This window comes from Hyla sarda, chromosome 8 (assembly GCF_029499605.1).
Source record: "Hyla sarda isolate aHylSar1 chromosome 8, aHylSar1.hap1, whole genome shotgun sequence".
Lineage (NCBI taxonomy): Eukaryota > Metazoa > Chordata > Amphibia > Anura > Hylidae > Hyla > Hyla sarda.
This window is the reverse complement of record NC_079196.1, coordinates 57,257,258-57,545,615: the sequence shown is the minus strand read 5'-3', so window position 1 is coordinate 57,545,615 and position 288,358 is coordinate 57,257,258. Positions and strand designations below refer to the sequence as shown.

The window sequence follows — 288,358 nt, the reverse complement described above, 5'->3', positions numbered from 1 at the left end:
ATGTTGAGTTGGAAGAATTTTGGTGTAATGCTCCTTAAAAAAACCCCCTTCTCTGATGTAAGTCTCTCTTTATTTGGACTGGTGTTATGACTTCTAGGTAAATGTATAGTTACAGTTCCCGCATTACGCCAGCATTACAAGTGCTTCCATCGATATAAATGCAAGTGGTATGTGTTATTGTTGCTTTACGATGTTTGAAATCGCACATGCTGTCTTACTGCGGTGAAGGAGCAATTTTCCACTCCTGCTCTATGCACTTCCTCAACATCTACCGAACATAAGGCTGTTCTGGGAGATTGCTTCACCAGCTGTTGTCTCCATTGTTTAATGCTTACATTTTCCTTTTGCGTTTCGTCGTTTTTGTTTTCTGCAATGCAGAAAGAAAAGTTGTATGTACAAATCAGCCAGACGCCAAACTACTTTGTCCTTGTTTGTTGTAGGCATCTCCAGCTCCCCCCGCACCACAAACTCAAAGCACAGGGGGACGTCGGAGGAAAGCAGCAAGCGATGACCCAGATGAGAAAAGGAGGAAGTTTTTAGAACGGAACCGCGCTGCTGCTTCCAGGTGTCGGCAGAAGAGGAAAGTGTGGGTGCAATCCTTGGAAAAGAAAGCCGAGGACCTGAGTTCCTTTAATGTGCAGCTACAGGTATGGATGACCTGGAAAAAACTTTGCCGCATTGAGCGCGAAGTGAAAGCTTTTCATTGCATATATGCTCTCTCCGAGGTAATGTTTTTTTCGGTCTCATAAACTGGTAATAATTTAAAAGAAGCGGAAAGGGCCTTTTACGTTTCTCCCTCCCTTATGTAAAATGGAATTCTTCTTAAAATTCCTGCTTAAAAAAGGCTGCTTGATACATTGAATCTGAAAGCTTTATTGGTAAAGATGACAGGATATAAATGGTTTGCGGTTTAATGAAATGCCTTATAGGATGAATCTCACAATTAGATGGCGGGGCTGATGACAGTTGTCATTTCGCTTCAGTGTTTTAATGCAGCCTGTCTTCCACAGACCGTATTTTTTTGGATAGGGGATCGTTATGCTAATTCAACCCATAACCGGCTGCAACTTATTTGGAGACACTTCCAGTGGAGGAACAGGATCTTCACACACATACAGTGCTGAATGGTCTTAATACATTTTTTTTTAAGGCAATTAAAGCTTGCATGGTTTATTCCATTCATTATAAGAACATATTACAGTCCTTAAAGCAAACAGAGAAATGCCTCGCAGGGATGGTATAAAATGCTGACACTTTAATCATTTGTCATGGAATTCATTGTGTACTTAGTGCTCCAGCTTGGCGATGCGAACAATAAAAGCAATCATTGATTTGTTTGTCTCAATCTGATGTAAGCAGTTTACATATTTTCTTTAAACTTTTTTTGTGCAAATAGGAACCCACAAAGCATGAACTCTAGGGTGTAGCTATAGGGGATGAGGAGGCCGTAGTCAAACCTACAGATCACTGGACCACATAACAATGCGTCATGTTATAACTTGAAGTGAACTTTTTTTTCCCCTTGGCATCATATACGTTTATGGGTTAATGAACAAACAATAAGAAAAAATTGTGATCAGCAGCGGTTGTCTGCAGTACATTACAGATAACCACTTACTTATAGGTTACCCTTGGGTAACCCAAAAAAAAAAACTGATTTCCCAAATACCTACCCATTTGCCTCTTGACAACGCTACTTCGGTAGTGAAACATGTTGAGGGGGGCCGTTTAGATTTTATCTAGACGCCATTGTCCTGCTATCAAAGGCACACGGGTGTTTCTGCAGGCACTCTACATTGCCTAATAGTCACTTCTATTCCACATTGAGTTTCATAACCGGGACAATATGGCTAATGTGAATTTTAAACAAGTTCAATGTGCAGAAATAAAACAATAAAGATTGCACTTTTAAATTTATGTTCGGTATTTGGGAAATCATTTTTTTTTTTTTTGGGTTACCCAAGGGTAACCTATAAGTAAGTGGTTTAAGTTTCCACCCTCCATATACCAGTCTCCATTAGTTTCTTCTTCACATTACAGATAACATTCTGCTGATATGGCTGGGATCAGAGACAACTCCTATTTAATCCCATATGTGTGTCTGTCAATAGAAAATGTGACATTTAAGCAGTTAGATAGATGATACTTCATTGCAGGGTTGACAGGCAGCCAGGGGAGCAATAAAGGCCCCCATATGCCTGCGATGTTCACCTATTGGGTGTTACCAGAAATAGTGTAATAGCATCTCTGACAGTGGTGTTACAGGGTATTATACCAGTGAGCAAGTAATCGCATGGTCAAAGGTCCAAAGGCACACTCTTCATTAAAGGGGTATTCCGGTGAAAAACTATTTTATTTTCATATCAACTGGCTCCAGAAAGTTAAACAGATTTGTAAATTACTTTTATAAAAAAAAAATCTTAATCCTTCCAGTACTTTTCAGCTGCTGAAGTTGAGTTGTTCTTTTCTGTCTAACCACAGTGCTCTCTGCTGACACCTCTGTCTGTCTCAGGAACTGTCCAGCACAGGAGATGTTTGCTATGGGTATTTGCTCCTACAGTTCCTGAGACAGACAGAGGTGTCAGCAGAGAGCACTGTTGTCAGACAAAAAAAGTACAACTCAACTTCAGCAGCTGATAAGTGCTGGTAGGATTAAGATTTTTTTAATATAAGTAATTTACAAATCTCAAAAGGCAGGAAAGGTCAGCTCTCAGGATTCCCAACACGGCTATATTACTCCAGTATAAGCAAAGAACGAAAAGGAAGTAGCCAGTGGTAACGATGAAATGCTGTTTATTCAGATCCCATAAAAACCGCATGCAAGCGGGATTCAGCCAGCAAACAACAACCATGAATCAGCGTGGACACGTTTCGGGTATGCACCCTTTGTCTTGGCACTAAATTAGACTAAAGGGTGCATACTCGAAACGCGTCCACGCTGATTTATGGTTGAATCCCGCTTGCATGCGGTTTTTATGGGATCCGAATAAACAGAATTTCATCGTTACCACTGGCTACTTCCTTTTCGTTCTTAATTTACAAATCTGTTTAACTGTCTGCAGCCAGTTGGCAGCCAGTTGAAATGGATAAAATAGTTTTTCACTGGAATACCCCTTTAATTTCTATGGGAGCACAAACGATATCCAAGTCCAGCATTTGGGCACCTCCGACGCTCCCATACAAATGAATGGAGCGTGTACCGTCTGCAGCATGCACTCTTTCTAAGTGCTTGGGGCCCATTCTGGATAGGGAATAAGTTGTCTTTTACCAGATAACCTTTTTTAAAAAGTGGATCTTTTATATGTGTTGCATAGCAGAGGATGAAGATGAACTGTTTTTATGTTTTCATGCTAAAGAGAATTGATTTTCAAAAAATACCTTATAATAGGATTTCTGAATGGAAAATCTACGGCAAGCAGCAGAATCTATCCAGGGTCACATCCAGTTTTATCAAGCTCCTCCTGTCTATGGTTTGTATAACTCAACTTATATTTTAGGGTTAGTAGTCCTCCATACGACAGACTGATGATCTTATAACATCCTCACTGTGTTTAGGTGGTGGTGGCACTGTAATATGAAGGGAAATTCAACAGTTTGATAGAAATCTTATCATCTTTTCGCTTTTATTTTATTATTGTTTAAATCAAAGCAAAATGTTTTTCTATATTGTAATTTTCTCCACAAGTCACAGCGATCCTAAACGTAACATTTCTGCTAGTTGCCTTTTTGGATTTGACAGTCTGATGGTTTTACAGCTTTAAAGGGCGACTCTGCCCCTAGACGTCTTATCCAAAGCATAGGTTATTAGGTGTCTGATCACGGGGCTCCTGCCGCTGGGGACCCGCGTGATCTCCCTGCTGCACCTAGCGTTTGTTTAGACCGTCGGGTGCAGCTCTGGAGGCTCATGATGTCACAGTTACGTCCCGCTTGTGACGTCACGGCCATGCCCCTAACGGCCATGCCCCTAAATGCAAGTCTACAGGAGGGGGTGTGACAGCCGTCAAGCCCCCTCCCATAGACTTGCATTGAGGGTTGTGGCTGTGACGTCACGACCGGAGCGTGACCGTGACGTTTCGAACCTCTGCCCGGCATCGCCAGTCATCCGGCATGGAGCACCGTATGTCAGGGGTTCCGCAGCAGAGATTGCGGGGGTTCCCACTGGCAGGACCCCCGTGATCAGACCTCTTATCCCCTATCTTCTGGATAGAGGATAAGATGTCTGGGGGGGGGGGGAGTACCCCTTTAAGTGTCCATACACTTTCATTCATTGTTGGCCAACAGCTTTTCCCCTTAGATACACATACACGTTTGTTTTGATTGAGCGTGAATATGTTTTCAGTGGGGAGAAGGGGAGCAAGCCGCTGTCAGATACCCCTGGTTGGGGACTTATTTTCCCGAGATCCCAGTGGTAAAACTCTTTATATCAAAGTCTTCGCTGTGGCAAATCCCCTTTCATTTTTAGAACTGTCATCTGACACAATGCACTTTGTAATAAGTAACTAGCAAAATTTTCAAGCTTGCTTTGGGTAGGAATGGAGAAAGAAAAGTCACAAGATAAATGACGCAGATTTGCTCAGTGTTGTAAGTAAATTTAAACTAAAACATTGTAACAAGGTTTGGAGTTTCCCAATCCATACATGTTTTGGTCTTTACAAGTACAATGAAAACTGATGAAGATAGTTTTTTTTTTTAGGAACATTAAATGGGGAGAACCAAAGGCCCAAAGAAGTCTGCTGTGGTCACACACTGTATTCTTGGGAGGCTGGTACATTCTTTAGAGAATCTAGAACTTTTCATTTAAACCTTGCGGTTTTGAGGCGGTACAAACCTTACGAAGTAAAACAGACAAGCTGTTGCCAATAAAAATTCTAGCACTAAGTGGAAATCTTGCAAGAGCCATATGGTTATTTAAGAGCCCTACAAGAGTTAACCCTGTAATTTCTAACAAGCTAAGGTATTCTCCTTTTCAAGATTTCTGCACAGAATGTTTTAAAGTGCACCTGTCATTTAAAAAAAAAAAAAAAAAAAAAAAAAATTGACTTATCACAGAGACATGTCTGAAGTTTTTACTGATCGGGGTCTCCGTGTTGAGACCCCCAATAGTCAGGAAAATGAGTGGGTAAGTGCACGTTAAGGGCGCTTTACTTTCCAGCTATCAGCAATATTTGTCTCGCAGCCCCATAGACATAGGGTATTCCAGAAAAAAATGTTTTTATATCATCTGGCTCCAGAAAGTTAAACAGGTTTGTAGATTACTTCTATTAAAAGATATATTAAAAGATATTAATCCATCCAGTAGTTATCAGCTGCTGAAGTTGAGTTGTTCTTTTCTGTCTGACCACAGTGCTCTCTGCTGACATCTCTGCTTGTCTCAGGAGCTGTCCAGAGTAGGAGCAAATCCCCATATCAAACCTCTAATGCTTCAGACAGTTCCTGAGACAAGCAGAGGTGTCAGCAGAGAGCACTGTTGTCAGACAATTTCAGCAGCTGATAACTATTGGAAGGATTGGAAGGATTAATATTTTTTAAAAGTCCTTTACAAATCTGTATGTACAGATAATTTTTTTCCTGGAATAAAAGACAAAAATCAGTGAGAGGCTGGGAATGAAGTACCCTACCGTGCACTTATCCCCCGCCTGTCCTCCTGATCGGTAGGGGATCTCAGCACCTAGACCCGACCAATTAAAAACTTTTGGTGTGTCTCTATGACATTTAAAGTTTTTCCACCTAGCCAACATGTTGAGATGAACTGCTTATATAGAGTAATGATTCTCAATGTTTCAAAGCCAAATCCCCCCTTTTCAAACAAATGACCTCAAAGTATCCTCTCGGTCTGTGATCATACATTGTGCTGCCTATGAACTTTGCTTTAAACTGTTGTAAATACACATCACAGGGATGGCGCAAAAGCTGGTGTGTCCACTGTATTCTATGGTGGATCAGATCTAACTTCAGTCTCAGCTATTCACCCTCAGCCCTAACTGCGGCATCTAAGTGGTTAGATAGAGGTAGGGTGCAAAGATGACAGGCATAATATATTGCATAATACAGTATTACAGTGTATAGAACCAACAATCAGGTAATCACATGGTTTAGTCCCCTATGTATAAATATATATCTAGCTAACATTTTATAAGAATTATAGACATGTCAGATAGAAATAACAACCATAATAATAAACAGGGACAATGAAAATGATGTTAATGCTTTCAAAAACAAAAAGACTAAATTAAAAACAAAATAAAAAAGCATATGATTGAGAATTTACAGTATAGCATGTTATATAACAGGATGATAACTGCAGTTACTGTAATTCATTATTGAATTGAATGTCAGCACAGTTCTCCACAGTTCTTTAAAATTGATGCAGTTATTTGCAGCTTAAGGGTGCGTTCCCACAGGGCGTATACGCAGCGTATTTGACGCTGCGCAAATGTTACGGCAGCAGCGGAAAATACGCTGCGTATCCCTTGCTCACTATACCCACAGGGCTTTCCGGCGGCAGCCCTATGCGTGTAGTGAGTTTTAGAGGCGGGGCCGTGTGCCGGCGTGTCCGTGATGCGCGGCCCCGCCTCCATAACTCACTGCACACATTAGGCTGCCGGCGGAAAGCCCTGTGTGTATAGTGAGCAAGGGATACGCAGCGTATTTCCCGCTGCTGCCATATATTTTGCGCAGCGTCAAATACGCTGCGTATACGCCCTGTGGGAACGCACCCTAAATGATGGCAGTCTGTATTGTGTGTGAGTTTATGTTAAAGTCTCATTAATAATGTTGGGGCATCCTCAAGCTCAAGGTTGGTGCTGGTCCCAGGTGCCATAAATGTCCCAGATGAGATTACTCCTTGTTTCAGTGGCCTCTCTCTTAAGTTTTGTGGGTCTGTCTACTAGAAGAGGGTCACAGCTTTGCCAACCTGTTTGTGAAGTCACCAAATGTGTTTGTTTCCTTTCCCTGCATCATCAGTGTAGATAAAGCAAAGCATGACAAAGTGCCACCATAAGTAGTGGGCAGCTATGCCACCCATCCCTTACACAGTCCCCATGACCAAGATCTTTGCTGTATTCAGCTTTTTACTGCAGTTGAGGGTTACAAATAAATGACTCATGTCTTTGAGCTAAACAAACATTTGAGAATAAATGTCTATTTAGTAAAGACATTCCCCAAAATGCTATAGAAAGCATTAATGAAGGATTTTCTTATTTTGGGGGCTGTCACACTTCCAGGCAAGTTTATAAAAGTCTATGCCTGCATTCTGCATTAGCCTTATACCAAATGTTTTAAGAAGTAGTAAAACATAACAAAAACTAAATAAATTGGGTACATGTAGTGACCCACAGAAGAAGGCTACCATGTCAGTTTAAATGCATGATGAAGGGAATAAAAAAGGACTCCCCATCCCAGCAAAAGTTGCTAAACTGTTTTGTTTGGTTTTGGGGGTTGTTTATAGTATGATATTTGTTTGTTTACTTTTGTATGTATCTATTTAGGAGGGGTGGGGCTTACGGGAGGGGTGTTGCTTGCTAGGTGGACCCACACACTTACCAGGAGATGGAGAGCTTGTGTAGTAAGGTACCGGAAGTTAGGGCTGGGCGGTATACCGGTTCATACCGAATACCGAAATTTTTGTGCTGCACTATATGAATTCTAACCCATACCGCAATACCGGTTTGGCCCCTCCCCCTCGGGAATGAATGAATCAGCCCAGCGCTGCGCTGTCCCAACATCGGGGAACTAATCCTATGTGACCCGCGAGCGCTGTTCTTCCCCCCCCAATTATTAGCCCAGCGCCGTCCCCCATCAGGGTACTACTCACATGTCACCCACATGCGCTGCCCTCCTCCTCCTGCTTGTTGCGGCCGCCGGCACTGACACTCTATACCAGTGGTCTCCAACCTGCGGACCTCCAGATGTTGCAAAACTACAACTCCCAGCATGCCCGGACAGCCGTTGGCTGTCCGGGCATGCTGGGAGTTGTAGTTTTTCAACATCTGGAGGTTCGCAGGTTGGAGACCACTGCTCTATACTGTGCAGTATCCCTATGACCGGGCTGCAAAAAATAAACTTTAACTTACCTCCCGTTGGTCCGGTACCGGCCTCACTGGTTTCCTGGGTACGGCTTCTTACATGACAGTGGGCTCAGCCGATCACCGGCCGAGGCGGAACATTGCTGCGGCCGGTGATAGGCTGACAGCTCTCCGACGTTCCCGTCCCCAGCGTAAGGCTGACGTAGGTGCGTTAAAGTTTATTTTGTTTACCTTTTGCAGCCCGGGCATAGGGATACCGCACAGTATAGAGTGCCAGCGCCGGCGGCCGCAACAAACAGCACTAGGAGGGCAGCCCTTGTAGGTGACATTTGAGTATTTACCCCGATGGGGATGTGGGCTGATAATTGGGGGGGGGGGGGGGCTAGGAAATACCGTTATATACCGTGGAACCGCCAAAAGTTAAAAAAAATACCGTGATACACACATTTGGTCATACCGCCCAGCCCTACCGGAAGTCCCATAGACTTAAACAGGACTTAAGGCAAAAACCCTGACCCTCTCAAATGGGGGTTAGTTAGGGTTAATTAAACTATGCTATATTTTTAGTTGACCTATAAGTTACTTGTACCAAGTGTCATCGAAATATTTCCAGCCGTTTGGAAGTGATGCTGAAACATACACTCACATTGGCCTTGATTTACTATTGTAAACTTGACACGTCTTGTCGGGTCGTGCGCCAGTTACTGATTCATTGTGCCAGAAATTCTGTCTGTGTCAGAATGTGTGCCAGAATTTGCGCCAGAATTGAAAAAAAAAAGACTACCTCTCCATTTTACTGAGAGAACCCGAAAAAGGGGCGTGTCCACGGGGAAAGTGGGCGTGACAGCCAAAAAGGGGCTCGTCGCTGACCTTTTTTTTTACAAAAAACAACATATTTACTAAGGTTTCCACAGAAAATGTGGTGGATTTGAGCTGAGGAAAACCAGACAGATCAGAGCATGTGTAAAAAAAAAAAAAGCAAAATGTAGGGAAAAGTGCAAAATATAGGGAAACCTTAGTTAATACAGTGGAATTAGTATTTTTTAATGAATTAAAACCCACAAAAGAAAACTACACTTCACTCTTAGTAAATCAGGGCCATTGAGTTTTGATTGCAATAAGAACATTTCACAGTCCGGTCATATAAAAACATACAGGACTATTAAGACACAGAAAGGTCATGGTGGATCCTTAATTGCTGCATTCAGAGTCCCCATTTACCATAATGCAGGTGAAGAGTACACATGTGCCTTACGAGGTATAGGCGCGTACTTGTCTGCCAGTCGGTAAGGTGTTAAAATGCCCACACTGGCGGTGATTTTAAGAGAACAAAATCTTTCTGTCTGCCAACAGCAGAACCGTCGGCTGTGAAGAACAGAATGACTTGTAAAGAAAATTGAATGTCACAGAAATAATTAAAGTGTTCTTTATGTGAGCGCATTAATCAATCCGGCGTTCTCCTTAATAACCCCGCACTTGACATGCTGGCAGAGCTGATGAGCATAGTGGGCAGTAATGACCCATGATTACTTTTACGTTGCATTTAATAGTAAAAGTAATATGTTTGGAGGTCTGCCTTTCACATGGCAATTCAGACCGTGAACTGTTATTTTTTTTTTTCTCTTGAGCTTGCGTTGCACTTTGAGTCAAGATTGTGCTTGGCATAGGTAAAAGATATTTGATATATTCCATACGTTACCAAGTAAAGAGCTTTTTACCTCTTTGTCTTGAGACATGGTTATCATTATGCCTGTAAAATAGTGCATAACGGAATGTACCGTATTTTTCGTCCTATAGGACGCACCGGCGTATAAGACGCACCCAATTTATAGGTGCAAAATCTAAAAAAATAAAGATTTTGAACCCAATAGTGGTCTTCAACCTGCAGACCTCCAGATGTTGCAAAACTACAACTCCCAGCATGCCCGGACAGCCGTTGGCTGTCCGGGCATGCTGGGAGTTGTAGTTTTGCAACATCTGGAGGTCTGCAGATTGAAGACCACTGCATAGGAGGTAATACTCACGTGTCCCCGCCGCTCCGGACCCGTCACCGCTGCCCTGGATGTCGCTCCATCGCTGTCTCCGTGTCCCCGTCACTCTGGAACGTCTCTGCTGCCGGCCGGGTATCCTCGCTCTCCGTCGCCGCCATCACGTCGTTACGCACGCCGACGCACGTACGCGACGACGTGATGACGAGGAAGGAGAGCGCCGGCCATACAGGGGATCCCTGAACGGAGAAGACACCGAGGAGGCAGGTAAGGTCCCTCCCGGTGTCCTGTAAGCACTAACCCGGCTATTCAGTCAGGCTGTTCGGGACCGCCGCGGTGAAATCGCGGCGGTCCCGAACAGCCCGACTGAACAGCCGGGTTAGTGTCACTTTCCCTTCAGACGCGGCGGTCAGCTTTGATCGCCGCGTCTGAAGGGATAATACAGGGCATCACCGCAATCGGTGATGTCCTGTATTAGCCGCGGGTCCCGGCCGTTGATGGCCGCAGGGACCGCCGCGATAGGGGTGTATTCGCCGTATAAGACGCACCGACTTTTTCCCCCCAGTTTTGGGGAAGAAAAAGTGCGTCTTATACGGCGAAAAATATGGTATGTGATCATTTAGTCACTTCTCCATTATTTTACACACACACCCCCTCTCCCCCACTCTTAAAAGGGGTACTCCACTGCTCAGCGTTTGGAACAAACTGTTCCGAACGCTGGAGCCGGCGCCTGGAGCTCGTGACATCATAGCCCTGCCCCCTCATGACATCACGCCACGCCCCCTCAATGCAAGTCTAAGGGAGGGGGCGTGGCAGCCGTCACGCCCCCTCCCATAGACTTGCATTGAGTGGGCGGGGTGTGACGTCATGAGGGAGTGGAGCTATGACGTCACAAGCTTGCAGCTCTAGTATTCGGAACAGTTTGTCACATTGTTTGTCACACATTTATTTTACGCCAAATAATTTTTTTTATAATAATCCCCCAAATAGTTTTTGGGGTGGAATTGAGAAGAAATGCAAGGTCTGCACATTTTGGAGTTTTTGTATTTAACACTGTTAACTGTACATTAAAACGAACATATCAACGTGCTGTTGTTCAGTATGATAAAATTTTTTTTTAAATAAATAGTGTTTAAGTTCTATTCCTTTTTTTATTTTTGCGTATGGGGATTTTTTTTAAAGTAGTTTTGTATTATTATTTTGTCATTTTTATTATGGGCCTTTTTTCTTTCTTTTAACTGTTTTAGAACTTGTTTCTTGTTACTATTTTTTGGCATTCTTAGAGGGATTGCTTATATGCACAATGCAATACAAATGTCTTGCAGTATACTGACACTTTGACAATCTTCTTTTTACAAACATGGCTAGTCAGGAGGCTTGTGGAGGCAGAGTTATCTCTGATCCAGCCGAATGATGGCGGCTGTCAGCTGCTGATAGCACTCGGCACCCACCATTTAGAAGGTGAGCCATCCACATTCATCCTTTAAACTGACATCAATTTACAACTGAGCATTAATTACCATTTCCATATTTCCCTACATAGTCTAAAACTGTTAGCATGGATTGGACAGTGTCAGATTATGCAGGGGAACATTTGATTTTAATACCTAGTTGTTAACTTATTCATACATTTTCAGGAGGAATAACAGAGGTACAGTACAATACACAGTTCTAGGGAGAGGTGCTACAGATGTTTAATGGTGTACCTGTAACCTATAAAAAAAACTTTTGACATATATCCTAGGGAAATGTCGAAAGATTTTATCGGTCAGGGTTTGACTGTTTAGACCCCTACCGATGAAGACAATGGGGAAGATTTATCAAAAGCTATGCAGAGGAAAAGTTGCCCATGGCAACCAATCAGATTTCCTCTTTCATTTTTAACAAGGCCTCTGCAAAATGAAAAAAAGCAATCTGATTGGTTGCTATGGGCAACTGAGCAACTTTTCCTCTACACAGGTATTGATAAACCTCTGTGCTGGGGGAAAAGCGGGCAGCTGCACCTCTCTCTCCTCTGTGTGTTTATGAGACCAGGAATGCCCCATAGACTTACAGTCCCTCCAGAGCTCCCAATTGTCTTGTGATTGTCTGGGGTCACTTAGACTCCACAGCCCCCCCCCCCCCATCTAGTCCAAAAAACATTTTTTATATGTCTCTACAACATATCAGAATTTTTTTCAAATGACAGGTACACTAAATATTTACTAAAACAGATAAAACAGACATGTCAAAATAGTCCCTTTTTAACATGTAAAAGGCTTCGTTTTATATGTTTGTGCATAAACCACCACAAAGTGTTGCATCCATTATACCACGTACACAGTCGGCACCCAATGGACCCATTTTGGTAGTCAAAAAAGGGGGTGCTTGCCAAATTAAACCCCCGACACAGAGGGCTCAACACTCAAAATAAAACAACTCCTGCTCAAATTTATTTTAGTTTTATGATAAAATAGTTATATAATAAGCGCTACCTAAACATTAGGCATAGATGAAGAATGGTGCAACTCTCACAGTTAGTTCTGACAGCATTTATATTAGTTATATTTTTAAAATTTATATCACTGAGGCAGTAGAGCAGAACAAGAATGATTGTGTCCTCCGCCAACATAATTGATTTACTGAATCCTTCAATCTAAATCACCCGCTAATATAGAGCGAGCTCATATCATAGTGAGCCAACAACATAATTCTAGCGCTTTATCGTATCATATAACAAAGATTATTAATAACCATTTCCAAAAAATCCGTAACTATTTATGTATTATAGAAACAAGTTGTAAGTGGAATTTTAAAGACATGATGAAGATAATAAACATATAAACCAAACTGTGCAAAAAAAATCATTGAGTGTCTAATGTAGCTTGAAAAAAAGCCATCAGAGAGTATAAAGGGGTTCTCTAAAGTTATGTGAATATGGGGAATTTATTAGTGTACAATGCCAGTTTTGACAACAAAAAAAAAGACACAAGCCGTGATTTGTGCAAAAAATTCCTAATCTTTTATATTGCTTTTAACACTTTTTTTGGTGGCCTAACAGGTGGGGGCAGGGCTTTCTTCGGCCTGAAGAATTTAAGATAACCTATGCCAGATATTTCAAAGACTGGCACCCGGAGAGTGAGAAAGCTGTGCCAAATTTATTATGAGGCTTACACCTATTTTCTTACTCACCAGTCTTAAAGGAGGAACTCTGGTAGAGAACATCTTATCCCATGTCCACAAGATCCCCTGGATAGCGGATAAGTGTCTCAGTGGTCGGCCCTCCACAATCTCCTGCCTGGCACCCTGGCTCTCTCCAGGCACAGTGACCGGACATGTTTCTCTATGGGAGGGGCGTGAGATACATGAATGCTGTATCTCCGGCCCTTCCATAGAGATACCTGAAGGGGGCGTGTTGGCCACAGCTTTGTGTTGTGGTCAACAGTAGTCCGTGCACAGAGTAGAGGTCACTCCGTGCATGGAGAGAGCCAGTGTGCCAGATACTTCCATCAGATACTTATCCCTGTCCACAGTATCCTGTGAATAGGGGATAAAATGACCTGTACCGGAGTTCCCCTTTTATGAATTTTCCCCTCAGTGTTCAGTGTTTTTTTTCCTCTGGAGTCCCCCTTGAAGATTGCATGTAAGTCATTTTAATGCCACAGTTTTACTGCAGCCTGCCGATAACTATGCTTCATATAGGAGTCTTAGCTTTTGTAACATTCACATCCACTAAATGGGTTGGAAATATCCATAGCAGTGCTTTCCAATCAGTGTGCCTCTAGTTGCAACTCCCAGTATGGCCTTTGGCTGTCCATGCATGCTGAGAGTTGTAGTTTTACAACAGCTGGAGGCACACTGGTTGGGAAACACTGATCTAAAGATAATTTTTTTGCTGAATATAGTCAGTGGATCTGCACCTTCTGGAATCGGGTTGATTTTGTGTGGAATTATCAGCGAAAATTAAAGGGGTATTCCAGGCCAAAACTTTTTTTTTATAGATCAACTGGCTCCAGAAAGTTAAACAGATTTGTAAATTACTTCTATGAAAAAAATCTTAATCCTTCCAATAGTTATTAGCTTCTGAAGTTGAGTTGTTGTTTTCTGTTTAACTGCTCTCTGATGACTCATGTCCGAGGAGCTGTGCAGTTCCTATGGGGATATTCTCCCATCATGCACAGTTCCCGGGACATGACATCATCATTGAGCAGTTAGACAGAAAACTTCAGAAGCTAATAACTATTGGAAGGATTAAGATTTTTTTATAGAAGTAATTTACAAATCTGTTTAACTTTCTGGAGCCAGTTGATATATATATATATATATATATATATATATATATATATGTATATATATATATATATATTAAAAAAAGTTTTTGCCTGGATAACCCCTTTAACACCTGCAATTTAAGATCATATTGGGCTTTTCCAAAATTCCACAAAAATAATAAACCTGTTTATTCTGTTGGCTGAATCTGGATTCGCTTTTGGAGTTCCGCAAACAGATTTATCTATGAATTACAAGCAGAAATTCCATAGTGCGGATGGGCCCTTAGAGAAACTTATAACAGTGAAGGCCACACAATATATGCAAATGGGATCCCCTTGTTTCCTGGTTAACCAAGAGTAACTCTCTTGATCACATAAATGGCCCTTTTCCAAACTTACTTCATGAATCTTCATGGACCTCCGATATAAAGGTTAACGCAACATTACTGGCTACATTGTGTGTAGTCCACATCTAAATGATAGGTACACTTCAAGCCCCGCTGTATTTTCATCTAGGGGTGATGGTAAAGATTGACCGACAGATTACAGTGCTAGCAGTGAAGACTTTCAGTAGCTGCTGGATTAAAATAAAATCTAGAGGCGTATGGAGAAGATCAGCTATTAACAGAAGGATCTGCAGGGATTTCTTGTTTGTCTTCTTGCTTATTGAGAGGTGGAAAATGGTTTAAAAGTTTTTATCCGTAGGCTTTTATTTGCATTTTTAACATGCTTGAAGTTATTTTGCAAAATATAGTGTATACCAAAAAATGGATCAGGGTATGTTCACACAGGTGGGTTTATAGTAAGCAGAATATATTAAATTCTGTGACGTCTGCTGCAGATTTTCTGCTGTGGCTCAAACTTTCTGTAGGAACCTTGCTGTTAACCCACCTGAGTGATTGTACCCTTAAATAGGATTGACTTCTGTAACACTGGGGACCCTAGAAACATTATTAGTGACACACATCTTGTAGCAGGTGGGATGTTCTTTAGGCCTTTAGAACCGCTGCAATTCAGTTTAGCATAGATTCTGCTAGGTGATGAAATTTTTTTTAAGATATATTGGCACATGCAGACAGGACAGCTTATTGCAGCTGCTACATATCAGATGGAAATACTGATGTGCACTGAACAGACGTGGGTTAAAGGGGTACTCCCCTGCTCAACGTTTGGAACAAACTGTTCCGAACGCTGGAGCCAGCGCCGGGAGCTCGTGATGTCCTAGGTCCCCTAGTATGTGAGCGCACTCTCTGACTGACATTATATGGGGATGCACTCTGGCTGACAGGGTTTGTGAATGTAAACTCTGACTGACAACATGTATGTGAACACTCTGGCTTACAGTGTATGTGGGTGCACTCTCTGGATGACACTGTATGTAGGTTGATTCTCTGGCTGACACTGTACGAGGGTACCCACTGACTGACAAGGTATGTGGGCATCCTGTGGCTGACTTTGTATGTGGGGAGCCTCTCCAGCTGACATTCTAGTTGGATTCTGGCTAACACTGTATATGGGTGCTATCTATGGTTGACACTGTATGTGGGTACATTCTGTCTGACACTGTATGTGGATATGCTCTCTGGCTGCCGCTGTATGGGGGTACCCACTGACAAACAAGGTATGTGGGCACCCTGTGGCTGACACTGTATGTCGGTGGACTCTGGCTGACACTGTATGTGGGCAGACTCAATAGCTGACATTCTAGGTGGATTCTAGCTGAAACTGTATATGGGTGCATTCTATGGCTGACATTGTGTGTGGAAACACTCTCTGGCTGACACTGTATATGGGTGCATTCTATGGCTGACATTGTGTGTGGATACACTCTCTGGCTGACACTGTATATGGGTGCATTCTATGGCTGACATTGTGTGTGGATACACTCTCTGGCTGACACTGTATATGGGTGCATTCTATGGCTGACATTGTGTGTGGATACACTCTCTGGCTGACACTGTATATGGGTGCATTCTATGGCTGACATTGTGTGTGGATACACTCTCTGGCTGACACTGTATATGGGTGCATTCTATGGCTGACATTGTGTGTGGATACACTCTCTGGCTGACACTGTATATGGGTGCATTCTATGGCTGACATTGTGTGTGGATACATTCTCTGGCTGACACTGTATGTGGGTGCATTCTATGGCTGACATTGTGTGTGGATACACTCTCTGGCTGACACTGTATGTGGGTGCATTCTATGACTGACATTGTGTGTGGATACACTCTCTGGCTGACACTGTATGTGGGTGCATTCTATGGCTGACATTGTGTGTGGATACACTCTCTGGCTGACACTGTATGTGGGTGCATTCTATGGCTGACACTGTTTGTAGTTGTACTCTCTGGCGGACACTGTATGTGTGCGATCTCTCTCTCTCTGGCTGATAGTTTGTGGCACACTCTCTTGCTCACACTGTTGGGCTAACATGGTTCGTCAGTGACGCTATTGCTATTAATAATGGGGCATGACCAAAGTTTTTGAAAGTTGGAATAATTTTCTGCACCGATCTTACATTCTCCCTGAACACAGTTTTACGATAATTTATGTGCATGGACTTACTTTTAAGTATCTATTGATTCCCAGGACCACAATCCTGAAGTGCATTGAGTTTTCCTCTTTTACAGAACCGTTCTGTGTTCAGAACCATAACTCTGTAATGTTGTGCATTTCTGTCTGTGATTAAATATAATTATTTAATGCATTAGTTTTACGGCCCAGCCTATACCGTCTAGTCCACTTTCAATGCATTTGCCATCTTCTCTAATGATTTACTTTCAGTTTGCAGCCAGTTCTCAACAGCTCATAAAGATTTTATGGGAAAATTAACCCATTGGAGCGAAGCCATGTTTGCCCTATTAAAAGTGCCTATTCTTTGAAAACCTCTGTATAAATTGCATTGCAATGTGTGCTGTGCAGGCTCATAAGGTGTTAACCAACATGGAATTTATGGGTGATCTTTAGTTCAGATTCTTACTTGGAATTACTCCTTACTACTTAAAGAATGAAAGTCCTGAGTGTGTATGACCATGTTGACTACATATTGACCTAAGCCAGGAGATCTATGATAAAATACTAATATGCGTATTGATTGTAATAAGCATTCTACAGCAAAACATCCTTAAAAGAAATTGTTCATCCTGTAGTGATGAATTTCCCTTTAAAAAGAGCTGTCAAATATTAATTTTGTTCAAAGGGTATAAATCTGTCATTGATTGTTCTCTTACTGAGAAATATTTTATGGTGGGAGCAACAGCGCCACCAGTAGACATAAAAGCTAAACACACTGTCAATTTTTGTAGCTGGTTTAGTGTACCGCAAAGGTGCTATACACATTAAATAACTGATGGATGCACTTATTCTTCCAATTTTGCCCATTGTGTGTGTGTGTGTGTATATATATATATATATATATATATATATATATATATATATATATATAATGTGTGCTTTATTATTATTATTTTTTTATTAGAGAAGGGGAAAAAAGTTGCTGCCATACCCTCCTGGCCACTGCCAATCTCTTACAGGAACAAGTGACCAGGCTTGTTGATATCTTACATGCATGATCCTTTTTTTCTCAGGCATCATGAGAGACGGTTTCCTCCAATACACAGAAGACCTTAGGTGCGCAACCAGGATCTACTTGGTGATCTCTCCCAAGTCCTCACTACACATGAATGCTTAAAGCTGTCCACTAGAATTTGTAGTTGTTCTGGATGGCAGCATCATCATTTAGGGTATGCTCACACTGAGGAATTGGCAAGAAATTTAATAGGAATCGTTTCAGTCATGAAATTCTGCAAATCTGCTATCTTCTGCTTGGAGCAGAATTGCTGCGGTATTTAAAGGAGAATTTGATGGAGAATTTTTAAGAGGAAATCTAGAGGAGGATCAGTACTACAACCACCAATGGGCTCATGCTCAAGTCTCCTTTATGGTCTATTCACACATACAGTATTCTGCTCAGTATTTGATGCGCAGGATTTTCTGCTGCAGATTTTAATGTAAACTGGCTGAGTACAGCTTGAAATCCTGTGCATCAAATCTGCGCAGAATACTGTACGTGTGAATATACCCTTAAGAATTCTGCGCTTTAAAAAATACCTGTCGAGGGGCATGGTCTGGATGCCGGTGTGAGCGGACGTGTGCTCTAAGAGCTCCCGCTTTCCTGCTGCTCTATACCCCTGAAATCTTACCCTTTCCCTGACGGTCTTCTTGCCTTCGGTCCCTCCAGGGTGCAGGATAACTGGGTGCTGCTGTTGATCTGGCTCATGTGGCTCTGAGTGGCGCGGGCGGCCTGAGGTGCTGGGCGGTGGAGTGCGGCGGACGTCCCGAGCTGGTGCGGGCTGTGCAGGAGAACCTCCGCGTCCGGACTGTGTGGTGGGGAGGCCTCCCCTGGATCTTCTGCTCTTCTGGACCCTCGGCCATCCTGAAGAATGGGTGCCATCTTCGTCCTTCGTGGGTGGGGCCTTCTTTACTAGTGGCCATAGCAGTTCCCGCCAGAGGGAAAGTGCAGCTGCTGACGTCACACTGCGAGACCAGGCTGGAACCTCCTATGCTTCTCTGCTCCTGGCTGCCAGATGCTGGGGGTTGCTGAGTGAGTACATCTGTGCCCTGGCTGGGCTCCTGCTTCGACTTTTGGTGCTTGTTTTGGCTTCTGGGGTCTGCTCACTTCATACAGTACCCCTTACTGCTTACAGTATCCCCTAATGACTTTTTAGCTGCTCTCTGTGGGCCCTGATTTGCTGGGACTTGTGGTGCTCTACTTGCCCTTTATGGACTGGCTGGCCCTCTGTGGAGCCCCAACTGCAGACCCTATATCACTAGTGCCTCTCTACCTGCTGTCTGTGAGGCCCTGACCTGCTGGGACTTGTGGTGCTTCTGCTGTCTCCTGTGGACTGCCTCATCCACTGGGTTGCTACCTCCTGCCTGCACTGTATACCTAGTGCCTCTCTACCTGCTATCTGTGTGGCCCAGGTCTACTGGGACTTGTGGTGCTTCCGCTGCCTTCTGTGGACTATCTCATCTGCTGGGGTTCTCCCTCCGACCTGAGCTATATACCCAGTGCCTCTCTACCTGTTCTCTGTGTGGCCCTGGACTGCTGAGACTTGTGGTGCCTCTGGCCTGATATATTTATAGAGGTTAGTGACCTGCACTCCTTGGACTGTTTTTCTGGTTCCTTTCTGCCTGCTCTTTGTGTGGCCCTGTCAGTCATGGCTGGCCCCCTGTGGCAGGAACAAGAGATCAAAACTATATGCTGAAGCTTGTCAGCCGACCTCTGAGGAAGCCTCCTCTGATGATGGGACCTCCCGCTCCAGCGACCCTTCTCAATGGGATCCTGGTGCTCAGACCCCGCTTGCTACCAAAGTTTCTGTGCAGGCGGCAAAAGCGCTGGGCCAGTTCTCCAAACCCCAGGACCGTCCTAGGGGTGTTTCTCCTGATCCGACTCTGTCACTGTTTTGAAGGGTCTCTGACTCCTCAGCAGCAACAGTCCCCTGAAAGGCCTGTCTATTGTTCTACAGCTATGGATCATTGGTTCTCAGAGCTCTTGGCTGCCTTTACCTTGATGAACTGTGGCAGGAGTTTGTTATTCTGCGACATGAGATCCAAAAGATATGTGAATGCACTGAAGAAGTGGTGCGTAGGGTCTCTGCAGTGGAACATACTTTACACCCTTTGCTGGAGCGGGTTGATTCACTGCAGCACCAGGTTAGGGGGGTTCTGAGTCGCATGGATGATATGGAGAACCGTTTGAGGCACAATAACATTCACCTTCTTGGCCTCCCCCAGAATGTGGAAGGAATGATCCTGTGCTATTCCTGGAAACATGGCTGAAGGAGATTCTTCCCGTGGACACATTCTCTCCTTATTTCTCCGTTGAGCGGGCCCACCGAGTTCCGGCTCGGCCTCCTCCTCCTGGTTGCCCTCCACGCCCATTCCTGGCCAAACTTCTCTGCTACAAGGACAGAGATGCTATTCTCCGGGCAGTGTGTATCAAGGGTGAGGTCATTTGTGATGTAAGCAGAATGTCCTTTTATCCTGATTTTTCTGTGGAGCTACGCATGCAGTGGGTGCAGTTCACGGAGGTCCGGGCGAAGCTGCACGCCATGGGCTACCGCTACTCAATGTTGTATCCTGCTCGCCTGAGAGTGGTGGATGGGGCCTCTACTAAGTTCTTTACTTCTCCGACTAATGCTCTTCACTGGGTGGATGCAGAGCCCCCCCAACCTGTCAGGCCTCCGGATTGAACTGTCCTTGCCTACCTTAATAAAGACTGCACTCTGTGAATGTCTTTAGATAGTGGTCAGGGTGCTAGATTTGTTTAGGGCCTCCATAGGTTCCAGTCTCTCTGGATAGTTTTCCTTAGTTTCAGGCCTCCGTACAGTTTAGTTTATGGTGGAGTGGCAGGAGGGAGTTTTTGTGCTAATAGTTTTAGACTCTCTTGGCGTTCTTTTAATGCACATAGCAGTTGTTTTTTTTAGGGTCTAGGTCTGCACTGTGTTAGGGAATAGATGGTTACTGTGTCCCGTTTAGTGTTAGACAGGGTATTCTTGGGAATGTTTTGGTTATGCTTTGTTGCCTTTGCCTACATGTTTTATGTCTGTGCCCTGTTTGTCTTTCTGTTGGTTGTTTGTGGTATGTGTGGTCCCAGGTGCTCTGCCCTTCTCTGTCTTGGTCCTCTTGTGGTTTTTCCTGTTCATATGCAGTATTTTCTTTCATGATGGGGACCCTGAAGGTGGTTAGTTCGGGGGCTTAATTCTAAGTTCAAGAGGGCCTAGATTTTGTGAAACGCCAGTCTCCTCACATTTTTTGTCTACAGGAGACTCCTATTACGGGTCAGAAAGTTCTTGCCCTGAAAAGGGCTTGGATAGCGTGGGACTACCATGCATCCTACTCCAATTATGCTAGGGGTGTCGCTTTGTTAATTACCAAGTCCCTGCCGTTAGCGGTTTCACAGAAAGCTTGTTACCACTTTGGAGATTTGTGATACTTCATTGTTCTCTGGGTTCTTTCTCCTTTGTTCTGGTCTCTGTATGTGCCCACTTCTTTCTAGGTCTCTTTACTGCAGTTAATTACTAACAAACTGTTGTCTTTTCCCTCGGATCCTATCCTTTTCATAGGTGATTTCTACATGGTTCCTGATCCACTGCTCGACCGCATCACTGCTGCTGACCCTGGTTCCTCCTCATTTAATGCTTGGCGTTGGGCCTGACCAACCTCTGGAGGTGGAAGTACCCAACTGCCTCTTCATTTTCCTTTTACACTGCTGCCCATAGGTCATTCTCCCATATTGATCCCGCTCTGGCGTCCGAGGACCTCCTTTAGGTGGTAAGAGATGTTTCCTACACTACTAGGGGAATCTCGGACCACTCTGCTGTACTGTTAGTTCTGCACATAGGCCCTAGTCCCCCTTCCCGTATCTGGCGCATGCACCCTGGCTGCAGGCCGAGGCGGCTGTGGAGGCTCTGGGGGTTGCCCATGCTGAGTATTGGGAGAATAATGCTTCTAGTCCTGTCCTCTTAGGGAGGCATACAAAGCCACGGTTAGAGGTGCTTTTATAGCGGGTGTTGCGGGCCAGAGGAAAATTAGGTCGGCTATGGAGGGTAGGCTGTTGCAGGAGGTGAGTGTTATGGAGGCAGCGAATGTTAGAAACCCATCCCCTGACAATGAGAGGGTGTGGAGGCTCAGAGGTCTCTGTTGGTCGTTCAGAAGGATAAGGTCCAGTTGCGGTTAACAGATACGGAGGCTGCCCTGTTTTAATTCGGAGATAAGAATGGTAAACTGTTGGCGTATTTAGCGAGGGCTAGTCGCCCTGTTGCCTCTATCCCTTGTATCAAGGGCAGGGGTGGTGCTGTGGTGGTTTACCCCCAGTTGATTAACTCTGTCTTTAGGGACTTTTACTCCTCTTTGTATGCTGACTCTTCTATGCCCTGTCAAGAGGAAATTCTATTTTTCTTACGCGACTTATCCCTTCCTATGCTCAGTCGCACTCAGGCGGAGGCGTTAGATGCCCCCTTTACAGTTGAAGAGGTGGAACAGGCCGTATGGGATCTTCCTCATGGGAAGACCCCCGGTTTAGATGGGATGATAGGCGATTGGTATAGGATGAATGAGGAGCGACTGGCCCCTATACTCCTTAAATTGTTTCACTCGATAGCTGCTGCAGATGCTCTTCCAGACTCTATGAGGGAGGAGTTGATTGTAGTGCTCGCCAGGCCTGGAAAGGACCGTTGCTGCCTGATTCTTATAGACCTATTTCCCTTTTGAATGTTAATATTAAGATCTTGGCTAGAGTGCTGGCTACTCACCTGTATGGGGTCATTAACGCTATCATTCATCCTGACCAAACTGGTTTTATGCCGGGTAGGGCTACTGATGTGAATGTGAAGCGTCTGCAGCTCAACATAGCAGCGCTAGGGGAAGGCTTTCATACAGGTGTGGTGGTTAGTCTGGATATTTACAAGGCCCCTGTGGCCCTATTTGGGGGAGGTACTGGGTGCATTTGGGTTTGGTCCCTGATTTTGTACTTGGGTTCGTTTGCTATATGATAGTCCTAGGGCCCTCATTCGCACTAACTTGGATGTTTCTGCTCCCTTTCTCCTGGGTCGTGGGACGAGGCAGGGGTGCCCGCTATCTCCCTTCCTTTTTGCGCTGGCGATGGAGCCTTTGGCGGCAGCCATCCATAGGGACCCTGCCATCTGTGGTATTCCCAGGGGGTCTATTGTAGAGAAGGTTTCCATTTACGCAGATGACACACTGGTGTATTTAGCAGATGTGGGGTGTTCTCTCCTGTCCTTTATTGACCTACTTGATCGGTTTAGTTAAATTTCGGGCTTGCAGGTCAACTGGGCTAAGTCCTCCCTAATGGCACTTTCGTCTGGAGTCCCTCTACCCTCCTCTCTTCTAGCAGGGGTGCAGGTGGTTTCCCATCTTAGATACTTAGGGGTGGAGATAACTGCTTTCCTTGATGGACTATCTATCCCTGAACTTGAAGCCGCTTTTATGCTCCACTGTGGAGCGGTTGAAGGCCTGGTCCTCACTTCCTCTCTCCCTAGCTGGCAGGATCAATATATTCAAAATGATTTACCTCCCTAAATTCCTTTATCTTTTTCATTTTGCTCCCATGATCCTCCCCCCCCCTAAGAAATATTTTAATACATTATGTGGTGCCCTGGGATCCTTCTGCTGGCAGGGAAAACCTCCCAGACTTGTTCGGGCTCTTCTCCAGGCTCCTAAGTGGCATAGCGTCTTAGCTGCCCCTGATGTCTATAACTATTTTCTTGCCTCCCAACTGGTCTATGCAACGTGGTGGATCGATCTGGATTTGTCAAACTCAGCGACGGCCTTGGCTGGAGCAATTATGGGTTCCTATGAAGCTCTTACTAATACTCTCTACAGGTATCACTCTCGCTCTTCCTTTCCTATAGCTAAGGTGTGGTCCGTGGTGTCAAGTAAATTTCCGCAGCCTCTGGTATCTTCTAGGGCACCCTTGTGGGGAAATGTACATTTACCTGACCTACATGGGTTACAGGAGGCCAGTTTCTGGGGTTCTCATGGAGTCAAATTTATGATCCACTTGCTTGGGGAGGATCGGATATTCTTATCCTTCTCGGACATGAAGGAATAATAGGAATCCATCCTTGGAAATGCCTTTTTATAGGTATCTTCAGCTTCGGCATGTGGTTTAGGTTGTGTGAGTGTGTCTGTCTGTGTTGGGCTTCCTACGGTTGGGTCTCAGATGTGCCCTTCTGTTTTAATGGAGCATATTTTTGCAAACTCTTAATCTCTGTCACTGTGCTGGATCCGGTCTCTGGGACCTACATTGTCTGTTGTATATGTTCCACCTTGGTGGTGTCTGTTAATTAAACTGCAAAACTTAAATAAATACTTTTAAAATAAAAAAACTAAAGCGTGCCTGTCATCAAACCATATTTTCTAAACTAACTTAGATTATATTCCCTAACTACTCCTAACAGCCCTCCTGCCCTTAAAAAAATTTTCAGAGCTTTAAAAAGCTTTGCATCATACCTTTCACTTTGCTCACATTGTTTGAGCTCCTGGCAGGAGAAAGTGGACGTTCTCCGGCAGGCACAACATCACTGAAGCCTGCGAGAGTTGTGCCTTGCCATGCCCCGCATGCACTTCCTAAATTTGGTCTCCTGCCAGGCCAGGAGGAGACCAAACTAACTGTTTGACTTGCGCTGGGAACAGAACAGAGCCACCTAGTGGCCGTTTTTTCAGTCACATTAAAAACATAAAGATTGAGGATTTTAACAGCAAGTAAATTGCAAAGTGTCTTACAATTACATAAGGAACAATATATTAAAAGTTTACTTTTGACTTCAATGGGCTTTTACCCACATGTTCAGTCTTCGGGCGGAATAAAATTCAGCTTCGGACTTCAATGTGTGGATAAGCGGAAAGACCAATAAAGTCAATAGAACTTTCATTCAAGGCGGATTTGGAGTACTCGCGGGGCATTATGCAATTAAATGCCTTGTCAATTCCTCAGTGTGAACATATCCTAAAAGGGGTTGTCCAGCACCACTCATGTCCGATCTCTTACCACTACCATCCGGATGGTGCCCAGTCCCCACTGATCAGAGCTCCGTGCTATTGTCTCAATGCTCAGGCAATCACCGGTTGGGGCAGGCCACCTCTACAGCCAGCAAAAAGTTGTTGAAATCTGAAATTGTGGTTGACAAAAATCACTAATGTATGGCTAAACTTTGTGATGGCACACTTAGGGCTTTTCTTTTTGTTTCTGGGCACCTTGTATATTGTATTCCATTCTACTATATTCATCGGTCACAGTGTTACATTATAGGATGGTTGGGTAACTAAGGGGCAACCATAGCTGGCAAGATAAACCTGATGATCCAGTAAGTATTCAGCCCCCTAATTATTATTATTGTTTTTTTATAAATAAGGAGATGATCTAGTATAGTGTTTCCCAACCAGTGTGCCTCCAGCTGTTGCAAAACTAAAACTCCTAGCATGTCCGGAAAGCCTTTGGCTGGGAGTTGTAGTTTTTCAACAGCTGAAGGCACCCTGGTTGGGAAACGTTGTTCTAGTACCTAGGAGATGAGATGATCTATCTAGGAGATGATCTAGTATAGTGTTTCCCAACCAGGGTGCCTCCAGCTGTTGCAAAACTGCAACTCCCAGCATGTCCAGACAGCCTTTGGCTGGGAGTTGTAGTTTTGCAACAGCTGAAGGCACTCTGGTTGGGAAACGTTGTTCTAGTATCTAGGAGATGAGATGATCTAGTATAGTGTTTCCCAACCAGTGTGCCTCCAGCTGTTGCAAAACTAAAACTCCTAGCATGTCCGGAAAGCCTTTGGCTGGGAGTTGTAGTTTTTCAACAGCTGAAGGCACCCTGGTTGGGAAACGTTGTTCTAGTACCTAGGAGATGAGATGATCTATCTAGGAGATGATCTAGTATAGTGTTTCCCAACCAGGGTGCCTCCATCTGTTGCAAAACAACAACTCCTAGCATGTCCGGACAGCCAAAGGCTGTCCGGACATGCTAGGAGTTGTAGTTTTGCAACAATTGAAGGCACCCTGGTTGGAAATTGTTGCTCTAATATCTATGATTTTACAACATTTGTATATTACTTGTTTCGCACTGTTCACACTATGTCACACTATATCAAATTAGGCCACGTCTATCCCCTTCAATTTCCTTTACATTTTTTGGGCCTTTTTGATTTATTTATTGAATTAATTTCGTTTTATTTACTTCCTTAGATAGCGCCTCCTGTTTGTTCAAATAGCGGGTTATGCACCAGTTTGACCATTTTAGCTTCGTGAGGCTCTGTTCACATCCGCGCTTTGTCTTTGTCTTGATTTCGTCAAAGTTACTACGGTTTTGACCGCAGGAATAACACTGCACGCTGCACTATCCTTGCCGCCATAAATGACGGAAACCCCGACAGTACAAACTGAAATGTGAACACCAAAATATTTAAGGTTGGGTCAATGATGAACTGTTTTGGGATTATTTCATGTCTTAAATGTTTAACTGACTCTTGTCTATCCTCCAAGGCATCCTACCGTACACCGCGTAAAGTTTCCCCTCCAGAGCTGTCGCAGCACTCGCATGGATGTTATTACTTTGCTATGAACTTTTTGAGAACTTATTTCTGTTGGGTTCTAAAGAGAAAGTTTCCCCTTTACCTCTAGAATGAAGTCACCCTGCTGAGAAATGAAGTGGCGCAGCTGAAACAGCTTCTTCTGGCTCATAAAGATTGCCCTGTAACCGCCATGCAGAAGAAATCTGGCTATCATAGTGAGTAATGTTCCATTACCCATGGCCTTGGGCTACATAGTGAAATACTGCCAAAAAGAACCGTGCCTCTATTAATATAGGAAGGCTCATATGCACTTCCAGTGTTTAACATTAAATATTGAGAATAAGGGAAGGTTAGAGCTTGCTACATTTCAATGTTGATTCAATAGAATTAATCTCCATGCCGCTTTCTGTGAAATATTTTCCGCTGCACATGGTTAAGTTCAGTGCCAGTCTCTCCGGCACTTAAAGCTTTAAAACGTTTTGCAGATTTTTTATTTTTTTTCTTTTTTTTTTTCTTTGCAAGGGTTTTTTAATTAGTACTGTATGTTAAAAAAAAAAAAAAAAAAATCCCTTAAGCTATTATACTCCTGTCTGCGCATATACAGTAGGATAAACATATGCAAGAGACTCGGGTAAGTTCCTCCGGTGTGTGAAATAAACACATAAAAAATTATATGTATGTATATTTTGACAGATTTTATTGTCATGGGGATTTATTCCGGCCGCACACAGAATTGATTTCCGCATCTTGAATTAAATGTCTAATATTTCTGTTTGGCGGCTTGTGTTCAGAATGTTAATGTTGTCAAGGGTAGATGGCATGAGGGTCACAAGATTTTTGTTCTACTGGATGCTCTGGTAGGACTTAAGGTTTCAGCCTGGCCTCTCTGTCACTGCTGTGAATCCACAGAATGTTTGTGGAATGATGTGGATGCCTTAAATCCACAGCATGCCCTAAATTCTGTTCCATTTGTTCCCCTTTTTCATACTTTTCTTTTTTTATTGACAAGGAATAGCTGCCCATGACTTTGTGTGGTCAGAAATGAGAGGAAAGCCTTGATTTACCTTTCAAGCAGAGAGTGGATCCTCTGGAGGAGGCAAACAGGCTTACAGATTGTAGGTACACAGACCAGGCTCTCTCTCTGTCTCCTGCACTTAACACTAGCTAAGCCCCATCCCACTTCTTGCTTGGTGCTGATTCATTTTTCAGTCCCAGACTGCACTTTTAATTGGAAATTGTTTCTTTTAATAAGAACAAAATAGGTCTGTTGTATTAACCATGATAATGTTGACCCAGCTAGTCTATGTAGATGGTAGATTTTCTCAGTTTCATCTATTTAGAATGGGGTCTTGAATTTCATGAGATGAGGGGGGTGGGTTTGCTTTACCATCTTTCATATTTACCATAGTGAACCAGTGATCAGCTCTGGGAACACAGCCGTCCAGCACGCCCCCTCCCATAGACTTGCATTGAGGGGGTGGGGAGTGACATCATGATAGGGTGGGGCTATGACATCACGAGCTGCCGGCTCCAGCTTTCAGTTTGTTCCAAACGCTGAGCAGCGGAGTATCCCTTTAAAGGTAAAGCTGAGCTCTGATGGCTGCCACTCCCCCTCCCATATCTTGCATTGAGGGGTGTTGCCGACCCCTACAGCGCTCGCACAGCTTTCGGAAGTAAATGTTCCGAACGCAGCCGGGACACTGGCCAGTGGAGTACCCCTTTAATTCTTCTAGGTACACTTGCACATAGTTTTTGAAGCAATTCTGCAGGGAGCTTGTTTTGGAGAACTACCACAGACCTGTAGATGTAGGCTTGCTCAGATCCTTTTGTCTCTTCATATAATCCCAGACTGACCTAATGACTCTGTGGGGGCCATATCATCATGTTTAGGACTGCTTGTTCTTCTTTACACTAAAGATAGTTCCTAATGAAATTGGCTGTGGTCGTTGTCCTGCTGTAGAATATATATGGAGACAATTAGATGCCTCCCAGATGGTAATGTATGATGGATAAGTATCTGCCTGTGATTCTTAGCATTGATGACCCTATTAATCCTGACTAAATCCCCAATTTACTGAAATGCAGCCCCAAACTTGCAAATAACCTACACCATGCTAACTGTTGCCTGCATTGTACTGATATCCAGCCATTTACGTAGCTGTTGACATATATTTCTTATTTTGACTCATAAGTGCAGAACACCTGCTGCAATTTTTCTGCACCCCAGTTCATATACTGTATTTCCATGTATAATTGAGTCCCTTGGCCTTGTCTCCACATTAAAGGAATGTTTTTTTTGGCCACAATTCTTCTATGAAAACCATTTCTGGCCAAACTGTAGATGGGTGTACCTGAGTCCCACTGTCTTTTTTCTTGTTCTGAGCTGGACGAGCTCTCCTGGACTTTTTCTGGTTTCAAAGTAAAGTAAGCATGATGGGGAAGATTTTTCAAAACCTGTGCAGAGGAAAAGTTGACCAGTTGCCCATAGCAACCAATCAGATCGGTTCTTTAATTTTTAAAGAAGCCTGTGAAAAATTAAAGAAGCAATCTGATTGGTTGCTACAGGGCCGGTTTTAGAGGGGTGCAACCTGGGCGATTTTATGCAAATTGCGGCAGACTACAGTAATGTGAGAGTGGCCCTATGCAAGCCCGGTTTTGGGAGAGCCCACAGAGCAAAATAAATCCTCACACTGTATGGTTAAGGGCCTTCCTGATGATATCGCAGGTCCTTTACCATACAGCGTACAAAGAGGAGGAGGAGGTAATAGGGAAAAGCAATGGAGGGAGGGGGCTGTGAGGAAGGTGGGGAGACCAGTACATGTGATGAGGGGCATATAAACTGTATATAGGGGGTAAAGTTAGCAATATATGGGGTTATAGGTAGCAGAATATGGGGAGCATAGGAAGCAGTGTATAATGGGAGAAGGGGGCAATAGGGAGCAGTATATGTGATAGAAGGTCATAGAGAGCGATATATATGTGATAGGAGGTCATAGTGAGCAGTATATATGTGATAGAAGGTCATAGGGAGCAGTATATATGTGATAGGGGGTCATAGGGAGCAGTAAATATGTGAGATAGGGGGTCAGGAAGCAGTATATATGTGATAGGAGGTCATAGGGAGCAGTATCTATGTGATAGGTGGTTATAGGGAGCAGTATATATGTGAAATATGGGGTCATACAGAACAGTATATGTGAGATAGGGGACATACGGAGCAGTATATGTCAGATAGGGGTCATAGAGAGCAGTATATGTGAAATATGGGGTCATACAGAGCAGTAAATGTGAGATATTGGGTCATACAGAGCAGTATATCTGAGATATGGAGTCATACAGAGCAGTATATGTGAGATATGGGGTCAGACAGAAAAGTATATAGGAGAGAGGGCCATGGGGAGCAATGTGTGGAGGGGGGAGGGTCTTTTGGTCCAGTCTGGGGTCTGAACACCAAAGGTCATCACCAATACACAGAATATCTGATCGGTGAGACCTGACCCCTGGGACCACCAACGATCATGAGAAGAGAGGTCCCTTGTCCCCCAAATGAATGGAGCAGCAGCACATGATCAAGGGTTAATAGCAGAAAATACCCCCAAAATTTGTAACCCCATCTCTTCTGAGTATGGAGGTACCCCATAAGTTGACCTGAAGTGCACTATGGGCGAACTACAATTGTTCGCGTTATATGGTTATATATCCAGAATACAATCGGGCTTGAGGACCGGTGTTGTGGTACCTCGCACAGGGACAGGTGAGCTGCCGTTGCCATGAATAGTGGTCATCATAAGGACATCCCTCTTATCCTTATACTTGACCAGCAACAGGTTTTCATGGGCAAGGGCACGGGACTCACCCTTGGGAATAGGTGTCTTAACAAAATTTAGAGGGAGGCCTCTCTGGTTTTTCCGCACGGTCCCACAAGCGGACGTGGATCTGGCGGCAAGGGATGTGAAGAGAGGGATGCTGGTATAAAAGTTGTCCACGTACACTTGGTAACCCTTATCCAGCAATGGGTGCACAAGCTCCCAAACGATTTTCCCGCCAACACCCAGAGTGGGGGAACAATCTGGGGGTTCAATACGGGAATCTCGTCCCTCATACACTCTAAACTTGAGAGTGTACCCGGAGGTACTCTCACAAAGTTTATAGAGCTTCACGCCATACCGCGCCCGCTTCGAGGGAATATACTGGCGGAAGATGAGTCTCCCCTTAAAACTGATAAGAGGCTCATCAACCGAGAGCTCCCTGAGGGGTACATAGGCCTCCAAAAATTTGGCCCCTATGTGATCGATGACCGGCCTCACTTTGTAAAGCCGGTCATAGGCGGGATCACCTCGGGGTGGAAATGCTGCATTATCTGCATAATGCAGGCATTTCCAAATGGCCTTGAACCGCCTCCGTGTCATGACCATACTGTAAAGCGGGGTCTGGTAGAGGACGTCCCCGCTCCAGTACTGTCTGACACTTGGCTTTTTGACCAGGCCCATATGCAGCAAGAGGCCCCAAAATGTCCTAATTTCTGCTGCATCAATGGCGCACCATTCATTGGATCTGGCCAAAAAAGAATCAGGGTGGTGGGCGATGAACTGCCTGGCGTACAGATTCGTCTGCTCCACCATGTGATTGACAAAACTGTCACTGAAAAAATAACTGAAATAGTCAATTTCAGTGAATCCAGAATTGTCAATCCGGATTCTGGAGTCGCCAACAAACTCCGGAACCCGTGGCTGATAACCCTCTGGGGGTCTCCAGACAGGTTCACCGGAAGGGGGCTCCGGTAAACTTGTCTGGGGGGTCGGACTCCTAGTACGAGCGGCATCACCACTCGCACTAGTGCCGGCCACTGGGCCACTATCATGGGGGGTGCGTGGGCTCGCCTGGCGGCGTCTCCGTCGCCGTGCAGGGGGCTCATCATCAGTACTAGATGAGGAGGAGGACGATGAAGAACACAGAAATGTTGGATCTTCATCGTCCTCACTGACAGATTAGGAGTCGGAGGCAAGAAAAGCGTATGCTTCCGCTACCGAAAATGCCCGGCGAGCCATCGCCTTTTTTCTACGATGGTGGTGGGGAGGGGGAGGGTAGTGTGTGTGTGTGTGTGTGGGGGGGGGGGTTTATGTACTGTGTGTGCTTGGTGTATACTATATATAACGGTGTGTGATTAGAAATCACACACCGTTATATGGGGGGGGGGGGGGAATGCAGCGCCCTAAACCCCTAATAGGGCCCGGGTCACACTGAAAAACTGCAGAAGACCCTTGGGGACCTATTAGGGGGTCAGGGGGGGGGGGAATTTTTTTAAAACTTTTTTTAACTTTATTTTTTACTATTTACCCTACCTTTCCCTGGGCTGTATGCTTTCCCTGATCTATGGGGGGCTTCTTTTCTTCTCTGGGGGCTCCGATCTTGGCAGAGGGGGGGGGTTCCGGTCTTCCTCCAGCAGCTCTGACCGCTGACTGAACTCAGCCAGCGGCGGGAGCTGCGGGAAGATGCTGTTAACCCCTCCCCTGCCGGCTGCTATTGGCTGGACGATCGTCCAGCCAATAGCAGCGATCCTGGGGGGGTGGCGAAATCGCCACCTCCCCATAGATACAGTGGGTGATAGGGGGTGTATCATACACCCCCGATCACCTTGTATCTCCGGGTCAGCGGGACGCACGTGACCCGCATCGCCGGAATAGCCGCAAATCGCATGTGTGAATTCACATGCGATTTGCGGCGATCGCCGACATGGGGGGGTCCTTGGTCCTTAAGACCCAGGGTGTCGGGACGTACCGTTACGTCATGGGTCCTGTAGGGGTTAAAGGGGTATTCCAGCTTTATACATCTTATCTCCTATCCTTAGGATAGGGGATAAGATGTATGATCGCAGAGGTCCCGCTGCTGGGGACCCCTGCGATCTCAGTGTGGGCGGGGCTGTGAAGTCACAACCCTGTCTCGGCGGCAGCACCCGGCACGCAGGGGTCCCGCTGCTGGATAGGGGATAAGATGTATAAAGCCGTAATACCCCTTTTACATTGCAGATTCTTTGTTCTTCTTTAAAAGAAATTGAACGGCACATCTTGAAACCCCAGTCTGCTTTGAAATCTTTGCCTGGGAAAGATATTGCTCATGCAGTATAACTACTCCTCTTGTCATGGTGCATCACCTGTGATATAAAACGGTCTTCCACAGCCTCCCTTTTGCAGCAGAGTTTGGCTGTTCCTCATCCAGTTTTAAGCTACACATACAGCTGTTTCTGTTTGTTAGTAACTGTATTTTAACCTACATATGAAAATGATGATCATTGTCACCTGTTAGGTTTAATTGGTCAACCATCCATACATCTTACTATAATCCTGCAAAATCCCGGACTTTGCCTTCTTAACAACATCAATCTTTCTAGGAATTTGCACAAAGGCTGGGTCACACCAAATATTGATTTGATTTAGATTTCTTTTCTGTTCATTCACTTTACATTTTGTTAAAGTTTTTTTTTAATCAATTTATCATTTTAATACTTTTATGCTTTTAAGGGGTACTTTTTAAAATGTATCCCCTGTCCAGTGTATGATTATGGGGATTTGACTGCAGGGACCCCCCATGTTCTCCAGAACAGGGCCAACACAGCACTCAATATGATCTTCCTGTTCTAAATGGAAACTGCTAATGCATCCAGGTAGTTGCAGGAAAATCTATGATATCAAAATGATGTCATAGGTTTGTACAGCATCAGCCTAGAGTATAAAACAATAGAAGAAACCAGCACTGCGATACAGTTTTCCCGTTTACTTTTTTGAGCAAGTACAGTGGTCCCTCAACATACGATGGTAATCCGTTCCAAATGAACCATTGTTTGTTGAAACCATCATATGTTGAGGGATCCGTGCAATGGAAACAATAGGAAGTTATATTCACCTGTCCTGGCCGCTCCGGACCGTCACTGCTGCCCTGGATGTAGCTCTCCATCACGGTTGCCGCGTCCCCGGTGTGTCCCCGACACTCCGGACGTCTCTGCTTCCCCGGGATCCTTGCTCTCTGTCGCTGCCATCACGTCACTACGCACGCCGCTCCTATTGGATGACGGGACGGCATGCACGGCGACGTGATGATGACGGAGAGCGCCGGTGATGCAGGGGATCCTGAAGAGGACGCTCAGGAGCCCCGAGGACAGGTAAGAGACTATCACCGGAGCACGTGGGGCACCGTAAACAGCTATCCGGCGGCAGCTGAAGCAGTCTGCGCTGCCGGATAGCCGTTTATGCAATGGCCCCGACATACAAAAGCATCGTATGTTGATGCTGCCTTAAACATGCAATGGCCTCTGAGAGGCCATCGCATGTTGAAATTATCGTATGTCGGGGCCATCGTAGGTCGGGGGGGTCACTGTAAATGATCATTTATACAAGTACCCTAGAGTGGGAAACTTAAAGCTCTTTTTTTTTTTTTTTTTTTTAAGTGTTCCTGTCGTATTGCAAAAAAAAAGTTACTCAGTACCTAATCCTGATCGTGTACATATAGCTTTTATGTGTCTAGGACCTATATATCCCTAACAAATAGCATTTATATCTTGCTCACTTGCTTTGTCTTCTGGAGGGGGCGTGTCCGTCTCTCTCCCTCACTGTGGATGACTCATCTGCTCTGAGTCTGGGATCAGTCTGGCAGTCTGTAAATTACTGCACAGTAGTTTTATGTATACATTTTCTATCTGTTCTTAGTAAAACTGGATGCTAATCAACATAGCTGTCACTATATGAGTCATTCAGCTTTCACAGACTCCTGAATGTCTGATCAGTTTCTTTGTCATTCTGCATAAAGATTGATGCCCCCTAGTAGTGGCTATTTTAATTTTTAATTTTTTTTTTGTAAAATTGTTTTTTTTTTTAAATAAATTTATATTTAAAACTACAAAATATAAAAAGTTTTTCATAATGACAGTGCCTCTTTAACCCCTTAACGACGTAGGACGTAAATGTACATCCTGATGAGGTGGTACTTAACGCACCAGGACGTACATTTACGTCCTATACATAACCGCGAGCATCGGAGCAATGCTCTGGTCATGCGCGGCAGGTCCCGGCTGGCTGATAGCAGCCAGGGACCCGCCAGTAATGGCCGACATCCGCGATCGCGCGGATATCCGCCATTAACCCCTCAGATGCCATGATCAATACAGATCACGGCATCTGCAGAAGTGTGGCACTTAATGTGGACGATCAGATCACCCGCAGCGCCGCCACGGCGATCCGATCATCTGTAATGGCGGACGGAGGTCCCCTCACCTGCCTCCGACCGTCTCCCGGCGTCTTCTGCTCTGGTCTGAGATCGAGCAGACGATAGCCGATAACACTGATCAGTGCTATTCCCTATGCATAGCACTTAACAGTTTTAGCAATCAAATAATTGTTATAAATAGTCTCCTATGGGGACTATTAAAGTGTAAAAAAAAAAGTGAAAACATTTTGAAGAATCCCCTCCCCCAATAAAAATGTAAATTGTTCGTTTTCCCCATTTCACCTCCAAAAAGTGTAAAAAATAAATAAAATAAAAAATTTATAAGCATATTTGGTATCGCCGCATGCGTAAATATCCGAAATATTAAAATATAATGTTAATTCTCCCATACGGTGAACGTAAAATAAATGTCCAAAATTGCTGCTTTTTCATAGCATTTTATTCCCCAAAAATTGATAAAAAATGTATTAAAAGTTTTATATATACAAATGTGGTGTATTAAAAAATTACAGATCACGGCGCAAAAAATTAGCCCTTAGCCGCTTATATGGAAAAATGAAAAAGTTACCGTATATACTCGAGTATAAGCCGACCCGAGTATAAGCCGAGACCCCTAATTTCAACCCAGAATCCCAGGAAAAGTTATTGACTCGAGTATAAGCCTAGGGTGGGAAATACCTCATCCCCCCCTGTCATCATCCAGACCCGTCATTAACATCCTCATCATCATCCCCTTGTCATCATCCCACACATCCCCCCTTCATCATCCCCTTGTCATCATCCCACACATCCCCCCTTCATCATCCCCTTATCATCCCGCACATCCCCCCTTCATCATCCCCTTATCATCCCACACATCCCCCCTTCATCATCCCCTTATCATCCCACACATCCCCCCTTCATCATCCCCTTGTAATCATTCCACACCCCCCCCTTCATCATCCCCACCCCCCTTCATCATCCCCACACCCCCCCTTCATCATCCTCTTCTCATCATTCGCCCTCAGTGGTCTTCAACCTGCGGACCTCCAGAGGTTTCAAAACTACAACTCCCAGCAAGCCCGGGCAGCCATCGGCTGTCCGGGCTTGCTGGGAGTTGTAGTTTTGAAACCTCCGGAGGTCCGCAGGTTGAAGACCACTGCGGCCTTCAACATCATCCAGCCCCCCTCTCGCCCCCCTTTAGTTCTGTACAGTACTCACCTCCGCTCGGCGCTGGTCCGGTCCTGCAGGGCTGTCCGGTCCTCCAGGGGTCTCAAACCGGTGGCCCTCCCAGCATTCCTGACAGCTGCAGTAAATGGCTGTCTGGGCATGTCCAGGCGTGCTGGGAGTTAAAGTTTTGCAACATCTGGAGGGCCGCCAGTTTGAGACCACTGCCCTAAACATTACAACTTTTCCCACGAAAAAAGAATCTCTTATACGACTCTTTTCATGAAAAAATAAACATTATAAAGGCGAGAAGGAAAAATTTGAAAAATCTAAATAACTGCAACTGAAAGGGCTTAATGCTTTGGTTAATTGATTGGTATGTTTTATGTAGGTGGATCAGTTTTTATATTTAATTATTTATTTATTTTGTTTTTTTTATTTTATTTTTTTTATATTAAAGTCAATAGATGACTGATGGGCAAAATGCTGATTTTATCTTTTTTTTCTCCATAGTCCTATACATACATATATATATATATATATATATATATATATATATATATATATATAAATATTTGTATGTATACATTTATTTATTTTTATTTTTTTATTTTTTTCACTGCTTTACTTTTACAGTCCTTCATGGTGGAGGGTAAAACATGTCAGGATGAGCCCTAATGAGAAAAAACGACACTGTACCTGGGATACAAATTGCCCCGGTTTTCCATGAATTTCGGCCATTGCTAATTATTCATGTATCCGTACATGTGTTAACACTGTCAGACATACGGCTTCTGAAAGCAGATTCTTGAGAACGTCTGTCTGTCAGAATGTGACTAGTCACCTCTTTGGCATTTGGAAGGTTAATTGAGCCTTGCCTCGCTCTCTCTTTTTTTGGCTGTGATATACAGTGTTCCAACCAGCTGCTGCCGCTGAATAAATGGCCAATTTTGTCCCTGGTACACAAATTTGTAACAAATAACAAAGCTGGGAATGCATTAGGCAACATTCATAATATATAACCCACAGCTTTCTCCTTTATGATTTAATGATATTCCAGGATATTTGTAAATGTGAAGATTGTCCCTGCCATATGCAGCCACTTCATTTTAATTTGCCAGTGTCAGTAATTCAGGAGGATAAAGAAACATTTTGAATCGCATGCAAACAGTTCCTCAGGTGCTCGCGATAAAACTTAATAGCCTCCATCTTTACTTGTAGTCATTTTAAGCGGTTTTATCTGAACAGGCAATATTTTTTAATTTAAAAGAATTGAGCGGTAAAGGCAACTTTCCATTGCCATATATATTTAGGGAGCTGATTTTGTCATTTCTGAGCTGATAAATCTTACTACACGGAGGCACACTCATTTGACAGGGCGAGAGAATAACATTTTGCAGTAAATTGGATCGGCATAGGCATATGTTGGAGACTGGTATTAACAATGATTGCGGGAAGGATGAGGCTATTATCCTTTACATCTGATAAACCCACATAATGTCAAATAGATGCTCCCAATATCTGCCATTGTGTGCTGCGGTTGTCTTTGATGTCTTCCCAATATCCTTGTAAACTTGCCACATGTATATTCATCTGCACAGTAAATGAGATCCTGGTGTGATACAATTATGATGGCTAAATGTGCTGTCATATTGTGAAATTCTGCTATATATGATATGATCATTCCTGAAATTTTCTCATTCATAGTTGTCATTTAGTGGAAGCGAAGTGCATATATTGCGATTCATAATATGAATATATATATATATATATATATATATATATATATATATATACTAGCTGAATACCCGGCGTTGCCTGGTTTTTCCTTCCTCATCCTTGTTGGGGAGGAAAATCAACAAAGGAGGAAGCTTTTGACTTCAAATCCCATCCCCATATATTGTTGTCATATCCCAACCCCATATCCCGACCTCCTATCCCATCCTCCTATCCTGTCCTCCTATCCTGTCCTCTTATCCTATCCTCCTATCCCGACCTCTTATCCCGTCCTCCTATCCCGTCCTCCTATCCCGTCCTCCTATCCCGTCCTCCTATCCCGTCCTCCTATCCCGTCCTCCTATCCCGTCCTCCTATCCCGTCCTCCTATCCCGTCCTCCTATCCCGTCCTCCTATCCCGTCCTCCTATCTCGACCTCCTATCTCGACCTCCTATCTCGACCTCCTATCTCGACCTCCTATCTCGACCTCCTATCTCGACCTCCTATCTCGACCTCCTATCTCGACCTCCTATCTCGACCTCCTATCTCGACCTCCTATCTCGACCTCCTATCCCGACCTCCTATCCCGACCTCCTATCCCGACCTCCTATCCCGACCTCCTATCCCGACCTCCTATCCCGACCTCCTATCCCGACCTCCTATCCCGACCTCCTATCCCGACCTCCTTTCCCGACCTCCTATCTCGACCCCCCCATCCCGTTTTCCTATCCCGACCCCCTATCCCGACCCCCTATCCCGACCCCCTATCCCGACCCCCTATCCCGACCCCCTATCCCGACCCCCTATCCCGACCCCCTATCCCGACCCCTATCCCGACCCCCTATCCCGACCCCCTATCCCGACCCCCTATCCCGACCCCCTATCCCGACCCCCTATCCCGACCCCCTATCCCGACCCCCTATCCCGACCCCCTATCCCGACCCCCTATCCCGACCCCCTATCCCGACCCCCTATCCCGACCCCCTATCCCGTTCTCCTATCCCGTTCCCCTATCCTGACCTCCTATCTGACCTTATTTCCCGACCTCCTTTCCCGACCTCCTTTCCCGACCTCCTATCTCGACCTCCTATCTCGACCCCCCTATCCCGTTTTCCTATCCCGTTCTCCTATCCCGACCTCCTATCTGACCTCCTATCTCGACCTCCTATCTCGACCTCCTATCCCGTCCTCCTATCTCGACCCCCTATCTCGACCCCCTATCTCGACCCCCTATCCCGACCCCCTATCCCGACCTCCTATCCCGACCTCCTATCCCGACCTCCTATCCCGACCTCCTACTCCGTCCTCCTATCCCGTCCTCCTATCTCGACCTCCTATCTGACCTCCTATCTCGACCTCCTATCCTGACCATCCCATCCTCCTATCTTGACCTCCTATCTCGACCTCCCATCCCATCCTCATATCCCGACCTGTAATATGTGTACCAGGTATTGAAATATCTCCAGCCGTACAGAAGTTATGTGAGAACATACATTTCCCATTGATTTGCATGGGACTTTAAACAAAACCCCCGTCCCTCACAAATTGGGGTAGTTAAGGGTTAAATGAACTATCCTATATTTTAAGTGGACATATAACCAAGTAACATGTGACCAAGTATTATCGAAATATCTTCAGCCGTTTGGAAGTTAAGCAGTAACATATATTTTCCATAGACTTTTATAGGACTTTAAACATAAACCCCGACCCTGGCAAATGGGGGTGAGTAAGGGTTAAATCACCGAGCCTATGTTTGTTGTTGTGACATATAAGTAACATGTGTGCCAAGTTTCATGTTAATATCTTTAGCCGTTTGGAAGTTTTTGAGGAACATACACACACACACACACGTTGAGTTTTATATATATAGATATATACACACATATCAATCCTTTTTCGAAGCCCAGTAAAGGAGTACTCCAGGATATCTCCCCCCCCCCCCCCCCCCCCAAGCTCTCCGTCCAAATAGCACATGTTGACCAGCGTACGAAGAGGCGGCTGACATGACCCCTTAATACAGCGCTATGGCAGAGCTGGAGATTGCCGAATGCAGCGCTTTGGCTCTCCTATAGAGATGTATCGAGGGGGACATGACAACCACTATTTCTTGCAGTGGTCGAACACGCCCCCTTCCCACCGAAATTGGGGTATGGCCAACTTTTCCTACTCTATATTGGGGCCTATACTGTGGCTAAAATTATCCATAGATGAGCAATGACAATGGGCAAAAGACAAACGACCTTTCAGGGAATGTTCTAAGAATATTCTTTCCTGTAAAGTTCCTGAATGTGATCTCTCCTTAACAAAACTTTCAGACATCGCCACCTTGATGTTCTACTCCAATAAGGAAGAATCAGAGAATATATAATTTCTTCATATGGAGCTATGCAGAAGAGTTGCTATGTTCCTTTTCACATGGTGTTTGCCAAATAAATTCTTGGCATTTCTGAGTTGTGATTATATCTTCTCATTATTAGTTGACCAAAAACTTTAGTCCATTAAGTTAAATTTTATTTTTATATTGTCATAAGAATGTTTAAAGAGTACCTCTCATAATTTTTTTTGTAAATATTTTATAGTTTAATATATTTAGATTAATTTTCTAATTGGATTCTATTAAAAAATGTTTATCCTTTAATGTGTTTTATGTGTTTTGGCCACTAGGGGTCTCCCTAGGAGTCCCTGTTTTAGTGATTTTGGACTCGCGCCGGCCTGGCGGCTGAATCCGAAATCGCATACTAGGCGCAGCTTCCCGCCTGTTAATCAGATAGGTGGGAGCGAGCGCTGTGTGCGCATCCCTGCAGGGCGTGCTCCTGACTCTGCCGGCTAGCGTCATCTTCAGGCTCCTCCTGCTGACAAGGAGAGTCAGTGGAGCGCAGCTCTTCATGGTAGAATGATCCCTGCCCCATAATCCCCATAATCATCTCAGCCCCATACTCAGCCTGTAAGGGTGGAAGCCGGCCCAGCCAGGCTTCTGACTACGTCACACCTGCCGGGCCACTGCTCTCATACAGAGCTCAAAACTGAGCTACCGAAGAAAGAATAAATGAGGTATTTAATGAGGAATAAATTAGGTATATATATAATATTTAGGAATAAATGAGGTATATTTAACTAAATATAAATACAGGGATAGAGACAGTTAGTCAGGGTCAGATGGGGATTAGGGAAAGTTTAGTTGATGATAAGTACTCTTTAAGAATGTATTGTGCACGTTTCCTAATATTCCAGTAAAGTCAAGCCTTGTGTTAATTTGGAACAAAGATTTTTCACACCATTGTTTTACAAAAGTTTTACAAAAAGAAGAGTCTGACAATAGATCCCATGTTTTTCCATGGGTATAAAATAGATGCCAAAATGGTCGCTTGGTATTGGTTTCATCGTTTTCACTTTGTTTTTGATCTATAAAATATTTTTTTAATTAATAGCACAAAATGCTTCTTAAATAATTTTAAATTGCACCCCCTTTCCGTTACTTACCACTTTTGGATCGACGGGACTACAAGCGTAGATCGAGCAATTTTTTTTTTAATGTTTTGCCATTTATAATAATCCACTGTGTATACAGAGATCAGGAAGAGAGATGAGTGTAGTACTGTGTTTCTGCATTCTTTCTGGAGAGCCTGGCTGTCGGTGATACCTGGCTCTCCACTCTTGCAGTAAGTAGCACGATCCCTGGGCAGGTTTGATACTCTGCACAGACATTCTGAAACATCCATGCAGAGTTCATTACCGATTGTCCAACACTTAAAGCGGTACTCTGATGGAAAACAAAGTTAGGCCCCTTTCACACTACTGGTATTTTCCTGCATTCAGCAATAACAGATCATGAAAAAAGTGATAAAATAACTGAATACAACGGTTGATAACTGATGACCCATTTTGACGTACATTCTGTCAAAATAACGGACATGTACCATCTCTTATTACCTGTTAATTTCCATTATTTTACTTCCATGTGACTTCCTGGTTGTGATGCTGTACTGAGCATGCTCATTAGCAATAACGGAACATAAAAAAACAGACAATAACAGATGTAATTTGTGAATATCCGTCACCCATACACTTCAATGTTAAAAATTTTAAAGGCCGTTATTCCACCTTATTTTTGACGGAACAAAAATGAGTGCATTAACCATCTTTTGTGCTATCAAAGATAACTGACATTAGTAATAACGGACATAACTGATGCTAAAGGATGATCAAAAAATCCCATTGACATGAATGGGATTTTTTGATGGCCGTTTTCAGGACTATCTGATGGGAGTTCACGACAGAGGTTTTACAGGAGGATAATGGTAGTGTGAAAGGTGCCTTTAACAGATTTGTAAATTACTTCTATTTAAAAATTCTAATCCTCCCAGTACTTATCAGCTGCTGTATTCTCCAGAGGAAGTTGCATAGTTCTTTCCAGTCTGACTACAGTGCTCTCTGCTAACACCTCTGTCCGTGTCAGGAACTGTCCAGAGCAGGAGAGATTTGCTGTGGGATTTGCTCCCACCCTGGACAGTTCCTGACATGGACAGAGGTGGCAGCAAAAAGCCCTGTTGTCAGACATAAAAAAAAACTATACAACTTCCTCTAGAGTATACAGCAGCTGATAAGTACTGGAAGGATTAATTTGTAAATAGAAGTCATTTACAAATCTGTTTAACTTTCTTGCACCAGTTGATTTGAAAAAAAAATTCTCTTCCACTGGAGTACCCCTTTAAACTCTATGAGCGGTCGGCAAGTGGTAAAGCGACTCTAAAGGGTTCTTTTTGGAGATTTGCATAGGGGTCAAGCACGTTATCTACTCAATGACCCTGCAAAAGATCACATTTGGGTAAAATTTCCATTTAAAGGGCCTTGTGTGAATGAGACCCTTTCTTTCCACATGTCTAATTCCCACTGTGGATTCCCAAAAACATGCCAAAGGAGAGTGCTGCTTGGGCTTAGAAGTTTTCAATGAGGTATAACACTGCTAAATGTAAGGTAATGCACATAGGAAGGGAAAATCTGCTGCAAAATTGTCCCATACATGGTAAAATGTTGGGTAGAACTGACATGAAAAAAAAATACTTTTTAGTTGACGGTAAATTAAACTGTAGTGACCAGTGTTAGGGTCTATTCACACGTACAGTATCCTACGCAGATTTGATGCGCAGGATTTGATAAAGCTGTATTCAGTCACTTCATTTACATTGAAATCTCCAGCATAAAATCCTGCGCATAAAATCTGTGCAGAATACTGTATGTGTGAAGAGACCATGAAGCAGCTGCTGCCAAGTTAGATAAGAGCATAGGGTGCCTGAACAGAGACTAAGCAGTTTATAAGGCATGCAACCACTGGTCAGTACAGAGGTCTCTGAGTGAACTCACTACAAGAGTTCAGAAGCCTGGGTGCATTTCTGGAGTGTAATAATATACAGGTTATAGATAGATTAGATTCCAGAGATTTATTCTGATTTCCAGATTTGTAGTCGGGAAGGAATATTTATCCCGAAGATGAGGAAAATTAGTTTCTACCTCATGGTAGGTGTCCTCCTGGATCATTGCTGTGTAAAAGGCTGAGCTAAAGGAACATATATACAGTCATGGCCGTAAATGTTGGCACCCCAGGAATGAAGTATTTCTAACAGAAAAGGATTGCAGTAACACGTTTTGCTATACACATGTTTATTCCCTTTGAATGTATTGGAACTAAACCAAAAAAGGGAGGAAAAAATGCAAATTGGACATAATGTCGCACCAAACTCCAAAAATGGGCTGGACAAAATTATTGCCACCCTTAACTTAATATTTAATTGCACACCCTTTGGAAAAAATAACTGAAATCAGTCACTTCCTATAACCATCAATAAGCTTCTTACACCTCTCAGCCGGAATGTTGGACCACTCTTCCTTTGCAAACTGCTCCAGGTCTCTCTTATTGGAAGGGCGCCTTTTCATAACAGCAATTTTAAGATCTCTCCACAGGTGTTCAATGGGATTTAGATCTGGACTCATTGCTGGCCACTTCAGAACTCTCCAGCACTTTGTTGCCATCCATTTCTGGGGGCTTTTTGACATGTATTTGAGGTCCTTGTCCTGCTGGAAGACCCAATATCTAGGATGCAAACCCAGCTTTCTGACACTGCGACCCAAAATCTGTTGGTAATCCTAAGATTTCATGATGTCTTGTACACATTCAAGGCGCCCAGTGCCAGAGGCAGCAAAACAACCCCAAAACATCATTGAGCCTCCACCATATTTCACTGTAGGTACTGTGTTCTTTTCTTTGTAGGCCTCATTCCGTCTTTGGTAAACAGTAGAATGATGTGCTTTACCAAAAGGCTCTATCTTGGTTTCATCTGTTCCCAAGACGTTTTCCCAGAAGGATTTTGGCTTACTCAAGTTCATTTTGGCAAAATGTAGTCTTGCTTTCTTATGTCAGCAGTGGGGTCCTCCTGGGTCTCCTGCCATAGCGTTTCATTTCTTTAAATGTCGACAGATAGTTCGCGCTGTCACTGATGCTCCCTGAGCCTACAGGTCACCTGGAATATCTTTGTAACTTGTTTGGGGCTGCTTATCCACCATCCGGACTATCCTGCGTTGACACCTTTAATCAATTTTTCTCTTCCGTCCACGCCCAGGGAGATTAGCTACAGTGCCATGGGTTGCAAACTTCTTGATAATGTTGCGCACTGTGGACAAAGGCAAATCTAGATCTCTGGAGATGGACTTGTAACCTTGAGATTGTTGATATTTTTCCACAATTTTGTTCTCAAGTCCTCAGACAGTTCTCTTCTCCTCTTTCTTCTCCTCTATGTTGTCCATGCTCAGTGTGGCACACACTGACACACAATGCAAAGACTAAGTGTACTTCTCTCCTTTTTATCTGCATTCAGGTGTGATTTTTATATTGCTCACACCTGTTACTGGCCCCAGGTGAATTTAAAGGAGCATCACATGCTTGAAACAATGTTATTTTTCCACAATTTTGAGAGGGTGCCAATAATTTTGTTAACCCCTTTTTTGGAGTTAGTGTGTGACATTATGTCCAATTTGCATTTTTTCCTCCCTTTTTGGTTTAGTTCCAATACACACAAAGGGAATAAACATGTGTATAGCAAAACATGTGTTACTGCAATCCTTTTCTGTGAGAAATACTTCATTTTCTTGAAAAATTTCAGGGGTGCCAAAATTTACGACTATGACTGTATGTCTTTTTTTAGCCTTATAAACTATGTTACTTATGCAATGTTCCGAACTAGAAAGCAAAATTTCTAATTTCTCCCCTAGTGGTCACTGTAGGGAAAATAAATAGCTGGCTGCATCTTTTCCTGGCGAAAAAATAATTATTGTCTGAAAGTCTCAGGATTCTCTACAGTTCAGCATTTTAATGAAATATTTTTATTTATTTGTTTGTGTAATACAATATGAAATGGATAATTCCTTATACAACGGAATAGCTATATTATTAAGAGAAGGACAATATTATCTTAACTGGTGATCCACAAAACCTCTTCATTTGCACTTGCAGACTTGTTCTACATAGACAAATTTGGGATTAGAATAAAGTGAACGCTTCCATTTGACTGTAATTTCCTCTTCAGCGACTGTTCCAAGCGATAATTAAGTCGAAATATGTTTGCAAAGTTACTTTGGGGCGTCCTTGCAGCGGCATTAGTGTAAAATCTGTTCACAAATAAGCCCGCTATATCGGCTTGGATCATGATTGCCGGTCTCTCCACAACATAGCAGCGCTCACCTTAACTCTTTTATGTGTTAAAACATCATCATCATTACCTTACCATTAAAAAATGTTTGTTGGTTAGCAAAGCAATTTGCGCATTTGCCATCTACAACTTACAGTGATGAATTTTCATTGGCTTCTTAATTATCTTTTTAGGATCCGCTCAGAATGAGTAAATTATTAGATGCAGCGTGCGGAATATTGGATGTTTTCGGTGCCCTGAGCCCAATTAATTTGTGCATCTCTGGAACAGCTGGTGGCATTTAGACTCTAAATACTGCTTATTCTCCTGAGTGCACACCATTACAGTCAGGTGCCGGCATCATCACTTGCTGCACTTAATGGAAAGGCATCCCCATAAATGTGAAAAATAATCTTTATTTGCCATGGAATCATTGCGAGGTGTGTTTACATCACATCTATAATTAGGAGGCATTAGTCCAATTAAACCGGTTTACAGTACAAATTGTCAAGAACAACAACTTTGCCGTTTGTTTCTAAAAGATTGCGCTGTTGACATGCTTTGTTTTTTTTCCTCTAAATTTGATAATGTAAATTTGAAAGCAGAAAATATCAGATGCCAGGAGACTATAATGAAGCCGCTTGGCAAATGATGGCAATTGCTTGCTGGAATTGGGAAATGGAGCCTAACAGGTTGGGCCTATAGATTTAGGTAAGAGGGTTATAACCTAAAGGTTGTCTCATCACACAAAAAAATCTGTCAGATAAAAACGGTTGGATTGTCAAGTCTAGCCCTTAACACCCAATAAAAATGGCTGATTTTGCTAGGGAAAGACATATAAATCACCATTTTACGCAGTGGACGTTCCCTATCAGAACCCACTTTATGAACAGGGGTCTTGATGCAAGAACTTATTATAAGGGGAACTCTGCCCCTTAAAAACTTATCCTCATCCAAAGAATAGGGGATAAGACATCTGATCGCAGGGATATGGCCACTGGGACCCCCTTAATCTCCAGCCCAGAACGCCAGCTTTGTTTGGCAGTGGTCGTGACGTCATTCCCCGTCCCCTCCATTAATGTCTATGGGATAATCACGACCATAGCGGCCCAAGCCGTCGTTTTGAACATAAGGGAACGCGAGGAGTCCTAGCAGACGGATATCCTTTGGATAGGAGATAAGCCGGATATCCTTTGGATAGGGGCGGAGTACCCCTTTTAATATTTTTTTTGTACTTTTGAAAAAAAGTACAAAAGACTGTGCATCAAAAATGTGCATCATATATAGGGATGTAAGAAAAAATCGATTCTCGCGATAATCACCATTTTTTCATTTGCCGATACAGAATCGATTCAAAATATTTTTGAATCGATTCTTTTAGGGATGTGGAATTTTTATCTGCGGACGCCCGGAACAGCATGTCATGTCCCGGGCATCAGGAGATAAAAGTTCCACATTAGTGGAGCCGGGCAGGCCGGATCTGACACGGCTATGGAGCGGGCTCCGACTCGTGCCCACTCCGTACTATGCGACCCCCGGCTGATTTCAGTAGCCGGGGGCCGCCGCTAATAGCCAGCATGCGGCAATCGCCGCGGCTGGCTATTAAAGGAGTATCCGGTGCGCACTTTTCTCATTTTATCCTATCAAGGCTGCAAAATAAAACGCACTTTATCTTACCTGCCAACGAGCCCCCGGAGCTCCGGTACAGGTGTTCGGTCCCCGGGCTGTATTCTTCTTACTTCCTGTTAGTCCGGCACGTCACACGGAGCTTCAGCCTATCACTGGCCGCAGCGATGTCCCGCCTCCGCTGGTGATAGGCTGAAGCTCCATGTGACGTGCCGGACTAACAGGAAGTAAGAAGAATACAGCCCGGGGACCGAACACCTGTACCAGAGCTCCGCGGGCTCGTTGGCAGGTAAGATAAAGTGCGTTTTATTTTATTTTGCAGCCCAGACGGGATAACATGAGAAAAGTGAGCACCGGAGTACTAGATCGCCGCTGTCAAAGCTGACAGCGGCGTCTATTGGGATCTATGAATGCTCCCAGGTGGGCGATATATCGCGATGTATCGTCACCTAGACGGTATCGCGATATATCTGGATATATCGAATCGCCACACTGGTATCGCGATTCGAATCGAATCGCCAAATTCTTGGCGATTCACACCCCTAATCATATATCAGGCTTTTTCCTGCACAAAGGACAAAAAAATTTTGAGGTTAATAATCATATTATAATTTAATATATGTTGAATTCACAAGTGGGGAAGAAGGATATGACTAATTTGTAGAACAGTTTTGGGAAAGAGTTAAATAATAAGCATATTTATAGCTTAAAACATTGGTTAAAGAATTTGGTAATAGAGAAATAAGTTTTTGGATAAAATTGGTTAAAAATATAAAAGATATAGGTCATAACAGTGAAAATAGATTAACACAATTTCAAATTTTTTGGAAAATGGAGGACGCTGATTTAGTTCACATGTTTTGGGGATGTAGTAAACTGTTAAACTATTGGAAATTGATTTTATGAGAGAATCAAATTTTCTACAGAATTTGCGTTATTGGGAGTGGTCAAAGAGAGAACTGGTAATCATCTTTTGATTGGGAAACTTCTATTTTATGCAAGATTATTAATTCTCAGAGTAAATTTGTATGAAATATATTTGACCAGGATGGGATGAAAAAAATTGAGAGGATATGGAGGAAATGGAATGAAACAGAGCGGTTTGTGGGCAGAGGAACTATTTAATTTGATGGAATCTGTCCTGGGAGTTTCCTGTTTTTTTTTTTTTTTTTTTTTTTTTGTATGTATGGCCTATACTCACTTACTATGCTGTACGGTCTTTCTGATCTTGTTTTAAAACAAATAAAATGTAAATTAAAAAAAAATTTCACCATAAAGTAGCACATTTTGGCAAATGTCAGCCATGCTCCTTTTATCTGAAGCCACACCCACTTTTCATTCAGCCCTGTCCCCTTGTTGAGCATGGTGCAGAGCTCAAAGGCCCACATTCTCTATGCCTGATGCAAAGCAATAAAGTCATTTATGTTGTGCTGTGTGCACCAAAAGGAACATAGACCCACGGTTTAGATGGGAAGGTGATGGTCTAAAACTCTTTGCCTTACACCAAAATAATGCTCCAAAATTTTGATCCTTTGCCTGAAGTAAGCCATCTAATAAGTGATGTAAACTAAAACTTAACAGTCTACAGATGCTCCAGATTTAGCAATCACCCTGGGCCACTGGGATCAATCTTAGACATTTGAAGTTTGTCTGTCTTAGAATTGGACAATTTTGTAAATTCTCCCCAATTTTTCTTGTCAATTTTGTTTTAAAAATCTATTCACGGGATAGGAGTTAAACAGCAGATCAGTGGAGGTCCTCCCATTGTCCCCAGTATGAATGGTGTGGACCGTGCCATTTATTTTTTGGGTCTGCTGAACATTTCCAAGTTCGTCAGCCCCAAAGGTAATGAGTGGAAAGGTGACCTCATAGGCATGGTCCTCAGCATTCATTTCAGGGAACGTTTTGTCCCTGTCCTCACGATCAGTTGAGGTCCCAGCAGTCGGACCCCCATCGATCTGCTTGTTTAACAGCAGTCTAAAATACAGTTTGTATGCAATCTATTTATTTTTTACCAGACTTTACTCGCTTACTGGCTTGCTTATCTTTAGTAAGTTGGGAGAGACCTCCGGGAATAAAGGTTGCCATACCCCTTCAGTAGCTGTCGGCCAAACATTCACTTGACCAACAGCTATTCTCCCCTATTCGCCTATACATACACAGCGTAGCGTGCTTCAGTTTTTGAAGGGGAGAGAAGAGACCTCTGCTAAAATCCTTCTTTTATGAAAGACAAAAGGATTGGGCATTAAAATTCAATACACCTATTTCTTCTCTTCTCCAGCATCATGTTGGGGGGAGTCAGAAGTCCACTGCAGCACCACCACAGGAGAAATGGAGCATTACATGGTGCCCTTTAAAATGAATCAATTGTCCACAGACATAGTGGATCCATCAGAAAGAGGGGTGCTCTTTGTAGCTGCTGTAGTGGATAATTGATGGACACCTACCTATTAAAGGGGTACTCCGCCGCCCTTAGACATCTTATCCCCTATCCTTTGGATTGGGAATAAGATGTCTGATCGTGCGGGTCCTGCAGCTGGTACCTCTGCAATCTCTGTGCAGCACCCAGCATTGGTTTAGAATTCTGGGTGCTGGCGGCGGGGGTCGTGACTTCGCCAAACAATGGGGCAGCGGAGTACTCCCTTTTAAGATCCGAATTGGTTAACTAAACCTCAGACAATCCTGAAACTCTGTTTTTAACTAGTTTTATTATGGTCCGATTCAATTTCATGTATATAATGTACAGGGACCCCATAGCAGAAAGAGGAGTATAAATGCTTTGTAAATTTTGGCACTAACATATATATTTTTGTATCTTTTGTCTTTTTAGTAGATACAGAAAAGGATGAAAGCTCAGAAGACATTTCGATGCCTGGCAGCCCACAGACCGAAGCAATTCAGCACAGTTCAATCAGCACGTCCAATGGCGTGAGCTCCACCTCCGTGGCAGAAGCAATAGCGACATCTGTTCTCACCCAGATGGCAGATCAGAGTACAGAACCAGCTGCCGCACACGCTACTCTGGCCCCTCCTCCTGCGCAGCCTTCAGGAAGTTGATGAACTACGTCTTGTACCACGCCAGGTTTTAGCAGACGATTGGTGACTTTAGAGGGAAAAACAGCAAAATGCCAGTCTTTATCTTAAGAGGTGAAAATAACATAAACTCTTATTTTATGTTTTACATTGTCGCCACTATGGAACAAGTTCTGCCCTTCCTTTTTTTTTCCCTTTCAATCAATTAATATGATCACTTTCTCTCTAAAAAAAAAAAAAAAACATATGTATCATATGTTTGACTATAGCGGGTTAAAAAACAAACAAATAAAACAACAACCCTCTTCTCATGTTGCGAATATTGGGATGATCTGAGACCCAGGGCAGACACTATGCTCAGTATAACTACTATGTCACCTTTATACCAAAGTTGCATAGTCCCTTTTGATCTTTGATTGTTAAGGTCATAAATGCACTAGGCATGAGAGAGAAAGACAAAATCGCTTTTTTGCTCTTAATCTTTTTGCCGTTTCTTTTCTTTATAATTTGCACAGTAGAAAAGGAGAATAGTCGTGGATATGAATTCTACATTTTGATCGTAACTTATTTTTCCACTTTCTAATTGCACAAAATCTGACTGGTCTGAACATTGCCATTTTTTTTACATTTCAAATGTTAAAAACAAAACAACAAAAATAATAGCTTTTTTTTTATTTGTAAATATTGTAGTTTAAGTGCAATACTTCTTTAGTTGCCTTTCTTTTTCTATCTTTCGTTTTATTTTTATTAATTTTTGTTTTTGTTTTTGGCAAAGCTACTGAAAACATTAAGAAGAACCCCCATGGAGTTTAGTTTTATTAGAAACAAGCAGGAGAGTTATAGGAACTACACCTCTGTATATGCTGGCTCCCTGAAGATTTTACTTACTGTACATTTGACAACCGGGAAGAGCCAACATAAAATAGACAACTTGGAACGTAGTTTTTTATTTTTTTCATTGTATTTGCAAGATGAGTTGTACTTGACTCTTGTGTAAGCACTTTCTTTATTCTGTAGCAGACGTGTCTTGTGGGGAGACAGACCGTCGGGTTACTTTGAAGGAGTTCAGTGGCAATATATGTATGTATTATATATAGCAAGGCGCTCAATGTTATTCTAACCTCCTTATGTACTATATTGCAAATTTGCCCCCTTAAAAGGGTATTCCAGGAAAAAAATTATTTTTTTTAGATCAACTGGCTCCAGAAAGTTAAACAGATTTGTAAATTATTTCTATTAAAAAATCTTAATCCTTCCAATAATTATCAGCTGCTGAAGTTGAGTTGTTCTTTTCTGTCTAAGTGCTCTCTGGTGACACGTGTCTCGGGAGCTGTCCAGAGTAGAAGCAAATTCCCATAGCAAACCTGTTCTGCTCTGTGCAGTTCCTATGGGAATTTGCTTCTACTCTGGACAGCTCCCGAGACACGTATCATCCGAGAGCACTTAGACAGAAAAGAACAATTCAACTTCAGCAGCTCATAAGTACTGAAAGGATTAAGATTTTTTTTAATAGAAGTAATTTACAAATCTGTTTAACTTTCTAGAGCTAGTTGATATATAAAAAAAAAAGTTTTTTCCTGGATAACCCCTTTAAGTGCCGATCTGGGGATAGCACGATGGCTCTGTGTTTTCTTATTGTTGTCTTGCAGCACTGAAACTCTGGGTTCAAATCTGACTAAGGGCAACATCTGCAGGGAGTTTGTATGTTCTCCCGTGTCTGCGTGGTTTTACTCTAGGTTTAAATCTGACTTTGGGCAACATCTGCAGGGAGTTTGTATGTTCTCCCGTGTTTGCGTGGTTTGACTCTGGGTTTTCTGGTTTCCTCCAACACTTAGGCTTCCTACCAAAATTTCTCTAGTTTGTGTATGATATGAAGACGGTGACAGGGACTGATGTAAGCGATGGTCTTTTCTGCATAGCACTCTTGGACATGTTGGTGCTATATAATCAGACTATAGATCTTGGGGCCCATGCCTTCAAAGGTGGGGGCCCCATTTTTTGTTTAATATAAATGTATTATGTGTGCAATATAAAGGAAGTCTATCAAGGGTGCAAGATCTCTCGTGCCAGTCAACCCAACTTTGCCCTCTTATAAAGGTTAAGAATAAAATCAGTGCGTAGTGTTGGAGAGCCATGGTCCGCCACCATTGCCCGTAGACGCGAGGAGCGCTGGCCATAGCGTCCTCCTATGTTGTTGGGTAGCGGCCAAAAAAGGTTGCCTGGCAAATATATCACGGAAATAAAGTACAATCGGGAGCTCAAAGGGAATATAGGTAATCTCTTCATATCGGGGACCCTATGGATCAATGTTTCCTAACCAGCATGCCTCCAGCTGTTGCAAAACTACAACTCCCAGCATGTCCGGACAGCCTTCGGCTGTCCGGACATGCTGAGAGTTGTAGTTTTGCAACAGCTGTAGGCACACTGGTTGGGAAACACTGCCATAGATGAAGGTGTTAAATTATCACAGACAGTGCTTTGTTATTTACCTCTATTTCTATATTGTACGTGAAACCCCCCTAGTAATATTATTTAGTACAGTACGTGAGTCGGGAGTGTAAGGGAACAGGAAGGGGAGAGTGGAACCCATAGATTTTGCCAGCAATCTATGCTTGAATGTTTTACGATGCCTTCAATGTGACGCTGGCTTATAGAAGACTGCAGGTTAATTAAAAAAAAAAAAAAAGTATATGTATATAAATATATATATTTCTGTGTGTGACGATTGATAACTAACATTCCATGATGTACGGTAGTTTGTCTTGGAGGAGATGATTGTAAGGTACACATTCTCACTATGGAGGTTGCCTGCAGGATAACTGAGTCCTCTCAATGTGCCATTACTGTATTCTCATTCACAATGCAATATTTCAAGGATCACTAGGAAATTTAAAAGTGTTTACTTGACTTTAAATCAATTTTTCACAGTTCTTATGTATATAAAATGATTACCTTAGCAGCTTATCTGCGACAAATAGGGGTTACATAATTTATTTATTTTTTCCACGAACTTGGTGGTTGCGAACCCAACTAAAAGGGGTTTTCCACTGCCCTGCCTTCCGGAGCTCCGCTCGCAGCGTCCTTAAGTTTATTACTCCGAACGATGTGTGCGGGCTTCCGTTTTCTAGGCCGCCCCCTCGTGCCGTCACACACGCCACCTCAACGAAAGTCGATGGTAAGGGGGCGTGATGTCACGAGGGGGTGGGTGTGATGTCACGAGGGGGCGGACGTAACATCACGAGGGGGCGGGCTCGAACACGGAAGCCTGCACACAGCGTTAGGAGTAATAAACTTCCGGATGCCGCGAGCGGAGCTCCGGAAGGCAGGGCAGTGGAGAACCCCTTTAAAGGGGTGTACTGCAGCCGAATTAACTTATCCCCTGTCCATAGGAGAGGGGATATGTAGCGGATTGCAGGGGGGGCCCACCGCGATCTCCGGGACCCCGTCTTTCTAATTGAGGAGCGCGTGTCATCTACTGCTAGATGGCACGCGCTACGTTCACTTCTATGGGAGCGCCAATGATTACGGAGTGCTAGGCTCGGGTCTCTTTAGAGCTCCCATAGAAATCAATGGAGCGCATGCCGGCTACTGCACATGCTCCTCACACAGAGCTGGCTCTTGTTCCAGAGATTGCGGGGGGTCCCAGCAGTCGGACCTCACGCGATCAGCTTCTTATCCCCTATGCTGTGGATAGAGGATAAGTTCATTTAGGCTGCAGTACCCCTTTAAAACTAAATATTTTAACCTAAAATAATTTATTGTATTTAAAATGAAAGTCATATTTAAAGTGTAGGTTACATGTAAAATTAGGTCATAAATTTGAAAGCAAAAAAGCTGCACCCAAGGAAGTAGGGTGTAATTCACCAGAGGGTGTTGTGCAATTTTCTGGCTCTAATATTTTATTTGTATATCAATAAAAGTGAAGTTTTATAATCAATACATTTCAGTAAGGGGGGGGGGGGATATTGTAAAGGGGGTTTATACCCCATATCCAGGGATTTATTGGGGTTTGGAGTTTATTTTATTTGAAAGCAATTCAGATGTGGAAATAGATGTGCAGTGACTTTCAGGGTATATGAGCGCTGCCACAGATCAAGAAGGAATGATATGTTATAACACTAGATACATATTGTCATGCAACGCGTTTCCAAGCTGGGCTGCCCCTTCCTCGTACCTGATGAAGAGGCCATCCCGTTCTGGAAATGCGTTGAATGACAATTGGTATCTAGTATTATAACCTCATTCTTTTTTGGCCCATGGTGCATCTATCTCCACATAAATAGCTGGAAAGCCTTAAGTCATTGGATTGTAATGGGTGATTGTAAAGGCCAGATTTTAGATTTCTATATGGTACAAGTTTTGCTGCTTGGCTAGACTGTTCGTATAAGGGAACATACAGAAGACATAGACTACTGCTATAAGAGGAAGGTCCAGACTACTCAACAGGAATGCTGTAACGGGTGGCGGTGGAGACTACACAGCAGGACTTCTATAATTAGAGGAAGGTCTAGACTACTACTATAGTGGGACGGTCTGGGGATTGCTGTTATGAGCGGGTCCAGGCTACATAACTATGCTCCAGTTATTTGGGTCGCCCAGACTGTTGTTGATAGAGGAAGGTCTAGACCACATGGCCATACTGCGTTTGTGCATACTACATAACCAGACTTCCATTATAGGGGCGGTCCAGATTACATAGCCAGAAAACTAAACATCAGTCTTGCAAATCATTCTAAATAAAAAGCTTCTTCATTCAATCATAACATGAGGATGCTGGATGTGTTGAGGCTCATAAGGAGTTCAAAGCATTTCATTTAGCACGATTTGCTGTGCCTGGACTGATGGTTACATTTTTCAACACTATCTCCTTGTGCATCGCTGCAAGCACCGATTGTATAGCCCGGTGCTGCTGTAAGGGGCACTATACACTGCATAACCAGACAGTTCATATAGAGAGCAGTCCAGATTACACATCCAGACTGCTGTTATAGGGGGTGGTCAGGACCACATAGCCAGACTATTCCAGCTACCTAGGAGTTTAAAGTTATCTTTACTGTTATCCTACACTTTAAATTGATTTTCATCTGTCATGTCTTAGGATATATGTAGATCCGCACGAACTGGATGAAGCTGCAGTAATCCAGGTATAGACAATGCACTTCCTTTTTCTATTTATTTTTTACTTTTCAGCTGAAGGGGCATACACAATGAATTTCTTTTCTTCTAATGCCAAGTTAACCTCAGCTACAGCAAATGTGAATTCTGCAGGAAAGCTTTATATTTTATTTGTTGTTTAAAGATCATTTTTGAACTTTTTTTTCGTAATCTCTAATGTGGACACTTCTCACTTTATTTATATGTTTAATTTTTTTGTAATTTAAAATTGTCGCAGCTGTAAATTAAATGATCATTCTGTAAGTATGGAGAGAAAGTGTATTTGGTGAATGGTGTTAGTTTCAATATTAGGAAAACAATGTGCATCTGTGTCCTGGAAATAAGCGAGTAAATGATTTGTTTTGAAGTCCATTTTGCAACTTGTCGAGAAGTCAATGCGTAGCAATTTCTAATCTCTGGATTTAACATTTCACAAACTGTACGGCATCATTTTTTTGTACAGTTTGCATGAGTAAATTATGTATAAATTAAATTTGATTATTTAAAATTGTTTTTTTATTTTATTTATCTTCAGTTATTGTATATCCATTGTTTACAAAATGTCTTTATGATCTGTCTTGAAGGCAAGCACATAAATGTACATTGAAATAAAACATTTTAAAAACCAATTAACTTCTCTTCAAATATTTTTTTGCATTGTGTTTAATTTGTTGCAGTTTTATGTGCACAGATCTTCGTAAAAAGGATAATTCACATATGAGTAAAATGATTATCTGAGCCCAGCCTAAAATTGGCTGTAATACGTGAGATAGTAATCCTGACTAAGCCAAATAAACCAGTTTCATGAAAACAAAGGATGAGGCTTTTAAATATCCAACACAGCCAACTCCTTAGCTGCCATATTGATTATGTGATAGTCAGGAGGTCCCTGTACAAAATGGATTATTGGTTGAACCCCCTTACTTCTATCTCCCGTACCGTAAGACCCTACCCTAAAGGTAACTGTACAGTTTAGATTGCTGAGCTTGTTGGCTGATGGTTCTCTTGCCTGATTGCCTTATACATATGTATGCTCTGCTCGGCTGCACGTGCATGTGTTGTCAATGGAGGGTGGGGAGATGAGTCCTTGCCAAAGTCCTCTGATGCCGGCTTATCTTCCCAAGAACAAAAGGACCGGGCAGATGAAATACAGCTGTGCAATCATTATCTTCCCGAACAGCTGTATTCAGAAAGCAGTCATGAAGCCGTCATACAAGTTAGATCTTGGCCAGTCTCACCAAAATTATTGGATTTAGCTGACATTTATCTGATGTGTACAGACAGCTTTACTTCTCTACCTTTCTAATCAATATATTATGAATAAATGACATTTTTATAAATGTCAGTAACACTTTAAAGAGTACCTGTCGTGTGATTAATACATTTTTATCTTCCCAGTTCACTCCCCCATCATGATAAACCACCCTTATTTTTATTTTATTTTTTAGTTCTACCCTGATCATGTTCTGTATCTTCTGCTTAGTCTTAACTGAGCTCCACAGACTAGGAAGGGTCATTCCCCAGCAGGTGTTACTTTATCTGAAGCCCTGCTGGGGAGAACTTCCTCCCTTACTCTGCTACACACAGCCCTAAGCAGTTCAATGCGAGATGGGCTGTGATTGGCTGAGACCACACACACCCCTCTCTGAACTCTAATGTACACTCTGCTGAGCTGAGGTCCCATCTACATTTCCCGACTATTGTCTCTTCCAGACTGCTGCAGGAGACAATCTGCAAGCAGGACCAGAAGGAGGACCTCTGGTGGCCAAACTTTTAGGGGTTCATTTAACGCAAAGTTCCAAAATGTTATTAATAAGTATATTAGAAAAGTAATCCAAATCAGCATAATAAGCATATTCATTTTTCTTTATAAATGACAGGTACCATTTAACCATCACAGCAATGCCATTAACCCCTTGGGGACGGGAGGGTTTTCCCGTTTTTGCACTTTAGTTTTTTTCTCCTTACCTTTTAAAAATCATAACTCTTTAAATTTTGCACCTAATATTTCATATGATGGCTTATTTTTTGCGCCACCAATTCTACTTTGTATTGACATCAGTCATTTTACTAAAAAATCTACAGCGAAACAGGAAAAGAAATCATTGCATGACAAAATTGAAGAAAAAATGCCATTTTGTAACTTTTGGGGGCTTCCGTTTCTACGCAGTGTTACGCCTAGCGCTCCGGGTCCCCGCTCCTCCCCGGAGCGCGTACGGCGTCTCTCTCTCCGCAGCGCCCCGGTCGGTCCCGCTGACCGGGAGCGCTGCACTGTCATGGCCGTCGGGGATGCGATTCGCACAGCGGGACGCGCCCGCTCGCGAATCGCATCCCAGGTCACTTACCCGTTCCCGTCCCCTGCTGTCATGTGCTGGCGCGCGCGGCTCCGCTCTCTAGGGCGCGCGCGCGCCAGCTCCCTGAGACTTAAAGGGCCAGTGCACCAATGATTGGTGCCTGGCCCAATTAGCTTAATTGGCTTCCATCTGCTCCCTGCCTTTATCTGACCTCCTCCCATGCACTTCCTTGCCGGATCTTGTTGCCTTGTGCCAGTGAAAGCGTTTTGTGTGTCCAAAGCCTGTGTACCAGTACTACTGCTATCCACCCTGACTACGAACCTTGCCGCCTGCCCCCGACCTTCTGCTACGTCCGACCTTGCTTCTGTCTACTCCCTTGTACCGCGCCTATCTTCAGCAGCCAGAGAGGTTGAGCCGTTGCTAGTGGATACGACCTGGTCACTACCGCCGCAGCAAGTCCATCCCGCTTTGCGGCGGGCTCTGGTGAAAACCAGTAGTGACTTAGAACCGGTCCACTAGCACGGTCCACGCCAATCCCTCTCTGGCACAGAGGATCCACCTCCTGCCAGCCGGCATCGTGACACGCAGTAAATTTTTTGGTAAAGAATGACACCTTATCTTTATTCTGTAGATCCATACAATTAAAATGATACCCTACTTATATAGGTTTGATTTTGTCGTACTTCTGGAAAAAATCATAACTACATGCAGGAAAATGTATACGTTTAAAATTGTCATCTTCTGACCCCTATAACTTTTTCATTGTACGGGGTGGATTGATCTGACTTCTTGATCACTTTTTATTCATTTTTTCATGCTATAAAAAGTGACCAAAAATACGCTATTTTGGACAATAGAATTTTTTTGCGCGTACGACGTTGACCGTGCGGTTTAAATAACAATATATTTTTAGAATTCGGACAGCTCCACACGCGGCGATACCACATATGTTTATTTTTATTCAATTTTCTTAAATGGAAAAAGGGGGGTGATTCAAACTTTTATTAGGGAAGGGGTTAAATGATCTTTATTCACTTCTTTTTTTTTCACTTTTTTTTTGCAGTTATAGCTCCCATAGGTGGTTATAACACTGCACACACTGATCTTTTACATTGATCAATGGTTTCTCATAGGAAACCATTGATCAATGATTCTGCCGCTTGACTGCTCATGCCTGGATCTCAGGGACTGAGCAGTCATTCGGTGATCGGACAGCGAGGAGGAAGGTAGGAGACCTTCCTGCTGTCCTGTAAGCTGTTCGGGATGCTGCGATTTCACTGCGGCTATCCCGAACAGCTCCCTGAGCTAACTGTCAATGTCTTTATATTCCACATACTGCCAAACCATGTCCTACCTCAAGTCTAGTGAGCACAGAGACAGTGGTACAAGGTACACACAGTCCACGACCACAACTAGAAATAATTAACTTTCTAGAGCTTAAGCTAAAGAATTATAGTAAACTAAAATAAAGTATATGACCTCATTCAGTGCAGTGGTGAAAAATAAGGCACAAGACATCTCATAACACTAAACTGTGATATTAAATCTGACCTCAGTATGAAGCGCTCGATTGATTTTTTTCTATTAAAACATTAAAACAGATTACAATATAAATTTTGTACCTAAAAAGAGACCAGGAAATTGGAAATGTGATTTTTTTTTTTTTTTCTTAATTATAGCTTAGGAGAAAAAAAAATACATGAAATGACTAGCTGCACAAAGGCTATGATCAGTGCAGGGCAAGAAAAGGAAGTATGCTGCATAGGCATCAATGGAGCCTGAGGATACTCCTTGGATACTCACCAGGTATTTATTCATCTGTTCACCAATCGTGACCACGAGTGATACTGGCATAACCACTTCACTAGCCTAGACCACCATGGATGCTGGCGTTAAAGAGTACCTGTCATCCAACCATATTTTCTAAACTAACTCAGATTATATTCCCTAACTACTCCTAACACCTCTCCCAGCATGAGAAAGTGGGCGTTCCCCAGCAGGCACAATGTCACTGAAGCCTTTTTGAGCTGTGCCTCACCATACCCCGCACGCACTTCCTGAGTTTGGTCACCTGTGAGGCTGGGAGGAGACCAAACTAACTGTTTGACTTGAGGCAGGGAACAGAACAGAGCCACCTAGTGGCCATTTTTCTCAATCACATTAGGTTAAGAATTTTAACAGCAAATAAATAGCAGTGTGTCTTATAGTTACATAAGGAACAATATATTAAAAGTTTAGTTTGGTGACAGGCACTCTCTAAAGGAGTATTCCCATCTCCAAAAGAATTGCCATTTTAGCACTCAGCTAGACAGGGCTCAATTCCTATTAGTAGGAATCCTACATGACCAGCCCTTTAGTGGAAATCTTGTGAGTTCCCACACTTTTTTTTCTTAGGACTTGACCCCTGCCCATAGAAAATGATCTATTTACACACCCCTTTTAACTTTCATCCTCAAAAGGTCACCCAGGATAGATATATGATTATCCCATATTAGAAATCTTGGGTGAGTTTCTGCACTTCTGCCCCAGGACTTGACCCCTGGTGTGACCCATAAAGACCAGAGGCATTATTTTACATAAGATGGTATGCAGAATAAAAGGAAATCAGAAGAATAAGTCCGTAGCAGAATGGCACAAAACTAAAAAATGTGCCCTACAAAGTCACTTTTTCATTTTGTGGCAACAGCTTTATTTATTAAAAGATTAAACCGACCTTAATAATAACTTACTTTTTAAGGTATTCTTTTTATTTTTATTTTTTTTATTATCCAACAGGAAATCCAAGGGAAATGTTTGTGTAATGCACCATCTAGTGGTCAGAAGTACAAAGTTTCACATCTTCACAATAGTTTGGGTTTGTTTCCTTGGGAACCAAAATGAAAATATCCATTTCACACTGGAAAGCACATTTTTCAGGGAAAATATTGTTTTACACATAGGGGGAGAGTTATCAAAACCTGCCCAGAAGAAAAGTTGCCAAGTTGCCCATAGCAACGAATCAGATCGCTTCTTTCATTTTTGAAAAGGCCTATGAAAGAAGCGATCTGATTGGTTGCTATGGGCAACTCAGCAACTTTTTCTCTGGACAGGTTTTGATTAAATTAAAGGGGCACTCCACTGCCCCAGTGTCTGGAACATTTAGTTCTGAATGCTGGCTACGGGGGTCAGGGCGTCACGCCCCCTCCCATAGACTTGCATTGAGGGGGGTGTTATGTCACGAGGGGCATGGCCATGACGTCATGACCCCTGACAAACACTTTAATGCCCAGGACGGGAAAGGGGGTACATAAACCAAGAAAAACCTCCAAACCCCAGTCACCGAGGCGATGGGTAAAAAACCCCTACTGAAAATTCCCTCCCTAACTATATAAAACTTCACTTTTATTGTACTATTATTAAAAGGTCCCCTGTAGTGAATTAAAATTGCAGACTATTCCCTCAACTAGTATTTATTCTCCTATCTGGAGATCACAGTATTATATACTTGACAGTGGCTGCAGACCACTGTCAACTGGGGAAAACGCTGCAGTTAAAATGTAATCAGTCTGTCTCCCCTTCATGTTTCGTGGTATGACGTCCTCAGGGGTTAAGAGACAAATGGCCCCCGCACCCAGTTTTCTGCTCCTTGAGTCCCCCTCTATTAGGCTGCATTCACACCACGTTTTTGCAATACAGTTCTCGTATCAGGATTTTGATGAAAAACGGATTCCTCAAAACCGGACTAAACTGTATCAAAACGTGTGTACAAATTTCAACCCGTATACGGTTTGAAAAATGTCCGGTTGCATCCATTTTTTTTCACTCCATTTTTAATAAAGTTTCATTTGTTTGATTGCACAGTTTTTTTTCTTGGAATTTCAAAGTCAAAAACCGGATGGTGAAAACCGGATGGAACCGTACGCACATACAGTTCTGTACGGTTCCCATTGACTCCCATGTTAAAAAAAAAAACGTATACGGTTTAATACAGTTTTTCACCCGGACCAAAAACCGTGGTAGACTACGGTTTTGTGTACGGGAAAAAAAAACTGACAAAACCGTACAGGATGCAAAATGGGCACAACCTGATGCATCTTTTGGCATACGGTTTTCAATATGGTTCCATACGGTTTTCACATTGGAAACATATACGGGAACTGTATTGCAAAAACGTGGTGTGAACCCAGCCTTACATGGATTGAAAAAAAAATATAAAAAATGCCCAAAAAAGTAAACAGTAAACATCACAAAAATCAAGAAGAGGAGGAGAGCAGCAGGAAGCGGGAGCTGTCAGATCCGCAGCAGATCAGGGTAGGTGAGTATGCCATTAATTTATTTCCACAGACTTTACAATGTTTACCAGTGTTCATCTCTGCATCACCATATTATTTGTAGAAGCAGTGCATGGTACTGTATCATTGCCCTGTCTACTTAATGGGACAAAGCCACAGTACCTTGCACTGCAACTACTAAAAATATGGTGATGCCAGGTAGAAGTGCTGGTAAATATTAAAAGGCTGCAGCACATCACAACCTCTTCAAACTGAAAAAGGGGGAGGGTGCCAGCAGTCAGACCCCCACAATCTAATATTTGTAGCCTATTCTGAGGATAGGCCATCAATCTTGTAAGGATCGATAATACCTCTAAAGGGGTACTCTAAGCAGAGGAAAATGGTGCCAACTTAAATTAGTCAGCGGTATACTACTGATTCAGAAAGTACACACTTTTACTGTATTTAGCATTCAACCACTCCAACCCCCCCCCCCCTCCCCTTGCCACCAGGAGTTCTGTTATATGCTGATATGCTCTGTTCTTTGTCCTATCCCCTCTGTAGGAGGACATATTAGGCCCGACATACAAACTCCTTTACTATGTGATCAAGTTGGTGGGGCCGGAGGACTAGAGTCCCCTCTTCTGGCAATCAGCGACAGTCCCATTGGTTGGGCCGGTCTAACATTAATCACCTAGCCGCTGGATAGATAAGAAATATTTTTTGCTGGAATACCCCTTTCAGTTTAATTGGTACATCTATAAGTAGGGCTGTTAACTTTCTACTTTCCACCCAGACTGTCAGTATTCCAGTAATTGGTCTCCTTAGGATATAGGAGGATGCGTTTGTATTCCCTCAAGCATCTATATTGAGCTATCTAGGGAGGTCTATAAGTTTACCTTTAGTTATGTGTGCAGAAGGACGTAATGTGATCATTGCAAACACTGCCGGGCAATGACAGTGACAAACTGTTTGCTAATCTCTTATTACCAAATCTTGGAAAAGCTTTCTGCTCCCAGGTTGAAGTGATTTATAGCTTATTTCTAGAGACTTGAACAGAAATTTCTCAAGTTGTGTGTACACATTAATACTGCTAAACCCTCCACATCTTGCCTTTCTTGGTATTCCGTTATGCATCAGTCTGACAGCTATATGGATTGTTGACCAAAGGTGGAAAAGCAGCAAGTTACTTCTTCCCTCATTGATGTCACCAGTAAACATGTAGTGTCCCACCTTCCATCTCTTAGACGTTGTCATGTGGCTTTGATAAACTTTCTGCAAACTACATAAACTACATTTACTGAGGTAAAACAGGAGTGTTAGCGTTATAATTTGCATATACTGTTGAATCAGATGAATGATGCCTTGGTCACTTGATGCTCCCTAGCCTATGGTTTTACACAGAAACCTCTTGAAGGCATTTGAAATTTTCTATAGTCGAGCCTCCTCTCTTAGGAGTGGACATAAGCCCATCTAGGTTTGGCTTTTGTCAGAGCCATATCTCCCAACTCTACTTCTGCTGGGCAGGCCAGTCAGTTTAGGTCAGTGTTTCCCAAACGCGGTCCTCAAGTACGCTCAACAGGTCATGTTTTGTGGATTTCCTTAGTCTTTCACAAGTGATATAAATATGGTCAGTGAATCCGGCATCACCATAGTTATATCACCTGTGAAAGACTAAGGAAATTCAGAAAACATGACCTGTTGGGGGTGCTTGAGGACCGCGTTTGGGAAACACTGGTTTAGTTAGTTAAGAGTCTAGCTGTGCCACAACCTTCCGTTCCTGAGATATGAGGGTTTATGGTTTGTCTGACAATTCAGGGAATCTAATTTTAATATTGGGAGTGATTGGGTGGGATTTTACAGTCAGGAGGGGTGTATTAGGCATACACATTCCTTAAAGGAGTACTTCACTGCCCCAGTATTCTCAACATTTTGTTCCGAACGATAGGTGCGGGCTGCGGGGGTTGTGACATCATGGACACGCCCCCTGGTAATGTCACGCCACACCCCCTCAATGCAAGTCGATGGGAGGGGGCGTCATGGCTGCCACGCCCCCTCCCATTGACTTGCATTGAGGGGGCGTGGTGTGATGTCATGAGGGGGCATGTCTGTGACGTCACGACAAAATGTTCCGAATGCTGGGGCAATGGAGTACCCCTTTAATGTAAAACATTCACCCCCTCTGACTGTATAATCCTGCCCATCACCTAATATTTACTCCTATCATTATTTACTCCTAATATGGGAGATTGGTCTGCTCACACGATCCCCAACACGGCTTGACTCCAATATGAAGGGATAGACAGCAGAACAGCCAGTGGTAAACGATGCAGACTTTATTCAGAACCAAGTAAAAGCCGCAAGGCATGCGGTACAGCCAGAATAAAACAGCAACAATGGAGACAGCGTGGATGCGTTTTGGGTTTGAAGCTTCGTCTATGCACACAAAGTCTCAGGTACAGTTAGGTTTTTTAAATGGCGATTCGGAAGTGTGGAGGAGCACCTCCATTTAACCCTTACCACCTCAGAGACGGATCAGCTCGTACACAATACAAACATTGGTAATACTCTGAAAAAAGTTACCGTAACTTCATGGAGAGGGAAACCAGGTAGGATCTATATACAAGAGTTACATATGTCTGATGGGCAAAAAAAACATTAGAAAAAAAAAAAAAATGAATAAAAATGGAAAAAACACATACAAAGGCATGACGAGCTACCCCAGTTAATAATGAAGTATTAAATCTGTCCTGTAATTTAAGCCAGACAGTTGTGTAGTATGCAAAGTATGTATCTAAAACACCTCTCTATTACGTAGCAGCTTAACATGATCACCTCCTCGCCAAGGTCTGCGTACTGCTCCATGCCATGAAAACTTAGGGGAGCGATGTCACCTAAGTGAATGTCGCGAAAGTGACTAGAGGCACCCGAGATATTCACATGATGCGGATTCGTTACAGCATGAATTTGCTCCTGAATCCTCTTCTTTAAGGGGCGCATGGTGCTGCCAATGTACGATAAATTACATGTCTTGCAACAAATTCTATGTACTACATGAGTAGACTGGCAATTAATAAACGCATGTATGGGAAAGCATTTATCAGTGTCTTGACCTGAAATCACCTTAGTTTGAAAGGCAAATTTGCACACTACACACCGTGAGGAGCCACATTTATCAAAACCTTTAGGCTAGGTCCAGACTACGGAATTTCCGCCTACAATTTTGCTTTGAAATTGCAGGCGGAAATTCCGCTGGCTAAAATGTATAGTGTAGTTAATGGTTTTCTGTTCACAAATTCACACTTCGGAATTTGTGAACGGACAATCCGCTTGGAAATTTCCGCCTGAAGAATGGCGGTGCTCTTTCTTCAGGCGGAAATCCGCGCGGAACACATTGCAGTCTATTGGAGACTGCAGTGTCCGCGTGGTCCGCTGGCCGCACTCGGAATCTCCGGGCGGAAATTTTCTTTGGTTGCCACCTACATGTGCTAAACGTAACTGCTCCTCAGAAGATCTTTTTCTTAGAGAATCGGCTGTGGTGAATGGACGTCTAACACACAGGGGCTACTCTTCCCAACTAATTAATAGGGCTAAATGCAAAGTGTCCACCAAAACTAGAAGTGACTTACTAGTCACTTCTAGTAACAAATCTATTAGACAGGATCCTTCTGTCCATAAGGATAGTGTTACATTTGTCACTACCTATAGTGCTGAGTACCATGAAATGGTTAAAATCTTATAAAAATACTTATCCATGTTATCGCAGGATCCTGTTTTGGCCAAGTTCACACGCAGAGGCTGCAGATTTTTCGGCTCGCAGGCACCTACTCTGGGAAATATAATGTCTCCTAGTGCATTCGTTTCTGAACTTTCACAAAGTACTACCTGGCTACACATTAAAGGTTTCTCACAGTGTGTAGTGTGCAAATATGCCTTCCAAACTAAGGTGATTTCCCCCCACGTCTCCATGACAGCACCCATGAGATTATCTCCTCCTCCTGATTGGGGCAGGAAAAAACACTGAGAGGTTAAATTCCCCACCCCTTCCTGTCCACACCAGTGTTTTTTCCTGTCCCTGTCAGGGAAGGAGCTGAGAGGTGCAGGGGGTTTTTTTGCTCTCCTGCATGAAGAAAATTGAAGGTCCTTACCGGGGTCTTGCAGACTCGGGGTGCGGGTATAGCACACCCCCTGTCTTTTTCTCCCCTTTTGGTCCGGTCCACTCTGTGGGTCCGCTCCGGGAGCCTGGAGGCAGAGGAATGCCGCGGGAGCACCGTGTAGCGTGCGGGTCTCTGTGCGGTCTCCTTACAGCGGTCTCTGCCTTCAGCGAGGAGTTCTTTACCTCGCGTGAGCGCTTCTTAGTTTTTCTCCCGGCAGATCTCCTCCCGGCCGGGATGCTGGCGTCTGTCGTCACCTCCGGCCGCGCGGGAGCGGGGAATTTGAATCTGGAGATCGGCTTTTACCTATAAGAAGCCCCTCTCCCAGATGTAAGCTGCTCTACCTGATTCCAGTGTTGGATATTACAAGGCTGCATCATGAGCTCACCTGCAAAAGTTCCAGATCCTCCAGTGATCCCAGGATCCGTGAGTACTGAGGGCCTATGGGTTCGCCCTGGCCTATCTTCATTGCATGGTGTTTTATCCTTCTCTTCCTTGTATTTGCAGGGAGACAAGGATTCTGTAGGTCCTTTGGTTAAACCGAAAAAATCTAAACCTAAGAAATTTATTTGCTATAAGGAGTTTCCTGAATCTGCTTCTAAACCTCTGTGTAAAGCATGTATTGCATCAGTAGTAAAAGATGATTCTTTTAATTCTGATGTTATAGAATCCTTAATTAAGTCCGTACTTACTTCCTTGAATTTAGAGGAAGTTCAGGAGACTAAGTCTATCCAGGATGACCTTTTTGGAGGCCTAGGAGACAGGAAACCCTGTACTTTCCTTGTTCATACAAATTTGCATAAAATTATTAATGAATGGGCTAAGCCAGAAAAGAATGCTTTTATTCCTAGGGGTCTAAAAGGGCGATATCCCTTGGATGAGGCAAACTCTACTACCTGGGACACGATACCATTAGTAGATATCCCGGTTGCTAAGGAAGCAAAGCGTACCTCTCTGCCTTTCGAGGATGCTACACAACTTAAAGATCCATGGATAGAGGCTGCTTCCTCACTGTTAAGGCCTAGTATAGCCTGTTAAGGCCTAGTATAGCCTTTACCTGTGTAGCCAGGACTTTAGGAGTTTGGTTAGATCAGCTGGAATACCACCTCCAGTCTGATACCCCTAAGGACCAGATTTTGGAATCCTTACCCCTGCTTAAGATGGCATCTAATTTTTTATCAGATGCCTCTGCAGAATCGGTAAGACTGGCTTCTCGTACTGCTGTTTTGTCCAATACCACTAGGCGTGTACTGTGGTTAAAATCTTGGTCGGGTGACATGACTTCAAAAAGTAAACTCTGCTCCCTTCCTTCTATTCCATGGAAAATTTTTGTTTGGTCTAGAGTTGGATTCTATTCTGGAAAAAGCAGCAGACAATAAATAAGGATTGCCCTTAGATAAGGTCCAACCTAAAAAGTCTCCTTTTCATCTTTTTTCCCAGTCAGACCAATCTTTCAGAGGAGGCAAAGGGAAACAGGACGTTGGTCCTACAGGAAGGGAGGTAGGGGTAGAAATATCTCTACTAACCCCGGTCAGTTCTCTTTCAACCCTAAGCAATGACGCCAGGCCAGTGGGGGCAAGGCTTTCCCATTTTGCCCCAGTTTGGGAGTCACTACTATCCAGGAGGTTCCTCTGCTTCAGAGGGGCCTAGGTCATTATTCTTCCCTGTTTTGGTTTCCACACCAAACGGGAAGTTCCGTACAATTATAAACCTAAAACCTCAGAACAAATTTGTGGTTTACAAAAAATTCAAGATGGAAACTCTGAAGTCTGCAGTTCAATTAATAAAGGAGGGGACAGTGATGGTGACTATCGATCTTCGCGATGCATATTACCACATTCCTATCCATTCGGCCTGTCATCTGCGCCTCAAATTTTCTCAAAGTCTTAGCAGAGGCGACATACTGATAGTGGCGGACTCCATTCCTCAATTGGAACTTCATTTACAGACAACAATACTTGTTCTCCAGACTTTGGGTTGGATCCTAAATCTAGACAAATCAGATCTTATTCCCAGTCAGAGGAACATTTTCCTAGGTACCCTTTTGGGTTCAAGGATCCAGATCTCTTTTCTTCTGGATTCCAAAAGGATATTACTGCAGGCATTAGTCTCCAGATTTCTAAGCCTCCATTCTTGTACAATCAGGACAGCAATGTCCACTCTGTGTCATATGACATCATGCATCCAATCAGTAGCTTGGGCTCAGTTTCACTCCAGGCCTTTACAAAAGTGGAACCTAACCATTTGGGACCAGTCTCAGAAATCTTTAGACAGAAGAGTGATAATTCCCACGCAAGTAAAAACCCATCCAAAATGGAGGTTCAAAGAAAATTTAAAGAAGGGAGTAAGTTGGTTTCAGACAAACCAGTTACTCATAACAACGGATGCCAGTGCAAGGGGATGGGGTGCTCACTCAGAGACTCGAGTAGTCCAAGGGAAGTGAGATCCACAGACAGCAAGAAAATCTTCCAACTTCAGAGAGTTACTGGCAATATGGATGACACTCCAAGACTTGGAGGAGATCTGCAAAAATCGCCATATTCTCAATTTCTCGGACAACATGACTGCAGTGGCCTTTATAAGGCATCAGGGAGGTCCAAGGTACACAGCTCTCCAGTCAATCTCGCATCTAATATTTTCTTGGGCAGAAAACAAGGTGCTTTCTATCTCAGCAGTCCATCTCAAAGGGGTCTGGAACTTGGAGGCGGACTTCCTGAGCAGACACAAATTAAACCCAGGGGAATGGTCTCTAGCTCAGTGGGCATTCAGGATAATTACGGAGAGATGGGGGGTTCCTCAAATAGATCTGTTTGCAACCAGGAGAAATCACAAGGTGGATCTATTCTATTCCCTAAATCCAAGGGGCTCTCCGCTAGCAGTAGATGCATTAGCTCAGGATTGGACATTCAGTATGGGATACGCATTTCCTCCCCTGCCGCTAATATCTCGGGTCCTTCAGAAGCTAATGAACTGCCATTGCATTCTAATCCTAGTAGCTCCATACTGGCCAAAGAGGAGCTGGTTCTCTCTATTAAAGACTCTAGCTATAGAGGATCCCATCTGCCTTCCTCCTCAAAAGGATCTGCTGTCCCAGGCACAATCCTTTCATCGTCAGATCAAAAACCTCAGTTGACTGCATGGAAATTGAAAAGTCCATTCTGCTGAAGGAAGGTTTCTCTGAAAGGTTAGTAAATACACTTCTATCTAGCCGTAAAGATACTACCTCTAGAATCTATGCTAAAACCTGGAAGAATTTATCTCTTGGTGTGCAGATTCTTTTTCTATCAACACTCCGGTGATTCCTAAAATTCTAGATTTCCTTCAGCAGGGACTTGATTTAGGTCTTTCCCCTAGTACCCTCAAAGTACAGGTTTCTGCTCTCAGTGCTCTCTATCATGTAAAATTGGCTGATAACATGTGGATTTCAAGATTTATTAAAGCGTCCAGCAGACTCAGACCTAAGACTTTAAATATCTGTCCTCAGTGGAATTTAAATACAGTTCTAGCGGCTCTTCCTTTGGATCCCTTTGAGCCTCTGGATTCTATTTCTGAAAAAAAAAAATTTGGACTCTCAAAACTATATTTTTAATCGCCATCACTACAGCTAGGAGAGTAGGTGAAATTCAGGCTCTTTCTATCCGAGAGCCTTAGATCAGAATTTTGGATGACAAAATCATTTTTAGCTTGATCCTAAATTCCTCCCTAAAGTTGTCTCCTTTCATAGATCACAGGATATTGTGGTTCCATCCTTCTGTTCAAATACAAAAAATGACTTAGAAAAATCATATAGTCTTTTGGATGTTAGAAGAGCTCTCCTCATCTACATTGCAAGAACTAGTCAGTGGAGGAAGGATGACTATCTGTTTATTCAGTTTGCTGGCCCTAATAGAGGCAAGAAAGCCTCTAGGAGTTCTATAGCCAGATGGATTAAGACCGCCATTTCAGAGGCTTATGTGGCCAGAGGTAAAGCCCCTCCTATACAATTGAAGGCCCATTCTACTAGAGCAATTTCCTCATCATGGGCAGAGAGAGCCGGAGCTTCTGTAGAACAGATTTGCAAAGCTGCCACTTGGAAAAACCTTCATACTTTTTCCAGACATTATAGAGTTCACATTTTGTCTTCTGAGGATATGGCCTTTGGACGTAAAGTTCTCAGTGCTGTAGTCCCTCCCTAAGTAAATTATTTGGTATTTCTCATGGATGCTGTCGTGGAGACGTGGGGGGAAATGGTGAATTATACTCACCGATAATTCCTTTTCTGGAAGTCTCCACGACAGCACCCATACATCCCACCCTTTGGTTTTTTATTATAGTGTTTTTTGGTGCACTTTTTTCCTTTCCTTCGTTGTTCTTTATAAATACACTGGTGTGGACACGAAGGGGTGTGGAATTTAACCTCTTAGTGTTTTTTCCTGTCCCAATCAGGAGGAGGAGATAATCTCATGGGTGCTGTCGTGGAAACTTCCAGAAAAGGAATTATCGGTGAGTATAATTCACCATTTCAGGTTAAGACACTGATAAATGCTTTCCCATACATGCGTTTATTAATTGCCAGTCTACTCATGTAGTATATAGAATTTGTTGCAAGACATGTAATTTATCGTGCATTGGCAACACCATACACCCCTTAAAGAAGAGGATTCAGGAGCATCATGTAACGAATCCGCATTATATGAACATCTCGGGTGCCTCTCTGCACTTTTGCGACGTTCACTTAGGTGACACCGCTTCCCTAGCTCGTCTTGCCTTTCGTATGTGTTTTTTTCCATTTTTATTCATTTTTTGTTTTTTTATTTTTCTAATATGTTTATTTTTTTTTGCCCACCAGACATTTGTAACTCTTGATCATACCTGGTAACTTTTTTCAGATTATTACCAATGTTTGTATTGTGTACGGGCTGATCAGACTGTGAGGTGGTAAGGTTTAAATGGAGGTGCTCTTTCCTCCTTGCTCCTCCTCCACACTTCCGGATCCCCATATAAAACCTCACTGTACCTGAGACTTTGCGTGCATAGACAAAGGGTCTTACCCGAAACGCGTCCACGCTGTCTCCATTGTTGCTATTTTATGCTGGCTGTACCGCATGCCCTGCGGTTTTTACTTGGTTCTGGATAAAGTCTACATTGTTTACCACTGGCTGTTCTGCTGTCTATCCATTATTTACTGCTTCATTAGGTTCGTGCCTAATCTGATTCCTTGATTTGTCAGATAATCAATAAACCCTCATATCTAAGGAACAGAAGGGCAAATCAAGAAACTGAAAATAGGTCTGTGATCAGGGCACCCTAAGTTATTTTATGACAGTAAAATAGGTGGTCAGTGATGGCTACTATGAGAAGCCTGGGACCACTAATGACAATCACAGAGTCTAAAGAAATACAGATGCTAATTCCTTACTGGTCCTCATTGGATTGCAGGAGTCTGATAAGTTAAAATGGTGGGGGAAGGTTCCCTTACCCTCCCCTCTGCTGCTGGATTGACGCTCCATTGATGCATAGTCAGGCTGTATCAGTAGAGTGCCAATCTCGCTGTTCAGTCCTATGCCATAGCATAGCATTGAACAGTGAATGCAATCTAATGATTGCATATAATAGTCCCCTATGTAAAGTAAAAAATAAATTTTTTTTAAATGATATAAAATAGGGATTGACCGATTATCGGTTTGGCTGATATTATCGACCGATAATCACGATTTTGGGCATTATCGGCAAATACCTTGCCGATAATGCCCCGCCCTCCACACCACCACTGCCGCCCCATTGCCTCCCCCATCCCCGGTTTTATAATTACCTGTTTGCGGGGTCCGCACTACTTGTGGCTCCTGCGGCGTCCTGCGCTGTCTTGCGTTACGCAGTGCACTGCGCAATGATGAGTGACATCCTCAACGCGACGTCACCATCAGTACGCACAGTGACAACTCAGGACGAGAGCCAGAAGAAGCGCAGACTCCGGGCCCCGGGAACAGGTAATTATAAAAACGGGGATGGGGCAGCGGCAGTGGTTAAACTCAGGATGGGCAGGGGGAGAGAAGCGGGCGGCGGCGGTCTCTGGGCAGGGGGGGGCAGCAGCGGTGGTAGCGTGGGCCCCGGGAACAGGTAATTATAAAACCGGGGATGGGGGAGGCAATGGGGCAGCGGCAGTGATTAAACTCAGGACAGGCAGGGGAGAGAAGCGGGTGGCGGCTGTAGGGCGGGGGGGCAAGAGTGGTGAAATAGCTGATAACTTATACCGGAATATCGGTATAAGTTATCGGCTATCGGCAGGAAAGTCCACAGCTTATCGGTATCGGCCCTAAAAAATCAATATCGGTCGATCCCTAATATAATAGCACCTCATCTAATGAAAATTAAAATGACCCTTCCTTTTTCCATTTAAATAAATAAATAAACAAACATTTTTGGTATCACCGCATGCTGAACTGTCTGAACTATTAAAATATATGTATTGAGGACTTCCGGTTCCGGCGCCATGGTGTGAGGTCGCAAGACGCAGAGGCTCCTCGTTCCTTCCTATTCACTGGCCCAGAATCTGCATATAATTGATCGGACAACTAGCCTCCTTTGTTCCTACGGAGTGGGGAACAGTGTATGGACCGATATCTGCTCAGAATGGGCCGCTCATCAGCGAGAAAGGGCAAGAAAAAGAGAGTGAACTCACACGTGGCTTCATCAAGCATGGCGGCTTCCCCGGCGTCCAGCGGAGCCTCCTCCCCGGCACATTCCGCGGCAGGTAGAGAGGGCACAGCTGAATGTCCACATATGGCCGGACTGGACTATGACAAATTAGCAGCGGAAGTGGCGAAACGAATAGCACCGAAGGTGCAGGAAATACTGGCGATGACCGTGAACACTGCTATGAGAGACCTGCAATCCTCGGTGACGCAGCAGGAAGGCAGATTCACTTCGCTGGAGGCCAGGTATGAGGAGACAGATGCAACAGCCGATGCAGCACTGACCAAGGCATCTATGATAGAAAATGAATGTAAACGTCTGAGGGACAAGATAGATGACCTAGAAAATAGGTCCCGCAGAAACAATTTGCGCATTGTGGGTATCCCAGAATCTGTGCCAGGCCCCCAGCTCTTACGCTTCTGTGGGGACACTTTGCCAGAGTTGTTGGGGCTGCGCTCCTACTGCAAAGTGGAACGGGCGCACCGGGTGGGCCCAGATTTGAGAGCGGCACCTGAACGATCCGGCTCTCATGGCAGAGACTTGCGGAACAGACCTAGACAGGTCATAGTAAAATATCTGGACTTCACTGACAAAGTGGCCCTGCTCCGCACTTTCCGGAAAAGACGTGAAGATCTTACATTTGAGGGTGCCAAATTACTACTGTTCGGAGACTACTCAGCCGAAGTTGCGAGAAAAAGAAAACTATTTGCACCAATTTGCACTGCACTGCACAAACGAGGCATCCGTTTCGCACTACTTTTTCCGGCTGTCTTGAAAGTTTTCCCGGTCAATGGCCCGGTAACTACCTACCTTACTCCTGAGCAGGCGGAGTCGGACCTTCGGGACAACAGAACGGACCGTTCTTCGACATGCAGATCTCCTGCAGCAAAGACTCGAGATCCAGGAAGTTCCCCTTCACATACCGCCAACTTGGAGAATGGCATGCAACCCCCGTCTTCTCCCACGGCAGCAGATGTTCCATGGTTTGTGGCCCCGGGGGGACCAGAGACGCCGCCGATCCTTATTACCAGATAAGTGAGGGGGAGGGCTGCCACTTATGTTGCTTCTTACTGTGGGACCCTAGAGAGACTTGACCTGTCATTACAACCGTTAACTTATCTGATTGAGGGACTTCATCGAGACTTTGAACTTCTACTATGTTTATACCCTACTGGACGCCAAGGTCAATTGTCCCTCTTGCGCACTGTTCTCCCTTGGTTATCGAACTATCCTAACTGATGTGCTCGGATTGCACAATCATGACATTGGCGCTGGCTTCTTGTAGAGCCTTTCTAAAAAGGGATACTGGTCCTTAATGACCAGCAAGACCTCCTGTGAGAACTGAATATAGCTCACTGTTTCGCTTTTCCGCCTAGAGGGACATAGTTATATTGTGGGTTATATGCTACTGTGGTCCTATGCTCCTTTGTTGTGTTGCTACTTATGCCTAGTATTTTCGCCCTGGCTCCGCTTTTCTTTTCTCCCTTTTTTTCTACTTCCTCCTTTCTGCTTCCTTCTTGTCCCTTCTCACTACCTGCCTTACCCATCCTTCCTTTACTTCCTCCCTCTCCCCTCATCCCCTTCTTTTCCCTTTTTCTTAAACGTCCTCCTCATCGTACGTTTCCTTTTACTTCCCGATTATTGCTCTCCCTTTATTACTTTCCCTCCTTCCACTGATCTTCTTCTATCATATCCCTTTTATTTATTTATTTATTTATTTATTTTTTTCCTCCCTTCTCTCCCTTTTTTCCTGATCTTTTGTCCTCCCTTCCTCTTTGATTCCCTCTTCTCCCTCTCCCCTATTTCTCCCTCCTCATTCCTTCCCCTCTCATTATGTGTTGCTCTGTCCAACTGGACTCCTTAGTGGGTGAAGGAGACTATCCCTGCGGTGACGGTCATATACAACATCTGACCCATGTTTCCGCCATTGTTCTTAATTGTTTTAACAGTGTTCACCATACTTCAGTGTGATTGTTTTTGTAGACACAGCCCCCTCGATACTAGACCCTTTGCATTCAGAGGAGCTGATTGCCGATGGTTGTTTATCTGGAAGTTGTGCACTAGCACCATGGGATGAGGGAAGTCAAGGGAGTGAAGAGTGTCCCTACCGTAGGTGGTCCTGTGGGACACTCGCTCATTGTTTCGTTTATTTTGGGTTGTTTGTTTATGAGGGGGGGGGGAGGGGGGAGGGTTTATCACATCCACTACATATTTGTGTGTAGGACCTAGTGCACCGCAGAATTACTTATACCTATTAGAACCACTTTATGAGAGTAATATCCTGGAATATTAAGGGCTTGCGGTCCCCCCAAAAACGGAGTCAGGTACTTCGGCACTTGAGGAAACTTTCCCCAGATGTGGTCCCCAGATGTGTTCTTACAGGAGACGCACCTGGAGGAAACTGACTTCTTAAGGATGCGCAAATGGTGGGTAGGGAGAGTAATTGGTTCACCCTCAGTAGACCGCAAAGCAGGCGTCCTGATACTGTTCCATAAAAATTTTGCATACAAATTAATTTCTATACGGCACGATTCAGTGGGGAGAATGTGTACAGCCGTTATTAAGCAAGCTGACGAGTTCATAGAACTACATAACATTTATGGCCCTAATGGGGATGATGGGACGTTCTTTACTAATATGTCTGGCACCATAATGCACTCTTCTGTTTCCCATAAAATTGTAGCTGGAGATTTCAACGCGGTGATGCATGCTCGGGAGGACAGACGTAGTAATCGGCAGGTACAACCCTCGCTTAGACTCTATGACACTCTGTTGTATCAGTGTATGTCGCAGCTACACTTGACTGATTCCTGGAGACTGTTACACCCTGAGGATCGGGAGTATAGCCATTATTCTTGCTCCCAAGACTCATGGTCTAGACTAGATTATGGCTTTTTATCAGATAGACTGCTTTCTAGACTAGAAAAGGTTCAGTTCACGGAGATGGTGATCTCTGATCATGCCCCTTTACTTATGGACATACAGGATACTTTCCCGAAAGGGACAGATTTTCTCTGGAGATTTCCTAGAGGTCTGGCCAGAGATGAATCTTTTCACTCACTGCTAAAAGGGTGGTGGCTAGAATATTTGAGTAGCAATGAACAGCATTTATCTGAGTCACAGCTGTTCTGGGATACAGCCAAAGTAGTCCTGCGCGGGAGGATCATGGGTTACACTGCTTCCCTGAAAAAACGTATAGCGACCCAACTTAGGGAATTTAGCACCAAACTACAGGAAGCCTACACTGCTTTCCTGGATTCTTCAAATGCAGATACTAAACAGTCCTGGATAGCTGCCAAGACGGCCTATGAACTCTGGCTTTCCAGGAGAGATGACTTACATCGTCGCTCTTATGAAGCCTCTCTATTCCGTTTTGGAAATAAACCGGGGAAATTGTTGACTAGGTTCGCCAAAGGTACTTTATTTCCATCCCCTATACTAGCGTTAAAGGGAGATGACGGGGTCTTGCACACTCACCCTAGGCAGATTAACTCCTTATTACAGCAGCATTTTGAGAAGCTATATTCTGTCTCAGACACGCAACCAGCTGTAACTCCAGATTGGTTATTGTCCTTAAATCTACCTACTTTGACTCAGGAAGAACTAGCTTCTCTGAACGCGCCGGTAAGGGAGCTGGAGTTAGAGGGAGCTATAAAGGGTCTAAAAGCCGATAAGGCCCCTGGCCCTGACGGGTTTAGTGGGGATTTCTACAAGATACTAAAACAAGAAGTTTCACCGATATTACTGACTTTATACAACACTTACTTACAGGGGGCGACCATTCCTACTACGGTAAACACTGCATATATTAAAGTCATCCCGAAACCAGGCAAGGATCTCACTAACCCGATGGTTTCAGACCAATCTCACTTATCAACGTAGACCTCAAACTTATCTCCAAGATCATGGCTGACAGGCTGTCCATGGTGCTGCCACGTCTGATTTCCCCTACTCAGGTGGGCTTTGTTAAGCACCGCTCAGCGGTTGCCAATATCCGCAGGTTAATTTCGATATTGGATGATGTTAAATTACGACCCCAACATCATAGATCTGACGCCATCCTATCCATCGACGCTGAGAAAGCGTTCGATAATGTATCCTGGAGATGGCTGTGGACGGTACTGGAGAAGATGCATTTCTCGGGTCCATTTTTACAGTACCTCGAAACTCTTTATACCACGCCTATCGCCAGGGTACATACACCGGGCTTTTTGTCGGGTGGCTTTTCCCCACAAAAGGGTACCCGTCAGGGATGCCCCCTATCCCCCCTCTTGTTCAACATAGCCATAGAGCCACTGTCCCGCTATTTATCTCTTAATGGGGAGTTTGATGGAATTAAGGTCGGCACCATCTCCGTGACCCATGCATTATATGCTGATGACCTATTGATTTTCCTGGGTAATCCCAATAGAGACCTGACGGGGATTTTCAGAGTTCTGAAGGAGTTCGGGGATCTATCTGGTTTTAGAGTGAATATAACTAAGAGCATTCTGTTTGACCTCTCTCCTCCCGAGCATGCCCTCCGGACGTCCTCCCTACGTCTGCCTGTGCGGGTGACTAGACAACAATTTAAGTATTTAGGTATTGAAATAGGAAGAACGGCTCATTCATTATATACTTTAAATTACCCCCCTTTGTTTCATAAGCTGAAGCAGGAATTATCAAGGTGGATTACATTGCCTCTCCCTATGCTGGCACGGTGTCATCTTTTGAAAATGCTTACCTTTTCCAAATTGTTATATCCACTACAAACCATCCCAATGCTACTGAAACACTCTGACGTCTCTAGCTTGACGTCTGCATTCACCAAGTTTGTGTGGTCTAACAAACGCCCGCGTATAGCCCTACGCAAATTAATGTTGCCCAAAGAGAGTGGAGGAGTAGGTTTCCCGGACTTGAGACACTATAATCTTACTTGTGTATTTAGGCACTGTGTAGATTGGGTACGTGGTGACAATCAATACTCGAATTATGACCTTGAGTCTGCCCTCGTTTCCCCTTGGTCTCTGAACGCGCTGCTTCATACTGCGTATGGGGCCATTCCGAAGGAACTCAAAGGTACTCTGATAGTGAGAGACACCGTGGCAGCATGGAAGGCTTGTAGGAAGGCCTTAGACTTACCAATCTTCTTAAGTAAACATATGCCCCTTTGGACACACCCGGAATTCAAGTTGGGGAGTAGTAATGCAATGTTTGGGACATGGAAGAGAGCGGGCATACATAGGGTGGGCTCTTTATTTCATGAATCCGAAAATAGATACCTTACCTTTGAGGAAATATGCACCAAATTCTCCTTGAGTAAGAGTCACTTCCTTCCATACTCTCAGGTCATGGGATTCCTTAAGCCCCGACTGCGGGATGTGTCGAAGGAAAGGACCCAGTCTACCTTTGACTCCTTAATAACTGCTGACACTCCTAGTCACTCTTTGTCCCACCTCTACCGCTTTATAACACGAAAGTGCGTTGAGATGACGAGTGCTACACTGTTCTCCTATTGGGAGAGAAAGTTGGATATAGATAATTTAACAGGTGACATTTTGAAGGGATGGCTTAAGGTCAGGAAAGCAGTGATTAATGAAATGTGGAGGGAGACACAATTTAAAATAATCCACCATGCTACTTATGGTTTCAACCTACCCAAAACCCCCACTTACCCAGACCGGATAGATTGCTGCCCTAACTGTGACGCTCTGCTGACAGACCTGTTACATGGTTTGATCTGGAGTTCGCTCTCGATGTACATATCAACAACAATCCATTTATCCCTACCTTACAATACTCAGTTGCTATTATTACATATAGAGCCAGAAGGGACGAGGGTGTCATTGTTGTTACATCTCATCATACTGGTTGCAAAAAGATGTCTCTTGAATCATTGGCTTACGCCTGATATGCCTGCAATCACTGAGGTGATACAGTCGGTTAAGAAATATATGTTTTATGATCTTGCAGAAGTTAGGAAAACAAAAGAAAAGTCGGCAAAGGGGTTCTTTAAAAAATGGAAACTGTTTGTTACACATTTCTTGTCAGAAGCTGAGATGCGTGAGGTGATTACACCCTTTCGCGACACCACATGGTATTTGTCGCACAGTATAGCAGGCACGTTGGGCAGATTAAATATTCTGGAAGATAGGTAACCAAACTGTACCGTTTTGTACACATGAGATGAGGGGGACCGTGTATAGTTTCTACAAGTGATGAATACTCTTAAGAGATGGTAAATATGATAGGTGCAGGAAGTACAGGCCTAGGAAGTATATCGGTTTGGTGTGAGGCCTCACATCAGACATTCCCTGAGGTACTGGAATTTTAGTGATGTGATAGTTGGGTTTGGGGGGAGGGTGGGAGGGGGAGGGGGGGGGATGTTCTGCTACTATCTGTAATTCGCATGTTTGTATTGAAACTTTGTTCTATGATATGTTTAATGTCACGTCTGATGATACTCAGACGGTTATGGAAGTTTGTAAATTCAAATAAAAAGATGTTTGAAAAAAATATATATATATGTATTTGTAGTGCAGCAGCCCCCTTTAGGCAGTTGTAGTGGCAGCAGCCCCCTTTAGGTAGTTGTAGTGCAGCAGCCCCCTTTTGGTGGTTGTAGTGGCAGCAGCTCCCTTTAGGTAGTTGTATTGGCAGAAGTCCCCTCTAGGTAGTTGTAGTGGCAGCAGCCCCCTTTAGATAGTTGTAATGGCAGCAGCCCCTTTTAGGTAGTTGTATTGGCACTAGTCCCCTCTAGGTAGTTGTAGTGCAGCAGCCCCCTTTAGGTAGTTGTAGTGCAGCAGATCTCTTTAGGTAGTTGTAGTGCAAGCCCCCATTGTAAAAAAAAAAAAAAAAAAAAAAAACAACAAAAAAACATACTCACCTGGCTTGTGTAGTCCACAGCATGGCCTCTTTTCTCTTCTATCCTTTGGTCTGTGCTCCGGCGCATGATGATGACGTCACTCGTGTCGGAGCATAGAGGAAGGATGCTCTGCCTCTTCTAGTTGCCTGCATATCACAGGCGGCCACAACACATAAGACATGCTTATAGTTAAATCTGTACTGCATCGGACGGCACAAATGCCCGGTGTGCCCAATGGCCAGTCCGGCCCTGTGTGTCCGATGGCCAGTCCGGCCCTGTGTGTGGGTTTCTTCCTGGTACTCCAGTTTCTTCCTATCCTCTAAAAACATACTGATAGGTGAATTTAGATTGTAAGCCCCAGAGGGGACAGGGACCAATTTGAGTGTACAGCGTTGCAGAATCTGTGTGCGCTATATTAATAAAGAATTTTCATTTGAACTAATAAAGTGGCCAATGAGTGTACATTCAGATGTATTAAGCTAATATTGAATCAGTATAATCAGTGATGTCCCCTAAAAATAACAGGCTGTCAGAATGTTATCATTAAAGTGTACCTGTCGTTAACAAAAACATTTTATATTATGTAAATAATACCATTATACGTATATTTGTAATATACATTGATAAATAAAATTTTTATATTTTTAGGTAAAAAAATGCTGTCCCTGCATCTATCGCCTGTGTGTCTCTATGAGGCGTCCAAATACAGGAAGTGAGGGCAGTACAAGCAGGGCTCTGTGCAGGCTCCTGGCTTGTCAATCATCCTGATGTGTAAGCCGGGAGTATATCACAGAGCCTCACTGCACAGAGCCCTGCTTGTCCTCGGTGTACAGAGTCCTGCTTGTCCTCGGTGTACAGAGCCCTGCTTGTCCTCGGTGCACAGAGCCCTGCTTGTCCTCGGTGTACAGAGCCCTGCTTATCCTCGGTGTACAGAGCCCTGCTTGTCCTCGGTGTACAGAGCCCTGCTTGTCCTCTGTGTACAGAGCCCTGCTTGTCCTCTGTGTACAGAGCCCTGCTTGTCCTCGGCGTACAGATCCCTGCTTGTCCTCGGCGTACGGATCCCTGCTTGTCCTCAGCGTACGGAGCCCCGCTTGTCCTCAGTGTACGGAGCCCCGCTTGTCCTCACTGCACGGAGCCCCGCTTGTCCTCACTGCACGGAGCCCTGCTTGTCCTCATTGCACGGAGCCCTGCTTGTCCTCAGTGTACAGAGCCCTGCTTGTCCTCAGTGTACAGAGCCCTGCTTGTCCTCAGTGTACAGAGCCCTGCTTGTCCACCCACACATCCTGTGTTTGGACTTCTCACAGAGACACACAGACAATAGCTGTAGGGACAAAAAATATACACGTTTTAAACCAATATATATTACAAATATACACTGCTCAAAAAATTTAAGGGAACACTAAGATGACACATCCTAGATGATCTGAATGAATTAACTAATCGTGTGAAATACTTTCGTTTTACATAGTTGAATGTACTGACAACAAAATCAAACAAAAATTATCAATGGAAATCAAATTTATCAACACATGGTCTGGAGATGGAGTCACACTCAATATCAAAGTGGAAAACCACACTACAGGCTGATACAACTTTGATGTAATGTCCCGAAAACAAGTCAAAATGAGGCTCCGTAGTGTGTGTGGCCACCACGTGCTCGTATGACCTCCCTACAATGCCTGTGCATGCTCCTGATGAGGTGGACAGTCTATGGGGCAACATGGCGTTGGTGGATGGAGCAAGACATGATGTCTTTGCATTAGGAGGAACCCAGGGCCAACTGCACCAGCACATGGTCTCACAAGGGGTCTGAGGATCTGATCTCAGTAGTTAATGGCAGTCAGGCTACCTCTGGCAAGCACATGGAGGGCTGTGCGGCCCCCAAAGAAATGCCACCCTACACCGTTACTGACCCACTGCCAAACCGGTCATGCTGGAGGATGTTGCAGGCAGCAAAATGTTCTCCATGGCGTCTCCAGACTGTGTCACATCTGTCACATGTGCTCAGTGTGAACCTGCTTTCATCTGTGAAGAGCACAGGGCACCAGTGGCGAATTTGCCAACCTTGGTGTTCTCTGGCAAATGACAAACGTCCTGCACAGTGTTGGGCTGTAAGCACAACCCCCACCTGTGGACGTCAGGCCCTCATACCACCCTCATGGAGTCTGTTTCCGACCGTTTGAGCGGACAAATGCACATTTGTGGCCTGCTGGAGGTCATTTTGCAGGGCTCCGACAGTGCTCCTCCTCGCACAAAGGGGGCGGTAGCGATCCTGCTGCAGGGTTGTTGCCCTCCTACGGCCTCCTCCACGTCTCCTGATGTACTGGCCTTTCTCCTGGTAATGCCTCCATGCTCTGGACACTACGCTGACAGACACAGCAAACCTTCTTGCCACAGCTCACATTGATGTGCCATCCTGGATGAGCTGCACTACCTGAGCCACTTGTGTGGGTTGTAGACTCCGTCTCATGCTACCACTAGAGTGAAAGCACCGCCAGCATTCAAAAGTGACCAAAACATCAGCCAGGAAGCATAGGAACTGAGAAGTGGTCTGTGGTCATCACCTGAAGAACAACTCCGTTATTAGGGGTGTCTTGCTAATTGCCTATAATTTCCACCTGTTGTCTGTTCCATTTGCACAACAGCATGTGAAATTGATTGTCAATCAGTGTTGCTTCCTGAGTGGACAGTGTGATTTCACAGAAGTGTGATTGACTTGGAGTTGCATTGTATTGTTTAAAGAGGCACTGTCATTGTTAAAAACTTTTCATATATTGCAGGACTCATTATAATATGACATTATACAATATACACCTGTTAACATTTTTTTTAATTTTCACCTGAAATTCAAGCTCAAAATAGCCACCACTAGGGGTCACCTGTCTTTTAGCCAGACAGACTAGTCTAGATTTTACAGCATACTGGATACCGGCCGTAAAGCATACCGGTATCCAGTATAGGAGATTTCTATTGTGTATGCAAAACTACAGATAAAGGATGTGTGGACATGCTGGGAGCTGTAGTTTTAAAACAGCTGGAGGCAACACTGCTCTAACACCTTTATTTACAAACATTGCAGCTTCAGTTGTTACTAAACTACAACTCCCAGTATGCTGAAATAGTCAAAGCTTTCTCGGACTCCTGAATGACAAAGAAGTTGATCAGACATTCAGGAGTCTGTGAAAGATGAATGACACACATAGTGACAGCTATGCTGATTAGCATCCAGCTTTACTAGGAGAAGATAAAACAGAACATGTATTCATATAAATGCTGTACTTTTATCTAAAAAATCCTTGCACTAATTTTATAAAGATCTATTCTTATATTTATACATTTTATCCATAATGTCTTCTGATTACTGCAGGCAAGCTCCAAGTATCTTCCTCTGACACATGACACAGCATAAAACCAGAGAGGAAAGGGTTACAGAGTAGAGAGTACTGATTGGCTGACTGCCCAGGCTTGGTCCTGTGAGGGAGACAGACTGACACGCCCCCTCCAGCCTGCACAATGAAAAAGTAACTCACCAGCAGATAAATGCTTATATCTCTGGATATATAGGTCTGAGACACATAAAAAGGATTGGGTCCTGAGTAACATATCACTTTTTTTCTTTTTTTTGCACTTTGACAGGTACGCTTTAAGTGTTCCCTTAATTTTTTTGAGCAGTGTACATATAATGGTATTATCTACCTTATATAAAAAATTTTTGTTTATGCCAGGTACACTTTACCTCTTTGGCTTATTTAAACAGAACAGGATATTTGGAGAACTGTAACAGAAAATGTGAGTATTTTACTTACTGTAATTCTACTTTGAGTCCAAAGGCAGCGCGGAAGGGAAGTGTGCTGCCTTTAGGACAAAGATGAATGGAAGCTTTATAAGAATTCATAATGAGCTCACTGAGAGATCAGGTTACAGATGCTCTCCATAGAAGTCAATTGAGAGGAGAAGGGAAAATCTGCAAAAAGAGAGGCACAGACAAAGGTACTGCAGCTTCCAGCTAGGTTCACAGCTACAGTGCTCTGTACTGCTGTGGCCTGTGATTGGCTGCCTATTGATGTTAAGGAGCATCATCTCATGCGGAAAAGTAAAGAAAGATGGGACAGGCACCAGCTAAAATAGGTTATACATTTTTTTCTACTGCCATTTTTCCCCCCCCTAATAGTCAGCCATAATCATACTGACCATACCATACTGATAAATTATACTAGGGAATAGGGCACAGCATAAAGAACACAGCCTGGCCAGGGACAAAACCCTTGTTATAAAATACGTAGAAGGATTAGTTCTGTGTTATTTTATAACATGGCTCTACAACATGTCTCCGTCTCATGATTCTGTCTGTATTCATTTTAGAAAACACACTGGCTTTATTTTATGAGGTTTTAAAGAAATGTCTGAAAAATAGGATTACATTTTTTATTTTTTATTTAACTGCATAAAACAGATGTAGAGCGCAGAAAAATCTCATCTGTGTCTGTGTGCGCTGAGAAATAGAACTCATTACACCATGAACCTAGAAATGTCCTGCATACAAGTCTGCCATCTAGTGTTCACAATCAGGAAAGACAAGCGCAGGATGGTTATTGTTTTCTATGAGGACAGCTCCAGTATCTGACATTGTGTAAATGACTGCTAAACAACATATTCATATCTTAAAAGGGGTACTGCAGCCAAAATGAACTTATCCCCTTTCCATGTGCATGTGCAGTAGACGGTGCAAGATCCATTGATTTCTATCGGAGCTCTGAAAAGACCCAAGTCTGGCGTTTACGGCTTGTCCCAGTGGTCGTACCCCCAGCGGTCAGCTACTTATCCCCTATCCTACATCCTAGGGGATAAGTTCATTTTGGTTGCAGTACCCCTTTAATATCTAAACAGCATTATCCCCATGTAAATACACTGTTTGCAGGAGCGAGAGCTATGTATCAGGAGCATACTTTCATTTACACCGCTCCCGTAAGAACACTGTCATTATTACTCTATTTGCATCTTACATTGAATTAGGTTTCCTTCTACTTATTAGGTTCCTTCTAGTCTTATGGGTTAATATACAAAATCTTTAACCAGAAGACAAAGCCCTCAGCCCCTTACTACACACATATACCCCCGATTGATATTGTCAAATGCTTTGTCAGTGTTGAGTGGGAGCACTCCGACCCTCTGCCGTAAGTGACCAAATTATTTCCTAATATTCGTTGATATTCCCTAAATTAAAATCCCTTCTTGTCCATTTTTACTAGAAAAAATGGAATTACACCAATCAATACCTTAGATTTTTGCATCACTATTTAACAGTGACACTGGTTTATATTCATTGATGTCTATGGCAGTGTCTGCCAAACAGTGTGGCTCCAGCTGTTGCAAAATAACCACTCCTAGCATGCTGGGAGTTGTAGTTGTGCAACATCTGTAGGCACCCCGGTTGGGGAACACAGGCCGAAACCCACATGATTTATAAGAATTTGGTGCATGAGCTGTACTTTGAAAGCATACTTGTCACTTCAGGTGACTTTTCAGGATAAGCTGTCCTGTGTATGCATGCTAGGAATTGTAGTTTTGCAACAGCTGGAGACACACTGTTTGGAAACACTGGTCTATAGGATACTTCTCTGCTTTTAAATTAACTCTGAGAATTGCTTCCTCCATTGACCTGGGCAGGGGTTCTTTTCAAATAGGCATTTTGGTATGCCATGAAAAGTAAAAGGGGTACTTCGGAGAAAACAAAACGTTTTTAAATCAACTAGTGCCAGAAAATTATACAGATTTGTAAGTCCTCCAGTACTTATCAGCTGCTGTATGCACCAGAGGAAGTTGTGTAGTTCTTTCCAGTCTGACCACAGTACTCTGTACTGACACCTCTGTCCATGTCAGGAACTGTCCAGAGTAGGAGCAAATCCTCATAGCAAATCTATCCTGCTCCAGACAGTTCCTGACTAGGACAGAGGTGTCAGCAGAGAGCAGTGTGGTCAGACTGAAAAGAACAGCAGCTGATAAATACTGGAAGGCTCTACATTTTTATATAGACATAGTTCATAAATCTATATATTTATAAACGATGTTGATTTTAAAACTTTTTTTTCTCTGGAGAATGTCCTCCCAAAACTTCTTAGGGAGGCAATTTGAGCATGGTACTTTGCCCTTATCACAATTCCTCCATGAATCTCTAACAATTCCCTTTGAGCCACATCTTTTCCTAGCAATAAAGCTCTTCTTTCTGATATGTTCTTTAAGTTGTCATAGGGTATGTGAAGAAAAAACAATGCTGGCACTGCCTTGTGCCGTTGCCATGGGCAACAAAGATGCTGTTTTCACATTCAGCTAAGTGCCCCCATACCTGATCGTGCTGGGTTTAGAGCTCAACACCTTTATGCGCGTGGAAGTGGAATCGGACCATGGCAGCTTGGACCCGGTTCCGCCTGGTCACGGAGATATTGGAGAAGTTCTCACCATTCATGGAAAACGGGGAGGAAAAATTTGGGTTTGGTAGGCGGACACCGTAATAAAATAATAAAAGTTAGGTTTATTGGTTCTTGGACAAGGCGTTTCGAGAGAGAGCAGAAGCTCTCGAAATACATTGTCCATGAACCAATAAACCTAACTTTTATTATTTTATTACGGTGTCCGTGGTTTTCATCCCCACCGTAGCGGTGTGCGCCTACCAAACCCCAATTCTTCCTCCCCATTTTCCATGAATGGTGTGAACTTCTTCTCTTTAAGTTGTCATAAAACTCCGTAACCTGTAAATGACTGCTGAAACGTCCTTATTCTAGTCCATTGTGTTTTCATGGCAGGGCTAGAATAAGGCGGGGCAGGTCTCCCATGCAGGGACTGCAGGAGCTCATGCTGACAGACGGGCTTCTGCTGTAACTACCAGAAGCTTCCACAGACCCTGCAGTTGGGCTTGGTACATATTCCGGGTACATTATTTATAATAATAATAATGATTAAAAAAAATATTGATAAAAATAATAATGATAAAAAAAACTGTTAGGAAAAAAATCATTATTTGTGTCTTTTGCACACCTTTTTTCTAGCCTTCACTTTCTACTTTAAGGTACACTCACAGGCTCCTATCTCGCAGCAGGTTACCCACTATGGAACATATGCTGCAAGTTACACTACCATTAACTTCAATGGGTCTGCCAAAAGTCCACAATAGTGGCAGATTTGCAGATTGTCGGCAGACCCATTGAAGTGAATGGTAGCGTATGTGTTGGGTTTCCTGCTACGAGATACAAGCGTGTGAAGGTAAGGCTAGAAAAAGGGCTAGAAATTATTAATTTTTCCTAGTTTATTTTATTTTGATTGTGTTATTATTATTATTACTACTATTATTATTATTTTTAAAAAGACCCTAAGGCTAAGTTCACATATTGTAGAATAAATAAAAAAAAAAGGTATAAAAAGCTGCAATATTTTTTATCTAAATTTGCTACATTTTCACCAGGATTTCCGAGTATCGAAAAAAAGCAGTGGTACTGCAAATAAAATGCAAAATGTGAACACAGCCCAAAGATATGCAAATATTCCACTTACCGTATTTTATCTTTTTAGCAAGGGAAAATCTTTCTGGAGGAAATTTTAACTTTTTTTAATTTTTAATTTTTTTTAGGTGGGTTCATACTTTCATTATGAATTTGAATTCTGATTCTGATGTTTTAAATTAATCTTCTTGGGTGTACTCCTTAAAGGGTAACTCTCATTAAAATACATTTTTGCTATTGCACTCCTTATGGTAAATAAAAAAATATTTCTAATATGCTTTGTTTAAAAAAAATAAAAAAAAAGAAGTTTTTTATGTTTTATTTGTGCTTCAAAAAAGCTCAGGTGCATATTTTCCCCCATCTCATACACAGACTTTGGACGGAAGCCCAAACACATAAAGTGCAGCCTGGAGTGCTGAGAGGGGAAATGTGCTCTTGAGCTTTTTTAAGCACAAATAAAACAGAGAAAACTTCATTTTTTTTAAACAAAGTATATTAGAAATATTTTTTATTTACCATAAGGAGTGCAATAGAAAAAATTTGTTTTAATGAGAGTGCCCATTTTACCATCTCACAATCTCTATTAGGTGTGAAATTTGCAATTTAACGCCTGCATTTTTCAGAATTTAAAATTATCAAAAATAAAACTATAGATTAGTCTCCAAATAGAAACAATTAACAAATTGGTTTATCCATTAAAAAGTCATTAAACAAAACTAATACATCCACTAATACATAACCTGCCTGCTCTTCGAGGTGTGTTTATTGAAGAATGTGTGCTCAGGCGACACTGCTAAAAATCATTCAACTGCAGAACACTAGTGTAAATGTATAAGGCTTATGCATCCTTATTTATGGCATCATGCAGTGACACACTAGGTGTGGTGCCGACGAGAATGTGTGGACTAGTCTAGGGCAGCTGTGGGTAGTAGGGGCAAGTCTCTACTGGGGTCATTGTTGGCTTTGTGGCTTGCTTACCCTATAGTTCCCCTTATGAGGCCTATCAACTCTTGTAACTGATGGTCTACACAATAGGTAGTAATTCTCGACCCCGTAGTGCACTTGGTGTACCTGTGAAGATGTGGGCAATAGAAATACTCCAGACACAGACGTAACTTGCATACAAGAGTAAACTTTACTGAAGTCCACTATGCACAATCCAGTTTTTATCCTTACAGCACAGGGTTTCAGACTTACAATACTGTTGGATTACTTTATGGTAAGTGTTTTGTTTAGCAGCATTAGGCTAGGTTTCCACACAGTGTATTCAAAAGGAATGAGAAATATAAAGGAAGGACTTACACTTCTCCTTCCTACTGGATCCACTTCTGACTTTGGCTCAAAAACTGCACTGGCAATTTTCCAATAAACGCCAGGAAAAAAAACTGTGTAGAAACCTAGGTTTACTGACATGGAAGGTCTTTAGATACATGTCTACACAGCCCAATGCAGATAATTCTCTACCATGCAGGTCCGACACAGGTTGGCTAACGGTGGTGAAGATACCTAAGAAGACTTGAATTCAAGTTGAAATTTTTAATACCTGATCATTCTCTCCCCCAATATCACCTATTGGAGAAGAGTTGAGAGGTCCTCATACATGTTAGATGACTGGCCGGTCTTGCAGTCGTTGGGTTCTGCAGTGACTGGCGATGTGGGGTGGAAGCTTGTGATGTCACGGTCGCACCCGGTCGTGAGGTCACGGCCATGCCCCCTCAATACAAGTCTATGGGAGGGGGCGTGACGGCCATCTTGACATCACGCCTTGACATCACGAGCGGGAGTGACCATGACGTCAGGATCCTCTGGCGCTGCACCCGACGCTCTAAACGAACGCCGGGTGCAGCAGGATAGGGGATAAGATATCTAGGGGCGGAGTACCTCTTTAAGGCTGGAAAGCCTGGGGTGCACGCAGCTGGGCTTACAATTAAAAGAAGGTGCATAGTTTTTGCAGAATCATAATAAAGTTTTCAGATTTGACTGGAGCTTTGCTATAGTATGTCCACATATGGCGATGGTCCGCAACCTATGGTTCTTCATCTTCAAACACTACACCTACCAGCATGTCCTGACTACCATAGGCTGCTATATGGAAAACCCGACATATACCTGCCTGCAAACACTGCACTAACATGTTTCCAGGTTTGATTTTCTGTATGAGATTTGCCAGTCCATTCATGAGTCCATACCCACCATTGTATTCTGCTTTATGTCATTTCAAAGAGAACAAAGAAATATATTTTTATAAATGTTATGAATAGATGTTTTTATAATCTTGGTGGACCTTTAATACAATCTTTTTGGCACTGATCGCTGCTCTTGGGGATTTTTCCTGGAATGGTCACCTCCCTTCCTTAAAGTCTGTGCCAGCTTTTCATATGGCCAGTAAAATGTGTCACTGTCAATAAGAGCAGCACAGTATTATCTTCCATCATTGCTATTAAAATTATTGTATTGCTGCCATGTCGTAAAAGCAAAGAGTATGTATATATATTGAATGTCATATACACAGGCTAAGTATAGCGGCGCAGTGTAGATAACACTACAGCTGGAAAGCTGCAGGGATTTTTCAGAATGGTTACACATCTTCACTGCTTTTAGGACATTTGCCCTTTACTTTATTATATAAAAGGTTTACTTTAAATGTAATTTCCTAAGATTGAAAATCAAAAGTAGGGCTTATAAGTCTCTGAACAAAAAGCTATTACACTAAATACTATACACAATACAATATAATATATGGCATATATGAACCAGTAATAATGTATTGATAGTCTTGTTTTATCCCTTAGCCTTAAGCAATGTATTTCGTGGATCGTTGCGATTACTATAATACCATAATGATATTGTTTTATTTATGTTTTAGTACTTTTACACAGTTAGGCTAAGCTTCCACTTGTTTTTTTTTTTTCTGGCAGTTTTTGGAAAAATGCCACTGCAGTTTTTGGGCCAGAGCCAGTGTATTCAAAAGAAACGGGATATATAAGGGAAGGACTTCTGCTCCTTTATGGATCCACTTCTGACTTTGGTTCAAAAACTGCAGTGGTCGTTTTCCAAAAACTGCCAGAAAAAAAAAACAAGTGGAAACTTAGCCTAAAACAATCTTTTTGTGCGGCCACAGGCATGGTGCCACAGCAACAATGGCCATCGGCCGCCACCATACCAGTGTGAACCGATGACAAAGCTCACTCACCATGTGCTCACAAGTCTGAGGATTGGAAGACTGTCAAAAGTTTTTATTGGTTGGGGTCTCATTGTTGATACCCCACTGATCAGAAGAAAGAGCTGGGATAAGCACGCTGAAGAATGCTTGTTCCCTGGTTCCCTTTTCTCTCTGCCCCGTTGACTTACTGTATAATGGAGCAGCGAGACAAGGATCCCAGAGTAAATGGCGGAGCCATACACTTATCCCCATTCGTTTTTCTGATCAGTGGGGGTCTTATCATTAAAGGACATCTGCAGCGTCATGACACTTATCCTATATCCACAAAATAGGGGATAAGTGTTTGATCGCAGGGGGTCCGACCGCTGGGACCCCCGCAATCTTCTTAACGGGCCCCTGCATCAGCGCTCAGTGAGGGCGCTAATGCGTGTACCGTCGACCTAGAGACTCTAGGTCGAATGTACACCCCCTTCCCATACAGTTCTATGGGAGAGGTGGGGAGGCACAAACCCTGCCTCCCCGCCTCTCCCATAGAACTACATGGAGGAAGCGTGTCGGCTGCAACGTCATGCTGCACCCGGCACACCTCTTGCATGGGAGAGCCGTGGGAGAGACGTGGCCCCATGCAGGAGATCGCGGGGGTTCCCAGCGATCGGACCGGGGGATAGGGGATAAGTTGTTTTCTGCCACATATGGCCTTTAAGACCCCGACTGATAAATACGACAGGGACACTTTAAAGCCACCCAGGGGATGGGTGGAGTGCACAGCCATAATGGAGGTAGCCATTCCCCCCGCATTTACTACAAAAGAAACAAAAATTGGTCAGCACATCCAAAAGAACTATTTTAAGTATGGATGTGCATGCTGTCATTGCATTAATATAAGTACAAACACAAAAATTACAGCAGCACACTACAAGTACTAAGATATATGTATTTTAAATTGCAATATTGCTATAGAAAAAATGGAGGTTCTCTGTATGCCATCTTATCAAACAGTGTGTACCATCCCACCATGGTGAGTTGACTTGTGCTTGCCCGAGAGATGCATATCCATAGTGTAGGGCAGTGTTTCCCAACCAGGGTGCCTCCAGCTGTTGAGAAACTACAACCCCCAGCATGCCCGGACAGCCGAAGGCTGGGAAACACTAATTTAGGTAGGGTCCCGATGAGGTCACTTTACCATGGTGGGATGGGAAGAAAGAAAAAAGTTTTTCTGTGATTTTCTATATATATTGCAACATACAGTAAGCAGAACAAATGTTACAGATATCCCAAATGCTTAAATGGGCACTGTCCTTTGCTAAAATGATTTATATACTGTCAATAATAACATTATGTGTATATTTGTAATATACATTGGCAAAACATTTGCATATTTTTGGATGAAAAAATGCTGTCCCTGCAGCTATTGCCTGTGAGTCTCTGTGCAGAGACAAAATATAGGAAGTGAGGGCGGGACAAGCAGGGCTTTGTGCAGGCTCCTGGCTTGTCAATCATCCTGCTGTGTGAACTAGGGGAGTGTCACAGAACCTCAGTGCACAGAGCCCTGCTTGTCCTCAGTGTACAGAACCCTGCTTGTCCTTAATGTACAGAGCCCTGCTTGTCCTCACTGCACGGAGCCCTGCTTGTCCTCCCTGCACAGAGCCTTGCTTGTCTTCAGTGCACAGAGCCCTGCTCTTCCTCAGTGTACAGAGCCCTGCTTGTCCTCAGTGAACAGAGCCCTGCTTGTCCTCACTGCACAGAGCCCTGCTTGTCCTCACTGCACAGAGCCCTGCTTGTCATCACTGCACAGAGCCTTGCTTGTCTTCAGTGCACAGAGCCCTGCTCTTCCTCAGTGTACAGAGCCCTGCTTGTCCTCACTGCTAGTGTTGAGCGGCATAGGCCATATTCTAATTCGCGAATATACGGACGAATATTCATATATTCGTGAATATTCGCATATTCATAATATTCCCGTTTTATTTTCGCATATGCGAAAATTCGTGGATGCGAAAATTAACATATGCGAAAATTAGCATATACAAAAATTAGCATATACAAAAATTCTCACGCAGTAGTATTAGAGCCTTCTTTACACCACACAAGCTGGAAGCAGAGAGGGGTGATCACTGTGATGTGTACTGTGAAAAAAAAAATATTCGTAATTACAAATATATAGTGCTATATTCGCGAATATGCGAAATTCACGAATAAAATTCGCTTTGCAAATATTCGCGAGCAACACTACTCACTGCACAGAGCCTTGCTTTTTCTCAGTGTACAGAGCCCATCTTGTCTTCAATGTACAGAGCCCTGCTTGTCCTCAGTGCACAGATCACTGCTTGTCCTCACTGCAGAGCCCTGCTTGTCCTCACTGCACAGAGCCCTGCTTGTCCTCACTGCACAGAGCCCTGCTTGTCCTCACTGCACAGAGCCCTGCTTGTCCTCACTGCACAGAGCCCTGCTTGTCCTCACTGCACAGAGCCATGCTTGTCCTCAGTGTACAGAGGACAAGCAGGGCTCTGTACACTGAGGACAAGCAGGGCTCTGTACACTGAGGACAAGCAGGGCTCTGTGCACTGAGGACAAGCAGGGCTCTGTGCACTGAGGACAAGCAGGGCTCTGTGCACTGAGGACAAGCAGGGCTCTGTACATTGAGGACAAGCAGGGCACTGTGCCCTGAGGACAAGCAGGGCCATGCTTGTCCTCAGTGTACAGAGGACAAGCAGGGCTCTGTACACTGAGGACAAGCAGGGCTCTGTGCACTGAGCACAAGCAGGGCTCTGTGCACTGAGGACAAGCAGGGCTCTGTACATTGAGGACAAGCAGGGCACTGTGCCCTGAGGACAAGCAGGGCCCTGCTTGTCCTCAGAGCCCTGCTTGTCCTCAGGGCACAGGGCACTGTGCCCTGAGGACAAGCAGGGCCCTGCTTGTCCTCAGAGCCCTGCTTGTCCTCAGGGCACAGAGCCCTGCTTGTCCTCAGGGCACAGAGCCCTGCTTGTCCTCAGGGCACAGTGCCCTGCTTGTCCTCAGGGCACAGTGCCCTGCATGTCCTCAGTGTACAGAGCCCTGCTTGTCCTCAGTGTACAGAGCCCTGCTTGTCCTCAGTGTACAGAGCCCTGCTTGTCCTCAGTGTACAGAGCCCTGCTTGTCCTCAGTGAACAGAGCTCTGCTTGTCCTCAGTGAACAGAGCTCTGCTTGTCCTCAGTGAACAGAGCTCTATTTGTCCTCAGTGCACAGAGCCCTGTTTGTCCTCAGTGCACAGAGCCCTGCTTGTCCTCAGTGTACAGAGCCCTGCTTGTCCTCAGTGTACAGAGCCCTGCTTGTCCTCAGTGTACAGAGCCCTGCTTGTCCTCCGTGCACAGAGCCCTGCTTGTCCTCAGTGCACAGAGCCCTGCTTGTCCTCAGTGCACAGAGCCCTGCTTGTCCTAAGTTTACAGAACCTTGCTTGTCCCCACTGCACAGAGCCCTGCTTGTTCTCACTGCACAGAGCCCTGATTGTCCTTTTATTTTCTTTTTTGCCCTGAAAAAAAGTAAGAAAACCTGGGGGCCCATCCCCATGTTGGAAATTCCTCTTGTAAAAAAACAAGCAGAATTCAGAAATTCTAATTTTGGACTCTGACGAAAGAATTAACATGTTTGTCAATGGGGTAGTCAACACGTGCAGTAAGGCCATGCTCACACGTTTAGAATCTCTGTGCGGAATTCCGCCGGAGATTTCCGAGCAGCAGAGTCCCATTAATTTCAACGGGATTCTTCTGAATCTCCGTACAAAGAATAAACCTGTTCATTCTTTGTGCAGACACGGCACAGAATGCATACCCATCTATGAGACTGCGTATTACATGCAGCATGCACTCTCGAATGTCCGCACAGAGATTTTCCGTGCTGACATTCCAGAAGTGTCAACATAGCTTAATAGTGCCAATTGATATTGGTGGCAGCTGTTGCTGCGTACAGAATGGCCGCCCTGGCTAGGTTCAAACTACAGAATTGAGATTCCTAGGGTGGCTAGCGCCAACAGCAATGTATTCTGTGCAGTTTTCCGCCAAAAGAATAAAGCTCATTCTTTTGGTAGATGCATTTCAGTGATGGCTAGGTTCACACTGGAATGCGGCCAGCGCCAGTTTATTCAGGACAGCGGACTGCATCTACATTGATGGCAATGTATTCCAGGAGGATTCCCCCGAAAAAATTAGCGAGAAATTTGGCAATGTGCACTGTTCATTCCATTGTTCCCAAAGGGGTTCTGCTGCAAGTGGCATTTCCGAGTGTAATATCTAAGTGGAATTAGGGCTCATGCACACTATAGAATTTCTGCCCAGAGATATTCCGGGCAGAGATTCCATCTGGAGCAGGCACCAGCAAAACAAGCCAGCGCTAGGACCACTCGGAAATATGGCATCTCAATAAATGAGATGTAATTTCCTTGGTGGAAATTCCGTAGTGTGAATGGTGCAGCAGAATCCCATGTGAAACAATGGGAGGCTGCTGCATAGGGTTGGCACCTTTCTTGCAAAAAAAATACCGGCCATGCCAATTTGCATAATTAATTATACATGCGTAACATCAAAGGATACACGTATGCGGGGAAATGTTTTCCTATTCTGACCCCTATAACTTTTTTATTCCTCCTTATACAGGCCTGTATGAGGGCTCATTTACTGCACCCGATATGTAGTTTTTCACAGTACTATTTTTGTATTGATGTGACTTTTTTTTAAGCAAATACGGGAGTTGCAGTTAGTTAATAACTACAACTCCCAACATGCACTGATACAGCCTGTGGGCCAGCAGCTGCCCCAAAAGAAAACTACAACTCCCAGCATGTTGGACTATATAGTAGTATATAGTATAGGTCAGTGTTTCCCAACCAGGGGTGCCTCCAGCTGTTGCAAAACTACAACTCTCATCATGCCCGGACAGCTGGTATAGCATATGGTGCAACAATCCACAAGTTGGAGGATTGGTTGGATAAATACTGGCAGGGTGGCCAAAATACAGGCTGTGCTGGTAAAATACCGGCCAGGTGGCAACCCTACTGCTGCACCATATTTTTGCCAGTGGGACTCTGGAACATGGCAAACATGGGACACTTTGCAGATTTTAAAGGGGTGCTCCGGTGGAAACCTTTTTCTTTTTTAAATGAACTGGTGCCAGAAAGTTAAACAGATTTGTAAGCTACTTCTATTAAAAAAAAAAAAAATCTTAATCCTTCCAGTACTTTTTAGTAGCTGTATGCTACAGAGGAAAATCTTTATTCTTTGAATTTCTATTTTGTCTTGTCCACAGTGCTCTCTGCTGACACCTGATGCCGTATCAGGAATTGTCCAGAGCAGAAGAAAATCCCCATAGCAAACCTATGCTGCTCTGGACAGTTCCTGACATGGACAGAGGTGTCAGCAGAGAGCACTGTGGACAACACAAAAAAGAAATTCAAAAAGTTAAGAATTTTCTCTGTAGTATACAGCTGCTAAAAAGTACCAAAGGGATTTTTTAATAGAAGTAATTTACAAATCTGTTTAACTTTCTGGCACCAGATCATTTAACCCCTTAACAACCACGGACGTAAATGTACGTCCTGGTTTGGCAGTACTTCCCGCACCAGGACGTACATTTACGTCCTGTGTATGACCGTTCCGATGCTCGCGTCATACACGGCAGGTTCCAGTTGCTAGCAGCAGCCGGGGACCCGCCGGTAATGGCCGACATCCACGATCACGGCATCTGCGGCAGTGCGGTACTTTGAATGGATGATCGGATCTCCCGCAGCGCTCCGATCATCCAGCATGGCGGCCGGAGGTCCCCTCACCTGGCTCCGGTCGTCTCCCGGGGTCTTCTGCTCTGGTCTGAGATCGAGCAGAAGATCACCGATAATACTGATCAGTGCGATGTCCTATGCATAGCACTGCACAGTCAATCAAATGATTGCTATAGATAGTCCACTATGGGGACATAAAAAGTATTTAAAAAAAGTTGAAAAATGTAAAAATAAAAAGTATTTTTTAATCGTATTGACCCACAGAATAAAGAACACGTCATTTTTAACGTAAAGTGTACAGTGTGAAAGCAAAACCCTCCAAAATGTGCAAAATTTTAGATTTCATTAAAATTTCCTCCCTAAAATGTTTTCTTTTTTTTGGTTCGCCGTACATTTTATGGTAAAATGAGGTTTCATTACAAAGTACAATTGGTCACGCAAAAAGCCCTTATACGGGTCTGGGGATGGGAATATAAAAGTTATGGATTTTAGAAGGAGAGTAGGAAAAAACTAAAACGCAAAAATAAAATTGGCCTGGTCCTTAAGGGGTATTAAAAAAATAAATAAATAATAAAAACTTTTCCACCGGTGTACTCCTTTAAGTTATGCCCCTGACCTGCTTTTGGCCCTCAGTGTACCCTGTGGTGCTGTTTCCCATAGCAACCAATCCAGTCACTGTTGTGCCCTGCGCCACACCGGCACCTGGTTGCTATGGGACACCGCGCTGCTGTATCTGCGGATGGCTATGTATACTGCTGTATGCTCCACACACAATACATGACATAGGTGAGATGGATGCGGACATTATGGGGCAGAGGCTGCAAGGATTTCCTGTTGCCAGGACAACGCAGGCAGCCGCCAGCCTGACCGCCGCCTCTGTCTGAGGAGCTGAATGAAGCTTTGGTCATGTGGGGGGAAGCCAGCAAGATGGCGACCGGGAGCCGGAGGGATGCGGCGTGACTGCGATCATCTCGGCTCCTCCGTGCAGACAGTGAGTCCTCCGGGCCGGTGTGTCCTCCTCCCCCCGTTTAGCTCCTTTATACAGATAATCTCCCGGGGCTGGTGCATGTGATCGCCCCCTCCCTGCCCGGGTCACCTGGCACCATGGCTGATGCCCTGCGCTGTAACTTTTATGTCTTGCAGTGATCTGTATCCGTTCCATGTGGTGAGGCAGCAGGGAGCACCGACCATGGCCATCACGTTGTTCGGTGAGTATGTGCACGGTGTCTAGTGATCATACATCTTATCCATTGTTTCCTCTCCGGGCTCTGCCTATGGGCGTGTGCTCCTCACCGTGTCCTCATGTCTCCATCTGTTATTGTGGCCGCAGCTGCTGCAGCACCTCTTTGCATGTCTCCCAGTGACGTGGCCGCCATCCGTATGTATAAAGGCTGGCATGAATAATGATGAAACTGTATGTACAATAACTGCGCGGCGTATGGCTGCGTTCACACGGTCGCTTTTGCACCGTAGGGACAGAATTTTTATTTGTGCGTTACTTTTTATTGCGCTATTGCGTTTATTTTGCCTTGTGCGTTATGGAGCTGTGTGATTGATGATAGTGACGGATGGATCAATGTCGGGAGGTGTATGTCATCGCTGCCAGGTCTCTACATACCTTTTGTATAAAAAAAATTCAGTATACCTGCACCCCCTCCGGCTGGTGCAAAACTACAACTCCCAGCATGCCCGGACAGCCGTTGGCTGTCCGGGCATGCTGGGAGTTGTAGTTTTGCCATAGCTGGAGGTAAGTAGGCTATATACTAGATATTTGCGAATTTACAGTGAATTCGATTCGTCATGAACTTCTCGGCTCGGCAGTTGATGGTTTATCCTGCATAAATTAGTTCAGCTTTCCGGTGCTCCCGCTGGCTGGAAAAGGTGGATACAGTCCTAGGAGACTCTTTCCTAGGACTGTATCCACCTTTTCCAGCCCACCGGAGCACCTGAAAGCTGAACTCATTTATGCAGGATAAGTCATCAACTGCCGAGCCGAGAAGTTCGTGACGAATCGAATTTACTGTAAGCTCGCTCATCTCTACTATATACATTAGATCCGTGTTCCCCTATCTGTGGCACTTTAGCTGTTGCAATACTGCAACTCCTGAACGCGATCAGTGCATGGTGGGAGTTATGGTTTTTCAGCTGGAGGTTGGAGAACCGCGTATTAGGTTAAAGGACATCTGCAGCCATAGAGCCTTATCACCTACCCGCAGGATAGGGTTAAAGGGGTACTCCTGTGGAAAACTTTTTTTTTTTTTTTTTTTTTTTAAATCAACTGGTACCAGAAAGTTACAGATTTGTAAATTATTTCTATTAAAAAAATCTTAATCCTTCCAGTACTTTTTAGGGGCTATATACGTCAGAGGAAGTGCTCTACTTTTTAGATTTTTCTGATGTCATGACCACAGTGCTCTATGCTGGCCTCTGCTGTCCACTTTAGGAACTGTCCTGCACATCATATGTTTGCTATGGGGATTTTCTCCTGCTCTTTACAGTTCCTGAAATGGGCAGGGGAGGTCAGCAGAGAGCACTGTGGTCATGACATCAGAGTAATCTAAAAAGTAAAGCATTTCCTCTGTAGTATATAGCTCCTAAAATGTACTGGAAGGATACAGATTTTTTTTAATAGAAGTAATTTACAAATCTGTTTAACTTTCTGGCACCAGTTGATTAAAAAAAATAAAATAAAAATAAAAATAAGTTTTCCACGGGAGTACCCCTTTAAGTTGTCCGATCCTGTGAAAATTGACAGACTTGGCCAAATTTAAAGGAGTACAGCAGTTTTAGACACTTATTCCCTATCCGCAGGTTAGGGATAAGTGTCTGATCGCGGGGGTCCAACTGCTGGGACTACCTGCGACCTCCTATACGGGGACCCGGCATTGCCATGGTTAATGTGCCTGTCGTCGACCTCACTGAAATTGGCAACACGGTTGGACATATGGAATTCAACATGTTGATTCCTGTTCTTGCTGAGATAAGTTGCCTCTAGAGTCGTCTGGCAATGGCTTTATCTCCACTTCTGGTTCAAGGCACATGAACCCTCGGCTGAGCAGAGTGTGCATCTGTATGCAGGGAGCACATACTGCAGGGGAGAGCTAAAAACTTGTGCTCCCGTATGTAATTCATTTCAATGAGCCGACCGGAGTGAAACGTTCGGTCCGGTCGGCTTATTTTTGCCCCGTATGCGCTTTTTCCCCGCACCTAAAACTGTGGTCGACCACAGTTTTAGGTCCGGGGGAAAAGCGCATACGAGGGAAAAATGAGCCGACCAGACCGAACGTTTCACTCTGGTCGGCTCATTGAAATGAATTACATACGGGAGCGCAAGTTTTTAGCTCTCCCCTGCCGTATGCGCTCCAGTATGGGGGAAAACGTAATGGGAACCCAGCCTAAGCTCTCAGTATCTGATGGGTGAGGGTCTGACCCCTGCCCCTTGCCAGAGCTGCAGCCGCTGCATCCACAATACACACAGTAAGCCAGTGTTGTAGATATTCCCTCTTAGAATGCTGGTCCCACGTTACTGAAAACAGCCGGGGGCTGCAGAGTATGGAGCGGGCAGGAGTCCGGAGCCCGCTCCATACACCCCTCTGAGCGCCGCATACTGGATATTAGCGGCGGTGATGCATCAGCGGCCCCCGGCTACTGAAATCAGCCGGGGGCCACAGAGTACGGAGCGGGCACGAGTCGGAGTCCGCTCCATACACCCAGAGCGCCGCCACATCAGATCCGGCCTGCCCGGCTCCACAAATGTGGAATTTGTATCTCCTGATGCCTGGGACATGCTTTTCCGGGTGTCAGGAGATACAAATTCCACATCACTAAAAGGATCGATTCAAAAATATTTTGAATCGATTCAGTATCGCCAAATGAAAAATCGCTATAATCGCGCAAATCGATTTTTTTTTTTTTTTTCTTACATCCCTAGTGGCCGTGCTGGGTTACTGCAGCTCAGCTTTCATATGTCGGTAAGATTTATCAAAACCATTGCAGAGGGAAAGTGGTGCAGTTGCCCATAGCAACCTATCAGGTTACTGCTTTAATTTTTTGAAAAAAAAGGCCTCTGAAACATAACAAGAAGCCATCTGATTGGTTGCTTTGGCATCTGTACCACTTTTACTCTGCACAGATTTTGATAAATCTCCCCCATTGTATGAAACAGTCTGCTTCAGGCTCCATTCACTGTGTATGGGGGGTGCCAGGTGTTGGACCCCCTGCTGATCAGATATTGACGACCTATCCTGAGAAGTCCTGAAAAAAAACCTTTAACCCCTTAAGGACGCAGCCCTTTTTCGCAATTCTGACCACCGTCGCTTTACGAATTAATAACGCGAAAACGCTTTTACCGAATATTCTGATTCTGAGATTGTTTTTTTCGTGACATATTCTACTTTATTTTGGTGGTAAATTTTGGGCATTACTTGCATCCTTTTTTGGTGAAAAATCCCCAAATTTCATGAAAATTTAGCATTTTTCTAACTTTGAAGCTCTCTACTTGTAAGGAAAATGGATATTCACAATAAATTTTTATTTTTATTCACAAATACAATATGTCCACTTTATGTTGGCATCATTAAAATGGACATATTTTTGCTTTTTGAAAAAATTAGAGGGCTTCAAATAGAGCAGCAATTTAAAAACAAATCATGAAAATTGCTAAATCTGAAGGGACAGATGTTACAGAACTACAACTCCCAGCATGCCTGGACAGTCCAGGCATGCTGAGAGTTGTAGTTTGGCAACATCTGGAGGGCTACCGTTTGGGCACCACTGTAACAGTGGTCTCCAAACTGTGACCCTCCAGATGTTGCAAAACTACAGCTCCGAGCATGCCCAGACAGCCCCCCCACTGTAGTTTCCCTACCTGACCCAGGATCCAGCAGTCTCCAGCGACGATCGGGGATCTCCAGGCATCTTCTCCTGCAGGTACCCGGCCTCCATCTTCTTCCCACGATCTCCTCGACATCCAGGGGTGGGCAGAACGGGGGGTTGCCATGGCAACCCACTGTCCTGCTCTGCCATTGGTCAGAATCAGTTCTGACCAATGGCAGGGAATAGGTGGAGATCGCAGCACTGCGACCTCGCTCCTAGCCCTCAGGATGATCGGGGCTGTCACTGACAGCTCAGATCATCCCTATTTTCCAGGTGATCGGGTCACCAGAGACCCGATCAGCCCGGAATAGCAGAAAATCGCATGACATGCGATTTGCTGCGATCGCCAACATGGGGGGTCTCAGAACCCCCCTGGGCAATGTGCCGGGGTGCCTGCTGAATGATTTCAGCAGGCATTCCGATCCGGTCCCCAACCGGCTAGCGGCGGGGACCGGAATTCCCACGGGCGTATGCATACGCCCCACGTCCTTAAGGACTCGGGATGCAGGGCGTATGCATACGCCCGGCGTCCTGAACAGGTTAAAGGGGTACTCCGCCCCTAGTCATCTTATTCCCTATCCAAAGGATAGGGGGATAAGATGTCAGATCGCAGGGTCCAGCCGCTGGGACCCTCTAGCGATCTCTGGGCCGGCACCGTGGGTTCTGAACACAGAAGCCTTGAGCTTCTGTGTTTGTGACGTAACTTAACCCCATCCCCTCCATCCGTGTCTGTGGGAGGGGGCGTGACGGCTAGCATACAGAGCATTGGGCAATTCCACTACGGAAATTCCACTTTCTGCAAATATATAAGATCCGTCTCATATTTTGCGAAATTCCACAGCTAAATCCCATTAAAGGGGTACTTCGGTGGAAAACTTTTTATTTATTTTTTTAATCAACTGTTGCAAGAAAGTTAAACAGATTTGTAAATTACTTCTATAAAAAAAATCTTAATCCTTCCAGTACTTATTAGCTGCTGAATACTACAGAGGAAATTCTTTTCTTTTTTTGAACACAGAGCTCTCTGCTGACATCTGTCTATTTTAGGAACTGTCCAGATCAGCATATGTTTGCTATGGGGATTTTCTCCTATTATGGACAGAGATGTCAGCAGAGAGCACTGTGTTCCAAAAAGAAAATAATTTCCTCTGTAGTATTCAGCAGCTAATAAGTACTGGAAGGATAAAGATTTTTTTTTTTTAATAGAAGTAATTTACAAACCTGTTTAACTTTCTGGCACCAGTTGATTTAAAAAAAATAAATAAATAAATAAAAGTTTTCCTCCGGAGCACCCCTAAAGTCAATGGTGCTTGAACACAAGTAATTCCACCGGAATTCCGGCGTGTGAACATAGACTAATATGGACACTGATATTCCTCTGTTATACATACCAGCTGTATGCTGTAAGTTCCTTTTATGGCTTTATGTTGCTTTACTATCTGTATTATTAGGATATTATGTGCAGCTATCATCTGTTTGGCTTAAGTGAAGATCCGTTTTATGGCGCCTATATGACACCTAATGGACTGGCCCGGTTTATGGAGTAAATGCAGTTGATGGAACTGTAACTTAAGAAGAGAACGCAATCTGTTCAGACTTTAGGCGTGATGAATGGGATTCCATTTAGGGGTTAGAGATCAATGTTGCGGCAGATGGCAGCTGAGAAAAGGAACTACTGGATAGTTAACTGTATAACTGCAGCTTATCGGAGCTCTTTTTGTAAAGAAAATATATGGTAAGGTTCTTACTAAAGAGAATATGAACAGAAAAACTATTTGGTGTTATAGGGGAAAGCTAGAAAGCTTCCATGTTGGTTGCCATCCAGCTGACAGAGGCGACTGTATGCTGGACAGGCTAGTTGTATTATATACCGTATATACTCGAGTATTAGCAGACCCGAATATAAGCCGAGGCCCCTACTTTCACCCCCCAAAACCTGGGAAAACTTATTGACTCGAGTATAAGCCTAGGGGGAAAAATACATCATCCCCTGTCAACCCCCTGTCATCATCCAGACCCCCCCCCCATCATCATCACCCCCCCCTGTCAAACCGCCCCCTCAATCATCCTATAGGTCCCCCTCGTTGTCTACTCACCTCCCCAGTTCTCTCGGTCCTGTTGCTTAGTAGCTGCAGGGACCGTCCGCATTCCGGTGGGGAGGGTGAGCCGGTCTGGGCTGTCCATCTTCACCGGGAGGCCCTCTTCTCTGCTCCAGGCTGGCCCCAGACTAGTGACGCTGCATTGACGACACCGCGCTGGGACGTCTATGCGCAGGAACGCCCCTGACGTCACGGACGTCCGCTGCGCACAGCGTCAATAATGCAGCGTCACTAGTCGGATGGTCCCTGCAGCGAAGATGGACGGCCGTTGGCTGTCCGGGCATGCTAGGAGTTGTAGTTTACACCAGTTGGTGGAGGTCTGCAGGCCATATACCTTAGATCCGTGTTCCTCAACCTGTAGCTTGGCCAACATTCTAATGTGTGTGGAGGTCTATTCATTACGACCAAGCTGCCCGTTATTGAGTAACATCTCCGCTAGCTCTTCTAGATCAAAAGATCAGGTTCGAGAATTACATGGGAGGGACACTTTAACCCCTTAAAGGGGTTATCCAGGAAAAAACTTTTTTTTTTATATATTAACTGGCTCCAGAAAGTTAAACAGATTTGTAAATTACTTCTATTAAAAAATCTTAATCCTTTAAGTACTTATGAGCTGCTAAAGTTGAGTTGTTCTTTTCTAAGTGCTCTCTGATGACACCTGTCTCGAGAACCGTCCAGAGTAGAAGCAAATCCGCATAGCAAACCTCTTCTACTCTGTGCAGTTCCCGAGACAAGCAGAGATGTCAGCAGAGAGTACCGTTGCCAGACAGAAAACAACAACTCAACTTCAGCAGCTGATAATTATTGAAAGGATTAAGTTTTTTTAATAGAAGTAATTTACAAATCTGTTTAACTTTCTGGAGCCAGTTGATATAAAAAAAAAAGTTTTTTTTTCTTGGAATACCCCTTTTAAGGACCACAGTTTTTTTTTTTTTCAGTTTTTGCACTTTTTTTTCCTCATCACCTTCTAAAAATCATAACTCTTTCAATTTTGCATCTACAGAGCCTTATGAGGGCTTATTTTTTGCGCCACCAATTGTACTTTGGAATGACATCAATTATTTCACCACAAAATTTACGGCAAACCCAGAAAAATAATATTTGTGGGGCAAAATTGGAAAAAAAAAAAAACAACACAATATTGTAACATTTGGGAGCTTCAGATTCTACGCAGTGCACTTTTCGGTAAAAATTACTTATTTTAATGAATATTTATTCTGTAGGTCCATACGATTAAATTGATACCCTACTTATATATAGGTTTGATTTTGTCTTATTTCTGGAAAAAATCATAACTACATGCACAAAAATGAATACGTTTAAAATTGTCATCTTCTGATCCCTATAAATTTTTCCGCGTATGGGGCGGTATGAGGGCAAATTTTTTGCGCCATGATTGGAAGTTTTTATCGGTACCATTTTGTTTTGATCGCTTTTTATAAAAAACATTTTAATGGTATAAAAAGTGACCAAAAATACACTATTTAGAATTTTTTTATGTGTGTGCCATTGACCGTGCGGTTTAATTAACAATATTTTTATAGTTCGGACATTTACGCATGCGGCAATACCACATATGTTTATTTTATTTTTTATGGGAAAAGGGCGGTGATTCAAACTTTTATTAGGGGAGGGGTTAAATCATCTTTATTAACTTTTATTTTTTTTTCACTTTTTTTTGCAATGTTATAGCCCCCATAGGGGACTATAACATGCGATACACTGAACTCTTACACTGATCAATGCTATGTCAGTTTAAGAGATGCTATAGGACCCTCCTTGTGCGTCCTAGCTGATTGGGACCACCGCAGTTTTACCGCGGTGGTCTCGATCAGGCCGACTGAGCTGCCAGGAGTGCATTTTTGTAACTATAGATGCGGCGAGCAATTGGTAACGCCCGCTATTAGCTAAAGGTCTCGGCCGTTGTTATATCGGGCCTGGGCCTACTATGACGCGGGGTCACGGCATGACCCCCCGTTATAGAAAGGGTGTGGGCGCAAGGGCGTACAGGTACGCCCTGTGTCCTTAAGGAGTTAAAGGGGTACTCCGGTGGAAAACATTTTTTAAATCAACTGGTGCCAGAAAGTTGAACAGATTTGTAATTGACTTCTATTTAAAAATCTTAAATGGGCACGGTCAGATACAAAAACTTTGGATATGTTGTAAAGCATGCAAAACTAATAGGTTTTGAAATTGCTTTCATTAGAACATTTTCGGTATTTCATACTGAAAAAAAGTCAAATGACTGCCCCCCCCCCGCCTGCTTGGACACATACTAGTCCTGCTGTGTCCATGCATCATCACCTATGTCATGGACACACTTCCTTGATTGACAGCTGTGACTGCAGGGCTCAGAGCTGGAAGAACAATCCTCCCACTGTCAGCTTGTGTCCCGCTACTGTCAGTGAGGACAAGCTGGGAGTTGTAGTTTTGCTAATGCTAGGGGAGTTGTGAGCAGACAGCATACTGAGGGAGGGGGCGGAGACCTGCACAGTGAGGCCACGCCCCCTCCCTTTGAGAGGAATTCAGACTAGTGAGCTAAATTAAAAGTGTAATAATAAAAATAGATGTACATGGTCAGGATTAGGTACTGAGTGATATATTAAAAATATATATTTTTTGTTGTTGGATCTGATGGGTATGCTTTAATCCTTCCAGTACTTATCAGATGCTGTATACTACAGAGGAAGTTGTGTAGTTATTTTCTGTCTGACACCTCTGTCCGTGTCAGCAACTGTCCAGCGCAGGAACAAATTCCCATAGCAAACCTCTCCTGCTCTGGACAGTTTCTGACACGGACAGAGGTGTCAGCAGAGAGCACTGTGGTCAGACTGGGAAGAACTAAAAAAACTTCATGTGGAGCATACAGCAGCTAAGTACTGGAAGGATGAAGTTTTGGAAATAGAAGTATTTTACAAATCTGGTTAACTTTCTGGCACCAGTTGATTTGAAAAAATAAATAAATAAATAAATAAAAAAAACAATTTCCACCATTTTGCAGAATGTGGAATTTCTGCAGTGCAATTGCCACCACAGAAATTCTGCTGTGTGAATCCCAGTAAAGTCTATGGGCAGTACATTTTCGGCAGAATTCTTTTGTGAAATTCCGCATGAAAATTCTGCCGTCTGAACATGGCCTGGCATTCATGTACAGTGTTTTGCTATGTTTTTTCAATGTTGTTCATGGCATTTTTGTCTTTTTTTTCATGTAAACCGCAGTGTTTTGGTGTGTGTGTTTTTTTGTTTTTTTGTTTCAATGGTCTTTTCTCCATGTTAGAACACTGTAAAAGAGGCTTTATGGACTAACTCATGCACTACTTCCTTATCATACATAACTACAGTATGTAGATTTATTGAAAAGTCTTGGTTTTGGATGTGGACACTTGTGGGAGCTGTGGTGTCAGCCATGGTTCTTCCCCAATTTGGTTAAACAAAGAAATCCTTGAAGGATATTTAGCAGAAATCACCCAGCTTTCCAAGCTCCTGATTGACATATAATTATGGTGGCTCAATGGTTTGTGCTGTTCCCTTGCCTTGCAGTACTGGGGTCCAAGGTTCAATACCCACCAAGTACAACATCTGCATGGAGTTTGTATGTTCTCCTCTTGTTTCCTCCAGTTCCTTCCCACTCTACAAAGACAAACTGATAGGTAAATTTAGATTGTGGGTGCCAATTTGAGTGTACAGCGCTGCAGAATGTGTGTGCGCTATATAAAAAAAGAAATATTATTAGTAATGACTCTGTAGACACTGCTGTTAGCACCATTATGATTCCTATGTAAGTCTAGAGCTTGGGAAAGCCAGATGCTTTCTTATAAAAAAAAATTAGCTAGAACCCCATTGTACACTTTAAATGTGTGGATCTATATATATAGACAAAGAATAAGTCAGCCAGCACTTTAGTTGATACCAAACTATTATATGGACCTGGCCTACAGGTGCACGCTACCAGGCTAAATATACAGCAACAGAAGAATGCAGCAGCACACTGCCAGCACAAGGATGTAGGTGAAACATGAACATGCAGATAAAACATGGAGAGCTATACAGCTATGGTGTAATAGATGCAAATGTGAAACTATGAAATAGTGAGGCACTTAGCTCGCAAATTTGTCTCCGCCGGCGGTCAAATAGCTTGGACCGTCCCACCGCGATAAGGTAGCCTCCTGGGACGGACCCTACACTGTGAATATGCCTCTGTGTGAACAGTTCAGTAAGCATGGCAGGATCTGGAACATCCAAGACACCTTATATACACACCTGATAGAGGTGGGTGGGGTGCAAGGCCAACATGGAGGTAGCCCCTCCCCCGTATGTGCAATACAGACAAAGAATAAGTCAGCCAGCACTTTAGTTGATACCAAACTATTATATGGACCTGGCCTACAGGTGCACGCTACTAGGCTAGATATACAGCAACAGAAGAATGCAGCAGCACACTGCCAGCACAAGGATATAGGTGCAACATGAATATGCAGTTAAAACATGGAGAGCTATACAGCTATGGTGTAATAGATGCAAATGTGAAACTATGAGATAGTGAGGCACTTAGCTCGCAAATTTGTCTCCACCGGCGGTCAAATAGCTTGGACCGTCCCAAGGTTCAATACCCACCAAGTACAACATCTGCATGGAGTTTGTATGTTCTCCTCTTGTTTCCTCCAGTTCCTTCCCACTCTACAAAGACAAACTGATAGGTAAATTTAGATTGTGGGTGCCAATTTGAGTGTACAGCGCTGCAGAACGTGTGTGCGCTATATAAAAAAAGAAATATTATTAGTAATGACTCTGTAGACACTGCTGTTAGCACCATTATGATTCCTATGTAAGTCTAGAGCTTGGGAAAGCCAGATGCTTTCTTATAAAAAAAAATTAGCTAGAACCCCATTGTACACTTTAAATGTGTGGATCTATATATATATATATATATATATATATATATATATATATATATATATATATATATATATATATATATATATATATATATATATACATATATACATACATATATACATACATACATATTGGGGGACTTTTCAGCAAGATTTTTACTTGCATCTTGTAGAAAATATAGTATGTGGAATAATTTTATATTGAAAGTTTTTCTACGTTATAGAAAAAAGGAAGAGGACGACACAAAGTTAAGATTATAACAAATCATTTATTGGTAATAATTATTGTTTCCCAAGTATTACTTTCTTCCTATTTTAGTATTATTACTAGTAGTATACTTCGATTACTATTATTACTCTAGTCCTATGGAATCCCTATTATTAAAGCTGTTGATCCAGAAGAAGGCGAAAACCCCTGGACACATTCGGCGAATTCATATCATGTGAAAAATTCCTTCCTGACCCCGGGAAAAAGGCGTCCTAGGACCCTGGATCAAAGCCCCCGATGTCTCTTACTATATATTTCTTATTATAATTTATAATTTATACTATAGTTGTTTTTTCTGTTCTTATTACTCATTACTATAGTAATATCACTTATATAAATAATATTATTATCATTACTAATCTTTCTTTTATTTTTTTTTTACTATAGCAAAAATAGGTCCCTATCCCTAAGCCAGTGTTTTATCAAACCATTTTAGACTGCTTTTTTTTTTAGTCTAAATTTGTCGCCTGAAAAGTCGCAGGCTGGGCACGTTCAACATTTTTTATAGAACGTTTAAATTTCATTATCGTGAAGTGTTCCTATTTAAGAATACTTTGTGCAGTGATCACTGATTTATTACTTGCGACTTTTTGTGAAATGTCGCAGAAATATCGCAGGGGGCAGATATAGAGGCAGGTCAGCCCTGCCCTATAGAACTATCGAAATGACTCTATGACAAGGGTTCTCAACCAGGGGTACACCAAGGGTTATGCGGGGGTGTGGCAATTCGCTGAAAAATACTGTCCATTCATTGGCCAGTATTTGTCAGCGCAGAGCGGGGATTGGACACCGTAGTCGCAGCGGCAGCTCACTATATTATACCATGGCCGGAGCTGCGGCCACCTTACGTGAGCTGCAGTGGCTGCTGGGCCTGACGTGTGACATCCCTGATGTTGCGCGGAGGTGCCGGCACAGTGCAGAAGGGCGTCACCCGTCAGTGCGGCCCTCCAAATCCATGCGGCATAGACACAGGCCTGGTAAGCATGTTAGATTAAGTGTAACATCGCAGTATGGGAGGGTGTTATTGTATGTATCTCATATATTGGCCAAGGGGGATCGGACGGGGGGAATAATGGCACAATGGGATTAAGTATCGCATTAGAAAGGTAAGCACGCACCATTATGAAATGAAGTACTTTTATTACTTATTTTGTCTGCGGGTACCCCTCGCGCTTAAGTTCCGTGCAAGGGGTACCCACGGACATACTTTCACCCTTTGGGGGTACAGTTGCGAAATAGGTTGAGAACCACTGCTCTATGAGACAATTGTATTAAGGTCCGTGTGACATATGATACAGTTGTCGCACAGCTGCAACTTTTCTGCAACATTTAACCAGACTAAAGTATAACAGTTCTGTGGTGATTCATCAAAGTCTGTGTGCCACTTGATAAATTTGTCGCACTTCTGTTACTTTCTCCTTGACACTTGTGGACTAATAATGGCCAAAACTTACACCAGATTTGATAAATTCCCTTCAGTGTGCCTCCAGCTGTTTCAAAATTACAACACCCAGCATGCCTGGAGTTGTAGTTTTGCAACAGCTGGAGGGACACTGTTTGGAAAATGCCGTCCTAAGCATTTGATCTAGAAAAAGGCAAAAACTTCTGGATACTTTCAGCCAATTCATGTCCCAGAGGAAAAATTCCTTCTTGACCCCGGGAAAAGGCTATCAGTCCTAGGACCCTGGATCAAATCCCCAGTGGTCTAGTAGTTGCTTTAATGTGTGGTGGTCCGATGTAGGTTATTGAGGCAATGACCTTTACCACTCCTGTTGTTTTAGTGGGCTTTGATTTCTGTGATTTTCTTTGCTGTGTCAGTGTTGAATGTAGATGCCAATTGTCGTCTTTTCAGATATCAGCCTGTCTCTTCCTTAGATGTTTTGAAGAAGAATTCTGAAATATATATGGCAAACAGTTCCCTAATGTTGCCTCAACTTGTCCAAAGATGCCAGTTTGGGTAGGCCTATGGTTGCCAACCAGCATGCTGGAGGTGTCTCTAGGGCTGGTGTTTTCCTGCAGCGCCTCTAATAGCCATGAAGTGTGATGAAGTGAATATTAAAAAAAACTAAACAAAAAGGAGTAAATAAACAATAGCCAGGCCAGGCATGCTGTACTGTAGAGTGTTCAGCCTCCTCTTTCTTTGCTGCTCGCCTCACATTGACTGCACTTAACAGTTGAGATTCAAAAAAAGTCAGTTGGAATCTACCAATAGGAAGGGAGGGGAGAGCAGTGATAGCGCTGCCTACAGCAGCTCCTCAGTGCCATATAAGTAAATAATTATCCTGAGACTGATTTTGGGAGCCGCACCTGAGAAAGAGCCTTATATCTGTCATTCCTAATCGAAATTCGGCACAGAGATTCCTTAGTGTGAACATACCCTAAATGTGAAATTTGAAACCTGCACAAAAATGTGGTTTCACCAACTACACAGCTGTGCAGCATGAAATTCCAATACGACCCTGAACCTAGCCTTAAAAGGGTCATCCCCCAACTTATAACCTTTCAACGGGTAGGTAACAAGTATATATTTGGTGAAGAATGTAAGCGTTGGGACCTCCACCAGTTATGACAAAGCAGGTCCCTTGTCCCTTCTCAGCAGCTCCATTCACACACTATGGTACTGCTGAGTCCCTTCGTATGTGCATGGAGTGGCGCTGCTCTAGTCACTTGGGGGACAAGGGACCCTCATATTCTTGTGATCCTGTGGCTAGGTGACACGTTTTAATCTTTGGATAACCCCTTTTAAAGGGATTTTCCAGGTCTACAAAATCCCTAGAATAGAGCATCAATATCAGATTGGTGGGGGCTCAACTCCTGACTGAATCATCTGACTGAAGGGCCTTAGGTTTTCCCCTAAGCATCTTTTTTACTCCTTACCAAGATCAGCTCCATTCTTTTGGTAGTGGTTGTGCCTGGTACTGCAACTCGCTACCTACCATTCACTTTGAGAAACTTCATATGACTTTCAGTCAGCTGATTGGAGGGCGATACTGGGAAAGATCTGTAGAAATAGAAAGAAAAAAGGACCGACGGACGGCACCTTGTGTATTACCCTTAGATATCGGACGGCGACCCCACGGAGCTTATAGATGGCCACTCACCTTAAAATTAGTATAAATGCGCATGTAACCCACAATTTAATCAGGGTACCAGTGGTGCGAGTCGCTGCTATGCCAATGGGTTGCAGGAGAAGACAACAGTCATCCTGGGAGTGAAATGTGGAAGTATAGCAAAGAAAACCTTTGGAGTATGGCGCTGCAGACCCTTGTGGAAGGATGAGGCGGATGCCAGAAGTAGTAGGAAAGTCATCAGCAGGACAGTTTATTGATAAAAATAATAAAAATGACAGGATTACGTGTTTCGGGAGGAGACCTCCCTTCCTCAGATCAGGGTAAGGTAATGTCATAGGTAACAGGTTTATATAGCCCAGAAATGGGCACCAAATCAAGGGGGAGGGGTGTACAGTATAAGGTTAAAACCAGGTAAAGCATTCAAAACAGCATTAGAATATAATACACAGCATAGGTATACATTAAAGGGAAGATTTATCAAAACCTGTGTAGAGGAAAAGTTGACTAGTTGCCGATAGCAACCAATCATATTGCTTCTTTCATTTTTAGAGGCCTGTGAAAAATGAAGGAAGCAATCTGATTGGTTGCCATAGGCAACTGGTTAACTTTTCTCTGCACAGGTTTTTAATAAATCTCCCCCTAAAAGACTATTCAGCTTAATATTAAGTAAATATTGCAGCATATTTCTAAGAGCATATGTTACATTATTGCAACTATTGTCTGAAAAGAGATTCAGTTGTAGATGACATCTCTGATAAGATAAACAATTGCATTTTCAAACTCTCCAAATTTCAACACCTACCAGAATATGCCAAATGGCAGTCCGCTTATAGTGATAAAACACTTAAATTGGAGGAAGAGAATTTACATAAGAAACTGACCAAACTAAACAGAGATAGGGACGACTATCAACAAAACAACATTAAATACTGGCTCAAAACAGACAAACTAGCTGACGTTCACCAGAAACCCACCACACCAACAGAACACAGACCTACAATTAAACTGCATCTGTTTCTCCCACAGACAGAATACTAAATCCTCGACAGTCACTTCTCGGTCCCATTACCCCCGTTGACCCAGACCCAGGAACACTCGCCATCTGGACCATACCCCCTAATCCAATTTTAACTCTCTCAGCAAACAGACCCTCACTACACATCACCCCTCTTCCCCAGTCTCTAGCAAATCCATTATTAGTACTCAGACCTCCACCACCATTCACCCACCTACCAGTCTGGCCCCTCCTATTCAGCTCCCATAGGAACTTATTGATTTCATTAACTCCTGCTCGACTAATTCCTACACATGAACCTACCAGTCTCCTTCCCTCAGGCCGCTTTTCTGCATCCGACCAAGAATGTTTTCTTGAAGATTTCCAGCTACCAATAATCCATGCCATTTATACTTCACCCCTCTGGAAAACCTCCCCCTAACCCACACCAGCTTTTCACCTCGACAGTCCCCAATATGGATCAATCCTTACCTTACAACCAACACAATACCACAGTTTTTTTAGACCTCCCTGCATAAGGCTCCATTCACACTATGAAAAGGACCCGTTGTATAACACCCGTTATAAAATCGCGGGGGCGATCGTGGGGTAAAATGGCCATTTGAAAAGCCCTAACTTACATTAGTAAATCCCATTATAGCCTATGGGATTGTTCTTATACACGTTTTAACCCGTTCTCGCCCGTCATTCATAACGCACGTTATTTTGGGACGGGAAATAGTAGCGGGAGAAATAGTGCATGCACCATTTCTCCTGCTACTATCTCCCCGTCCCAAAATAACGTGCGGTATGAATGACGGGCGAGAACGGGTTAAAACGTGTATTAGAACAATCCCATAGACTATAATGGGATTTACTAATGTAAGTTAGGGCTTTTCTAATGGCCATTTTAACCCGCGATTTTATAACGGGTGTTATACAACGGGTCCTTTTCATAGTGTGAAAGGAGCCTAATTCAGAAATCACCACCGCCACTGAAAACCGTAACCCCAATGGAGTTGGTAGACATAGCCTCCCCTTTAAGGGTAAAAAAGAAAAGACAGCGGAGACGGGGATGCAGGGGAGGTCGGAAGAGAAACGAGGGAGGACGAGAAAACTGACCCCAAATTTGACAAAACTCTACCCTCAGAACCTAGTAAGAAATACAGGGTGGGCCATTTATATGGATACACCTTAATAAAATGGGAATGGTTGGTGATATTAACTTCCTGTTAGTGGCACATTTAGTATATGTGAGGGGGAAACTTTTCAAGATGGGTGGTGACCATGGTGGCCATTTGGAATCCAACTTTTGTTTTTTCAATAGGAAGAGGGTCATGTGACACATCAAACTTATTAGGAATTTCACAAGAAAAACAATGATGTGCTTGGAATGCTCGGACCTGGCACGTTCCCCGAGTTTTTCCAGTAAGATGGTGCACCACCACATTATGGGTGTCAGGTCTGAGCATTCCTAGATGAACAGTTTCCTGGAAAGTGGATTGGTTGTCGTGGGCCAGTTGAATGGTCCCCAAGATCTCCCGATCTGACCCCCTTAGACTTTTATCTTTGGGGTCATCTGAAGGTAATTGTCTATGCTGTGAGATATGAGATGTGCAGCACCTGAAACTACGGATACTGGAAGCCTGTGCTAGCATTTCTCCTGCGGTATTGCTAATCAGTGTGTGAAGAGTGGGAGAAGAGGGTTGCATTGACAATCCAACACAATGGGCAGCACATTGAACACATTTTATAAGTGGTCAGAAACTTGTAAATAACTCATGAAAGAATAAAGTTACGTTAAAACCAAGCACATCATTGTCTTTCTTGTGAAATTCCCAATAAGTTTTACGTGTTACATGACCCTCTTCCTACTGAAAAAACAAAAGTTGGATTCAAAATGTCTGACTTCAAAATGGCCACCATGGTCACCACCCACGTTGAAAAGTTTCCCCCCTCAAATATACTAATGTGCCACAAACAGGAAGTTAATATCACCAAACATTCCCATTTTATTAAGGTGTATCCATATAAATGGCCCACCCTGTACACTGACTAACTGAAAATATTGGTCAATGAAGGTTTCCATGCGGGTATTTTAAACAAATCCAAAAAATAATTCATCCTCCTTCAAGAACCCTCCACGCCTATTTTTTATTATTTACCGAAGGTACATAAAAATACTTAAAATCCACCTGGTCGCCCTATTGTGTCTGGTATAGGTTCTGTGTCACACTATCACACTATCTAGATTTGCTTCTGCATAAATACGTTTTTAATCTGACATTTTATCTTAAAGATACAACTGATTTTATTTCCTCCATTTTAAAAGCAGAATGGAAGACTGAATATTTATTGGTCACAATGGATATTATACACTGTGATCGACCATGACCTGGGGATTGATGCGGTGGCCCATTTTCTTAATAATGACCCAGACACCTTAACCAGGCACAGCATGATTTTGTTCTTAAAGGTCTCCGTTTTATATTTTAACGCATATTTATTTTGAATTCCAAAAATGTATTTATGCACAGCATACAAGCACCGCAATGGGGTCTCGAGTGGCACCCAGTTTTGCCAATCTATTTGTGGGCCTATTCGAGGAAACCTTCATTTACCCACACCATCTTCAACATTGTGTATATTTTAAAAGTTTTATTGATGACATCTTTTTTTTTAATCTGGACTGGGTCTACTGTTTTACTTGATGAATTCTTATCCTTCCAGAACAACAAAACTTGGGGGTCTCCATTTTACGCATAATGGTTTTTAATGACAATGCTGAATTTTTAGATGTTATTTTTCACAATGAATAAGGATCTTTAAACACCAAAACCTTTTTTTAAAAGTGGATAGCAACAGCTACCTCGATTTTACCAGCTTACATTATAATAAATGGCTCATAAATGTGCCCTATGGGCAATTTAAACAATTTAAAGGTTTAAGGCTAAGAAATATCTAAAGGCCATTGTGGATTCATCTTTTAAGAAGGGCTAGCACTTTATCACAGCTTGAATGCTTGACAAAGGTGAAGGAAACCACGATTAAGACTGGTCCATAATCTTTATTACCACTTATACCAGGGAACATAAACATATCAAAGACATCTTCCACAAACTGGCCCCTTTTAACGAGATACTCTCACGTTCAGGAGAGGCAAAACACTTCGTAATATTGTAGCACCCAGTAGACCCAAAACCAACAGTTCCCAACCCGTGAGTTTTTTCTTCTACCACAGGCTCTTATAGATGTATAAATGTCCGTTGCAAATGCCGTGCAAACCTTAACCATCGTGCTAAAACCTTTTCATCTTGAACCACGGGAGAGACCTTTCATATCAAAACAGTGCTTAACTGTTCCTCTCAATATGTGGTATACCTTTTAGAATGCCAATGTGGTATACAGTATGTGGGGAGAACCATTAGGTGCCTACGGGAAAGAATTACAAAGCATAAGAACAATGCCACCAATGGTCTCCTGCATAGTGTTTCCAGGCATATTACTCAGCACCATGGCCAAAACTTCCACTCCATCACCCCCATAGAAAGTATATCCAAAGATAATCCACCCTCAGTAAGAGAGAGAACGATTGGATATACAAACTTCACACTGGTTTCCACAGGCCTCATTGAAATGATTGAATGCTCCCTTTAACCATGTCAATCATTTCACTGGCACAGTTGTTTTTAATTGAACACTGTCATTTTATTGTTATTTTTACCTCTGAGTCCTGCATATATATTTATATCTTTTATGTACTGTTTATTATGCATATCTCCACTCTTTTCCACAATATAGGCCCATTATACTGGCTCTATATGTCTCCGACCATCTTCAGCCAGATCTAATACTTCAGCTCCCCACATTCATGTTATGGATTCAATAAAGATTTACCACCCCTACGCTGGCATTACATGTCTCTCACCATCCTCTGCCCTATCTAATATACCAACCCCCTCACTCCTATCATGGGCTGAATAGGACACACTGTTACCCAATCTATATTAACTATCCCTAATAGTATTCATACCTTATGTCTAAAAACCAACATATATTTTTTTCTATTATTTTATATCTCTAGTATTGTTTTTTCTCTGACTACCACCATATGTCTTGTCCTGAGGTTCCTTTACCTGTAATATGGCTCTGCTCCACCTAACTCTACTCTGCCCCTTTAGAACCACACGTGCAAAGGGTATTTCTTTAAAGGTCTGTGTGCACCCTAATTCCTGTAATCCTCGAATTCCTTCCAGGCACCACCTATATTGCTCCTACATATTAGGCCCTAGTGTCAAAGATATTCCTCAACAATATGAGAGCACTCCTCCCTTCCTGTGGTGCCTGAGCAATAGTGTAGTTTTACTGCTAGCGAGGGAATCTGCTGCTTTTATGATCTACTGTGTTCCTGACCCAAGCCAGTTACCTGACTCTGCCTCTGTCTGATCCTGTTTGTACCGTCCTGATTCACCAGTGCATGACCCGGATTGATAGCCGCTCCTCGTCTGCTGAACAAGCCTGCTCCACCTGGCTGCATCTGTGCTCCTCAGCTCAGGTCTTTTAACAGCTCCAGCTCAGCTATAACACCAAGTCTGCTTTACTTCATCAGACTATTGCTGCGCTAATACCATCTCTAGCATCACCTTTTCCCACCTGCCTGTATCCCTGGCGCTTGGCTCTGGGACATTCTGGCCAGCTGCCACTTAACCGGGGATCACTCTTGCAGTAGCGACCTGGTATCTCCCCTGCAGCTGAAGTCCAGCTTCTGCATCCTGGAGTGGGATAAACGGTGAAAACCAGGGAAACACTTTGGCTATGTTCACACATGAGGGAAAAACACAGGTGAACATTCTGCACATTTCCATGTTCTGCTGGCGCTAGGACCGCTCAGAAATGTGCTGTCTCCATAGACAGCAATGTATTTGTAAGCTGAATATGCAGAAACAATGACAATTTCTGTGGACACCAAAATCCTTCCATGTACACAGTGAAGCAGAATCCCATTGAAATCAGTGTAATTTTTTAGGGGAATTTTCCCGGCGGATTCCACTCAGATATTCTGCCCCAAGTTTGGCCCAAAGCCAAACTGGTAAGTGTCCAAGGGGGTCCACACCGGTGGGAGCATTACATAGACCATCACATGTGATCCACAGATCCTCTCCAGTCATCATTCTCGTCATAATCTTCTGGTCTTATCTTAGTGGATTTTTTTGTCTTCAGGTTGCATGTGTGTTTTTCTCCAGCAGTTTGCGCTTTGTTTGCTGCCGCTTCCTTAGTGTTTCCTTTTCTGCTCTCCGGTTACACAACAAGGGAAGGGTGAGTGAAAGTTTTCAGGTTGTATTGAATTGACAGGAAAGGATGTGCTGATCCAAGCTGAATATAACAAACCCCAGCAGAAGGTGGGAGGTTATATAATCTAGCGCTAAATCAGATTGTTTCCCCTAGTTTCCCTCCTTTGGGAATCTTTGAGTTTTTTTTTTATTCCTTGTTGCATTGGCCATGATTATCTTGTTTGTTAGGCATTGGCTGTTTATGCTTTTTCCTATATATAATTACTGTCAGATTTTCTCCATTTACAAGCAGGAATAATCCCACAATAAGTGATTTATATTGACATTTACAGCAACCTGTATACAGCCCATGGAGATCTCCTGGCTCGCTGTCTTTAACTATTTGCATCCCACATACAATAACCGTTTTGGAACATCTTTGTTGTGTTCTTCTATTGTTCTGGAAATATGTAAAAAAGAAATCACTACTAGATATTTACCAATATTCTTATCAATGAAGTTTATTACTACATCATTTTTTATGGGAAATGCAAGTGCTTATTATTGTATTGGAATGCTATTTGGGCATATGGACATCAAGAAGAGGGTCCCCCTATGGGAGCCAGAGCATAGAGCCACTAAAGGTAGTTATATATACACTAGATGATTATTGGCTAAATTTCCTGGACAAGCTGTACATCTAATGCAGTGTTTCCCAACCAGGGTGCCTCCAAATGTTGCAAAACTACAACTCCCAGCATGCCTGGACAGCCTTTGGCTGTCCAGGCATTCTGGGAGTTGTAGTTTTGCAACAGCTGGAGGCACCCTGGTTGGGAAACACTGATCTAATGTGTACAGGGGCATAGAGACTCTTTTCTGATTGTTTTGGGTATGTTGGAGTTTATCATGCCCAATTGTATGACATTACCGGAGGTCTCTGGCAGCGGCCTCTTCCCCTGTCCCTATTGGTAAACATGCATGCTCAGCCAGTCTGAGTGTGTATGGAGAAGGCGGAAGTAATAGGTCCTGGCCAACAGCTATCTTAAAGGGTTATCTCAAGATTAATAGCTCTTTCCTATCCACAGGATAGGCGATAACTAGCGGATTGATGGGGATCTGGCCACTGGGACGCCCATCGATCATAAGAACCATCCTCACTCCATTTAGTGTCTATGGGACTTTTGAACATTCAGCATATTCAGCTCTTTGGAGTGTTCAGAAGTCCCATAGGGAGTGAATACAGCAGTGGTCTAGAATGCGCACAGACACTTTGTTCATTTGGGGGCCCAAGTGACCTCCATTCTCATCATTGGGGGGGGGGGGGGGGGATTCCAGTGTTCAGACCCCCGCCGATCAGTTACTTTTAATCTGGCAACTCACATTAGACAGCTGTGTACTGATCCCACCTATACACCTGCAGTATGTCTGTGTTTTTAGTGGTGGTGAACCTGTTTCCAGACTCCTGGCTGCAGCTTATCCCTGAATACAAAGGATTGGAAAGTAGAAATCCAACAAGCCGAATCCTTCCCTCCCTTTACACCTGCGGTTAGAGGAGAGTATGGAGACCATCATATGCATTAAAGGGGTTATCCAGGAAAAAACTATTTTTTTTATAGATCAACTGGCTCCAGAAAGTTAGACAGGTTTGTAAATGACTTCTATTAAAAAATCTTTATCCTTCCAATAATTATCAGCTGCTGAAGTTGAGTTGTTCTTTTCTGTCTGGCAACAGTGCTCTCTTAGCTTTCTGGAGCCAGTTGAGATATATATATATATAATATATATATATCTCTATGTTTTTTTCTGGATAACCCCTTTAAATCAGTGTTTCCCAACGAATGTGCCTCCAGCTGTTGTATAACGACAACTCCCAGCATACCCAGACAGCCGTTGGGAATTGTAGTTTTGCAACAGCTGGATTGGGAAACGCTACATTAGATGTTTTGGCTGCTAATGTATATGGCAGTGTTTCCCAACCAGGGCGCCTCCAGCTGTTGCAAAACTACAACTCCCAGCATGCCCGGAGGTGTAGTTTTGCAACAGCTGGAGGCGCCCTGGTTGGGAAACACTGGTATAGTATCAGCATTATTTGAGTTCTCCTGTAGTGGCCACTGCAGTATGGCTGGTTGAGACGCTGCATGCTAGAATGACAACAAAGCCCGTCTGCCTGTCAATCAGCGGATAGCAGGGCCAGCTCCATTTAAAGGGTTGTCATGAGGAGACAATCCCTCTAATAACCTATTAACCTATCCTATATCGCCCAGTTTATGATTGGAAGCCACTCCCTGGCTTCAAGAGCACTTTATATAATTATAGCATATTATAACCTAGCTAAGTGCTGATATTCAGCCCCATCAGGGCGCTTCCAGCTGGGGGAGGGGAGTTACATTCAGTGGGTGCCGTAGCTTCCAGCGATTAGGGCATCTAATAGACACATCAGTCTCTTTAAGGCAAGGTTGCACAGGGTCACAGCTATTGAACGCTCTTGCCGTCTTGGAAAGAATCAATAATTCTGTCCGTTTTTTTTCTTTTTTCATAAGATCTTTGTGTTTAGCAAGGGCAGCGCCTTGTGTTTACCCTGTAACGTAGCAGATCTGTATGGTTATGTTTTTTTATATACGCAGCTTATGTCATGTATCGCAGTTAGTTATTTTAATTCCATTTCATGCTCTGATCTTCGTCTCTGCAGCCGTGGCCAGAGCTTATTAAAGAGCGATCTCATGAGGTCACCGCCATAAAGAGAATACTGTGCTCTGGGCTTCACTTAGTGGACGGCAGCCAGAAGCTGAATGGTGGTGTCTGCTTTTATGTGTTTTCGTGGATAAGATGAGTTAGGAAAATTTATTTTCAAAGATCCCTTTTTTCTTTACATTTCCCTAGAGGCATACGGCATACTTTATAAATGCGTAACGGGAAGTTCAGTTACTAGATGTGGGTTTTATGATCTTAAAACATATATCTACATTTGCTTCTAAATCCGCTCTTTTACCTCCATGTTTTAATAGGTCATATGACTGTAAAAGGGCATGTCACATTTAGGACCCTCCTGTGTTAGAGCAGAGCAGACCCTTGTGGACTTCATACATCTAAATTTCCTGATTGATTAAGTAGTGAGGGGCGTAGTCGAAGGACTGGGGTACTTAACGACTTTTCCCAAAAGTTCACTTGCCCAGGTCTGTTGTCAGGTGAAGGTCGGAGCCGTACGCCAGCAGTAAAGATGATGGGTAAGTGGGTGGTAATAAGGGAGGCAGTGTAGGACGTGGTGACAGCAGGACCCATGGGAGCAGTGTGTGGCAGCAGGGGTTAAGGGGGCAGTGTGCGGTGATGGGGCACATGGAGGAAGAGTGAGGCAATGTTGGAGGCAGAGTGTGGCAGCCGGGAACATGGGGGAGGTGTGTGACAGCGGGACACCCGGGTTCAGTGTGCGGAAATGGGGAAGGCAGTGTGTGGCATTGGGGGACATCAGGGCAGTGTGGGACATGGGGACACTGTGTGGCAGTAGGGAGATCTGGATGCGTTTATGGGACCTTGTGGCATTGGGGGGGGGGACCAGGATAAGCAGCAAAAGGAGTCTCCCACTTACCCAGGAGCGCACTAACCAATGCTTCCCTCTTCAGGTTGAATGGAGCACTCTTTGGTTGTTTCACTCACCAACACGCACTTAAGAGGGAAGCACTAATTGTTTTCTGTGCTCCTCGTGGCGGAAAGCGATGGCTGCAGTCAGTGCTGAGATCCCTGCCCCAGCAATGTTAATAGCAGACTGAACAGTCACAATTCTGCATTTTTGTTAGGCGGTCCCCCTTGCGTTTAGCCATCAGGTGGTGGTCATGGGTCTGGAAACCAGTGGCTGTGGTCCTAGTTCAGACTGGAATCCGCCATTTGAGGACCACTGCTGTAGTGGGTGCCCAGTTTTTTTTTTTTGATTGATGTAAAAAGTTCCTATTGGAGCTTGGTTACTAAAATGGTGTAACAGGATTTTTGCACTCATTATTAACATTAAATATAGTGTTACCCAAATACACAGTGTGATTTGGTCTGGTTGGCTTTTTATTATATATAAAGATGTCATTTTTAAGTGCTTATCATTGTAACTTGTCATTGACCGCTGTTTTTCTTTTCATTTCAGATAATGATGAATACAGGCCTCCTGTGTGGAAATCTTACTGTAAGTATTCTACAATATGGTAAACTCCATCTATCAGACCTACTACACCAGAAAAGTACACATTGACGCCACGGGAAAGAACATGCTGTCAAAGTGTCGGCTGATAAATGTGTTGGAGCAGCTGCCATTGTGATCTAATCAGGCAAACAGGAAATCTTTCTACAGGCAACAATTAAACAGAAAAAAAAGAGAAAATAAGATGTAGATACAATTAAAGACATATTCCTTTAAAAAAAGGGAATATAAAATTACTTACCCTTTACTTTATGAATAACAAGGGTTATCCACTATGAGAAAACTGCAGCTTCTTTCTGCTAACATGGGCTACGTGTGATAATGCAGCAGATCTTTAGCTCCAATACACCACAAATCCCACTGACAAGCTGTATTAGTAGTTTTTAACTTTCTTTACTTGTACTCCTAGTTATAAAATAATGGGTGACAAACTGACAACCATTTTAAAGAAATATTGTAGTGGTATATAACTTATCCCCTATCTGAAGGATAGGGGATAAGTTATAGATTGCGGGGGTCCGACCGCTGAGACCTCCTCGATCTCCTGTACGGGGACCCAACAGTCCGCATGAAGGGAGCGCTCTGACCCTGCATGACGTGGCCTCCGCATCATGCTGGGGACAGATACGCCCCATTCCTGCGCACTGCCGGGGCCCCGTACAGGAGATCACGGAGGTCCCAGCGGTTGGAAATAAAATAAGGTTAGCTAAACTGCACGGTCAGTGGCGTACACGTAAAAAAAATATCAGTCTAAAATTGTACATTCTTAATAAGTGATCATAAAGTCCCATCAAAACAAAATGGTATCAATTAAAAACTACAGACCACAGTGCAAAAAAAGAGCCCTCATATAGCCCTGTATGCGGAAAAATAAAAAAAGTTATGAGTCAGAAGATGACCATTTTAAGCGTACTAATTTTTGTGCATGTAGTTTTAATTTTTTTAAAGTAGTAAAATAAAACAAAATGTGAATTCAAGTAAAGAAAACGGACATGGTCGCACATCCGCAATTTGTATTTTGCTAGGAATGTTAGGGACCCACTCTGAATAGGTGGCTTTGACGTGGCGATTGGGCTTGTATCTTTTGATCAAAATGTATACTAACAACCTGTTAGTTTTTGAATTTATGCTGAGAAGCAATCACATCATTATACAAATTGTGGATGTGCGACCATGTCTGTTTTCTTTTACTAGAATTCACATCGTAAAATAAAACAAAACCTACATATATTGGGTATCCCCTACAGAATAAAGATTAGGTGTCAATTTTACCGAAAATTGCTCTGTGTAGAAACAGAGGCCCCCAAAAGTTACTAAATGGCTTTTTTTTTTTTCAATTTCACTACACAAATATATATTTTTTGGTTTTGCAGTGGATTTTATTAAATGATTGATGTAGTTACAAAGTATAATTGGTGGCGCAAAAAACAAGCACTTATATGGGTCTGCAGGTGCAAAATTTAAAGCTTTGATTTTTAAAAGGAGAGGAGGAAAAAACGAAAATTGGCTAAGTCCTTAAAGGGGTACTCTGGTGAAAAACATTTTTTTTTTTTCTTTTTTTTTTTTAAATCAACTGGTGCCAGAAAGTTAAACAGATTTGTAAATTACTTCTATTAAAAAAATCTTAATCCTTCCTGTACTTATTAGCTGCTGAATACTACAGCGGAAATTCTTTTCTTTTTGAAACACAGAGCTGTCTGCTGACATTGTGAGCACAGTGCTCTCTGCTGACATCTCTGTCCATTTTAGGAACTGTCCAGAACAGCATATGTTTGCTATGGGGATTTCCTTTCACTCTGGACAGTTCCTAAAATGGACTGGGATGTCAGCAGAGAGCACTGTGCTCATGATGTCAGCAGAGAGCACTGTGCTCATGATGTCAGCAGAGAGCTCTGTGTTTCAAACGGAAAAGAATTTCCACTGTAGTATTCGGCAGCTAATAAGTACAGGAAGGATTAAGATTTTTTAATAGAAGTAATTTACAAATCTGTTTAACTTTCTGGCACCAGTTGATTAAAAAAAAAAAAAAAAAAAAAAAGTTTTTCATAGGGGTACTTAAGGGGTTAAAGGGAACCAGTCAGCAGATTTTAACATATATAACGCTTGCGAACGTTTTCTAACCAATGTGCCCAGGCTTTATAATTGAATTTAAAAAAAAAAAAAAGCTTCTACTTGTTATCCTCGCTCACTCATAGCCCCTCATATCGATGCCTACTCTCCGCCCTTGCTGCACTTCATTGCCATCTTAAGCACAGGAAAGTACAGACCTGAGGAGACTGGGCACTGATACCAAAGGTTACAAAGGAGGTGAACAGAGATGTTTTAGTTTTAAATTACAACCTGGGCACATTGGTTAGAAAAAAGTGTTAACTGGATAGCCCCTTTAAGACACCAATACAACTAAATATCTGAGCATTAAGAGGGAACACTCTGCTCCCAGCACTTCCCCTATGACGCAGACGGATCCAGACTGCTCAATTAGCATTGGCCAGACCTGACTAGAAAAGGCCAAAGCACTCATTATCATTACACGTGCCTTATTAGGATAATCAATTTCTACAAGAGAGAGCACTCCTTTTTTTACACAGCAGTATAGTGACTTTGTGTAAATCGGGCCTTCAGCTCGGGCCTTCACCTGATGAAAGAGATGGATAAGCGGACCCTTACTTAAAGGGGTACTCCACCCCTAGACATCTTATCCCCTATCCAAAGGATAGGGGATAAGATGTCTGATCGCGGGGGTCCTGCCGCTGGGGACCCCCGCAATATAGCATGCAGCACCCACCTCTTACTGCTCCGGAAGCGCTGGAGGGTCTGGCTCCCGACCACAGGGATGGAAGATTGTGACATCAGGACCCCGCCCCCGTGTGACATAAAGCCCCGCCCCCTCAATGCAAGTATATGGGAGGGGGCGTGACACGCCCCCTCCCATAGACTTACATTGAGGGGGTGGGGTGTGATGTCACACGGGGGCGGAGCCCTGACGTCACAATCTTCCGTCCCCGTGGTCGGGAGCCAGACCCTCCAGCGCTTCCGGAGCAGTAACAGGTGGGTGCTGCATGCTATATTGCGGGGGTCCGCAGCGGCGGGACCCTCGCGATCAGACATCTTATCCCCTATCCTTTGGATAGGGGATAAGATGTCTAGGGGTGGAGTACCCCTTTAAAGTAGTTGAGTACCCCATGTCTATGGGATTGTCTCAGTCATCAGCACTTCTCTCCCGGCTCGATCGGGTCTGAACTCCTAGACCCGACCAGTCAAAATTTTTGATATGTCAAAAGATTTTTTTTTTTAAGCGACAGCTACACTTTACTGACAGCTATTACCATTTAAAGAGTTATCCTAGGTTTTTATAGAACTGGAATGGAATACTGTAGATTGATATACTGTAGGTGTACATTCACATGTACAGGATCTGCTGCTTATTTTGTGCAGCCGATTTTGCTACCTATTAATGTCAATGGGTAGCAAAATCAGCTGCAGAAAATATGCAGCAGATCCTGTACGTGTGAATACACCCTAATTCAATGTTTCCCAACCAGCATTCCCTGAAATTTAGTAATGGATTCCCAAGAAAACAGTGAATAGGAGCTGAACTGCATTTTCCTGACACTCCACAATTCAATGAACAGTGCAGTCCTTACAGCACCAGTCGCTATGTAGTGTGGAGCTACGAACAGCGATTGATGGCCTGTCTTGTGGATAAGCCATAAATTATATGGTCACAGAAAAAACCTTTTTAGGGTACGTTCACACGTACGCAGATTTGATGCGCAGGATTTCCTGCTGCAGATTTCAATGTAAACGAAATGACTGAGCGCAGCTTCAAATCTGCAGTTACAAATCCTGCGCATCAAATCCGCGCAGGATCCTGTACGTGTGAACGTATCCTTAAAGTGGATTTCATTTTTTAAACCTAAATCCAGCAATGTCACAGTCTGCTAAGAGAGCAGGGGGTCCTTCACTCAATAAAACCACTCTCTCCTACATGAACACCATCTGAGATGTTAGGTGACAGAGATGACGATAAGGGCCCTAATCTCCAATACCAATGTAAAAGCAACCTGACAAATTTTAAAAGCTGAAGATATATGCCAATAAAGAAATTCTGTTTAATAGCCCCTAATCAGTGCAAAAAAACAATAGTGTTTGCAGAGATATTCAGCTTTTATGTAGGTTAAATGATGTGCTGCATAATTTCTTAATGTATCCTGATGGCTGTCAGAGCTTCGTTTTTCTGATACAGAGCTCCAGATCCGCAACAAAGACAGGTTTGAAAGCGCACTTGTAAAAGAAAAAAGAAAGGGGGGGGGGGATGTCAAAAGTTTTCATCGGTCAGGGTCTAAGTGTACAGATCCTGGCCGAGATCGAGCAGTGAGAGAAAACGGTTGGCCGCATGTCCCTCTCCCCAGTTTGTGTCTATGAGACTCGTACAACCTTATAGACTTACATTGTAAGTCTGCCCAGGTCTTGTGACACAGTCGGGAGAGAACGCACAAAGCTCATAGTGGGGGAGATCTCAGCACTGAGACCCCTCAAATCTTTTAACATGTCTCTGTGGCTAGTCAAAATTTTTATTTAAATTTTTTTTTTCTGCTGTACAGTGGCCACTAGAGGGAGTATAGAAATTTTGTTAACTGCACAAACATTATGCCCTAAACTCTTAGGCCCATTCATGCAGTACTGAGTTTGATGCAGAATCTCTGGGTATTCACAGTTTTATTGTTTAAAGTGAGACTTGACTGTGTGAAGGCAATGCAAATTTTTCTGTGTGAATATAATGGTGCAGCATGCTGGGAGTTGTAGTTTTGCAATAGCTGTAGGCACCCTGGTTGGAAAACATTGTTCAACATGAATGCTTCCCTTTAAAGGGGTACTCTGGCGCTAAGACATCTTATCCCCTATCCAAAGGATAGGGGATAAGATGCCTGATCGCGGGGGACCCCCGTGATCTTCCACGCCGCACCCCGTTAGAATCAGCCCCCGAAGCGTGCCCGCTCCAGGTCCGATTACTGGCGATCATGGGGATGGAGCATAGTGATGTCACGGCTCCGCCCCATGTGACGTCACCCTCTGCCCCCTCAATGCAAGCCTATGGGAGGGGGCGTGACAGCTGCCACGCCCCCTCCATAGGCTTGCATTGAGGGGGCGCAGCCTTAACGTCACTATGCTCTGTCCCCGTGATTGCCAGTAATCAGACCAGGAGCGAACATGCTCCGGGGACTGATTCTAACGGGGTGCGGCGTGGAAGATTACGGGGGTCCCCAGGATAGGGGATAATATCTCTTAGTGCCGGAGTACCCCTTTAAGCTCCCTCTGACAGTTGTAGGCAACAGCATGTTCTGAGAAAGTCCTGAGATTTACTGCCGGTAGGTTAGGGATGTTGATTGGGATCACCGCGGTGAAATCGTGGTGTCCTGATCAGGTGAGAGGACGGCCGCAGGTCCCTTACCTGCTCTGTGCATCCGATCGTTGCTCCTTTACTACTGCCAGCCATGCCAGACATCAGTAAAGGAGCGCCGTTAACAACGATCAATGCTATGCTATGGCATATCATTGATCAGTGTATGCAATCTACAGAGCGCATGTAATAGTCCCCTACGGGGACTAAAAAAGTGAGGGAAGAAATGTGTAAAAAATTATAATAAATGTGAATTAAAACCTTCCCAATAAAAAATTGTAATCGCCCCCTTTTCAAAAAGTTTAATTAAAAGAAAAGCCCTCTAAAAAAAAAAAAAAAAAAAAAAAACTATTTTTCCCATTAAAGAAAAAAACAAAAATTTGACATTGAAAAAGTATCGATAATTGGTATCGGTGAGTACTTTGAAAAAAAAAGAAATTATCGGTACTCTCACTCGGTCTTAAAAAACTGGTATCAGGACATCCCTAGTCTGAACAACCCCCGTTCAATGGAGCTCCCGACACTATCGTGATACAGTAAGGAATGATTGAGCGCAGTATTCTGGACCTAAAATTACTTTGTGTTGTACAGTGGAGATAAACTTTTAGCTTGAAATATCCTTATGCCTTGTGCAGAACACATGACCGGAATTGTCAGACATCATTTTTGGAATCTGTGATCAGGAAATTTCCATAATTCAGAAAGGAAACAACTGCATAGATACTGCTATTATAAGTAGTGTTAGAAACACAGATGTGATAAAGATCATGATGTAGTCCTCTAGTCATTGTGATGAGTGCTGCCAATGAGGAGACACAAGTATAATATGTCAGGAGTACTGTAGTCTATGGAATAAAACACCCTACCTGGCTCCTTACACTGCTAAGCTGGGAAGATGTTGTCTACTTGGTGGAGCAGTATCTGTCAAGATCCGTCATCCCTCCTGTAGAGACGACTAGGGGCTAAAATTAGTGGTCACTTTGTTTTTCTTTTACATGCATGAGCCATTGATACTGAAAGGCTTTTTTGTTATAATTAAATGGGTACTCCACCCGTAGCCATCTTATCCCCTATCCAAAGGATAGGGGATAAGATGTTTGATCTCGGGGGTCTGGCCACTGGGACGTAGACAGATGTCAGCAGAGAGCACTGTGGTCAGACTGGTAAGAACTACACAACTTCCTCTGGAGCATACAGCAGCTGATAACAATGGGAAGGCTTAAAATTTTTAAATAGAAGTAATTTGCAAATCTTTTAAATTGTCTGTCACGATTTGATCAAAAAAAAATAAAAAATTCCAGAGTACCCCTTTAGGGTCTATTCATACATACAAATACATTCACACATACAAATCATGCACATCAAATATATACAGGATACTGTACATGTGAATATACCCATAAGTGATTATATTTGATACATTTCTGAAAATGTCTTCTAGTTGATCTCTATTTCGTAGCCTCTTTTTAGAACCTACAGGTTAATTACAGATAACCAGAAAAGTATTGATCTAGTGGAGTAATGGATAAGCTAAAATGCCTATTTAGAATATGCTAGCTAAAATGGCCACTCACTAGCTTGCTCCCCCTCCCATCGTTTTGAAAACAATGTGTATAAGATAGTGCCTATAGAGAGAGCTACACCCAAGATGATAAGACCACATCCTGGATAAAGAACACCTGCAGATGGAAGAAACCAATTACAAGGACAGTTATTCATGATGTATAGTTTTATACACGGCACATTGCATGAGTCTATAAAAACCCTTGTAACTGTTGTAAATACAGGAAGTATCATTTGCTGAACTGTGTGTCAGAGTGATTTTCTTCTCTCGTGCATGCACTGATCCTGATACCTAATTAGGAAGGGGGCAGATAGTCATCTGATACCGGGTCTGGTTCCGATCCATTTCAGTGGGATCCCTCAACTGAACCCCTTCACTTACTTTGGCATACAGCATCACCTTCTAAGGCTGGATTCACACCACGTTTTTTGCAATAAAGTTCCCGTATACGTTTTAAATTTGAAAACCGTACGGAACCGTATTGAAAACCGTATGCATTGACTCTTCATTGAAAACCATATGCCAAAAGATGCATCATGTTGTGACCATTTTGCATCCTGTATGGTTTGTCAGTTTTATTCCTGTACCCAAAACCGTAGCCTACCACGGTTTTTGGTCCGGGTGAAAACCGTATTGAATCGTATACGTTTTTTTTAACATGGAAGTCAATAGGAACTGTACAGAACCTTATGTGTGTACGGTTCCATATGGTTTTTGACTTTGCACTGTTTTTTTTCTTGGAATTTCAAACAAGTGAATCTTTATTCATAATGGAATGAAAAGTTAAAAACGTATACATTTTTTTTCTTAAAACATGGATGAAACCGGACATCATTTTTCAAACCGTATACGGATTAAAATTTGTACACGTTTTGATACAGTTTAGTCAGGTTTTGAGGAATCCATTTTTTTTAAATCAAAAACCTGATACAGGAACTGTATTGCAAAGAACGTGGTGTGAACCCAGCCTAACAGAGGACCTGGCATGGTTGTTTTAGATAATAATTGAGTAAGGGTGCATTCACACCACGTTTTTGCAATACAGTTCCCGTATACGTTTTCAATGCGTTGACTCTTCATTGAAAACCGTATGCCAAAAGATGCATCTGGTTGCATCTGTTTTGCACCTTGTACGGTTTTGTCTGGTTTTTTTTTTTCCCCGTAGCCAAAACCGTAGCCTACCACAGTTTTTGGTCTGGGTGAAAAACCATATTAAACCGTATAAGTTTTTTATTTATTTTTTTAACATGGGAGTCAATGGAAACCATACAGAACTGTGTGTGCGTACGTTTCCATCTGGTTTGCACAGGTTTTTTTATTTTTTTATTTCAATCAAACAAGTGGAACTTTATTCATAATGGAGTGAAAAGTAAAAAAAATGTATGCGTTTTTTTTCTTAAAAAACGGGTGCAACCGGACATAATTTTTCAAACCAAATACGGTTTTAAAATTTGTACACACGTTTTGATACAGTTTAGTCCGGTTTTGAGGAATCCGTTATTCATCAGAAACCAGATAAGGGAACTATATTTCAAAAATGGAGTGTGAATGCACCCTTACCCATAAAAGAATTCTGGAGCATAATTTCTTATTCCATTACTCTGTTATTCCTCCAGGAAATGTATGAATGTTATAATTTTTTTTGTCTAGAAAGTGTGTCCCTTAAACCTTCTGATTCCCTGTCCTATCAGGAAAATAGTAACACTCGGCTCTCAGTTTAGGGCACAATACAGAATTTTAAGAACAAGTGCTACAGCATCTAGTATTTTGTAAAACGAGTATTTTTATTTAATCATTTCCAGTATAAATCCTTATCTTATGATGTTCGTGGGACCATTTGTAGAGGCATTTTTTGTCGCCTCTCTGAGTAATAATTCATAATGGGACCTATATAAAGCCTAAAGTAATAGTCACTAATATCAACCTGCTTTCAGCTGTTTTAGGCTTGTAGACTGATCAGTTCAGTCTGTAAGCACCATGGGGATGAGAATCAGCCTGGTGCAATAATTGGTTATGGGGCATTGGTATATACATATTATTGTAATCCCTTCCTATGTTGCTCTTCCCATAGTGTATCAGCTGCAGCAGGAAGCTCCTCACCCTCGGAGGATCACCTGCACTCGTGAGGTATGTACCCAGGGAGTCCTCTTATTATAATCTAGCCAGTGTGTGAAACCCATTGTAAATCGTAAGCTAAAGTGGCAACCAACTTTACACAAATTATTTGATGAGGTGATCTTATATCTTAGATATGTCTTTCCCCATGGCATAACTATCAGGGTAACAGACTTAACAGTTTCTCCGGGGCCCAAATCTTAAATCGTTCCTGTCATCAGTAAGAAAAAAAAATGCTTAAATCAGGGTAGTAATGTGACCTAAGACCTGTATGCATTATAATACGCATGTGTTTATATGTAAAATATCTTTTGGTCTATGCATATCTGTGATTAGACTTCGGAATTCCTCTCAAAGGCTGGAGGTGTTTCCTCTGGAGCATGATAAGCTCCTCCCCTCTCCCCTGTCAAGAGGTCTGCACAAACATTTTTACTTTTGCAAAGTATATTGGCTGAATGCATGCTCTATATAACTAATGCAGCCATGTGAAACTATGGTGCAAGGACAGCAGAAATAGTGCATGTTTTTTATAATCCTAAAGTAGCCATGTGGAACCTATATGGTGCACATACACAAGAAATAATTCATAAAATGATAGTTTAGAACCTTGTAATGCTTGTAACTGTGCATGTGAATGCTTCTCCTAAAGAGGCTGCAAGCTGTCTGCATCTTGTCTGTGCTCTGAGGAGCAGCATGGAGAAAACCACACCTCCCTCCCCTCATAGATTTTGGTCCTTTTTAAAAAAAAGGACCAAAAAAAGGCTGAATTTTCTGGGTTTGTTTGCAGGAGAGACCCCTAGTGGTCCTTTTTTTTTAAACCTGTTTTTCACATCTTTAGCAATCAAATTTTTTAATGAAGTATATTAGGAAAATGCTTAGTTTTTAAGGAAGTATTAAATGGAAAAAAATAGTGGGGCCTCACACCATATCTCAGCTCCTGGACCCCATGGTTACATGTTACACCCTTGTGTTGACCACTTACTCCCAACACCCCCCATACACATGCACACTCAGCTAGACTTTGAGAGACTTATTTACATCCAATGTGAACGAGCACTGTTGGTTGTAGTCAGCCCAGCTTTGTCCAAAATCCAGACAAAAACTTAAGGCAGTTGTAACCACAACCAATTTGTAGAAATAGGGTCGGCACTCGCGTGTACGTGGTACTCGCAGATGAGCCAAGTCCATCTACTTCAATGTAACCACAAACAATTCCCTTTTGTAAACGGGATTAATTTGAAGGGGGAAAAAAATCCTGATCTTGGAAATGTGAGGTGCATGGTGATTTCTTTTAGCCATTAACAGTGACTGTCAGTAGGTGGCAGTATAGACTAAAATATCTTTTTGCACTGCAATAGCATTTTGTGCGTTGCGTTTGCCTAAACTTGCATCTTTGGCAGTGGTTACATGTGCTCTCATTGTATGTTTTTGCCTGTGTGCCTTTTTTGTAGAATATATCGATTTGTAACAAAACTGTTCCATCAAAAGGAAGTTGTGTAAACCGGAAATGATAACAATAGACAGATGATGTTTTAGTTAGTAACCAAAGAAAAATCCAATTCTAGTCTCTTTAAAAAAAAAAAATATATATATATAATAATAATAAAAAAATAAAAAAAATAAATAAATATATATATATATATATATATATATATATATATATATATATACACATACAACCACAAGCTCTTGCACATTTAGTTAACTATTGTGTATATTACTTCAACTTGAATGTGTAGTGCTCAGAGTTTGCAGTGTGAACACTATGCTAGAAGCACTAGAGGTTCAGTGCTCATTTACATGTCCAGGATTTTTAAAGGAGCGTTTCCATTTACATTGGGTCCCACAATGACCACGGAAAATGACCCAGTTATTGGGATTTTGCAAACTTTCTACATACAGTTACATCATGCTTTTATGTGGGATAGGTAATAATAATAATCCTTTATATAGCACCCACATATTCCACATTGCTTTTTAAATCAGTCAAATCACTTCCTGTCCCCTTTGGGGCTCACAATGTAAATGCACCTATCAGTATGTTTTTGGAATGTGGGAGAATACTCATACAAACATGTGGAAAACCTATAGACTCCTTTGCAGATATTGGGGGACATTTATCAAAACTTGTGCAAAGGAAAAGTTGCCCAATTGCCCATAGCAACCAATCAGCTCGCTTCTTTCATTTTTTATCAAGGCCTCTGCAAAATGAAAGAAGCATTCTGATTGGTTGCTAGGGGCAACTGGGCAACTTTTAATTTACACAGGTTTGATAAATCTCCCTCATTGTCCTTAGTGGGATTTTAACCTAGGACCCAAGCACTGCCAGACACCAGTGATAAAGTTACTGTCATCCTAGTGGTCTAGAATTGCTCAGCAGGTAAACCCTGAAACCCATTGTGGTCTAGGGGAATGTATGGCTGTTTATATACATGGTGGTTATGGGTTGATATCTGACATTCTTGTATTTCTATGGTGCTTCAAAGGGAATCTGTCACTATGTTTTGGGACACCAAACCACCAGAATCTCTTCATACAGCTGGGGTTTGGTGTGCCAAATCTGCTTCTATGATGCCCGCCCAGTCCCTCTAGCCTAAAGCATTGCTCTCGCTTAAACAAAAAAAACAAAAAATTACTCTGAATCATTGCAGAAAGATGCACTCAAGTGGGGAGTGGAGGGCACAGCTGCGTGCTTCTCCTGGCCATATCTAGAAATCTGTCGGGTCTCTGCACTGACCAATCAGCTGACTCATCTGTTTTCGGCACCCGACCATTTTTCATCAGCCGCAAACAGTCTTAAGATGGCTGAGTAGCCATATTTTCATTTGTGGGCCCCTTTTGTATATTCTTATTTTAGTTGATGTGGTATGCATGGGTTTTCTGCCATCTTGATTTCTTCTTCTCCTCTGATATGGTTTCTAGTACAGCCTACATTTCTTCCCATGATGCCTCTGACTTTGCAGAGAGGGAGCTGAATCTTATCACGGTACTTGCTTTGAGGATAGATCAGTAACATTAACTTCTGTCTACTACGAGATGCAGCTTCAGTCTGTCTCCATTTTTCTCTGTTAGATCTTACAAGCAAGATAGCAGTGTAAATCTTACTGATTACTGGTGAGTAGTCGGATTCAAGGAATAAACTATTTAACTATAATTACAATAGGAATCCTTTTTAAAATAGAACTTTTAATTATTCTATTAAAATATATCTACCAAAAATTGTACAGTAACATATAATGACCGAAATTAATAATTATAGGCGTATGCACAATCACATAAATAATTGCATCAAAAATTTCAGGGTGTATATAGGCATATAAAGATCCTTGCACCATCAGACAACTCAAATTGTTCAAAAGAGATATAGGTATTCAACAATGGTCATTTATTGATATACATACAGCAATGATCATGTAATGGTCATATATTAGAATACATACAGCAATTGTTCATATACCATAAAGCAGGTGCAAAAAAGACTTACATTTAGGAGTCCAATACAGGGAAAGGGGAGGGAGGAGGAACAGTCGTCCAGGTAGGTCTCTGTTGGAGCCACTAGGAAAAAATTGTTCAGGGTGTCAATGACCGCTCTAGTTCTCCTATAAAGCGACCTATACCTACCTACCTAGCAGCGGAGGAGGTGCCCCCACTTCCACGCCCTAAATGCTAAACTAATACGTATACAGATAATTTCGAATATGACTGCACCCTATGATGATGCATCATCCTAACCTAATGGCCAGATGACCATGATTAATAACATAATAGTGCACCCCAAAACAAATGATACTAAAATCCAAATGTACACATATGTACAAGATTTACAAAACCTCTAAAACTAAAGATTACTATGCATTCTCACAGTTAACAGCACCCTGGTGGCCTAGTGCTGGGCTGCTAGTGTAGCATAGGAGCTGCTCGATGGTGGTTATGCATAGCAGTGTATAACATATATCACCTTTAAAGAATCTGCACCCAGCAGATAGATACATGCATTGTGAGTCATGGGAGTTGTATAGCTCTGAAGCTGATCAGTGTATGGACTAACCTACCGTATCATTGCACTCCTGGGTTCTTATGGTAGATATGATCTCTTCATATATGTGATAATATAATTCTGTAGTTCACAGGAAGTCGGCTGCCCAGTCATTCTGGCTACATAGTAGGTTTAGAGAACAATAAGGAGAAAAAAGACCTCTTTATCAGGCGCTGCAAGTCTCCCATGAATGAAGGGTATCCAAACCAAAAGAGATATATGAATAGCAATAGGTGTTTATTATTTAAAAACAAAACACACAGGTAGCAGGATATATTACTTTCATTCAATGACAGGGACTGGACTACCAACTCCCGTGACCTCAGCCAAGCAGCTGTTTTTCCCATTGCTATACCCCAGCATACAGGGGTAATACGTCAGTTTTTTTTTTTTTATTGCTTCTGGTAAGCAGCCATATATCTCAGCTATCTGCATAGGGATCTAGAGTTACTTTGGTAACACACAAGTGGCCCTCCGCTGGTCTGCCCTTTGTTTTAGTTTTTTCCCCTTTATGTAGCTGTGTACATAGTAGAATCAGTTACTTACTGGTTGTCAGACTGGTTATCATATGACTCGAAGAGTTCAAGATGTATGCATGCAAATGTACTGGAATGAAAGAAATGACACTACAGTAATACTGCGAGTGACATAGAATCACATTGGCAAACAAAATCTGAGGTTCTTCCTTAAAGGGGTACATCGCCCCTAGACATCTTATACCCTATCCAAAGTATAAGGGATAAAATGTCTGATCGCGGGTGGCCCACCGCTGGGGACCCCCACCATCGCCGTGCTGCACCCAGCGTTCGTTTAGAGTGTCAGGTTCTGTGCCGGAGGCTCGTGATGTCATGGCCACGGCCTTTTAATGCAGGTCTATGGGAGGGGGCGTGACCGTGACGTCACGAGCCTTAGCATCGCAAGTCATTGGCCCTTTGGATAGGGCATAAGATGTCTAGGGGCGGTGATAGCTGTCATAATTCTAAAACTATCCTTAAAGGGGTACTCCGGCGCTTAGACATCTTATCCCCTATCCAAAGGATTGGGGATAAGATGCCTGATCGCGGGGGTCCTGCCGCTGGGGACCCCCGTGATCTTGCACGCTGCACCCCGTTAAAATAAGTCCCCGGAGCTTGTTCGCTTCGGGTCTGATTACTGTCGATCACGGGGCCCGAGCACTGTGACTTCACGGCTCCACCCCGTGTGACGTCACGCTCCGCCCCCTCAATGCAAGCCTATGGGACGGGGTGTGACAGCTGTTACGCCCCGTCCCATAGGCTTGCATTGAGGGGGCGGGGCGTGATGTCACACGGGGCAGAGCCTTGACGTCACAGTGCTCCGGCCCCGTGATCGACAGTAGTCAGACCCGGAGTGAACACGCTCCGGGGACTGATTTTAACGGGGTGCGGTTTGCGAGATCACGGGGGTCCCCAGCGGCGGGACCCCCGCGATCAGGCATCTTATCCCGTATTCTTTGGATAGGGGATAAGATGTCAAAGCGCCGGAGTACCCCTTTAAGCAAGATTTTTTTCTCTGAACTTATCTGAAGGGAGGTATGGGGGTTCTAGTAATCCCCCAAAACCAGAACAACCTATCGCAACCCCATCTGCAGACTTGATGTCCAAAATTCAACTAGCATACCTAGCTCAATTCTCCTACCGTATCCTAACAGGTGTTGTCTTATCCCTCCAATCCAAAAATACCAAGAAAATGCTTAAAGTGATATACCATCTATAATGGAGAACACCCTGTGGAGTTACATTCTTTGTTTTTAATTTTTTGTTTTTTTTAATTAATATTATTATTATAAATATTTTTTTGGAGTGCATCCATGGGCCGCATAGTTTATCTATTATATTCATATATTTCTTGGAAATAATGTAAACAGAGGCTCAGAATACAACCATATGAATGATTTTGTCTCTTAATGTATATAGATGATCAGTCTAGGCTGTAAAGATTTCTTAGTTCTGCTGCCAGGATACCCTGTGATGAATGTATATACGGAGGGTGGCCATCCTATATTTACTCAGTGGATCGCACATGTGTATATTTCATGAATGCTTTCTGCTTTATTGATTTGTTAATATAACATTGTTTTCTAAATACAGCTGTTTTCCTGCAGTCACTATTTGTATCCTAAACTGCTGAACTTGCATGAATGTAAACATAGAACATATACAACTTCAAAGTGCTATATACAAACAGCAGCTGCTACGGGGTATTACAGACTATCATTATTGTGATTTACATTTGTGTTAGTTGGTTTTGGAAGCTCCTGTAAAAGTAGAGATTATAGGGGAGATTTAGCAAACCCTGTGCATAGGAAAAGTGGACCAATTGTCCATATCAACCAATCAGATCGCTTCTTTCATGTTTCAGAGACCCTTTTGAAAATGAAAGAAGTAATCTGATTGGTTGCTATGGGCAACTGGCTAACTTTTCCTTTGGACAGGTTTTGCTAAATCCCCCCCCCCACTGTGTCCTCAGAAAATGAACTATGGTTCAAATTACCTTTTATGTTAAGCAACATTTTTAAAGTGTACCTGTTACTTGCAAAAACCTTTCATATCATGCAGATAATACTATTATATGTATATTTTTAATATACATTGTTTAAAAATGTGTATACTATGATCCCTCAACTTACAATGGCCTCAACATACAGTAGTTTCAACATACAATGGTCTTTTCTGGACCATTGTAACTTGAAACCAGACTCAACATACAATGCTGCAGACAGTCCAGATCTGCAAAACGTATCAATGGCTGGAAGAACTGACCAATCAGAATGGGCATTCACTGGTAAAACCCCTGTATTACTGAAGTGTATGCACTGATTGGCTGTCTGGTAGCGCCCCCTACAGTACAGGAAGGTACACTGTTCTGTACACTTTACCTGTGCCAGGGATAGATGTTTCAGGTGGGGGCAGCTCCATTTTACTTTTTTTTTTTTTTTGGACACTGTGTGTACTGTACAGGACCCTGAAGAAGCTCCTGCCTTCTACATAGACAGTGATTTACAGCTTCCAGCAGATATTTCTTACTTTTTTATGTAAGGATTTGCTTTATCTGTATTAGTTATCTACTTATTTTTGGATGACATTTTGGGGCTTCAGAACCAATTACCAGGTTTCCATAGAGTTATGGTCTCAACATACAATCGTTTCAACATACAATGGTCGTCCTGGAACCAATTAATATTGTAACTTGAGTGATCACTGTATTTTTGAGTGAAATAAATTCTGTCTTATCCCACTCCAGCTATTGCCTGTGTGGTTCTGTGTGGAGACAAAATATACAAAGTGTGAGCGGGACAAGCAGGGCTCTGTACACTGAGGACAAGCAGGGCTCTGTGCACTGAGGACAAGCAGGTCTCTGTGCACTGAGGACAAGCAGGTCTCTGTGCACTGAGGACAAGCAGGGCTCTGTGCACTGAGGACAAGCAGGGCTCTGTGCACTGAGGACAAGCAGGGCCCTGTGCACTGAGGACAAGCAGGGCCCTGTGCACTGAGGACAAGCAGGGCCCTGTGCACTGAGGACAAGCAGGGCCCTGTGCACTGAGGACAAGCAGGGCCCTGTGCACTGAGGACAAGCAGGGCCCTGTGCACTGAGGACAAGCAGGGCCCTGTGCACTGAGGACAAGCAGGGCCCTGTGCACTGAGGACAAGCAGGGCCCTGTGCACTGAGGACAAGCAGGGCCCTGTGCACTGAGGACAAGCAGGGCCCTGTGCCCTGAGGACAAGCAGGGCCCTGTGCCCTGAGGACAAGCAGGGCCCTGTGCCCTGAGGACAAGCAGGGCCCTGTGCCCTGAGGACAAGCAGGGCCCTGTGCCCTGAGGACAAGCAGGGCCCTGTGCCCTGAGGACAAGCAGGGCCCTGTGCCCTGAGGACAAGCAGGGCCCTGTGCCCTGAGGACAAGCAGGGCCCTGTGCCCTGAGGACAAGCAGGGCCCTGTGCCCTGAGGACAAGCAGGGCCCTGTGCCCTGAGGACAAGCAGGGCCCTGAGGACAAGCAGGGCCCTGTGCCCTGAGGCTCTATGACAAGCCCCTGGCCCACACAGCAGGCTGATTGACAAGCCATAAGCCTGCACAGAGCCCTGCTTGTCCCGCCCACACTTCCTGTATTTTTCTCTGCACAGAGACACACAGGCAATAGCTGCAGGGACAGCATTTTTCACCTAAAAATATACACATTTTCTAACCAATGTATATTACAAATATGGTATTATGTACATTATATAACATTTTTGCAAATGACAGATACACTTTTAGGTAATTTTGTTTGGGGAATTTTGTTGCAAGGGGAGTTCAGCCTCCAGCAGAGAGACCAAGACAGAACACAGGAAGTGGAAAAGTTTATGTAACCAAGAATGCAGATTTTTAAAAATTCTTTTGTAAGTACAAATAAAGAATATTGGAACATTTATGGTAAATTAATCAGAAGTTGGAGCATGTACAGGTTTTTGAACTATGTTTGTTTTACTGTTAGTCCTTGTAGAGAATGTAGGTGATCTCTTCAGCTCTGCTTTGGGTGCCACCTACTGAGTTTACATTGGTTGGCAATGTGGTTGCTGCTTAGAAAACAGCCTGGCCAGAATTAACCATTAGAGTGAAGGTCTCATGGTGGTATTTTGCTCTGCTCTTGCTGTCTCTATATGACGATCACTTGTTAGAAAACCATGTTCGGCTAAGATTATTTAAAATGTGTTTATTTCACAGGTGGAAAACAGACCAAAGTATTATGGAAGAGAGTGAGTATAACTTTTATTGTTTATATTAGTGGTCTTTTGTTAAAAAATGGTAAAAGGTCTTCACAGAATTTAAATGGTACCTGTCATTTTTAAACAAATAACAAAAAATCTTGTTGAGATCACTAGAACGATCTGGGAGAAGTGCACTCCTAGCATGCTTTCGGGTGTAACGTGACCTGGACAGATTTACAGTGTGTCTCTAGGGTAGTGTACTTTATTTCCTCTGCTGACCTAATAGTTGATCTGTGTTTATTTGATTTAATTTAATCTTAGATTGGCCTCCTGAAGGAATGAGCACATTGGAATACATGCAAGCTGCAGGAGCCAGACTGTAGAACATTTGTTATGAACACGGGTGACCAGACTAGCTTAAAGGGGTACTCCGGCCCCAAGACATCTTATCCCCTATCCAAAGGAAAGGGGATAAAATGTCTGACAGCGGGGGTCCCGCTGCTGGGGACCCCTGCAATCTTGCAAACGGCACCCACAGACTTGCCTAGCGGGGCCAGGGTGACATCACATGGGGGCGGAGTCGTATACTCCGGCCCCGTGGTCGGCTACCGGCAGTTTGTGAGCTGGCAGCGCGGCGTGCAGCTCAAAGAGGTGGCTGCCGAATGCAAGATTGCAGGTTTCCCCAGCGGTGGGACCCCCGCAGTCAGACATCTTATCCCCTATCCTTTGGAGATGTCTTAGGGCCGGAGTACCCCTTTAACATGTCAAAGACACCCCCTGTAGGTAGTAGCAGCCCCTCTGTAGTAGTAGCAGGAGCCCCTCTGTAGTTTTAGCAGCTTCCTGTTTTTACAGGAGGGGCTGCTGCTACTTCAAAGGGGCTGTGCTGCTACAGTTGGGCGCTACTACCTAGAGGGAAATGATACATGTATTTTCTTAGTTTTTATGTATGCGCATGTAGTAGATGGTAGCAGCAGACCTCTCCCCTGTAGTAACAGCAGCTCCCCTATATAGCCCCACTGAAGTTACCTAGCTTCTGCTTTTATTCGGCAGGCAGAGATAGAGACATTGCAGTCATGTGACATCACTGGTTGGCATCTCGTGCCTGTGCACGGCACGTCTTCTACCAGCAACCCCTGCTCTGTTAAAGTGGGCTGCTTCATTCACATTGCCCGACGGAATAGGTCTGGAGATGAGCTGCGAGGCACCTAGCTAAGGGTCGCATGTGGCTCATGAGCCGAGTTTTGACGACCCTGTCCTAAAAGTATGTAAATTAAAAATAAGATTTGAAGAAGCATTTTTTTTGCCTCTACCATGGACACACTATCACTAGTCCTACAACATCTTTTGTTTTATTCCAGTGCAGCTGTATCCATGTGTTTTTATTACTCTAATTTACTCTAATGTGATCACAGGTCTGACTCCAAATCTTCCAGTGCCTAATGGTTACAACAGGATGTCAGACTCTGACCTCCTGTGAACTGCAAGATGACATCACCTACCAGATTCCCAGACCCCTCCCCACTCGTCCTAGCTCTATCTTCTGTTTCTATAGGATCAGGATATATACCGTAGTAGTTATACACCTCCCCTGAGGCTGTCTTCACACCTTGTGTTTCTTGCTGCTTATTTTCATTTTTTTTTTTTTTTTGTGATTTTTCCTAATCATGACTAAAAAGCAGATTGTACTGCATTTGTTCAAAATATGGTAAAACATTTAATTATTACTACGATTTTGGAAAATTACTGCAAAAACAGCTAAAATGTGTGAAAATGCAGTAAAAAAAATCACTTAAAAACCAAGTTAATGCAACCTGAATACATCAAATCTTCATCAAACACTTCAATTGTGATTACAAGCCCAACCACTTTCTCCTCATGGCAATATGGCCCGGATTTATCACTGTGAGAGAGAAAAAGTACTCGGTAACTGAGCTGTGATTGGTTGTTACAGGAAATTTACTCCACTTTTTCTCTCACACAGTTTGATAAATCTGGGCCTATATCTCAAAAAATGTCACTTTGAGTAAGAAAATGCATCAAAACTGCACAGTGTGAACTGACACCAACCCACTTGTGAGTCTGATTTCACCTGGGTGATCTCAAGCACCAGCAGCCTTATTAAATGACCACATGCAGTGATCAAACTCCCCACCCTAAGCCAGAGGATTAATGAGAAGTGAAGGCTGTATTACAGAACCTACATCATTGTGCTTTTGTAAACCATAATGGAGCCTATCCCATGCCACATCATAAAGAGAGGTAAACATAGGGCATACACAAAAATCTACACATTATTATCTAATAAAAGCCTATGCTGCACTGTATAAGCAAATAAAATTCCTGCCATGCTTCTCTAAAGGTGTTCATATCCTATAATAAGTTTAGTTTGCCATCCACTGCTTCAGGAATTCTGATCATCTGGTGTTTGTGTGATAGTGTCATTTTTTAAGCTGAAACAGAGAACAATTATAAGACATGTTTGGATAAGGGTATGTTCACACGGCGGAATGTCCTTGTGGAATATTCCACACAGACATTCCGCTGCAGCAGAGCCCCATTGATTTCAATGGGATTCTGCTGCACTGTTCAGAATTACTGCAGCAGTTATTTCTGCTATTAAATCCTGATTCCGGCTTCCGCAAAAAGAATAGACATGTCTATTCGTTTTGCGGATTTCGCTCGGAGATGCTTTGACATCTAGTGCCCGCTAGGGCTGGGCGGTATACCGGTTCATACCGAATACCAAATTTTTTGGCCTGACGATATGAATTTTCCCCATACCGCAATACCGGTTTGGCCCCTCCCCCTCGGGAATGTATTATCAGCCCAGCGCAGCGCTGTCCCCACATCGGGGAACTTATCCTATGTTACCCGCCAGCACTGTTCTTCCCCCCCCCCCCCCAATTAATTATCAGCCCAGCGGGGTACTACTCACATATGTCACCCGCAATCACTGCCCTCCTCCTCTTTGTTGGGGGCCGCCGGCGATGGAACTCACTGTACGCCAGTGGTCTCCAACCTGCTGACCTCCAGATGTTGCAAAACTACAACTCCCAGCATGCCCGGACAGCCATCGGCTGTCCGGGCATGCTGGGAGTTGTAGTTTTGCAACAGCTGGAGGTCCGCAGGTTTGAGACCACTGCTGTACACTGCATACCTATGCCCGGGCTGCAAAAGATAAAGAAAATAAACTGTAACTTACCTACGTTGGCCACACACTGGGGACGGGAACGTTGGACAGCCGTCAGCCTATCACCGGCCGGAGCGATGTTCCGCCCCCTGCCAGTGATAGGCTGAGCCCACTGTCATGTAAGGAGCTCTGGCCGGCTTCTTACATGACAGTGGGCTCAGCCTATCACTGGCCGGGGCGGGACATAGCTGCGGCCGGCGATAGGCTGACGGCTGTCCGACGTTCCAGTCCCAAGGAACAGCGTTTGGCCGACGTAGGTAAGTTAAAGTTTATTTTCTGTATCTTTTGCAGCCCGAGCATAGGGACACAGCGTACAGCAGTGGTCTCAAACCTGCGGACCTCCAGCTGTTGCAAAACTAAACTCCCCCAACAAAGAGGAGGAGAGCAGTGCTTGAAGGTGACATAAGTGAGTAGTACCCCGCTGGGCAGATCATTAATTGGGGGAGCAGAACAGTGCTGGCGGGTCACATGATTTGGGGGGGGGGGGGGGGGGGGAGAGCCGAACACCGCGCGCAGGTCACATGATTTTGGGGTGGTGAAAATACTGTTATATACCGTGGAACTGCCGTGAGTAAAAAAAAAATACCGTGATACACATATTTGGTCATACCCCCCAGCTCTAGTGCCCGACGGATTATTCAAATGTGCAGAATGTCCGTCTGTTTTGTCCGGGCGGACACTCCGCACATATTACACCGTGTGAACCTACCCAACACTGCAAGGGGCCAGTTGTTTTTATGCTCCTATTTTATAATGTATTTTTTTTTCTTAAATGTTCTCTATGCTTACATGTAAATTCTACATGCTCTTTTATGACCCGCTGCTAAACCGTATTCTGACACCTATCAGGTCCTATCAATGCCACATTCTCCTATGTAATTCTTATCTATATATAGCCGTAATCTTCACCAGTGCCGTAGGAGAGAGCACAAGGCCTGCCTGAATGAATGATTTAATCATTTACAATTAGTAACGCTATATTAAAAAGATCCGTCAGCAGGATAGATTTATTAAGATGAAGGAGCTTGTCTCCTCTCCGATTCGATCCGCTGCGGCCAGGGAAAGATGTGGCCGGCTAGACATTTGTGGTATTACACGGCAGCTATTCAGATAAATGGCTATCTGCGTAATACACGCACAGCTCGAGCCTGCTGGCATTGTAGCTTCCCATTCTTGCTCATACGTTGGAATCCTGCCAAACGTGAGTTGGACAGGGGTCTTCTTTATGAGATAATCCCTTACAGGCATGTAACTAATAATCTTCTATTGCTGGACTAGAACATACGTCTGTGCCCTCTAAACATAGCCTTGAGGGACTGATCAAGGGTTACAGCAGTGTTTCCCAACCAGGGTGCCTCCTGCTGTTGGAAAACTACAACTCCCAGCATGCCCTGCTTGAAGTTGTAGCTCTGCAGCAGCTGGAGGCACCCGATGGACTGATCAAGGGCTACAGCAGCGTTTCCCAACCATGTTGTCTCCAGTTGTTGCATAACTAAATTCCCAGCATGTCTGGACAGCCTTCGGCTGTTCGAGCATGCTGGGAGTTGTAGTTTTGCTGCAACTGGAGACCCACGAGAGACTGATCAAGGGCTACAGCACTAAGGGGGCTTCCAGCTTTTGCAAAACTACAATTCCTAGCATGCCCGTACAGCAGTGTTTCCCAACCAGGGTGCCTCCAGATGTTGCAAAACTACAATTCCCAGCATGCCCGGACAGCCATTGGCTGTCTGGACATGTTGGAAATTGTAGTTTTGCAGCAGCTGGAGGCCTTTAATGAACTAATCATGGGCTATAGCAGTGTTTCCCAACCAAGATGCCTCCAGCTGTTGCAGCCTTTGGCTGTCTGGGCATGCTGGGAGTTGTAGTTTTGAAGAAGCTGGAGGTTCCAGAGGGCCTCATCAAGGGCTACAGAAGGGTTTCCCAACCAGAGTGCCTCCAGCTGTTGCAAAACTACCACTCCCTGCATGTGGTAGTTTTGCTGCAGCTGAAGGCCCCTTGGTTGGGAAACATTGGGCTACAGAATAGTTGTTAATGCTACAAGTTTATGACTAGGCTCACGCACAGCTTACATGGCAGGCTTATCCCCAATTTTTTTTTGTTTAAAAGGAGTGTTATGTCACCATCAGGCCCTGGCGCGGTGTCAGACACATCTCCCTATAAGCTAATTTTTATTTGTTGAACATTTTGTTCCATCTTCTTTATACAACAAAATCTTGAAGGATATCCTCATGATGAAAACAAGCTATTGTTCTAGTACATCTAAGTAAACTCATTCCTCACCTTGTAAAATGAACCCATGCCGTATGCTTTCCAGAGTGTTTATAGAAGTTGTCTTGCTATGCAGCGTTGAGTGACGGGCACTGCGGGTGATCATTCGTACACATTGTAAGAAACTGTATATGTTATGATGCAGAAGTCAAAGAAATGTGAACAACATTAAAACCATTTGAGCTGAATGAGATCTGTTTCTGTCTTTTTAGATTTTTTGGTATGATTTCAAGGGAAGAAACAGACAATCTACTAAGCGTTGCGGAAGGCAGTTACCTTATTCGGGAAAGTCAGCGGCAACCTGGAACATATACCTTAGCCTTGAGGTAAGAAATGTGATTTCTGTTATGTTTAAAAAGTACCTGTCACCAAATAAACTTTTCTAAACTAACCCAGGCTATGTTCCCAACACTCCTCCCACCCTTAAATTTATTTAGAGCTTTAAAAAGCTGTGTGTCTTACCTTTATTCTTGCTCACATAGTGCAATCTCCCAGCAGGAGAAAGGAGCCATTTCCCAGCAGGCATGACATCACTGAAGCCTGCTGGGGACCACTTCCGCCCTCACATTATTACAGTGCTGTGATGAACAGAAGACCTCAAGTTCTTTGCATCTTTCAATGAGGCTCTATGCAGCTTTCAGTGAGGCTCTATGCAGCTTTCAGTGAGGCTTTGTGCAGCTGTCAGTCAAGCTTAGTGCAGAGAAGCACTTCCTGAGTTTGGACTCCTGCCAGGCCGGGAGGAGACCAAACTCACTGTATTAACAGAGCCACCTAGTGGCCATTTTTTCTGTTACATTTTAAACATATCTATGTTGATAATTTTAAAAGCAAGTGAATGGGGAAGTGTTTGCTAATTACACAAGGAACACTATATTAAAAGTTTAAGTTGGTGACAGGTACTCTTTAATGTATGTTACAATGGCTGATATTATATATGCATAGTTACCGACTCTTTTTAGTAGGATTTCTTGGAGAAGAATGCTAATCTCCCTTGTACTGAATATACTTGCCTCTCCCAGTTGTTGCCGCAGACAGTATCCCGATTCTAAAACTGTTGCCAATACTTTTTCTTTTGGCGGTGACACATAGAAGTAAAGAGGTGTGCAGGAATGGGGAGAGGCGAGTAATGATTATTGGTCTGTACTGGAGAGGAATCTTGGTCTGTATTATGAAGGGTCTGTTTTTGGAAGGGGGGCTAAGCTGACTTGGGTGTTTTTTTTTTTTTTTCCCCCCGCCATGCATTAGTGTCATGGGTCAGAAGCTAGAGCAGCACCATACATGGCTATCTGCAGCTGATACCTGCTGTTAATGATCACCCAGTGCCAATTGCAACATCTAAACCATTTTGCCACTCATCCCTGGTGGTCTAGTGGCCCAGTCAGCACCCAGATTGAATTGCGGTTTGGATGACACGGAGCTCCAATGGCCAGTACTTGGCTATCGCAGGCTGTACTAGTAGAGCGCTGATCTAATAGATTAATGCTATGCCTTACATAGATCTATATAAGCAATCCAATACTGTAGGAGATGAAGTGGCACTATTGTAGCTTTGCCGACCAGGACTACAGGGTAACAGCACTTCTATAAGTCACTGCGGGAGATCGGGGTCCTAGGCATGCGAGTCCGGCTGTGCTGGGAACCAGGAAACTTAGTAAGCTCTCAGAGAAAAGTGGTTACCCGCATTTACCGCTAGGCTTTTTGGTCACATTCCATCCAAAAAAAAAATATTTAATTAAATCAAAAAGTAATAACTGTGCAAAAGTGGTACTCACACATCTCTGTAGGTCTTTTATAACAAAAGTTATAAGAATAATTTGATATAATTGGAATAGTACTGACTTGTAGAAAACATTTGGCATGTCCATTTTACCGTATGGGGAATTAAAAAAAAAAAATGTATCCAACAAAATTGAGCATTTCAATTTTTATTAAAATTTTCATCCCTATAAATAAGTTTTTATAAATTTTCCCGACAATTATTTTTTTGTGAATACATCTACATTTGCTGATATGTATCAGTCGTAGCAGTGGCCTGGGAATCTGACCAGCTGAATTAGCACTGATGCAGTGCGATTCTTTACAGGCTTTAGTGACATGGATATATAGTAAGACTAGAGGGGGCCAGTAAAAAACTTCAACTTGTCCTGAAAAAAAACAAGCCCTTGTACGTTATGCGTCTTAGAAGGTGGGGAGGAAGAAAGCATAAGCCAAAAATCTAAACCGGTTTATAGAGGGAACAGGTAAATAGCGGGTCTGGGCTGGGGATCTATTCAGGCTGTTTAGGCTGGTTATTTGGCTAGCTTGTTGTCTAAAAGGGGTATTCTGCCCCTAGACATCTTATCCCCTATGCAAAGCATAGGGGATAAGATGTCTTATCATGGGAGTCCCACAGCCAGGACCCCACAATCTCTGTGCAGCACCCAGCATTTGTTTGGAACGGCGGCGGGGGTCCTGATGCCACGCCCATGGCCCTCGTAATGTCACACCACACCCTCAATGCAAGTCTATAGACTTGCATTGAGGGTGTGTGGTGTGACGTCACTACCCCGCTGACCGCTCCAAGCGTTCAGAACAATATGTTCCGAAAGATGGGACAACGAAGTACCCCTTTAATAAAGGGGTATTCCGGCTTTATACATCTTTTCCCCTATCCAAAGGATAGGGAATAAGATGTATGATCGCAGGGGTCCCGTCGCTGGGGACCCCCGCAATATCAGTGCAGCCCCCGACATTCTGTGCCGGGCACTGCCTCCGAGACGGGGTCATGAAGTCATGGCCTTGCCCTCTAGTGACGTCACACCACGCCCTCTCCATTCATGTCTACTGGAGGGGGCTGCACAGAGATTGCAGGGGTCCCCAGCGGTGGGACCCTTCAGTCATATATCTTATCCCTTATGCTTTGGATAGGGGATAAGATGTATAAATCTGGAATACCGCTTTAAATGAATTGTTGGATATTAGACGTTTGTCAGGTCATCCTGTTGTCCCTGATGGTTTGTGAAGCATCTGCCTGTGCCCTGTGTTCCACAATGTATACATGTAGTGAGCGCCATCCTTCCCTTTATCAAATGGACATTTCCCAGCACAGCAGAGAATCTCATGGTGTGATATTCAGCACTATTGGTTATTTTATCCATACTTGGCCTAGTTCTCACCCAATCTCACAATGTTTTATCAGGCTGGAGAATCAAGCTGTCTGTGGCCACATTAAGGGTACATTCCCACACGGCGTATTTGCTGCGTATTTGCTGCTGCGTATTTTATTTTCTCTGTTGAAGTCAATGGGTAGGAAAATACGCAGCACCAAATACGCAGCAAATACGCAGCAAAATACGCCGTGTGGGAACGTACCCTAATAAGTAACATTCATGCAAATCGAGTCGGATCCTTCTGTCACTACAATTTGTCAGCGGGGAGAAGGTCTATTCAGAATGTGACTACGTCTCCATGTGCTCATCATGTAGCATTGGCCTGGGAATCGGACTAGGTGGATCAGAGTTGATGCAGTGCCATTCTTTAGAGCAGTGTTTTCCAAACTGTGTGCCTCCAGCTTTTGCAAAACTACAACTCCCAGCATGCCCTGACAGATGAAGGCTGAGAGTTGTAGTTTTGCAACAGCTGGAGGCACACTGTTTGGGAAACTCTGCTTTAGAGGCTTTAGTCACATGGATATATAGAAAAACATAAAACATATTCACGTGCTTACTTTCCAGCATAACTATAGCATTTTAGAGGTCCTTGATCCCAATTTCCATGCTTTGTTAAGACAGTTGAATGGTCTATAATGTGATGTAACAAGTATTTTTCTGCCCACGCTGCTTTAATATGAGCTGTTCACTGCAGGAGAATGTGTAGAAAGATGCAGAAACACGTGAATTGTTAGGAGTTCTAAAGTATTGCCATGAGTATTGCCATTAGCAGTGACAGCACATTGACTGAAGTGCTCCTTGTAATGCATTCTAACCAGCAAAAACGTGCAGGCGTTTATCCAGAGGAACTCAATCCCGTGCCTAATATTTCAGATCTTTTCAGCTAAAGTAGTTGTGATTTGTAGGATCATGTATTCCCAGCTGCACAAAGTATCGCAGCTCCAGAGCAAGTATTGAATGTGCTGCAACTTAAAGGGAACCTGTCATAAGTTTTATGCTGCCCTAACCGCAGGCAGCAAAAAACTGGTGCAGGCATCGCCCGTCCGGGACACTAGGATTTACTCTGATACACTGAGCATTTCAGATTAACCCTAGTTTAAAATTCTGTCTGCACCCAAGTTACTAGTCCTCAGGATGGGTCCAAGCAGCTCATCTGGTCTCTTTCTAGCAGTGTATAGGGCAGTGTTTCCCAACCAGGGTGCCTTCAGCTGTTGCAAAACTACAACTCCCAGCATGCCCGGACAGCCGCTGGCTGTCCGGGCATGCTGGGAGTTGTAGTTTTGCAAAAGCTGGAGGCTCTTTGGTTGGCAAACACTGGTATAGGGAGAGATGTGTCGCTCAACCAGACAGGTGAGTAATTCATAGCCACCTGGGATCGCGATCGATGCCTGCGCAAGTTTTATGCTGCCCACGGTTTGGGCTGTATTAAACCAATGACCTGTAATGACCAATACATAGGATTGGTGGAAGCATGGTCACTTTGTTAGGCTATGTTGACATGGCCACTGTGCTCCGCTAAAGGGAACTCTGTTGCTCAGTCAGTTGGAAGGACAGGAGTTGAGCAGAGAGGGTGCAAAAAAACCCTCTCTGTGCTCACCGCAAAAAAATCCCAAAAAACTGAATGGACTCTTAAAGGAGTACTCTTCGCAATCTCCTGTATGGGGACCCAGCATTACCACGGCTAATGCGCGTGACATCGACTGAGGTCAACGACATGCCCCCTCCATACAGCTCTATGGGAGAGGCTGGGATGCAAGAATGCTGCATCCCCGCCTCTCCCATAGAACTACATGGAGGAGGCGTGTCGGCCGTGACGTCATGCTGCAGCCGTCATGCCTCCTGTATGGGGCCCCATACAGGAGATTGCGGGGTGCCCCCAGCATACCGACCCCCCCCCCCCCCCCCCCACGATCAGACACTTAGGGGATAAGTGTCTATGGCTGCAGATTTCCTTTAAAGGGTACATATCATCAAAAATAACTTTTGATATAGTGTAGATCAAGCCTTAATGAATATCTTTTTAATTGGTTTGTATAAAAAATAATGCAACCTTTTATTTTTTATTTTTTTACTATTAAAAAAGTGACCACTAGAGGTCTCACTAGCAAGCCTATGTGATGATTTCAATCACAGAAATTGAAGTCAGACTGCAGGCAGGACACAGACAAGCTCAGCGCAGCGCTGTGCTCGTTCATCAGCAAGGAGAGCGCTGCTCAAGGATCGGGTCTGTATTGCGAGCCTCGGCAGGTATCAGATGAAGTAGTGCCTGCCGGGACATGCCCACTTCCTCCCCTGGCACAGGGCAGCCTACTGAGCTACCAAAGACATCAATAAAAAGGTATTTTTAGGGGGGTTTAAATGAAAAAAAGGACAGGGATATATTTAGAGTTAGGGACAGATGGGGATGGGGAATTAGGGAGAGTTAGGATGATGATAGGTACTCTTTAACAGCTTTAGTAGTGCAGAAGTACCCCAGCTCCAATCCAAACATCACCAGCAAATGTGTCCCTGAATATGTTGATCACTCGATCAGTTATGTAACTATTCAAATGTAATTTGTGTTTCACTTGTTCATTATTTTCAGAATCTCTTGTTGAAGTCAGTGAATGGAACTTTACATGCATGTTCAGAGAATAAAAATCCATTATGAACTAGTACTGTTAAAGGGGTACTCCTGTGGAAAACTTTTTTTTTTTTTAAATCAACTGGTGCCAGAAAGTAAAACAAATTTGTAAATGACTTCTATTAAAAGATCTTAATGCTTCCAGTACTAATTAGCTGCTGAATACTACAGAGGAAATTGTTTTTTTTTTGGGAACACAGAGCTCTCTGCTGACATCATGACCACAGTGCTCTCTGCTGACACCTCTGTCCATTTTAAGAACTGTCCAGAGTAGGAGAAAATCCACGTAGCAAACCTATGCTGCTCTGGACAGTTCCTAAAATGGACAGAGATGTCAGCAGAGAGCACTGTGGTCATGATGTCAGCAGAGAGCTCTGTGTTCCAAAAAGAAAACCATTTCCTCTGTAGTATTCAGCAGCTAATAAGTACTGGAAGGATTAAGGATTTTTTATAGAAGTAATTTACAAATCTGTTTAACTTTCTGGCACCTGTTGATTTAAAAAAAAAAACATTTTCCACGGGGGGTACCCCTTTAGCAGAGCTGCTGGCTTGTTATACTGTATAGCCTGCTATTACATACACTGTAACATTGACCCCATCCTTCATACTCAACTAAAAGTTTATTTTAGAGTAGGTTTTCAGCCTCTAACTATAGCAAATGTTTCATGGATAAAGTAGCATTTTTTTTATACTTAAATGTAGACAACCTCTTTATTCTCCCCTTCTATTGACCTGGAATTTCTATGAAATAATATTTGTTTCCGGAAAGAATAAGCATGGCCATAAAGCTTCCTATACGCTTACTACTTTATTCTTTATCTCTTTATATTATTTGTTGATATAGCGCTAACAGATGTCGTAGCACTGTACAGAGAGTATCGCATCACTCCCTGTCCCCATTAGGGAATCCTAACCTCTGTATGTTTTTGGACTGTGGCTGGAAACTAGAAGTGTCTGATGGAAATCCCTGCAAGCACTGAAAGAGCTTACAAATTCCATGCTGCATTTCCCCTTAATAAACTTGAACGTAGAACCCCGATGCAGCACGGCAACAATGCTAACCCATGCTACCTTACATTTTTTTGGACTGTTTATTTTCTATTGATCATCTAATGCAGTGTTTCCCAACCATTGTGCCTCCAGTTCTTGCAGAACTACAACTCCCAGCATGCCCGGACAGCCAAAGGCTGTCCGGGCATGCTGGGTGTTGTAGTTTTGCAAAAGCTGGAGGCACCCTGGTTGGGAAACACTTATTTAATGTTTCAATTAGCGCTCAAGATCTTCAGTATTCCATCCGCCCCTGACTTGTCACATATTGAGTTGCCTGGCATAGAGAGAACTATTAAGAAAAAAAAAAGACTTGATTAATTATGGATTAAACATATAAGCATTGCAGATAATTCAGAACGGTTATTCCAAATGTTTTTTGTTACCATTTTTGTTGTTTTTTAATCTGGTTATTGATATAATACAAGTATGTGTACAATTCTTGCATAAGCAAGAAAGGCCAGATTAGGATTGAATTTATTTTCCAGGAATTTTGGCTATGTGCATACAATGTAGTATTGAATACTATGACAAGGGAGGCCGGAGAAGGGCCGCAAACTGCATTTTTGTACAGATGTGCTTCGGGGTAAATTTTTAGATGAGCTCAAGAATTCTGTACATGCTATTTTGGAGGTAATATCACTATAAAGAGGTCTTCCTATCACTACACCATTTCTTCAGCAGCACAGACAGGGGTTCTTTACAGTAAGAGCAGTGAAACTATGGAACTCTCGCCCAGAGGAAGAGGTCATGGTGAATAACTCAATAAAAGAGATCAACAGGGGCCTGGATGTGTTTCTGGAAAGTAATAACATTACAGGTTAGGCTGGGTTCACACCACGTTTTGTACTTACAGTTCCCGTATACGGCGGGGGGGGGCGGGTAATCGCGGCGCCCGCACTCAGCCGTATACGGGAACCGTATTTAATGCATGTCTATGAGCCGACCGGAATGAACCGCAGCCTCCGGTCGGGTGTGTTTTCGGCCGCGGTTGACCACGTTTTTGCCTGCGGTCGGGAAACCGCATACGGCCGAAAATGCAGCCGACCGGAGGCTGTGGTTCACTCCGGTCGGCTCATAGACATGCATTAAATACGGTTCCCGTATACGGCTGAGTGCGGGCGCCGCGATTACCCGCCCCCCCCCCCCGCCGTATACGGGAACTGTAAGTACAAAACGTGGTGTGAACCCAGCCTAACCTGTAATGTTATTACTTTCCAGCGCCGCTATTCCCAGCCCCCCCCCCCCCCTCCCCCCAGCCGTATACGGGAACCGTAAGTACAAAATGTGGTGTGAACCCAGCCTTATAGATACTAGATTTATAGGGACAGAACATTAATCCAGGAATTTTTTCCTGGTCAGGAAGGAATTTTTCGGGGCAATTGGCATCATCCTAAAGCCTGACAATAGACGCATAAGGGTTTTTTGCCTTCCTCTGGATCTACACAGTAGGAACACATTAGGGATATAGGTTAGGTTGAACTTAATGGACCCTGGTCTTTTTTTCTTCAACCTTATTAACTATGCAATTACGACAGGTTGTAACCTTATGTACTTGGACAAGAGTGAAAATTAACAGAAACATCACCCCCCCCCCCCCCAAATCCTAGATATCCCCTTTGTGCTGTTCCAGATAGATGCTTTGTGGTTTACAGCACTGACTACAACTGAATGTTCAGGGCTCTAGATCTCCACTAAAATGGTTATGATTGCAACTTAAAATGATCATTTGGCTCCTAAATTTTTTGACTTAGGAACCGAAGGCACCCAAGTAATTTTTTTTTTTTTTTTTTTAGCTTGGAGCTCTGCAATTTCTCTATTCTTTTACCCAAACACTAAAGTTATATATTGTGATCTTCCACTGAGCATGTGGAGCTATAAATGGAAAACAATCTACGGTCTAAGTATATAAAAGTAATGGTTATTAGAAGGACAGGGAGCCGTAGAGTTGAAGAGTTCAGAAGGTACAATACATGGCTTGTTGTAAAACCGTATTCCATTTATGTCATATACAATACAAATAACTAAATAAAGTTTATTGCCGTTGTCTCTATACCCATTTATAGAACTGTGCTGCCTTGTTGAGGGGTGCTATCACTATAGTGATATACAAACATCTATAAGAGCTTATAGAATTCTACTAATGTAATGGCTACTTAGAGAGGAAAGTTATCGGTTGTGTATCTTGTCCTTTCAGGGTACATTCACATGTTCAGGATCTGCTGCATATTTTGTGCAGCTGATTTTGCTACACATTAACCTCAATGGGTAGCAAAATCAGCTGCAGAAAATATGCATCAGATCCTGTGTGAACGTACCCTTAGGATGTTTATCACAAGCCCCTAAAATTTTCTAGACTCCTAATTTTTAAAGCTTTTCTTTGAAGTTCTTTTCGGTAAGTGGAGGATGAAGAAAACAATTAATGTTCTCACATAGTAGGTGTTGGTGTTACAGCTCCTTCTGTTCTTTTCTTTCCTCAATGATTTCTAGTGTCACGTTACCATGGTTTCTGTTCCCTTATGTGTAGTATTCTAATAAATTGGGTTTGAAATTTAATATTTTCTTCTTTTTTTCATTAAAATACTCTAATTCTTATCAAAGTATGTTTAAAGGAAACCTACAGGACTGTTACGCCTAGCGCTCCGGGTCCCCGCTCCTCCCCGGAGCGCTTACGGCGTCTCTCTCTCTCCGCAGTGCCCCGGTCGGTCCCGCTGACCGGGAGCGCTGCACTGTCATGGCCGTCGGGGATGCGATTCGCACAGCGGGACGCGCCCGCTCGCGAATCGCATCCCAGGTCACTTACCCGTCCCGGTCCCCTGCTGTCATGTGCTGGCGCGCGCGGCTCCGCTCTCTAGGGCGCGCGCGCGCGCCAGCTCCCTGAGACTTAAAGGGCCAGTGCACCAATGATTGGTGCCTGGCCCAATTAGCTTAATTGGCTTCCACCTGCTCCCAGACTATATCTGTTCTCTGTCCCTGCACTCCCCTGCCGGATCTTGTTGCCTTAGAGCCTAGTGAAAGCGTTACTGTGTTTGTCCATACTGTGTATTTGACCTCCTGCTATTCCTTATTGACTACGATTCTTGCTGCCTGCCCCGACCTTCTGCTACGTCCGACCTTGCTTTGTCTACTCCCTTGTACCGCGCCTATCTTCAGCAGTCAGAGAGGTTGAGCCGTTGCTAGTGGATACGACCTGGTCACTACCGCCGCAGCAAGACCATCCCGCTTTGCGGCGGGCTCTGGTGAACACCAGTAGTGACTTAGAACCGGTCCACTAGCACGGTCCACGCCAATCCCTCTCTGGCACAGAGGATCCACCTCCTGCCAGCCGGCATCGTGACAAGGACTTAATTTGAGGATTGTTTTATTTTTATTTTTAAACTGAGTTTATTGTGATGTAAGTACATAACAGAATAAAAGGCAATATAAGACTGGGCAAAGAGGATATGGTATCCTGACCGGCACGTCAGGCACATTATAGTGACAAAGTACCAGGTCACAAGAAGTACATCACAAAGTCAGTAGAAACATAAGCTAGGTAAAAATATAACCAGCCACATTAGTAGGAACCAGTGGCAATCAAGTCAGCAATAACAAGACAAATTAGACATAAACAGACCGTAAGAAGAGACAGACAAACAAACACAATAGACAACGCTCGCTCAGCGGATCTTAGAAGACATGCAAGGTAGGGGAAGAGGTCACAAAGTGGATGGGAAGGTATAAGAAGGAAGGGAACGAGGAGGCGGCGGAGAGAATTAACAGAAGAGGGGAGGAAGACCATAGGAAGGGAGGGGGAGGGATAAGAAGAAGAAAGGGGATAAGGAGGAACAGAGCATAAGCATTAGGAGAGGGGTGGGAGTATGAGAGGCAAGGGGCCGTAGGCCAGGTCAGCTGGATACAGCATATGAAAAAAGAAACTATGGGGAATTGGATCATAGTTGGTCTCTCAAAGCCAAAAATCGGCAAGCCGTATAGTTTGCCTGTGGAGAAGCATACCATGAGCCCCATATTTTGTGTAATTTGGCATGATTCTTACGGTGCTTGTAGACCAGATACTCATAATCAACAACTGAATTAACTAGGGACCGCCAGCTAGCAGTTGTTGGGAGTCTCAGGTGCCATCCAACGCAAGGTTATGGCCTTGCGAGCAAGAAACAGATTCCCGGGGAAAAACAATCTCAAAGTGAGGCCAATGTTCTTTGTCAAATAGACCCAAAAGACACAACTTAATATCCAACTCACCATGGATTTCAAAAATTGCACAGCAGTTTGCCAAAAAGGATGGATAATTGGGCAGAACCACATCAAATGCATACCAGGGGAGCCACAGCGATGATAGCTTACCCATTCTAACAAGTCTAACTGGGGAGTGGTAGAACTGGTGAAACATATACAATTGAATAAGTCTGTTATTTATGGCAGGAGACACAAATAAATAGGAGGAGAGAGCATCACTCCACTCTTCCTCATTCATTCGGTTCTTACTTTTTCCACCTGGATTCTACCAATAAAGGGTCCCCGTTCATCTTAGCATCCAATAACATAGTATACAAGGCAGAAATGAGACCACCAGGTCCTTGAGACTCAAAGACGCCTATCAGAGGAAAGCTGGAGAACGGTGTGGAGGAGCTGGGAAACTGGACTGAGAACGCGTGTCGGAGCTGAAGGTATTTATAGGAGGAGTGTATAGGCAGGCCTTTTTCATCTTGGAAGTATTGAAACAATCTAAACCCCCTTGCTCTTCAATTATGTCACCTAAAGTAAGAACCGCATGGGACCTCCAAAACTGTGGGTCTAAAGCAGTTGAGAAATGAGGTAGCAGAGAGTCAGAACACAGCTGCCTATCAAGCATAACATCAGAGTATGCAAGTAATTTCTTAGCTGCTTTCCAAACTTGAGCCACCAGTTCATGCAGAGGTAGCCACGTACCGCTGGAGCCCCCACACCCACCTATGGCCAGTCCTGGAGGGGGAAGTGTCAGGTGGTGAGCCAGGTAGTGTTCACCATTTGGGAGAGATGGAGATAGCACCCAGTGACGGAGATATCTAAGTTGGCCTGCTAAGTAATATAAATAGGTGATCAAGGCGAGAAATACCCCCCTGTGATCTGGAGCGTTGCAGTGTAGAAAGTCTGAGTTTAGACCTATTATTACCCCAGATAAAACTGGGGAGAAGGGCATGTAGTTGTTTAAAGAATGCTACCGGTATAGGGGTCGAAGTGTTCTCAAGCATATACAGGCATTTGGGAAGGATCACCATTTTAACAAGATTGATTTGACCGGCCACTGAAAGCGGCAAAGTGGCCCATACTCGAAATTTTGAAATATTGGCATGGTGGTCATTTCTATAGGCACAGTGAATCTGGATACCTAAGCATTTGAAGTCATCCACCACTTTCAATCCTCCGACATCGCCACCCCATAGGTCAGGGTGAAAAGGCTTACTCCAATTAATTCTGAAGCCAGAATAAGTTCCATAACTATCAATAAGGAAAATACAGATGGTAGAGAGAAATTCGGACGTTCCATATACAAAATCATGTCATCTGCGTACAGACCTACCATATCCTCCCTCGAGCCAACACAGATTCCAGTGAGCTTTGTCGAATTTGTAAAGCAAGAGGCTCTATGGCCAAGACAAAGAGTAAGGGAGAGAAAGGGCAGCCCTGTCGCATGCCCATAGCTAGGGAAAAGTAGGGTGACAGGGCACCATTGACTACAACTCGGGCCCTTGGGGAGCTATACAAAATAGAGATCCATATAATGAATTTCTGTCCAAAGCGTTGGAGGACTGAAAGAAGGAACAGCCATTCTATAGAGTCAATTGGTTTAGCATCGTATAACGACACCATAGCCCGGTTATGACCACCCACCATACCCAGTTGTGTAAGCACTTGAGTTCTACAAATATTGTCAGAGGTGGAAGGTCCCGGCATGAAGCCCGACTGGTCTGAGTGGATGATCTCTAGGATCACCTTGTTTAGTCTGGTAGCTAGCATTTTGGTTAATATTTTATAATCCAAATTAAGGAGTGATATGAGGCGGAAGGAGCTACATTCAAGAGGGTCCTTGTCAGGCTTCAATATAACTACAATAGAGGCATCATAAAGAGAGTCAGGAAGCTTACCCTCTGCAAAAGCAGTTCTATACATTGTCAACAGACACGGAGCCAGCTGCTCCCTGTACTGTTGGTATACCTCCACTGGAAGACCATTGGGGCCTGGCAACTTTCCTCTCGCTAAGGCACAGATGGCATCAGTCAGTTCCTCAATAGTAAAGTCAGGTTCTCGCAAAGCACGATTGTCAGAAGAGAGTCTAGGGAAAGTAATGGAGGCAAGAAAAAAAGACAAAGCATCAGAAGAGTCTGAGGCTTGAGGAGTAGAGGTCAGCGTAAAAGCTTGCGAATCTCTGAACTATCCTTATGTTCTCAGTCAGTATCGTCCCGTCAGCGTCTCGGATACGTAAAACAGTAGGGAACTGTGAGTTCTGATGGATCAGACAAGCTAGTAGTTTACTAGATTGGTTACCCAACTCAAAGGACAGCTGTCTATTGAACAACTGCTTGTGAGCAGCTTTCTCCTGCAAACAATGAAGATACCGTATACCCGCTAGCAACCATTCAGTCTTGTGAGTGTCAGTCGGGTCGCCCACATACCTCTGCTCCAGCTCCGAACATTGCTCTGCTAACTCATTCTCCTCCTGCACTGCCTCCCGCTTAAGGAAAGAAATGACAGACTGCAAAGACCCACGTAAAAATCCGTGTTCCTATGGGCGGACATAAACATCTGTAATTGAATTGGAATACCATCATAAGGCCCAGTAGTGATAACCAGTATGCATTCAGACGCCAGCAGTGTTCAAGCGAGGGGCCCCGCGATTCCAGAGTAACAGAGGTGAGTGGTCAGAGACTCCCCGTGTAACTTATGCCACTGTACTCACCCGAGTTACCAATTGGGGATTACCAAACATAAAATCAATCCGTGATAGTTAGTCACGAGTAGCAGCATGGCAAGAGTACGTACGCATCTGTGGATACAAATACCTATAAACATCAGTCCAACCCAACTCAGAGAGAAGGGCCGCTAATGGGGTGGGGGACGACCGGGAGATCGAGGCAGAACCACATCTATCTAGGTGGGGATCAAGAACATTGTAAAGGATCCAGGCATCCGGGAAGGACGCTGCAAATACCGCTGCTAAGTGTACCTGGGGGAGGCGCATAAATGCCCATGAGTACAAAAGACTTTGTCTAAAGAGCAAAAATAAAGGCATAGCGCCCATCGGCGTCAATCTGGGACCTCCCACTTTAAGGACTTATGTATGAGAAAGGAGACACCCCTAGAATAGGAAGAGCGGCAGGAATGCACAGTCCATTGCACCCAGGGACGAAGTAGCCAACGGGTGGAATCAGACATCAGGTGTGTCTCCTGCGGGCAAACAGTAGGGTTGTACTTACGGATAGTGGCGTAGACCTTGGAACACTTTCGCGGGCAGCTCAGTCCTCGCACATTACATGAGAGGCATTTTAGGGTAGCCATGCGGACATATGAAAAGATATATTAAAAGATAAACGTAGGAAGAGAGGGAAGACATTAGGAGCAAGAAAGGGGTTAGAGTGTGGACAAACACAAGGCCGAGCGAACACATAAACAGACAAAACAGACAGGACAACAAACAACAATACAAAAAAAACACCAAAAATACATGTAAACATAATTAAAGTGGCAATATCTACATAACAATGTCAGCAAAACCGACTGTACTATAAATGGTACTGGGATTGAGTCCGTGCATAATGAAACAAACAAATACAAATAAGGACTCCTAGAAACTGGCAACTAGTAAACAATGAAGTATAGTCCAGCCTAGCGTAGGTGGTCATAACAGATGCATAATAAGCAGAGGAGTATAACCTCTTAAGGACGCAGGGCGTATGGATACGCCCTGCATTCCGAGTCCTTAAGGACGCAGGGCGTATCCATACGCCCGTGGGAATTCCGGTCCCCACCGCTAGCCGGTTGGGGACCGGAGCCGGATGCCTGCTGAAATCATTCAGCAGGCACCCTGGCACATCGCCCAGGGGGGTCCTGAGACCCCCCCATGTCGGCGATCGGAGAAAATCGCATGTCAATTCAGACATGCGATTTTCTCCAATTCCGGGCTGATCGGGTCTCCGGAAAATAGGGCTGATCGGAGTTGTCAGCAACAACCCCGATCAGCCTAAAGGATTGGAGTGCGATCGCAAAGCTGCGATCTACTCCTATCCCCTGCCATTACTCAGAACGGAGTTCTGACCAATGTCAGCGCAGGACAGGGGGTTTCCATGGCAACCCCCGTTCTGCCCACCCCTGGATGTCGAGGGGCTCTGGGAAGAAGATGGAGGCCGTATCTGCAGGAGAAGATGCCTGGGGACCTGGGATCTTCGCTGGAGCCTGCAGGATCCTGATCAGGTAGGGAATCGACAGTGGGGGGGGGGGGGGGGAATTGAAAGTGAAAGTAAATCGATCTTTACTGTGGCAACCACTAGGGGGGCCAAACTGCAACTCCCAGCATGCCCAGAGAGCCAAAGGCTGTCTGGGCATGCTGGGAGTTGTAGTTTTGCAACATCTGGAGGGTCACAGTTTGGAGACCACCCTCCAGATGTTTCCAAACTACAACTCTCAGCATGCCTCGACTGCTCAGGCATGCTGGGAGTTGTAGTTCTGTAACATCTGTCCCTTCAGATTTAGCAATTTTCATGACATTTTTGAAAATTGCTGCTCTATTTTGAAGCCCTCTAATTTTTTCAAAAAGCAAAAGTATGTCCATTTTATGATGCCAACATAAAGTGGACATATTGTGTTTGTGAAGAAAAATAAAATTTATTTGGAATATCCATTTTCCTTACAAGCAGAGAGCTTCAAAGTTAGAAAAATGCAACATTTTCAAAATTTTCATGAAATTTTGGGATTTTTCACCAAAAAAGGATGCAATTAACGCCGAAAATTTACCACCAAAATAAAGTAGAATATGTCACGAAAAAACAATCTCAGAATCAGAATATTCGGTAAAAGCGTTTTCGCGTTATTAATTTGTAAAATGACGGTGGTCAGAATTGCGAAAAAGGGCTCAGTCCTTAAGGTGAAAAAGGGCTGCGTCCTTAAGGGGATAAATTCAAAATATCGGGGAACCTTTCCATCAATTTTACCCTCAACAGTTACCAGCACCTGCTCCCAATAATTAGATATAACCTGACAGTCCCACATATTTTGTCTGAAATCTGCATCCTCCCTTCCACATTTATTACATTTAGACGATACACATATATCAAATTTTTCCATTTGAATCGGCGTATAACACACCCTATTCAATATCTTAAACTGGATAATTTTGTGCTGCATATTTAACAATACCTTATTCATAGTTATAGGTTTCAAAACTACAACTCCCAGCAAGCCCGGGCAGCCATCGGCTGTCCGGGCTTGCTGGGAGTTGTAGTTTTGAAACCTCCGGAGGTCCGCAGGTTGAAGACCATCATCCAGCCCCCTCTCACCCCCCTTTTAGTTCTGTACAGTACTCACCTCCGCTCGGCGCTGGTCCGGTGCTGCAGGACTGTCCGGAAAGGAGGTCGTCCGGTGGGATAGTGGTTCCGGGCTGCTATCTTCACCGGGGAGGCCTCTTCTAAGCGCTTCGGGCCCGGAGCCAGAATAGTCACGTTGCCTTGCCAACGTACTTCTGCATCATTGTCAAGGCAACGCCTCTATTCCGGGCCGGAAGCGCGGAGAAGAGGCGCCCCCGGTGAAGATAGCAGCCCGTAACCACTATCCCACCGGACCACCTCCTCTCCGGACAGCCCTGCAGCACCGGACCAGCGCCGAGCGGAGGTGAGTACTGTACAGAACTAAAGGGGGTGAGAGGGGGCTGGATGATGTTGAAGGCCGCAGTGGTCTTCAACCTGCAGACCTCCGGAGGTTTCAAAACTACAACTCCCAGCAAGCCCGGACAGCCGATGGCTGCCTGGGCTTGCTGGGAGTTGTAGTTTTGAAACCTCTGGAGGTCTGCAGGTTGAAGACCACTGAGGGCGGATGATGAGAAGAGGATGATGAAGGGGGGGGTGTGGGATGATGACAAGAGGATGATGAAGGGGGGGTGTGGGATGATGAAGGGGGGTGGGGATGATGAAGGGGGGTGGGGATGATGACAAGGGGATGATGAAGGGGGGTGGGGATGATGACAAGGGGATGATGAAGGGGGGGGATGTGTGGGATGATGACAAGGGGATGATGATGATGAGGATGTTAATGACGGGTCTGGATGATGACAGGGGGGGATGATGTATTTCCCACCCTAGGCTTATACTCGAGTCAATAACTTTTCCTGGGATTTTGGGTTGAAATTAGGGGTCTCGGCTTATACTCGGGTCGGCTTATACTCGAGTATATACGGTACTTCTGAAAATTTTGGTAATTTAATATTTTCCAAAAATGTACTTATTTCTTCAACATTGGATCTCCTATCCGATTTATATAGATCTGAGTAAAATAAAACCAATTCAGCTTCTATATTTTCGCTATCACTAATAATCTCCCCTTTTGAGTTCCTTATCATAATAATATCATTATTCTCTATTCTATTTTTGAGGGTCTGGGCTAATAATTTATTAGGTTTCCCTTTCTCAAAATAATTTCTCTGCCATAAGAATTGCATTTTGTGATTTGCATTTTCCAGTAAATAAGCAGCATAGTTATCTTGGGCTTCCGTTAAGTTCTTATAGTGTTCTTCTTTTATTACATTTCATCTCCAAGGCCTTATTTCTTAATTCAGTTTCCCTTACATGAAATTCTTTTTTTTTTTCCTCGACATTTTCTGTTTATAGAGGCCCCTTATAACTACTTTCATCATGTCCCATATGTTTGAGTAATTCGTTGAATTCAAATTGATTTCCCAGAAAGATTCCAACTCCTTGATGAACCATTCCTTTTCCCCAACTAAATTTAGTCAGTGGGGGGTTAGTTTTAAATTTGGTTGCTTTCCCCTGTTATCAGAACTGAATAGTTCCACCAGCAGGGGAGAGTGATCTGATATCGATTTTACTTGGTACACTACCTTTTTGATAAATGTTAGCGAGCTTCTTTCACATAAACATAAATCAATCCGAGAAGCCGTATCATATGACGTGTTAAAACAGGAGTATTGTATTAGATCTGGGTTAAAAACACGCCATGCCTCCTGCCAGCCTGCTTCCTTACAAAACCTAGAAAGGGGGGAAACCTTACCAACTACTTTTGTATTTACCATCTTTCTATCCATAACGGGATTCATAGTACTGTTCATATCTGCCATAACCCTTCATATGTTTTACCCCCACAAAACCATATTAACTCTATCAAAACATCAGGTTTAAACGGAGGTGCGATATATACAAACGCTAGTATTACCAACCTGTAAGACCATTTACCATAAAGAAAAACCTCCCATATTTTTCTACATTATCAGTAATGACAAAAGGAATTTTTTGATGAACATAAGCCGACACACCTACTGAGTAATTGGAGTACTTAGAATGATACTCCAAAGATGTCCATCTTTTTTTATATAATATATATATATATCTTTATTCCATTATGGGTTTCCACCAGGAGAACAATAACCGGCAATTGTCTATGAATCACATCAAATATGGCACATTTTTCCCCTCCCCCAAACCTTTTGTTCTGCCCAATGGACAAGAGAGAAATCTAGGCTCATATTATAGCAGCCGCCTCCATTGCGCACAACAAGGAACCCACATATCATACGGTAAGCAGCGCCAGAGACCGGGACAACCTTGGTGTAAGATTCCCTTTAAAATAAAAGTACTCGTACTTGGTATTGGCGAGTACTAAAATTAAAGTATCGGTACTCGTACCGTAATCAGTCTTAAAAAAAAATGGTATCGGGACATCCCTAGTCATCAGGGTTCCTGGCATTCATTTTTTTTTCTCCATAGTCTTTTCCAGTGCCAAGATAAGTCTATTTGGTATTATGCAAATGCAGCTCATAAGTCTAGGGGGCGTTCCCCAGCAAGCCAATGTTCCAGGTAAGTCCCACCCATCTCCTCTTTATGACCACCCCACAGCCCATTTAGAACCACCTACCCTTTTAGATAAAGAGAAGGTGGGCTGGATTTACATGGGCTGTTGCCATTCTGGGAAACACCCCCTGGGCTTTTGAGCTACATTTGCAAATTAAAAACAAAATTAATCTTATATCTGTGAATATGAATTATAGGTTGTAACCATTTAAAGGAATGGATAGGTTATTACTCACCAATGAGTTTATATAGATTTGAGTATAGAGAGGGGTCTGATTGTCTATGCTGCTCAATAAATAATGTTTACTATATACATGTGATTTGGATTGGTATCCAGCACTTCAGGAATACTGATAGGATATTTTTTTACAGCCATAGGAAGCAAAATAAGCTCTCTTGTACCAGGTTAATTTTAAGAGTGTAGTTATCATTTCTGATCGCAGCCAGGGACCCGCCGGTAATGTCCAACATCCGCTATCACGCGAATGTCTGCCATTAACCCTCAGATGCCGTGATCAATGCAGATTGTGGCAGTGCGGCGATCTGATCATCCAGGACGGCGCACGGAGGTCCCATCACCTGCCTCCGCCGCCTTCCCTGGTCTTCTGCTCTCATCTGAGATCGAGCAGACCAGAGCAGAAGATGACCGATAATATTGATCAGTGCTATGCCCTATGCATAGCACTGAACAGTATTAGCAATCAAAGGATTGCTATAAATAGTCCCCTATGGGCACTATTAAAGTGTAAAAATAAAAGGAAAAAAATTTGAAAAATCCCCCATTTTACCCCCATAAAGTATATTAAAAAAAATACACATATTTGGTATCGCCAAAAAATTGCGTAAATGTCCAAACTATTACAATATAATCTTATTGATCCCGTGACAAAAATTGCTGCTTTTATTTCACATTTCATAAAAAAAAAAATTATAAAAAAAAATGTATAAAAGTTTTATATACACAAATGGGGTATCAATAAAAAGTACAGATCATGGCGCAAAAAATAAGCCCTCATACTTATGCAGAAATATACAGAGAAAATAACATTTTTCTAAGTTAACTGGTCCCAAAAAAGTTAAGCAGATTTGTAAATAACTTCTATTTAAAAATATTAATCCTTCCAGTACTTATAAACTGCTGTATGCTCCAAAGGAAGTTGTGTAGTTATTTCCAGTCTGACCACAGTGCTCTCTGCTGACACCTCTGTCCAAGTCAGGAACTGTCCAGAGTAGGCGCAAATCCCCATAGCAAACCTCTGTACAGTTCCTGACATGGACAGAGGTGTCAGCAGAGAGCACTGTGGTCAGACAGAAAATAACTACTCAACTTCCTCTGGAACATACAGCAGCTGATAAGTAAAAGTAATTTACAGATCTATATAACTTTGTGGCACCAGCTGATCTGGAAAAAAAATTCCCCCAAGAACCCCGTTAACCCCTTAAGGACCAAGCCCATTTTAACCTTAAGGACCAGGCCAATTTTATTTTAGCGTTTTCTTTTTTTCCTCCTCGCCTTCTAAAATCCATAACTCCTTTATATTTCCATCTACAGACCCATATAAGGGCTTGTTTTTTGTGTGACCAATTGTACTTTGTAAGGAAACCTCTCATTTTACCATAAGGTGTACGGCGAACCCCCCCCAAAAAATTTTTTAGGGAGGAAATTTAAATGAAAACCACAAATTTGCGCATTTTGGAGGGTTTTGTTTTCACACTATACACTTTACGGTAAAAATGACGTGTTCTTTATTCTGTGGGTCAATACAATTAAAATGATACCCATGGCTAGATACTATTATATTTTTGTGAACAAAGAAGTCGTCCAGCTCCCGGGATGCAATAAAAGAAGTATTCTTTATTAATCCAGCAGATAGGATAGACACATAGAAGCAGAAGCGTCTGACGCGTTTCGCACAGAGCGTGCTTATTCGTAGAGTCTACGAATAAGCACGCTCTGTGCGAAACGCATCAGACGCTTCTGCTTCTATGTGTCTATCCTATCTGCTGGATTAATAAAGAATACTTCTTTTATTGCATCCCGGGAGCTGGACGACTTCTTTGTTCACAATTTGTACTTGGCCGAGGGCGGGACCGGCACGTCCGTGCTCAGCTGATGCATGTTCCCTAACAGGTGGTGAGCGGAATCAGTACTTTGTGCATACTATTATATTTTTGTACCGCTTAAAAAAAATCTAAAACTTTTTTTCTACAAAATCAGTAATCTAAAGTCGTCCTATTTTGACCACCTATAACCTTTTTCATTTTTCCGTATATAGGGCGGTATGAGGGCAAATTTTTTGCACCGTCATCTGTACTTTTTATAGATACCACGTTTGCATATATAAAACTTTTAGATAGTTTTTTATTAATTTTTCTTAAAATAAAATGTGACAAAAAAGCTGCATTTTTGGACTTTTTAAATTTTTTTACGTTTACGCCATTCACCGTACGGGATAATTAACATTATATTTTGATAGTACGGACATTTACGCACGCGGCGATACCAAATATGTATATATATATTACGCTTTTTGGGGGTAAAATGGGGAAAAACTGACAATTTCCATTTTTATTGGGGGAGGGGATTTTTCACTTTTTTTTTTCTTTTTCTTTTTAAATTTTTCAACTTTTAATTTACACTTTTTATATCCCCATAGGGGACTATCTATAGCAATTAGTTGATTGCTAATACTGTGCAGTGCTATGCATAGGACACAGCACTGGTCAGTATTATCGGTGATCTTCTGCTCGATCTCAGACCAGAGCAGAAGACCCCGGGAGACGGCCGGAGCCAGGTGAGGGGACCTCCGCCCGCCATGCTGGATGATCGGATCGCCGCGGCAGCGCTGCGGGTAATCCGATCATCCATTCAAAGTGCCGCACTGCCGCAGATGCCGTCATCTGTATTGATCAAGGCATCTGAGGGGTTAATGGCGGACATCCGCGCGATCGCAGATGTCGGCCATTACGGGCGGGTTCCCGGCTGCTACTGGCAGCCAGAACCTGCCGTGTATGACGCGAGCACCGTTCCGATGCTCGCGGTCATACACAGGACGTAAATGTACGTCCTGGTGCGGCAAGTCCCTCCAAACCAGGACATATATTTACGTCCGTGGTCATTAAGGGGTTAAGCCACATTCAATTCCTTATCAAGAATTAGGTACAGATTAATACTAGCATATAGGTATTCCTGCATTTTTTTCTACATACATAAAGGGGTACTCTGGCGCAAAACATCTTATCCCCTATCCAAAGGATAGGTGATGTGTCTAATCGTGGTGTTCGGAACATGGAAGCTTGGAGCTTCAGTGTTCGTGACGTCACGGCACACACCCTCCCATAGACATGAATGGAGGGGGCGTGGTGTCTGGAGTCGCTCCGTGCACGGATGACTGGGGTGCTGCATCGGAGATCACTGGAGTCCCTAGCGTCGGGACCCCTGCAATCAGACATCTTATCCTCCATTATTCGGATAGGGGATAAGATGTTTTCACTGGAGTACCCCTTTCAATACACAATTCACATTCAGTAGCCTCCCTGTTTTGATGGGGTCTCTCATTTCTGCCAGTTATATACAGAGATGTCAGAAAGGAATTTGATGGACTTCTGACCTTTTTTTTTTTTTTTTTTTTTTCCAGATTTTTGAAATAATCGAATAGCTTAAAAAGTGTGTATTACTTGTCTAGCATTACCTAACATATTGCCTATAAGGGTATTGACAAATGGTAGGGGGCATGTCCCAAAATTATTATAAACAGCATTCATTGGTATTTGTTATTTAATAGCTCTTTGAGCTGTTTATTCTGAGTGAAGACTTGTAGCCCTTTAGAAAAATGAATTATAAGACGCTGAGCCCACCGTGTCATGCCACTTATGTCTTTCAGCCGGGACATGAAAGGTTTCCTAAAAACAGCATGATTTTTAGCAGGCTTGCCACAGAGCTTCTTTTGTCAAACACCAAAGTGTTAGTGCTTGGCCTCTCTCCAAAAATAAAGAATACTTACCCTTATGCCGTTCTGTCCCATTTTGCTGAGATTCTGGCAGCAGATGCTTTTCAGTGTAATTGTTGGCACGGGAGCCAAGCCGAATCCTGAATAGGCTTTTCCTAGTAAATGACCAGAGCGCTGAGCTCTTGGTCTGCAACAGTTCACTGTATTGATGAAGAGCAATAGTAGAGTTTCTTGTAAGAACATGCAACATCTTCAGCCCAGACTGTTCAAAGAAGCCACAGTTCGGCTGGTAAAAAAAAATAAAAAATTCTAATGGACTGATGTTTTTTCCCCCCAAATGTAATGAACGGACTCGTACGAATTACTTCACAGACCTCCAATTCTCTAGTTACCAGGCTGCTCCAAATCCCATATTACAGGGTTTCATTCTCCAAAGGAAAAAGAGCTTCTGGCTATTTTAGAAATGATATCAAAAATATATAATAATTTTTTTAAATAAAATTGTGCATTTCTTTCTTTATTGAGGCAGATTTGGAAACCAAACTAGAAACTTCAGGCTGTACCATGACGGGAAACACTTTGTCGGAGAGAAGAGGTTTGAATCCATCCATGACCTGGTGACCGATGGCTTGATCACTCTCTACATTGAGACAAAGGCGGCCGAATACATCGCCAAGATGACGATAAACCCGATTTACGAACATATAGGCTACACAACTCTTAACAGAGAGCCGGCACATAAGAAACAGATGCCAGCAGTGAAAGAAGAGCAGGACGAGCGGGAGATGTCAGAGGAAGATGCTGTAGTAGAGAAAAGAGTAAGTTTTATTTCCACTTGTTTTTTTTTTCTTTTGAGTATAAGGATGGGTACTGTACTATGTGAAATCCTGTTTGCATGCATTTAGTTGTTAAATATTTTTTGGGTTTATTTTTTTGTTTAGTTTTCAGGACATTATCAACCTGGCTGCTTCCTGACCATGTTATTTTCCACAGAATAAATTCCAAACTGTTAAAATGTCCTCCCATTTACACATTACGCACTTTTTCTTCCGGGGGGGAAAAGTTGGTGCGTCTTATACGGCGAATACACACCTATCGCCGTGGCCGGGACCCGCGGCTAATACAAGACATCACCGATCGCGGTGATGCCCTGTATTAACCCTTCAGACGCGGCGATCAAAGCTGACCGCCGCGTCTGAAGCGAAAGTGACACTAACCCGGCTGCTCAGTCGGGCTTTTCGGGACCGCGGCGTCCCGAACAGCTTACAGGACATCAGGAGGGACCTTACCTGCCTCCTCGGTGTCTGCTCCATGCCGGGATCCCCTGCATGGCCGGCGCTCTCCTTCGACATCATCACGTCGTCGCGCACGCCGTCCCATCATCCAATAGGAGGGGCGTGCATAGCGACGTGATGACGGCGACTGAGAGCGTGGATCCTGGGGAAGAAGATGTCCGGAGCGACGGGGACACCCCGGGGACGCGGCGACAGCAATGGAGCGACATCCAGGGTCGGCGGGGACCGGGTCCGGAGCGGCGGGGACACGCGAGTATTACCTCCTACCCAGTGGTCTTCAACCTGCGAACCTCCAGATGTTGCAAAACTACAACTCCCAGCATGCCTGGACAGCCAACAGCTGGGAGTTGTAGTTTTGCAACATCTGGAGGTCTGCAGGTTGAAGATCACTGTTGGGTTCAGAATCTTTTTTTTTTTTCTAGGTTTTGCACCTTTAAAATTGGGTGCGTCTTATATGCCGGTGCGTCCTATAGGGCGAAAAATGTGGTAATAAAACCAAAGAGAAAATAGATCCTTGTAAACATTGCATCAGGACTCTGGTCTATACATACTTGATACCCGTAGATTGCATACGGGGATATCTCAGACTGTCAGTATGTAGGGGGTAGGCTTGGGCACCACCGCAGTGTTTACATGTAGCAGTGCTTCGTACAGTGGGCAATAGTTGAAAGGAGAAATTTTTTTTTTACATTGAAAAGACTTTATATTTTTTATGAATAAAAGGGAATTTAATCTTTACTGATAAATTTGAAAGTCTTAACTCAAGCACAGAATTTCCATATAAAGGTTTTTTCATGCCAGGTTATCGTTATTGTGTCAGTTTGCATTGGAAAATCTTCAGGCGGTACAACCTAATGGAAGCCTATAGAATGTCATTTGGGCCTCTGCTCAGGTGGCTCACAGGCTGCTGCGTTATTCCATAGAACTATATACAGAAAAAACAAACATGGTACACTTTTCAGACGGGACTACAGTTACACAACCCAGCCTTTCTCTCCTATCCCACCCCCACTTCCTGTGTTCAAAAAATGTCCCTCCATTTAATACTCTAAGTCCTATCTATTAAGACAAAAAGTACTAAAGTCTTGTCCACTAGGCGTCTTACTTCCCAGAAATTTGCTGTCTACTAGCTATTACGGGAATTCCATCTCTAGAAGCAGCGAGACCATGAGCAGCAATCTGCTGTAGGGGGTGAGTTTTCGAGAGCGAGCGCTCACTCCCTCGGCGAGCGCTCTCTCCCAATGGCTCCAGTGTGCAGCAGTAACAAGTGGCAAAGAGTGAGCTCCCTCTCTGCCTCTAGCATTACGCTGTGCACTGGGGCCATTGGGAGGGAGTGCTTGCAGAGGTAGTGACCGCTTGCTTTGAAAACTTGCCACCAGCACTGTAAGAAGATAGAACAGGCACTGGTTTTTCTTCTAAAGTTAGAAAAATTTGCCACCTGCATGTAAAGATAATAAGGGGCCTATATGCTGGGACCTGTGTGTAAATCACACAGGGGTCACAGCGCAGACATACATTGGATAGGCCCCTCCATCTGACTGTTGCTGACTGTAATAGAAAACATATTTCTTGCTGACCAGGGCTGCTAGAAAGCAGAAAAAGGTATATCTGAATAGTAATTATAAAGAACTTTGTCAACCTGTGATTAGTTTATATGGGCACAGATGTGTGACTGTTGCGCTTTAAGCTTTTATATAGTGGTAAATATACTGGTAAATCCCCCAAATGCATTCAAATAACAAACTAACTTATACTTAGCACTTATACTTAGCACTTAGTCAGATAAAGTACATTTCCAGGCTTGCCTTCGGGCGTCTTGACCCTGGAAATGTACTTTATCTGACTAAGGCTGGGTCCACACTACGTTTTGTCCCATACGGGAGCGCATACGGCAGGGGGGAGCTAAAATCTCGCGCTCCCGTATGTAACCGTATGCGCTCCCGTATGTCATTCATTTCAATGAGCCGACCGGAGTGAAACGTTCGGTCCAGTCGGCTCATTTTTGCGCCGTATGCGCTTTTACAACCGGACCTAAAACTGTGGTCAACCACGGTTTTAGGTCCGGTTGTAAAAGCGCATACGGCGCAAAAATGAGCCGACCGGACCGAACGTTTCACTCCGGTCGGCTCATTGAAGTGAATGGCATACGGGAGCGCATACGGTAACATACGGGAGCGCGAGCTTTTAGCTCCCCCCTGCCGTATGCGCTCCCGTATGGGACAAAACGTAGTGTGGACCCACCCTAAGTGCTAAGTATAAATTAGTTTATTTGAATACCTTTTGGGGGATTTACCAGTATATTTACCAGTATATTAAAGGGGTATTCTAGGAGAAAACTTTTATTTATTTATATATATATATATATATATATATATATAAATAAAATAAATCAACTGGCTTCAGAAAGTTAAACAAACAAACAAAAAAATCTTAATCCTTTCAGTACTTATGAGCTTCTGAAGTTAAGTTGTTCTTTTCTGTCTAAGTGCTCTCTGATGACACCTGTCTCGGGAAACGCCCAGTTTAGAAGAGGTTTGCTATGGGGGGGAAGTACTGAAAGGATTAAGATTTTTTAATAGAAGTAATTTACAAATCTGTTTAACTTTCTGGAGCCAGTTGATATAAATAAAAAAAAGTTTTTTTTTGGAATACCCCTTTAAAGCTTAAAGCGCAATGGTCACAAATTTGTACCCCTATAAACTAATCACAGGATGACAAAGTTCTTTATAATTACTATTCAGACATACCTTTTGAAGCATGAACCTCAGAGAACCCAATGTTCATGTTTCCAGGGGGGTAAGTACTGGTCTTGAACCCCGATTCCGAAGTTTAACCCATTTGCATTCTGAAGCTTTGCTCTAGCCAAGTAAGCACATCAAAGATACACAACATTCACAAAACAATTTTGGGAAAAGTTGACATCTGTGGTTTTTGCAGCCTCTCCTGTCTGGATATTTTTAGCTGTGACTGAAAAGTTTACCACTCTATAAATTATTCTATTCATTAAGGATCGAAAATGTGAAGTCTTTTCACCTGACTAGCTCTCGACTGTCAGAACCTGGCAGCTCGGAAAATGTTAAATTGTGAACTTTCTATTTTTCTTTTTTTGATATTGATCAAAACGTCTTGATGTAATTGGGTTGTTTAGCTCCAAAGGTACGTGTTCTGTATTTTACAGTTGCCTACTTAAGGGAACATAAGGCATCAAATTATGTAACCATGGTCTATTCAGATGGACCAATTATATGGGCAGTAAAATATCTAAATAGGAGGGGGGGAGGGATCAGCCAGGATCCCCCTTCATAGTATCCTTTTACAATTTTAAATAAGGAATATGACATAGAGGGGATTTGAAACTTTGGTTTCAGGCTCTTTCAAAACTACCCGGGAACAGTGCTTCTGGGATGGTCTCTTGTGGCTTCGGGCAGTGCTGAGCTTCATTGATAGGTCTTGCATGGTGGGGAGGGGAGAAGCAGACGGGGGCCACCACCTAGATGGTTTTTAAAGGAGTTCTGTAGGTTTAAAAAAAAAAAAATTATTGTTCCCGGGCTGCAAAAAGTTAAAAAAAAACAACTTTAACTCGCCTTCCTCCATTCCCCTATTGTGCCACTATAGCTCTTCAGTCCTCTGGTGCCGGTTTTCTTCCTACTTCCGTGTACATGGACCGTCATACTATGATCAGCGTAACGCCGGTCGCAGTGATGTCCTGTCTTGGATGGTGATACGCTGAGTGCAGTGTCATGTAACAGGCCCAGGCAGCAGGGAGAAGGCGGGGCCCAGGCTCCTTACATGACACTGTGCTCAGCCTATCACCTGCCAAGGCAAGACTCTGTTGCGGCCGGTGATACGCTTATCGCAGTGTGATGATGTGTACACACGGAAGCAGGAAGAATACCAGGATCGGACAACCGAAGAGCTAGATCAGTGCAACAGAAGGTGAGTTAAAGCTTTGTTTTTTTTTACTTTTTGCAGCCCAGGCATAATAAGATCACAAAAAAAACCCTCTAAACTACTCCATTAAAGGGGTACTCCGCTTCTAGATATCTTATCTAGAGATAAGCGAACTTACAGTAAATTCGATTCGTCACGAACTTCTCGGCTCGGCAGTTGATGACTTATCCTGCATAAATTAGTTCAGCTTTCAGGTGCTCCAGTGGGCTGGAAAAGGTGGATACAGTCCTAGGAAAGAGTCTCCTAGGACTGTATCCACCTTTTCCAGCCCACGGGAGCACCTGAAAGCTGAACTAATTTATGCAGGATAAGTCATCAACTGCCGAGCCGAGAAGTTCGTGACGGATCGAATTTACTGTTCCCTCATCTCTAATCTTATCCCATATCCAAAGGACTGGATTTCCTTTAAATGCTGCAGTGTTTCAGAGTAATTTCAATTAAATTAGGGAGCCTAACTGCTGCACTACACGGAGAACCGCCTGGAAGCCGTAGGCAGGCGCTGGAGTACTGCGGCCTCAGCTACTATTAAAGTGAATAGGAACTAAGGCTGCAGTGCCATCACCACACAGAGTACAGAGCCAACTGCATCTGTCAGGTGTTGGCACCCCGATGATCCACTATTGATGGGCCACTATTGAACCCCTTTAACGATGTGCCCAGAATACGGAAAAAAAACAGCACCACTTGTCCTGTAAGTGGCATTACAGCTTAGCTATGTTCATATTAATAAAGTTACATTGAATTACTAGAGACAGGCCATAGACTGGGCAGTTTTTGAAGGAAAAGAAGATTCCCCCCCCCCCCCCCCCATACCTCCAAATCATGGATGACACCTTTAAACAGGACAATCCTTGAATTGGTCAACAAAAAACCAATCTAATACAACATAGCAATGATTCTAGGTAAATTATCGGTATTAATGATAATGGGTGTCAGAGTTACTTTTCCATATTGGCAGCCAAAGCCTTATATTTTATTGCCTAGTTGTGCACTATAGGACAATGACATCCACTACTGTTTATTGATTCAACTTGGACATTAAAGAAGTTATTGTGGTTTATAGAAACTAAACTGAGTTGGGAAAATGTTATTTTCTTGAGTAGCCCCATCTTTCGGAGAGCTGATCATAAATGGAATGTAAACCCAGTATCATTCTATGGTTATGTTTACACTGTACACTCGCATGCGGTCACATAATGTATTGTATATAACAGTCTGTGTCCTATTTACAAACATTATCCCATTAAGACTTTACATTCCAAGCACCGGTTATGTAAGCCACATGAAAAGCTCTCCCTTGTGTTTCTGCTGAAATATATTTCTGGCTTTTTGTCTCTGTATCAAGGGCAGAAGCCTTAAAATTGTTCCTTGTTTATAACAGAATGATAAGACGTGACTGTACAGTTCAAATTCCAGGAAATAAGAACAGTGGAACACAGACTGTTTAATGTCCACAAATCCCTTATGTAAGACTCTCTGTAACCATGTGACAAGTTAGGCAACAGTATCAGCTGAGATCTCGCCTGAAGAAGACTTTATTTCCGATGGCCTTTTATATTATGTTATTTATACAACAGAAATACCATGAATGGAAATGACCAAATCTAAAAAAAAAAATGTGTATTTCTGGGAAAACTTCTTTAACGGGATTGTATGAGATGAGATAAAAAGCATGGCTGCTTTCCAAGCGGACCTGTCACCTTTTCTCACCTGCTTCCTTTAAAGGGATACTCCGGTGTTCAGAACGCTCAGAGCCAGAGGCCATGATCATGATGTCACGGCCACGCCGCCTCGTGATGCCACACCACGCCCCTTCCATTTATGTCTATGGGAGGGGGAGTGTCGGAGACACACCCCCTCCCATAGACATGAATGGAAGGGGCATGGTGTGACGTCACGAGGCGGCATGGCCGTGGCGTCACGACCACTGCCGCAGAAATCAGAGTTTGTTTATAATGCGTGCACCGGATGAGTGAGGTGCTGCGGGAGATAGCGGGGACCTCCCGTGATCAGACATCTAATCCCCTATCCTTTGGATAGAGGGTAAGATGTCTAGCAGGGGACTACCCCTTTAAGTAAATTCTTGTATTCCGTGTAAGATAACAATTCTGCAGCATCTTTTCCCGTAACTGTCTGCATTAGGGTATGTTCACACTGCGGAGATTCCGTTAGGCGGCTGCCGACGAAGATACTTTGGCGGTAGGACCGCGGGGCACAGCGCTGTCACCATTGACAGCTATGCAGTACTCACAGAATTCCACGCAAAGAATGAACATGTTCTTTCTTTGCGTGGAACAATTTCAGTGACGGAATTGTCCATTCACACTGATGATAATGTTCACAGCGCGGAATTGCGCTCACAGAATTCCGTGGGAATTCGGCAGAGTAAACATACCCTTATGAAGTTCCTCTGTTCTTCCCATAAATACTTGAATAAAATGACAACTGGGTGTTACCATTCCCCTTGTCAAATGGGTGTGTCTCCACACCTCCTGATACTGTCAGCACTGATTAGACAATGGTAAACTATGTAGACATACTCCCCCTAATGTTAACACCCAGTTGTTGGTTTATTTACAAGATGCCTAAAAGTAGTCAGAATATGCTTGAATGTATCTGCACTACTTTTTGATGACAGGCTATATTCACACCTCAGAATTATTTAGTGTGGAATTCCGCTTGGATTTCTGCATGGAAATTAGGCTGTGGCAGAGTGCCGTTGAATTCAACAAGGATTCTGCTGCGCTGTGTACGCGGCGGAATTTCCATGCCTAATGTTTCCGGAAATGCCCAATTCTGTGTCCACAGAATGAATTAACCAGTTCATTCTTTCTGCGGACTCCGCAGTGAATGCATAGCCGTCTATTAGACAATGCATTCCTGTGCGATCCTAGCACAAGAATGTCTCCAGAATATCCACGCAGAGATTTTCAGTGGAGACATTCTGTAGTGTGAACATAGCCTAAATGGTTCTTTACAAAACAACACCATCTGCGGGTATTTTTTATAGAGGTGGACAGTATGTGCTCTGCTTTCCCTATTCTGACAACTTTGTCATCTGAAAGGTGTCCCCTATCCATAGGACTGGTTGATTGTGGGGCTTCCACTGCATCCTCATGACCCCAACCAGTCATGATGATGGAGATCCCTTGTCCCCCGAGTGTGCACATGCTCTGCCTCTTCTCCATTGACTTTCTATAGGACTGCAGGCAATAGAGAACAGTATTTCACTCTGTACTCAAAGAGAATGAATAGTGCTACATTCCATCATGCATGCTTACTCTCTACTTACCCAGGGAACAAGGGACCCTTGTTTTTGTGATTGTTGGGGTGTTCCATTGGTAGGACCCCCACTAATTAGTTAGTCCTGTGGATAAGGTCATCACTTTCCATCTTGGGATATCCCCTTTAAAGATGCCTGTATCTGAAGTGTCACTGGCTGAATGGGGGTGTGCACTGAAATTCCACACCCAGCCTATGTATAGCAGTGGCATTATTTAGATAAGTTAATTCGTATCGCCACTTTAAAGTTGTACTCTGGTGGAAAAAAATATAAATCAACTGGTGCCAAAAAGTTAAACAGATTTGTAAATTACTTTAAAATTTTAAAATCTTAATCCTTCCAGTACTTATCAGCTGCTGTATCCTACAGAGGAAGTTCTTTTCTTTGTGAATTTCTTTCCAGTCTGACCACAGTTCTCTCAGCTGACACCTCTGTCCATGTCAGGAATTGTCCAGAGCAGGATTTGCAAAATGTGTAACACCATTTCTTCTGAGTATGAATCGCCCCATATTTGGACTCTGCATGGTGCTCTACAATGCTCAGAAGAGAAGGGATAAAATTTAGCTTTTGGAGAAAGAATTTGGCTGGAATTGAAGTCGGGGGCCATGTGTGTTTCCAAAGTCTCCATGGTGCCAGAACAGTGGACCCCCTCAACTACACGCCTCACGGAATGTAACAAGGGGTGCAGTGAGCATTGACCGATTTTTCTTTTAGAACAGTGGGCTGTGCAAATGAAAAATTAAATTATTTATTTTCATGGACCACTGTTCTAAAAATCTGTGTGGTGTAAATGCTTAATGCACCCCTTATTACTTCCCATGAGGGGTGTTGTTTCCAAAATGGGATCTCATGTTGGTGGTTTTTTTCTTTGCGTTTATGTCAGAAACACTGTAATGCAATTACATTCCAATGCAAATCACCAATTTAGGCCTCAAGTGTACATGGTGCGCTCTCACTCCTAAATCATGTTTTGCACCCGCAGATCACTTTGCGTCTACATATGGGGTATTTCCGTACTTGGGAGAAATTGTGTTAAAAATTTTGGGAGACTTTCTCTCCTTTTAGCTCTTGTAAAAATGATGGTAAGGGGCAGCATGTTAGTATAAAAAAATATATATTTTTTTTCACAATAACATGCTGGCGTAGCCCTCAACTTTTCCTTTTCATAAGGAGAAAAAAAGCTCCCCAAATTTGTAAGACAATTTCTCCCGAATATGGAGATACCCCATATGTGGCACTAAACTGTTGCCTTGAAATAAGACAGGGCTCCAGAGGGAGAGAGTTCCATGCGCATTTAAGGGCCTAAATTGGGGATTTGCCTATGGACAGACTCTGATAGAAGCATAGCGCTTGCCTCCTTCACCAAAAATACCCTACGGATGTGTTTCCCAGACAGATTGCCTCCAGCTGTTGCAAAACTCCCAGCATACCTGTCTGGCAATGCTGGGAGTTGTTGTTTTGCAACAGCTGGAGGCTCTGTTTAGGAAACAGTGGGGTTGGGTGGAGGGGTAACTGTGTAATGGTGTGTATATATCTAGTAAATTACTCTTTATTTTGTGTGAGTGTAGTGTAGGTGTACATGTAGTGTAGGGTTTTTTGGGTACATTCACACGAGTGGGGGTTTACAGCGAGTTTCCCGCTGGGAGTTTGAGCTGCGGCAGAAACTTGCATTGGGAAACTCACTGTAAACCCCCGCCTCCACAGCTGGAGGCACCCTGGTGGGGAAACACTGAGGTAGGCAACAGACCCTAACTCTGTGTTTCTCAACCAGTGTGCCTCCAGCTGTTGCAAAACTACAATTCCCAGCATGCATTGACAGCCGAAGGGCATGCTCGGAGTTGTAGTTATGCAACAGCTGGAGGCACACAACTACAACTCCCAGCTTGCCCTTTATCTGTCCATGCATGCACAGTTATGCAAGATCTAGAGGGCCACAGTTCAGAGACCACTGTACAGTGATCTTCAAACTGTGGCCCTCCAGATCTTGCAAAACTACAAATCCCAGCATGCCCAGTATAGTGATCTCCAAACTGTGACCCACCCGATTGTTGCCGCCACAGCCGGACGTACCCGATCACCGCCGCCACTACCGGACCCGCCCGGCGGCCGATCACCGTCACTGCTGCCACAAACTATTGTCCCTGCCGCCACCACTTATCGTTCCCCGTGCTACCTAGACTTTGAGGGGCATGCAGAGGGAAACTAAACTCTGAACCCCGCCCATATCTGCCATTTTCCGGTCACTCCCGACCAACTAATCGCAGGGATAGGAGTGGGGTGAATGATGCAGTCTCAGACAGCACCAATCAGCCTTATTTTCCAGGTCACCAGTGACCCAATTGGTCCAGAAATGCTGTGATTCGCCGGTCAGGATTGACATTGCCAGTGGATGCTCGGCGAGTGGCGGTGATCAGAAATAACGGGGAGACAAGAGCATAGCTGAAAGTCCTTTGTCCCCAACAGGTTAAAGTACAGATACAAAATAGTTTTATTATGATCATCACAACATCCTCTAATAATCTGAGTTTTGTCTCCTGTGTAATTGAGACATGAAAAACAAACATGAACATTACTTAAAAGTAACAGAGAAAAATCTTTAATAAAAGTTCTTAACATATCATAAAATAATTATTTTCACATGTTGGTTGTAGCCATTTAACAAGCCATTTAAACCTACAGTATGTGACCCTATAGTCAGACTACAAACACTTTACAGATACCATGGGTCATAAATCATAGCGAAACTTAGCAACCTTAGACTAATAACTACGACTAACTGAGGAGTCTTTGTTTTACTAATAAATCTTCCCTCCTAGGTCTTATCTTACGCTGTCAAACATTTTCTTTTCTAAAGATGTAACCTTTACAAATTGTCCGTTTGTAATATAATTGTCCATTTATAATTACAATAATGGAGAAGATTTATCAAAACCTGTGCAGAGGAAAAGTTGTCAAGTTGCCCATAGCAACCAATCAGATCACTTCTTTTATTTTGCAGAGGCCTTGTCAAAAATATAAGAAGGGATCTCATTGGTTGCTATGGGCAACTAGACAACTTTTCATCTGCATAGGTTTTGATAAATCTCCCCCAATATATCCACATACAATATATATATATATATATATATATATATATATATATATTAATATACACTTTCCTTACTTTAATTCTTTGCTACCTTTCCACAGGTGTCACATATTTCCTTTAGCGCCCATTTTCTCTTTTATATGCTTAGATGTACGGTATTTCATCTTTGTATAGGACGATGTTCACTAATTATTATAAGTCATACATTTTTTGACATGTCTTTGTCAAATATTCATATATTTACTTCTCTGCAACCACTGAAGACACGGATGTATAAATTGTTGTATCTGGTAACAGTATGATCAAGAATATTATTTGTTCATTGCAAGTCAATTGGCCGCCATCTTGGATTGTGCAATATTCTGCATACATAGGTTTCTCTGAAATTACTGATCCAAATAATGTGAAAATTAGCACACGTGTTCATGATAATTTTCTCCTTCACAATTTATCACGAGGTAGGGCGGCCATATTGGATTGCGCAATATTCTGCATATATAGTTTTCTCTGAAATAACAGGTCACAACAATATGAAAATTAGCACACATGTTCATGATTACTTTCTGTACCACGTTTGATCACATGGTTTGGCTGCCATATTGGATTGCACAATATTTTGCAAGCATACTTTTCTCTTAAATTACTGATCAGAACAATGTGAAAATTAGCGTACATGTGTACAATCACCTTCTCCACCATCAGGGCTCAAAGCAATCTTGTGCTATAACCCGACAGCTTGGACATCTGTATCGCTGCTTATAGCTATATTTTTATATGTTTTTTATATATACTAGATTTCTTTGATGTTTTATGGGGATATTGGGATAAATAAAAACTATATTCCTAATCTGTTTTTATATGTATGGTATTTTTTTTTAATGTTTTGTGTGTGTATGTATGTATACATGTGTGTGTGTGTGTGTGTGTGTGTATATGTGTGTGTATATATATATATATATATATATATGTGTGTGTGTGTGTATATTTTTGATATAATTTTTTTATGCAATTGTATTTTAGAACCCTCTTGTATCTGCTGCTATTTCCTGTTATTTTTACTGATTTTCATAGTCTGCCAAAATTGGATGATGATTGTAAAGGGTTAATGTTGTCCCACGTTGCATTGTGGGAAAATACATTTTTGTAGCCATCAGTTGGGACTGAACCAGCTGATATTAATTTGTACTGAAAAGGGCCTGCTTTGATTTTTAATACTGATATATTTCAGCTGCTGTATTGGCTTTCCATGCCTTTTTGCTCCTACCTTGCTTTTTTCCCTTTGTCTTTTTACATTATTTCACACAACTTAATTTCTGAGCTTATTTGTTTCAGTTTCTTTGTATGGATGGATTACTTGGGTTGTTACCAACATCTGGTAATCAGTCCATCTCAAGAGCACCTTTGGAAAAATATTTAGCGAGATAAAATTGTGACGTGTTCAATATATAATAACTGGAAATGATTTCTGTAAAGCTCTTGACTTTCTGTGCTAATATAAATAACCAGGGGCCATGGCAGTCTAAACAGGATACAAGACCGTGAATCAGAATTTAGCAACTATAGTTCTGACTTCTGCGGAAAAAAAGCTTGAGATCCAACGCAATCGGCATATAAACAATGTAAGGGGTGAGTGACAGCAGGAGCTGGAATCAAAGATTGGTGATAGTTCAATTCTTGTAAATAGACCAGACACAAGAAAATGCATGTGACAAAGCCTTAAACTGTGTGAAGATAGTCTTCCTTCTGAGATTTACAGTAAAAATACTGTAAACTCGTTCTCCAAGGGCGCAAAAAAAAATAAATAAATAAAAAGAATCTTCTGATGGCTGCTAGTGAGAGGTATTCTTTAAGGATTATTTTAAGGATTATTTTACTATTTTATTCTCATGAGATATTATAAATTTACTTCCTACACACAGGCTAATAGTAAGAGGGAAAGGGTAGGGCACATACAATGTAGTATTATCTCAAATTCCTCCTAGGTACATACTTTCTCAGTGGAGCAGCAGTGATTCCCACAATATATACATGACACCTGCGGCGTGCATATACAAAGGTAAAGTACCGATAATCCACAAAAAACAAGAATGATATATGCAGTCATCCCACGGTTGCTATGTGAGGCTGGAAGTAGTGCGCCTCTGAGCGCTCCACACAAGTGTCTGCACAGATGACCCCGTAATCCTGGATTCCGGAACCCCTAGACACCAACCGTGCGGTGAGTGCATATATACTTCTTGTTTTTTGTGTTACTTCCTACACATCTTCCTTTACTCCAGTGGTTCTCAAATTTTGACCGAGCACCCCTTGACAGCCCATTCCCAAAAAATTGTACCCCCATATGAGAGACATTTTTTAATGATTATTAAAATAATTCATATGCTTTACTTTCCTCTATAACAGGCCCCCTGTTCCTCTCCCTATCTCCCCAGTCCCCCGATTTACAGGTGACGCCTTCTCTTACCGGAGTGGTTTACTTTTTTCTTTTCTTCACTATCTGGCCTAGACCACCATTAAGATTTCTCCCATACAAGACTTCTCCACAGAACCAGCCAAACAAACATTTTAGGAATCTTTCTGCAGTATAATGCCCACCTATTTACAAACTCCCTGTTTATTGTCACACACAGTAATAGTACCCGTTTTGCATCCCCATAAAGTTGTTAGGCCCCCTCTGTGCTCACAAATATAGCTGTAGGCCCCAAAACTGCCCCCATATATAGTTGTAGGCGGCCATACTGTCCCGCTTTGTTGCTCCACTGCACCTCTGGTCTGGGGACCTATTGCTATGGCTCATAGTAGTAGATCCTCGGTCTGCAGGGGCAGTGGAGCAACAAAGCTGATGGTAGTTACTGTCCACAGCAGCCCAGTGCCCGCGCTTCCCCTTTGCTGTCCTCCTGCGTCGCTCCTCGGTGCATTGACGTCAGCCTACCATTTCTTTCAAAGTGGTCCAGACCAGTAACCAGTGGCTGTGGCTGCCATTACAGATTTTTTTTCAAGTACCCTCTGGAGAACTGCTAAGTACCCCTGGGGGTACTTTTACCCCAGCTTGAAGCTTTACTCCAGGTTACCGATCAATTGGTGTTTTGTGTAATTTTGTTTTGCAGTAGTCTATTCAAAGTAGATGAATCAGTTTTATAACATGTATTGCAGTATTAGATTTACTTCCCTGCTATACAGCACAGGGTTTGGCAGTAAATATTTTCCTATTCCTTTCACAGTTATTGAGTAGCTGTTGTCTGATTTGCAGGACTGACCTGGTCTTTATGTCCATTGTGACTGCCAGAGATCCCAGCCTCGCAATCATTCTTGGATTTTTCTGATGATCAGAGTATTGGTTCCCCTGAACATGACATATCCAGACTTGTTTTCTTTCTAGACCTTAACAAGCAGTGTCTGCAATCCAAACAATGATGTTTATGGAAAAATCATTCAGTGATCGCAATGTCCAGTCTTTGTTAGGCTGGGTCCACACTACGTTTTCTCCCATACGGGAGCGCATACGGCAGGGGGGAGCTGAAACCTCGCGCTCCCGTATGTCACCGTATGCGCTCCCGTATGTCATTCATTTCAATGAGCTGGCTGGAGTGAAACGTTCGGTCGGCTCATTTTTGCGCCGTATGCGCTTTTTCCCCGGACCTGAAACTGTGGTCACCCACGGTTTTAGGACCGGTTGTAAAAGCGCATACAGCGCAAAAATGAGCCGACCGAACGTTTCACTCCGGCCGGCTCATTGAAATGAATGACATACGGGAGGGAGCGCATACGAAGGCATACGCAAGGTTTTAGCTCCCCCCTGCCATATGCGCTCCCGTATGGGAGAAAGCGTAGTGGGAACCCAGCCTTAGATTATTTCTCTTAGCATTCTCAATATTGCTGCAGCATCTGCATTGGATAACATACTAATATTCAGTTGGAAAGGGATTCAGTTGTTGTTGTCATTCATAATCTCTACTATGGCTGGGTTCACACTAGGGCTGCACGATAAGGGGAAAATGTGCAATTGCGATTATGGAGGTAAATATTGTGATTTCGATATACGATTGCGATATAACAAACTAATGGGGAAATCTACCCATTTCATATAGCCAATAGCCTCATTTCATAATATGAAAAGAATGGAATGGGTATGAGGGGAATTGCCTATAGGAAATGAGGGGGAACTGCTTTATATGCCTATATGAATGCCTATATGAGGAGAATGTCTCTTTTTTTGTTTTTTGTTTAACTGTTTTTTTTATTAAATCATTTTTCTATAAAACAGATAGATGTCTATATGAGGGGGCAGCTATATGAGTGGGGGAACATAGGCTATAGGGAAGGGAACGGCTATATTAGGGGGGACATTGGCTATATGAGGTGGATTAGCTATATGAGGGGGAAAATGGGCTATATGAGGGAAATGTTTTTTTTGGGGGGGGGGGGTGCTATATGAGGGGGAACATAGGCTATAGGAGTGAAAATGGCTATATGAGGGGGACCCGCTATAAATGGGGAATAGAGACTATATGAGGAGGACCTGCTATATGAGGGGGAACATGGGCTATATGATGGGGAATATAGACTATAGGAGAGGCACCAGCTATATGAGTGGTACTGCTATATGAAATTCCTATAGACAATGTTCCCCCTCATATAGCCCATGTTCCCCCTCATATAGCCCATTTTCCCCTCTCTTACTGCCCCTGTCCCCCCTCATACAGCCTATGTAACCCCCTCATACAGCCCCTGTCCCCCCTCATACAGATATACAGTCGACGGTGGGATACTTTTTCATTATATATTGCTTGGTTTCCCTGGCAATATTGATGGATGGCCTTTCCTTGGCATAGGTCATCGATATCTGATAGGTGGGATGCTGTTCTTTAGGGTTGTTGTAGCCCAATCTACATTTGACTTTGTTCTCTACATGCTGGCTGTGCTTTGTTATTGCAGCTCTGAAACTTTTAGCTTCAAAGCGAGCAGAGCGGTATTAACTAGGCACGGCCACTACAGTGAGGTGAGACAACTGCTTCTGGCCCCAATCACATCATAGATTTGGCTATGGATCTGGTGGATCAGTTATTGATGGCCGACCCTGAGAATAGGTCATTTAAAGGGGTATTCCTTGATTTAAAAATGAAACAGTTGCTGAGGGGCTGCTAAAATAAAAAAAAATGAACAATACAGGTGGGCCCTGGTCCCCCGCTTGTAGCTGCTTCCGAGACAATGGGACAAAGCAGAATCTGCCCGCTCAGTCAATCACTGTCTGCTTGGGCAGGTTATCATGGCTTCCATTTTTACAGGATTCATAATGGATATTATGGTTCCATTATGATACTGTAATTTTCTTTCTGTATTATTTACTGTTCTATCAAAAAGCTAAGAAAGATCGGGAAACCTGATGAACCCAACCTGGTTTTGGAAGTACAGTTTTCATAAAGACTTACAACACAGGTAACAAACTATATCTTACTGTGTTTAATAATTTATTCCCCTTACTAGCAAACCCCTGGCAGCTGTTTGACCTGTCCAAACGCCAAGGAAACCTACTAGATATGCATTCTTTTCTTCCATAAATAGCTATTATTTTTTAATTCTCTCTAGATGCACTTCTATTCTAAATAATTGCATTACTTAAAGGGGTACTCCACCCCTAGACATCCCTTATCCAAAGGATACGGGATAAGATGTCTGATCATGGAGAGTCCCACTGCTGGGACCCCCGTGATGTCTGTGCAGCACCTGGCGTTCGTTTAGAATGCTGGGGGCTCGTGATGTCACTGCCACGCCCCCGCGTTGCCACGCCCCTTGTGCCGTCATGCTGTGACGGCACGAGCCCCCGGCGCCGCACCCAGCATTCTAAACGGACCCCCACGATCAGACATCTTATCCCCTATCCTTTGGATAGGGGATAAGATGTCTAGGGGCAGAGTACCCCTTTAAGTGGGTTCATGCCTTGTGGATAGATCTTAGTGAATCCACAGTAGGTTTTTCAGAATTTGAATATGATAAATGTTAAAGTCATTCTGCTTTCCAAGTGTACTTATTTCCTGGAGAGATATGGTATGAGATTCTGAGGTCTCCTACGTCTGTGTCCTTACCAAACTTCTCAAGGGAATCAGAACTTGGATATTGGGACGACTTCTTCAAGGCTAAATGAATCAACAAACGATTCAGATTTGACTAATCTTACAGTAGATTTGTTCTCTCTGCTGGTGGATACGATGGTAAAATGCCATGGAGTTTTCCTTCACAACTAGAGATGAGCGAAGTTACAGTACTTCGATTCTGCACAAACCTTGCGGCTCGGTGGGCTGGAGACTCTCTCCTAGGACTGTATCCATCTTTTCCAGTCCACCGGAGCACGTGAAAGCTGAACTAATTTATGTAGGCTAAAGTCAGCAAACGCCGAGCCGCAAGATTCGTCCAGAATCGAATCACTGTAACTTCGCTCATCTCTATTCGCAACGCTGCACAACAAACCCAACACATTCAATTATTGAGGAGGAATAGCTGCTATTCTAAAGCAGGAAACTTGCTGGGAAATTACTTGTGACCCCTTGTTGAACAGGAAGGGTGTCATCAGATGAATGGCCTCGCTGATGGGAAAGCCTTTGTTTTTTTTTATTACAGTCCTCCGATACGTTTACAGTAGAATATTTTATTCCGTTTAAACTATTTAATACAGCACATAAAAATGTATTGGTTTCTATTTGGATTCCAGGCTATTTGTCTTGTCCAGGTCAATAGGTTTTATAAAGTAGCAGAAATGTTAAACTGGAAAAACTAATCTTTTGTTATACTGAGGATATCTGGATGAATGGGCAGAAGTGTGTGGAGGCCTGTATCTGGCCTTACCCTATGTTTTATCTGTGAAATCTCAAGCGCATAAAGGTGAATACCATGAGATTCATTACAGAGAGACGGGACTGAATTTAGCTTTAGGTTAATACCGATATAGTATTTCACCTTTGCCACTTCTGTTCCTCCCTTGCCCCTAATGACCTCTTGCACTTGACCCTCACCACTTTTGAGTCATTATATTCCAACCCACCCAAATACACATCATTTGTTTGGTCTATGGTTGGTGAGAGACAGTGTGACTATAGATTCTAAGTCCATATACATCTCCATATGGGAACAGGACCTAAACAAGGAAGAGTTTTTACTAATATATACCCTCAATCAAAAATTCCCTTTCTTGCAGTACACAAGGAAAAAACTGTACAGTCACATCTAGATGGTACAGGCTCTAGACCCAACTTCACGAAATGTCCCCTTCCCCATCCATTTTCTGATGGAGGTGTGGAACTGAAGGGAGGACCTACATTTATATATATATATATATATATATATATATATATATATATATATATATAATAGCTGAGTACCCGGCATTGCCCAGTTTTTCCTTCCTAATCCTTGTTGGGGAGGAAAATAAACAAAGGAGGAAGCTTTTGACTTCATATCCCGTCTTCATATATTGTTGTCATATCCTGACCTCCTATCCTGACCTCCTATCCCGACCTCCTATCCCGACCTCCTATCCCGACCTCCTATCCCGACCTCCTATCCCGACCTCCTATCCCGACCTCCTATCCCGACCTCCTATCCTGACCTCCTATCCCGTCCTCCTATCCCGACCCGTAATATGTGTACCAGGTATTACTGAAATATCTCCAACCGTACGGAAGTTGTAGGAACATACATTTCCCATTGATTTGCATGGGACTTTAAACAAAAACCCTGACCCTCACAAATGGGGGTAGTTAAGGGTTAAATTAACTATCCTATATTTTAAGTGGACATATAAGTAACATATAAGTGGACATGTGACCAAGTATTATCGAAATATCTCCAGCCGTTTGGAAGTTATGCAGTAACCATATATTTCCCATAGACTTGTATGGGACTTTAAACAAAAACCCCAACCCTGGCAAATGGGGGTGAGTAAGGGTTAAATTACCTATCCTATGTTTGTTGTAGACATATAAGTAACATGTGTGCCAAGTTTCATGTTAATATCTTTAGCCATTTGGACGTGATGCTGGAACATACATACATACACACACACACACACGTGTACACATTCAGGGAGATTTATCAAGGCCTGTGTAGAGGAAAAGTTGCTGTGTCACCCATAGCAACCAATCAGATCGCTTCTTTCATTTTTGAAAAGGCCTCTGAGAAATGAAAGAAGCGATCTGATTGGTTGCTATGGGCAACTGTTCAACTTTTCCTCTACACATGTTTTGATAAATCTCCCCCATTGAGTTCTATATATATATATATATATATATATATATATATATATATAGATGTGGGATTATCCAAAGATTGAATCTTACTGGACTTTGGTCTTGCTCCTGTACAACCTGGTCTGTCCCATGAACCAAACACTGACCCCTCAACTTGCCCTATTGTCTTTAGTACCAGGCTTTTGAACCACTTTTTAGGCACAGCATGATTTGAGGTACTGGAAATCTACACAAATACCACCTATGATTAATTTTGTAGACATACTGAACCGCATATGCTGAATGGATGAACTTGAGGTCACTGACCATGGATGGTTGTTTATAATTTTTTGAAATGTTTTAAAATGATCTTTGAATTCACAGCATCACGTGTATACTTCTATAGTATGTGCTCCATACACTTGTATTTTGGGTTATGATAAAAACTAGGGATCCACTGAAAGGGAAATTTTGTGGCAAAACTGAAAATTGAGGCTGTGCTTAGCTGAAAACCTAAACAAAAAAAATGCATCCCCCCCGCATTTTATTTTATATAGTTTTTGTAAAATTGTATTATCAAAATGTTTTATTTTAAATAAATTTGTGAATTGAAGTAATCTGAAACTAAAAACTCCATACTGATAATAAAATAAACATCACACCCTGTACACTAAACAGGCCCTGTCCCCTTTATAAACTATGGTACAACCTGGGAAAAATGCAGCAAGCCTTATGTACTGGCCCTGCTTTGGATGTGGTGATCCTGCTGGTACTTGGCACCAACTGCGCTTCTTCTGCCAAGCCAGTTCCCACTTTAAGCCATGCCCCCTGAAATTAGTAGCAGAAAATTCCCTCAGCTGAAAATGCCGAAAGGGGCATTTTCGGCTGCCGAAATTTCGGTGCATCCCTAATAAAATCCTGATATACTAATTTACCCCAAAAAGGGCTTGTACATAAACACCATCTGTTAAAGGGGTAGTCCAGTGGTGAAAAATGTATCCCCTATCCTAAGGATAGGGGATAAGTTTGAGATCGCAGGGGGTCCGACCGCTGGGGCCCCCTGCGATCTCTCTGTACGGGGGCCAGGCTCTCCGGCCAGATAGCGGGCGTCGACCCCCGCACGAAGCGGCGGCTGACACGCCCCCTCAATACATCGCTATGGCAGAGCCGGAGATTGCCGAAGGAGAGCCGGAGATTGCAGAGTCGGACCCCCCGCGATCTGCAACTTATCGCCTATCCTTAGGATAGGGGATAAGTTGTTCACCACTTGTTCACTACTGGACTACTCCTTTAACCCCTTAAGGACGCAGGACGTAAATGTACGTCCTGGTGCGGTGGTACTTAACGCACCAGGACGTACATTTACGTCCTGTGCATAACCGCGGGCATCGGAGCGATGCCCGTGTCATGCGCGGCTGATCCCGGCTGCTGATCGCAGCCAGGGACCCGCCGGCAATGGCCGACGCCCACGATCTCGCGGGCGTCCGCCATTAACCCCTCAGGTGTAGGGATCAATACAGATCCCGGCATCTGCGGCAGTGCGCGATTTGAATGAATGATCGGATCGCCCGCAGCACTGCTGCGGGGATCCGATCATTCAGAACGACGCACGGAGGTCCCCTCACCTGCCTCTGTCCGGCTCCCGGAATCTCCTGCTCTGGTCTGAGATCGAGCAGACCAGAGCAGAAGATCGCCGATAACACTGATCTGTTCTATGTCCTATACATAGAACAGATCAGTATTAGCAATCATGGTATTGCTATGAATAGTCCCCTATGGGGACTATTCAAGTGTAAAAAAAAAATGTAAAAAAAAAGTGAAAAATACCCTCCCCCAATAAAAAAGTAAAACGTCCATTTTTTCCTATTTTACCCCCAAAAAGCGTAAAAAATACATTTTATAGACATATTTGGTATCGCCGCGTGCGTAAATGTCCGAACTATTAAAATAAAATGTTAATGTATCAAAAAAAATTACAGATCATGGCGCAAAAAATTAGCCACCATACCGCCGCTTATACGGAAAAATTAAAAAGTTAGGTCATCAAAATAAAGGGATTATAAACGTACTAATTTGGTTAAAAAGTTTGTGATTTTTTTTAAGCGCAACAATAATAGAAAAGTATGTAATAATGAGTATCATTTTAATCGTATTGACCCTCAGAATAAAGAACACATGTCATTTTTACCATAAATTGTACGGCGTGAAAACGAAACCTTCCAAAATTAGCAAAATTGCATTTTTTGTTTTCATTTCCCCACAAAAATAGTGTTTTTTGATTGCGCCATACATTTTATGATATAATGAGTGATGTAATTACAAAGGACAACTGGTCGCGCAAAAAACAAGCCCTCATACTAGTCTGTGGATGAAAATATAAAAGAGTTATGATTTCTAGAAGGCGAGGAGGAAAAAATGAAAACTTAAAAATTACATTGTCTGAGTCCTTAAGGCCAAAATGGGCTGAGTCCTTAAGCCACCCACCTTTTTTTTTTTTTTTACACTTTTTGTAGGTGTATAAATAAGGGGATGCTTGCTTAAACTTAATCTAGCTCAGTATTTTCTAGACAATTGAGGTATTACTCACATGGGCATGAACTTAATGCAAATCAGATGGTTGGCATGTTTAAACAGTCAGGGGGTGTTTATTAGGCATACACACCTCTCAATGTATTACTTCCTCCTAACTGTATAATCCTATCACCCGATCGCTCCTATTATTATAACTTAGAATCACGCCCATCTGGTGTTTCCCTGAATCTTTCGTTCATGTATTCGTTTTGTCTCCATTCTTGGGATCGGTCCAATCGGTCATACCCACACCGATCATATCCTATGGATATGGAATAACAAACTGAGATGGGAATACCCCTTTAAATGGTCTCTGACAAATAAAATTAATTAAAAGATATACTTTAAGAGTTGACAGACCTAAATAAAGGTGCGGCCTACTCAATGAGTGGCACCTGAGGTGCCAGAGAATCTGTAAAGACTGAACCGAAGATGAAAATCTACTGCTCAGAGAGAATCCAAATGAATGGATATCTTTGTTATGGGCTATGTAAGGATTACCTTTATTATGGCCATAGCTGTCCAATTGTGAAATTCTTTTCATAAATAGGTTCTGTATGGATAAAGCTACATTTACCATTGTTGCCCACCTCTTTGTGATGTCAATGTGATTTTTTTATCGTTTGCCCTAGAGCTGCAGAACACACTGCTTTACTTTAAAGCTCAAGCAATGTGGCCTGGAAAGATCAATGCCAAACTGAGCTGTGCATGTATATCTATGAATTTAATTGGTGTAGATATAGTTAACTCAGGCATTATCACCCCCATCCTGCCCCAGTCTGCAGTGACTTATTTTACTTTACCTTTAACATTGCAGAAGAATAGATGTCAGCAGTAACGTAACGGCTTATTGATGGAATTGTCCATGTGGAAACCTATTGTGAAATGTTGTTGAACCCGGTTGACTAGCAGCAATAAATATTGTGCCTGTGTTTCTTCAAGAGAAAATCCTTTATTTTTTTATTTTTTTTTTAACATGTCGGGTAATTGAAGTCAATTATGGCATTGTGCAGATCATCCAGGAACCGGAGGATGGAATGATAAATTCCAGGAGCACTCTTATGTTACTGTTGTTCAGGATGTTCTCAATGTTATTTGATTTCTATAGTATTGTTCTGCAGCCAAAAGACATTTTGGCTATTTTTACACTATATATATATATATATATATATATATATATATATATATATATATATATATATATAATATTTGTTTTTGTTCTTTTTGTTGTTCATCTATTTAAGGTAGCAGTGGATGACAAATCAGTAAAAAAAAAAAAAACTATGGCTTTGGTGACTAAAGGAGTCATCCATCTCTGTATATCTTCTAACTGTCCCAAGGAACATAGATGGCAGCATGTGCGAGGTGTTTCAAAGATTTTTTTTATTAGTTTTGCAAAATAGTATAGACAAACCTTACATCGTAATCGTCATTGATCGCATGAAATATATAGATTACAAAGAGAAAAAAGAAAGAACCAGAAAAAGAGAAAAGAGAAGAAAGAAAGGTCTTGGAAGTTCTTTTAACTGTTTGAAAGGGAAATTAACTAAATACCCCCCCAAAATATACGCAAAATCAAAAAATACGCAAATCAAAATGTGTCACGGTATTCACTATTCACAATTTCACATAGGCCACTGGGAAATTCACGGAGTGTTTAATTTCATTAAAGCTCAACCATTTTCCCCATATCTTATAAAAGAACTTTGAATTACCTCTGTTAATTGCAATGATTTCCTCTAGTTTATATACATGGTTGGTATTGGTTATTATTTCTGTTAAGTTCGGTATTACTTCTGATTTCCATTTCTTTGTTATGGCTAATTTTGCTATTGTAAGTATTTTTACATATTAAAATTCGTACCGGGCCAACAAAGTTATTTATACCCAATAGCAAAAGAGCTAGGCTTGGGGTCAGGGTCACTACATTACCTATAACCTCTGATAATAAGTATGCTATTGATAACCAGTAGTTACTCAGCCGTGGGCATGCCCACAAAGATGCTCCCATCAATACAAGATACAATATCCTCATACATAAATATTGGTCCCTGTTCCAACGCGTTTCCATGCAGGTGATGAATCTTAATCACCCGCACATCCTCAGGGGACACAAATGGAAAGTGTGTATGCTGTTTGTAGCATATATTCAGCAAACCACACTAAATGGAGATAGTATTACAAGAGCATAAAGAGTGACTGTCGGCATCTCAAATATTGTAGTTAAGATGCTGAATTCTTGCACATTGCATAATACAGCCAGAAAATCTATTTATCCATTCATGATGTCACCATGATCCCTGCTTAGGTACAGTCCTAATTTGTAGGCTCAGCCTGCCATTCACCTACAATGTAAAAAAAAATAATGATATGCTAGTCAATAACGGACTTACCCACCCATCCGTGGTGTGAACAACACAAGGTTAATAGATTCTCATGGTCCAGTGCAGGGGAACGTAGCTTCTGGGACACTATCTAGAATGGAGTATAGTGTATATGTACCCACAGGCTCCTCAGGTAGCTTAACAGATACAGTAAAAAGCATGCCGAAATAACAGAAGGAGAGAACAGCGTACTTAGAAGTATGGATGGTCGCGTGATAACCAAATGATACAGAGCTCTGCAGTGGCAGAGTTCCCGGTCCATGGCCGGGTATGCTTGCTCCGGATGCACTTCGGCGTCTATAAGCAATCCAGTGTTTCCTGAATCTACCATGGAGCCCAACCCCTGTGACGCATACAAGGGGCGGGACCATGCCTCCAAGCGCAACTTGGAGATATTGAGGTAGCGAGCGCCGCGGCTATGATTTACAAGATAGGCAAAACTGGTTAGTAGGCTAATTCTTGCAATAAACGGGGAGGAGACCACACAAATGGGGACTAGCACCCTACATAAATGCTTCCCACACCAACTCGCATAAGAAAAAGTAGTAGATCTATGCTCATCCTGGTGAACCAAAGACATTACTAGGACCAGTACAGAATGAAAAGTATAGGCTACAGTGGATCCAAGTGAGCAGGAGCTAACAACACAATGAAGATAAAGTCCGCAAAAATCAGGGACAGGTTACACGAACAAAGAAGGGGGTAAAAAGATAGGTGTAGGAAAACACTACCGAACTATGCCATGGGGTGCAGTTAATGGTTGAACCTAATACACTGCTCAAAAAATAAAGGGAACACTTAACACAATGTAACTCCAAGTCAATCACACTAAATCACCCCCAATAAAGGAGTGGTTCTGCAGGTGGTGACCACAGACCACTTCTCAGTTCCTTTGCTTCCTGGCTGTTTTGCTCACTTTTGAATGCTGGCAGTGCTTTTACTCTAGTGGTAGCATGAGACTACAACCCACACAAGTGGCTCAGCTAATGCAGCTCATCCAGGATGGCACATCAATGAGAGCTGTGGCAAGAAGGTTTGCTGCGTCTGTCAGCGTAGTGTCCAGAGCATGGAGGTGCTACCAAGGGACAGGCCAGTACATCAGGCGATGTGGAGGAGGCCGTAGGAGGGCAACAACCCAGCAGCAGGACCGCTACCTCCACCTTTGTGCAAGTATGAGCAGGAGGAACACTGTCAGAGCTCTGCAAAAATGACGTCCAGCATTTGCCAGAGAACACCAAGGTTTGCAAATTCGCCACTGGTGCCCTGTGCTCTTCACAGATGAAAGCAGGTTCACACTAAGCACATGTGACAGACATGACACAGTCTGGAGACTCTGTGGAGAACGCTCTGCTGCCTGCAACATCCTCCAGCATGACTGGTTTGGTGGTGGGTCAGTAATGGTGTGGGGTGGTATTTCTTTGTGGGCCGCACAGCCCTCCATGTGCTTGCCATTGGTAGCCTGACTGCCATTCGGTACTGAGATGAGATCCTCAGACTCCTTGTGAGACCATATGCTGGGTTCCTCTTAATGCAAGACAATGCTAGACCTCATGTGGCTGGAGTGTGTCAGCAGTTCTTGCAAGAGGAAGACATTGATGCTATGGACTGGCCCGCCAGTTTCCCAGACCAGAATCCGATTGAGCATATCTGGGACAATGCATATCTGGGACAACGCCAATTGCACCACAGACTGTCCAGGAGTTGGCGGGTGCTTTAGTCCAGTTCTGGGAGGACATCCCTCAGGAGATCATCTGCCACCTCATTAGGAGCATGCCCAGGCGTTGTAGGCAGGCCATACGGGCACATGGAGGCCACACAGTTATGGGAACACCCATACATAAAAGTGGCACCGGGGAGGAAAGGAACCTCCCTATTTAAAGTGGGATTCATAAGGAGCCAATAATGGGGGGCCTAGGAGAACTAAGATGTTCCTGTACGGGGTACCTATTACGCGGCCCTAAGCCTAGATGGCATTGATGCCTTAAGAAGGGCGGTACCATAGTGCTGGAACCTCCTGAAAAGGCCCTACGCTAAAGGTGGCACTAGACAATAAAATCCACTAAGGCCTCCCCTGACCACCTAATAGCCACCTATAGATACCCTAACCCCAGTGTCACTGTAATTCGTAGGAATGATACAAATGATAGCTGCTCGTTCAAGCCCATTGGGGCCATTGTTTGGAGCCTATATATTCACTTATACTCCCACTGCAGGAGTCGTCTTTCAAAATCACCACCCCTAGGCAACGGTTTCAACTGGTCAACACCTATAAATTTAATTTGTGTGGTGTCACCTTGATGATGGGTATTCATGTGTACTGCTACTGCGGTGTCCCTGCCATTGCGGATATATCCCCTATGTGCTCAAGCACACGCTTCCTGAACTCACAGATAGTTTTACCAATGCACCGTTTGGTACAAGTACAGGTGGCCATGTAGATAATCCCTCAGGAACTACAGTTAATTAAATGTTTAATGGGAATGTTTTGCCCATTATTATAATCACATAGGTCCAGATTTATCAAACTGTGTGAGAAAAAGTGGAGAGATTTTCCCCAGCAACCAATCAAAGCTCAGCTAACGAGCTCTGGTAAAGGGAAAGCTGAGCTGTGATTGGTTGTTGTGGGAAAATCGCTCCACTTTTTCTCTCACACAGTTTGATAAATCTGGTTCATATTGTTTTAGTTTTTATGATGTTACTGCAGGCTATACAGTGGCCACATTTGAAACAACCTGTGATAGATGATGAGCCAAGCCATGTGCTGGGCGTATTGGTCTGAAGATGACTGTATCAGTTTATCATGGTGTTGTTCCTATAACCCTATATCCCAGTGTTTCTGGATAATGTGTGACGTCACGCTCCGCCCCGCAATGCAAGCCTACGGGAGGGGGCGTGATAGCTATCACGCCCCCTCCCGTAGGCTTGCATTGAGGGGCGGAGCGTGACGTCACACGCCGCCTGCCCTGTAGTCGCCGGTAATCAGTCCCGGAGCGAACACGCTCCGAGGACTGATTACATACGGGGTGCCGCGTGCATGATCCTGGGGGTCCCCAGCGGCGGGACTCCCGCGATCAGGCATCTTATCTCCTATCCTTTGGATAGGGGATAAGATGTTTAAGCACCGGAGAACCCCTTTAATAGTCATGCAGTCAAAAGCCCCTATAATCCTATATGGTTGTGAATAATTTGGTCTCCGTTTGGGTACCAGTAATTGTGTTCGGTCCTGTTGAAGAGCATGTTGATAAGCTGACCTAAAGGGGTACTCCGCCCCTAGACATCTTATCCCCTATCCTGGGATCTGATCTCAGGGGTCCTGCTGCTGGGGACCCTTGCGATCTCTCCTGCAGCCCCCCCGAGTCATCAGCTCTCCAGCTACATTAGCTCCGTGGCTGATGACAGGGGCCAGCAGTTTGTGACGTCATGGCTCCGTCCCCTCATGACGTCCCGCCCCGCCCCCTTAATGCAAGTCTATGGGAGGGGCGTAATAAGTCACGCCCCCTCCCATAGACTTACATTAGGGGGCGGAGCCATGACGTCACAAACCGCCGGTCCCTGTATCGTGAGTCATCAGCCACGGAGCAAACCTAGCTCCGGAGAGCTTATGACTCGGGGGGGCTACAGGAGGGATCGCGGGGGTCTCCAGCAGCGGGACCCCTGCAATCAACATCTTATCCCCTATCCTTGGATAGGGGATAAGATGTCTAGGGGCGGAGTACCCCTTTAAGGACATAATCAGGGTACTCAGGTTGGTCAAACCGGGTGCGAAGATCCTTAGCCTGATGGATAAATTCCTGGGTCTCAGAACTGTTCCTCCTGAGACGAAGATGTTGCCCCCTCGGTATACCCCTTTTAAGGGGCACCGGGTGGCAGCTCTCCAGAAGCTGTTTGTATAGGTACTCTTCCTAAATACTGTGGTCTGAAGTCCACCCTGGCCATCCTTAGTAATGAGGACATCTAAAAAAGCCAAACTGGAATTACTTATCTCAAACGTGAATGCCAAACCGATGTCATTTCTATTCAGTGACTGTAGAAAAAGACCAAAATAAGACTCAGACCCTGCCCACAAGATGAAAATGTCATCTATATAGCGCGACCAATGGACCGCTCTATTAGATAGGGCCTCCCTCTCATCCACAAAGGCAATGGTTGCCTCCCACCAGCCCATGGTAAGATTTGTGTACGGTGGGGCACAGGGACTCTCCATAGCACATCCCCTGAGTTTTTGGAAGTATCGCCCCCTAAAGATTAAATAATTGTGAGAGTTTAGTCAAAGAGACCCAAAACCAGATGATTGTGGGCCTAATGATGTAACCCTTGTGAGGGGAGGTAATAGGAAACTGCCTGCATACCTATAGGGTGAGGTATCGAGGAATAAAGTGCCTCCACGTCTTTTCATTTAGTGACCCCTGAAGAAGTGCGGGTGATTTAGATTCATCGCCTGCATGGAAACGCATTGGAACAGGGGCCAATGTTTATGTACACTGCTCAAAAAAATAAAGGGGACACTAAGATAACACATCCTAGATCTGAATGAATGAGCTAATACTTTCGTCTTTACATAGTTGAATGTGCTGACAAAAAAATCACACAAAACAGATCAATAGAAATCTAATTTATCAATCCATGGAGGTCTGGATATAGAGTCACACTCAAAATCAAAGTGGGAAACCACACTACAGGCTGATCCACCTTTGATGTAAGGTCCTTAAAACAAGTCAAAATGAGGCTCAGTAGTGTATGTGGCCTCCACGTGCCCGTATGACCTCCCTACAATGCCTGGGTATGCTCCTGATGAGTTGGTGGATGGTCTCCTGAGGGATGTCCTCCTAGACCTGGACTAAAGAATCAGCCAACTCCTGGACAGTCTGTGGTGCATGGAGCGAGTCATGATGTCCCAGACGTGCTTAATCGGATTCAGATCTGGGGAAAGGAAGGGCCAGTCCGTAGCATCAATGCCTTCCTCTTGCAGGAACTGTTGACACACTCCAGCCACATGAAGTCTAGCTTTGTATTGCATTAGGAGGAACCCAGGGCCAACCGCACCAGCATATGGTCTCACAAGGGGTCTGAGAATCTCATCTCGGGTATCTAATGGCAGTCAGGCTACCTCTGGCAAGCACATGGAGGGTTGTGCAGCCCCCAAAGAAATGGCACCCCACACCATTACTGACCCACCGCCAAACCGATCATGCTGGAGGATGTTGCAGGTCACAGAACGTTCTCCACGGAGTTTCCAGACTCTCTCATGTCTGTCACATGTGCTCAGCGTGAACCTGCTTTCATCTGTGAAGAGCACAGAGCCCCAGTGGCGAATTTGCCAATCTTGGTGTACTCTGGCAGATGCCAAACGTCCTGCACGGTATTGGGCTGTAAGCACAACCCCCATCTGTTCCAGGTTAAACCCCCCCCCCCCCCCCCAAAGGACGAGGGGGCACTCCCTCCGTCTGGAGAAGAAAAAGTTTAGTCTCAAGGGGCGACACGCCTTCTTTACCATGAGAACTGTGAACTTATGGAACAGTCTACCTCAGGAACTGGTCACAGCAGGAAAAATTAACAGCTTTAAAACAGGATTAGATACATTCCTGGAACAAAATAACATTAATGCTAATGAAGAAATATAAAATCCCATCCCTTCCCCAATATCGCTCCACACTCCTACCCTTTAATTCCCTGGTTGAACTTGATGGACATATGTCTTTTTTCGACCGTACTAACTATGTAACTATGTTGATGTTAAGCCCTCATACCACCCTCATGAAGTCTGTTTCTGACCATTTGAGTGGACACATGCACATTTGTGGCCTGCTGGAGGTCATTTTGCAGGGCTCCGGCAGTGCTCTTCTTGCTCCTCCTTGCACAACGGCGGAGGTAGCGGTCCTGCTGCTGAGTTGTTGCCCTCCTACGGCCTTCTCCACGTCTCCTGATGTACTGGCCTGCCTCCTGGTAGCGCCTCATGCTCTGGACACTAAGCTGACAGACACAGAAAACCTTCTTGACACAGCTTGCATTGATGTGCCATCCTGGATGAGCTGCACTACCTGAGCCACTTGTGTGAATTGTAGACTCCGTCTCATGCTACCACTAGAGTGAAAGCACCGCCAGCATTCAAAAGTGACCAAAACATCAGCCAGGAAGCATAGGAGCTGAGAAGTGGTCTGTGGTCACGACCTTCAGAACCACTCCTTTATTGGGGGTGTCTTGCTAATTGCCTATAATTTCCACCTGTTGTCTGTTCCATTTGCACAACAGCATGTGAAATTGATTGTCAATCAGTGTTTCTTCCTGAGTGGACAGTGTGATTTCACAGAAGTGTGATTGACTTGGAGTTACATTGCGTTGTTTAAGTGTTTCCTTTATTTTTTGAGCAGTGTATGAGAATATTGTATCTTGTATTGATGGAAGCATCTTTGTGTCTTGCGACTATTTGTGTACATGACAGTCAGCAGATGTGTCTATTATATATATATAATTTCTATCACATGGGAATCACTGTTTGGTGTATTTTTATCTATCATTAGTAAAAGTTAAGCTTTATTACAGCACCTCAGTCCTCTGGACACCATTGAATTGCTATCTCTGTTACTAGAGATGATTGAGCCTAACAGGCACTGAACAGCAAATTCAGTGGTAGTAAGACCTCTAATTGCTGGAACAATTTCAGGTAAAAGAAAGCATTTTAACCCCTTAATGACCAAGGACGTATATTTACGTCCTTGGCCGGCTCCCGCGATATAATCTGGTTGGTCCCCGCGTGTCATATCGGGTTGGTCCCGGCATGTATCTGAAGTCAGGACTCGGGGCTAATAGCGCGCGGCAGCGATTGCGGTGCCGAATGCTATTAACCCTTTAGACGCGGGAGCTATAACACTGCAAAAAAAAAGTGTAATGAAAAGTTAATGTCATTCAACCCTTTCCCTAATAAAAGTCCAAATCACCTCCCTTTTCCCATTAAAAAGAAAGACATGTAAATAAAAATAAACATATGTGGTATCGCCACGTGCATAATTGTCCATACTATAAAAATATATCATTAATTTAACCGCGCGGTCAATGGCGTACGCGCAAAAAAAATCCAAAGTCCAAAATAACAACATATTTTGGTCACTTTTTTATCATGAAAAAAGGAATAAAAAGCGATCAGAAAATCTGATCAATACAAAAATGGTACCGCTAAAAACTTCAGATCATGGCGCAAAATAATGAGCCCTCATACCGCCCCATACGCGGTAAAATAAAAAAAAGTTATAGGGGTCAGAAGATGACAATTTTAAACATATACATTTTCCTGCATGTAGTTATGATTTTTTCCAAAAGTAATACAAAATCAAACCTATATAAGTAGGGTATCATTTTAATCGTATGGACCTACAGAATAAAGAAAAGGTGTCATTTTTACTGAAAAATGTACTACGTAGAAACGGAAGCCCCCAAAAGTTCCAAAATGGTGCTTTTTCTTCAATTTCGTTGCACAATGATTTTTTTTTCCGTTTCGCCATAGATTTTTGGGTAAAATGACTGATGTCACTGTAAAGTAGAATTGGTGGTGCAAAACATAAGCCATCATATGGATTTTTAGTTTCAAAATTGAAAGGGTTATGATTTTTAAAAGGTGAGGAGAAAAAAACAAATGTGCAAAAACGGAAGAACTTGTGGTCCTTAAGGGGTTAAAGGAAGTCTGTTGGCTCTATATCATGCTCAGAGCTCAAGTGTCAAGTAGGCAGTACTGAGCTGCAGCATGCACGCTTCTCCCTCCTCCACACCTCCCTGCCTTGACTGATTGATGTACAGGGTTCGTCTTCCAGCACTAAGCCCTGTTGGACAATCGGTCAAGGAGGGGAGGGAGGAGGCACGCATGCTTTGGCTTGGCACTCTTCCTTGATACTGTAAACATGATGTAGAGCTGACAGATTCCCCTTAACGACATTGGATGTAAATGTACGTCCGGGTGCCCTGGTACTTAGAGCACCATGGCGTACATTTTATGATTTTTAAGAATTTTCGTGGAAAACCCCTTTAATATACAAAAGACAGGAAGTCTGCTTAGAAAATACACTGGTTAGTCATGGTGTGGTACAGGGAAAGGCCACAAAAGGATGTCTGCGAGTACCCTTTGGCTGCTTAATTTGCTGTGATCATCCTTCCTATAAGAAATGGTATGCTGTACAGGAATCTCCCAAACAGTTCAGTAGTCTGCACACGGATCAACGCTCTGGAGTGGAGCTCCACTCTGTTCCACTTAGCGAATACTCACAGGCAAACCAGTGATACATGCGTCTTATAGCAGCAGCAGAACTTCTGACAAACATAGAGCAACTCAATGTTTTCGTGGTGTCTCCAATACTTTTTCTTTTTATTTCTTTTCAATTATTTTCAGATTTAAGTAGATTCAACATATACAAAAGTCCATAGACTCCAGGTCTCACACAGCCAAGGTCTATCTCCTTCAGAGACAGGTCAGGATCTGATGTAACATTTTTGGGGTCTGCCCCCCTTACTATTACTCTGTAGGAGTCAGGGGGCGGACCCGAAACGTTATGTCAGCTCCTGACCTGTCTCTGAAGGAGATGGACCTCTACTGTGTTAGACCTCAAAGGGGTACTCCGCCCCTAGACATCTTATCCCCGTGGTTCCGCCGCTGGGGACCCCCGTGATCTCCCTGCTGCACCCAGCATTAGTTTAGAGCGTCTGGTGCAGTGCTTTAGGCTCTTGACATCATGGTCACGCCCCCATAATGCAAGTATATGCAACTCACGCCCCCGCCCATTGACATGCGTTGAGGGGGCGTGGCCGTGATGTCACGAGCCTCCGCCTGGCATCGCCAGTCATCCGCCACGCAGCGTAGTTAACTCCATGCACTGGATGTCTGGGGTGCCACAGCCGAGATCGGTTAGGGGATAAGATGTCTAGGGGCAGAGTACCCCTTTAAGTGTATGGACTTTTTATAGGCTGTAAAGGAAAATCAGTAATGAAACTGAAAATACATGCATTCTGCATGGCAACCATTATGTCTGAAATCTGGCTTAGTCACTAAAAGCCTTACCCTGCTAATCGGTGAGTGATTGACGGCATCAGGATGGACGTGAAGCACAGAGAAGACAATGTTGCATAATACGGGGCAGATAACTTGTCATCTATTGTTTATCATGATCAGTCATTTTGGCAAAAAATCGCATCAGAAGTGGAGGGGCTTGGAAAGTCCTTCCTCCCTTTCCCAAGGTCACAGCCTAATATTTTCTGTGCACATTTTTGAATGTTTTCTGCAACATTGATTGGGGAAGTGAAATTGCTTTTCCTTTTTGTATTTTTTTGTTTTAGCTGGACACTTTGTCTAAAAAAATTTGTTTACCTCACGATAAAAATGAATGTTGCTTTTAGAACATCAATGCAACACTTCTTTTTGTAGAACCAATATTATTTAAATGTAACTTTTATTATAAGCATTAAAAACCTCAACCCACTGGTCTCATTGGTATAAACTGAGAAAAAGGATTTTCAAAAAATGCAACTGCATGCTAGAGTATGTGTATCAAATTGTCGCGGCAGCCGCGACAATTTGATACACGTACTCTAGCATGCAGTTGCATGTTTTAAATAGATTTTTCACTGTTTATACCGATGAGACTAGTGAATATATATATATATATATATATATATATATATATATATATATTAAAGGAGTAGTGCAGTGAAAAATAACCTTGTATAACTAAGTTATAGATCGTAGGGACCCCCCGCAATTGGTCGTTCTGACTCCTGCAGGAAGCCGCTGCCGACACGCCCCTTCCATGTATCTCTATGGGAAGCATGGAGGGGGCGTATCGGCTGCTGCTCCTTGCAGGGATCGGCACGCCCCCTTCCAGCAGACTGCCGGGGCCCGTTCAGGAGATCGCAGGGGTCAAAGCAGTCAGACCTACCACGATCTATCACTTATCCCCTATCCTTCGGCTTTGAGATAAGTTATCTTTCACTACACTACTTCTTTAACCTTCTTGTTGCAAGAAAGTCTACTTTTGGAGGCATTCCGAATGGCGTGAAAAGTAAGCAATGCTTACTTTTCCGGAACTGACAGAGATGTGGAATTTAAAGACTTTTAGAAATACACAAAAAAGGTTCAAGTGTCATTGTATGGATGTCCTGTTGACTAACCTCCGAGTGCTCTGACCCGTAAACATGGCAAAAAACTCTTCAAAAGGTAACAGAAAAAATCCATGTATTCCTTAGCACTGTACTGAGGTTGCCATTATTCTCAACAGGCCCTGTCTCCATTGGGGCTCACAAATTTTTTCAGACACACAATTTCATGGGAAGCAAGATAACATGTCAGTGTACTCTTGGCTTTTGGGTAGACATGAGAGAACCTGGAGGGGGCTCACAGTAACATTAGGAGAACATGCAAATATATTTTCTCCTTAACTGGAGTTGAATCCTGGATACTAGTGCTGTAAGGCAAAAGTTCTTACCACTGAGCCATGGGTAAAGAAGCATCCTTCTATTTTAAGCTATTGTTATTTTTGGAATATATGGCAATTAGATATATATATATATATATATATATATATATATCTCTATGTCAGGATATAACTAATTGAAGGGACCGTGGTACCCATGCAAGCACTGCAGCCTCTTAGTTGCTTACCAACCACAGCTGCACTTATTGTAGTATGGGCTCAGCTGCAGTACCAGGTACAGTCACTATCAAATGTGTCTGGAGGCCGATCCTGATCTGATCCCATTAATTTAAAATGGAAAACCCCTTTAACATAGTTGGAACAATTTGGTGTTGGGGACCCCTCAGCTGTTTTCAGCTTCCTAACTACCTTCTGTGGCTGCAAGCAGGCACAGGCTCCTAGATCTAAAGATAGTTGTGGGACCCTCATCTCTCCTGTTGATATGTCATAAATATCAAGAGGGCAATACTTTTTTAGGGTAGGGTCACACAGGAGCGCATCCACAGCGCGATTGCCAGCATGAAATCTGCAACTGCAAGCAGACACGCAGAGCAACGTAGCAGCAGCAGGGAGCTCGCTCTGTCGTGGCTCTGTGAGTTCAAGCAGCACATCTGCAGCATAAAATACAATGCGGATGTGCTCCAGTGTGACCCTGCCCTTAGAATGTACTCACACATACAGTATCCTGTGCATATTTGATGCGCAGGATATGGAGCTGCACATTTTAATGTAAACTAATTGACTGAACACAGCTTCAAATCTGCAACTTTAAATCCTGCACATTAAATATGCCAAGATACTGTACGTGTGAATATACCCTTAAGCTTAATTTTCTATCCTCTTAGTTCTCTCTTGGGAAGTGTATATTACATCTGCCTTTTAGACATCATAATTTCAGCCTTTGGATTCCCTTTTTGGATGTAGTTCATAGGGAGAGTTTCCTGCTCAGGAAGCTTTATATTGAAGACCTGTCCTCTCTTCTGACTTTAATGGTTAATAATTCTGTTCCCCATAATATAACAATTGTATAGCATCATTTCTTAGAACTCTGTGCATTTTCTTTGTTATTCCTTCTATACATTTATAAATAAATAGTAATTTTGGCGGTACTATTTGTGGGTGTAACCTTGCACACTGCTACATGGTCCAGTCATTGCTCACTGGGACAGACTAGGGACACACCCCTTTGACTTGAGGAGGTTGGTAACACCCAGTTGTCAATTAATTCATAGCTTTTCAAATGGTATAAAAAAAAAAAAAAGGAAGGGCACAATGCTGAGATGTAAGTAAAGGTTTTAAAGAATTGTTAATTCATGGGAAATGGAAGTGTTTACCAAGTCGGCCAAGACACTTTCTACCTTTCTTCCATTTTGGAGTGATTTGCCTCTTGAGATCATGCATCTGATGAAAGGTCACATGACCTGAAACGCGTCATGCTTGACGCTTACTCCAAGGTTTTTATCCGTTTGTCTTATTGAAGTCTCTCCATGTCCATGCTTTTAATGCGATGAAAATAAAGGTGAAGTTTCTTATCCGCTACCTGCTTTCTTGCCTCTTGAGATCATTTACTTGTATAGAATAGCATTTTTGGTAGCAAAGCCCTATGGTTTATCCTGAGCGAGAGTGGAAAATTCCATTTAGGAAACCCTTAAATGTCTAGTAAATTTTATCCACATACATGTAAACTTCCTCTTTACAACTTCAAAACTCAAGTTCTCATTGTTTCATACACGTACAGTTCTGAAGAATGACTTGTAATAAGCTTTAAAGAGGTCAACAGACGGTAAGACGATGGAATCTTAAAGGAACTCTGATAGGAAGAAAGGGCCTTGTTATTCTGGACAGTCTGTGCTCTCTCAGTCGTTTCCCAAAGATTATTAGCATGGAGATAGAGCAGGTTAGGAAGTATGACTAACCATGTCCACGGAATCCAAACAACCCCTGTTTCTGTAAGGAGTATGCCAAGAGATCTTATCCTATTAACCGCTGCTTGTCTGTAACCATGCAATCTGACCGGCTGTACAGGGGCTGTCTAGACTTGTTGCCAAGTGTTGGGAGAGCCTTGTTGGCACAGGAGTTTATTAATTGTACTATATTTGGTTTTACCATATCATTAATAAGAAGTGCAGGTTAGTTATTTTACTAAAATGCCTTATAAAGCCTAGGATGAGCCAGAGTTTAGATTTATTGTATTTCTCACTATTAGATTTTAAATGACAATTTGAGGTCTTGGAGAAAAACCCAGTATGTCCTTAGTTAAGGCAAAGCAATGCTGCAGCTTTACGGTTAAGGGTCATGTGACTTGAAACGCATCTTTCTTTGCTTTTCTCTGGATCTAAATAAAAAAAAAGTCCTGGCCATGGCATTGTTTTGCTTCCATTGATTTGAACCATGGGCTGGGCATTATGCCCAGGTGAGCTGATCGCTACTGACATTTTATGTCCTTAAAGGAAAGAGGAAATTCTTTTCTTTTTGAAATTCTTTTTTATCTTGTCAACAGTGCTCTCTGCTGACACCACTGTCAGTGTCAGGAACTGTCCAGAGCAGCATAGGTTTGCTATGGGGATTTTCCCCTGCTCTGGACAGTTCCTGATACGGGCATCACGTGTCAGCAGAGAGAACTTTGGACAAGACAACAAAGAAATTCAAAAAGAAAATAATTTCCTCTGTAGCATACAGCTGCTAATAAATACTGGAAGGGTAAAGATTTTTTGATAGAAGTAATTTACAAATCTGTTTAACTTTCTGGCACCAGTTGATTTAAAAAAAAATGTTTTCCACTGGAGTACCCCTTTAATAAAGGGGATATGCAGGAAGAGAAAATCAGAGCTCATTTCTGCTAAAAACAGCACCCCACCTGTTATCCCCTATCCAAAGGATAAGGGATAAGATGTCTGACCGCGGGGCCCCCAGCACTGGGGACCCCCGCGATCTCAGCTGTGGCACCCTAGACATCTGGTGCACGGAGTGAACAGCTGTCACGCCCCCTCCCATAGACTTGCATTGAGGGGGCGTGTTGTGAAGTCACGAGCCTCTGGAGCTGCACCCGACAGCAGGGACAAGCCCTTAGTATTGTCCATTTTAGCAGTACAGATTAATAGTAATGAAGTCGCGTCAATTGCCTTATGCATACTGGTGTATTACTATTCTGTACAGATTTTGTTTTGCAGGCTATACTGTACCAGCGCATGGCTCTGTTATATGAAACCTTGGCATAAAAGAAAACTATGCCACGCTTCATTGGATGCCATGCTACAAAGCTGTTTTCCTGTAGAACCAATGCTTCCATGGTAGAACAGCATCATAATATGGAGTCTGCAGCCTCTGAGGCCAAATACTCTACTTACCTGCAATGCTTCTTGCTGTAATTCGATAATGTGCCATGCTTTATTTTGTTGTATTAATACTTTATTACTGTACTATATTACTTTTGCTGAGTACCCGACATTGCCCGGTCTTCCTAACTAAACCTTGTGGGAGAGGAAAAGCAACAATGACGCTGTTGTCCTCATATCCCAACCTTAGGTAAGGCTGAGCTGTGATGAAGAGATTGTAGGCTAAAAAATAGAAGGGGGTCTGGCTTTTCGGGCTTGATTTGTAGCAAGCCGAACCAACACTTTTACCAATGTAGCTTTTTAAGTAAGATGGAGCGGAGCTGTGATAAAGAGATTGTGGTTGAAGGACTTGTGATTAGGGTGTATTGAGTGACAAAGGATGACGAGACAAAAATTGAAGGGATGTGGCTTGTGGTAGGGGCGTGGCTTGCAAGCTGGACCAACACACTCACCCAGAGATGCAGAGCGGAGCTTGTGTAGTAAGATACCGGAAGCCCTATAGACTTGCTTAAGATTTTAGACAAAAACCTTGACCCTCGCAGATGGGGTGGGTTAGGTTAATGTAACTATCCTATATTTTTAGTTAACATAAGTAATAGGGATCGACCGATTATCGGTTTGGCCGATATTATCGGCCGATATTCACGTTTTTTGGTGTTATCGGCAATTACCTTGTCTATTAATGCACCGCGACCGCCCCACCGCACCGCCCCGTCCCCATTGCCTCCCCCATTCCCGGTTTTATAATTCCCGGGGTCCACGCTACTTTTGGCTCCTGCTGCGTCCTGTGTTACGCTGTCAGTGCGCACAGTGACAGCTCAGGAGGTAGACACCGGAGCCAGATGTAGTGCGGACCCCGGGAACAGGTAATTATAAAACCGGGAATGGGGGAGGCAATGGGGACGGGGCGGTGCGGTGGGGGGGGGGGGGGGGTCATTCGCGGTGGCGGTGATAGGACTCAGTAGGATGGCGACAGCGGTCTCTGGCACCGCAAAAGCCGCTGCAGTTCATTGAATCAATGATCTGCAGCTGTGTTTCGCGGGGGGTATAAATAGCCGATAACTTTTACCGGAATATCGGTATAAATTGTCGGCTATCGGCCCTAACCTCCACCGATTATCGGTATCGGCCCTAAAAAATCGATATCGGTCGATCCCTAATAAGTAACTTGTACCAAGTTTCACCAAAATATCTCCAGCTATTTGGTAGTGATACTGGAACATACACACACACAGAATTTTATATGTAAAGTAAATAAATTAAATACAGATATATATATATATATATATATATATATATATATATATATATATATATAAATCACATTCTGTGTTCCCATGTACCTGTGGTTATTGCTGGATGTGGTGTATCCCTGCAGGACACGGTGCCTACTCTTGTTCATGTCTCACTCCCCTAATAGCTGCTCCCACAAGACTTATTATAGATTTCTGCGAGTAATAATCCAGCTCATTTCCATTTTCTCTTCTATAAAGTGAGAATTACCTCCCCTCGAGCTCTGTAGACTTTTATTAACCATATTGTCTGCATTCTTCATTTATTAACGAAATGGGAGTTCTCATTGTTTGCCACAGTCTAATGTGGGTGTTTTTTTTCTTTTAGAAAGGGAGAAAATATGTAAAATACATTTTTAATATGGCCAATAAGGATTATTATTTTTTTTTTTATATTAGTCTTTAACATGCATTAATTGTGTGCATATACAATTACACATAGCATTGTGTTGTTGGAATGTATTTATACAGTGTGGCCATTTTTGTTGTTTGCTGAGGTTTTTCGGAAAACTGCTGAAGTAAAAAAATAAAATTACCGTATTTATCGGCGTATAACACGCACTTTTTAAGCTAAAATTTTTAGCCTAAAGTCTGTGTGCGTGTTATACGCCGATACACCCCCAGGAAAGGCAGGGGGAGAGAGGCCGTCGCTGCCCGCTTCTATCCCCCTGCCTTTCCTGGGGTCTAGAGCGCTGCTGTCGGCCCTTCTCACCCCCTGGTTATCGGCAGCCAGGGGGAGAGAAGGGGCAGCGGCATCCATTGCTGGCGCCGCTGCCCCGTTGCCTCCCCCCAACCCTGGTAGCATAATTACCTGAGTCGGGTCCGCGCTGCTGCAGGCCTCCGTCGTGCGTCCCCGGCGTCGTTGCTATGCGCTGAATGGCACGGCGCATGACGTCAGTGCGCCGCGCCGTGCATAGCAACGACGCTGGGGACGCACGACGGAGGCCTGCAGTAGCGCGGACCCGACTCAGGTAATTATGCTACCAGGGTTGGGGGGAGGCAACGGGGCAGCGGCGCCGGCAATGGGTGCCGCTGCCCCTTCTCTCCCCCTGGCTGTCGGCGCCGCTTCTCTCCCCCTGGCTATCGGCTCCGGCACCGATAGTCAGGGGAACAGAACGGGCAGCGGCGCCGATAACCAGGGGGTGAAAAGGGCCGACAGCAGCGCTCTAGACCCCAGGAAAGGCAGGGGGAAAGAAGCGGGCAGCGACGGCCTCTCTCCCCCTGCCTTTCCTGGGGGTATATCGGGGTATACACGCGCACACACGCACCCTCATTTTACCATGGATATTTGGGTAAAAAACTTTTTTTACCCAAATATCCTTGGTAAAATGAGGGTGCGTGTTATAGGCCAGTGCGTGGTATACCCCGATAAATACGGTAAATAATTTTTTTTTTAATTATTAATAAAAGTAAAACATGTTGCAATATAACTACAACTTATGTTGCAACATACATGTGTGTGTATTCTGGGTTTACATATCATAGCTGACAGAAAAGCTGGCTTGCTACAGATCCTTTCTGTATGTGTATTATATATCATTATTATAAACCACTATGCAGATTCAGATTTATTTATTTTTTTGTGTTTTTGCAGAGGTTTTTAGAAAACTGCTGAATTTTGCCACAATTTTTGACCCCCCAAAAATAAATTCAATTAAATAAATAAATACATGAAATAATAATTAATAAATGTTAATAATAAAAACAAAAAATATTGCAAATGTAGCAATTGAACCACAATTTAAATATTTATATACATAAATGTGTATGTATACTGGAGTTTATCATAGCTCACAGAAAAAGCTGGCCAGGTTGCCGTAGATCATTTCTGTATCTGTATTATCTGACGAACATAACAGAACTGGTGGGGTGCTAAGCATCGAAAAAATAGAAATACAATCCAATGTGTAAAGAAAGGGTGAACTTGCACTCACCGACCACGTAGTTCACTATGTGAACTACGTGGTCGGTGAGTGCAAGTTCACCCCTTCTTTACTCATTGGAATATATATGTATGTGTGTGTGTGTGTGTGTGTGTGTGTGTATATGTATGTATATATATATATATATATATATATATATATGTGTGTATGTGTGTGTGTGTGTGTGTGTGTATATATGTATAAATAATACATATATATATATATATATATATATATATATATATATATATATGCAATGAAGGCTGTGGAGTCCGCTCGCACTGAACATCCAGGTAGCTCACCTGTGCCTGGGACCGCCCTCCGCCAAAAGTCCAATCAACAAAAGAATAAGTTTCGGCATGTTAGGTGGAGGATAAAATAAGCTTTCCTTTATTCACAAATCTTGACACGATTCACATACAGAAAAAGGTCTGACGCGTTTCACCTACGTTGAGGCTTAATCGTAGACTACGATTAAGCCTCAACGTAGGTGAAACGGGTCAGTTCTTTTTCTGTATGTGAATCGTGTCAAGATTTGTGAATAAAGGAAAGCTTATTTTATTATATATATAATATAAATTATTTTTGTTTTATGTACCACTATGCAGATTGGTCTCTCCCTGTTAAAGACATACAACAGTTTTCCCAACCAGTGTGCCTCCAGCTGTTTCAAAACTACAACTCCCAGCGTGGTGGGAGTTGTAGTTCTGCAACAGCTGGAGGCACACTGGTTGGGAAACACTGACATACGCAATGCACAGATTTGGAATGTTGTCCTTGCTTCTATTCTATCAGTCTTGACCACAGGGTGAGCTTTAAATAGTAACTTATTACTTATCTCTGCAAGGGGGGAAAAGTCATAGGTTATCTCCTCTTTGTTTTCATTACCAGAATTAAATCCTTTTTTTGGGGAAATTTCCATGATGGTTGTGAATAGAATTGATTTAAAGCAAGCAGAACATACAATGCAACAAAGTATTAGTCATCCATTGCTCACTATCTTCCCAGCGACTTGTTCTGTATGTTTCTCGCCTTAACCTCTTCATGGCAGACACTTCCTGCCATCCATATTTTTACATTTTCCAAGTCCTTCAGCTCCGTTCTGGTTAAGTAAGTCTTGCGTAGGGGGAGACGGGGGTGGGATCCTGAGCAGATGAATACATAAGGGCTGCTGTTCAGTCTCATTGGTTAATATCCTCTTATTGTGGTCTGTGTAAAGCAGCGTGACTACTAAGCCCATTCTCCCTCCTCCTTCCCCTTATTCACTAAGCCGATATCTCCAGACTTCCAGAGCATCCTCCTGAGCTGCACTTCTAATTCACCGACTGGGCTTTTGAGACCATATGGACTTGTGTGTTTATTTTTTTTTGTTTTTACATGTATTTTTCTATCTGGTTCGTAAATGGAAGCAGGGCGACGTTGGCATCTCTTAAATGTCCAGTTCTTATACTCTTGTTTTCCTAATAAGCTTCTGTCCTTGGATCACAAAAGAAACCCCCTATATACGCAGCCACCTGCCTTGACTGTCTGTTAAAGCCCACTTGCAGGATGTGCACTTAAAAGTATTTTTGTATTATTTATTATTTTTGTCAATACGCTGGTGTATGGTATTTTTGTCACTTTTGTATTTATTTTATTAGAAATTTTTGGTCTATATATATATACGGTATATATTTTTGTTTCTTGTATCGTTTCGATATGCCATCTAAAGAGTCACAGTCTGACCTAAAATGCGCTGATTTGGGTTGGAATCCCAGAAAGCAGGACAGCCAGCAGCAGGATCTGTTGGCAGCCGCACTGAGCATGAAGCTGAACTCCCGAAAGTCTTCGGCTACATTGTGGAAACCTCTGAAACTCTTTGCTTATTCACAGTTAACGTCCCTGGTAAGAAGAGCAACGCTAAAGGAGAACGAACACGTCCCCAAGTATGAGAAAGTTCACAATTTCAAGGTGAGACTCTACTCTGTATGTGTCTGTACGTTGAGCATGAGCTTGCGCTCTTTTGTTATATTGTTTTATTAGATATGTTTGTTTTTTCTATTATATCTTTATCCAGAATTGTTAAAAATTTATACCTGTTGTTTTATGCATGTTTGACCATTCAGCAGTTGGGTCATTAATAAAGAATGTGTCAGCAGATAAGAACCATTTGGCCCAATAAGTCTGCCCAATATTTTAAATACTATGAATAGTTCCTAGCCGTATCTTATATGAAGGATAGTCTTGTGCCTATTCCTATCTTATATGAAGAATAGCCTTATACCTATCCCTATCTTATATGAGGGATAGCCTTATACCTATCCCTATCTTATATGAAGGATAGCATTATGCCTATCCCTATCTTATATGAAGGATAGCCTTATGCCTATCCCTATCTTATATGAAGGATAGCCTTATACATATCTCTATCTTAAATGAAGGATAGAGGATAGCCTTATAACCTATCTCTATCTCTGTCTTATACAAAGGATAGCCTTATGCCCATCTCTATCTTATATGAAGGATAGCCTTATGCCTATCCCTATCTTATATGAAGGATAGCCTTATGCCTATCTCTATCCCTATCTTATATGAAGGATAGCCTTATGCCCATCTCTATCTTATATGAAGGATAGCCTTATGCCTATCTCTATCTTATATGAAGGATAGCCTTATGCCTATCCCTATCTTATACAAAGGATAGCCTTATGCCCATCTCTATCTTATATGAAGGATAGCCTTATGCCCATCTCTATCTTATATGAAGGATAGCCTTATGCCCATCTCTATCTCATATGAAGGATAGCCTTATGCCTATCTCTATCTTATGTGAAGGATAGCCTTATACCTATCCCTATCTTATACAAAGGATAGCCTTATGACTATCTCTATCTTATATGAAGGATAGCCTTATGCCTATCTCTATCTTATATGAAGGATAGCCTTATACCTATCCCTATCTTATACAAAGGATAGCCTTATGCCTATCTCTATCTTATATGAAGGATAGCCTTATGCCTATCTCTATCTTATGTGAAGGATAGCCTTATACCTATCCCATGCATGCTTAAACTCCTTCACTGTATTTGCAGCGACCACTTCTACAGGAAGGCTAATATAATCCATTCATACCTTAACTTTTCTCCTGGAAAACTATTGAACTATACAGTGTCCATACAGAAACAGTATAGAAAGTATAAATGATCACTATATATCCCAGAAACATGTAACCTTCTCTTTTGAGTTCATCACAATATAGTCAATAAAGCCATTTTGTACATCTAACAAAGATGCAGCAACAAATGGTACAAAACTACGAGGAGATCTCTTTTTTGGCTTGATGTTTGCTATCATTGCATATTCACATCCATGCAAATTTTTATTCAGGTGTATCCATATGTGCAACTGCCAAGTTTGTCATTCGTCCCAAGGATACCCTGCTTTATCCATGAATTTAATGCAGATGAACCTACTGTATTGTCATAACTCAATAGTTGTGTTAATGCAGCACAAAAGTTAGATTAAGATTAATAAAGATTATACAATAAATAGACAAAATAAGGCAAATTTGTCACGTTAGTTCCACGTTAGCCACTTTAAGAGCCAAGTTGACTTTTCTGGCCATAAGTTCTTCCCTTTGGATCAGTTAAAAAACAAAAAGGTGTCTGTACCAATTTTCTTGACACAGTGGCAACTTAAATATGGTAAAGACTCATGGACTTTATCAGCCATATTGTCACCAAGATCCTTTGCACACCGGGCTAGGGACAGGAGAAGATGAGGTTCTTCTAGATTCTTTCTATTGGATTTACAATTGTATTGATCTATAGGTAAAATGTTATAGGGATTTATCATTAATAGATTTTGCTGTACTGATCAATTGTCTGTGGACATCATTTTTCTTAATTTTTTTTTTCTTCCAATGATTGGAGGTAATGATCTCCTTTGAGTCATTTTTCGTCCTATAAGCCCGGATCAGTCATTGGAATAAACATATGCTTCTCCCCGCAGATCAGCCAGATGGTCTGGAGCTCTTGTCTGGCTTTTCTCAGGGATTAATGAAGTGTCCTCGCTATAGCCTACAAGTGTCTATTGAATGAATTGACGCTGGCACATACTGTCTTCAGTGTATTGTAAATGGCATCTTCGCCCCCCGATCTCCCATTGTAATGGGCCTTGACATAATCTGAGACTGTACTGCATATGAACAGATATGCAAATCTCTCCCTGTTTACATGCCAAATGACAGATTGGGGTCTACGCTGTCCCTCGTACAGTAAATGGGATACAACAGCACCTCTGAATAAAAGACTAGAGGACACAGCTGCCATTGTACGGAGCATTGGATTCCTGCTGGAGCCTGATACTTAATGGATGAGCGATTATAATCCATTTTTATGTCCCCATGCACAATGATGAACAGTTAAGCTCTATAGAGGCCCGCACCCTTGTCAGTCTTCTGTATCGGGTACTGGTTGGTTTTAGTCGCTTAACTTTTAGTATATACTGTTCTGCTGGGTTTTTTTTATTGTTTTTTTTATAGCTGGTCCAGATGGTCACCATATGGAAATCAATGCATTGAAATGGCTTACAATATGGACTGCCATGGCTAATGCAACAGGGAAAGTAGAGAAAGAAGCCATTGCCTATACCGGGCTCTGTGCAGATGGAGAATATATGTATGGCATTGCCATTCGGCATCTGTAGAGGCCCAGTGGACACTTAAGTTTTATTTCCTAGGTGCTCATAAATGTAATTCTTATCTTCTGTCACATTGGAAAAGAATATATGTTTTCAGGTTGTATTCTCAATATGTTCAGGTACAGCACTCATAGATGTCTATGGGCCCATGATGCCCCTATGTAGGTCTACGGTTTTATTTTGTGCTTCGTTGGCCATTGCTTCGTTGCTTCAGAACTTCCAATCAACAATGTAATCTACAGTGGTCTCCAAACTGTGGCCCTCCCGATGTTTCAAAACTACAACTCTCAGCATGCCCGGACAGCCAACGGCTGTCCGGGCATGCTGAGAGTTGTAGTTTTGCAACTCAAAGTTTGGGGACCATTGACTTGCAACAGCATCGGAAGATGCCGCTAGGAATTGGTTAGTCCTGTCCAAGAGGTCCTTGTATGTCATTGGAAACCTCTCCTGCAAAAATCCTGTTTTTTGTAGTAAGAGGTTTCTGGCATCATACAGTTGCCTCGCAGACATTACTTCCCTGTCACACGGCGGTGGCTTCCACCATCACATATAAAATTCTGGCTGGAGGTGCAAGTGCCAACGTGACTGCAAGTATACGGGGGCAGATTTACTATTCCTGTCTGTCTTAGTGCATGCATATTGCGTGACAAGTTGGTTTTATTTATCAGGTACATAGGTCCGTATAGCTTCAAAACCTTTAACCTTATCCCTCTCGGTTTGGACCAAATATTTACGGATATCTTCCGAGCAAGAGATACACCAAAGTGTTAAGTCTGGTGCAAACTACTGTGTCTTTTTGGCCTATGCAAATGTAAAAGAGGCTTATTAAAGGGGTACTCCAGTGGAGAACATGTTTTATTTAATCAACTGGTGCCAGAAAGTTAAACAGATTTGTAAATTACTTCTATTAAAAAAAATCTTTATCCTTCCAGTACTTATTAGCAGCTGTATATTACAGAGGAAGTGCTTTTGTTTTTGGATTTCTTTTTTTTTTTTTCTCCGTCCACAGTACTCTCTGCTGACATCTCTGTCTGTATCAGGAACTGTCCAGAGTAGCATAGGTTTGCTATGGGGATTTGCTCCTGTTCTGGACAGTTCCTGATACGGACAGAGGTGTCAGCAGAGAGCACCGTGGACAGAAAAAAAAAAAAGAACTTTCTCTAGTATATAGCAGCTAATAAGTACTGGAAGGATAAAGGTTTTTTTTAATATAAGTCATTTACAAATCTGTTTAACTTTCTGGTACCAGTTGATTAAAAAAAAATGTTTTTCCACCGGAGTACCCCTTTAACACAACATTTGGGCTGTATGTGACTAGTATCCGTCAGGATAGGGAAAACGGGTATGCCAACGTACACCATGGCAAACTTATCCACATTAACAGATCAAACATAGTCTACGACTGACTACATTCAGTGTACTTCCCAAATTTACATTTTTTAGTTCTGCAAGATAAAAGTAGTAACTCTAAGCATAACAACACACAATGACTTTATTATTTATATATATATATATATATATATATATATATATATATATATATACATTATAGTTTTTTTCCCAAATTATTATAATTACTATGTTTTTCATCTTTTATTATTTCTTTTGTTATATCATATGTAACAATATTGTCTAAAATACAGTATATGCTGTACAACTATACAACATTTTCAAAATAATAATAAAAATGCTCTGATTTAAGAAAAAAAAATTGTAGTAACTATTAGACTACAGTATATATAAATAGAAGGTTGCAGCAGTACTTTAAAAAAAATGAAGGCTCTTAGCATACTTTTGAATCAATACATGTCCCCCATCCACCACGCGGAGGTGGCCTCTCTCCGAATTGGACCATAACACGTTCACTTTATTCACTATAGTGAATGGGAACACCGCAGCATACCTGCTGCTATCCTACAGGTGAACTCTGCCTAATCTCACAAAACAGTAAGTAAACAGTAGTCTTCCCCGGTATACTAGGAGCACATGGCGCGTCAGTCAGGCTAATGCAGTAACACATTAAATGGTAACTCTCATTAAAACTAATTTTTGGTATTGCTAATAAAAAAGATTTCAAATATATTTAGGTTAAAATTTTTTAGTTTTCTGTTTTTCTTTTTTTTTTTGTGCTTAAAAAAGCTCAAGAGCACATTTTCTCCCATCTTATACACAGATAGTGCAGCCTGGAGTGCTGAGGGGGGGGGGTGTCCAACCAACAGCATATGGCATTTAAGTGTGAGAGGAGCTATGATTGGATGAGGCTGTACACACCCCACTCAGCACTCCAGGCTGCACTTCCTGTGTTTGGACCTCGGTCCTAAGTCTGTGTATAAGATTGAGGGGAAATGTGCTCTTGAGCTTTTTTAAGCACAAATAAAACATAGAAAACGTAGTTTTTTTTTTTTAAAACAAAGTATATTAGAAATATTTTTTATTTACCATAAGGAGTGCAATAGCTATAATTTATTTTAATGAGACTTACCCTTTAAGCCACTGTTTCCTAACCGGTATGCCTTCAGCTGTTGTAAAACTACAACTCCCAGCATGTCCGGACAGCCTTCGGCTGTCCGGGCATGCTGGGAGTTGTAGTTTTGCAACAGCTGGAGGCACACCGGTTGGGAAACTCTGCAAAAAAAGAAAAGAAGAATCTATCCTCCCCCATTGCACTGCCGGCCCTGTACAGGTTGACAGTGACATCTGTCTATGACCTCCTTAGTACCCTGTAAAGCTAATGGTCTGTTCTTAGCTGTTGGAAAGTTTTTTCTAATACAGGTTTGTGTCCTTTCTATTGCTGTGGCGTATGTGTCCTTATCGTGGTGTCATTCTGATATTTTACCTTGTCAGCACCATCCACCTGAATGACACTTCTTATTTATCTCCAGTCTCTCCTATGCTGTTGAGTGGAGTTCAGCGCTTGAATGTCACTTTTGCAGTTTTGACAGCCAGAGGCTTTAGTAAGGCAATGAATATAAATGCACTCACGTTCCCTTTGGCAGCGAGGTGATTGAAAATATGCTGATTGTCGATGCATGAGGCTGAAAATATACGATATAATCACATTTTCTGCTGCGCGGTGTTAGCCGGAGTAATGGTTTGATTTCCATTGTGCCATCATACATATAAAAAAAGAGTCACTCTGCTCAGACTTCACCTGCAGCCTAGATCTATGCACTAGGGAGGGAAATAGGTATCACGGCCTCTTAAATGGACAATGTAAGCAGCGGTTCTTGCTGCAGGAGCTATGATGACGTGAGTTTCTATTCAATTGCACAAGCCAGGCGACACCATCATTGGTCTCCAACCAGTGGTTCTCAGCTTCCTGCATGCCCAGACAACTGTTGGCTGTCCTGACATGATGGGAGTTGTATTTTTGAAGCTGCTGGAGAGCCTGTACCCTAAATCATCATTTAAAAATTCCATTCATAGGGGTTATCCAGTTTAGAAAAATTTTCCCCTATCCAAAGTGTCAGGTCGCAGCGGGTCCGTCTGCTGGAACCCCCTGCGATCTCCTGCACGGCGTACGGCGAGGGTTGGCACGCGCCCTCCATTCATCTCTACGCTGCACTAGTGTATCTCCAGCTCTCCCAGAGAGATGCATGAAGGGCTCGTGTTGACCACCGCTTCATGCATTGGTCAACAAAGCTCTGTGCATAGGGAAAGACAGGGCACCGAGCAGTACATCGCAGGGGGTCCCAGCAGTCAGACCCCCTGCAATCTTACCTTTTTTCTAAACTGGACTTTTAACTTTATGTTAAAACCTTGAAAGAGATTTTAGTTGGCAGTCAGCCTGTATATATAGGGACATCATGTATACATTTATACCTTTTTCTCTTTTAGTAATTGTATTTTGCATTTTCCAGGTACACACATTCAGGGGTCCCCATTGGTGTGAATACTGTGCCAACTTCATGTGGGGGCTGATCGCTCAGGGAGTAAAATGTGCAGGTATGTATTGTAGCGAAACGCATTGTGTTCTAAGATACTGACATAGTAATGTAAACATAAAAGAAGATTCTACATACAAAGTATGGATGGTTATGCCTAGTATAGGACCTGACTGAGCAGGGTATGTATGACACAGGGATTCTCACTTTGGTGTTATCGGTGTCCCTGGATCCTGCAGCGTCCCCTCAGGCCCTTTACAAGGTATAACACAGTGTGGGGATTTCTTAAGATTGGCATATTCTATGTTCCACTATCGTAACAGTTTTATTATTTTGCTGGGGTGCAGTCAAAATGAATGATACTCATCTACCCCTGCCGTTCGCTGCTTGTTACTACTTCTGAGATGAGACGTCCTGCCAGCTTAGCTTATCACTGGCTTAGATGGGACACCTTTGTTGTAAACTTTCTGGCCACTAGCATTAACATTTGCCCAATGCTTCTGCCAATACTTATTTATTTGGTCATGACTTATATATGCATAGGGCAATCCATAGAGGTTTCTTCACTTTATTCACCATATTTCTTCTAAGTAAGATTTTTTTGTGCCAAAATAACAAGTATGCAGTGGTACCCATGACCATGCAGATACAGAGAGATACCCCTAAATGATAAAAAGCCTTTGTGTGTAGGCTCCATTATTCATCCTGGTACATCCAATGTTATCGGCCATTGTGAAAGCCTCAAAGCAGCTTCATCAGGTTGACCCAAACGTTTCCACTACTATGTAGGTCTTCAGCTGGATTTGGGATTTTCGCTTGCACCCAAATCTAGTAGTTTGATTATGTACTTTACAGGCCAAGCTGTGAGCTGGACACATATAGCCTTGACATTCAATGGACAACATTGTTTCTATGATAATTTCATGGATCTTGCTGGACTATTGAAGTAGAACAAGTGTAGTAAATTCTCTTGACCTTTGAAATCACAACAAGGCATCAATTTCCAACATGAAAGATGGATTGTAAAACTGAGCAGTGTGCAGCCTGCCATCCATCATACAAGACTGTAAGACACTAGGGTGAAGACACTGCAGGGCAAAAAGTACATGGATGGTCTAAAACCTTTATTCCAAAGCTGCATTGTCCAGGGTGGAAAAAACACAATGCTGCAGAATTAATACCAGTACATAAACATTAAATTCTTACAGGTCCAGATTTAGTATGACCTATTGGCACAATTCGTAATGATATAAAGCTGTATCATGCGTTCTACTTGTATCTGTAGAATATTTTGACATCATGGTTATAAAGAGTTAAATAACAAATTCTAGCTCTGCTACATCTGCTTTGAGCAGGGTGCAGCGATAAGATGTCCTGATTGTTTGAAGTGAACAAAAATAATAATCCCTGGTTTTACTGTAAAAACAAAAGAGCATATCCATGTGTGGCTTCGTCATGTGTTGCAGATCAAGGGATGATGGCGATGACTGTTTAATTTCAGTCCACCATCTGTGTTTGTGTTCCAGACATACAGTACATCTACTTTTATCCTAGATCCAGTCTCATGAGTATGAGAATGAACAGATTAATAAAAAGTGGAAGGGAAGGGGGTGTAGATGCCTTAAGTAGGCACTATCATTTGAGCAAACTTTGTATAGATCAATAGAACAAGTGAATATAAGAAACTTTTGTATTCTATTTTATTAGACAAAAATGATTTGTTCTCCTGTTATCAAACTTTGTCTCTGCACCCCCCCTGCCTCCCTCTCAAATCCTATCAGAAAATCAGCTCAGCTTTGTCCTGGCAATACAAGTCTAGGGAGGAGGGAGCTCCGCCCACCTGCTCTGGGAGAACTGCAAATGAAAGATGAACCCTGCAGAGCAGAAATCTGCCAAATACAAGCTATATGTTGGGCAGAAATAGTGCTACTCCTCAAGTACACACACAGGGCAACTTATCCTAAAAAAGTCACCACACTTGTTCATGGGATGCATCTGATATTGCAGCTCAACTCAATTCAAGTGAATGGGACTGAGCTTCAATATCTGAGGTAACAGCAACCCATGAACAAAAGGGGCGCTGTTGAGCAGTTTGGGAAGTAGTATGCCTTTTTTGTCTGCACTAAATAAAGTTGTACCTAAATTCGAGCGCCATAGGCCATGGAGGAAAAAAGCAGAGCATATTGGCTATCCCTTAAAAGGTTTGTGACTGTGGATAGGGAGACATCACCTGTGCCCAGTAAAGCGTGTCATGATAGCTGGCTCCTTTCCAATACTCCAGGCCTCCCAGGAGGGTTAGTTCTCTGTTCGTGCAAAAAGGAGAGAACTAAACTGTGTTCTATTCATAGACTTATGTATAGTAGAGCCATCTGCAGCCTACGGTTCAACTACAATTTCACTTCATGTGGAAGCATTTCAATTCTTCAGTCTACTCGAGTGTGTAATATAAATGTGCTCATATATTTCATTTAATTCATGGCTTTTTTAGGTCACCTACTGCCACATACGCATTTCAACACAATACCCTTAGTGTGTAAACGTAGTTTACATTAAATTGGTATAAACAGAGCTATAGTAGTCTGTACACTAACTATATGTGCAATGGAGTCAGATGGCTTTAATGGATTTTTGCATGAAGCTGTGTCAGGTCTACTAAGGTTACCTGTAGCCAGATGCATTGCGACTTCTTCCCAGTGATCACAACTGGGCTTGGGATTTCAAAAGCAGGATTTGTAGTGATCAGTTGATCCCCGGCCCATCTTTATGAGCCCTTTTATTGGCTGAATACTTTACGATCATGCTGGAGAGGAGCTGGTATCAGGGACAGTCTAAAACATAATGGAGAACCCAGAACACTGGACAAAAAAGCAAAATAATGCCAATGTAAAAGAACCTTAGTCTCCACTATGAGGAGATTTGTATTGTGTAAAAGCACAACTTTTCCCATTGCTGTCTTACCTTTTTTTTTTTTTTTAATGCCTTTAATGCCCAATCGAGTCCCTAAAACACGGGATTTTGACACATTTAAATGATTTGAAGTCTCCTTACATTGTAGGTCATGGAAAATGTTGCGTGTTTGTAGACACTATATCTAGTTCTTTCCTCGCATGAAATGTTAAGTGTTCATAATTATCAGCTGTCATCCTTCAGTTCCCAGTGGTGTGACTGACACTTTGTGACATCTCGCACTGGCAGAGCAGTAGAAAAGAATATTACCGGCTTTAAGTATTCCATGTAAAATGAATATGTATGCTTAAAATGTTACAATCTGCTAAAATTCTCCAAATTGAGTTGTCTTATTTAAACAAATGGGGGGGGGGGGGGGAAGATTAATCAAAGGAAAAGTTGCCCTTAGCGACCAATCAGATCACTTCTTTTATTTTTGAAAAGGCCTCTGCAAAATGATAGAAGCAATCTGATTGGTTGCTATGGGCAACTCAGCAACATTTCCTCTGGACAGGTTTTGATGAATCTCCCCCATAGTCTCCAACCTGTGGCTTCCCAACTGTAATGTAATAGAGAAGCAAGAAGGGCTAGCAGAATGCTTGGGAGAGGTATTAGTAGAGAGGGAAGTGCTCATGGGTGTATAGGGAGATGTATTAGCAGTAGATAAGGAAGTGCTCATTGGTGTTTACGGAGAAGTATTAGCAGTAGGGAGGAAGGTGCTCATGGGTGTATAGGTAGAGGTATTAGCAGTAGATAAGGAAGTGCTCATGGGTGTATAGGGAGAGGTATTAGCAGTAGATAAGGAAGTGCTCATGGGTGTATAGGGAGAGGTATTAGCAGTAGATAAGGAAGTGCTCATGGGTGTATAGGGAGAGGTATTAGCAGTAGATAAGGAAGTGCTCATCGGTGTATAGGGAGAGGTATTAGCAGTAGATAAGGAAGTGCTCATGGGTGTATAGGGAGAGGTATTAGCAGTAGAGGGGGTACTCATGCCACTGTACAGAGCACTATACTGGAGGCCGTATCTCCAGAAGGATATAGATACTCTAGAGAGAGTTCAGAGAAGATACTAAACTAGTCCATGGATTGCAGGATACAACTTACCAAGAAGGGATATTATAGAAACTTTTAAATACATAAAGAAAATCAACACAGTAAAGGAGAAGAGTATATATAAAAGAAGAAAAACTACCACAACAGGACATAGTTTTAAATAAGAGGGAAAATGTTTCTGCAGTAATATGAGGAAGTATTACTTTACTGAGAGAGTAGTGGATGCATGGAATAGCCTTCCTGCAGAAGTGGTCGCTGCAAATACAGTGAAGGAGTTTAAACATGCATGGGATAGGTATAAGGCTATCCTTCATATAAGATAGGGATAGGTATAAGGCAATCCTTCATATAAGATAGGGATATGTATAAGGCTATCCTTCATATAAGATAGGGATAGGTATAAGGCTATCCTCCATATAAGATAGGGATAGGCATAAGGCTATCCTTCATATAAGATAGGGATAGGTATAAGGCTATCCTTCATATAAGATAGGGATAGGTATAAGGCTATCCTTCATATAAGATAGAGATAGGTATAAAGCTATCCTCCATATAAGATAGGGATAGGCATAAGGCTATCCTTCATATAAGATAGAGATGGGTATAAGGCTATCCTTCATATAAGATAGGGATAGGTATAAGGCTATCCCTCATATAAGATAGGGATAAGGACTATTGATGGGATTCAGAATATTGGGCAGACTAAATGGGCCAAATGGTTCTTATCTGCCGACACATTCTATGTTTCTTTGCAGTCAAGGCAACCGTGAAAGAACCAAAAGGTGGGCAACACTGTTTTTAGGTCATATTGAACTTATAGGTGTGGTTGGTAGTAGGGACCCTCTTCTGTAAACTAGAGCAGGGAGCATCATCATGCACTTACCTTGGTTGTGTGGGATTACCAGTGTTTATTGAATGCTATGCAATGCTCATTGTTTAACAGTAGGGGCGCTGTATGGAGAAATAACAGGGGTATGAAGCTGCCCTATAGTGACTAGCATAGGTTTTGGCTCTTTGAACAATATCTTTTGTATTAATTTTCCAGATTGTGGTCTGAACGTTCACAAGCAATGCTCTAAGATGGTTCCCAATGACTGCAAGCCGGACTTGAAGCACGTCAAGAAAGTTTACAGCTGTGACCTCACCACTTTAGTGAAAGCACACAACACGAAGAGGCCCATGGTAGTGGACATGTGTATACGGGAGATCGAGTCTAGGGGTAAGGCTCTTATTTTTTAATAAAAACTTTTTTTTTTTTATAAATAATATGAACGTAAAGGCCACAACTGCTGTATCCGGCTCTTTGTGGTTAATGACAAAATTATAGATAATTTTTTTTTTTCTCACAACAATGAACCCCAACCAGGGTGCCTCCGACTGTTGCAAAACTACAACTCCCAGCATGCCCAGACAGCCGAAGGCTGGGAGTTGGAGTTGGAGTTTTGCAACAGCTGGAGGCATACCGGTTAGGAAACAGTGGCTTAACCCCTTAAGGACCGGGGGTTCTTCCGTTTTTGCATTTTCGTTTTTTGCTCCTTGCATTTAAAAAATAACTCTTTCAATTTTGCACCTAAAAATCCATATGATGGCTTATTTTTTGTGCCACCAATTCTACTTTGTAATGACGTCAGTCATTTTGCCCAAAAATCTACGGTGAAACGGAAAAAAAATCATTGTGCGACAAAATTGAAAAAAAAACGCAGTTTTGTAACTTTTGGGGGCTTCCGTTTCTACGTAGTAAATTTTTCGGTAAAAATTACACCTTATCTTTATTCTGTAGGTCCATACGATTAAAATGATACCCTACTAATATAGGTTTGATTTTGTCGGACTTCTGGAAAAAATCATAACTACATGCAGGAAAATTAATACGTTTAAAATTGTCATCTTCTGACCCCTATAACTTTTTTATTTTTCTGTGTATGGGGCGGTATGAGGGCTCATTTTTTGCGCCGTGATCTGAAGTTTTTAACGGTACCATGTTTGCATTGATATAAAAAGTGACCAAAAATGCACTATTTTGGACTTTGGAATTTTTTTGCGCGCACGCCATTGAACGAGTGGTTTAATTAATTATATATTTTTATAATTCGGACATTTCCGCACGCGGTGATACCACATATGTTTATTTTTATTTACACTGTGTTTTTTTTTTTATTTGAAAAGGGGGGTGATTCAAACTTTTAATAGGGGAGGAGTTAAATGATCTTTATTCACTTTTTTTTTTCCACTTTTTTTTTGCAGTGTTATAGCTCCCATAGGGACCTATAACACTGCACACACTGATCTTCTATGCTGATCACTGGTTTCTCATAAGAAACCAGTGATCAACGATTCTGCTGCATGACTGCTCAGGCCTGGATCTCAGGCACTGAGCAGTCATTCGGCGATCGGACAGCGAGGAGGCAGGAAGGGGCCCTCCCGCTGTCCTGTCAGCTGTTCGGGATGCCGCGATTAGCCGCGGCTATCCCGAACAGCCCGACTGAGCTAGCCGGCCACTTTCGGTTTCACTTTTAGCCGTGCGGCTCAGCTCTGAGCGCGCGGCTAAAGGGTTAATAGCGCGCGGCGCCTTGATCGGCGCTGCGCGCTATTAGAGGCGGGTCCCGGCTTCACTATGACGCCGGGCCCGCCGCGATATGACGCGGGGTTACTGTGTAACCCCGCGTTATATCAGGAGAGCAGGACCAAGGGCGTACCTGTACGCCCTTGGTCCTTAAGAGGTTAAAGGGGTATTCCAGGCAAAAACTTTTTTATATATATCAACTGGCTCCAGAAAGTTAAACAGATTTCTAAATTACTTCTATTAAAAAATCTTAATCCTTCCAATAGTTATAAGCTTCTGAAGTTGAGTTGTTGTTTTCTGTCTAACTGCTCAATGATGACTCACGTCCCGGGAGCTGTGCATGATGGGAAAATTTCCCCATAGGCGCTGCACAGCTCCTGGGACGTGAGTCATCATTGAGCAGTTAGACAGAAAACAACAACTCAACTTCAGAAGCTTATAACTATTGGAAGGATTAAGATTTTTTAATAGAAGTAATTTACAAATCTGTTTAACTTTCCGGAGCCAGTTGATATATAGAAAAAAAGTTTTTGCCTGGAATACCCCTTTAATGTGTAACTGCATTAGCCTGACTGATGCGCCATGTGCGCCTAGTATACCGGGGAAGACTACTGTTTACTTACTGTTTTGTGAGATTAGGCTGATATAGGATATCAGCAGGTATGCTGCGGTTTTCCCATTCACTGTAGTAGTGAATAAAGTGAACTTGTTGTAATTTTGTAATTTTGCAACAGCTGGAGGCACCCTAGTTGAGAAACACTTCCAGAATCTCTTAACAAGTGTAATTTTCTTACATTACTATGTATTTGTTCCAACAGGGTTGAACTCAGAAGGATTGTACAGAATATCAGGTTTTACTGATCTCATAGAAGATGCCAAAATGGCCTTCGACAGAGGTACGGCATTGATGGATTTTTGTTTTATTTTTATGTTAACAAATACAGTGGTCCCTCAAGTTACAATATGAATCTGTTCCAGTATGACCATTGTGTGTTGAGACCATTGTATGTTGAGACCATAACTCTATGGAAACCTGGTAATTGGTTCTGAAGCACCAAAATGTCATTCAAAAATAGGAAAAAGTGGATTAAAGAAAAATAAGTAGATACAGTAACTAATATAGATAAAGCAAATCCTTACATATAAAAGTAAGAAAGATCTGCTGGGAGCTGTTAGACAGGAGCTTCTTCAGGGTCCTGTACAGTACACAGTGTCCTAAAAAAGTAACATGGAGCCGCCCTCACCTCGTGTCCAAAGGTGCAGCTTACCCTGACACAGGTAAAGAGTAGTACAGAACATGTAATACCTCCCTGTACTGTAGGAGGCGCTACCAGACAGCCAGTCAGTGCATGCACTTCAGTAATACAAGTGTTTTACCAGTGAACGCCAATTCTGATTGGTCGGTTCTGCCAGCCATTGACAGGTTTCACAGATCTGGACGGTCGGTAGCATTGTATGTTGAGTCTGGTTTCAAGTTACAATGGTCCAGAAAAGACCATTGTGTGTTGAAACTGTTGTATGTTGAGGCCATTGTAAGTTGAGGGATCACTGTTGTATACATGGTCATTTATAGTTTATCACCTCCTAAGTGTAGGCATTTCTATAAATATAGTAGAATAAGTAGAAATGTTAAAAGGTTTGTGGCTAAATTGTATAGGTTATGGTCTGGTCAATGGTTTAGAGCATAAATGTGTAGTCTTCAAGTCTTGAAGACTCACACTTGCGGCTATACAAGTCAGAGCAGAATCCATTGCACAGTGGATACCATTAGCATATGGCAGACCCCATTGACTTACAATGGTGTATGTCGAGCTGATGGAAGGAATAGCAGCACATTCAGCATTATTTTTTCTGAATCTACAATGAACGCTCCAAGCAGAACATAGCCTTAGGATTACATCAATAATTCAAGCAGTATATCATGTTGATCCTTGTCTTTCCTCGTAGATGGCGAGAAGGCTGATATATCTGTAAACGTCTACGAAGACATTAACATTATAACCGGGGCACTGAAACTGTACTTCAGGGAATTGCCGATCCCACTGATAACATATGATGCTTACCCCAAGTTCCTGGAGTCTGCAAGTAAGTACACATTATGCTTGTAATACCTATGTGGTCTCTAAACCCTTCTGGTTCTTATCCTTTGCACTTGTGATCAAAACATTGAAAATGGAGTCGCATCAATCTTAGGTACAAATAGAACTACATAATTACTTAAATGTAAATACATTAAGCCTTCCAGTACTTAAAGGAGTTGTCTAGTGAAAGAAACAACCTGTGCATGGAGTTAAAAAAGTATAATAAAGCAACTTACTAATAAAATGTTATGAGCCATACTGCACAGGTCTCTCCTATCATCCGAGTTGTCTGGCTTGTATCTGTGACATCCCATTACACACTCTGAAAGCAGATCTCCTGTGCCTGCTCCCCCCACCTCCAGTTTACTCAGGACCAGACCATTGATGTGAAGAGGGGGAGCTCATATAACTCCTCATTACATTTTAAGGCAGCAGGAATTCTTTCTCAGATAAGACAGCAGTAAGCCTGTTCTGACTGAAACTGCTGTGACTGAGAAAAGCGTTCATGTGCCTTAAAATCTAATGAGCAGCAACATGAGCTCCCACCTTCATATTACTGGTCTCTTCCTGAGGGGACTGTGGTAAAGGGACAGAGCTCTGAATGTGATGTAATGTCACAGCTACAAGGGAGAGAGCAGAATTGATATGGAGAGATCTGTGCACTATGGCTTGTGGAAGAATAAAATACTAAGGGGTCTGTGTGTTGTACTTTTCATTTTCGTGCTCATATAAGGTTGTAGTGATCAGATACATTTCGCCAGTGTTTGGTATATTCTGTGTAATTAAGCCCTTTTTTTGTATTGTTAGAGGCTGTGGACCCGGATGCACAGTTAGAAGCTCTTCATGAAGCTTTGAAGCTGCTACCTCCTGCACACTGTGAAACACTACGGTATCTCATGGCCCATCTGAAAAGGTAAATACATGGAAGCGCACATCAGATGTCTGGAGCCTTTATTTTATTGTAGTTATTTTTTTTAGAAGTTAGAAGCGAGCAGTAATTTAGAATTAAAGCTCCTCTTAGTCCTCCCCCTAGGAGGAGGAAATCATTCCATGCCCACTGGCTGTGAAACTGTCTTTTCAGCGTGCCAGGTTCCCAGGGCTCTCACTACATTAACTGCTAATTGGTCACGCTGAGCGACATGATACGTTTTCTGTAATCCTTTCTCTTTATCATGCCGTGCAGTCTCATTATAGAGCTGTGCTGCCGACTAGATAACAGAATTAGCCCCTTATAATGGAGCCAAAGGAAACAGTGAACAGGCACAATGTACTTTAATCATGCAAAAAAATACACTTTATATGAATATTATTACAATTCTTAATTTCAATGTAGCATGGAAAAAGAAAAAAATACACGCTTTTCCAAAAAATCTGATTCTTTAGGGGTTCTAGGAACTGTCTGCTCTCTGCTTCTTTGTCAGTAACACATGCATTGTAATTAGACGAGCTGGACAATGCCGGTGTCCTATTGTACTGATTTTGACATTTTATTGTACCGCTATACAGTGGCCCTTCAAGTTGAAATATGAATTGTTTCCAGGACGACCATTGTATGTTGAAACTATTGTATGATGGGACAATAACTCTATGGAAACCTGGTAATTGGTTCTGAAGCCCCAAAATGTCATCCAAAAATAGGAAAAAAGTGAGGATTAAAGAAAATAAGTAGATAACTAATAGAGATAAAGCAAATCCTTACATATAAAAGTAAGAAAGATCTGCTGGGAGCGGTATATCACTGTCCGGGTAGGGTCACACTGAGCAGATGTGCAGTGTATTTGACACTACGAGAAATCTGACGAGCAGCAGGAAATACGTTGTATATGCGCTTGGAGCAGACACGGCTTTCCCTACTGCAGTCCTGTGTCTGCAATAGGGTTCAGGAGGCGGCCGCGAGTCACAGTTATGTCTTTGCGCGCGGTCGGCCGCTGAATGTTTTTGCAAACACAGGGCTGTAGCAGGGAAAGCCTGTGTTTGCTCCTAGCGCATATGGAGCTTATTTCTGGCTGCTCGTCAGATTTTTCACAGCTTCAAATGTGCTGATGTATCTGCTCAGTGTGATTCTACACTCTATGTAGAGGACAGGAGGTTCTTCAGGGTCCCGTACTGTACACATAATGTCCTAAAAAAAAAGTTACATGGAGCCGCCCTCACCTGGTGTCCAAAGGAGCAGCTAACCCTACTCTGGACAGTTCTTAAAATGGACAGAGATGTCAGCAGAGAGCACTGTGCTCGTGATGTCAAAAGAGAGATCTGTGTTCCAAAAAGAAAAGAATTTCCTCTGTAGTATTCAGCAGCTTGTAAGTACTAGAAGGATTAAGATTTTTTAATAGAAGTAATTTACAAATCTGTTAAACTTTCTTGCACCAGTTGATATATAGATAAAAAAAAAATATATATATATATACATATACGTTTTCCACCGGAGTACCCCTTTAACCCGTTCAGGACCCATGACGTAACGGTACGTCCCGACACCCTGGGTCTTAAGGACCCATGACGTACAGATACGTCATGGGCAGTTCCGGTCCGCGCCGGGCAGGGATCAGAGCGGGATGCCTGCTGAAATCATTCAGCAGGCATCCTGTGCAAATGCCCAGGGGGGGTCATTAGACCCCCCCCATGTCGGCGATCGCGGCAAATCGCAAGTGAATTCACACTTGCGATTTGCGTGATTCCGGGTCATTACGGGTCTATAGTGACCCGGTGACCCGGAATGTAAGGGGGATCGCGGGTGTCTAAGACACCCAGGATCCCCCTGAAGCGATAGGACTGAGGTGGCACAGGTGCCACCCCTCCTATCCCTGCTATTGGTGGTCTAGACGCGACCACCAATAGCGGGGCGGGGGGGGGTTTACTTTCGTTTTCCCCGTCATGCCCTCCCACAAAAGCGGGGCAGGACGGGGAAACGACGGGGACCGGCGCCGAAGATCCACTTACCGATCCGGGCAGGCGACGGAGGCTGCGGGCGACGGAGATCGGCGGGCGGCGATGACGTGCGGCTGGATCCGACGGAAGACGGTGAGTTGCCTAGCAACATCTGGAGGGTACAGTTTGAGACCATTATACTGTGGTCTCTAACTTTAGCCCTCCAGATGTTGCAAAACTACAACTCCCAGCATGCCCAGACAGCTGTTTGGGCATGCTGGAATATGTAGTTTTGCAACAGCTGGAGGGCTACAGTTTGAGACCACTATATAGTGGTCCCTAAACTGTAGCTCTCCAGATCTTGCAAAACTACAACTCATAGCATCCCCAAACAACTGTTTGCTGTCAGGGCATGCTGGGAATTGTAGTTTTGCAACAACTGGAGGACCACAGTTTGGAGATCACTTTGCAGTGTTCTCTAAAACTGTAGCCCTCCAGATGTTGCAAAACTGCAAATCCCAGCATGTCCAAACAGCAATCAACTGTCTCGGCATTCTGGGAGTTGTAGTTGCGTACCTCCAGCTATTGCATAACTACTTCTCCCAGCATGCCCGTGGAGATCAGTACATGCTGGGAGTTGTAATTTTGCAACAGCTGGAGGCACACTGGTTAGAAAATGCTGAGTTAGGTTACAGAACCTAACTGAAGGTTTTCCAACCAGTGTGCCTCCAGCTGTTGCAAAAGTACAACTCCCAGCATGCACGGTCTGTCAGTACATGCTGGGAGTTGTAGTTTTGAAACAGCTGGAGGTTTGCCCCCCCATGTGAACGTACAGGGTACATTCACACGGGCAGGCTTACAGTAAGTTTCCTGCTTCAAGTTTGGGCTGCGGCAAATTTTTCGCTGCAGCTCAAACTCCTAGCGGGAAACTCACCGTAACACGCCAGTGTGAACGTACCCTAAAGACACTACACTACACTACACTAACACATAATAAAGAGTAAAACACTACATATACACCCCTTACACTGTCTCCCCCCCCCCCCCCCCCCCCAAATAAAAATGAAAAACGTATTGTATGGCAGTGTTTCCAAAACGGAGCCTCCAGCTGTTGCAAAACAACAACTCCCAGCATTTCCGGACAGCCACTGACTGTCCAGGCATGCTGGGAATTTAGTAACAGCTGGAGGCACCCTGTTTGGGAATCACTGGCGTAGAATACCCCTATGTCCACCCCTATGCGATCCCTAATTTAGTCCTCAAATGCGCATGGCGCTCTCACACTTCAGAGCCCTGTCGTATTTCAAGGAAACAGTTTAGGGCCACATATGGGGTATCTCCGAACTCGGGAGAAATTGCACTACAAATATTGGGGGGCTTTTTCTCCTTTTACCCCTTATGAAAAGGAAAAGTTGGGGCAACACCAGCTTGTTAGTGTAAAAAAATGTAAAAAATTTACACTAACATGCTGGTGTTGCCCTATACTTTTTATTTTCACAAGCGTTAAAATGAAAAAAAGAACCCCAAAATTTGTAACGCAATTTCTCCTGAGTACAGAAATACCCCATATGTGGGCGTAAAATGCTCTGCGGGCGCACAACAAGGCTCAGGAGTGATAGCGCACTATGTACATTTGAGGCCTAAATTGGTGATTTGCACAGGGGTGGATGATTTTACAGCGGTTCTGACATAAACGCAAAAATATAAATACCCACATGTGACCCCATTTTGGAAACTACACCCCTCATGTAATGTAATAAGGGGTACAATGAGCGTTTGACAGATACCCACTGCTTTCAATGGATGATAGCTATGTGAAGCTAGATTGAATTTGCGGTGTATTTATGAGGTATGAGACCGATGTTTCACTTCTAATGCAAATGTTTGTAAAAAAAATTTGTAAAACTTAATAAAAAAGGATTTACGAAAAAAAAATAAAAAAAAGGGAATACAATGAGCATTTACACCCCACAGGTTTTGGAACAGTGATTTTTGGAACAGTGGTCCGAGAAAATGAAAAATTAAATTTTTCATTTGCACAGCCCACTGTTCCAAAGATCTGTCAAACGCCAGTGGGGTGTAAATACTCACTGCACCCCTTATTAAATTCTGTGAGGGGTGTAGTTTCCAAAATAGGGTCACATGTGGGGGGGGGGTCCACTGTTCTGGCACCACGGGGGGCTTTGTAAACGCACATGGCCCCTGACTTCCATTCCAAACAAATTTTTTCCCAAAAGCTCAATGGCGCTCCTTCTCTTCTGAGTATTGTAGTGCGCCAGCAGAGCACTTGACGTCCACACATGGGGTATTTCCATACTCAGAAGAGATGGGGTTACAAATTTTGGGGGGTCTTTTCTGCTATTAACCCTTGCAAAAATGTGAAATTTGGGGGGAATCGCACATTTTAGTGAAAAAATGTTTTTTTTGTTTTTTTTTTACATATGCAAAAGTCGTGAAACACCTGTGGGGTATTAAGGCTCACTTTATCCCTTGTTACGTTCCTCAAGGGGTCTAGTTTCCAAAATGGTATGGCATGTGTTTTTTTTTTTGCTGTTCTGGCACCATAGGGGCTTCCTAAATGCAACATGCCCCCCAAAAACCATTTCAGAAAAACGTACTCTCCAAAATCCCCTTGTCGCTCCTTCGCTTCTGAGCCCTCTACTGCGCCCGCCGAACAATTTACATAGGCATATGAGGTATGTGCTTACTCGAGAGAAATTGGGCTACAAACATAAGTATAAATTTGCTCCTTTTACCCCTTGTAAAAATTCAAAAATTGGGTCTACAAGAACATGCAAGTGTAAAAAATGAAGATTGTGAATTTTCTCCTTCACTTTGCTGCTATTCCTGTGAAACACCTAAAGGGTTAAAACGCTGACTGAATGTCATTTTGAATACTTTGGGGGGTGCAGTTTTTATAATGGGGTCATTTGTGGGGTATTTCTAATATGAAGACCCTTCAAATCCACTTCAAACCTGAACTGGTCCCTGAAAAATTGTGAGTTTGAAAATTTTTTGGAAAATTGCTGCTGAACTTTGAAGCCCTCTGGTGTCTTCCAAAATCAAAAAAATTTTTATTTGGAATATCCATTTTTCGTATAAGCAGAGAGCTTCAAAGTTAGAAAAATGCAAAATTTTCAAATTTTTCATCAAATTTTGGGATTTTTCACCAAGAAATAATGCAAGTTAGCACAAAATTTTACCACTATGTTAAAGTAGAATATGTCACGAAAAAACAATCTCGGAATCAGAATGATAACTAAAAGCATCCCAGAGTTATTAATGTTTAAAGTGACAGTGGTCAGATGTGCAAAAAATGGCCGGGTCCTACAGTGAAAATTGGCTGGGTCCTTAAAGGGTTAAATACATCTTTGTGGCAAGCCCCTATGTGTGACCACCCCCATCTATGGATTATATAATCAGTCACCCTACTGCAGAGTTTCCCAACCAGGGTGCCTCTAGCTGTTTAGAAACTACAACTCCCAGCATGTCCGGACAGCCGAAGGGTGTCCGGGCATGCTGGGAGTTGTGGTTTTGCAACAGCTGGAGGCACCCTGGTTGGGAAACACTGTCCTACTGGCATGTGAAGTTCCGTTATACGTATAGCCTGACACCGCTTATCTCTAGGGGATGGAGAATCAGAGCTGATCTCTGACTTGATTTCTATTTATAAATCTCCTTTAAGCTGCATATTCGCATGATCAGAGGGCCCCCCGCAGCAGCGCTACCCCCCCCCCCATCATTGTATTGAAGGTTAAAGCGCAGTAGGATCATAGTCTTCAAGCAGCTAACTCGCCATCCTCCAACTGATCTATGTTTCCACAACTACTTAGCTTTGTTAGTGCAATAATAAAATAACACTTATGATCAGAACTGACCTTGTCCTACCCACAATGCCCTAATATGTGAACATTCATGACAACCTCAATATAGATCCCAGGATCACACGTTTAATCACATAGACCTCCTCCAATGGACAGTAATGCAGATATGCCCAGTTTGGCTTTTCGGTTTCTATTAAAGTAAATGCATGTGTAATCCGAGTAATAATTGCTTTCTTACACTTCCGCACGACAGTTCTTATTACTCCTAACTCACTAGACAGGATTGCCTGGGACCTTATTGCTGGCAGCCACTATAGATGACGTGCTGCCAGCAATAAGTGACAGCAATGAGACTGTGTCCTAGCAACCCCAGAATTGGTCCTTCCCATTGAGTAATGTCACAGCCTGTGATAAACTAAAACTGAAAAGTACTTTATGCTTTTGGGGCACAAGTGGCTTTATTTGCATGTTCTGGTTTGCCTGCAATGCCCTACAGATAACCCCTCATTTGCATTCACGACTGGAATAATGAGATGTCATTTTGTTTCTCCCCCCCCCCCCCCCTCCCCTTGCAGGGTAACGCTTCACGAGAAGGACAACTTAATGAATGCAGAGAACCTTGGCATAGTGTTTGGACCAACTCTCATGCGAGCGCCAGAGCTGGATGCCATGGCGGCGCTAAATGACATCCGTTATCAGAGACTAGTGGTGGAAATGCTCATCAAGAACGAGGACATTTTATTCTGAAATACGCAAGCGGTATTTCCGGGAAGATGAAGGATTGTAAAAAAAAAAAACCTACGGCATAAAGTGTATGTGTCACCTGTGTATAGTGGGGCATACAGCGGCCATTTTAAGACATCGTCAGTCGTCCGCCGTAACTCCTTCCCGCGTCAGGCGAAACAGTGTCCCACCTCGGACCAATCTACATCAAGTGTCAGACGCAACTCCCTCCTCCGTCATCCGAAACTCCATCATCCGAAACTCTGTCATCCCTCAGACGAAGTGTCGGCTCTCTGCTATAGGGGTTCTGCTGTACATGCTGTTCAGTGTCGGCTCTGCTATACAGACTCTGTAGAACATGTAGTGTCTGTAGTACACGTGCAAGTTTCACATTTTCGACTGATATACATGCTGTGCAGTGTCTGCTCTGCTATGCGGCAGGAAATTTTGTCTGTGGGAGAATCGTCTGAGGGATGACAGAGTTTTGGATGAGGGAGGAGGGAGTTGTGGCTGACGACTGATGGAGGACTGGTGTGAGGGAGGAGGCGGGACGCTGTTTCGCCTGACGGGGGACATAGTTGCGGCTGACGGCGATTGGTCTGAGAGAGGAGGCGGGACAAAGTTTCGCCTGACATGTGACGGAGTTAAGACTATGTCCTAAACTGGATGCCGCAGGGGCAACCATTATTAGTAGTCAGGAAACCATTTGTCTGTTCCAAGAGGCATGAAGCACTTTGAGGGGGTAGCCATCTTGGAGACAGTATTTTTTAGATCTCCTCCTCTTAGTTTGCAAAAAATTTCACACGAACATGAGGAACTTTCTGGAGTTCAGTGCGTCACAGGGTGAACCAGAGTTCCTAAGCATGCGGCCTGTGGGATCATTATGACCTAGTCACATCACTGAGGCATGAGGCATTTTTTGCCTCCACTTTATCAAGGCAAAGGGTACACTTTACTAGTGCTTTTATGTACACAGGGCAGAAATAAAGCAGTTTTTCTTTTTTTATATTGTTTTAGCTGTGGCAATCAATGCTATTGTGAAAGTGGTAATGCCAGCTCTCCGCCATTACCGCTCGGTGTTTACAGTGTAACAGGAATTGTAAATGGCTGCATGTATGTCTCCGTTTTTGTCGGAGCCCTCCTTTAAAGAGATATCTTCTAGCTAAACGGGTCGTGACTAAATCAGCATGTTTGTCCCCTGATGTGACATTATTGTGGTTCTCTCTTTTATGTTCAGCATAATCCTATTAGGATAATACGTTTGTGAAGCGGTTACCTTAATAACATTTGTATCGCACAGTTTTCTTTTCCTTTTTGATCTTTTTTTCTATTGTGTTTTTTCTTTTTCTTTTTTTGTATAATATGACAGGTTTATTCTTTTTATGAATCGAGAGCTTGAGTTTTTAAAATGTTTACTGACCTGTTTGTGTGGTGGTGGCAGTACATGCTGCAATGGTTAATTTTGTTTTTTTAATGTATTTTTGTATTTTTCATCTGGCATGCACCTATTAATTTATTAAACATAGGTTTTAGAAAATCCATGTCTGTGCCTATTTAACGGTCTCTGTGGAAGCATTAATTCATTGCAGAAGATGAATAGAACATTATAAGGGCCAACATGCAGATTGCGGGTCTCATAATGCTCCCAACTAATAAATTACACGTCCAGTAATACAAATAATTTTCGGAAAAGGGACAAACTGACTTAAAAATAAATCTCTCTATTTCTCTGTCTCTCTCTCCCCCCCTAGCTGAGTACCCCACATTGCCTGGTTTTTCCTTCCTAATCCTTGTTGGGGAGGAAAATCAACAAAGGAGGAAGCTTTTGACTTCATATCCCATCCTCATATATTGCTGTCATATCCCGTCCCCATATCCCGTCCCCATGTCCCGTCCCCATATCCCATCCTCATATCTCAACCTCATATCCCATCCTCATGTCCTGACCTCATATGCTTTCTTCATATCCCGTCTTCATATCCCGACCTCATATCCTGACCTGATATACCATCCTCCTATGCCGTCCTCCTGTCCTGACCTCCTATCCCGTCCTCATGTCGAGTCCTCCTATCCCGTCCTTATGTCCCATCCTCATATCCTGTCCTCAGATGGGAATGATTTGTGATGAAGATATTGTAAGCTGAAAATAGAAGGGGACATGGCTTTGTGGGACTGGGCATGATTTGCAAGCCAGACTGATGCACAAAAAGGATAGAGAATAAAAGGGGTGGGGCTTAAACAGTGGGCATGTCTTTGTGAGATGGGGTGTGGTTTGCCAGCCGGACAGACACATTCACCAGGAGATGCAGAGCGGAGCTTGCATGGGACTTGAAACAAAAACCCATCTTTTATATAAGGGTGTAGGTAAGGGTTAATTTAACTATCCTATATTTTTATTTGACATATAAGTAATATGTGACCAGGTATTATTGAAATATCTCCAGCCGTACGGAAGTTAAGTGGGAACATACATTTCCCATAGATTTGCATGGGACTTTAAACAAAAACTCCGACCCTCATAAATGGGGGTAGTTAAGTGTTAAATTAACTATCCTATATTTTTAGTGGACATATAAGTAACGTGACCAAGTATTATCGAAATATCTCCAGCTGTTTGGAAGTTATGCAGTAACATATATTTCCCATAGACTTGTATGGGACTTTAAACAAAAACCCAGACCCATGTCATATCCTGACCTCCTATCCCATCCTCATATCTCGACCTCCTATCTCGTCCTCATATCTCGACCTCCTATCTCGTCCTCATATCCCGACCTTCTATCCTGTCCTCCTATCTTGACCTCATATCCTGTCCTCATATCACGACCTTCTATCCCGACCTCCTATCCCGTCCTCCTATCCTGTCCTCTTATCCCGTCCTCATATCCCATCCACATAACCCATCCTCCTATCCAGACCTCCTATTCCGTCCTCATATCCCAACCTCGCATCCCGTCCACACATCCCGTCTTCATATTCTGACCTCATATACCGTACTTATATCCCATCCTCATATCCCGACCTTATGTCCCATCCTCATATCCTGTCCTCAGGTGGGACTGATTTGTGATGAAGATATTGTAAGCTGAAAATAGAAGGGGACGTGGCTTTGTGGGACTGGGCATGATTTGCAAGCCAGACCGATGCACAAAAAGGGTAGATAATAAAAGGGGTGTGGCTTAAAAATGTGGGCGTGTCTTTGTGAGATGGGGTGTGGCTTGCATGACGGATTGACACATTCACCAGGAGATGCAGAGCGGAGCTTGTGGAGTAAGGTACTGGAAGTCCCATATTATAGGTGTGTATGTAAGGGTTAATAAGGGTGTATGTAAGGGTTAATTTAACTATCATATCTTTTTATTTGACATATAAGTAATATGTGTACCAGGTATTATTGAAATATCTCCAGCCGTACGGATGTTATATGGCAACATACATTTCCCATAGATTTGCTTGGGACTTAAAACAAAAATCCCGACCCTCACAAATGGGGGTAGTTAAGGGTTAAATTAACTATCCTGTATTTTAAGTGGACATATAAGTAACATGTGACTTAGTATTATCAAAATATCTCCAGCTGTTTGGAAGTTATGCAGTAACATATATTTCCCATAGACTTGTATGGGACTTTAAACATAAACCCCGCCCCTGGCAAATGGGGGTGAGTAAGGGTTAAATCACCTCTCCTATGTTTGTTGTTGACATATAAATAACATGTGTGCCAAGTTTCATGTTAATATCTTTAGCCGTTTGGACGTGATGCTGGAACATACACAAATATACACACACATTGGCCCTCATTTACTATTCTAAACCCGACTTGTTTTGTCGGGTTGTTTTGTCGCATCTTTGTCTGCGACATGTCGCAGACATCGTGCGCCAGTCTGCGACACGATACAACATTTTTTCCCGACGGACCCGATTTGGATTCTCCCAATTCCGAAAAAGGGCGTAACCCGACATTTCTGAGCTTTCCCACATATTTATAAAGGTTTCCAACCCGAATTTGTTGAATTGTTGTGGATTTTTTCCCGACAGCTCAGAGGAGTTGAAAACCAAAACCAACAAAACCCACGTGCGACAAACAGGATGCGACCTAATAATAAATACCAGGGGAAAAAAGCAATCGGGTAAGAAAGCAAGATAGACCTACAACTCGATTTTCTAAGTAAATGAGGGCCATTGACTTTTATATATATATATATATATATATATATATATACTAGCTGAGTACCCGACGTTGCCTGGTTTTTCCTTCCTAATCATTGTTGTGGAGGAAAATCAACAGAGGAAGCTTTTGACTTCATATCCTGTCCTCATATATTGTTGTCATATCCCGAACTCCTATCCCGACCTCCTATCCCGACCTCCTATCTCGACCTCTATCGCGTCCTCCTATCTCGACCTCCTATCCCGACCTCCTATCTTGTCCTTCTATCTCGAACTCCTATCCCGACCTCCTATCCCGACCTCCTATCCCATCCTCCTATCCCGTCCTCCTATCTCGACCTCCTATCCCAACCTGTAATATGTGTATCAGTTATTGAAATATCTCCAGCCGTACGGAAGTTATGTGGGAACATACATTTCCCATTGATTTGCATGGGACTTTAAACAAAAACCCCGACCCTCACAAATGGGGGTAGTTAAGGGTTAAATTAACTATCCTATATTTTAAGTGGACATATAAGTAACATGTGACCAAGTAGTATCAAAATATCTCCAGCCTTTTGGAAGTTATGCTGTAACCTATTTCCCATAGCATTGTATGGGACTTTAAACAACACCCTGGCAAATGGGTGTGAATAAGGGTTAAATCACCTATCCTATGTTTGTTGGTGACATATAAGTAACATGTGTGCCTAGTTTCATGTTAATATCTTTAGCCGTTTGGACGTGATTATGGAACATACATACATACACACACATAAACACACATTGGCCCTCATTTACTATTGCAAACCCGACATGTTTTGTCGGGTTGTGCGCCAGATTCTGTCGCATTGCGCCAGAAATTCTGTCTGCGCCAGAATCTGCGGCACAAATTCTGTCTGCGCCAGAATTGAAAAAACCCTGACTAACTCTCCATTTTGCTGAGAAAACCCGAAAAATGGGCGTGGTCGCTGGGAAAGGGGGAGGGGTCTCTGAAAAGGGGCGTGTTCCCAACATTTTCACAAAAACCCAAGATATTTACTAAGGTTTCCACATAAAATGTGGTGGATTTCAGCTGAGGAAAACCCCACAGATCAGAGCATGTGTAAAAAAAAGCAAAATGTAGGGAAAGTGGAAACTGTAGGGAAACCTTAGTAAATACCGTGGAAAATAAATTGTAGGGAATTAAAACCCACAAACGAACCTACACAACACTCTTAGTAAATAAGGGCCATTGGGTTTTATATATATAAAACTCAATGGCCCTCATTTACTATTGCAAACCCTACATGGTTTGTCGGGTTGTGTGTCAGATTCTGGCGCATTGCACCAGAAATTCTGTCTACGCCAGAATTGAGAAAAACCCGACTAAGGCTGGGTTCACACCACGTTTTTCAAATACGGTTACCGTATACGGTTTTCCGCTTAAAAACGTATGGCAAAAACCGTATGCAACCGTATACAACCGTATGACTCCAAATTAAAACGTATACGGTTTTTCCCCGTCCGGTTCTATCAGTTTGCATCAGTTTTTGCCAACGGTTTTGCTATTTTGTTGGAATTAGTTTTCCAGCAATTTAATAAAGTTACTATTGTTCTATTGAAATTACAATCTGCACATGTATCAACTCCAAAAACGGATTAGAAAAAACGTGTGCAACCGTATTCTGAAATTCTGTGTACGGTTCTCATAGACAACAATGTTAAAAGAACCGCATACGGTTCACATACGGTTTTCCAACCGGAGGCAAAAACGTGGTCGACAGCGTTTTTGCCTACGATTGAAAAATCAGCAAAACCGTATCCGAGGCAAAACGGATGCAACCGTACACAACATTTGGAATACGGTTTACAATGCATTCTCTATGCATGCGGTTTCGGATACGATCGTATACCTTTTTTTGCGGAAAACCGTATACGGTTACCGTATTTGAAAAACGTGGTGTGAACCCAGCTTAACTCCATTTTACTGAGAAAACCCGAAAAGGGGCGTGATCCTGACATTTTCACAAAACCCCAACATATTTACTAAGGTTTCCACAGAAAATGTGGTGGATTTGAGCTGAGGAAAACCCGACAGATCAGAGCATGTGGAAAGCTTAGTAAATACTGTGGGAAAAAATTGTAGGGAATTAAAGGGGTACTCCGGTGGAATTTTATATATATATTTTTTTTTTTAATAAACTGGTGTCAGAAAGTTAAACAGATTTGTAAATTACTTCTATTAAAAAATCTTAATCCTTTTTGTACTTTTTTGCAGCTGTATACTACAGAGGAAATTTTAACTTTTTGAATTTCTTTTTTGTCTTGTCCACAGTGCTCTCTGCTGACACCTCTGTCCGTGTCAGGAACTGTCCAGAGTAGCATAGGTTTGCTATGGGGATTTTCTTCTGCTCTGGACAGTTCCTGATACGGGCATCAGGTGTCAGCAGAGAGCACTGTGGACAACATGAAAAAGAAATAAAAAAAATAAAGATTTTCCTCTATAGCAAACAGCTGCTAAAAAGTACTGAAAGGATTAAGATTTTTTAATAGAAGTAATTTACAAATCTGTTTAACTTTCTGGCACCAGTTCATTTAAAAAAATAAAAGTTTTCAACCGGAGTACCCCTTTAAAACCCATAAAGAAACCTACACAACACTCTTAGTAAATCAGGGCCATTGTGTGTGTGTGTGTGTGTGTGTGTATGTGTATGTATGTATGTATGTGTGTGTATGTGTGTATGTGTATGTATGTGTGTGTATGTGTGTGTGTGTGTGTGTGTGTGTATGTATGTGTGTATGTATGTGTGTATATATGTGTGTATGTTCCAGTATCACTTCCAAACCGCTAAAGATATTAACATGAAACTTGGCACACATGTTACTTACATGTCAACAACAAACATAGGATAGGTGATTTAACCTCTTAAGGACCCATGACATACATGTACATCATGAGTCCGCTCCCGATCAATAACGCGTTATAGCGGGTCGGGCCCGGCCTCTAACAACAGCCGGGACCCGTGGTTAATAGCGCACGGCATTGATCACGGTGCTGCGTGCTATTAACCCTTTAGACGCGGCTTTCAAAGTTAAAGCATGCCAGCTCAGGGAGTTGTTCGGGATCACCCCCCTTTTCCCATAAAAAAAAAAAAAAACTGTGTAAATAAAAATAAACATATATGGTATTACCGCATGCGGAAATGTCCGAATTATAAAATGATATCATTAATTAAACCGGGCGGTCAATGGCGTACGCGCAAAAAAATTCCAAAGTCCAAAATAGTGTATTTTTGGTCACTTTTTATATCATGAAAAAATGAATAAAAAGCGATCAATAAGCCGATCAATGAAAAAATAAAAACTGCTAAAAACTTCAGATCACTGCGCAAAAAATGAGCCCTCATACCGCCCCATACGCAGAAAAATAAAAAAGTTATAGGGGTCAGAAGATGACAATTTTAAACATATACATTTTCCTGCATGTAATTATGATTTTTTCCAGAAGTCCGACAAAATCAAACCTATATAAGTAGGGATTCATTTTAATCGTATGGACCTACAGAATAACGATAAGGAGTCATTTTTACCGAAAAATGTATTACGTAGAAACGGAAGCCCCCAAAATTTACAAAACTGCGTTTTTTTCTCAATTTTGTCTCACAATGATTTTTTTTTCCGTTTCTCCGTAGATTGTTGGGTAAAATGACTGACGTCATTACAAAGTAGAATTGGTGGCGCAAAAAAGAAGCCATCATATGGATTTTTAGGTGCAAAATTGAAAGAGTTATGATTTTTTAAAGGCAAGGAGGAAAAAATAAAATGCAAAAACGGAAAAACCCTGGGTCCTTAAGGGGTTAATCGTTATCTACCCCCATTTGCCAGGGGCGGGGTTTTTGTTTAAAGTCCCATACAAGTCTATGGGAAATATATGTTACTGCATAACTTCCAAACGGCTGGAGATATTTCGATAATACTTGGTCACATGTTACTTATATGTCCACTTAAAATATAGGATAGTTAATTTAAAGGGGTAGTCCAGTGATGAAAAACGTATCCCCTATCCTAAGGATAGGGGATAAGTTTGAGATCGCGGGGGGTCCGACCGCTGGGGCCCCCTGCGATCTCTCTGTATGGGGCGCCGGCTCTCTGCCGAGATAGTGGGTGTCGACCCCCGCACGAGGCGGCGGCCGACGCCCCCTCAATACATCTCAATGGCAAAGCCGGAGATTGCCGAAGGCAGCGCTTCGGCTCTGCCATAGAGTTGTATTGAGGCGGCGTGTCGGCCGCCGCCTCGTGCGGAGGTCGACACGCCCCGTTCCCGCGGGCTGTCGGGGCTCCGTACAGGAGATCGCAGGGGGCCCCAGCGGTCGGACCCCCCGCGATCTGCAACTTATCCCCTATCCTTAGGATAGGGGATAAGTTGCTCACCACTGAGTCATCACTGGACTACTCCTTTAACCCTTAACTACCCCCATTTGTGAGGGTCAGGTTTTTTGTTTAAAGTCCCATGCAAATCAATGGGAAATGTATGTTCTCGCATAACTTCCACACGGCTGGAGATATTTCAATACCTGGTACACATATTACTGGTCGGGATAGGAGGACGGGATAGGGGGATGGGATAGGAGGTCGGGATATAGGGGTTGGGATATGACAACAATATATAAGGACCGGATATGAAGTCAAAAGCTTCCTCTGTTGATTTTCCTCTACAACAAGGATTAGGACGGAAAACATGTACTCAGCTAATAGATTATATATATATATATATATATATATATATATATATAATATAATGTGTGTGTGTATGTTCCAGCATCACTGCCATACGGCGGAAGATAATTCGATAAAACTTGGTACACCTGTTACTTATATGTCAACTACAAACGGAGAGTAGATAAATTAACCCTTACCTACCCCTGTTTGCGAGGGCCAGAGTTTTTATTTAAAGTCCCATGCAAGTCAATGGGAAACGTATGTTCCAGCATAACTTCCAAATGGCTGGAGATATTTTGATGAAACTTAGTACACATGTTACTTTTGTGTCAAATAAAAATATATGATAGTTAAATTAACCATAACCTACCCCCTTACATGAAGGATGGGGTTTTACCCAAAATGTTACTTTTTTGGAAGGGGTAATAAGAGAAAATGCCCCCCAAAACTTGTAACCCCATATGGAAGTACCCAATGTGTGGATGTCAAGTGCTCTGCGGGTACACTACAATGCTCCGAAGAGAAGGAGTCACATTTGGCGTTTGGAAATCAAATTTTTCTGAAATGGTTTTTGGGGGACATGTCACATTTGGAAAGCCCCTATGGTTCCAGAACAGGAAAAAAAAAAACACATGGCATACTATTTTGGAAACTACACCCCTCAAGGAATGTAACAGCAGTACAGTAATCCTTAATCCCTTAAAGGGGTATTCCGCCCCTAGACATCTTATCCCCTATCCAAAGGATAGGGGATAAGATGTCAGATAAGATCCCCGCTTCGGCACCCCGCCCTCATTACAGCACAGAGCGAGTTCGCTCTGTGCGTAATGACGGGCGATACGGGGGACAGAGCAGCGTGACGTCATGGCTCCGCCCCTCGTGACATCACGGCCCATCCCCTTAATGCAAGTCTATAGGAGGGGCGTGACGACCGCCACGCCCCCTCCCATAGACTTGTATTGAAAGGGGCGGGTCGTGACATCACAAGGGGCGGAGCCATCATATCGGGTCGGTCCCGGCACGTATCTGAAGCCGGGACCCGGGGCTAATAGCGCGCGGCAGCGATCGCGGTGCCGCGCGCTATTAACCCTTTAGACTAAAACGAAAGGGAAAGCTGCCTGACTGCTCAGTGGGGCTGATCGGGACCACCGCAGTGAAAATGCGGTGTCCCGATCAGCTGGGACACGAGCGGAGGTCCTCTTACCTTCCTCCGGCGTGTCCCCTTGGCGATTGATTGCTCCAAGCCTGAGATGCAGGCTTGAGCAATCGACCGCCGATAACACTGATCAATGCAAAGCTATGGCTTTGCAGTGAACAGTGCTGGCAATCAGTGTGTGCAGTGTTATAGCCCCCTATGAGAGCTATAACACTGCAAAAAAAAAGTGTAAAAAAAAAAAGTTAATAAATGTGATTTTTTTTTCCCATAAAAAAGACACCATGTAAATAAAAATAAATATAAACATATGTGGTATCGCCGCGTGCGTAAATGTCCGAACTATAAAAATATATAATTAATTAAACCGCACGTTCAATGGCATACGTGTAAAAAAAAAAGTCCAAAATAACGTATTTTTGGTCGCTTTTTATATCATGAAAAAATGAATAAAAAGCGATCAAAAAGTCAGATCAATACAAAAATGGAACCGTTAAAAAGTCAGATCACGGCGCAAAAAATGAGCCCTCATACAGCCCCATACGCAGAAAAATAAAAAAGTCAGGGGTCAGAAGATGCCAATTTTAAACGTATAAACTTCCGTGCATGTAGTTATGATTTTTTCCAGAAGTGCGACAAAATCAAACCGATATAAGTAGGGTATCATTTTAATCGTATGGACCTACAGAATAATAAGGTGTTATTTTTACTGAAAAATGTACTGCATAGAAACAGAAGCCCCCAAAACTTACAAAATGGCGTTTTTTCTTCAATTTCATCGCACAATGATTTTTTTTTCTGTTTCGCTGTAGATTTTTGGGTAAAATGACTGATGTCACTGCAAAGTAGAATTGGTGGCGCAAAAAATAAGCCATCATATGGATTTTTTGGTGCAAAATTGAAAGGGTTATGATTTTTAAAAGGTAAGGAGGAAAAAACGAAAGTGCAAAAACCGAAAAACCCTGCATCCTTAAGGGGTTAACACCCCACAGGTGTTTGATAAATGTTCATGAAAGTGGGATGTGTAAAGGAAAAATTTATTTTTTTCACTAAAATGCTGGGGTTACCCCACATTTTTCATTTTCCCAAGTGGTAATAGGAGAAAATGCCCCCTAAAATTTGTAAATACATTTCTTTGGAGTAAGGACATACCTCTTATTTGGACTTAAAGTGCTCTGCGGGTGCACACCAGGTCTCAGAAGAGCGGGAGCGCCATTCAGCTTTTGGAGAGGGAATTTTGCTGGAATCTGTGTCGGCGGCCTTGAGCATTTACAGAGCTACCATCAGGGCCAGATTAAGGCTGCCTGGAAGATGAAGACCTTCATTATGATGGGCCCCCCGACAGTTCCCCCACAATAGGTTGGCAGTATAGTTCCCCCACATTAGGTTGTAGTTCCCCCACATTAGGTGCAGTATAAGTCCCCGCACATTAGGGGTGCAGTACAGTTCTCCCACATTAGGGGTGCAGTACAGTTCCCCCACATTAGGGGTGCAGTACAGTTCCCCACCATTAGGGGTGCATTACAGTTCCCCCATTAGGTGTAGTACAGTCTCCCCCCCCCCCTATTAGGTGGAGTATAGTTCCCCCCATTAGGTGCAGTATAGTTCCCCCAGATTAGGTGCAGTATAGTTCCCCCACATTAGATACAATATAGTTCCCCCACATTAGGCTATAGTTCCCCCACATTAGGTGCAGTATTGTTCCCCCATATTAGGTGCAGTATAGTTCCCCCACATTAGGTTATTACAAATAACACACCATTATTTGGGGCCTCGTGCTCCATATGGGCCAAAAAAATGCTGCAGCCCAAAAAAATAGGGGGCAAAACACAGTGCCCTGAAGCCCTAATAGGGTTTGGGTCATGCTGAAAAATGTTCAGCGGACCTTTGGGGACCTATTAGGGGAGGAAGTGAATGCATAATGAGTGGGAGCGGGTTCAGTGCTTGCCTCGGACACATCCCTTCCTGAGCAGTGGATGTCAGAATGAGGGAGCATCAGAACAGAGAGATTTGTGAGCCAAATACAGAAGCTAGTACATAAAACACATAAAAAAGACATCTGCATGATATAGTAAGTAACAGATATAAGCATTATATGACAGGTACGCTTTAAAATATATATATATATATATAATATGGTACGACATCAGGGAAATGGACCAAATATTAATGTATCTATGGTAATAAATGCTAATATATGTTATGATTCGACAAAGAACAAGCAAAACTTTACGGTACACTGACTAAAATGAGGCCAAGAGGCCCTTTGCCTTGGCACTGTTTTGATATAAACTATATCACTTTGTGATACTTTGTCACATTAGTATTTACTTATCATGTGCATGATTATTTTGGCTTGGTGCTGTGTTTGTATAAATGATGGCTAATCTATTTTTTATGGCCTGTGTCCCTCCACCCTTGTTGATTTTGATCAGGTCTTTTGTGTAAACGTGGACTGGGGTTTATAAATTTCCTTGATAAAATTATGCAATTATGGATAATATTAGTGCATTTTTTATTTCTTTTAAAGCAGAACTCCAGCCAAAACAAATTTATTCCCTATCCACAGCAACAAGTAGCTGATTGCAGGGGGTCTGACTGCTGGGACCCCTGGGATCTCCAGAAAGGGGTTGGCTCTCAGTGAGTAGAGAATGCTGCAGATGGCACGTGGTCCATTCATTTCATTGGAGTGCCGATCTCCAACGCCTCCATAAAGATGAATGGAGCACATACCGTCTACCAGTAGATGACACACTCACTGACAGCCGGGGTCCCATTCTGGAGATCATGGGGGTCCCAGCTACCTGTGGATAGGGAATAAGTCAGTTTTGGCTGGAGTTTTCTTTTAAAGAGTACCTATCATCAAAAACATTTTATTTTATTTTATAGCTTGTTCTATATAGATCAACCTTGTAATAGCATGATATAAAAAAAAAAAAAAATGATTCCTTCTATGTCTATTTTGATGTTGAATCTGTGGCCACTAAGGGTCTCCCTAGGAGTCCATGGTTCAATGATTTCGGACTCACGCCGGCCTGGCGTTGAGTCCGAAATCGCACACTCAATCAGACAGGCCGGAGCGAGCGCTGTGCGTATCACTGCAGGGCACGGCAGCTCTGTCTCCTGTCCTCCTCTCTGTATGGCACGTGTACAGGAAGAAGGGCGGAAGCAGGCCCTGCCATCTTCCTCCCCTCGGTGGCGGGGGGGGGGGGGGAGGCGATGTGTGCGGGGGGTTGTCGGGGAAGTGTGTATGTGTGTGTGCTTGGTGCGAACTGTAATAATGGTGTGTGATTAGAAATCACACACCGTTATATTATCCCCCCAAAGAAACGCTGCAGCCCCCAAAAATAGGGGGCAAAACACAGTGCCCTGAAGCCCTAATAGGACCTGGGAAATGCTGAAAAATGTTCAACTGACCCCTGGGGACCTATTAGGGGGTCAGGGGGGGGGGGAGACTTTTTTTTTAAATCTTTTTTTTATCAACACCTACCTGTCCCTTTACACAGCTGTCCCTGCTCTAAAGACTGTGGCAGGAGGCACTGAGAGGGGTTCCCGACACATTTTCTCTGCTCTGCTTGCCGACTGAGGTGGGCTAGCAAGCAGAGCATAGAAAGGGGAACATTAACCCCTCCCCTGCCGATGCTAAAACAGCTCTGCTGGGGCGGTGACGTAATTGCCACCTCCCCCCCCCCCCCCAGCAACAGGAGGTGATTGGCGGTGTATAGTACACCACCGATCACCTTCTGATTCCGGGTCATCGGTTCACACGTACCCCGTGTGACCGGAATCGCCATGGATCGGCGCTCTTAATTGACCGGCAATCTGTGGCGATCACCGACATGGGGGGGGGGGGGGGGGTCTCAGGACTCACCCCCCCCCCCCCCCCCCCAGGCATTGGCACAGGATGCCTGCTGAACTATTTCAGCAGGCATCCTGTTCTGTTAACCGCCCGGTTACCGGCAGTGAATGGAAACACCGAGGGCGTACAGGTATGCCCTTGGCCCTTAAGTCCCAGGACACACCTGTACGCCCTTGGTCCTGGTTGGGTTAAATTTATCAGGTTCACTTGTAGTTAATATTTACAACAAAATTGTGCATTAAAATTAATATGTGTCAAAGGATTCGTTTCCCCAAAGGACAGTGCTGGCAGATGGCAACTTAATGCTTAAATACGAGGATTTGTTCAGGTATCACAAGGTCCAGATGTGTTGTTTCCAGCTCAGCGGTGTATATGATAAAGGTCTATACCAGTGTTTCCCAACCAGGGTTCCTCCGGCTGTTGCAAAACTACAACTCTCAGCATACTCAGCATATTGATTCACATATACAATATGTCTACTTTATGTTTCCATCATAAAATTGATGGGTTTTTACTTTTGGAAGACACCAGAGGGCTTCAAAGTTCAGCAGCAATTTTCCAATTTTTCACTAAATCTGAATTTTTCAGGGACCAGTTTAGTTTTGAAGTGGATTTGAAGGGCCTTCATATTAATACCCCATAAATGACCCCATTATAAAAACTGCACCCCTCCAAGTATTCAAAATGACATTCAGTAAGTTTGTTAACCCTTTAGGTGTTTCACAGGAATAGCAGCAATGTGAAGGAGAAAATTCTAAATCTTCATTCAAAATCTTCATTCATCAAGTGGTAAAAGGGGACAAATCACCCTAAAATTTGTAACCCAAATTCTCTTGAGTAAGGAAATACCTAATATGTGTATGTCAAGTGCTGTGTGGGTGCACTAGAGGGCTCAGAGGGGAAGGAGTGACAATAGGATTTTGAAGAGTGAGTTTTTCTGAAATGGTTTTTGGGGGGCATGTCACATTTAGGAAGCCCCTATGGTGCCAGAACAGCAAAAAAAAAAAAAAAAAAAAAACTACACCCCTCAAGGAACATAACAAGAGGTGCAGTGAGCCTAAACACCTCACTGGTGTTTGACAACTTTTTGTTAAAGTTGGATGTGTAAATGAAGAAAAGTTTTTTTCACTAAAATGCAGTTTCCCCCCCCAAAATTTTACAAGGGTAATAGGAGAAAATGCCCCCCCCCCCCAAATTTGTAACCCCATCTCGTCTGAGTATGGAAATACCCCATGTGTGGACGTCAAGTGCACTGCGGGCGCACTACAATGCTCAAAAGAGAAGGAGTCACATTTGGCAAATTTTGCTCAAATGTTTTTTTGGTGGCATGTCTCATTTAGGAAGCCCCTATGGTGCCAGAACAGCAAAAAGAAAGTCCCACATGGCATACTATTTTGGAAACTACACTCTCAAGGAACGTGATAAGGGGTGTTTGACGATTTTTCGTTAGTCGGATGTGTAAATGAATTTTTTTTTTCATTAAATGCTGGTTTTTCCCCAAATTTTACATTTTTACAAGGGTTAATAGGAGAAAATGCCCCCCAAAATTTGTAACCCCTTTTCTATTGAGTATGGAAATACCCCATGTGTGGACGTAAAGTGCTCTGCGGGCGAACTACAATGCTCAGAAGAGAATTAGCTTTTTGGGGGGCATGTCACATTTAGAAAGCCCCTATGGTGCCAGAACAGCAAAAAAAAGCCCCACATGGCATACTATTTTGGAAACTACACCCCTCAAGGAACGTAACAAGGGGTACAGTGAGCCTTTCCACACCACAGGTGTTTGACAAATTTCCGCAAAAATTTCCGCAAAATTTCTAACCCTGTTTCTTCTGAGTATGGAAATACTGCATGTGTGGATGTAAAGTGCTCTGCGGAAGGAACTACAATGCTCAGAAGAGAAGGAGCGCCATTGAGCTTTTGGAGAGAGTTGGAATGGAAGTTGGGGGCCATGTGCGTTTACAAAGCCCCCCATGGTGCCAGAACAGTGGACGCCCCCCACATGTGAACCCATTTTGAAAACTATACCCCTCACGGAATGTAATAAGGGGGTGCAGTGAGCATTTACACCCCACTGGTGTTTGACAGATCTTTGGAACAGTTGGAACAGTGCAAATGAAAAATTACATTTTCACAGATCACTGTTCAAAAAATCTGTCAGACACCTGTGGGGTGTAAATGCTCACTGCACCCCTTATTATATTCCGTGAGGGGTGTAGTTTCCTAATGGGGTCACATGTGGTGGGGTCCACTGTTCTGGCACCATGGGGGCTTTGTAAACGCACATGGCCTTCAATTCCAAACACATTCTCTCTCCAAAAGCTCAATCGCGCTCCTTCTCTTCTGTTGTAGTGCACCAGCAGAGTACTTTACATCCACATATGGGGCATTTCCATACTTACAAATTATGGGGGGCTTTTTTCCCATTACCTCTTGTGAAAATGGAAAATTTGGGATAATACCAGCATTTTAGTGAAAAAAAAATAAATCATTTTCATGTCCAACTTTAACGAAAATTCTTCAAACACCTGTGGGATGTTAAGGCCCACTATACCCCTTGTTATGTTCCGTGAGGGGTGTAGTTTCCAAAATGGGGTCACATGTGGATACCCGGACGTGGTTGATCAGGTGGTTAAGGCAGCTGTTGTTCTCCACAACTTCGTCCTAACCAAGGAGCCTCCCCCAGTGATCCGAAAGAAGTGGAAGCAGCTCTGCCTGGATTACAGGAGTCATCAAGAAGATCAACCCAGGCCGTCATATGTCTCAGAGACGATTTTGCACAGTATTTCCTGACAGAAGCGGCAAAGTGTCTTGGCAGGATCGAATGTTCTGAACTTTCTTGGACTGTTGTTTTATCTTTTTTTTAGGTTAAATTCATTTTTGATAGCAAACTGCTTATGTATTTTTCATGCTGTGGGTACACTTTGCTTGCAGAATATGGGAGGGGTAGATTGTACACCCCAGTGTCAAAGTCACACTGAGGCATAGAAAATACTCGCTCCCCTATCCTGCTAGCAAGGTGCTTATGTCATTTTTATGCTGGGGGTACACTTTGCTTGCAGGATATGGGAGGGAGTAGATTGTACGCCCCAGTGTCAAAGTCACACTGAGGCGTAGTGTGGTAAGGGTGTGATGAGGGCAGATGGAAATACCCTTGGGGCAGATGGAATTAACCCCTTGTGTTCATGACGCCAGGGCGTGGTTTATCCTCTACACCACCCGAAGGTATACCGCTGGATCCTGGGCTAGGCACGGGGGCAAATAATGACTCCGACACCAAGTTACGGAGCAACAGCAGTTTTACTGAGTCAGACAGATGTAACAGTCTATACAGCTTGGCTAGGCACACGGAGGTGACCAGTGACCTAAGAGACCAAAGGGCTTGCTGGGACTTGTAGTGGACTTGGACAATTTGATGCAGGGCCACGCTGACTTGATACAGAATTCTTGACTGAGATTGACTATGACTGACGTCACCCCTTTTGTAGCTTACCAGGCTTTGCCTTGGACCTGGGGAGTAGTGGACTTGTGGATCTGTGGCTGCGTGGTAGACTTTTGGCCTCTTTAGGACACCAGACACTCTCTCCAGACTTGACCTTGATGCACTCAGTAGAGAAGAGCATAAGAGACTGAACTAGCTCCACCCAGGGCTTTCATGGGGAGACTCTGGAAAGGTCCCATAGGTCACCCTGTAGGTCACATGGTCACTGGTACCTTCCCTGGTTACAATCACATGACAACAGTACTTAAAGGTATAGGACAAATTATGTACATTGCATTGAATAACAAATACAGTATTTAACTATTCAGGGCACATAGGTGAAGGGGAGGCCCAGGGGTCACGGAATGGAGTCTGCCTGACATGGCAGCAATGGTACAGGGGTGCAAATCCTGTACTGGGCCACCACAGAAGAAACTACCCCCTCCCCTATCCTGCTATCAAGGTGCTTATGTATTTTTCATGCTGTGGGTACACTTTGCTTGCAGGATATGGGAGGGGGTAGATTGTATGCCCGTGTCAAAGTCACACTGGGGTGTAGAATCTACCCCCTCCCCTATCCTGCTAGCAAGGTGCTTATGTAATTTTCATATTGGGGGTACACTTTGCTTGCAGGAAATAGGAGGGGGTAGATTGTACGCCCCAGTGTCAAAGTCACACTGAGGCGTAATATCTACTCCTCCCCTATCCTGCCAGGAGGGTGTGATTTTCATGTTGGGGGTACACTTTGCTTGCAGGATATGGGAGGGGGTAGATTGTATGTCTGTGTCAAAGTCACACTGAGGTGTAGAAACTACCCCCTCCCCTAGTACCTTCTACTCCCCAGAGGGGGGGAGGCACTAGAGTCTACTCAGAAGATCGAATGACTCCTTGCAGAACTGACACTGCTTTTAAAGGCACAGTTTCTCCAGCATGGGAGCCAGGCACTGGAGAAAAAGTAGAGAGTCTGAAGGGGGACCAGTAGACGGCCCTTCCCCCGCCTGCCATAACTGGTGAGGCTCCTCCCTCAAGACTTCCACTTCATTCGATCTCATAATGCTCTCCTTTGTGAGCTTTATGAGATCTTCAAGGATCCCATGCTGTCTCCTACCAGTCCTCACCAGCTGGACCAAATCTCCAAAGCATACTTCGATCCTCTGGCGACTTGGTCAGGACGATGAGGAAGCTGGTAGGGGAGAAGGTTCTTGCCCTTGATCAGCAGTGTCAGGTGCTGGGGTGGGGGGTTTGGGTGAGTGGTGTGTCTGTTGGAGGGTCTGAGCCCTTTTTTATTTAACCCTGGAATGTGTCCTGAAAGAGAAAAATTCCAGTGTAACATTTTTTTTAAAGAAAAAAAAGAGAAAAAAAATGTAACGTACTTCCGCATCTCATGACACTTTTGAAGGAATTCGAGGAGTGGCCAGTTATAGTAAGTATATTTACTGGAGGCCCTAAATCCACTGGGCCTCTCTTCTTCCTTCCTAAGGTCCCACATGTGCCAGTCCCGGATGGATGCCCACTGATTTTTTATCTGCTCACCTAGAAGGAAAACATTTATTTATAATAAAAACATTAAAAAAAACTTTAATAAAAAAATATTTACCGATCTCAACCCAAAGAGTCATACAAATCCCACAGAGCAGGACGAGCCTCGACCATCATTATCAGGAGATCTCCGGCTCGTCCTGCCCCCCTTCAATGTTCGCGCGACCAGCACAAGTACCACCCTAAAATTTGAAAGATTCTGTTAATAGTTTTTCAAACACTGTAGTGTATTCAGTTGACTACGCAAACAATCACATTGGCTCTTTAAAGCGTTAAGAAAACAAGCAAAAGAAAGAAGAAACAATGTGATGAGTTGCTATGCTTCCAAAGTACGCTTAAAACAAGTATATCTATTTATTAAATACTCACATGACCACGTCATCTGCCACAAATCCTGCTGCATCTTCCCCTGGTTGGCCGAGGCGCGGGACGCTATTTAAAAAAAATAATAATAATTTGGGATTACGGAAAAAACTGCCATATAACTGCCAATACATACTGGTTCAGGCTCTTTGAAAGGTCTATCCTGGGAGTCCTGGGGGGGGGGGGCCGACACATGTGGGACACTCTCTGCCTCGAATTCCAAGTCACGTCTTATATAATAATCTTCTGACTGTGAGCAAAAAATAAAAAGTTAGTAAATTATAGAAAAATATTTAGGATAATTACTCAAAAAGAAAATTACTCACACTTTGGCTTCTTGACCGTGTAGATCCAACTTCAGAACAGTTTTTTTCAGAAATCGGACCCTCCACCTTCTCTGAGGAGGATTCAACAGCGACATGCTTCTGGGGGGAAAAAAAAGGCAAGGGGGGATGGATAAAGACTGACCTGTAATATGACGACCTGCACCGTCTAGGTCCCGTCCCGGTCCAGCGTTCGCCCATCAGCAGGGGATCACGGCAGAGGGGGGGGGGGGGGGGATTTCATGACATCACCCCTCTCTGTAGAGGGGAGTTTCTAGGAACGTCAGCCAGGGTCTCCAGGTCACAACATACTTTTCGTCGTGGCCCGAAGAGTCTGACATCAATTCTTCCATACGACAAAGGAACAGGATCTCTTGGTACCCTTCAGAGACAGTGGGGGGAGGGGCGACTTCCAATGCCTGGGGATTACTGATCTTGCGGCCATGAGCATGAACTGGGCTAGGGTTTGAGCTGGGGATTTCCGAGCTGCGGGCATGATAGACAAGAGAAGGACTTTCGGGTCATTTGGGTAGGACACACCTATCACTGTGGAGATTTGCGAGATCACAATTGACCAGAAGGGCTGTAGAGAAGTGCCGGACCACCAGATATGGGACATGGTGCCCTGAGCTCTCCCACAACGCCAACACAAGTCCGACACCGATAAGTACATTTTGTGCAGTAAAATGGGTACCTTGTACCATCTAAAGACTATCTTGTAATTTCCTGAGCACTACAGGAGATGGAGAATTTGTGGCATCGGAGGAGAGCCGCAGACCAATCTGATGGGGCAAAGGTGGCGTGCAGCTTCCCCTCCCAGGCCGTCACAAACGCTGGGGGGTTCTGGGCCGCCTTGTCCAAAAGGAGTCCGTAAATCTGGGAGACTGCCCTGGACACCGGGGAGGTGGAAGTACACAGCACCTCGAAGGGGAGAAGTGGCCTAGTCAAGTGGAGGGTCCTGCCAGTGGTCTCCACAAAATGGGTGAGTTGCAGATATTGCATTCGTCTGGCAGGAGTGTGGAGGGGTTCCGGCACCAAGTCAGCGTAGGAGCGTAGCACAGTCCCTGTCTTAAAAGTCTTCAGGGGGAGAGTCGGAGGGGCAGAGTAACCAAAAAAGGAAGAGTGAGACAACCCGGGGGAAAAGAGGGTTACCAAGGACAGGAGTCAGGGGGCCGTCAGGAGAGAACAACGTAGATTTGGGGAGGTAGCGTCGCAGGGTTGAGATAAGTTCCCTGGTCACCCATGGTAAGGCGCGTAGCACGTCCGACGTGGGCGACCCCCGGGGGAGTCAGAGGTATGTGGTCGGTTCAAAGGGGGTCCCAAACAATTCCACAGCCACCCATCGCTTTGTGGTCCGACCATGGAAGAAATCCAGGAGTCTCGTAAGTGTAGCAGCGATATAGTATGATCGGCAGTCAGGGACCGCCAACCCACCCGCCTGCTTTCGTCTAGTCAGCACTTGCCTGTAGATCCTAGATGGCCGACCCGCCCAGACGAAGGAGCAAATCAGTGTGTCTAATTTGCAAAAAAATGGAAAAGGGAAAGTCAGAGGAACTGCCTGGAGGTATAATAGGAGCGGTAGGATATTCATTTTGAGGATATTGGCCCTCCCTAGCCAGGAGAAGGTACCCACTGACCACTTAGTCGAGAGCGGAGAGCAGAGGTGAGAAATTGAGGGAGAAGGCATCGTGCAGGTTCGCCGGGACTCGGACCCCCAGGTACTTAATCGACCCCTGGGCCCACTGAAAGGGATGTTCCCGTTTAATGTGGGCGACTACCGCCTCCGGAGGGCTACCGGCAACGCCACGCTTTTAGGCATATTGATCCTATGATTACTGAAGTGGGAGTAGGGTTGGAGGGTCCGCAGAGCAGCCGGGAGGGACGAACCCCCAGTCCACCCGATCGAATGCCTCAGCATCAGGGGTCGTCTACTGACAGAGTCCCTGTGTGCAATAGAGAAGGCCCACACCGTGTTATCGCGTGCCTTTCTAGTTCTGAGGAAGCCCGTTTGATCTGGGTGGATCAGGGGTCCAAGGACAGCCGCCAAGTGGTCCGCAAGCAGTTTGGCAAAAAGTTTGGTGTCTGTGTGAAGGAGGGATATGGGGCGATAACTAGAACATAAATTTTGATCCCGACCCTCCTTGGGTATGACAGTGATGTAAGCACGGAGGAATGAGGGGGGGGGGGGGGGGGAATGTCGACTCAGGGGAAACGCTGTTGAAGGTGCGACTAAGTATAGGGAGCAGGGCCTCTTTGAGAGTTTTGTAGAATTTTGACGTGTAGCCGTCAGGTCCAGGGCTCTTACCTGAGGGCAGATTGGTAATGGCCCTAGCAATCTCCTCCTCAGTTAAGGGCGCCTCAAGCATTTCAACGTCAGAGTCAGCTCGTCTGGGGAGGGCAGTCTGGTGTATGTAGTCTCACAGGGATATGGGTGGGAGGGGCGTCAGGGGGGGATGCGGGCTGGGGAAAGTTATAGAGGTTGTAGTAATAGCGTTTAAAGGCCCTGAGAATGTCTTCTGTGAGGAACGATTTACTCCCGTCTGGGGAGCATATTGAGGGGACATAAAGTGCCACATGCTGGTCCCTAAGAGCCCTAGCTAGTTATCTAGCCAGCTTGTTACCCCACTCATAGAAGGCTCGGGAACTCCTCTGATGGTATTGTCTGTACGAGTCATTTAACAGAGCCCGGAGGTCGTGGCGTGTCTTAATGAGGTCGCTCAACGTGGACTCCTACTGCGTTCTCTTGTGTAAGATCTCCAGTGCATGGAGCTCCTCCAAGAGGCGCTTCATTTTAGCCCCTTTCGCCTTTTTAAGGCGGTAGCCATGACTAATAAGGACTCCTCTCAGTACGCTTTTAAGTGTCTCCCTCTGAATAGGGGGTGACGTGTGGTCGGACAAATGGTCCCCCACGAAATTAGCAATGGTCCTCTTGAGTTCCGTCAAACAGAGGGGATCCCGGAGAAGGGTCTCATTAAGACGCCACGAAAATTGAGGGGTGTTGAGTGAGGGCATGTGTAGCGTGCAAAAGACTGGGGCGTGGTCCAAGAGAAAGAGATTACCAATTAGTGTGGAGGAGAACCTGGACAAGTAGTAGTGGGGGAGGAAAATGTAGTCCAGTCTACTGTAGGTCGCGTGGGGGCTGGAATAATGAGTGTAGTCCCGATCCCCTGGGTGCTGCACATGCCACGCATCGCATAGCTGCATGGAGTGCAGACAACATTTTAGGCGACTGAGTTGGTGATAGGAAATCGCCGAGCGCTGCACGGACGTGTCCAGCAAGGGGTGGAGGGGGATGTTTAGGTCTCCGCACAATATGAGCAGACCCTGGGTGAAGGAGAAAAGGGCTTCAAGGGTCCGGAGGAAGAAAGTGACCTGGGAGCTATTGGGGGCGTAAATTGCAGCCGACGTCATCACTTGGTCCAACACAGTGCCGCGCACAAAGAGGAACCTAGCCTCTGGGTTTGCCAATACACTGAAGGGGAGCGATCGGTGAATACCGATAGAGACACCCCTCGAGCAGGCTGACGGATGGGAACTGTGGAACCATGTGGGGAAATAGCGTCTCATTCTATCAGGGACATGGCCTGCTTTAAAATGAGTCTCTTGTAGACACAAGACGCTAACCTTTTGTTTGAGCATATGGTACAGGACTTGCGATCTCTTCTCCAGTGTGTTGAATCCCTGGACATTCAGGGAGGCTACCTTCAACTCCGACATGGATGCAGTCGGGTAGTCAGCAGGTCCAGGACCGAGGCGGCAATCAGGCAGCAATGCAGTTGTCCGGCAATTTCTTGAACCTGTCAGGAAAGAGAAGAAAGAAAAAGCAGAAGTGACCAGAAAAGGAGATGAGGTGGTGGGGGGGGCTGAGGGATAGAGAAAAGTTAAGAACCAAAAACGAAAAGAAAAAAAAAGAACAAAATTAGAAAAAGAAAAACTAAAAAAGCAAGGTAACTTGCAAAGTAGCACTAACGGCAGAATGCAGAGTTTGTCTACCAAATGGGTGTGAAAAGCTCACACCGGCCCTAAGTGGGGGTAACCGCTCAGGAGGGGAACAACTACTAAGAGCAAAATAGTTTGGAAATAACAGCACTAGACGAATAACTATAAGTGTATATAGACAAAAAAAATAAAAAAAATTCCGTCCATGTCTATGAAAAGGCATGAACAGTGGCCTCACGTAAATGGAGGCAACCTGGTGCTAATGGAATGGGGGAAGAATACTTAAGGTGGCAAGAGGATGGATGGGAGGGAGTTCAGGAGGATAGGGGCAGAGGGTTTTGTGAAGGGGGGGAAGGTTAGATGGGGGAGGGGAAGGGTATGGAGGATAACAGGGAAACATCCGTCAGGTGTCATTCAGAAGGAGCGAGCAATGCAGTCCTGGTATCAGGAAAAAACAAACCCTCGGATACAGTCCAAGAGAACAATAAGTCCAGTAGGGCCGCCTTGGCCATCTTCACAAACATCAGGCATAGGACAGTCACCACTCGAGAGTCTGGACTCAGTTTCAATTAAGGGAAAGCATTAACTCAGGCTTTAGGACTCCAGGGAGGGCCCAGTTGACTGGCGGCGCGCCCGCCGCGGTCGCTGAGGAAGCGGCCAACCTGAGCTAGGATGCCTGGCTGAGGATCCTTGTGATGAGCCGGGCGCTTGCGTAGGGGTCTGCCAGGAAGGCAGACCAGTCCAGTAGGGACATGTTCGGCAGGCCAAGGGTGGATAAAAACAAGGGGAGGTCTCTAGGCGACTGAAGGGTGGCCACGGTGTCTCCAGAGGCGACATTCAGGGCGAAGGGGAAGCCCCATCTGTATGGTATTTGTCTGTCCTGAAGAATACGCAGCACTGGCCGTAGGAGTGCCCTCTGGTGGAGGATATGCCTAGACAGATCGGGGTACAGCTGGAGGGAGGCACCATCAAAGTCCACGGCACCCTGTTGGTGCACCTTAAGCATAATTTGTTCTTTCAGGGAAAATCTGTGAATCCTAAATATGACGTCTCTTGGGCCGGTAGGATCCGTGCTTGGAGCTCTGAGAGCCCTGTGGACCCTGTCTATCTCGATATGAGTGTCCGGTGGGCGACCCAGTAGCATGTTGAACACACCCACTACCGTGGGCAGCAGGTCCGGGTAGCCTCCTGTAGGCTGCGTATGCGGACATTATTGCGGCGGCTTCTATTCTTGACATCGTCTAGGTGGTTCGTCAGGGATTGCTGTATGGAGGATTGAGCTCTCAAGGTGGCTTGTATATTCTGTACAGTGTCCAGAACAGTGGTTTGGAAGTTTTCAAGAACCCTCACCATACTCTGTAGGTCCGCAACATCACTTTTGACAGGCTGGAGGTTTTGTCGCCATGCATGTTTCATATCCAGAGCCATGGCGGTTATGTCCCTTTTGGTGGGGAGCAGCGCCAGTAGTGCTTGGAGTTCGGGGTGTCCCTTAAGCAAAGCTACCGCTTGGTCAGGAGGGGGAAGGGAGGCAGACAGTGGGTCCCCCGCATCCACGGAGGGGTCAGACGTGGGAATGGACCCCAGTGGCTCTGATGTTTCACCCCCAGGAGGTAGCAGGCCATCGTGAGGAGACAGGAAAGATGGCTGGGTTGCTGCAGGGGCCGGAGGTAGAGGGGAGGGAGAAACAGCAACATCTCCCCACTTTGCAGGTGGAGGAGTCCCTGGGGGAGAACCGAAGGGAGGGGGGTCCACATCTCCCATTATGGAAGCTGGAAGTTGTGGGGAAGAGGGCCCCTCTTGACTGGGGAGTAGTGAGGGGAAGCACTGCTGGGATGGAGACAGTGCTCCCTGGGAGACGGTGTGGGAGAGTGGGCCGCACTTGTGCTGTGCGGGCGGCCTGCCTGTGGTCTCCTTCGCACCCACCTCAGACCCCATCTGCAGGGCGGAGTAGTCCGGGAGCCTTAGATTCCCCGGGTCGCTGTGGAGGAGAGCCGCGGCACTCCGACCTCAGGAGCAGCTTTCAGCCGCTGCGTGGGAGGCTGTGTCTTCGGCACGTCCGCCGGCAGGGGAGGAAGCTGGGGAGGAGACCCGGCCGGGTCACTCGCAGGTCCCGGACGATGAATGGGAGTCTGTCGTGACGGCGATCTTGCAGGTAAGTCCCGCCGGCCAGGAGATGTGTCTTCTGCGGCGTCGCTCCTGCGTTCGCCGCACTTTGTCTCGTGACAGGCAGGGGCGGATCCAGAGTCTAGTCTCGGGAGGGGCACTATTAGAGAATTTTGTGTTGGCGGACAGAAAATAAGGTGTTGCTTAAGGTACTTACAATATTGAATGTATCATACAGTCCTAACCTTGTTTAAGACTCATAGGCCATGTTCAAACGTCAGAATTTCCAATGCGGAACTTGGCACGGGCATTCCGCTGTAGCAGAGTCCCATTTAATTCAACAGGATTCTGCTGCGCTGTGCTCACGGCAGAATATCCATGCCAGATGTTTCCAGCATGGAAATTCCATTTTCTGTCTTCGCAGAAAGAAGGAACATGTTCATTCTTTCTGCAGACACCACATGGAATGCTGAGCCATCTAGGAGACGGCTGTCCGCACAGAGATTTTCCCTGCGGACAGATAGGATATGTTTAAACAGAGATATCAATATTACAAAGATCATAAGACATTTTAAGCAGTTTACGTATAATATATTAGAATGTTTACATAAACAGGACTATACATAGGACCCATGGTCACACATTTAGTGGGAGATTTATCAAAACCTATCCAGAGGAAAAGTTGACCAGTTGCCCATAGCAACCAAGGCCTTTTCACAAATGAAAGAAGCGATCTGATTGGTTGCTATGGGCAACTCAGCAACTTTTAGACTGGAAGAAAGGAGATTTTGTCTAAGGCAAAGGAAAGGGTTTTTTACACTAAGAACAATAAGGATGTGGAATCCTCTGCCTGCAGATGAGGTTGTATTAGTCTGTACAGACGTTTAAACAGCAACTGGATGAATATTTGCAAAAACATAAAATTAAGGGATATAGGGGGAGATTTATCAAAACCTGTGCAGAGGCAAAGTTGCCCAGTTGCCCATAGCAACCAAATCTCTTCTCAGATCTCTTCTTACTTGCTTAACAAGGCTTATGCAAAATGAAAGAAGCAAGCTGATTGGTTGCTATGGGCAACTGGGCAACTTTGCCTCTGCACAGGTTTTGATAAATCTCCTCTATAGGCCCTGATTTTTTTTAGCATGTTGGGATGCCCGCGCTGTAGCATGTTGTGATGCCTGCGCTGTAGCATGTTGTGATGCCTGCGCTGTAGCATGTTGTGATGCCTGCGCTGTAGCATGTTGCAGAAAATTATTTCCAGTATAATAATCAAATATACCATTTGCCACAGAATGAGAAAGTGCTAAAAAAACGTTTTTCCCATTTAAAACTACAGCTCCCAGTATGGTCTTAAGTATGTGGTAAGGTTATGCTGGGAGTTGTTGTTTCACCCATCATTACTGCAGAACATACAAGTGACTCCAGCTCTGATAGGACATAATGAGGAGAATACACAATGATATCAGTGACTACAGGTGATGTCTTCTCTATAGTGAGGAGAATACACAATGATATCAGTGACTACAGGTGACGTCTACTCTATAGTGATGAGAATACACAATTATATCAGTGACTACAGGTGACTTCTTCTCTATAGTGAAAAGAATACACAATGATATCAGTGACTACAGGTAAAGTCTTCTCTATAGTGAGAATACACAATGATATCAGTGACTACAGGTGACGTCTTCTCTATAGTGAGGAGAATACACAATGATATCAGTGACAACAGGTGACGTCTTCTCTATAGTGAGGAGAATACACAATAATATCAGTGATTACAGGTGATGTCTTTTCTATAGTGAGGAAAATACAGAATGATATCAGTGATTACATGTGACGTCTTCTCTATAGTGAAAAGAATACACAATGATATCAGTGACTACAGGTAAAGTCTTCTCTATAGTGAGGAGAATACACAATGATATCAGTGACTACAGGTGACGTCTTCTCTATAGTGAGGAGAATACACAATAATATCAGTGATTACAGGTGATGTCTTTTCTATAGTGAGGTGAATACAGAATGATATCAGTGATTACAGGTGACGTCTTCTCTATAGTGAGGAGAATACACAATAATATCAGTGATTACAGGTGACATCATCTCTATAGTGAGGAGAATACACAATGATATCAGTGACTATAGGTGACGTCTTCTCTATAGTCTTTCCTTATCTAATTCAGATGGTACATACCACCGGCTCCAGCTAAATGTTCCATAAGGAGGGGTTGCCGTTGGCAGACAAGTAAATTCTTGTATATTAAGTATCCTCTTTAGTCTTCATTGACACACACTTGTTTATTTATTTGTATATTTTTTTATTTAATATTTCATAACAATCCTAGATAACATTGTATAAATTGTTACTAAAGAATACAAGATCACCGCCAACGTTGTAAGATGATTGTCATCCTGTTTACTGCAGTGTCCAGAAAAAAAAGGAAACAGATGGCAGTACATTTTGTTATTAAGATTAGCTGCCATCATCAAAGCAAATAAAGGTGAGAAGTGTTTATAAATGTACTAAGGCAAGGTTCAAAATGTGTTTCCTGCCCTCATGACTAAACCTGCTTGGGTATGGACTTTGGGGAAGATATAAAGCAGCTATTACACTAGGGGGGACCTAGAACATAAGAGACTTTCCAGTGAAAGCTCTGAGCGGGTAAGGAATTCTTTATTTAGCCATTAGTTATTTTTAGTTTAGTGATTTTTACCTACGATACCTACCTAGACATTTTATTTTCTTTCTAAGTCACAATACATGCAACGCAATGTATTTCTCATGACCCGTGGTCTCCAAACTGTGGCCCTCCAGGTATTGCAAAACTACAACTCCCAACATGCCCAGACAGCCAATGACTGGCCGGGTATGCTGGGGGTTGTAGTTTTGCAATTTCTGGAGGGCCACAGTTTGGAGACCACTGGTCAAGAGACAAAATGAATACATCTATCAATTCAGGGGCTGTATGGTGGCAGCATTGTTTGCTCTGCGGCATTGCACCCTGTATTAGAATAGAGACCCATATAATAGAAGTCAATGTAAATTGATAAGTGAACTTTATAGTTTATTCATGTGTATCATGGTGCTCTCTGATGGCTGTTGTCATTACAATGTGTAGCTCAAGCTGACAGTAGGGGGCAGGCTTCTAGATAGATAGATACAAGTAGAAAAAAAACGCAGCACACAAAGTGCAAAAAAAAAAAAGGGTTGTTTTATTCCATCCTCAGCAAGAAAAAGGTGATTTTTTTTCCCTCTTGCTGAGGATGGAATAAAAAAAAAATTTTTTGCACTGAAGACACTTTGTGTGCTGCCGTTTTTCTACTTGTTTTGAAGTTGGAGTTCCTAACCATGTGTGACTGCGTGCACCTTATTACTTCTGGGCATTAATTGAAGGATCTGCTGCTTCTCTGGAGTTCTAGATAGATAGATAGATATGAGATAGATAGATAGATAGATAGATTGGAGATAGATAGATATGAGATAGATAGATAGATAGATATGAGATAGATAGATATGAGATAGATAGATATGAGATGATAGATAGATAGATAGATAGATAGAAAGATATGAGATAGATATGAGATAGATATGAGATGATAGATAGATAGATAGAGAGATATGAGATAGACAGATGAGATAGATAGATAATAGATAGATAGATATGAGATAGATAGATAGATAGATAGATATGAGATAGATAGATAGATATGAGATAGATAGATATGAGATAGATATGAGATAGATAGATATGAGATAGATAAACAAATAAAAAGATAGATAGATAGACAGGCAATGGTGGTGTGAGACCACAGAAACGTAGTAATTGTATCTATGAAATAAAGCTACAACTTTTTATTGGATACGCTGGTCGCTGCAGTCAACCTCCTTTTTTATCTAGATAGATAGGTGTTGATAAAATGTAATTTACCATGTATATGTTGCACATGTGTTTTATATTATTCAGTATATAATACAGTAATATCCACCTATAATTGTCTTTTTCCTTTACCCACGAGGAGGAAGATGCTGTTCTGTTGTTTTATCCTGTTGGCTCTAATATTTACGATGGGCCATTCTGATTCTTGTGGTGAGTGATTATACAGTAAACCATATGGTAATGTTTCCAAGTGAAGACAATGATTGAACGTATCACCTGTATTCAGCTGAATGCACTGGTTTTGTAAAATAAAATGACCAGATTTGCTGCATTGTGAGGTGCCGACTCAGCAGCCTATAGAGATGACAAGATTAGTGATTATTTCATGGGCATTACATGGTTAAAATATTAGTAGCTGAGGTTAGTTTCCTGTCTACCCTTATCTCTCCTGGTATTATCAGTTCATCACTGGGAGAAATGTAATAAATAGTCATACACAGCAAATATATGTTTTCATCTTTAGCACTGTAATGTATTATTAATGTTTTAATATTCCTTGGTTTAATGAATAAGGCATTTACTATTGTATCTTGTTTTATCAGATAGTATTTCACATTATCAGAAGAAGCTGAATATTCTAAATCTTTTGTCATGCTGGGATCAGGAGAAAACAGGCAAAGTAGATGAATACTCGCACCATCTTATCAATAACAACCAACATAGGTACAGGAGCTGCAAGGATATCAAAGAGTCTGACAATAATGCCAAAGGTAAGTCCCAAAATGCGTAAATTTATTTATTTTGAAATTAATTAAAAATTGGATAGAAATTAACTAAAAATGTAATTATTTACAGAAATAATTTGATGCCTCAGAGAGGTACTATGGGACCTGCCCCTTGCACAACAAACATTTAAATACAATAAAAAACAAATACATTTTCAAATAGAAAATATCACTAGATACACATGATATCAGGACCAGGCTCACTGCATAAATATGATAACAAGACCAAACTAACTGCATAAATAAAATGACAGGAACAAGTAAACAGCATAGAAACATTAAAAGAAACAAATACACTGCATAGATACAATAACAGCCACAAGTACACTGCATAGATACGAACACAGCTACAAGTACACTGCATAGATACAATAACAGCCCCAAGTACACTGCATAGATACAAACACAGCTACAAGTACACTGCATATATACAATAAAAGCCACAAGTACACTGAATAGATACAAACACAGCTACAAGTACACTGCATAGATACAAACACAGCTACAAGTACACTGCATAGATACAAACACAGCTCCAAGTACACTGCATAGATACAATAACATCTACAAGTACACTGCATAGATACAAACACAGCTACAAGTACACTGCATAGATACAAACACAGCTACAAGTACACTGCATAGATACAAACACAGCTCCAAGTACACTGCATAGATACAATAACATCTACAAGTACACTGCATAGATACAAACACAGCTACAAGTACACTGCATAGATACAAACACAGCTACAAGTACACTGCATAGATACAAACACAGCTACAAGTACACTGCATATATACAATAACATCTACAAGTACACTGCATAGATACAAACACAGCTACAAGTACACTTGCCGGATCTTGTTGCCTTGTGCCAGAGAAAGCGTTTAGTGTTGTCCAAAGCCTGTGTTTCCAGACCTTCTGCTATTGACTACAAACCTTGCCGCCTGCCCCGACCTTCTGCTACGTCTGACCTTGCCTCTGCCTAGTCCTTCTGTCCCACGCCTTCTCAGCAGTCAGCGAGGTTGAGCCATTGCCGGTGGATACGACCTGGTTGCTACCGCCGCAGCAAGACCATCCCGCTTTGCGGCGGGCTCTGGTGAAAACCAGTAGCAACCTAGAACCGGTCCACCGACACGGTCCACGCCAATCCCTCGCTGACACAGCGGATCCACATCCAGCTAGCCGAATCCTAACACTTATACTGCCGTTAGAAAATCCTGTTATAGTCTATGGGATTTTTCTAATAGCCGTTTAAACCCGTTAAAGCCCGTTATTAATAGTGGCCGTTATTTTGTGACGGAAGATAGTAACAGGATTTTCTAATGGCCGTATAGGATTTTGTAACTGCCATTTTACAGCTGATCTTCAGACGGAACTTCCAACGGATCTTTAAATCGGAGTAATTTTGTAGTGTGAAAGAAGCCTTATTTACTTAACATTTTTTTTTTTACTATTAACACTACTATTTTTATAAGCATTCTTACTTCACAGCCTTCACACCTGCTTAAAACTTTTGCACAGTACTGCATGGACAGTACATATATTAATATGGAACATGTGAGATCATAACAAGGGGCAAACATGATTTAAAGGGGTTCTCCGGTGAAAACCTTTTTTCTTTTAAATCAACTGGTGTCAGAAAGTTAAACATATTTGTAAATTACTTCTATTAAAAAATCTTAATCCTTCCTGTACTTATTAGCTGCTGAATACTACAGAGGAAATTCTTTTCTATTTGGAATGCTCTCTGAGGACATCACGAGCACAGTTCTCTCTGCTGACGTTATTATAATAATAATAACGCTTTATTTATTTTTGTCCTTAGTGGAATTTGAACCCAAGTCCCCAGCACTGCAAGGCAGCAGTGCTAACCACTGAGCCACCATGCTGCCCTTAGAATACATCTGCTATGCATGGTTGCTAAACTGGACAGAGATGTCAGCAGAGAGCACTGTGCTCGTGATGTCATCAGTGTTCCAAAAAGAAAAGAATTTCCTCTGTAGCATTCAGTAGCTAATAAGTACTGGAAGGATTAAGATTTTTTAATAGAAGTAATTTACAAATATGTTTAACTTTCTGCCACCAGTTGATTTAAAAGAAAAAAGGTTTTCACCGGAGTACCCCTTTGAAGTTCTCTTTTTCAATGCCAAAATACAACAGGTAAGGGTATTACTATGGGGACTGCAGAGACTGCAGTAGTACCCATACCCTGGTGCTGAGGGCTGGCACCAGGCTATTCTGCTTTAGTATATAAAAGGGACTTGATGGTTGATTGATACCTTTGCCCACAGGGTTCACAATAAGTATATTTATATTTTAAAGGGGTACTCCGGTGAAAACCTTTTTTCTTTTAAGTCAACTGGTGGCAGAAAGTTAAACATATTTGTAAATTACTTCTATTAAAAAATCTTAATCCTTCCAGTACTTATTAGCTGCTGAATGCTACAGAGGAAATTCCTTTCTTTTTGGAACACTGATGACATCACGAGCACAGTGCTCTCTGCTGACATCTCTGTCCATTTTAGCAACAGATGTATGCTAAGGGCAGCATGGTGGCTCAGTGGTTAGCACTGCTGCCTTGCAGTGCTGGGGACTTGAGTTCAAATCCCATTAAGGACAACAATAAATAAAGCGTTATTATTATTATTATAATAACGTCAGCAGAGAGAACTGTGCTCGTGATGTCATCAGAGAGCATTCCAAAAAGAAAAGAATTTGCTCTGTAGTATTCAGCAGCTAATAAGTACAGGATGGATTAAGATTTTTAATAGAAGTAATTTACAAATATGTTTAACTTTCTGCCACCAGTTGATTTAAAAGAAAAAAGGTTTTCACCGGAGTACCCCTTTAAGGCTCCCTTTTCTCATATCTACTAACTTGCATTATCCTATGTTTGTGCATTGCTGAAACAGCACTCTGCAAATTGTCAGTGTATTTGCATTTGACATTATATATATATATATGTATATATATATATATATATATATATAAAACATATAAATTTATATATATATATATATATATATATATATATATATATATATATAAAATGACTACTATAAGTATTAGCACACACAGGCTAAGTCACAGAGAGAAGTCCAGAAGAAATCGCATTGAATGGGGTAAGCAATCTCATGCTGATTTACACACTCTGTCTGAAAATCAAGTTGTCATTCTTACGTACAGTATGGTGTATTTTTCATGTGGTGTATTATGTTGGTATAAAGATCCTTGCAGCAAATCCTATATATTTGTGGTAACAGATGGCATTTACACTTTAACAACTGAACATGGAATTACCTACCAAACATTTTGTGACATGACAACCAATGGAGGAGGCTGGACATTAGTTGCAAGTATTCATGAGAACAATATTAATGGGAAGTGCACAATCGGAGATCGCTGGACCAGTCAACAGGGAAACAATAAGAACAATCCTGAAGGAGATGGCAACTGGGCAAATTATGCCACATTTGGGTTCCCGAATGGAGCCACCAGTGATGACTACAAGGTAACTGTTACTTCACTATATCAAGATTTCCTAAACCGCTGCACCAATTTTTTACTTGGTAAGAAGAATTAAAATCAGGGTCACCCGTACTATCTACCTGTATATTCAAGTTAGTACAGGTGACCTTGCTGTCAGTTTCCCTCTAACTCCTTTAATACAAAGGGGCGTACCTGTACGCCCTCGTCCCACTCCCTTTCTATAACGCAGGGTCAGGAGCTGAAACCATGTCATCACCACGCTATCAACCGCCGGGACCCAAGGCTAAAACCCGGACATCACTGATCCTGGTGATGCCCGGCATTAACCCCCTAGATGCCGATATGTCTCGATAAGCTTAGAGGATGGGTGGAGGACCCTTACTTGCCTCCTCGCCCTCTGATCACTGCTAGGTTGCTCCAGGCAGTTCCAGCAGCCTGGAGCAATCGAGCACCTGTAACACTGACCAATGCTATGCTATGGCATAGCATTGAACAGTGCGTGCAATTCAAGGATTGCATGTAAAATGGGGACTATAAAATGGTGTAAAAAAGTTAATGAATCTGAATTAACCCCCTCCCTAACAAAAGTTTGAATCACCCCCTTTTCCCATTAAAAATAAAATAAGTAAACATAAACCTATGTCATATGGTTGCGTGCGTAAATGTCCGATCTATAAAAATTTTATGTTAATTAAACTGCACAGTCAATGGGGTTTATGTACAAAAATACCAAAGTCCAAAATTGTGTATTTTTGGTCACTTTGTATACCCTAAAAAAATGTAGAAAAAGTGATCATAAAAAGTCCCATTAAAACAAAAAATGGTACTGATAAAAACTCCAGATCATGGCACAAAAATGAGTCCTCATACAGCCCTGTATACAGAAAAATAAAAAAGCAATACAGGTCAGAAGAGGCCATTTTATTTTATTTTTTCGAAAATAATTTTTATCGAGGTTTTCAAATTATTACAACAGGGATAAAAATTGTCAAAAGCCTCGGACTGAGGCGTTAAACACCAAATACATTGTGGCCAAATAAAGGGCCAAGTTACTATTAACAGTATGCCAAACAACATAACAAAGAAAGTGTATAATAACATACAACAACTTAGTGGTAGGTTGATGATAAGCGCCCTTAAGGCAGATTGTCTATCTAGGGATATATATCTCCAGCAGAAAAATGAATAGGTAAGTATGAATTGAGGTGTCATATCAGTGCGAAGTCTACAGCAACTTGAGAATTTCTGATGACATAGTGCCATTATGTGGATGGTCATGTGCCATCCAGAGGCTGAGTTGGAACCTGGTGAGTAAGTAGTGTCTCAGATATATTAACAGTGCGACGATCGTACCCAACATTGCCAACGCTTCTGAAAAGACTGGAACAGGCCGGCTCCAAGTGCAATAATTTTTTCATAGGAGTAGGTCGTGTTGATCTTAGCAATTAATTGGTCTATGGTAGGTACTGAGGTGGTTTTCCAGTTACTAACTATTGCTATTTTTGCTAATATACAGATTATGTAGTAGAGGTCTCTCAAATGCTATAGGAATGAATGTAAGTGAAGGAATAGAAGAACAGACTGTGGTGACCACGGGGGGTCGTCTTCGAAGAGATCGCTAAGTAATTTATGGCAAGAAGTCCAGAAGGGGCCGATCACCTGACATTCCCATAAAATATGAAATAAGGTTCCCCGAGATCCACATCTGCGCCAACATAGACACGAGGTATTTGGGTAAATGGCAGACAGCCTATCTGGTGTGTAGCACCAGCGTAGTGTGGTTTTGAAAGCCGACTCTACATGCAAGGAATGTTGTAAGGCAGCGTGCGATGTCTTGAACACCCGTTGCCAATCCTCTGTTGAAAATACCAGGCCCAAGTCTCTCTCCCAATGTTTTAGTGGGTACGATTTGGGAAATGTGTTAGACCTCAATAGTTGGTAATACCAGGGTTTCAGACCCTTGGAGAGTGATTTTAACAGCTGAATAGCTGAGTAGTTCGGAGATACAGTGGATAAGTGTAGGCCAAATATAAAGTGTCGGATTTGTAGAAATCCATGGTGGGTAAATGGAAGGTGGTGGATAGTAGTTGGAAGTGTTTAAAGTATGGTCCGAGTGTAAATCTTTTAGTGTCGCCATACCTTGCGAAATCCAGTGTCTAATGTCTAAGTCAGGTGTTGTTGTTTGTAGAAGGGATAGCGGGAGGTCTTCCAGCAGGGCAATTCCTGAAGGTGATGTGTTTCTTACATATGTGACCCAAGCTGCGTAGGAAGCTTGTACTAGTGGGTTGTGTATAGGAGGGGGGGGGGGGAATCTTCCAGAATGGAGGATATAAAAGGTCCTTCACAAAAGAAGGAGCAACAGAGGAGTTTTCTATGTCTACCCATGGGGGGTCAGCAGGGCTGCCCCACCAACGCCTCAGCATTGAGACTAATGTAGCAATGTAATAAAAGTAGATATTAGGTGAGCCTAGGCCACCATTAAATTTGGTCTTCGTGATGATAGTGGACGATAGTCTCGGTCGTCCTCCTGCCCATATGAACGAGGATAAGAGTGAGTTAGCTTTAGAGAAGAAAGTAGAGGGGAGAGAGTTAAGAAGAGTGCGAAAGAGGTAAATAAATTTGGGTAGTAGGAACATCTTTGAAAGATGCCACTGTGCCAACCCAGGAGATATCTGAGGCAGTCATCCTGGTTCCTTCAGCGGCCACATCTGTCAGCAGCGGTTCATAGTTTGCGTTGTACAGTGATTTGTTCGGATAAGAGAGCTTTATGCCCAAGTATTGCAGATGGTCAGTTTTCCAGTCGAAGGTGTATGTCTCCTTAACCTGTTGGGGACGAAGGGCGTATGCATACGCCCTTGCGTCCTGGTACTTAAGGACGAAGGGCGTATCCATACGCCCGTGAGAATTTCGGTCCCTGCCGCGTGCCGCGCGGGGACCGGACCGGGGTGACTGCTGATATCGATCAGCAGGCACCCCACGCAAATGCCCAGGGGGGTCATCAGACCCCCCCCCATGTCGGCGATTGGCGCAAATCGCAAGTGAATTCACACTTGCGATTTGCGCCGATTCCTGGTCATTACGGGTCTAAGGTGACCTGGTGACCCGGAAAATAAGGGGGATCACGGTTGCCTAAGACACCTATGATCCCCCTGAAGGGATAGGAGTGAGGTGGCACAGGTTCCACCCCTCCTATCCCTGCTATTGGTCGTCAGAAGCAAGACCAATAGCAGATCGGGGGGGGGGGGGGGGGTTAACTTTCGTTTTCACTGTCCTGCCCACCCACAATAGGCTGGGCAGAATGGGGAAACGACAGAGGACCGGCGCCAAAGATCCACTTACCTGTCCGGAAGCAGCGGGCGACGGTGATCGGCGGGCGGCGACATCGTGAGGCAGAAGAGGACGGCTCCCTGGATCCTACGGAAGCCGGTAAGTTGCCTAGCAACATCTGGGGGGCTACAGTGGTCTCTAACCTGTAGCCCTCCAGATGTTGCAAAACTACAACTCCCAGCATGCCCAGAAAGCTGTTTGGGCATGCTGGAATATGTAGTTTTGCAACAGCTGGAGGACTGCAGTTTGAGACCACTATACAGTGGTCTCTAAACTGTATCCCTCCAGATCTTGCAAAACTACAACTCCTAGTATGCCCAAACAGCTCTTTGCTGTCTGGGCATGCTGGGATTTGTAGTTTTGCAACATCTGGAGGTTCACAGTTTGGAGATCACTGTGCAGTGGTCAATAAACTGTAGCCCTCCAGATGTTGCAAAACTGCAAATCCCAGCATGCCCAAACAGCTGTCTCAGCATGCTGGGAGTTGTAGTTGCGTACCTCCAGCTGTTGCATAACTACATCTCCCAGCATGCCCTTCGGCGATCAGTACATGCTGGGAGTTGTAGTTTTGCAACAGCTGGAGGCACACTGGTTGGAAAATACTGAGTTAGGTAACAGAACCTAAATGAAGGTTTTCCAAACAGTGTGCCTCCAGCTGTTGCAAAAGTACAACTCCCAGCAGGCACGGTCTGTCAGTACATGCTGGGAGTTGTAGTTTTGCAACAGCTGGAGGCACACTGGTTGGAAAATACTGAGTTAGGTAACAGAACCTAACCGAAGGTTTTACAACTAGTGTGCCTCCAGCTGTTTCAAAAGTACAACTCCCAGCATGCACGGTCTGTCAGTACATGCTAGGAGTTGTTGTCTTGCAACAGCTGGAGGCACACTGGTTGGAATATACTGAGTTAGGTAACAGAACTGAACTGAAGGTTTTCCAACCAGTGTGCCTCCAGCTGTTGCAAAAGTACAACTCCCAGCATGCACGGTCTGTCAGTACATGCTGGGAGTTGTAGTTTTGAAACAGCTGTAGGTTTGCCCCCCCCCCCCCCCCCCATGTGAATGTACAGGGTACATTCACACAGGCAGGTTTACAGTAAGTTTCCTGCTCCAAGTTTGGGCTGCGGCAAATTTTTCGCCACAGCGCCAACTCGTAGCGGGAAACTCACCGTAACACGCCAGTGCGAATGTACCCTAAAGACACTAGACTACACTAACACATAATAAAGGGTAAAACACTACATATACACCCCCTGACATTGTCCCCCCCCCCCCAATAAAAATGAAAAACATATTGTACGGCAGTGTTTCCAAAACGGAGCCTACAGCTGTTGCAAAACAACAACTCCCAGCATTTCTGAACAGCCACTGACTGGCCAGGCCTGCTGGGAGTTTAGCAACAACTGGAGGCATCCTGTTTGGGAATCACTGGCGTAGAATACCCCTATGTCCACCCCTATGCAATCCGTAATTTAGTCCTCAAATGCGCATGGAGCTCTCTCACTTCAGAGCCCTGTCGTATTTCAGGGAAACAGTTTAGGGCCACATATGGGGTATTTCCATACTCAGGAGCAATTGCACTACAAATTTTGGGGGGCTTTTTCTCCTTTTACCCCTTATGAAAAGAAAAGTTGGGGGCTACACCAGCCTGTTAGTTTAAAAAAAACTAAAAATGTTACACTAACATGCTGGTGTTGCTGACATAAATGCAAAAACATAAATACCCACATGTGACCCCATTTTGGAAACTACACCCCTCACGGAACGTGACAAGGGGTATAGTGCGCCTTAACACCCCACAGGTGTTTGACGAATTTTCATTAAATTTGGATGGGAAAATAAAAAAAAATGTTTTCACTAAAATGCTAGTGTTACCCTAAATTTTTCATTTTCACAACGGAAAATAGGAAAAAAGCCCCCCCATAATTTGTAACCCCATTTCTTCTGAGTATGAAAATACCCCATATGTGGATGTAAAGTGCTCTGCTGGCGCACTCCAATGCTCAGAAGAGAAGAGTGCCATTGGGATTTTGAAGAGAAAATTTGTCCAGAATTGAAGGCCACGTGTGTTTACAAAGCCCCCATAGTGCCAGAACAATGGACCCCCCACATGTGACCCCATTTTGGAAACTACACCCCTCATGTAATATATTAAGGGGTGCAGTGAGCATTTACTCCCCACAAATGTCTGACAGATTTTTGGAACAGTGGTCCGTGAAAATGAAAAATTACATTTTTCATTTGCACAGCCCACTGTTCCAAAGATCTGTCAAAAGCCAGTGGGGTGTAAATACTCACTGTACCCCTTATTAAATTCTGTGAGGGGTGTAGTTTGCTAAATTGGGTCACATGTGGCACCACGGGGGGCTTTGTAAACGCACATGGCCCCTGACTACCATTCCAAACGAATTCTCTTTCCAAAAGCTCAATGGCGCTCCTTCTCTTCTGAGCATTGTAGTGCGCCAGCAGAGCATTTTACGTCCTAACATGGGGTATTTCCATACTCAGAAGAGATGGGGTTACAAATTTTGGGGGGCATTTTCTCCCATTACCTTTTCTAAAAATGGTAAATTTGGGGAAAAAACTGCACTTTAGTGAAATTTTTTTTTCATTTACCCATCCGATTTTAACGAAAAGTCATCAAACACCTGTGAGGTGTTAAGGCTCACAGGACCCCTTGTTACGTGACTTGAGGGGTGTAGTTTCCAAAATGGTATGCCATGTGGGGTTTTCTGCTGTTCTGGCACCATAGGGGCTTTCTAAATGTGACATGCCCCCCAAAAACCATTTCAGCAAAATTCACTCTCCAAAATCCCATTGTTGCTCCTTCCCTACTGAGCCCTCTACTGCGCCCGCCGAACACTTGACATACTCATATGAGGTATTTCCTTAATCGAGAGAAATTGGGTTACAAATTTTGGGGGGCTTTTTCTCCTATTACCACTTGTAAAAATTCAAAAACTCGGTCTACAAGAACATACGAGTGTAAAAAATGAAGATTTTGAATTTTCTCCTTCACTTTGCTGCTATTCCTGTGAAACACCTAAAGGGTAAACAAACTTACTGAATGTTATTTTGGATACTTTGAGGGGTGCAGTTTTTATAATTGGGTCATTTGTGGGGTATTTCTAATTTGAAGTTCCTTCAAATCCACTTCAAAACTGAACTGGTCTGGTTTTGAAAATGTTGTGAAAAATTGGAAAATTGCTGCTGAACTTTGAAGCCCTCTGATGTCTTACAAAAGTAAAAACATGTCAACTTTATGATGGAAATATAAAGTAAAAATATTGTATATGTGAATCAATATATAATTTATTTGGAATGTCAATTTTACTTACAAGCAGAGAGCTTCAAAGTTAGAAAAATTGAAAATTTTCCAATTTTTCATAAAATTTTTGAATTTTTCACCAAGAAATTATGCAAGTATCGACGAAAATTTACCACTACCATAAAGTAGAATATGTCACGAAAAAACTATCTCGGAATCAAATTTATAAATAAAAGCATCCCAGAGTTATAAATGCTTAAAGTGACAGTGGTCGGATTTGCAAAAAATGCTCCCGTCCTTAGGGTCATAATGGGCTCCGTCCCCAAGGGGTTAAGGGATGACATCACGGTTGGGGGGATGTTGATTGGGAGGGCATGTTATGTGTTTTAGTCTCGTTAAGGTGGTAGTATGAGAGGGCGCCAAACTGTAAGATATTGTCCATAACCACTGGTAGCGAGGTGAGAGGGTTAGTAAGGGACAAGATCAAGTCATCAGCATATAGCGATATTGCGTGAGATTTGTCATTGATTTTGACACCGGAGATTAATTTATCCGAGCGAATGGTCTGAGCCAGGGGCTCCATGGACAATATGTACAGCAAAGGAAACAGGGGGCAACCCTGCCTAGAACTGTTCGTGATCACGAAGGGATCAGATAGGGAATCGTTCACCAAGACTCTGGCAGACGGGGTAAAGAGCAGATAATGCTCCAATTATGGGGCCGGTAAAGCCTATATGTTCCAATACCGAGAAGGCGCAGGACCACCTAAGGTGGTCGAACGCCTTCTCAGCATCAAATGCCACCAGTAAGGCGGGAAGTTTATGATGCTCAAGGTGGGACATCGCATTGAGCAGTCATCTGGTGTTGTCCGAAGCCTGGCCTCCAGCAACTAACCCAGCCTGATCCACGTTGATCAGCGAAGGGAGAACTAGAGAGAGACAGGACGGTATAAGTTTTGCTAAAATTTTGACATCCTGATTTAGGAGAGAGATTGGGTGGAAGTTTTGAGGCAGGTTGGGAGATTTGCCTGGTTTGGGCAAAGTGACAATGGTGGCTTGAAGATTTTCAACAGGCAAGGAGCTACGGGAGGTGGCAGACTGACAAAATTTTAATAGGTGGGGAGCTAGGAGGTCCCTAAATTTCTTATAATAGGAGTTGACAAATCCGTCAGGGCCAGGGGCCTTATCTGAAGGAAGGGATTTTATAGTATGCAATACTTCACCAATTGTGATAGGGTTATTGAGTTGGGCCAATTGTGGAGTAGACAGAGCGGGAAGGCACAGGCTGTCAAGGTAGTGTTGAGTAACTGCGGTTAGGTCTGGTGCTGTGGGAACAACCTCATGGAGGTTATACAAAACTTTTTGAACCCATTTGCTATGTCTGAGGGAGTGTGGAGTTTGCTATTTGTATCTGGGTGAATTAGATAAGGGATTCTGGACCTAAGTTGATGTTGTTTTGGGAGTAATATTTTGCTTGCAGCTTACGGTGCGACTTTTCATAGGACGAGAGCAGTAATCATCTCAAGTCCCGTCTGAGCATAGCCATGTCCTCTGCATGGGTCTTGGAGGGGGCAGTTTGGTTAAGGAGTTCAGCCTGGCGTAGGCTTTCCAGGACGTTCTCCATCTGTTGCCTATGCTGCTTCTTTAAGATGGAACCATATTTGATACAACAGCCTCTGATAACTGCTTTATGGCAGTTCCAAAGTAAAATCGGAATTTTTACAGCAAAATAGTCGGTTATGTCAGCAGTCAATTTGGTTGCGAATGTGGGGTTGGACCAGATAAACGGGTTGCTGTGCCATGAATAAGTGGGGGGGGGAGGGGGAGATACATTGTCTGTGAGTTGTAGGTTAATGCTGCGTGGTCAGACCATTTGATTGTGTCAATGCTAGATTTGATGAGTGTGGTAGAATTGATCTGTTAACTAAAAACATATCAATCCGGTAGTATGTGTTGTGCACTCCAGAGAAGAAAGTGTATTCTCTCTCAGAGGTGTGATGGATTCTCCAAATATCATAGAGTTCCTCAATCCATAAGAAGGTAGAAAGTGAGGATGAAGAAAGACGGGAAAAGAAAGTAGAGTTGAGAGAAGGTCACAGACAGTGTTGAAATCCCCACATATGAGCAGTGAAACCCAGGAAGTCTTGCGAACACGGCAAAGCAGGTGTCTCATAAACCTGAGTTGGCCCACATTAGGCACGTATAGAGATAAGACAGTGAGGCATTTGGTGTTGATGGTGAAGCGTAAAAGTGCATACCGACCATGTGGATCTGCTACGAAATCTTGTAACGTGAAGGAAACCTTGTTTTTGATGGTGATCAGAACGCAACAATGAGAAAAATGAGAATGAAAAATATGTGGATAAGCTGAATGTTGTATCCTATGGGCATCCTTGGCTGGGTGCATAAAATATCGCAGCCCAGTTGCTGCACCTCCCTCCAAAGATGCGAGAGCTTATGAGGCGCATTTAGACCATTGACATTCATGCTGGATACATTGATCACTATGACTTACTAGAAATATAAAAAGCATGCCATATACAGTAGTTAGGTGTCAGAATGGAGTAGACAGGACACATCTCCCAGCCAGCGTGCGCCTGATGATATGGCACCAGGTACATCAGTTAGAGACAAAACCACAGTTGTTGATGGAACACAGAACATAACATGCGTGCGCCCTTCAGCTAATCTAACTTGCGCGTTCTTGTGTGTCATCCAGCAAGTGCTCGCTCCCGCCGCCGTCTTCCTCCTCAGTGCACCTGCGCAATGCAGCGGGCAATCAGGTTAGTTCTCGATACTAGGTGCAGAGAGGAAGCGCGCTCTCTGCACCTAGCACTGCGCAGGCGCACTGAGGAGGAAGATGGCTGCGGGAGCGAGCACTTGCTGGATGACACACAGCAGCGCGCAGGTTAGATTAGCTGAAGGGCACATGCACTGGGACCTGTGTGTCAATCACACAGAGGTCCCAGTGCAGACATACGGGGTAGGCGTGGGGGTGGGCGTGGCATCGCGTACCTCACGCCACGCCTATCCGACCGTCTGTGGCTTTGAATAAAAGCCTTTTTTGCAGTCATGAAAGCCGACAAATTTCAGGTAAAAACATTGTCATACCCACCACCTGTACACAATACAAAGGCTGTGTGCAGGTTATTACACCAAAATGTCATGACAGTTGAGCTTTAAAATAGTCCCTTGAGCAGGGTGGCTAGCGGAGCTCTTCTAAACTGTGACCATCCGCCACGGCAGCCAGGCCACAGAAGAAGAGGCCATTTTTAAACGTACAAATTTTGGTGCAAAAATGTATAATTTTTTAACAGCAGTAAAACGAAATCAAACCTACATAAGGCTAGAATTAACATATATCCGGCGTCTTGCTTCGGCAAAACTGGGTGAAAATTGCCAGAAGTGCATTAGTTGGCATCAGTTGTGCATCATCTGGCATCCATTGTTTGTGATTGCTGGACGGGGGAACGCAGCAAGATGCACGAAATGTATTGCAGCTTTTATGTTCTCCTATGTGTTATCTTGTGTAGTTTAAGAAATAGCAATAATCTGTGTCTACCTGAGAATCCTGGTGCCACTGATTCTGCCTTATGGGTAATAGTTTTCCCCACTGTATAAATGTTCCCACTGTCTATTCAGAACCCAGGTTATTATGATATTGTTGCTGCTAATGTGGGCTTATGGCATGTCCCCAACAACACTCCGCTCCACCTGTGGAAGGACACAGCTCTTCTACGATATCGTACACAAAGCGGCTTCCTTACTGCCAGCGGAGGAAATCTCTTCTCTCTGTATAAGGTAACTGATAAAAACTTCCTATGAAATTCTTCTTGTATCTCAGATTTCAAGACCCAAATTTCAAATCTTATCCTCTCCTCTAATCCTCTCATCATGTCAAAAGTTTTGATCTGTTGGGGTGTTGGCGTGGAGACCCCCACCAAACCTGATGAAGCACTAGCTTAAGCATTTGCGGATTCTATTGTGATGGATTCTATAGTAAGTATAGTATAGTAATTCTATAGTAAGGAGCCGGTCTCCTGCAGTGAGGAGAGAAACAAGGAGAGAAGCATTTACCTGAGCGCTTCTCCCAGCTCAATCTAGTGATAAATGGGGGGTCTCAGCACCCAGACCAAAACAGATCAAAACTTTTGACAAATCTCTCTGACAGTGTCCCCAACCCAGTCCTCAAGCCCATCAACATTCTGGGTTTTTAGTTACTCGATTGGAGTAGAATTGGGAAAAATTTTAATCCTGGACTGTTGTTGGGCCTTGAGGACTGGGTTGGTGGACTGTGACATGTTAAAAGTTCATATTTTTATTATTTACATGAAGGTAACACTTTAACAAAACAATGTACATTAAATACCTTTTAGCCTGGACCATGACAAAGGTTTGCACATGTGTAACATTTTCTTATATATTCCGTATAAAACCAGATTGGTTTGTAGATATTTGACCACAGGACTCAAAGATTTATCCAGCCATATGAAACGGATGGCCTGTTCCCAGGATAGGCCTTCAATATTAGATTGACTGGGGTCCGGCTTTTGACATCCCACTGACCACCTGTTTGAATGGTCCGTGGCGCTTGTGTGAGTTCTACAGTGGCTTCTGTGTTTATTTCTACTTGTCTATAGTGTTTCCATTTACTTGAATGTACCTTGCAATATCACTACTAACAAAGGTGAGCAAATATAAACATTAAAAAGGCTGTAGAGCTGGATGAGCACCGAGACCCTTTCATACAGCTGATCAACAAGGGTATCGGGAGGTGGAACTCCACTGATCTAATAAGATAGGCCATCAATTTTATAAGGCTGGATAACACCTTTAAGTTATACAAATATATTGCATGTGTATGGCTTTAAAAAAAAGGGAAGAAGCAGTGGTTAAATATTATATTTCAGCAGAACATTATCTTTTCTCTTTTAGAAATATCCTGTAAAATATAATACTGGAAATTGTCCCACTGACAATGGACCCGCTGTTCCAGTAGTTTATGATCATGGGAATGCAGAGAAAACAGTCAGCCTCTATGGACCAAATGTAAAAGGTAAGGTTCTAATTTTTCATTATAAATAGAAGAGGTTTATTTATAAAGGGGTACTCTGGTGAAAAACAATTTTTTTTCATACCAACTGGCTCCAGAAAGTTAAACAGATCTGTAAATTATAATGCACAAATGTCAGAGCTCTACATAAAATAAGAGACCTAAACCGAGGATACTGCGTTGCACATACCCATGTGCCAAATATATATACTGATTAAAAAAATGGAAAAATAGCAGTCATACTAGGACTAGGAAGACAATTTAGAATAAGGCAGAAAAAATTGAGATAAATAAGAAAGAAAGGAAGTGTCTGATAATGAGATATAAAATATAATTACATTTATTGAATAATACTGTGAGGTCTGGGGCAGGGCCCTTGCCGCAGACAGCTCACTTAACCCCTTGACGACGCAGGACGTATATTTACGTCCTGCGCCGGCTCCCGCGATATGAAGCGGGATCGCTCCGCGATCCCGCATCATATCGCGTGGGTCCCAGCGCTAATCAACGTCCGGGACCCGCGGCTAATACCACACATAGCCGATCGCGGCGATGTGCGGTATTAACCCTTTAGAAGCGGCGGTCAAAGCTGACTGCCGCTTCTAAAGTGAAACTGAAAGTATCCCGGCTGCTCAGTTGGGCTGTTCGGGACCGCCGCGGTGAAATCGCGGCGTCCCGAACAGCTGATCGGACACCGGGAGGGCCCTTACCTGCCTCCTCGGTGTCCGATCGACAAATGACTGCTCCGTGCCTGAGATCCAGGCAGGAGCAGTCAAGCGCCGATAATGCTGATCACAGGCGTGTTAATACACGCCTGTGATCAGGATGAGAGATCAGTATGTGCAGTGTTATAGGTCCCTATGGGACCTATAACACTGCAAAAAAAAAGTAAAAAAAAAGTGTTAATAAAGGTCATTTAACCCCTTCCCTAATAAAAGTTTGAATCACCCCCCTTTTCCCATAAAAAAAATAAAACAGTGTAAAAAAAAAAAAAATAAACATATATGGTATCGCCGCGTGCGTAAATGTCCGAACTATAAAAATATATCATTAATTAAGCCGTACGGTCAATGGCGTACGCGCAAAAAAATTCCAAAGTCCAAAAAAGCGTATTTTGGTAACTTTTTATAACATTAAAAAATGAATAAAAAGTGATCAAAAAGTCAGATCAAAACAAAAATCATACCAATAAAAACTTCAGATCACGGCACAAAAAATGAGTTATCATACCGCCCTGTACGTGGAAAAATAAAAAAGTTATAGGGGTCAGAAGATGACATTTTTAAACGTATAAATTTTCCTGCATGTAGTTATGATTTTTTCCAGAAGTGCGACAAAATCAAACCTATATAAGTAGGGTATCATTTTAACCGTATGGACCTACAGAATAATGATAAGGTGTAATTTTTACAGAAATATGCACTGCGTAGAAACGGAAGCCCCAAAAGTTACAAAATGGCGTTTTTTTTTCGATTTTGTCTCACAATGATTTTTTTTTCCGTTTCGCCGTGCATTTTTGGGTAAAATGACTAATGTCACTGCAAAGTAGAATTGGTGACGCAAAAAATAAGCCATAATATGGATTTTTAGGTGGAAAATTGAAAGGGTTATGATTTTTAAAAGGTAAGGAGGAAAAAACGAAAGTGCAAAAATGGAAAAACCCTGAGTCCTTAAGGGGTTAAATAGAATGGTAAAAGTTAGTTATAAACATTTAAAACATGACGTTAAAATAGTATTGCACTTAAACAGTGGGACAATGGTGGGGGTTTATAGTCCAATGTATGTAATAGGATATGTCCAATAAACAGTTTACGTGGAATTTATTGAGTGTAAAAACAGATTGTGTATATAGATGCAAAAAATTGCCTAATGAGCTCAGAATATAAAAATATGGACATATAAAAGTATTATGGCCTAAATATTTGCCGTATTAAAAAAGAATATTATGGATATAGACAAGGGGGAAATAAATGGATAAAACTGAAACATGGATAATAAGATTATTTATAAAAAATATTTCTATAAAAAGCCAAATAATTCTAATTCTGCATTGAGGCCTTTAGGTTCAAGGCTACCAAACTTGTGGATTTTTCTCGATTCTGCTTTAGACATTTGGAGTACATAATTACCTCCTCTCCAATTTCTTGTGACTGTCTGGATGGCTGCAAAGGTGAGGTCTGACGGGTCTGAGTTGTGATATTTATGAAAGTGGTCCGACGGGGAGCTTATCTTGTAGCAATAAGTGCCAATTTTTGGAGCAAATATGTCTGAGTTTTTTGTAGTCTTGGTTAAACGGAAGGATCAAGCGGGTTTTATTGTCAGCGTTTGGTGATCTAGTCTGTTCTTTAAAAAATTCATTTCTGTCTAATTTTTCAACTTTTTCTTTTGAGGTTATGAGGGTTTTGGTGGGATAGTTTTTAGCTTCAAATTTTTTGGTGAGGTCTTGCTCCTCTAACTGATACTGGTCCTCATTGGTACAGTTCCTTTTCAACCTCCTGTATTGGCTGATAGGGTTATTGAGCAGCCATCTGGGTAAGTGGCAGCTTGAGAAGAGTATAAAGCTATTCCGTGCTGTTGGTTTGGTGAAGGTGCTGCAGACTAATTTAGTTGGAGTGGAGGTGACTAGGAGATCTAAACATTCAACGCATGTGTTACTTATGTGTGGGGTAAAATTTAAGTTCCAAGTGTTGTAGTAAATTTGAGTAGCTGTATTAGTCCAGTGATGCAGATGCAAATAAAAAAAAATTGCAGTATCTTGTAATACCTTTTTTATTGGACTAACAGAATTTAGTAGAGACAAGCTTTCGGGATTCCTCCCTATATCAAGTCCAAAACAAATCTAAGCTCACAAGCAGAAGACACAGGTTACATCTCACAAATATGCAGGGGTTAAAGGGGTTATCCAGGAAAAAACTTTTTTATATATATATATCAACTGGCTCCAGAAAGTTAAACAGATTTGTAAATTACTTCTATTAAAAAAACCTTAATCCTTTCAGTACTTATGAGCTTCTGAAGTTGAGTTGTTCTTTTCTGTCTAAGTGCTCTCTGATGACACGTGTCTCGGGAACCGCCCAGTTTAGAAGAGGTTTGCTATGGGGATTTGCTTCTAAACTGGGCGGTACCCGAGACACGTGTCATCAGAGAGCACTTATACACAAAAGAACAACCTTAACTTCAGAAGCTCATAAGTACTGAAAGGATTAAGATTTTTTAATAGAAGTAATTTACAAATCTGTTTAACTTTCTGGAGCCAGTTGATTTATAAAAAAAAGTTTTTTCCTGGATAACCCCTTTAAGACAATAGATTTGGAGAATTCACGCTAAGATGGGGCATAAATTGTCCAGCTATAGGAGCATAGACTAAATAGATAAGGATGAGAAAAAGGGGGAGGTAGGGGGGAGCAGGGGAGAGATTGGTAATTAAGCAGGACAAAGTGAGATGCAAAAGAGAATACAGTACAGTACAGGTTATAAGAAATTTTGATAATGTGATAAGAAGCTCAAATCCACATTGAGTCCTCTGTTTTTCGAGTCAAACAGGGGACTCAGAAAGGTATTACAAGATACTGCAACATTTTTTTGATTTGTCGTTCCAAGTGTTAACATTTAAATTACCAATAAATGAGTTGAGATCTTCCATGGGACCATTCCAAATTAAAAAAATATAATCTATATAGTGACACCAGAGTACCAGGCCTGCACCAAGCTTAGGGGTTATATTACTGTGTTCCCAATGGGACATGAATAAGTTATTATAGCTTGGTGCGAACCTGGTACCCATGGCCGTGCCATTGGTTTGCAGATAAAAGTCTCCCTCGAAATAAAAATAATTGTGTGTTAAAATGTATTCAATCGCCTCTAGGATGAAAGTTATCTGTTCAGGTTAAATATTAGCTTTAAAAAGGTGGTGTTCAACTGCAGATAGCCCTAAATTGTGTTTGATGTCAGTGTAAAGGGAGCTGACATCTAAAGTGGCTAGTATGTATTTCGAATCCCAAGGAAACTGTTCAATTAATTGTACGATCTGGGTTGTGTCCCTCAAATAGTATGGAGTAGTTTGTACATGGGGTTGGAGAAATGTATCTATGTATTGGACAAGTTGGATGTGAGTGAGCCTATGCCAGATATGACTGGTCGGCCTGGGGGGGGGGGGGTGTTGGGTTTTTGTGTATTTTCGGGATGCAATAAAAAACTGGTAATCGCTCCTGTGTGCTCAAGATGAACCTGGCTTCTTTCTCTGTTAGGATCGCTTGCTCTTGGGCACTTGGGAAATTATCTTAAGCTCGCTGTAAAAAAGAGGTAATGGGTCACTGTTAAGTTTTCCATATGTATTAGGATCTGATAATTGTTTTAAACATTCTGCGTTGTAATACGATGCATTTAGTAAAACTATTCCTCTCCCTTTGTCTGCTGGTCAAAAGGTAATACGTGCATTTTTTTGTAATTCTGAAATGGCCATTCTTTCTTTATAAGTTAAATTGGATTTGTTTATCTGTCTGGTTGGGAGTTGAGATAAATTGCATTCAACAGCATGTTTGAAGGCAATAAAAGCTGGTCCAGCTTCTTGCCTGGGATAAAAATTGAATTTAAGGGAGCAATTGGTATCTGGTAGTTTCGGTAGAAGAGGATGCTTAATAAAATATTTTTAAGACATAATTGTCTGATATACTTCTCGATCCCAATATAAGCATTAAACTTATCCAATGGATGCGATGGGGCAAATTTTAGGCCTTTATTTAATAAAGAGGTTTGAGCTGGGGTAAGGTTATGTTCACTTAACTTTATGATGGCACTGGGCTCTATTGTAATTTTCCTATCTTGGATTTTTTCATCTAACCCTCTTTTTTTTGGGGGGGGGGGGGGGGGGGGTGGAAGATTGATTGATGGGGTGTTGGAGAGGGGTGTTAGTGGTACTGAGTGTATATCTGCCGTGATGGTGTGTTTTTTTATTGTGTGAGGCAGTGTTTGATTTTGGTGCGGGATTGTGGGGGTAGTGAGTGGGGTGGTTAGTAGAGGAGGGAGTCTTTGTGTGGGCTGGAGGGGTGGTTGTGTAGACTGGAAAGGTGGTTGGGGATGAGATGTGTGTAAAGATTTCCTTCTGTAATGATTTGAATGGTAGGTTGCCTGATTGCTCCTCCAAGGTGGAAGGTAAGGGTAATTGGGTTTGTTGTTTTGCCATGGTGAGTGTTGTGGATATGGATGGTGAGTGTGATTGGGTTTGTTGTTTCTCCAAGGAGAATGATGTGGGTGTGAGTGGTATGCTTGCTTGGGTCTGTTGGTCCTCCAAGCGGAATGGTGTGGATGTGTAGGTTGATCTAAAAAAGAAGAAGTGTTGGGCTCTGTGAGTGGTGCATATCTATTTTGTTTTGGAATGGTGTAGGTGAATTGTTTGTCGGATGTATGTATGTTGGATTTTGGGTTGTTAGAAAGCCATATTAATTTCTTTGATTTGCACTGGATGATGTCATTTTCTAGTTTATCTAATTTCACACAGATGTTGTTCTGGTATTTTAAGTACATCTCATTTTTATAAAATTTTGAAAGTTGGTCTTTGATAGAGCCAATCATATTCTTCCAGCATTTGTTACCTTCTTTCTATAATCAATTGCATTAGGATGCGTGACGGTTCTTTTACAGAATCATACAATTTTTTATCAAACTCCAGATTGCAGAGGTCTGATGCTGGTGACTTATGCAGAGTTAAACCTTTAGGTATAATATCCAAAGTAAGACTCTTGATTTCCCACTGCTGTGTTAACCTTTTAAAGGAGGTATTCTCTAGTTTTCTAAAAATAGTGGACATATCTAAGTCTGTTTGTTGGTTTTCTGTAGTTACTTTTTTGGGGGACTACAGCATCGTTCCTAAATTGGAAATTATCTATAGTTCGCTTTTTGGAGTCTAAGTGATTCCAGATGTCCATAATGAAAAATCTGAGTGAGAGAGGGGACAGAGAATTTTACGGAGCACTAGCACCGTGGGTAAAACAAGGAATATTATGTACAAGTTGTGGGAGCTCTACGTAAAATATAAGAGACCTAAACTGAGGATACTGCGTTGCACATACCCATGTGCCAAATATATACTGATTTAAAAAAAATGGAAAAATAGCAGTCCTACTAGGCTAGGAAGAAAATTTAGAATAAGATCTGTAAATGACTATTAAAAAATCTTAATCATTCCAGTACTTATCAGCTGATGAAGTTGAGTTGTTCTTTTCTGTCTGATAACAGTGCTCTCTACTGAAACCTCTGTCTGTCTGAGGAACTGTCCGGAGCAGGAGAGGTTTGCTATGGGCATTTGCTCCTACTCTGGCCAGTTACCGAGAGAGACAAAGGTGTCAGCAGAGAGCACTGTTGTCAGACAGAAAAGAAGAACTTAACTTAAGCAGCTGATAAGTATTGAAAGGATTAATAATTTTTAATAGAAGTAATTTTCAAATCTGTTTAACTTTCTGGAGCCAGTTCATATGAAAACATTTTCACAGGAAAACCCCTTTAACTTTATTCTCAAACCTGGGACATTGCACCTGTTCTACTCACTGAAAGCACTCTTATCCAATGTCCATATGAAGAGCAAAGAGTGGGACTAACATGACAATCTTGAGTACTGTGCAGCTTTTTTTTTTTTTTTTTTTACCACAATTGCTATACACATAGGATGAGATTCATCAAACCTATGCAGAGGAAAAGTTGACTAGTTTCCCATAGCAACCAATCAGGTAATTTCTTTCATTTTTGAAAAGGTCTTTGAAAAACAAAAGTAGTAATCTGATTGGTTGGGCAACTGGATATTTTCTCAGCACAGGTCTTGATGAATTTCCCCCCATGGTGCGTGCAATCTTGGTGGATGCCAGTAGCAGGTAACAGCTGTTTTACTATATATACTATCGCTGCATCAGACCACGCTTATGGCAATACTACATTACTTAACAGCACATAATACTAATTTTTTTTTTCATAGACACTGTATAATGTATATTAAACTATAATTCTATTGTGAACATACTCTCATTCACAGGTGTTGTCACTGGTGGTTTTATCCAATTTCGAGTTTTCAATGCTGAAAAAGCAGCAATAGCGTTATGTGCTGGAATTAAAGTGAATGGACTTTGTCATTCAGAACATGTAAGTTAGAGTATTGTCTGTTGAAAAGTTTTATACTCTTTACTAGCACAAAAAAAGGATTTTGTTCATTGATAGCTAGTCTTATGGACTGTAACATACAGGGAATATTTACAGACAGTTTTTACATTTCTGTAAGAATGGAATATATATTAAGTCTGTAATGCTAATACTCCTTTAATATATCGAACTATATGAAGAATTACTACAGATTGTAAGTAACAAATGTGACTTCCAACCAAAATTCTATAAACTGAATATAGGTGACAAGTTTATTGGTGGTGGTCAGATCACTGGGACCCCCATGATGATGAGATTGGAGGTCTGTTGTCACACCAGTGAACGGAGATGCAGCATGCATGTTTGACCACCACTCCATTCACTCTCTGTGGGACTTTTAAACATGGCCAACAGAGGAAGTCCCATAGACAGGGAGAAGAGCAGCGGCTAACCCAGCGCACTGCCACTTCATTCCCTCACTTTCTACAGCAATGTCAATGCCAGTTTATTATGTGTGTTCTAGCAGGCATCTATCTATCTATCTATCTCCTTATTTATTTATCTACTGTGGGCTTTCTTATAGTATGCATAGGCAGAGGAAGGGACAATAAGGACAGTTGATCTCATATCTCTCCTTGTATAATACAGGCCTGTATTGGAGGTGGTGGATATTTTGAAGAAGCTAGTCCCAAGCAATGTGGAGACTTTACATCTTTAGATTGGAGTGGTGTTGGAACACACACTGGATGGAGCGCTAGCAAGGCTTTAATAGAATCTTCTGTACTTATCTTTTACCAATGAGTTTTCTGATTGTCAGACTGATTGATGCCTCGCCATCCTAGTCCTTGCAGACGCTGTTCATCTATCGAGCTAACTGCAGGTGACTTGGCATCCCCATGGCTCCAACACTTCCACGTGGACGCCATTTGGTACTGCCCTAACTTTATGGTAGGATTATCATCTTGTGGGTGACCATATATGAGTTCCCTCATATCAAGGCTCATCTGTATCAGTCTCAATCAAGTGACTGATGTTATGTACTTGTGCACCGACCGCCCTGCACACATACACCTGCCGCACCAGCTAGAGGTCTGCATATTCCCAATATCTGCCTACAAGAAGGAACATAATCTTTGGACCATTACCTACATTTTAAATAAAGTCTACCTGGGCCTCTCTATCTAAGCATACCAGGGAATTATCTATACCTCTGTCTGTCGTATCACAACAGGATTATTACTCAGTGAGATAAGTGACAGGAGAAACTATACTCCTGCCTCCTATGCACTTGTCCCTGAAGAGTTGTGCCGCTTTGAAATGCGCTGCAACGGAACGTGTAGGAGATATGTGGCTTGATTTTTACTAATATTGTATGTAATCACTGTACAAAATATAGATGTGCTTACAAATTCTATACTCACCGAATATTTTGCAGAGGTTTTCTACAAACCAGCTAGTTAATTACTAGTGGCTTGCTATACACACTGCACCCGGTGCCTCCATTCCCTCCGTAACCAGGGAGAGATAGGAGGTTCCTGTTGCAGGTTGGCGTTCTCTAGGAAGGCCTCCCTGCAGTAACAGGTAGTGGGTCCTAAGGGACTAGAAGGGCCAGTATAGCCTAACCCTAGTAACAGACCCAGTATCTAGGATCAGTTGTGTTTGTGAAAAATATAACTTTTTGTATCAATTTTTGATATTTTCTAATACACGTGTGCCTATATTTTAATTGCATACCAATAAAAGTGTGTTTTTATGACCTAAGTGTTATTCCTACTGTATTGTCAGACCATAATAAAATATAATTAAAAAGCTATTATTTTCCCAGGCCGGCTGAAGAGAGGCAAGGGCTTAGTACCGCAGCGCTGAGGCACGGGTCCTGCACATTCCCCGGCTGTGGGAATCCAAGGCATCAACTTTTGACCTCTATAAAAACCAAATACGGTTTTCATAAAGATGCAATTAACATATGGTTTTGTCAGTTTTTGTGGAAAAAAATAGATAAAAACATGATGTGAATGTAGCCTTTAACTGACATTTTCTGTCATGTCAGGAGGGGATAGAGTGCAGCCCTAGTCTTGCCCACACCCTCTTTCCCTGTCTACTTGCGTACCCGTTCTAAACAACG

At 43.2% G+C, this 288,358-nt stretch overlaps 3 protein-coding genes across 11 annotated transcripts in view; all 3 read left to right on the top strand.

Annotated features, from left to right (window-relative positions):
* ATF2 (activating transcription factor 2) overlaps window positions 1–50,982 on the top strand; it is a 119,535-nt gene extending 68,553 nt beyond the window's left edge. For 3 of the 5 annotated variants that reach the window (XM_056535807.1, XM_056535808.1, XM_056535806.1), the window contains 3 exons: window positions 441–647; window positions 26,461–26,566; window positions 49,567–50,982. In XM_056535807.1, the coding sequence (XP_056391782.1) occupies window positions 441–647; window positions 26,461–26,566; window positions 49,567–49,793 (540 nt within the window). In that variant the 3' untranslated portion in view covers window positions 49,794–50,982. Of the gene's footprint in view, window positions 1–440; window positions 648–1,010; window positions 1,373–3,388; window positions 3,471–26,460; window positions 26,567–49,566 lie in introns of those variants that run through there. The other 2 variants (XR_008847183.1, XM_056535809.1) reach the window with 2 other exon arrangements.
* A 45,287-nt stretch (window positions 50,983–96,269) lies between these two features.
* CHN1 (chimerin 1) lies at window positions 96,270–235,230 on the top strand. Of its 3 annotated transcripts, none has more exons than XM_056535803.1 (14): window positions 96,270–96,319; window positions 96,677–96,741; window positions 121,132–121,170; window positions 130,222–130,277; window positions 139,019–139,050; window positions 144,673–144,786; window positions 167,809–168,097; window positions 210,940–211,017; window positions 217,608–217,692; window positions 222,676–222,849; window positions 225,012–225,089; window positions 226,141–226,278; window positions 227,082–227,187; window positions 233,542–235,230. In XM_056535803.1, the coding sequence occupies exons 2-14, from the start codon at window positions 96,723–96,725 to the stop codon at window positions 233,711–233,713; spliced, it is 1,380 nt and encodes a 459-aa protein (XP_056391778.1). In that variant the 5' UTR covers window positions 96,270–96,319; window positions 96,677–96,722; the 3' UTR covers window positions 233,714–235,230. The 3 variants fall into 3 exon arrangements, with proteins under 3 accessions (XP_056391778.1, XP_056391777.1, XP_056391779.1); XM_056535802.1 differs by lacking the exon at window positions 96,270–96,319 and adding an exon at window positions 96,343–96,524; XM_056535804.1 differs by lacking the exons at window positions 96,270–96,319; window positions 96,677–96,741; window positions 121,132–121,170; window positions 130,222–130,277 and adding an exon at window positions 133,359–133,379.
* A 26,500-nt stretch (window positions 235,231–261,730) lies between these two features.
* Window positions 261,731–288,031, top strand: LOC130283914 (intelectin-1-like). 3 transcript variants are annotated; one of them, XM_056533651.1, is made up of 8 exons: window positions 261,731–261,806; window positions 263,323–263,393; window positions 263,786–263,953; window positions 267,239–267,486; window positions 277,698–277,856; window positions 278,991–279,111; window positions 286,130–286,236; window positions 286,882–288,030. In XM_056533651.1, exons 2-8 carry the CDS (start codon window positions 263,330–263,332, stop codon window positions 287,032–287,034), a joined length of 1,020 nt encoding a protein of 339 aa, XP_056389626.1. In that variant the 5' UTR covers window positions 261,731–261,806; window positions 263,323–263,329; the 3' UTR covers window positions 287,035–288,030. The 3 variants fall into 3 exon arrangements, with proteins under 3 accessions (XP_056389626.1, XP_056389625.1, XP_056389627.1); XM_056533650.1 differs by lacking the exon at window positions 261,731–261,806 and adding an exon at window positions 261,911–261,967; XM_056533652.1 differs by lacking the exon at window positions 261,731–261,806 and adding an exon at window positions 261,947–261,967 and having other exon boundaries at window positions 263,326–263,393; window positions 286,882–288,031.
* Window positions 288,032–288,358: the final 327 nt, after the last annotated feature.

What these genes read in the sequence shown, in the direction of transcription:
- CHN1 (XM_056535803.1), top strand. An exon ending in ATGCTGTAGTAGAGAAAAGA is followed by an intron (nt 168,098 to 210,939) that starts GTAAGTTTTATT and finishes GCTTATTCACAG; the next exon opens with TTAACGTCCCTGGTAAGAAG. An exon ending in CAAGTTCCTGGAGTCTGCAA is followed by an intron (nt 226,279 to 227,081) that starts GTAAGTACACAT and finishes TTGTATTGTTAG; the next exon opens with AGGCTGTGGACCCGGATGCA.
- LOC130283914 (XM_056533652.1), top strand. Translation starts at nt 263,330, where the DNA reads ATGCTGTTCTGTTGTTTTATCCTGTTGGCTCTAATATTTACGATGGGC. An exon ending in GGGCCATTCTGATTCTTGTG is followed by an intron (nt 263,394 to 263,785) that starts GTGAGTGATTAT and finishes TTGTTTTATCAG; the next exon opens with ATAGTATTTCACATTATCAG. An exon ending in CTATGGACCAAATGTAAAAG is followed by an intron (nt 279,112 to 286,129) that starts GTAAGGTTCTAA and finishes TCTCATTCACAG; the next exon opens with GTGTTGTCACTGGTGGTTTT.